The sequence below is a fragment of the Rhinatrema bivittatum genome, chromosome 16, assembly GCF_901001135.1.
Source record: "Rhinatrema bivittatum chromosome 16, aRhiBiv1.1, whole genome shotgun sequence".
Classification (NCBI taxonomy): domain Eukaryota; kingdom Metazoa; phylum Chordata; class Amphibia; order Gymnophiona; family Rhinatrematidae; genus Rhinatrema; species Rhinatrema bivittatum.
Genome location: NC_042630.1, coordinates 17915302 through 18171686, shown reverse-complemented (window position 1 = coordinate 18171686; position 256385 = coordinate 17915302). Strand labels below are relative to the sequence as shown.

The 256385-nt window shown below is 47.4% G+C and overlaps 7 protein-coding genes across 16 annotated transcripts; 6 read left to right on the top strand and 1 right to left on the bottom strand.

The window, feature by feature from the left end:
• Positions 1 to 2072: 2072 nt before the first annotated feature.
• Positions 2073 to 13838, top strand: LOC115078641 (high choriolytic enzyme 1-like). The gene is made up of 9 exons (XM_029581582.1): positions 2073 to 2207; positions 4566 to 4632; positions 7824 to 7904; positions 10357 to 10515; positions 10701 to 10818; positions 11248 to 11426; positions 12272 to 12353; positions 13120 to 13241; positions 13334 to 13838. The coding sequence occupies exons 1-9, from the start codon at positions 2124 to 2126 to the stop codon at positions 13399 to 13401; spliced, it is 960 nt and encodes a 319-aa protein (XP_029437442.1). The 5' UTR covers positions 2073 to 2123; the 3' UTR covers positions 13402 to 13838.
• Positions 13839 to 16003: 2165 nt separating this feature from the next.
• LOC115078651 (snaclec rhodocytin subunit alpha-like) lies at positions 16004 to 38526 on the top strand. The gene is made up of 6 exons (XM_029581599.1): positions 16004 to 16051; positions 16358 to 16411; positions 16828 to 16949; positions 27648 to 27794; positions 35439 to 35559; positions 38398 to 38526. Exons 2-6 carry the CDS (start codon positions 16366 to 16368, stop codon positions 38469 to 38471), a joined length of 510 nt encoding a protein of 169 aa, XP_029437459.1. The 5' UTR covers positions 16004 to 16051; positions 16358 to 16365; the 3' UTR covers positions 38472 to 38526.
• Positions 38527 to 55998: 17472 nt separating this feature from the next.
• Positions 55999 to 85100, top strand: LOC115078688 (alpha-2,8-sialyltransferase 8E-like). Its single transcript, XM_029581659.1, has 7 exons — positions 55999 to 56486; positions 70753 to 70836; positions 71535 to 71621; positions 81807 to 81951; positions 82274 to 82386; positions 82633 to 82719; positions 83976 to 85100. The coding sequence occupies exons 1-7, from the start codon at positions 56236 to 56238 to the stop codon at positions 84433 to 84435; spliced, it is 1227 nt and encodes a 408-aa protein (XP_029437519.1). The 5' UTR covers positions 55999 to 56235; the 3' UTR covers positions 84436 to 85100.
• Positions 85101 to 94813: 9713 nt separating this feature from the next.
• ZNHIT1 (zinc finger HIT-type containing 1) lies at positions 94814 to 100976 on the bottom strand. The gene is made up of 5 exons (XM_029580913.1): positions 100860 to 100976; positions 99398 to 99565; positions 98878 to 98957; positions 98115 to 98284; positions 94814 to 96219 (listed from the first exon to the last, which is right to left on the bottom strand). Exons 1-5 carry the CDS (start codon positions 100963 to 100965, stop codon positions 96198 to 96200), a joined length of 546 nt encoding a protein of 181 aa, XP_029436773.1. The 5' UTR covers positions 100966 to 100976; the 3' UTR covers positions 94814 to 96197.
• A 10909-nt stretch (positions 100977 to 111885) lies between these two features.
• LOC115078351 (multifunctional procollagen lysine hydroxylase and glycosyltransferase LH3-like) lies at positions 111886 to 123776 on the top strand. Its single transcript, XM_029581248.1, is given in 20 exon segments — positions 111886 to 112029; positions 114782 to 114873; positions 115570 to 115706; positions 117950 to 118113; positions 118247 to 118359; positions 118592 to 118655; positions 118753 to 118838; positions 118840 to 118851; positions 118950 to 119051; positions 119846 to 119977; positions 120277 to 120398; positions 120503 to 120607; positions 120819 to 120944; positions 121043 to 121184; positions 121387 to 121500; positions 121767 to 121832; positions 122213 to 122317; positions 122567 to 122713; positions 122904 to 123029; positions 123604 to 123776. Coding segments are annotated over 20 exon segments (2211 nt in total). The 5' UTR covers positions 111886 to 111929; the 3' UTR covers positions 123760 to 123776.
• Positions 123777 to 134240: 10464 nt separating this feature from the next.
• LOC115077996 (rho guanine nucleotide exchange factor 15-like) lies at positions 134241 to 201709 on the top strand. Of its 10 annotated transcripts, none has more exons than XM_029580514.1 (16): positions 134241 to 134459; positions 159363 to 159960; positions 163459 to 164373; positions 172356 to 172422; positions 173333 to 173379; positions 175020 to 175276; positions 175463 to 175623; positions 179961 to 180113; positions 181141 to 181270; positions 181579 to 181653; positions 182126 to 182218; positions 183060 to 183214; positions 186276 to 186440; positions 190555 to 190640; positions 198813 to 198917; positions 199424 to 201709. In XM_029580514.1, exons 2-16 carry the CDS (start codon positions 159420 to 159422, stop codon positions 199606 to 199608), a joined length of 3135 nt encoding a protein of 1044 aa, XP_029436374.1. In that variant the 5' UTR covers positions 134241 to 134459; positions 159363 to 159419; the 3' UTR covers positions 199609 to 201709. The 10 variants fall into 10 exon arrangements, with proteins under 10 accessions (XP_029436374.1, XP_029436371.1, XP_029436373.1 ...); XM_029580511.1 differs by lacking the exon at positions 134241 to 134459 and adding an exon at positions 134486 to 134713; XM_029580513.1 differs by lacking the exon at positions 134241 to 134459 and adding an exon at positions 134486 to 134809.
• A 17125-nt stretch (positions 201710 to 218834) lies between these two features.
• Positions 218835 to 255615, top strand: LOC115077463 (vigilin-like). Its single transcript, XM_029579756.1, is given in 18 exon segments — positions 218835 to 219101; positions 225847 to 225926; positions 232331 to 232443; positions 232534 to 232685; positions 243427 to 243642; positions 249849 to 250055; positions 250156 to 250267; positions 250270 to 250370; positions 251054 to 251260; positions 251415 to 251522; positions 251814 to 251918; positions 252875 to 252953; positions 253238 to 253377; positions 253584 to 253688; positions 254393 to 254506; positions 254672 to 254758; positions 254888 to 255019; positions 255307 to 255615. Coding segments are annotated over 16 exon segments (2250 nt in total). The 5' UTR covers positions 218835 to 219101; positions 225847 to 225926; positions 232331 to 232367.
• Positions 255616 to 256385: the final 770 nt, after the last annotated feature.

The window sequence follows — 256385 nt, the reverse complement described above, 5'->3', positions numbered from 1 at the left end:
GGTTGAAAGAAGCTATTTGTTCAGCGTATATCTGTCAGGATCGCCCTGTTCCAGAGGGGCTGCGGGCGCATTCTACTCATTCTCAGAGGTGGCCTCTTGGGCCGAGTGTCAGCTAGTTTCTTCATAAGAGATCTGTAGAGCAGCTACTTGGGCGTCGTTGCACACATTTGCCAGGTGTTATCGCTTGGATGTCCAGGCTCCAGAGGCCAGGGGGCTTTGAAAGTGTGCTTTGAGTGGGACACTCTCAGTCCAACCCTATTTAGGGAAGCCTTTGTTACATCCCAGGAGTCTGGACTGATCTGGGTACGTACAGGGAAAGGAAAATTGGTTCTTACCTGCTAATTTTTGTTCCTGCAGTACCACAGATCAGTTCAGAGTCCCACTCTCTGGAGGAAAGGGGTAGACTGGAGAGTCCACTCGATTTATCTTTCCTTTTCTGTGATCATTCTGAAGAATGGCAGAGATTTTGTTAGTCCACGGGGTTCTGTGTGGGCGCAGTTTCGCCTTTAAGGTTTTCCTCTTCCCACTGCTCGTTTGGGGGAGACTAGTTTGGTTTTGTTTGCATTTCTGGCTTGGGTACAGATCAATATTGAGGGACGGCAGATGGCACCTCGGGTTAAGTGGCAGTGTCAATAAAACTTTCTCTGTCTCCATTTGCTGGAAGGGAGGCAAAACCCAGGAGTCTGGACTGATCTTTGGTACTACAGGAACAAAAATTAGCAGGTAAGAACCAATTTTCCTTTACACAGTATCACTTTATATTAAGGACAAAACCCCCGCTCTCCTCACTGTCCCCCATACACGAGTTACACCCTATCACTTTATATTAAGGATAAAATCCACGCTCCCCTCACTGTCCCACATACACGAGTTACACCGTATCACTTTATATTAAGGATAAAACCCCCGCTCCCCTCGCTGTCCCACATACACGAGTTACACCGTATCACTTTATATTAAGGATAAAACCCCCGCTCCCCTCGCTGTCCCACATACACGAGTTACACCGTATCACTTTATATTAAGGATAAAACCCCCTCTCCCCTCGCTGTCCCACATACAGGAGTTACACCGTATCATTTTATATTAAGGATAAAACCCCCGCTCCCCTCGCTGTCCCCCATACACGAGTTACACCGTATCACTTTATATTAAGGATAAAACCCCCGCTCCCCTCGCTGTCCCCCATACACGAGTTACACCGTATCACTTTATATTAAGGATAAAACCCCCGCTCCCCTCGCTGTCCCACATACACGAGTTACACCGTATCACTTTATATTAAGGATAAAACCCCCTCTCCCCTTGCTGTCCCACATACAGGAGTTACACCGTATCACTTTATATTAAGGATAAAACCCCCGCTCCCCTCGCTGTCCCCCATACACGAGTTACACCGTATCACTTTATATTAAGGATAAAACCCCCGCTCCCCTCGCTGTCCCACATACACGAGTTACACCGTATCACTTTATATTAAGGATGAAACCCCCGCTCCCCTCGCTGTCCCACATACACGAGTTACACCGTATCACTTTATATTAAGGATGAAACCCCCGCTCCCCTCGCTGTCCCACATACACGAGTTACACCGTATCACTTTATATTAAGGATGAAACCCCCGCTCCCCTCGCTGTCCCACATACACGAGTTACACCGTATCACTTTATATTAAGGATAAAATCCCTCACTTTATATTAAGGATAAAATCCCTGCTCCCCTCACTGTCCCACATACACAAGTTACACCGTATCACTTTATATTAAGGGTAAAATGCCCGAGCCCCTCGCTCCTAAATACGCAGTATCTCTTTACATTAAGGATAAAATGTCTACTCCCGTCACTGTATAGTATATATATTCAGAGCTTTATGGAATAAAATCCTATCTCGCCTTCCCCCCCCACGCCTAAGCTCTCTCTGTCTTTTTCTGGCTTTCCCTCTCTGCCTCTTCCTCTCTCCAGGGCCCACAACGTTTCCAGCCGTTGAAAACCGCACAGGATTTCCAAAGTCTCTCTGCATTCCAAACTTAGAAACTTCTCGATTCTCCTGCCTATATAAAGGAGATGTCAGGGGGGGGGGCTAGGGTGACAACCGTTACACCTCGCTGAGGTCTGAGGGGAAGATGAGTCCTACGCTGCTGGCCTTCCTCATCTCCGCGCTGCTGGCCCTGGCCTGTGGCCTCCCTCTGGGTGACCCGCACCGTCAGGTAAGGGCTCTGCCAGGTGTGTGGCTGGTTGGGCATCTGTAACCATTTGTGCAGGTCCCACATCCTCTCTCGGGCACCGAGGGAGAACTGGTGCTCTCCCTGCCCGCCCTCGTCCCCCCCCCGTCTCTGTCTCTGCTGTCTCCCTGCCTCTGCTGCAGGAGTTTTCCCTGGGCCAAGTAAGGGGGGGGGGGTGGCTCCCGGGTGCTGGGGCTGACTGGGCCCTGCTGTTCCCCCCCCCCCCCCCCCCCGGATCATGCAGAGTTTTATTCTGTTCATCCTTTGGGGGGGGGGGGGGGCGGATTTTCTCCCTCAGCTCTAGGAAACACGCGTGATTCTTCCACCTCTGGATTTTGCAGAGCCCGGGAGGAAATGTGCTTCTGGTTCTCCGCCCCCGGTCTGGTTTCCAGTTCGCGGTCCTGGCTCTGCACGTTTCCGTTGCTAATTTGCCTCCCAACCTTCCGAAAAAGACTTAAGACTTGGCTGTTTAAACAAGCATTTCCAGACTCCTCCTGAATTACACCCATTCAACATCTGTAATGCAGCCATATCACTTCATTGTAAATAACTCTGTATGATGTTAAATACCTACAGTATTTCTCTCTTCTCCCAGTCTGATCATCCTTGTTCAATGTAACTGCGTTCTTTCCTTGCCCAGGTGCCAGTTTTAATTTATTTTGCACCCCCTTGTTCAACTGTAAACCAGCATGATGTGATTGTATCATGAATGCCGAGATATAAAAACCCTAAATAAATAAATAAATAGAATTTGGGGTCCCTGCTTCTGCCTTTGGTGAGGCTCTGGCCGGGTTCTGCGCCTTTGCCCCAGCGGAGGGGGGTCTCGCTCTCCTTTCTCTCTGTGTGTGAGTCTCCGGATGAGGCGGAGTCTCTCCGGGGGTCACATACACCTCAAGGTGTGCGGGGGCGGCTCTGGTTCCGTGGGTCTGTCCGATAGCCACGACTGACTGACACGCTTGTCTGAGAAATGGATATCTCGTAACATTTGAACTCTTTAAGAATGCCAGGGAAATGTGCTGAGGGGTAGCAAGGAGCAGCAGGCCTAGTGTGTGTGTGTGTGTGTGTGTGCATGGGATGCTTTCTGCAGAGGGCAGTTATTTATTTGGTGAAAAGATTTATGGGCCACCCAAGCAACAAATATTTATTTTGGCAGAGCACGGTCAGACTGACATTTTCCACAGATGACAAACATCGCCAAACCAAAAATAATATAACCTTTGACAAGAATAAAAATATTTAAACATCAATCCATTCAATGCTTTACTGCTACCATAAAAGCTCGTGTAATATCATACTAATGTCAGTAAACGCAGAATTATTTCACAGGCTAGGCGAAAATGAACAAATGTGATTTTACTCCCCCCCCCCCCCCCCAACGGCTTTCAGATCACCCTTATCCCAGCAGTCCATTCCCCTTCTGGACTCCCAATAATCCCCTGTGTGCAGGGACAGCTTTAAAATGATGGAAATGTTTGCCCGCTTGCATAAAACAGGAGTCTGCTAATGATCCTGGCGGGCGCAGCCCTGGGCTCACATCTGCTTCAGGTCGCTGTTTCCTTTTGTGCACTCTATTACTGCAGCGTGGCAGTGGCATGCTAAGCGCAGGGTGTGTTTTATTTTCGATCGGTATTTTTGCAGAGCTGATGTCGTGCAACAAAAAGGGTGCCATCAATTGTTTAATACCATCGGCTCATTCTGCAAAGAGATCAACTCATTAAAGAACACCGTATGAGCTTTGAATTTTATTTCCAATGGCGTTGTGGGGTGGCGAAGGAAACTGACTCACTGAGTGCCACTTGATCTCACAGGATTTCCAAATGAATCTGTAAGATCCCTGACAGTGTTATGGATGCACGACTGCTGTTCTCGGGGGGGCCTAGACTGAGGGACCGATTCCTGCAACCTGCACCGATCAGATAAAACATTTTAAGTAGGAGCGAAGCATCCCTGCCCGTTCCTGGCAGATTTGCTCAATTAAAGTTGAGCCTTCCTCAACGTATCCCACCTTTTCCCAGTTATGGCCTCACTCTTACTGGGGTTTGTTTGTTTTTTGGGTGTCTTGTTTGTCTGTCTTGACTCGATTGTGAGCTCCAAGGAGCAGTGAATGTCTCTGTAAAGTGCTGCCTCCACCTGGTTATGCTATAACAAATGACAATAATATATTCTATATGACAGGCTTGCGATTTATCACGCTCTCTCTGCCAGTGCTGTTCCAGTTCTGATCACAAGGGGGTGCACTTGGCTACACAATGCATGATCTCTGAAAAGTGCTGAGGAGGCGGAGGGAGCACTTATCCTCCCTGTAATAATAATAATAATGTTATCATTCATTCTCTTTTGCAGGCACAGGATGGCCCTAACTCGGTCTTACAGCCTGGGAAGCCTCATAAGAAAGTACTCCTGTCTTCTGGTAACTAGCCCGGTGTCTCTTCCAGTGTAGTCATGGACTTCTGATACACAAGAGGGGGGTCTATGGCGAGGGGGTTTGCTCCTTAAAGTGGGGGAGGGCGATAGGAGGAGGAATTTCCACTGCCATCCCATCAGGGCCCTCCATGCACCCCTTTCCCCTGTATCCTTACGTCAAGTCTTGGGGGCACCAGCTCCTCTTTTCGGTGTCAGTAGACCCTTCTGCGCTCTTTCTGTCTCTTCTCTGTCTCTCCCCTTGTTTCTCTTGAGGTCTCCCGTTCTCTGGTTTGTGGCTCCCTGGCCTCCTGCTTACTCTGCCTCCAGGCTTCCTGGTCAGGGGGCTCAGCTGGATCTGGATTTTGGCTAGGCCAGGCTGATCCACTCCTGCTTTTACACTCCCTAAGAAAAGCTGAAACTCAAAGTCCGTGCCTATCCTGGGGGTCTGCCCGTTTCACTAAAAAAGGTCCAGGAACGGAGCCGGTCTGGTGGCTCAGGTGGGTGGCAAGCGCTATGCACATCCTTGTTTATTGTAACTGCTTTCACCACTTAGCCTCTCCCTTGTTTGATGTACACCGGCATGATATCCCTGATGAATGTCATGTCGGTCAAGAAAAGCCTTAAATAAATAAATCCTGAGCGGCAGGTCCCCACGTTGATTCCTGCAGCAGGTCTTCTGCACCCCAAATGGGCAGGGAATGCTGCGGAGGCAGCGTTCTTAACCCTTGGGTAGGGGGAGTAGAGGTCATCTTGAAGGGCAACACCTGGTGGCCGGATTTAGAGCCTCAGGACCATCAATGTAATGACCAGACTAGGAACAGAGGGATGGGGCGGGAGTCTTATAAGACCATAAGAAATTGCCATGCTGGGTCAGACCAAGGGTCCATCAAGCCCAGCATCCTGTTTCCAACAGAGGCCAAAACCAGGCCACAAGAACCTGGCAAGTACCCAAACACCAAGAAGATCCCATGCTACTGATGCAATTAATAGCAATGGCTATTCCCTAAGTAAACTTAATTAATAGCCGTTAATGGACTTCTCCTCCAAGAACTTATCCAAACCTTTTTTGAACCCAGCTAAACTAACTGCACTAACCACATCCTCTGGCAACAAATTCCAGAGCTTTATTGTGCGTTGAGTGAAAAAGAATTTTCTCCGATTAGTCTTAAATGTGCCCCATGCTAACTTCATGGAATGCCCCCCAGTCCTTCTGTTTTTCGAAAGTGTAAATAACCAAGTCACATCTACTCGTTCAAGACCTCTCATGATCTTAACCTCTATCATATCCCCCCTCAGCTGTCTCTTCTCCAAGCTGAACAGCCCTAACCTCTTCAGCCTTTCCTCATAGGGGAGCTGTTCCATCCCCTTTATCATTTTGGTTGCCCTTGTACCTTCTCCATCGCAACTATATCTTTTTTGAGATGCGGCGACCAGAATTGTACACAGTATTCAAGGTGCGGTCTCACCATGGAGCGATACAGAGGCATTATGACATTTTCTGTTTTGTTAACCATTCCTTTCCTAATAATTCCTAACATTCTGTTTGCTTTTTTGACTGCTGCAGCACACTGAGCCGACGATTTTAAAATATTATCCACTATGATGCCTAGATCTTTTTCCTGGGTGGTAGCTCCTAATATGGAACCTAACATCGTGTAACTACAGCAAGGGTTATTTTTCCCTATATGCAACACCTTGCATTTGTCCACATTAAATTTCATCTACCATTTGGATGCCCAATCTTCCAGTCTTGCAAGGTCCTCCTGTAATGTATCACAGTCTGCTTGTGATTTAACTACTCTGAATAATTTTATATCATCTGCAAATTTGATAACCTCACTTGTCGTATTCCTTTCCAGATCATTTATATATATATTGAAAAGCACCGGTCCAAGTACAGATCCCTGAGGCACTCCACTGTTTACCCTTTTCCACTGAGAAAATTGATCATTTAATCCTACTCTCTGTTTCCTGTCTTTTAACCAGTTTGTAATCCACGAAAGGACATCGCCTCCTACCCATGACTTTTTAGTTTTCATAGAAGCCTCTCATGAGGGACTTTGTTAAACGCCTTCTGAAAATCCAAATACACTACATCTACTGGTTCACCTTTATCCACATGTTTATTAACCTTTTCAAAAAAATGAAGCAGATTTGTTAGGCAAGACTTCCCTTGGATAAATCCATGTTGACTGTGTCCATTAAATCATGTCTTTCTATTTGCTCTACGATTTTGATCTTGAGAATAGTTTCCACTATTTTTCCCAGCACTGAAGTCAGGCTCACTGGTCTATAGTTACCCGGATCGCCCCTGGAGCCTTTTTTAAATATTGGGGTTACATTGGCCACCGTCCAGTTTTCAGGTACAATGGATGATTTTAATGATAGGTTACAAATTTTAACTAATAAATCAGAAATTTCATTTTTTAGTTCCTTCAGAACCCTAGAATGTATACCATCCAGTCCAGGTGATTTGCTACCCTTTAGTTTGTCAAAAAAACAGGGGGAAAATCCCCAGGTGGTTGTATATGAGAGCTCATAGCACTAGGATCCCAATCCTGGTTCTGATTAGAAGAACTACTAGACCAAAAAAAGTATAGGTAGTGAGGGGAGAAATACTGTTGCCACCTCACCCAGGTCAAGCCGGAGAGGCTGATCCAGTCCTGGTGTTACCGTGTGGCCTGCGGGATTGCAGTTCTGATGCTGTCCTAAGAAAAGTAGGAATTGCATCTCCTTGGATGCCACAGAGCAACACCAGGACTGGATCAGCTTATCTGATTTAATCTGGTGAGCTGGCAATCTTAGGAAGCAGTCAGATACATTTTAAGGGGTCTGTTGGAATCTTCCACCCCTCAAAATTGATAATTTGAAACTTTAACCACAAAGTAACATGTTCCCTGTGATCTGAAGCAAGCATGGGCAGGTCCATCACTCTTCTGCCCTGTTGCATTGGGAAAGTCCAGTACGCCCTTGATCTGGTGTGGTTGGCATTGCCCACTATTCTCTTCCTCCCACCCCAGTCCAATGGAATGGGAGCTCTGAGCATGTTCTGTCCCATTGGTCTGGTCATCTGACTGGACATGTGATCCTGTGGACACCATTTTAGGGGGGGGGGGCCTTCGTAGCACCTCCACCCCCAGCCTGGCTTTCCACTCAGATTACCTGACAGACACCTTTTATGGTTTTTTTTCTATGTAGTCAGAAGACTGTGGGCAGAAATCAGGGAGGAGGAAGATCCTGACACCCCCGACCAGATTCTTAAGGTCAACGAACACTTGAGTGAGTCCATGCGTATGGTTTGTATTCTGTTTTCTGAGCGTTTCCCCAGTCATGACCCCAGTGTATGGTGGGCAGAGGAAGGGTGTCTCCTGGCTCCTTGGCATAAGAAATAGGCTGAACCAGTCCTGCACTTGCCACCATGGTATGCTGGCATTTGTAGTTCTGATTTTCTTAGGGAAGTCGATGAGACTATCAGAACTACGAGTCTCTGCATGCACTGGGGAGGGTAAAACCAGGAACCTATCAGCAAGGGAGGAACAGTGGAGAAATGGTGGAAGAAGAAGGCAGCAGTGGGGTTGGGCTAAGAGATTGCTGGCAGCAGGGGAAGGAGAGGAGGAGGCAGTCAAGCGAGATGAAGGGGAATGTGCTGGCAGGGCTGGCATTAGACTTGCTGGGACACAGGGCACAAACTAAGGTGTGGTCCCAACCAATGCCAGGCGCCCTACCTTAGTAACATCATTCATCTTTGCCAAATGGGCCCTGGGCAATTGTTCTGTTCCCCCTCCCCCCCCCTGCAAAAGAAGATCCTGAACACTGGAACTTGTGCTAGAGGAAGAGGAGGCAGCAGTGGAAAAGGAGGTGGTCGTAGAGGAGGAGTTATTCTGGTGTTGGAGTTAGAGGTGCAGACGGCGGAATGAGGACGAGTTGAAGTTAAGAAGGCAGATGGATTAAGAGGGGGAAGAAAAGGTTGAGTTGTGCATAAGAGGGGGAAGAGAAGGTTGAGTTGTGCATAAGAGGGGGAAGAGAAGGTTGAGTTGTGCATTAGAGGGGGAGGAGAAGGTTGAGTTGTGCATAAGAGGGGGAGGAGAAGGTTGAGTTGTGCAAAAGAGGGGGAGGAGAAGGTTGACTTGTGCATAAGAGGGGGAGGAGAAGGTTGAGTTGTGCAAAAGAGGGGGAAGAGAAGGTTGAGTTGTGCACAAGAGGGGGAGGAGAAGGTTGAGTTGTGCATAAGAGGGGGAAGAGAAGGTTGAGTTGTGCATAAGAGGGGGAGGAGAAGGTTGAGTTGTGCACAAGAGGGGGAGGAGAAGGTTGAGTTGTGCATAAGAGGGGGAGGAGAAGTCTGAGTTGCGCGTTGGAGAGGCAGCATTCATTATGCTGTTTATGAAAGTAATTCTGGTGATCCTGAAGGTGGCAGAAGTGGACGAACTGAAGATGGAAGATGACACTGTTGGTTGTGGGAGTGATGGAAGTGGTGTCAGATAACAGTGGAAGTGGAGGAGATAAGGCAATGTGGAACAGGCAGTGATTATGGTTGTGGGAGTAATGGACGGGGTTCAGATCATAGTGAGAGTGGAGGGGACGTGGTAGCAATAGAGCAGCTGGTGCTGTGAGAGTGACAGAATAGATAATGGTGGAGTGGAGGGGATGAAGCGGTGGTGGAGCAGGCAGTGATTATGGTTGTGGGAATAATGGACGGGGTTCAGATCATAGTAAAAGTGGAGGAGATGTGGTAGCAATAGAGCAGCTGGTGCTGTGAGAGTGACAGAATAAATAACAGTGAGAGTGGAGGGGATGAGGCAATGTGGAGCAGGCAGTGATTATGGATGGGGTTCAGATCATAGTAAGAGTGGAGGGGACGTGACAGCGGTGGAGCAGACAGTGATTACTGATTATGGTTGTGGGAGTGATGGAAATGGTTTAAATAACAGTGGGAGTGGAGGGGATGAGGCACTGTGGAGCAGGCAGTGATTATGGACGGGGTTCAGATCATAGTAAGAGTGGAGGGGACGTGACAGCGGTGGAGCAGACAGTGATTACTGATTATGGTTGTGGGAGTGATGGAAATGGTTTAAATAACAGTGGGAGTGGAGGGGATGAGGCGATGTGGAGCAGGCAGTGAATATGGTTGGGGTTCAGATCATAGTAAGAGTGGAGGGGATGTGACAGCGGTGGAGCAGACAGTGATTACTGATTATGGTTGTGGGAGTGATGGAAATGGTTTAAATAACAGTGGGAGTGGAGGGGATGAGGCAATGTGGAGCAGGCAGTGATTATGGACGGGGTTCAGATCATAGTAAGAGTGGAGGGGATGTGACAGCGGTGGAGCAGACAGTGATTACTCATTATGGTTGTGGGAGTGATGGAAATGGTTTAAATAACAGTGGGAGTGGAGGGGATGAGGCGATGTGGAGCAGGCAGTGATTATGGATGGGGTTCAGATCATAGTAAGAGTGGAGGGGACGTGACAGCGGAGGAGCAGGCAGTGATTACTGATTATGGTTGTGGGAGTGATGGAAATGGTTTAAATAACAGTGGGAGTGGAGGGGGTGAGGCGATGTGGAGGAGGCAGCGATTATGGTTGTGGGAGTTAATGGACAGGGTCTAGCTCACAGCAGGAGTGGAGGGGGGTGCAGTGGTGAAGCATTGTTCTAATTTTGGTTGTGGGTGTGATGAAAACCTCACAGCCTTCGTCACCGGGGTGACTTTTTTATTTTTCTTGTTCTTTCACCAGTGACCGGCAGACCTCCAGCCGAAGGACCCCCCATCATATTCGGTGACATTGCCGTTGACCCCCTGGGGAACGCTGATCGCTGCGCGTCCGATCGCTGCCGGTGGCCCAGCGCTGACAATGGGCAGGTTGTCGTCCCGTACATCATCTCTGAGTCCTACAGTAAGAAACGCGGGTTGCTACATGGGATGGCGCTGCGGGGAGCGAACGGAAGGCAAAACCGTGGGTGCCTTCCTTTTCGTAGCCGATGCTACAGAAAGGAGAAGGAAACACACTCTTAGCTTCATGTTCTGTGTTCCCTGGGCAGTATCTGATTGGGGTCCCCTCTCCGTCCCTCTCCCCATTAGGTTCTAGTGAGCAGGCAGTGATCGAGAGCGGGCTGCGGTCTTTCAGCACCAGGACCTGCATTATGTTCCGGCCCCGATCCAACGAGCGGGATTATATCTCCATAGAGTCCCAGTCCGGGTGAGTCCACATCTATCCTTCTTCAGGACTTGGGGGGATGGGATGGTCCTCTTCAGTCGGGGGGGCGGGGGGGAGAGGAGAAGGTTTCTGCCCCCTCTCTGTGAAGATTTATCAGAAGCAGATGGGAGGAAGGAAAGACTTCCAAAGTTTAGGAATACAATACAAAGGGACACCCCTTTCAGGCTTATAGTTTGCCAGACTGTGCCTGATACGGCACAGCTAATCAGAGTGTCCCCACCCTGAAGAGCTTAAGGGGGAGGAGGACACTGTGTGCTGTGGTGAACACTGCGACTGTGGCAGGAGGTGTTTGGGGTTTAGCACCACTGCAGAGACGGGGTGGTGGTGGTGGTGGGGGGTTTGACTTACCTGTTCGTGTGGCAGTGACCCCGACTGACCCCTTACCTTCTGCTCCTCTCCCCGTCTCTCCAGGTGCTTCTCCTTCATCGGCAGGGTCCAGGGCCGGCAGGTGGTCTCCTTGCAGAAGCAGGGCTGCGTCTTCCAGGGCATCGTGCAGCACGAGCTCCTCCACGCCCTGGGCTTCCACCACGAGCAGAACCGCAGCGACCGCGACGGATTCGTGGACATCTTCTTTCAAAACATCATGCCAGGTGAGGAGCCACGGCTCGCCCTCCGTGACCACAGAAGGCATGGGGGGGGGGGGGGTGAGAGAGAGCCTGAGCTCTCTGTCCGTGACAGAGGCGGGGATTAGAGCTGAGGACAGAGGGATGACGCGACTCCCCCAGGTCACACACGGAGTCAGTGACAGAGCCGGCAATTAAAGCTGAAGCACGGGGGGGGGGGGGGGGGGGATAAAGTGACTTCCCCGAGGTCTCACAGAGAGTCAGTGTGACAGAGCCGGGAATTAGAACTGAAGCACAAGGAGATAAAGTGACTCAACAAAGTCATACACAGCAAACCCCTAACAGAGCCAGGAATCAGCACTGAGACATAGGGGGATAAAGTGACTCCCTCGAGGTCAAACAGAGAGTCAATAACAGAGCTGGGGATTAGAACTGAAGCACAGGCAGAGGTAGATTTAACCCTTTTGCTGCCCCCCCTCCTCTGAAATCACCTGCTGCTGATGGGGGCTCTCCCTCCCTTCTCAGCTATCACCAAACACTGATGTGACATTTCTGAGAATAGGACGCTGCCCCCTTGGGAAGTTACCTACTTCACCTACTGGGAAATCCTCCCGAGGGCACAGGGAGATAGTGACTCCTCTGAGATCACTCACAGAAGCAGTGACAGAGCCAGGGATTAGAACTGAGGCTTTTGTAAACCGTTGTGATCTTCCTTTGGAATGATGGTATAAAAAATGTCTACATAAATAAATAAATAAACTAAGTCCCCCCGAGTTCACACACAGAGAGTCAGGGACAGAGCCAGGGATAAGTTCACTCCCTCCCTCCCTTAGCCTAGGCCTATATAACCTCCTCATCCTTTCTCCCCTTAGGCATGGAGAGCAACTTTAGAAAAGTGCAAACAAACAACCTGGGGACGCGCTACGACTATTCCTCGGTGATGCATTATGGGAGGTAAGGCTGGGGACGCGCTACGACTGCTCCTCGGTGATGCATCATGGGAGATAAGGCTGGGGACGCGCTACGACTGCCCCTCGGTGATGCATTATGGGAGGTAAGACTGGGGACGCGCTACAACTGCCCCTTGGTGATGCATCATGGGAGATAAGGCTGGGGACGCGCTACGACTGCCTCTCAGTGATGCATCATGGGAGGTAAGGCTGGGAACGCGCTACGACTGCCTCTCGGTGATGCATTATGGGAGGTAAGGTTGGGGACCGCGCTATGACTATTCAGTGATGCATTGTGGGATGTAAGGCTGGGGCTCTGCAGGCACCCTTCCTGGCGCACTGCTCCTGCGTCGCACATGTGAGGCAAGCAAAAGAAGATTTAAGAGAACAGAATGCTAAAATCCCCTTCCTTGTTTGGGTTCTGATTTGCTTCATTGTTGAGGAGAGATTAGACCTGAGGCACAGCGAGATAAGGTGGCACCTTCAAGGTCACACACAGGGAGTCAGTGACAGAGCCGCCGATTAGCCTGAGGCACAGGGGGATAAAGTGACTCACCCCAAGGTCACACAAGGTCAGTGACAGCCGGAGATTAGCCTGAGGCACAGGAGGATAAAGTGACTCCCCCAGAGGCCAGCAGCAGCGCGGGCAGGCATTGTGCACTGGCGCAGCAGAGAATGCACTGAGCACGTTGATACTGTGCACACATCAGGATGGGGGGTGGGGGAGGGTGCTGGTGAAACTGACTGGGCTATGTCTGTGTTCTGTGCAGAACGGCCTTCTCACGTAATGGGCGGCCAACCATTGTCCCCAAGCCAGACCCTAATGTTGCTATCGGAAACCGGCGAGACTTCAGCCCTGAGGACATCACAAAGGTCAACCGCTTGTACTGCTGTAAGTGACCGGGGTGCTGGTGATCGCCACACATCTCTAGGGCAGGGTGAGAGGGCATCTGAGGTTCATCCTTTCTTGCTGTTCCATTTCAGCTCGCATCTGGAACCAGAACCGGCTACTTCGGGATAAAGCGCAGCCGGAGGAGGACCGGCGCCTGTGAGGAAGCACTCGCACACTGGTTGCAGCAAGCTTCACCTCAGTCTCAACCTCTGCCAAAGCGTCCCTACCTCTTCCCCCTCTCTGCTCGAATCCCCCACTCCCTCCTTGACTGGTTGCCTGCCCATTCTTATGGAGGGGGCAAGCTGGTTGCCCATCTGCTGCCCTAAGATAGGGAGAACCAAACTTGAGCTGAAACAGCTAGAGACGCCTAAACTAACCGTTCTCCCACTCTTGAAAAGTTCTTGCCGTAACAAGGGCGGAGTTTCCAAGCCATAGTGGAAGGATGCTCCCGGCCTGTGCTATTACATGTTTGTAACATATAGGCCGTAGCTAACACATGCCTATAACTACAAAATAAAATAAAATGTGCTTTTTCTGCATTTGTATTTTGCTTGTGACTGTAAAAGAAAACTGAATAAAACAAGAATATAATTTGCACTTTATTGACTGATTTTACTACTTTTAGCACAGATTGCCAGGAAATGCTGAAGGGTTGTACGTTTCTGTGTGGTGTTCATTTTTCAGCACTAAACATGGGTCTGGTGATAGCAGTGGGACTGGGGCCTGGGTCTGCAGGTATTGCAGCTCTGTGCTGTCAGCATTAGGCCATACAGTGAGAATGGTGGCAGCAGTGGGATTGGAGCCTGGGTCTGCAGGTATTGCAGCTCTGTGCTGTCAGCATTGGGCCATACAGTGAGAATGGTGGCAGCGGTGGGATTGGAGCCTGGGTCTGCAGGTGTGACAGCTGTAGGCTCTGGGCATTGAGTCACAGTGCGACCGGTGGTAGTGGTAGGACTGGAGCCTGGGTCTAACAGTTATTTTAGCTCTGTGCTACCAGTGCTGGGTTATACACACAATGAAACAGGAGGCAGTTGTGAGCTTGGAACTTGGGCTGAGTGGGAGAAGTAGACCTTTAATTTCAATAAGAAGACACAAACAGGAAAAAAAAACCCCAAAAAAACAAGTGGTAGCGAGTTTTGATGACCTGAGTGCAGGGATGACCTCGCCAGCGAACAGAGCGTGGTCATCTTTCAAACCACAGTGACCCTGTCAGAGCCGCACAGATCCTCAGCTTCCTGCACGGGGCTAATGGTCCTTGCGCTTCAGTCAGAGGGAGCAGGCAGAGTCGTTCTCTCTCCTGACCGAGTTCTGCCATGAGCCCCCGGTCTCTGTTTCCCTCTCACACCAATAATGTTAACATTGTCAGAAATGAAACATGCAAATGAGAGGGGGAAGGGTTTCATGTACCTCCCCCCCCCCTCCCTGGTGAACAGTAGCAGATATTTGGGGGGGGGGAGGGGCAGTCCTGTCGAGTACCGGTTGTCAGGTATTCGGGGGGGGGGCCGGTTAACATCTGCTTGGCGCAGTCCAGGATTCGGGGATGAGCAGGAGTTGCGCCGCTGCCCAAGATGCTTCGTAAACATCCCCTGCTCCGGTCCTGACCCGGCCCATCGGGGATTGGTCACCCATGCACCTCCGATTGTCCCCCCCATCCCCCGAATATGTACACCCCCAGCTCGCAGCGGGGGGGGGGCAGGGATCTTTTAGGGGCTCCCTTTGCTCCCCGCGAAGCTCCTGTTTTCTGCACCCCCGATTCACGTTTCAGGGAGGCAGTGCGCCCTCTCTGCCCGCTTTCCTTTTCTTACCGGCATCTTGGGGCCAGTCCGAGCCGCCTGGAGGGATCCGCCAGATCCCAATAGGAAAATCTGTTTCCCGTCCTTCTCTGCGAGAATTTGCAGGCGGCGAAACCGAAGCCCATCTGGCCTTACTAATTATGCCCGGAGCGGTCCTCCAGAAACCGGGTCCAAGCCTTCATCGAACTCGGTTAGAAACCCCTAACCTTAGCCAACCTTTCTGGCAATAACGACTGAAAAAAACCCCGACTTTCTCCAATTTGATTTAAAACTGCTCCCGGCTGGTTTCTTGGACGGTCCCCCCCCCCCCAAGGCCTAGTGCTATTTGAACGGGTAACAAATCGCCCCCTCTTTGCCCGTTCCATCCTACTCCTGATTCTGTGAACCTCTATCGTGTCCCCTCTCAGTCACCCTGTGCAGATTTCACAGCGCTCTGCACCAGTTTTGCAATTTTAATTAAAGCACATGCATTTTTAAAAGCACTTTGTTGTTACTGCAGCGAGGAATGGAATTAGGAAGCCCTGGATGTTTACTTTTGTTCCAGTCACCCAGCAAAATAATAGTCTTGGAAGCATCTTTTGTACGGTTATATTGCATCCATGTTTTCTCATCTTTCTGATTTACAAGGGACAATAGATGGGACAGGTGTTCCCTTTCGGTTATTACAATAAAACTCTTCCTCTCTCCGCCTCCCGCTGTGTACTTAGCTAATCTGATATAGCTTGGGCTCTTTACCCTGTCCAGCCCATGGAATGGATCTAGCGGCACTGGAGCATCTTCCCCCCCCCCCCCCCCCCCCCCACTGTTTCCTCTATATTGAATTTGACTTTTGGGCAGCTGTGATCCCTCCCCGAGCTCGCTCAGCCATGACAGCAGCTGTATGTAAAACAGCAGCGGCCGCTTATATATATGTACACACACACACACACACACATACAGGGTGCTGGGAGCAAGGGAGCGAGGCTGCAGCCTATCCTCCTTGTCCTGAGGTGCCCGCCGAGGACGCAGCACTTTCTGGTAACAACCTCTGATCTCCAGGGGGTGGCTTTGGAGCGGCCCCAATCAGAGTTGCAGAACTGAGCTTGTAAGCTCTTCGGGCAGGGCACCAAGCCATTAGTTTAGAACTGATCTTGCCCCGGCGCCAGGACTGTAAAGGAGGAATTATAATTGATGCTTGCTGCCATGAAAGTAGCAATAATAAAAGGTGTCCTGCGCCGTTGACCACAAGGCAAGGCCTCCCTGGGCCACAGGATTAAAAACTGGTTTGAGAAGGGATTGTTCTTAATTCTTTCATCACATTTTCTTAATACACATTTGTTACAGGAAGGAGGATGACTGATGGCCTGATGTTCCTGTACGTATGGGCCAGCCTTGGAGGTGAGAGAGGTTAATCCCCTCTGTGGGTTCAAGAAGCAGGGTCAGATTTTCCACTGGGCAGAGAAGGCAGCCGCCTAGGGGGCGCCCTGGGTCTGGAGGGTGCCAATTAGTGAGGGGAAGCAGGAAGTGCCCCATGCACCCCAGTGCTGCAGCTTCAAAAGAGACCTACCTCCCCCCCCCCCCCCCCCCCCCCGCCGCCAACCCTCCTGCACCCAGAGGTGTGCCCGAGGCAAATACAGCCCTGACAATAAGATTTAACAGCTCAGCAATGTAATGCACTTAGGCATTGTTTCAACCCGCTGGCATTCTCAGCCCCTGCGCTCTCTGCGTTTTGCTGGCGTCTCCCTGATCCGCTTACCTGATTGCTGTGTTCATGTTGTCCTTCACCCCCTCTTCTCTCTCTCTCTCTCTCTCAGTTTCAGCCTTCTCTCGCTCTGACTGCCTGTGCTTTGAGGGTTGCTGTGAGGAAGGCTGGTTCCAGTATCAAGACGCTTGCTACCAGCCCAGTTCCACAAAGATGACCTGGGAAGAGGCTGAGGTATGTTTGCATAATATTATCTATAGGGTGAGATTGGTGGGCCGAGAAGGGGGAGAGGGTCCTGGGTCCCCACCCTTTGGATTGGGGGTGTCGATGCTGTTATGGTAAGTCCCATTCTCCACACTTTAATTTTCTGTCAGCCTGGGGGTGCCGCCATGCGCGGTGGCAATCCAGGTTGATGCCTCCCGGTTCCACACCCTCCTAAGGTTAGGCCCTGCGGGCCGGGTAGCATGATGGGAAAGAAACACTTTCGTAGCCTCCTGGCTACCGTTCGGTGGCAATGGATCTTTAAGCTCAGGCTGTCTTCCCACCTTGCTTTCCCCGGCGGTTACAAATCACCTTAGTGCCTGGTGACTTCACAAGCGGGGAGAGCACGCAGCTTCGAGCTATGCCATGCAGCAACAGCCACGAGGGTAAGAAGGCAAATCCAAATGGGAAACGCTGCCATTTCAGGTAGGGTGGATGTTCTTTTAAATCTTAAAAAGAGCCAGGTAGAGAAAAGAGGTGGAACGCAGGCTCTCTCTCAGGACCAGCTTTGAGAGGGGGAGTCGCAGTGCGGGAACAGCCTTGACATTGCCTACCTGGAGGGGAGTCATGCGACGTCATCCAATGTGGTACAGATCGCAAAGGGGTCACAACCAATCAGGAAGTTCGTTCATTTATTTAAGCATCACCCCTCCCCCCACTCTCCAGGGTTTTTGGGTTTGTTGTTTGTTGGTTTGTTTTTTATTTATTTATTTATTTATTTATTTAAGGGTTTTTATATACCGCAGCTCATTAGCAAACATCACCTCGGTTTACAATGAACATTAAATTAGCAACAAGCTTTACAATCCAACATAATTAAAATGATACATCGCTGATAACATTGAAATTATAATATAATTAAAATAAACTGAACTAATAAACTAAAATAATATCTATAATTGCTTGGAAGAACGGACATAACTTGCAATCCTCATCAATGAAACTAAGGCACATAAACATAATCTAGGCACGCAAAGGAAAGGAGAAAATCTCTCTGCATAAAAACATCCACACGTCCCCTTGACGTCAGGGAGTCATAGAGGAGTGGGCTCTGTCACAACACTCGCTCGACTGGCAATGTCGAGGAATGCACGCATCCCAGCAGAAACTTCATGCCTTCAGCCACATCTAGATCTGGGTCCCTGCCCCTACCAAGAAGCCCCTTCCCTCTGGCATGTAACTCCAGATTGTGAGGTGAGCTTCCAGTTCCATCTTGGCATTGATCTTCTGGCATTTTCTGCCTCTAGCTGAGCCCCATACCGATTGTAATGGGACTTGGCTGCTATGGCGAGTTATCCTGCATCCGTCGGAAGTCCTGTGCTAGGAATTCTTCCTTATCGATCACCGTGAGCACCCTATCTACTGAAGCATTCATCGCAGTGTCTGCTGGGTCATTAATATTGCTTCATGTACACCCTGTGCGTGACATTTTGTCCATCAAATCCCCTGGCTGCTTTTGCCTAGCAGAGACCTGGTTGCTAAACACAGATTTAGATTTGCTGAATCAGATTTGTCCCTCTAGGTATTGTCTATTCTCTCAAGCATGTCCTAACTGTGGTGGTGGTGGTGGTGGTGCCTTGATGGGAATGTTTCAAGTCAATACAGATTAACTCTATTCTTCCAACGGAGTTAATGAATGTTTCATCTACAATTGCTAAATTGTTAGGAAACTAGAAAGCTACATAGTACCAAGACGTTTACTCTTGTCTAGTTTCGACACTATTATCCAAGGTTTTCTCATCCTCTGCCCGCCTGGTTGTTTATCTGCTAATTTATCATTCCTGGTTGAAACCCTAGCATCTTTGCATTGGGACCTGTCCCATGCTCCAGGACTTGGTGATGTTATCCCCCCTATGGATCATACTCCGCTTTCATCGTCTATTGAAACTTCTCCTTTGTCGGTGTCCGGCCTGGGATGGGAGCAATGGATAAATATTCCCATGCACAAATACACTCATACCCTCGATTTGTTTTTCATGAGCCCTAGTGATTGTGTTAAAGATTCAGTTCAAATTAGTCACCAGGGAATACCATGGTCTGATCATTATCTCTTAAATATCGTCTGTAAGTTTAAGGAAGGGAAACCCTCTACCATCAAGTCACCAAGAGAGGTTACATTGATATTAATTGCCTTAAGGAAGAACAACCCCCACCCCCTTTTGTCTGAAATACCAAACTTTATTGTTGCAAATACAGTAGACTTTTTTTTTATTAAACCAGCCAAATCTGCGCCATGGTATCCAAGCTCTCTGAGACTATTAAACCAGCAGTTACGGTGATGTGAGTGGTATTGGTGTACAAAATCCCTCTTCTAGCTCCAAACTGCGTATTACCGAAAACCGGCAGCTTACCGGGAAAAAATGAATAGTACTCCAAAGCAGTTTTTCTCCCGCAGAATTCGTTCTGCCAGGACTAACTCCTTGGCGTATTGTCACATAGTAAAAAGTGTAATATCCAAATTTGCCAATCTGAACTTGGGTTTTGAGGGCAGTCGGTCCAGGTGCCACCACTGGAGCCTTTTTCTCAAAAAAGGTGGTGGATATTTATTTATTTATTTATTTATTTATTTATTTAACATTTTTTTATATACCGATAACCGTTTGCACATCGTATCGGTGTACATTTAACTCAAAACATGGTAGGCAGAGCCTTTACATAGAACAGTAACTATAACAATTAAAAGTTGCAAGGCATAACAAGAGCAAAGGTATTGCGAAAGAGAAAGTAAACAATAATTATAATAGTTGTGAACTAATGTACAGTATATTTACAAGAAAGAATATTTACAAGAGAGTCAGGCATCTGGACAAATGGATTTCATACATTATATGGAGGGAGTAGAGGTAGGGTAGGCTTGTTGAAAGAGCAGAGTTTTTAGTTTCTTTTTGAATTTTGGTGTATCTGCTGCAAATTTGGTTCTGATACCACATTGTCGCCTACCATAGTCCCTCTTGTTGATGTAGTTTGGGACACCTTCATTTCTGTTACAAAAAAGGTAAATTGTCCTTCCTTTGGCCACCACAAACTCCTCCGCATGTCCCCTGAATCCCTGTTCCACCTCACTGATCGAGTTAATGAGGGAAGATATAAGGGATTCAATCACTGATCTTGTCAACCTGTCACCCTCCTCTGGAACTCTCCCAGATCTGCTTAAACAGGGCCCTCTTCTTAAAAAAAAAAGGCCAAATCTGGATTCCTCTGATTTGGCCAACTTCAAGCCAGTTTCCTCTTTATCCTGTTTAGAGAAGATAAGAGAGTCTATTGTTCACACCCAGCTATTCACGTTGGTTGAAAATCATGCTGTTATCGATAGATTCCAACTAGAAAGCTACATAGCACTGAGACTTTTACTCTTGTCTAGTTTGACAGTATTATCTGAGGTTTTCCTAGTGGCACTGAATATGTTTTGCTTCTGGTAGACATTTCTGCCTCTTTCAACCCCATCAATCATATTAATCAAGGCAGAAATCTTTGGTTATCCCTGGTGTGGTCCTTAGCTAGTGTGAGTCCTTTTCATCCAACAAGACTCAACAAATCCAACTGGAGAATTTCTATTCACCCTGGGATGCGGTAACAACTGACGTACCCCAAGCATCTGCCTTGCCGGCAACCCTATTGGTAAAATGTTTTTCCTGTCTCAGTGTAAACTACCGAATTAATGCCGATGACATTCAGTTCTTTGTACCTTACAAATCCTCCTGGTCTCATACCTTCAAATACATATGTCTGTGTCTAGATTGTGTTAACCGATGGCTCTTCCATAACATTTGGTTCTCTGATTTCAGTTAGTCTCATGTTGCTCTTTTTAAATTAATTCTTCTGACCTTTGTCCTAGTTTCTTTTGGGCCAATACAGTAAAATTGCGGGAGAGCAGGCAAGTGCCCGCTCTCCTGTGCACGTAATACAGTATTTTAATTTATTAAAATTAGGGCCAGCGGTAAAAAGGAGCGGTGGCTGTCAGCGGGTTTGACAGCCGACGCTCAATTTTGCCGGCATCGGTTCTCGAGCCCGCTGACAACCACGGGTTCTGAAACCGGACGCCGGCAAAATTGAGTGTCCGATTTTCGACCTGCAAGCCTATTTCAAAATTTTTTTTTCTATCTTTTTTTTACTTTTTTTAACTTTTGGGACCTCCAGAGAAATTAGCGCCTACCTTTGGGTAGGCGCTAATTTCTGAAAGTAAAATGTGCGGCTTGGCTGCACATTTTCCTTTCTGTATCGCACGGGAATACCTAATAGGGCCATCAACATGCATTTGCATGTTGCGGGCACTATTAGGTTCGGGGGGGTTGGACGCGCATTTTGGACATGCTATTACCCCTTACTGAATAAGGGGTAAAGCTAGTGCGTCCAAAATGCATGTCCAAGCATGGGTTAACAGTGCGCTCCGCCGGAGCGCACTGTACTGTATCGGCCTGTTTCTCTGGACCACTCCCCATGTGCTTGTTGAGGTCCCAACTATCCGTTATTGCATCAGCAACAAACAGTAAGGTGTGGCCAGGAGGCTAAATCCTGTTCTCTTTAGATATCTGCAGTTAGCCTTTCTGAATAGTGGCTCTCCAGTATCTCAGGACTTGTTTTGTTGCAAACAGTTTTTTGTTACAAGCAGACTAAGAAAAATGGCAAATATATTCTCAGAACATAGACCTTATATTAAATAATTAAACTAATAATATCAGTGATTTTCTCTGCTTCATTCCTGTTTATCGTGGCACAATACTCTTCCGCACACTAACTTCCTCCTTAAAATAATTTCCCACAGAAGCACAAGACATTTGTATGGTCCTTCAGGCTCCTATTCTGGTTGGACTGGATTACTATAACTTCTTGTAGGTGAGATTATCTGCAACTGTGCTGTGTTCAGTTCAACTAGTGCAGAATGCCGCTGCTCGCATTTTGATTCTCTCTTAAATATTGACTGAAAGTTTAAGGAAGGGAAACCCTCTATATGCAATCCTTACCATCAAGTCACCAAGAGAGGTTACATTGATATTGATCGCCTTAAGGAAGAACAACCCCCACCCCCTTTTGTCAGAAATACCAAACTTTATTGTTGCAAATACACAGATACATGAACATATAACTCCCACCCTATGTGAGCTTCCCATACAATGGCCTATTTTATATAAGCTCACTTCCATCATTTTCAAGCTTAAATCATGGCGATTCTGACTGCTGGGTGAATTCAGTTCTCCAAGTTTACAGGTTCCCTTGATCCTTGACATCAGAGGGTAAGAATCTCTTGGAACATAAGAACATAAGAAAATGCCATACTGGGTCAGACCAAGGGTCCATCAAGCCCAGCATCCTGTTTCCAACAGTGGCCAATCCAGGCCATAAGAACCTGGCAAGTACCCAAAAACTAAGTCTATTCCATGTTACCATTGCTAATGGCAGTGGCTATTCTCTAAGTGAACTTAATAGCAGGTAATGGACTTCTCCTCCAAGAACTTATCCAATCCTTTTTTAAACACAGCTATACTAACTGCACTGACCACATCCTCTGGTAACAAATTCCAGAGTTTAATTGTGCGTTGAGTAAAAAAGAACTTTCTCCGATTAGTTTTAAATGTGCCACATGCTAACTTCATGGAGTGCCCCCTAGTCTTTCTACTATCCGAAAGAGTAAATAACTGATTCACATCTACCCATTCTAGACCTCTCATGATTTTAAACACCTCTATCATATCCCCCCTCAGTCGTCTCTTCTCCAAGCTGAAAAGTCCTAACCTCTTTAGTCTTTCCTCGTAGGGAAGTTGTTCCATTCCCCTTATCATTTTGGTAGCCCTTCTCTGTACCTTCTCCATCGCAATTATATCTTTTTTGAGATACACAGTATTCAAGGTGCGGTCTCACCATGGAGCGATACAGAACTTCCTTCAATTAACTTGGCACACCTTAACATTACGAGGGACAGGGCGTTCTCAGCTGCGGGTCCTATCATCTGGAACTCCTTATCTGATTTTATCAGATCCTTGGAATGTAAGAAAGCTTTACAACCAAGTGCAAAAACAAACCTGCCCTCTCTCACACCCATTTTCCCCTTCCCTGCCTGCCATATTTCTTATATACATCAACAAAAGACAGCATTGTATAGGATCTTGGCACACAAACCGCAGCTATCAGAGTGTTCTGATCTAAATGGAAGTGAAAAAGAATCAGAAAAAGGTAACTTTGGGATTTCAAGTGGGTAACAAGTAGGCCCTCCCACCCTTCTCCATGGTATCTAGTATAGCTAGAGCATGGTGTGAGCTTCCTAGCAAGCCCTGATAATGAAAGGCAGCAGGAATCCCACATTGCATGGAAGATTCCCATCGCAAGACGTCCTGCCTCTTTAGCCTACATTAAACGCACTCTGGTTTCATGAGGGACCCCCTCCCCAAAGAAAGGTCTTGGCAGCTTGAATGTGTACGAAAGAAACACAACTCAGACTCCAACCTCTTCAGAACTGCAAGGATCAAGCGCCAGTTGACTAAAAAGCAGAGACTTCATCTCCAATCAGCTGAAGCTCTCAGTGAAAAAGTCTGATACGTCACGCATATCCAGCATAGCTCTCTGCTTCAACGGCAGGGGAGAAAGACAGATACTTCACTTTCAATGCATATCCAGCATAACTCTCTGCTTCAATGGAAGGGGGAATGAAGAAAAGTGGATCTATATACAGACAACAACCAAGGACTGAATTACATAGTATGGGTAAACAAATAAGCATGGGTGTAACTTGCTTATTGCAGCGGTTACTACCCCTAACTAATTAAGCTAGATATTTCACTTAGATGCAGCTCCAACACTACTCTCTACATTAATGGTGGGGGTGGAAGGGAAATAGAACCAAAAGGCTACTAAGAGCCAAGAGTAACAGATAAGTATGAGAGAAAAAAAAAGTGCGAAACTTGCTGGGCAAACTGGATGGGCCAGGTTCTTGTGGCCTGGTTTGGCCTCTGTTGGAAACAGGATGCTGGGCTTGATGGACCCTTGGTCTGACCCAGCATGGCAATTTCTTATGTTCTTATGTTCTTATGGTCTTCTTCTGCCGTCGTTTCTATGTTTCTAGTAGAGAAGCTCTCCAACTTCATGCCCTACTTCTTTTTTTTTTTAATTTATATGTTATTGAATTTATACAAATCCATAAAGGAAAAACAAGAAAATACAAGATAGCATAGATTTATCCATCTTCACAGAAAAAAAAAGAAAACCTCCTCATCAAAATACATCGATAAATTCATAATTCACTCTTACTCAAGTCCACATTGAGCGGGGAGAGAAAGCCACACAAAAGGCAATAGCTAAAATAATGTATTTTATTTATTTATTTATTTAACAGCTTTTCTATACCGACATTAAAGTACACATCATATCAGTTTACATAATAACAAAAGATGGAAAGTACAAATAACAGGGGAGGGGGAGGTGGACAACCAATAGGCAAACAGTATGAGGCTCCATAACAGCAGACCTGACAAACTAAAATAGAAAAGAGAAACGGGAAAGATGGAACATAGTTAAGAAATATAGAAATATTCAAAGTTTACAAGGTTACTCGATTTACAAGTTTCCATGTGGTTCTGAGAAGATTATTTGATTTACAGAATTGTTTTATAATGATTACATAGGGTTTAATAGGAATACAAATTTTATAAGATTAAGTAGGATTAACTGTTCTGCTAGAGGTGGAGGAGGGGGGGGAGCAGCAGGACTGCGGGTTAACGAGATTAGTCCGGGAAGGCCTGGTGAAAAAGCCAGGTCTTTAGCAATTTTCTGAATTTAAATGGGCATGGCTCCAGACGAAGGATAGGGGGGGAGGGAATTCCAGTGCTTAGGGCCAGTGATAGAGAGGGCATGGTCCCTTGTGGCTGAGAGACGGGCTTTCTTAAGTGAGGGGACTTGTATGGTGCATTTGAGGTTCGTTCTGGTGGGGCGGGCGGATTGTGTGTGTTGAAATGGTTCATTGAGCCATGAGGAGTTATGATTGTAGATAGCTTTGTGTATGATGGTGAGGGTTTTGAACAGGATACGTGATGATATGGGGAACCAACGTAGGTCTTCGAGGATGGGGGTTATATGGTCTGATTTACGAGCTTTACTGATTATCATCGTAGTCGCATTTTGAAGTATCTGGAGAGGTCTGATGGTGGAGAAGGGGAGGCAGTAATCCAACTTAGATGTTAATGTAGCTTGGATGAGTATGGAGTAGGGGCTTGAGTTTTTTTTATGACCATGAGCTTATAAAACCTCCTTTTATGATGGAGTTAATGTGGCTCTTAAGGCTCAGATGTAGTTTATAAGCAATAAGGGAAAGGGAGGAAAGGGTAAAATTTAAATCATTCAGTATAATCCACCCTTAATGTATCCCGATATCATCTCAGGACTTGTCCAGGATAAATGTTTCTAAGCAAAGAGGGTCAAAACCCACAAATTTACTATTCTGAAAGGAAACAAAACATTTACATGGAAATTTAAGAAAGACGCATCACCTTCTCTTTTAAGGCAAGAAATTGCTTTCTTCTCTTCAGGCAATATTTAAAAAAAAAAAAAAAAAAAAAATCTCTTTATCTAAGCTGAAGGAAATAATTAGGGGTAGATTTTATAAATCTACGCGTGCACGTACTTTTGTTCGCGCACCAGGCGTGAACAAAAGTACGTGGGATTTTATAAGATACGCGCGTATCTTATACAATCCGGGGTCGGCGCGCGCAAGGGGGTGCACATTTGTGCAACTTGCGCGCGCTGAGCCCTGTGCGCGCTGCCCGTTCCCTCCGAGGCCGCTCCGAAATTGGAGCGGCCTCAGAGGGAACTTTCCTTCTACCTCCCCCGCACCTTCCCCTCCCTTCCCCTACCTAACCCACCCCCCCCGGCCCTATCTAAACCTTCCCCCTACCTTTGTTGTTAAAGTTACGCCTGCCAGCAGGCTGCTGGTGCGCCATCGCCTGACCCGGGGGCAGGTCTGGAGGCCTCGACCACGCCCCCGCCACGCCCCCTGGAACGCCCCGAAATTCGCGCCACCCACCCGACATGCCCCCCTTGCGAAGCCCCCAAGTCCCGGGGCTTGCGCACGCCGCCAAGCCTATGCAAAATAGGCTCGGCGCGCACATGGGGTTTTTTAAAGGGTTACGCGAGTACCTTATGCGCGTAAACCTTTTAAAATCCGGCCCGTAATGTTACCCTAGCTGGTACTAAATCAATAGAGGATTCCAGAAAGGCTGACGCGTCCGGGCTATCCTGCCTGGTTGCCTCTAAAAGCCCATCTGAATTAGCTCGTTGCTTTGGCAAATAATAAATATTAGATAAGCATGGAATTTAATCCTCTGGAAAACTCAAAATATATTTCAAATATTTTTTTAAACATCTCAGTAGGAGACAACAACCTTGTAATAGAAAAATTCAAAAATCTTAGAATTGTACTATGGATCGAATTTTCCATAACTTCTAAACAGTCATGAACAAACAAACTATCTTTTATGGAGGATATTCCCACATTTTGAACTGATTTTAACAGCCCATTAATATTACAAATAGAGCTTTCCAATAGCTCAAGACGTTTAGCGTGCTCTTCAAGCTTCACTCGTTCAGCTGGGAAAGTGGACATCTGAGATATATTTTGGGTTAATGTCTGATCCAATTTAGCTACCATCTTCCAAATGCCTTTCAGTGTAACCATATTAGGTACCTCCATCACTGAGAAATGTACCGGTGGTGCTGATAGAACAATAGGTAAAGAAATAGAAGACGAGACTTCAGACATGGTGGTAACAACTCACTGCTCTGTACTCAGTGCAACTGGCTTGGGATTTGATTATTCCCTGAAGTAAGATGCAAATCAGGATCTGGGGAGAGCCCAGATGGTTGTGTTGGAGGCTGAACAAAGCCAGGACTTAAAGAAAACCTTGGTCACAGAAGTTTCAAAACTACTGTCCAAAATTGACATATTAGCCAAACGATGAATGTGTTCATCCATGGGCCCTCTCAGCAGTCCCGAAATCAGAGAAGAGGCAGTTACCTTGCTCTTTCTTTTCTTCCCCATCATCCTTTGTTGTCCGTACCTCTGACTGTGTATGTAAAACTGCCCCCCAAAACCTACCCCACTCCCCAAACCTCAACCCGAGTTAGAAGTGCCCCCTCTTACAGAGGTATAAATAGTAAACTTGCATATTGGTCTCTCTCTCTCTCTGCCTCCCTCTCCTATTGAGAAGGTGGCAAGTGCTCACTGTAAAGATCCTTCCCTTTGTGAAGCTTATCTGATCCAGTGCTAGCAGCCGCTACGTTTTAATAAGACATAAAGGTATTGGCCCAAACGAACCCCTCGTTTGTGTCTTTATCCTTTTCATGTCTGACAGTAATATTAGTTTCTTCTAATATTACCTAAGGCAATACCTTGACATCTCACATAAGCGAAGAACTCTGACAGAAAGGGGGGGGCAATATTTCAATATGATTTCTGTATCACTCAGTTTTGGTAACCATCTGGCCCTGGGCTTTTGCCTGACGGTAAGCTCATAATAGCCATAGACAATTCTAGTTTAATAGGCACTATCCAGCTGCTCTTTTTGCTGCTCACTGGGTGTGGGAAGGGGATATTATCCAGAAAATATTTCATTTATTTTCAGGAGAGCTTGCTTCACTTTCTCCTTCCCCTTCCTCCGAGCTTTATCATTCTCCTCCTCCATCCTCTAGGATAAGTGCAAAAGTCTGTCGAAGGACTCCCACCTGGCCTCCGTGCACAGTGATGAGGAGAACAACTACATCTACCACCTCATGGGGAAGCTGAAGTACTCCAAGAACAACGAGGCCTACTGGCTCGGAGGGAGGCGCGACAGAAAGGTGAGCTACAGGGCGGCCAGGTGCCCTGCTTCCTACAGGACTGGCCTGCTTTAATAAATTGTCCTATGTCCTGCTTGAACCAGAACAGGACACACAACAGTCCTGTTTTTCAATCTGGCCAGACATGGGAAAAAAATTCAGTCAAAGTTTGCACATGATACATGTGAGCAGAACTAGAATATTTTTAAAAGGGGCTGCATTATCATCCCACCCATTACCTACCCCTCCATGCCATTGTCCCTTCTACCCTTTCCCCCCCCCCCTCCATCTTCCTCTCCTTTCTGCTCCTTCCTCTCTCTCTCCACCCACCATTCCTAGGATCCTCTTCATCTCTTCCCTCCCTTTTCTATTTGTCTCCCACCCCCTCCCAAGGTAATTGTCTATCACCCTTTTTTCTCCCCCGGTAACCTCTCCATCTCCCAGTTCCTTTAAATGTATCTCCATGTTCCCCACAATGTTTCTTTCATGACCTCCTTCCCCTCCAGGGTCCCCTTCATCTTCCATCATCCTTAGATTCCTCTCCAACTCTCTGCATCCCTTAGGATCTTCTCCATTTCTCCATCTCCTCGCTCCTCCTCAGATCCCTCAGACACCCCACTCTCAGCTTCCTCCATGTTCTCTCAGTTTCTTGGGGCACAGAGTGGAGTACTGGAAAGCCAGCAGGGCAGGGAAAAAGTGTAGTTTATTTAAATTTATATAACCATCTTATCTTATGTGGAACGGAGCCACCTCAACTGTGTGTTTAAGAAGGGCATGTATAGTACATCCACCCAACTAAAGGTTCTCTCAGGGGTGGGGAAGGAGAGGCTGGCAGAGAAAATAAAAGAAAGAATAAATAAAATGAACACATAATATTACTATTGCAAGTAATATAAAGTAAAATCAGTGTATGCACATTTATATAACACATTTAGATTCTTATACTCTATAGGAAATAGAAGCGCACTCATCCTCCAATAATCCATGACAATGTCAGGGTGACTGGAAATCAAAAATTCCCAGGCATTGAGCATGAGGGATTTTTACAATCCTTAGTTTTAATTGTTGGTGTTATTTGATGTGTCTGCTGTTTTGAAATATTTTATTGGTGTTTGGGAAATTTTTAAAAATGTGTACACAAGTTTTTAATTGGATATATTATTTTATTCATCAGCTGTTTTAAAATGTTTGGGGTTTTTTATTAGTATTATTTTACTATTAAGATTGATATTTTATATTTCTTGATTGTATTGCTTGGTATATGAGGAATGGTGATATTTCTGTTTTTCCATTGTTGCACTGCATACAGAGTCTGGCTTGTTATGGTTTCCAGTTCAGTTTTTGTCTGCAGGTTTCTATTCAGGGGCATTGCTAGGTACCTAAAAGATCCAGGGTACAGACTCATCATCTCTCCCCTTCCCTTCTCCCCACCCGAGATTTTGATAATTAACTCATCATGATCAACAAGCATCCCCCCTTCCCCAGAACAATCTTGTAAAAACTCATAATTGGACAACACACCTTAAATATTCAAATTTAAATGATTTATATTCTACATGTCCATGCAGCTGTCATCAGAGAATCATCCAATATGACCTGTGTCAGGGAAACTACCCAGTTAATTTGATCCTGCCAGGGGTCCCATGGCTTTCTCCACACCCACCTCTTACCTCTGTCGATATGGAGATAAGGCACCGCTACAAACATTTTGCACCATTCTCTACAAAGTGCTGGGCATGCATGTCAGTGGCATCTCTGGGCAGAAGGACTTTCTATGCAACAAAGAACCCTGGCCAGTTTCAACCATCTCATAAAACTACCACTAAAGTTATTCAGTAAATGTCTTCTCTATGGAAGTGAAGTCTGGGGTCTTATAGGATAGGACAGAATCCCAATATAAACCCTGCACCTCAAGTTTTACAATACCTTGTTTTCACAGAAACTCCTTCAACAAAGGATGCAAAGCAGAATCAGGACATTTCCCCTTACCACTCATCATAGAAAAATAATCATCAGACTCTGGAGTCTCCTCACCGTAGCAGCAACACATTAGCATGCCTCAATAACATTGCACAATAATTCAAAACTTTGCAAAAACTGTTCTTAGAACCTATAGCAAGCCTGCCATACCATGACACAAGTACTAAAGAGAATACCTAAATATATATATATATAATTATATACAGTGGTCCCTTGACTTACGAACTCAATTGGTTCCAGAGGGCTGGTTGTATCCCAAGTTGGTTGTAAGTCAAGACTATTTTTTCCATAGGAAATAATGGGAAAACCAATAATGTATTCTGAACCTCCCAAAAGCAGCCCTTACCTAACCATTTCTATAATAAAAATGGTTGTATGAGGTCATTAATTACCAGAAACACCAATACTTCCCTAGTGTACTCACCAAAAGATTATAAAATGTGCCTAGCCTACCAGAAACAATTTCACCTCCTCCACCAGTTCCTTTACGATATCTGCATATGGACTCTCTACCTGGGTAAAATCAAGCTAGGTTGAAAGAACACTGCACAAATCTCATCTTTGGTTGAGTTTCCTCACTCCGAAGGTCATCAAATCTTCACAAGAGAGCATTGTTCTGTTTGTACGCCACACTCTGAATGTCAAAGTGGCCCCTATTCCCTACACTAATACCTAAACCTCACCTCGAGTTACTAGGTTGGGCCTCCCTTAGACATAAATACCTATTACTGTGAAGGCATTATGGTTAGTCTCTCTCTCTCATTATGGTTGTAACTCGAGATCTGTTCGTAACTCAAAACCAGAATTTTGGTCGTAACTCAAAATTTGTTTGTAACCCAAAACCTTGAATGTTGGTCGTAACCCGAGTCGTTCGTAACCCAAGGGCCCACTGTATATATAAAGCTTACATTTCCAAGGGATCAGTCTGTGCTATCGCATCCAGGAAGAAATCTCTCTCTTTCTCTCTCTTTATATACTAAAAACTGGCAAATGCTTTGGAGAGATGCCCTATTCCTCTGGGTATTTTTATCAGTTCCAAGCACAGCTGTGAGTGTCCTGCTAATCTTCCCTCTCTCAGGTTTTTGGTACCATACAATTGTTTACTTTTCCATCTGGGAACTGCTGGCACTTCAGTTCGCAGATTCTTGCCTGTTTGTTAGCATTTTTTTTAGCATTTCACAGTGCAAAAAGGTAAATATGATTTCACAGAGAGGTTGGCTTGGGGTCTTCAAACTAGTCTCAGTTAATTTCCATTATACACACCCACAGGCACTCTCTCACTCACACACACAGAGGCACTCTCTTTCAATCTCACACACTCGCACATATACAAACACCGAGACTCTCACACACACTCACACAGAGGCACTCTCTCTCACTCTCACTCTCATACACATATACAAACACCAAGACATTCTCTCACACACACTCACACAGAGGCACTCTCACTCTCATACACATATACAAACACTGAGATACTCTCTTACATACACACACAGAGGCACTCTCTTTCAATCTCACACACACACACACACACACACACACAGGCACTCTCCCTCACTCTCATACACATATGCAAACACCGAAACTCTCTTTCACACACGCTCACACAGAGGCACTCTCTCTTACACATGAATACTCACACTGTTATAGGATTATTTCTAACTACTGATGAACCCAGAGCCACACACAGACAGAATGTACATAGGCATATAAAACACTGATTCTGGGCTTAGCCAACTTAATGTACACATGTGCAGACACACAGAACTGTTCCGAACATCTGGTTCCTCACTGCTTGCATAATTACATTTCTGCTTGTATAGTCCCCAACTCTTTGCTAATGTTTACAGCAAAAGGGAGGCTTCTCTCGTGTATTAGGACTGTGCCCAAACACAAAGTTCTGACCTGCTTAATTGTAGCACCAGAACTGATGATAAAACAAGCGATTGGTTTTCTCCACTTAATATGTTTATTGTAAAGCCTTTGGCTGAATTACTTTTTGCTGTAAACCGAGGTGATGTGCTTTACGTGCCACAGTATATAAAAAACTTATAAATAAATAAATAAATAAGATTCCTCCTGCCTCAAGCCGTTTGCTCATTCCCACCGTATGCATCTGCCACTGTTAGATTTCTCACAATCTGTATAAAGGGGGGGGGGGGGGGGGCAAAGCTGAAAGGGATTCAGAATCAACACAGACCTCAGACCACGGCAGGACAGACAGATCTCTTGGGTCCTTGTTTTCAACAGTAAGCTCTGGTTCTTTATAATTCATACATTGTTAGGACTTCTCTGTAATAGTTGTTATCTGCACTCAACCAGTTAGCAATTCCCTTTGTATGTTCCTATAAGCCAATAATAAATCCATTATTATTTATTTTATTTAATTTATTTATTTTAGTTTTTTCTATACCGGCATTCGTGAGAGTATCACATCATGCCGGTTTACAATAAACAAGGGTGTGATGAAAGGTGTAGTAAACGAAGTAGATAACAGGTGCTGAACAGTTACAATTACAATAAAACAGTAAATAACAGGTGCTGAACAGTTACAGTTACAATAAAACAGGGATAAGTACAACTTGGAGCAGAGAAGTGATAGGAACATTAACATAATATATTAACCAACTTTGACGAGGTACATTTACAAAGATTTGGCGAGGTACATTAAAAGAGATTATGTTATTTGCTGGGTATTGTCCATCTGAACTTATTGTAGATTTTTTACGTGGAGGTAGGTAGTGCTAGGAAGTAATGGTTTTCTGCATATGGGTAGTTATTGGAAGATGGTTAGAGGTGAGTTACTTTTACCTGGCGCCGAGGTGTTTTGTATGTGTGAGAGAATATTATTAAGGTAAGCCTCGTCCGTTACTAATGCAAGCCCTGACAGTCACAGGTATCCTAGTCGCTGTCTGACTAGACCCTAAACACACACACATAGGCACGCTCTTACTTACACGGACACACACACGGACACACAGAGGCAATGTCTGGATTTCTGCCTCTTCCTCGGCCGCTGACTGCAGCAAACGCCAGTGGCCCTGCAGGTCCTTTACTTCAGCCGTCTGCTGCAAGGAAACGTCAGTGGCCACCCCCCAGGACCTCTCTTACTCTGCCGGCGGCTGAAGACATGGAGTCTCGGGGCGCAGGACCCACGTGCCTAGTGCTAACGATGCCCCTGTTCTCTCTCTTCTGTATTTAGTGAAGGTCTGTCTGGGTTCTGCATATCTGACTGAGGCGAGGTATCCTGCTGGCGTGTAGTTTCTGTGCAGGGATCTATAGCAGCCTGGCTTGTTCTGTTTTCCCTATTAGGAGGTGTATTGGTGTTTTAGGGCCCGGTATAATATTTATTGTGCTGCTTTTTCATGGGTAAGGTTGCTGCTATTTGAGTGCTGGCAGTTAGTGCTGTTTTGGTATGGGAGGTTTACTATGTTATAATTGTAATTTAATTTATTCATGGCTTTCTGAGGGCTAAGCCCACACCCAACATGCATCACTTCAGGCCTAATACCATATGGGTTCCAAGTGTCATTTGTGCAGGGTTTTCTGGTTGACACCACAACAGGGTGTGTAAATATATGCAGTTGTTGCCGAAGTTGTTTTTACCTCAGGAGAGTGCACGATGAATGTCCTTTTTCATGTAAAATCAGTTCTTATAATGCATCACTTTTAATTGTGTGTGGGGAGGGCCAGGCATGGGGGATGGGACACAAGGCTGTAAGGTTTACCTAGGGTGCCTAACACCCTTGCACTGGTTTTGATTGGGAAAACCAATAAAAATTAAGCATTAAAAAAAAACAAAAACAGAACGAGGAGGGGACAGCAAAGTAATTGCTCGCATAGAGCAGCAGAACAGCTAGTGCCGGCCGTGCAGGTAAGCTGCAGAGACGGCGCTTATAACCCTTGGAGGAAAAATGGTGGGGGAAACAGCTCAGTTGGCTGCAAATGAAGATTTGGGGTGCCGTAGCCCAACAAAGGCCGGTTCTGATTAAGCTGGAAGCCCTAAGGAACAGAAGGAAAAATAAATGCGAGACTCCATTTCCATGCATGCAGTGGGCAGAACCAGGACTGGATCAGCCAGTCTGGGTGGACCCGAGGGAGGAGGTTACTCTATAGGACCCTGGCACAGAACAAGCTTTGAGGTCTCCTTCAACCACAGGCCGGCGCGTACACTGCCCTTCCTCTTATCGCTCTCTCTGCTCTCTCCCCCCCCCCCTTCTCTCCCCTTCTCCTCACCCCTCCACTACTTCTCCTCCCCATGTCCCCAGCACACGTTTGCCTCTAACACTGGATCAGCACCTAAGTTTTAAACCCCACATCAAAGCTCTCCTAAAGGGAGGTTTCTATAAACTCAACATCCTAAAAAAACTCAAACCCCTCCTCCACACCCACGATTTCCGCACAGTCGTTCAGACCACCATGCTCACGAAACTAGACTATTGTAATTCCCTGCTACTAGGACTCCCTGCCTCTACCATCAAACCCCTTCAGATTCTACAAAATTCCATGGCCAGAATCATAACCGGTACGCGAAAAAGGGACCACATCACCCCTACACTAAAGGACCTACATTGGTTGCCCATATCCTTCCGCTCACAATACAAAACCCTCACCATCCTTCACAACTCCCTACATAAACACAACCACATCTGGCTTGATGAAATGCCTCGTTACCGCTCCTCCGACCGCCCCACAAGAACTACCCATACAGGCACCCTCCACACCCCATCCCTCAAAACAGCACATTCAGCCAACACCAGAGGGAGAGCCTTCTCCGTCGCTGACCCCACCCTCTGGAACTCCCTCCCCGCCCTCCTACGCCAAGAGACATCCTTTCACAACTTCAAGAAAGGCGTCAAGACATGGCTTTTCCGACAGGCATACCCTGACGCAAACCAAACGTAATATCCCTTCTCAGCTCCGATCACCGATCTCCACCAGCTCCCCCCTGCTCGACTTTACACCCCCGCTCCCCCCCCCTCTCAGTTCCTCCCGGCTTGACCATCTACACTCCCCCATTTCGCTGGACTTATCCTTTTCTCCTCCTTCCCCGCTACCCCTCGATTCCTCGTCACCCGGCTGCTACCCTATCCCCCGGTTCCCCCCCCCCCCCTCCACCCCTCCACCTCCCCCCCTTGATACCCTTTGAAGAATCTATTTCCCAGTGTTTCTACCGCCTTTGCGACCTTTCGATTCTTCCGCAACTCTACTTATTTAAGTGATAGCTTTCTTAAGTCTTCTGTACATTTTCTCCCCCTATTTCCACTGTATTTTCTCCCTTTTAATTCCTTTTAACTATGCTTCTCTCCCCTCCCTCTCCTCATCCCCCCTTTCCCACACCCCTCCTAAACCCTTACCCACCCTCCCTTCCCTCGCTCTCCCCCTCCTCTCCCTCCCCTTTCTCCCCCCTAAATCTCTGCTCCATTGGTTCTTTTTTGTAATGCTTTTGTACTGTTTTTATTTTGTTCATTTTGTTTTCTTTATTCTTTTTGATTAGTAATATTATATTATATTGTTTATAATGTTATATTGTTATATTGCTATATTGTTTTACTGTATCTCATCTGAGTTCTTTGTAAACCGGCATGATGTGCTTCACAAATGTTGATAAATAAAAGTTAATAAATAAATAGAATAAATAAATAAATAAAACACTGCTTGGGATGTTTCTGCTGCCAACAGAAGAATCCGCACGAGTTCACCTGGACTGATGGGTCAAAGTGGGAGTATGCGAAGCTTGCAAAGAACGAGCCGGACGGCTCGCCCCAGGAAAGTTTTGTGGGCTCGTTTGAGGAGCACATTGGTAAGGGATGCCTAGGGTGTGCTTTCTCTGTATGGGGCATTTACAAGGCTCTCTAATCCCTCTCCCCCTTTCGGGGCATACAGGTATAACGACTCCCTGGCCGAAAGGGATGACAGTGGGAGAACTGAGCAGAGGGGAAATGTCACGAGCGGGGGAGGGGGGGTTGGGCTTGATGGACCCTTGGTCTGACCCAGTATGGCATTTTCTTATGTTCTTAGGTATGGAATGGCCCCCTCTCCCTTGCTTTTTTTCCCTAAAGAAATCCGCACTGCGAGCCCCATAGGAAGCAAGAGCCCGGCCTGTCGCCGCTGACCTCCCACCGAGTGCTGCCCACCCCCTTCTCATTTCCCAGAGCTTCCTCCCGCCGCCCCTCCCCCGCTGCTGGTTAGAAATATTTACCCTTACCGGGCAGCTTCGGCTAAACGAATGGAGAAATGAATATTTGTTCGTGTATCGCACGTGTGTCGGAGTGGGGGTGTACGTCAGGGAAGAGAGGACTCTGTGTTCCCATGTGTGTTTGTGGGGGGGGGAGGGGGGGATATCCGTGCAAGGCCTATGTACGCACGTGTGTCTGGGAAAGCGTGTGAAGGCAGGCGGCGAGAGGGGGCTATGTGGGGGAATAAGAAAGTGGTGCATTGTATGTATCTGGGAGGATGGCGGGGAGCTTGTGACTATCTAGGGGGGGTGAGGGAGGGGGGAAAGGGGGTTCTGTGTGGCTGTGTCGGAGAGGCAGGATAACTTTCAAACGAACGTGCGCGGCGGCGTATAAAAATGCCCACGGCCGCGAGCAGGTGCACGCATGCACTTTACGACGTGCGTAGCTCCGCCCTGCGCGTATGTAGGCGCACGCACGAATACACGCGGCGCGTCGAAACCATGGGTATCAATGCACTGAACGCACCTACTTTTCCTACCCCTTTTTACGTCTGAAAGTAAAGTTGGACTTAACGCGCGTTAAGTCGGCCAATTTTAAAACGTGGGCGGAAATGAAATGAATCGGTTTTACCAATTAGTCCACCAGTTCCCCCAGGCCTCCCACCCGGTGGGCACGTTTAACGTTGCTTACGCCAGATAATCAGCAGGGGTGAAAATACACAAGTAAATTGGCAAATGTAGGCACGTGAGCGCCTTTTAAAGTAGCAGCTTCTGTGCACGTTGGCCTTGCTTTGGAACGCACCTTTTTCGCGCATATTTATGTGCGAGTGAAAGTGAAAATACGCATGTATACCGTAGATGCTACTTATGAACGTATAATGCTAAATTTTACGTGCATAGACATTTTGAAAATTCACCCTTTAGATTGCAAACCCCCTCAGGAAGGCACCTATCAAGTCTGCCAAAATCTCAGATTTGGAAATCCCAATCCAAATTAGTACGAGGAATGTGTGAGGCATGTGTCAGGGGTCTGTTTCTTTGAGATGCGTGAGTGGGAGGGGGATCGGAGTCGTTCGTGTCTGTGGAACCTATGGCGCGCGGTGGGGGGGTTAGCGTGTGAGATGTACGGGATGCAGCCCCGTGCACTGTGGGTGGGAGGCTATTGAAGACCAGGGTTCACAGGGTGAGGAATGGAGGAGAGATTCCCCTCCCCCCCCCCCCCCCCACCACCCATCCATGCCCAACCAGGCTCCCTCCTACTGTGGCTAAACCGCGTCTCTAGCATCTGGCTCTTGCATTAATCTGTCGAGGCTAGCGTCTGCAGCCCCAGATTAATACAAGGTTAAAACGTATCCTAAATCAGGCTCGATGCAAAAGAAGGGGACTCGTTCAAGGGATCCAGAGTTCGTCTCTTCTAAGACTGGATGGCTCAGGGGCTGGGTACTGGGTCGCAGAGCCTGTCACCTCCGGGACTGGGTCACTCATCCCCCGAGCCTGTCACCTCCGGGACTGGGTCACTCATCCCCCGAGCCTGTCACCTCCGGGACTGGGTCACTCATCACCCGAGCCTGTCACCCCCGGGACTGGGTCACTCATCCCCCGAGCCTGTCACCTCCGGGACTGGGTCACTCATCCCCCGAGCCTGTCACCTCCGGGACTGGGTCACTCATCCCCCGAGCCTGTCACCTCCGGGACTGGGTCACTCATCACCCGAGCCTGTCACCTCCGGGACTGGGTCACTCATCACCCGAGCCTGTCACCCCCGGGACTGGGTCACTCATCACCCGAGCCTGTCACCTCCGGGACTGGGTCACTCATCCCCCGAGCCTGTCACCTCCGGGACTGGGTCACTCATCCCCCCGAGCCTGTCACCTCCGGGACTGGGTCACTCATCCCCCGAGCCTGTCACCCCCGGGACTGGGTCACTCATCCCCCCGAGCCTGTCACCTCCGGGACTGGGTCACTCATCCCCCGAGCCTGTCACCTCCGGGACTGGGTCACTCATCCCCCGAGCCTGTCACCTCCGGGACTGGGTCACTCATCCCCCGAGCCTGTCACCCCCGGGACTGGGTCACTCATCCCCCCGAGCCTGTCACCCCCGGGACTGGGTCACTCATCCCCCCGAGCCTGTCACCTCCGGGACTGGGTCACTCATCCCCCGAGCCTGTCACCCCCGGGACTGGGTCACTCATCCCCCCGAGCCTGTCACCTCCGGGACTGGGTCACTCATCCCCTGAGCCTGTCACCTCCGGGACTGGGTCACTCATCCCCCGAGCCTGTCACCTCCGGGACTGGGTCACTCATCCCCTGAGCCTGTCACCTCCGGGACTGGGTCACTCATCCCCCGAGCCTGTCACCTCCGGGACTGGGTGGCAGAGGGGACCATATTCTGCTGTGAAAAACAACCTCGGGACCTAGTGGCCAAGCGTATGCCTAACCATCTCCATTCATTCCTTTCCACAGATGGTTCTATCACCTGGAATGGCTACACTGACAGTTCCACCTTCTCATATATTTGCAAAAAGCCCTTACGTTAAGTGAAGAGCACCCGCACCTGGGATTTAGACCCTCAAGACGTGCAGTGAGACGGGGGGGGGGGGGGTCAGATCTGGGTTTTAATGTGTTTTATTTTATTTTGAGTATTTTTTGTATCATTTTTGTCTTTTTATTTTGTTGTACATCACTTTGGAAGATTTTATTGTAAAACCTGGAAAGCGATTCATAAATTTTATAAATGATAAAATAATAGAAGGACTAGGGGGCACTCCATGAAGTTAGCATGTGGCACATTTAAGACTAATCGGAGAAAGTTCTTTTTCACTCAGCGCACAATTAAACTCTGTAATTTGTTGCCAGAGGATGTGGTTAGTGCAGTTAGTGTAGCTGGGTTCAAAAAAGGTTTGGATAAGTTCTTGGAGGAGAAGTCCATTAACAGCTATTAATCAAGTTGACTTAGGGAATGACCTCTGCTATTACTGGCATCAGTAGCATGGGATCTACTTATTGTTTGGGTACTTGCCAGGTATTTATAGCCTGGATTGGCCACTGTTGGAAACAGGATGCTGGGCTTGATGGATTCTTGGTCTGACCCAGCATGGCAATTTCGCATGTATGTATGTATGTTTAAATAAATAAATAAATAATGCAGCCCTGGGTGATCTTCAAAAAAAATCCACACATCCTCACCCCCACCCCCTCTTTTGAGTATGTATTTTTTATTAAAAATATCGAGGTCCATGTTCAAAAACCATTTAGACTGATAACTCACCTCTTATATGACTAACTCATGGATGAGCAACCAGACCTGTGCGCCATTACAGAAACATGGCTCAAACCTGAAGACACGGTCCTCATCAATCAACTCCCCATACAAACCTACGACATTTTCTCCGTCCCCAGATTGAAAAGAAGAGGAGACGGCCTGCTACTCGCTGCCAATAAAAAACTTGGTTTGTCATTACACTCAACTATCTCCTCACTTTCCTTAGAATTCTCAATTTTCAAATCCTCTCAGTTACAAATAGGCCTTATTTACGCCCCCCCGGACGTCTTGATGCGGACCCTTCACCTTTAATAGAATACATTGTAAAACATATTAACATTGACTCACCGACCATTCTGTTAGGAGACTTCAATCTCCACGTGGACGCCACTCCTCGCTCCTCCAATTGCGAATCCTTCCTCAGCTTCCTCAGCTGCATGGGTTTCAAACAGCTAATCAACGAACCCACCTATAAAGCAGGTCACACGCTAGATCTCATCTTCATCAACCAGAGCTTTACTCTAGCGTCACATATCGATTGTCTGCCAATTCCTTGGTTGGACCACAAGCTTATCTCTACTTCCCTCCGATACCTACATTCAACTCCCTCGGTAACACAGAAATCCACAGTCCAATTCAGAAAGCTATGCAACCAGGAAACCCTCAGCTCTCACCTATCCTCCAAGTTATTCCACATCGACCCTTCGGATGCTGACACTGCGCTGACCTCTTGGATAAAAATCACTAACAAAGTGGCCGATGCAACCTGCCCGCTTACAACCAAAATCATCAGTGACAACAATGACAAAAAAAACCATGGTTCACGCCACAATTAACAACTTTGAAACGTAAACTTAGAAAAAAGGAGCAGAATTGACGAAAAAAACCCTCCTCATCTAACTTATCGGCCTTTAAATCACTCATGCACAAATACAGGATCGACATTCTTCAGACAAAAAGAGACTTCTACTCTCAAAAAATCTATCACTTCATCCACGAGCCAAAAGCCCTCTTTTCCCTGGTCTCATCGCTCACCAAACCACCTTCTTCAACGATCCCAGATGACAAAGCTGCCACTAAAGCTTCCGAACTTGCCACATACTTCAAAAATAAAATAACAAACCTACTCGCCTCCCGTACAAGCAATAAAGTTCCTACCCAACATCATTCATGCTCTCCTAATCTACTACTCAGCCCAATATATCCTCAACTTTCCTCAGCCTCCTCGCCAGAAACGGCCCGCTTAGAGGATTTCGAGCTTACATCTTCTTTAGAGATTGAAAACCTTTTAAAGAAACTCAAGCCATCCTCACACCCTCTTGATGCAATTCCAGCTAACCTTCTCATAACCTGCGCTAAAGACGTCGCTAAGCCTATCACCCAGATCATCAACGCCTCTCTATCACAGGGCCTGGTCCCTGACCCCCTCAAACTTGCCATCTTAAAACCCTTATTAAAAAAAACAAATCTCTCTACAGATAACCCAGCAAATTTCCGCCCGATTGCTAATCTTCCGATCATTGCCAAAATCCTGGAAAGAATAGTCAACAAACAGCTCTCTGAATTTCTTGAAAATAACAACATCCTCTCCCCGGCTCAATTAGGCTTTCGCAAATCCCGCAGTACCGAAACTCTTCTTTTATCTCTGTCAGACAACATTCTCATGAATCTAGAAAACAAACATCCCTGCTTGCTCATCCTCCTTGATCTTTCGGCCGCCTTTGACACGGTCAACCATGATTATCTCATCGAAAGACTATCCGAGATCGGCATCAAAAACAAAGCTCTAAACTGGTTCAAATCTTTCCTCCAGAACAGATACTACAAAGTTAAGATCAATAGCAAAGAGTCACCACCGTTCAGTTCCACATTAGGGGTCCCTCAAGGCTCTTCGCTATCCCCTACGTTATTCAATATCTATCTTCTCCCGCTTTGTCATCTCCTTTCCAATCTAAAGTTAACCCATTACTTATATGCAGATGACGTCCAAATCCTTATTCCTATCACCGAATCACTTCAAAAGACCGTACTTTTTTGGAACTCCTGCCTCCTCTCCATTAACAAACTCCTGTCTAACCTTAACCTGATACTCAACACTGACAAGACAGAATTCCTCCTGATCACTCAAGATGGCACCCTTCCATTGAATAGCTCTCACCTTCCATTGAATAGCTCTCACCTTACGCCGCTCCCAGTTCTTTCCCCACGGGTCAGAAACCTTGGGGTGGTCATGGATAACCATCTGAGCTTTTCTGATTTCATCAACACTATGGTTAAAGAGTGCTACTACAAACTCCAAGTTCTAAAAAGGCTTCAACCCCTCCTTCATTTTCACGATTTCAGGTCAGTGTTACAATCCATCATCTTCTCGAAAATGGACTACTGTAATTCACTGCTTCACGGTCTCCCAGTCTACACCCTAAAGCCTCTTCAACTGTTACAGAACGCTACTGTTACGATCCTGCCCACGAGGAGTGCGGGCAGGCCCTCACCTTCACGCGGCTAGTCAAGCCGCCGACGCTGCTGCCGCTGCCGCGGTCTCTCTGCGGTGTCCGGGCTCCTCCCCAGCTGCCTTCTCCTCCGTAGGCTCAGCGCATGCAGGGATAGGTTTTCGGGGGTCTCTCCTTCCACGCATATCAATTGTTGAACGAGTCGCTCAAGGACCTTTTAGTACTCAGAAAATAGAGCAGTCAATAACTAGATGCCCATATAAGGCTTTTATCTGATTTTGGAATTACAATAACATTTGCCTTATGCCACTTCATGTTGAGTAACCTAGAGCTGTTAACTTTAGTGTAGAATTGAGCCGGTCACATGCAGGCACAAGGCCCAGGGTGTTTCAAGAATTCTGGTAAGATGTTATCAATCATAACCAGCAGCTTTGCAACTTTTTCCAGTTCAGTGACTTCAAAGGGATGAAGGCTGTGGTGCTCTGCATGTTGCTTCTGATGCTGCCTCAGGTCATGATATGTGGTGAGTTTTATATTATTTGCCAGTACTGTCCTACATACAAAAGATGATTGGCAACTTGACATGGAGTGACTGAATAACAATTTGTTGCAGGTGCTCCAAAGTGGAAGATGTCAGACTCCAGTATTTCCATCTGGAATAAGTAGTTTAGTTATTGTTTTGACTTAACCAGCTGAGTGGCAGCGGCTGAATATCTGCCAGGATCAGCGGCTGCCATTTAGCCGGATAATCCTTACCTGGATACGTTTTTATCTGGCTGAGGGGGGTCATTTTCCAAAGCGAGCGATCACTAAATGGGGGCCAGAGTTGGGGGCGGCGTCAAGACCGGAACAGGATGAGTCGGGGTGGCACCAGGGCGGACCATGTGAAGACATTGTGGACAGCTGCCAATTTCACGCCCAATAACAACCACCTTTTATGATGGCGCTATTGGGTGCGAAAGCCAGCAGCGATCACACGGCAGAAGTGCAATCGCTGCCTGCTTTCGCAGGCCCGCCCCCTGTACCGCGCGATTCAAAGAGCCCGGCGGTATTAGTGAATCTAGGCCTAAGTGGCCAGTGGGGTGAGGACATTCCAGGGAGGAGCTGAGGTAGCCAGATAACTCCAATATTCGGAGTTAGCCGGATAACTTATCCAGCTAACTCTGGTCATGCCACAGACCTGTCCTGAAGTTAGCAGGATAAACTTAGCCAAGTTTTCGCGCTTTTCTCATAAAAATGTTTCTTCGGGATATTGATGGTTAGAAATCTAGGTGCTATTTTTGATTCCCATCTAAACTTCTTGCCACAATTTAAATCAGTGTTAAAAGCAGGATTTTTCAAATTACGTATATTACGCCATGGCCGTTATATTCTTGATCATAATGACTTTCGTACTTTGGTATGGTCATTTGTTTTATCTACGATTGGCTATTGTAATGGACTGCACATAGGTCTCCCTGCCTGCCTCTTGTCTCCACGCCCTGTGTATTTTGCAGAATTCAGCGGTCTGGTTGATCATTAGAGGCCTGCCTTGGAATCATGCTAGTTCTCTTTTATGTGCTTTGCATTGATTACCACCCTCTGCAACATATTCAATTTAAAATTTTAATTTTGATTTTTAAATCAATTAAGATGAATGGTCAAAGTTATCTATCAAGATTATTAATGCTGTACATCCTTGTAAGAGCTCTCTGGTCCCAAGAAATGGGCTTCTTAATGGTTCCCTCTATTAAGGAAGCCCACCTGAAAGAAACTAGGAGTCGGGCTTTCTCTATAATAGGTCCTTCCATAAAGAATTCTTTACCCACTGAGTTAGGGGCTATTAATGATATAAAAATTTCTTCCAAACAATTGAAGACCTCATTTTTACACGCCTTTCATGAAACTTGTTAAAATAATTAAGAGTACGTTTGTTGTTGTTTTTATTTAATATAATATATGTTCTTAACTGTTTTATTATATTTGTAGTATGATTACTTTTGACATGTTGTTACCAACTTAGCTCGACAGGTTCACTATAAGCAGGCTACAAATATTCAAAAACAAATAGATAGATAGATAGATAGATAGATAGATAGATAGATAGATAATTGCCAGGTTCTTGTGGCCTGGTTTGGCCTCTGTTGGAAACAGGATGCTGGGCTTGATGGACCCTTGGTCTGACCCAGTATGGCATGTTCTTATGTTCTTATGTTCTTACAGCGGGGCCGACCCACCGCGAGCTCTCCCTCGCAGCCGGGAACCCCGCTGTCCTTCCGGGCTCTCCCCGACGTGCCTCTGCCTTCCCGGGGTCCTCAGCCGGCAGGGAGGGCGTCCCTGCCGGTGCCTGCAGCCTACTCAGCCCCTGCAGCCAGCCTTACCTTCTCTCCTGCTTCTGACTTCGCGGCTGGAAGCCGCTCCAGCAGCCTGCCACTTCTCCAGCTTCAGGACAGGGCTGCCCCCATGCTTGCCTGGCTTCCATGGCTCCTCCACGTGGCTGAGGACGCCACCAGCTTCCAGCACCAGCTCTCCAGCTTCCTTAGGCGCGGGCGCGCGCCTCTCTGCTCCTCTTCAAGGGTCAGCCAGGTGTGGCCCCCCTGCTGACCCCTCCCTGGGCGTTGACCACCTCAGCGCTACTAAAGGGCTCAGCGTTCAGTCTGTCTTTGCCTTCGCAAGGAGTTGGTCACTCCTGAGATCCTCGTTCCAGGAGCTGCCTGTGTTCCAGCCTTCTGCAAGGTCCAGTGTTCCATGTTCTGTGTCGGAGCTCCTTGTCCAGTTGTTCCAGTCCTGATGTTTCCAGTTGTTCCAGTCCTGATGTTTGCTTGTTCCTGTTCCTGCCTTGAGGTCTGATTTCTAATCCGGTATCCATGGTCCAGCCCAGATAATACAAGCCTTGTACCTTGATCCTGAAACTCGCCTGAAAGCTAAGTACCTTGCTCTTGAATCTCTTGAAAGCTAGCACTTTGATCCTGTGTCCTCCAATGTCCTGGTACCTCGCAGTAAGCCACGCCGTGGTCCATGACCAGCCCTCGGGGCGGGCTGATTAGGGCCATCTGTGATGCAAGCCATGTACCTCGTTTCTAACTCTCTGAGTAGTCCTTGTTCCTGACCCTGTTACCTGCTTTGGCTGCCGGTGTGCAGCAATCCTGCTTTGGCTGCTGGTGTGCAGCAACCTGCTTCTTCCCTGTTGCCTTGATGTCGGTGCCTGATCCAGTTCCTAATCCAGTCCCAGATGTTCTGCCCTTTGTCTTCGTCTGGCTCCTGAGCCTTCTGGCCTGTTGGGCCCTGGAGTGGCCAACAGGTGGGATTCGTCCCTGTGCTTTGGAGCTTCCCTTCCTGCCAGCCGACGGGGCTTCGGATGTCAGTATCCCAGCATCGGAGTTCGCTTCGCCTGGATCTCTCCTGCATTCTCCTGTTCTCAGCGTGGTCCGTGACCTGCCCTCCAAGGCAGTGTTGGGGACGCGTGGGACAGGGTGGCCCTTGACTCATTCCCAGGAGTGGTCTGAGCGGGGTGCCCTGAGGGACAGTGCCCATGTCTTCCTTCAGCCCTTGTTCCTGAGTCTACATCTGCACCTTCAGTACCTCGTTTCTGAACCTATCTCTGCATCTTCAGTACCTCGCCTCTGAATCTACCTCTGCACCTTCAGTACCTCGCTTCTGAGTTTACCTCTGCACTCCCAGTACCTTGCTTCTGAGTCTACGTTAGCACGCCCAGTATCTTGTCTCTGAGTCTTCATCTGCACTCCCAGTACCCTGCTTCTGAGTCTACGTCTGCACTCCCAGTACCCTGTTCCTGAGTCTACGTCCGCACTACCAGTACCCTGTTCCTGAGTCTTGTCTGAATCTATGTTCCAGTCTTCGCTGTCCTGGCCTCCGTCCGGCCTGCCGCTTCGTGCCGTACCCTGCGGCAGGTCCGAAAGGGCTGGGAACGGTCGGAGGACTATTCACAAGACCAACATTGCGTTGTTGGGTCTTCCGAAGCGTGCAGGTCCGGAGGAGGGCCTGTCGCCTGGTCATCACTCCAGTCTTGCTTCCGTCCTACCCATGCTCGGGCATGCCACGCCTCCCGCGGCCCTCTTCGGAATCCTCTGGGGTCGAGCCGCGGCCCAAGGACACACCTCTCTCAGAAAGTGGGATCGCTCTCCGAGCGCTCCGCAACAGATTGCGAAGGCCATGTGTTCGGCGTCCATGTCCTTGTGATGGGCCTGTGCCAAGTTCTGGATTTTCTCTGCTAAAGACATTTTTTTTTTTTTTTTTAAAAAGGAAAAAAACTTCAGTCCCAGTTTTTTCGCTGTATTTACCGACCTGCAGGAGGCGCCAGCTTGCTTGAACTCTTGGCTTCCCCCACACCGCTAGAGGCCTAGCTCCTGTTTCACTAACTGCCTACTTGAGACTTTATGCTTAGCCTGGGTACACTTGCTGTACGACCTGCAGGAGGCGCCTGCACCCAGGTTCATCACCATCTTCCACGCAGCAGCATCTGGTTCCTGTGCTGCATAACTATCTTGTCCAGAATTTTTTATTTTTCCCACCGAGAATGCTTGTTCACCTGCCAGTGGTACCTGCTCCGTAGAGCTTACTCTACTGAAATTCCAGCATATCTCGCTCTCTGAGTTCACCATCCTACAAGAGATGCCTATTACTCTGTTACCAATCAAAGAACTTTTGCTTATTTCCCTTGCCAAACTCAATTCCAGCCGTGACTACCGTCCACCTGCCATCCTGAACTATGCATACCAGAATTTCACACCTGTTCGTACTATACCTAGAGACTGGTACACCCTCTGCTCACCAACCAGAGGTCTTCACCCAATGACCCTTGTGAGGTGTGATGCCGTCCATGACCCTCGAACTACCTTGGGATGCCTGTCACCGTGTTGACTCTTTGCATCCACTGTGAGTCACTGAACTTCTAAGTCCTGGAACCATCAACTCAACAGCTAACTCTCACCTAGTAATCCAGCCTGCACTACAGCGTCAACCTTGAGAAGCATTAAGGTTGTCTGTTTAAAGTTAAGCCTTAAAAGGACTCCAGCCTCTACCACTTGATCCAAGAACCAAGATGCCGACCAGCAGTTTTGCATCCTGTATCCTGCCTGATCTTCGTCTTCTGCAGCCCATGTTCTGTGTTTGTCTTGCTTGGACCTTGACCACTTCTGCCTTGTCTCCTGCTTCAGTATTCTTCTCGCTACAGTTTCCTGCCAAGAAGTACCAGCTCGTCCTTAGACCCTCGCTTGACCTCGAGGATTATAGAATATCGCCTTCCTCTCAAGCTTGACCAGTGGCTTGAGGGGGGTCTTGAGGAGGGGGTACAGCTAGTCGAGCCGCCGACGCTGCTGCCGCTGCCTCTCCGCGGTGTCCGGGCTCCTCCCCGGCTGCCTTCTCCTCCATACAGCGGGGCCGACCCACCGCGAGCTCTCCCTCGCGGCCGGGAACCCCGCTGTCCTTCCGGGCTCTCCCCGACGTGCCTCTGCCTTCCCGGGGTCCTCAGCCGGCAGGGAGGGCGTCCCTGCCGGTGCCTGCAGCCTACTCAGCCCCTGCAGCCAGCCTTACCTTCTCTCCTGCTTCTGACTTCGCGGCTGGAAGCCGCTCCAGCAGCCTGCCACTTCTCCAGCTTCAGGACAGGGCTGCCCCCATGCTTGCCTGACTTCCATGGCTCCTCCACGTGGCTGAGGACGCCACCAGCTTCCAGCACCAGCTCTCCAGCTTCCTTAGGTGCGGGCGCGCGCCTCTCTGCTCCTCTTCAAGGGTCAGCCAGGTGTGGCCCCCTGCTGACCCCTCCCTGGGCGTTGACCACCTCAGCGCTACTAAAGGGCTCAGCGTTCAGTCTGTCTTTGCCTTTGCAAGGAGTTGGTCACTCCTGAGATCCTCGTTCCAGGAGCTGCCTGTGTTCCAGCCTTTTGCAAGGTCCAGTGTTCCATGTTCTGTGTCGGAGCTCCTTGTCCAGTTGTTCCAGTCCTGATGTTTCCAGTTGTTCCAGTCCTGATGTTTGCTTGTTCCTGTTCCTGCCTTGAGGTCTGATTTCTAATCCGGTATCCATGGTCCAGCCCAGATAATACAAGCCTTGTACCTTGATCCTGAAACTCGCCTGAAAGCTAAGTACCTTGCTCTTGAATCTCTTGAAAGCTAGCACTTTGATCCTGTGTCCTCCAATGTCCTGGTACCTCGCGGCAAGCCACGCCGTGGTCCGTGACCAGCCCTCGGGGGGGCTGATTAGGGCCCACTGTGATGCAAGCCATGTACCTCGTTTCTAACTCTCTGAGAAGTCCTTGTTCCTGACCCTGTTACCTGCCTTGGCTGCCGGTGTGCAGCAACCTGCTTCTTCCCTGTTGCCTTGATGTCGGTGCCTGATCCAGTTCCTAATCCAGTCCCAGATGTTCTGCCCTTTGTCTTCGTCTGGCTCCTGAGCCTTCTGGCCTGTTCGGCCCTGGAGTGGCCAACAGGTGGGATTCGTCCCTGTGCTTTTTTGGGGAGAGGGGGGACGGAGGAATGACAGATGGAACGTAGTCTTTCCATCTCTGCTGCCCATGTGGATCAGTGGCCATGCTGCCATGGACCATCAACCAGGGCTTGGGAATCCCAGCCCCTGAGGAGGAGGGGGGGAGGGCATCCCGGCCATTGTGCCATGATGACACCTAGTGGCCAGGTTTAGGCTCCATGATTACAGAGCTCCCAGAGAAGTTCTGGTGGTTGCCCGTTCCCCCCCCCCCCACACACACACCAACTCCCATCTCCTCCTCCCCCAATGACTGTCAATGTCGGGGGTGGCTCAAGGCAACCTGCTGCCTGAGGTGAGGAACGACATGGCGCCCTCCAGCCCCCCTCCCCCTGCCCGACTCCCAAAAGACATAACCTCACAAAAAGATGTATTTATTCTTGGATTTATTAACCTGCTTTTCACTTTACTCAACAATTCAAGGCCAATAAATAACATGAAACAAATATTATAAAATTAAAACAAATGGCAAACATACAAAGAAAGAGAATCCAATCGCACACCGGAGCGATTATTGCACTCAGCAGGGATTGTCCTCATGAACAGTTTAGATTACGTTACAGAGAGTAGACGTCAATTGAATGATATTTCATTTTATTGACCCTTATCTCATGATCCCACTCAGGAATTACAGACCGCGATAAAAGAACTGGTAGAAGAAGTGGCTGATCTTAAGTATATCACCACGCGAGAGTCACAATTTTTGATTGTAGAACATCCTATAATTCCGGTGTTTTACACAGTACCTAAGATCCATAAAACCTTAAACAATCCACCGGGGCGCCCCATAGTTTCGGGGATAGGTTCAGTTTTAGAACCCCTCTCGAAGTTTGTAGATGTGTTTCTCAAACCATTTGTCCCACTTAGTAAATCTTATGTGAGGGATTCGTCCCATCTCATAACAATTCTGAACAATAATGACCCTCCGGATGAGCCATGTTTTTTGGTGACACCAGACATAACATCATTATACACTAACAACCGGCAGGAGGAAGCCTTGGTGGTAATAGAACTCACTTTAGATTTACGTACAGTTCACACACGGGTGCTTACAAGTTTTTTAGTTGAACTAGCCAGGCTAGCCCTCACTCGTAACTATTTCATGTTTCAATCAGATTTTTTTCAACAAATTAAGGGCACGGCGATGGGGGCAACGATGGCCCCCAGCCTTGCCTGTTTATATGTAGCTGACTTTGAGGAACGTCACATTTACACCTCAGGATGGCAACCTTTTATACATCACTGGTTGAGATACATCGATGACGTTTTATTAGTATGGCTGGGAACAGGTGTTCAATTTTTCATGTTTGTAATCCAAATTTACAGTTTAATTTTGTGATCCACCCCAGTCAGATTGCATTTCTAGATGTTCTTATTACATACCGCGATAAGCAATTTTACACATCCATATTTCGTAAGGACACAGACCGTAACACGCTATTAGCATATGATAGCTTTCATCCACGACAGCTTAAGAATAACATTCCCACAGGCCAGTTTTTAAGACTGAGACGGTTATATTCTACGAAGTCTGAATACATAACTCAAGCTAAGCAGATGATGCTACGGTTTCAAGAAAGAGGGTACCCTAGAACAGTGTTGAAAAGAGCTTACAAACAAGCCCTATATACCGTATTAATAGGGATTTATTATTTTTACAGCAATCTCGAGACATGAGTCCCTCTGTTAATTGCGTCCTACCATTTTCAGCTTTAAGCAATACTATCTCTCAGATTATTCGTAAACATTGGTCGGCTCTAGCCCTTGAAGAGCAAGTACACAGTGGCCTCGGATTCACTTTCCGCAGAGGCACCAATATACGTGACAAACTGGTACACTCTGCACATTCTCCTTTAAACGCTGTGCCCCATCCAGGAATACATAGACCGTGTGGTCCCTGCTCGGCATGTGAACGCACCTCCACTATCACCGAATCTGAACATCCGATCACTAAAAGAATCTTTAAACTGTATTGCGACACGGATTGTGACTCATCCGGGGTGGTATACGTGATCAGCTGCCCTTGCGAGAAATTGTATGTGGGAAAGACATCCCGTAAGATGAAAACCCGCATCTCTGAACACAAGTCGAGCATCAAAACGGGCAAAGAAAAAGCTCCCTTAGTGTCTCATTGGACTCAACTGTCCCATACATCGTCAGATTTACAGTTTATTGTCGTTGATGTAGTTACTCCCCCGATGAGAGGAGGTGATCTCTCGGTTATTCTGATCAAACGGGAACAAAAAATGGATTCACACCCTTGACGCTGACTCCCCAAAGGGTTTAAATGCTGCACTCGAATGGAGCTATTTTATTTAACATCTCTGACGTCATCAGCTCTTGCTGCATTATGATTGGTTAATGCGCCCCCGGCAGCCATCGGGGCAGACACTCGCGCCAAAACGATAGGGTTTAAAACTCCTTCACTGATGTGGTTGCGATGCGCTCCCGAACAAATGTAAGACTGACTTTGAAACCGGTATGCTTCATGTAAATCTTTGTGTGTATATATCTGCTTCGTTCCCAGTAGTATATTTGGTCTATTTGTATCCTTTCTTGTGTTACAGATGGTTGTGTGTTAAAATTAGCCCGCCTCCCCCCCGAGGCAGCCGGACTGGTGAAACACGGTCTGTGTTGGGGGAATTGCTGCATAAAATTGTGTTGAATTAAGAGGAGTAGCCACTTTGAAAATAAAGGCTTTATGTGAACGTTGACCAGAAAGAATTTGTTTGCACTTCTAATTTATTTACTGAACATACAAAGAAACACATAATAAATAACATAACCAAAAAAACATAAAATATAGTGCCTTGAGTAAATAATTTCAATGACAATGTCATAAACCTCCCATAGCAAAACAGCATTATTGCCAGCACTCAAACTCAAACCCTACCTACGAAAAGGTAACCAAGCTACTATAAATCTCTACACAGAAATTACATGCTAGGAGAACACAGACAGAAAGAACACAGACAGACCCTTATCAAAAGAGAATAAAGAGAATAAAGAGACCATAAAGCATAAATAGAAATGTGCAGACAAAAACTGAACTGGAAACCAAAAGCCAAACCCTGTATGCAGAATATAGAAAAAACAAACATCACCATGGTATTTAACTTAGCAACGGTATAGAAAAGTTTTTAAATAAATAAATAAATAAATAAAACATCAAACAATAAAATAAAGAAATATAAAACATCAAACACAATTAGTAAACCATATAAACCATATAAATCAAAAGAATAAATATTTCAAAACAATTGACAAATAGAACATCAAATAATTAAGAACTCATATAAAATTTAAAAAAATATTAACAAACACTAATAAAATATTTCAAACCAGCAGACACATCAAACAACACTAAATAATTAAAACTAATAAGGCTTTTAAAAATCCCCCACTCTCCATATCAGGTAGCTTTTGATTTCCACTCACTTTGAGATTGTCATAGATTAGCAGATGGAGGGAAGAGCAAACAAAATTTCTTCTCTGTCATATCACACTCACACAAACCCAGCCACCCATGCACTCACTCTCTTTCTCACAGCCACCCATGCGCTCACTCTCTTTCTCGCAGACACACAAACCCAGCCACCCACGCACTCACTCTCTTTCTCGCAGACACACAAACCCATGCACTCACTCTCTTTCTCACAGACACACAAACCCAGCCACCCACGCACCCACTCTCTTTTTCGCAGACACACAAACCCAGCCACCCATGCACCCACTCTCTTTCTCGCAGACACACAAACCCAGCCACCCATGCAGCCACTCTCTTTCTCACAGACACACAAACCCATGCACTCACTCTCTTTCTCGCAGACACACAAACCCAGCCACCCATGCACTCACTCTCTTTCTCGCAGACACACAAACCCAGCCACCCACGCACGCACTCACTCTCTTTCTCGCAGACACACAAACCCAGCCACCCACGCACTCACTCTCTTTCTCACAGACACACAAACCCAGCCACCCATGCACCCACTCTCTTTCTCACAGACACACAAACCCATGCATTCACTCTTTCTCGCAGAGACACAAACCCAGCCACCCACGCACTCACTCTCTTTCTCACAGACACACAAACCCAGCCACCCACGCACTCACTCTCTTTCTCACAGACACACAAACCCAGCCACCCATGCACTCACTCTCTTTCTCGCAGACACACAAACCCAGCCACCCATGCACTCACTCTCTTTCTCACAGACACACAAACCCAGCCACCCACGCACTCACTCTCTTTCTCACAGACACACAAACCCATGCACTCACTCTCTTTCTCGCAGACACACAAACCCAGCCACCCATGCACCCACTCTCTTTCTCACAGACACACAAACCCTTGCACTCACTCTCTTTCTCGCAGACACACAAACCCAGCCACCCATGCACCCACTCTCTTTCTCACAGACACACAAACCCAGCCACGTTTTGTTTTTTTTGTTTGTTTTGCTCTGTTCCGACGGCGCAGAGGATCAACACCAGCCAGAGCATGCGGCAGAAAAAAAAAGAGGCAGCAGCAAAGGGAGCGCACAGTGCAAAAGCGGAATACCCCCGACCCGTCCTGACCCGTTGTGAAGCCCCGGACAGTTGGTAACCCTAGGGGTGTTGCTTAAGGTGCAGAGCCTCTAGTCTTAGCAGCTGAGGAGTGAAAAGCCAAGCACGTACCTTTGTTTTTTTGTTTGCACCGGCCCAGTAACAGCAAAAACAGCGCGATACAGAAAGTAACGCCTGCCCAAAGTTAATTTCGGCCGGCACAGGGAAAGTGTACAGAAAAGCAAAAAAACCTGCTTTTCTGTAACCTGCCGACTTAATATCATAACAATATTAAGTCGGAGGCCCCAAAAGTAAAAAAAAATGTTAAATAATAATAATAAAAAAAAAGTTAAATCTGCCCGCGGCTGCGGGTTGGAAGATGGACGCTCAATTTTGCCGGCGTCCGTTTTCTGAACCTGTGGCTGTCAGCGGGTTCGATAACCGGTAAGCCGGTAAAATTAAGCATTGGCTGCCGAACCCGCTGACAGCCGCCGCTTCTGTCAAAAAGGAGGTGCTAGGGACGCGCTAGCGCCTCCTTTTTTTACCGCGGGCCCTAATTTGCATAACTTTCCTTCCTGAATCGCGCGCCCAGGAGAGTGGCGCTCGACCGCTCTCCCGCCCCGTTTACCGTATCGGCCCGACCGCGAGCAGGGCTTCAGTGCTGCCCGTGCTCAGTGAAGCTGTGCAGCCCGAGGCAGAGGAGGTGAGAGCCTGCGCGCCGCGGTGGCGTGGGACGCTCTGGTAACGTGAGGCATTGAGTCAGGTGCGGCAGACGCTGCAGGGGCATCTTTGGGGGGGGGGGAGCCATATTTTTGCTGCCTCAAAATTCTGCCGCCTGAAACGGCCGCCTCACCCTGCCTCATTATAGAAGCGCCCCTGGTCACTGTAATGGAGAGGGTTGCTGATGGAGGCTGGCAGCTGCGCTTGGGATGCTGACGCTTATTGCTCTAGGGGCTAATGGACGCACGCAGCGCTCCGCAAGGTTCCAGCTGAGCTGGAAGCCCTCAGGAGCAGGGGGAAACGCCCAGGGCTTTGCCTTTTGTCCTTAGGTTGGGCTATAATGTAAGGCGAGGCAGACATTGGATACTCAGATAGGAAGGCAAACATTCCAGCCCCCCCCCCCCAAAAAAAAAAAATCCACAAAGCTCCCAAGCTTAATCCTACAAGGGAAAGGTCAAGTTGGACGACTGCCCCGGATTCTCAGACTGCACGCTTTGTCCTCGCTTGTTTCCCTTTGCCTTCTTCGCGGGTGCCAGCTTCCTTCTCCGCCTCCCCCAGCGGTGGCTGAGAGAAGGCTTTGCTGTGTTGATTGTTGGGTGCGTGGTTTTGGCATCGCCGAGGCGGTGCTGGGGGGGGGGGGTGGAACAACAGCAGCCTCCCAACTGCAGAGCTAGAAGGAGGGCAAAGACAGGGCGAAAGGCGATGGGCGCCGCGGCGCGCGGGGCTCCTAGGCACTTTCTGGCGCTGTTACAGCCCCACCGAGTCTGCTGCAGGGTGGCAGGGGGCTGTTCTCGGCTGAAAATGAGCTTTGCAGTGCTGGAAGGGGGCAAGTCTTAGCCTGCCTGTTGCCCCCTAACTGTTTGCCACCCTAGCCACAAGCCTAAGGGGTGCCTGTTGGCACATCCAGGGCTGCTGAGAGGAGGCGTCCCCGGGGGTGGGGGTGAGGGGGGGGGCCATGCCGATTGCCCGCATTGTTTTCCATGGGAAATAAAAGTACCTGGTAAAAAAAGCAGGTGGACAATGTAGCAGCCGTTAAGTTTCAAAGCGAAAGTGCACGCGTACGTTCGCCTTAGAAATTGGTGCCGAGTTCACAGGTTAAAAAAAGAAAAGGACCCGCAGATTTGTGCCAAAGCAGATGGGTTGAAAATTGCTCCCCCGGGCCCCCCCCTATTAAGTGAATAGAGAGATATATGCACAGTGCACACTGATCCCTTCCTGAGGATGGGGCTGGGCGCTCGGATCGGGATTCCAACCCTTCTCCCACTGACCCTCCTCGGGACCTCTGACTGCACCTGTCACCTTGAGTACGCAGGTTCTCCCCCACCCCTGCACACCCTGATCTCAGCCTGAGGAACATCCTAAATTCTGTCCTTGCATCTCTGCTTCGCCCCTGACACTGAAGACGCTCCCAGCAGTGGTTCTCAACCTTTTTTTCTGTCAGGATACACCTGCGAGGTGATGCCCACATGCCTGACGCACTGAGCACAGGACCATCAAGGGGCTTAATATAAGCATAAGATCTGCATCCACCGCAGTCCCCCGCCTCCTATCAATGGGCGCAGAGCAGAGCTAAGGCTTTTCCCTGTACAACTCACCATGCAGGAAAGAGATTCTGATTCTGGTGTCCTCTCAATAACAGCATCACAAACTCCCTCTGCTACCAGGTGCATAGTAAAACAATACAAACAAACCCCACTCTGTACCTCTCTATCAAACCTGCCAGACCGCAGCAGCACTAACTCCAAGAAATGAAACAGCACTAGCCCTGCCCATGAAAAGGCAGCAGCTCACCCCCAGTGCAATATCATAGGGAGAAAATACAACAAATTAGGCTGATTCAAACCTCATCTCAGTCACATACACACAGAGCTCAGACAGACCTGCCTTCACCAAATACAGAATAAAAGACCACAAGTTACAAATGTGCAAACAGAACCTGGAATGGAAACCCCACAACCACCTTCTGCATGCAGTGCAAAACTGGAGACTAGAAACAAAAATATATCTCCTCCTACACTAAGCAAAATTCAAAGAGAGAAGAAATGCATATTCTCAAAACTGACATAGTATGGCCCTTGTACCCCGTCACTCCCCTCCAAGCCCCCATCATTCCCCTCGCTCAATCCTCCCTTCACCTGCTCCTATCCCTGTCCAACGTTCCCGACATCTCCACATCTTCTTCTCTGTGCTCCCTCTCTCCCCTGCTCACTCTTTCTGTTCTTCCCTTCCCTAATACCTCTGACCACCTCTTTCCTACCCCTTCCTGCTCAGGATCCCCCATTCCCCGCTCCTTCTCCCCCAACCCAGTTGCCCCACACCTCCACCTCTCCACTTCTATCTCTCTTCCCTGCCCAGAAGCCCCCAGCTCCTCCCTCCTCGGCCAGGCACTACCTCCCCATGCCTTCCTGCCCAGTACACTTCCCCTGCCTCCTGGCTCTCTGCCAGCAGAAAAGCCTTCAGTCGGATCCAGTGTCTCCCTCCCTCCTTATCAGCAGCAGACGAAGGGCAAGAAGCACTGAGGGGAGGAAGATAAGGAGGTGGTAGCAGCGGATCTACAGAGCAGGCACCTCTCTCCCTCATGCTCCTGCTTTTGCATCCAGGCAAAAAACATAAAAGAATAAAAGAAGACAAAGTTTGCATTTAAAACCGGAGCTTCCAGTTTGCAAAGGTTGTCAGCCCCCCCATGGGGAGAAGAGAGCATCAGCAGCCTCACTGCCAGGCCAGGCAGGGGAAGATAAAGTTGGTGTCCTGCCGGGCCCATGTGAACAGGAGTTGGTGACATCGCACTCTGAGCTGGGAGTCCCGACACACCTGTTGAGAGCCACTGGCTTACAGCACAGAGAGAAATGCTCCTGAGGCAGTTACTTCCTGGAAGGACCCGCCCAGCCACAGGGCAAATAAAATCTTGCTCACAAGTTAAGGACTGGCAGATGTCCCCTGTGGCTTGCAGATGTCACCTCTCTTCTCAGGAAGGAAAGAGGGTGTCCAGGATGCTGTTCAGATCCAGGATCTGCAAGCTTTTCCCTGTGATTCTCGTGGCTTGTGGGCTCCTGGGATTCTACCAGCACCTCCCAAAGACCGACAACCTTTGCAAACTGTAAGCTCCGATTTTAAATGCAAACTTTGTCTTCTTCTATTTTAGCCTTAGATACTTCTTAAAAAAAATGTTTTTTTAAATTTTAAAAGATTTTTAAAGCTCTGTGGCCAGATCTGTACATTGATGTTTAAATCAATTTTAACATATATTTCCAAGACAGCAGGGCAAATGTAGAGAACACAAATCTCAGACAATTTGCTATTTTTTTGTGTTTCATTCTGGTTTTTTACCTGTTGAGTTATGAACAGAAAGGCAGGAGAGGAATCTAATTAAAGTAAATATAAACCTGCCTTTAAAAATATAAACCTGCCTTTAAAAAAGCTTTCCCGGACACCGATTAATTCTATTCAGCCAGATTCTACCACTTCCACATGTAAAAATGTTATTACTAATGTAAATACCTATACCTAATGTTATTCTCTTTCTTTTCTTCTCTCCTCCCAGTTCTATTACCTTGTTATTTGTAACTGCTTCCTTCTACACAAATAGGTTATTGAATTGTTTACTGTACACCCCTGTTATATGTAAACCGGCATGATGTGTTTGCAACATGAATGCCGGTATATAAAAATTTTAAATAAATAAATAAAAATAAATAAATAGCAAAATTAATTCTCAAGTCATAAGCAGATCAGAAATATGGAGATCCAGGAGTTATTACAGTAATAAAAATAAGATGCATTTTACATTTAGACACACAATAGAAAAAGAATTTCACTTTAGCTGTATGTCAAGCCTTAGAGAATGAGATTGGTTTATTTATTTATTTAAAGGTTTTTCTATACCGAGGTATGCGATGTGCCTTCACCCCGGTTTACATGTACAACAACCAAATACATTTGACAGTAGAAATTAACATTTAACCGTTTAAACATTTAGCAGTTTAACATTAAGCAGATTAACGTTTAACAGATTAACATTTAACAGATTAACAGTTAGCAGTAGCTGGGTCAGGTGAAATAAACTTGTTGCAATAACTGGTGGAATTTCGAACAGGGTTTATCAGATTGGTATGAATTACAGATGCCATCTCCCCATAGTCCTGAAAAGTACTTAGCAAAATAAATACAGCTTGACTTTGCAATCAGCCGGCTGTTATTACTACTTATCACTTCTATGGCGCGACTTGACATACTCAGCACTTTACAAAAACAGATGAGAGACAGACCCTTCTCAGCAGAGCTTACGATCTAATCAAGACAAACATGCAGGGCAAAAGAGACTTTGGGAATTCCGTTTGTTAAGAAACTCATTAGCACAATAATGCTGTAAGCGGGATAAGAGAGCAGTGGGATTAAAAAAAACCCCACTACCCTCCCCGCTTCCCAAATCCACAGCATCCTGCCGCAGATTACCACACTTCCTCCTCCTAACCCACTTACCTTGAGGAAGCATTTCAACCTCAAGGTCTATATCACAGCATCTCTATGTCCTGAACAAAGAAATTCTATTTTTACAACAGAATCTTCAAAGAAAGAGCTTTTCTTGGTTAATTAGCTTAGTGTTGAGAGAGATTTGCTAAATTCTCAAAATTTACCTTCAAACACATGGCCCGATACAGTAAGACGCGCGGGAGAGCCGGCGAGCGCCCTCTCTCCCGACGCGCGCCCAGGCCACTCGATTCAGTAAATAAAGACATACAAATTAGGGCCTGCGGTAAAAGGAGGCGCTAGGGACACTAGCGCGTCCCTAGCGCCTCCTTTTTGACAGAAGCGGTGGCTGTCAGCGAGTTTGACAGCGACGCTCAATTTTACCGGTGTCGGTTCTCGAATGCGTCGACAGCCACGGGTTCGGAAAATGGATGCCGGCAAAATTGAGCGTCCGTCTTCCAACCTGCGGGCCACGGGCAGGTTTTTAATTATTTTTAACTTTTGGGGTCTCCAACTTAATATCGCTATGATATTAAGTCGGAGGGTGTACAGAAAGCAGTTTTTACTGCTTTTCTGTACACTTTCCTGGTGCCGGCCGAAATTAACGCCTGCCTTTGGGCAGGCGTTAATTTCTGAAAGTAAAATGTGCGGCTTGGCTGCACGTTTTACTTACTGGATTGCTTGGGAATAACTAATAGGGACATCAACATGCATTTGCATGTTGTGGGCGCTATTAGTTTTGGGGGGGGGGGGGGAGGTTGGACGCACGTTTTCGACGCGCTATTACCCCTTACTGTATAAGGGGTAAAAATAGCGTGTCGAAAACGCGCGTCCAAACCGGGGCTAAAGGTGCGCTCGGCCGCGCACACCATACTGAATCAGCCCGACAGGCTGTTAACAATTATACCACCTGTCGCTGATCCATTTACTCTTCTTGATTTACTTCCACTGCATCTTAGAGGGATTATTTTTTGGTTCAATTATTTTTGTTCATTTAATGGTTTTATGCTGTGTTTTGTAAAGATCTTAATTTGATTTCTACTTTGTATCCATTATCTTTTAAGTAGAATTTTTGTATTCTTGTACTTTTTGTATTTCTAATCTTTTATATTGATTTAATTGCATTTTTATTTTACTACTTTTAATTTCTGCATGTCATAGGTTCTATGGGATTTGTTAAATGTTAGTTTACAATAATTTTTAAACCTTTGTAAATCACCTTGATTATGATACAAAGAAAGGTGATCAATGAAATACTAAATTAATAATTAGTAATTATTCATCTGCCTCTCATAGGCTAACAGAGAAGTATAATTAATATGTTACCTAATGAAGTGCCTGAAAACCCTTAACGAATCTCGCCCGAAGTTAAGTAATTAGTATATAACTGGTAAGGGTGATTTTGTATAGAAAAATTAAAGGTACAGGGTTGGTGGTGTGAGTGTGTGATGAGAGGGGTGGAATGGGATACTCAAGCTATCTCCACCTTTCCCATTCAGTGCTGCGGACCTAGCACGAAACCCTCCATCCCCAGTGATTTCTCTCTCCCCCACCCAGCCCATTCCCACCAGTCCCTCTCTCTTGCCCCCGCAGCCCATCCCTTCCAGACTCTCTCACTCCCATCTCTTCTCTCCAACCGATCCCCCCACTAGTTTCTCGCTCACCCCTCCTCAGCCCATTCCCACTATTCTCTCTTTCCTCCAGTCAATCCCACCAGTCTCTATTACCACTCTCCTCCTAGCCCAACCCCACCAATCTCACTCTACCCCACTCTCCCCATCCCATCCCTCAGTCTTTCTCCCCATCCAATCTCTTCTGATCAGCCTCTCTCTCCCTCAGTCCTTCTCTTTCTCTCTCCCACCACTCTCTTCCTTCCCCAGCCCATCCTCATCAGTCTTTCTCTTCTATTCCATCCCCACATCTCTCTTTTCCCAGCATTCTCTCCTGCAGGCGGTCTCCCCAGCCATCCTCACCACCCTCTCTCTGCTCTCTAGGCTCTGGCTCACCTTTTTTCCTTTATAACTTTTTAATTTCTCTTAAGCAGAAAGCATTGTAAAGATCTTTGAGCATAAAATATCTTCATATAAGTCCACAATCATTGTCTCTCTCAATGCTTTCCCCAATATATATTAACAATGTTTTGGATTTTTATACTTTTAACATTACCTAGATCAGAATTTGTAGTTTCACAATGTTGGGTTCCATATTAGGAGCTACCAACCAGGAAAAAGATCTAGGTGTCATGGTGGATAACACATTGAAATCGTCGGTTCAGTGTGCTGCAGCAGTCAAAAAAGCAAACAGAATGTTGGGAATTATTAGGAAGGGAAAGGTGAATAAAACGGAAAATGTCATAATGCCTATGTATCGCTCCATGGTGAGACCGCACCTTGAATACTGTGTACAATTCTGGTCGCCGCATTTCAAAAAAGATATAATTGCGATGGAGAAGGTATGGAGAAGGGCAACCAAAATGATAAAGGGGATGGAACAGCTCCCCTATGAGGAAAGGCTGAAGAGGTTAGGGCTGTTCAGCTTGGAGAAGAGAAGGCTGAAGGGGGATATGATAGAGGTCTTTAAGATCATGAGAGATCTTGAATGAGTAGATGTGACTCGGTTATTTACACTTTCGAATAATAGAAGGACTAGGGGGCATTCCATGAAGTTAGCAAGTAGCACATTTAAGACTAATCAGAGAAAATTCTTTTTCACTCAATGCACAATAAAGCTCTGGAATTTGTTGCCAGAGGATGTGGTTAGTGCAGTTAGTGTAGCTGGGTTCAAAAAAGGTTTGGATAAGTTCTTGGAGGAGAAGTCCATTAATAGCTATTAATCAAGTTTACTTAGGGAATAGCCACTGCTATTAATTGCATCAGTAGCATGGGATCTTCTTAGTTTTTGGGTACTTGCCAGGTTCTTGTGGCCTGGTTTGGCCTCTGTTGGAAACAGGATGCTGGGCTTGATAGACCCTTGGTCTGATCCAGTATGGCAATTTCTTATGTTCTTATGTTCTTATACTATATGTCTTTTTGCTGTTCTTTTTATAGTATTGCCAGAGCCTTTCCTATGTCCCTTCATAAGAAATTACATCATTTTTCAGCAAGTACATTCATTTTTTTGATCGCAGCTCTCTAATGTGCTTATACCAGTGATCCAACAATGACGATTATTTCCACACTGTCGCTGTAGTATATCATACTATGTGAATCGACTGATCCACTAATTGCCTCTTAGCTGTACCCAGTAGCTGCTTCTCCCCTCACGCCACCGTCCGAGCAGACACCATTCCAGCATAAGATCAATCACCTCCCCCACTATGATGGACTCCTCCTGCCTGATTCTCTTCCAAATATCTGCCGCCTTCGGACAGGTCCATCAGACGTTTAAACACGATCCTTCACCTCCGCACCCCCTACAGCATAAATTCTCCACCCATGTTCATCTAAGTTAACAAAAAAGAGGGGACATATGTCTGTACAATGTATGAGTTTTATCATGGGTTCAGCTCCGAGGCTGCACAGTGAGAGTTTATGTGCTGTGTTCTGTATCCCCTTCCGGACTTCCTCATCCAACTCCAACTTCAGATTCTATTCCCGGGAGCTGTCAAAGCAAGAGGGAGAGAGGGGGATCCCTTCCAAGACAAGAATGTCGCCTTTGGAGGGGCATCCTTTCTCATGAACCCCCTCCCGATAAGGGAGGGTATTCTAGGCCCTCATCCTCCTGCCCTATACCTTTGTAGTACTTCAATATTCTATACAAAAATTCCATAAAAAACATTTTTCATTATCTTCTTTTTTCTTTAGATACACAACAAACGTATTCAGGAACAACTTATAGCCCACATTTTACTTAAAACAAGCATTCATACATCCATTCCTAAAAAGTTCTTTTCAGCCTTGTAGTGAATCTTCTGCCTTGCTGTATTTTAGCACTCCCTTCTTTTATTACTGTCTTTTTATAACACTCTCTTCTTTTATTACTGTCTTTATAACCCTCCCAACATGTTTCACCTTAACAAGCTTCTTCAGGGGAGTATAAATCCAGTCCACTACTCTTCCTAAATCTTCTGTACAACCTTCCAAGTTACACCCATGTGTATCCTTTCTACAAAAATGTAATACATTCAAATAACAATATTTTCATTTAATATCTTCATTCAAAACCTTCTTCTTAAAGTGTTCTCTATAACTTCATATGCATAAAATATCCCATATATGCATATGTAAAAATCCAAACCTCCACTCCCGACTTCAAAAATTCGAGTAAGTCCACAGAGAAAATATTATCCTTCAAGTCTCACATGACTTTTCATTCCGAAACATTTAAATTGATGCCCACACATTTAATATCTTAACCATTAAATTATATATATATATATATATATATATATATATGAAAAACCTTACCACAAACACAATGACGACGCCCGCATTTCTCCGGTGTCCATTCCGTCCCGCCGCTCAGCTGTTTGAATCAGGCGATTGCACCAGCCCTGCACAGCACACTTTAAAGGGCGCAGGAGCCAATCAACCAACTTCAGTTCAAAATGGGGCAGATTTTTAAAAAAGTACGCCCACCAGGCGCAAACCCGGATTTTAATAGATACGCGTGTAGCCTTTAAAATCCGGGGTCGGCGCACGCAAGGCTGTGCAAAATCGGCAGCCTGTGCGTGCCGAGCCGCGCAGCCTGCCTCCGTTCCCTCCGAGGCCGGTCTGAAATGCATATGTAGTTGTAGAGAACACTTTAAGAAGAAGGTTTTTGAATGAAGATATTAAATGAAAATATTGTTATTTGAATGTATTATATTTTTGTAGAAAGGATACACATGGGTGTAACTTGGAAGGTTGTACAGAAGATTCAGGAAGAGTAGTGGACTGGACTTATACTCCCCTGAAGAAGCTTGTTAAGGCGAAACATGTTGGGAGTGTTATAAAGACAGTAATAAAAGAAGAGAGTGTTATAAAAAGACAGTAATAAAAGAAGGGAGTGCTAAAATACAGCAAGGCAGCAAGGCAGAAGATTCACTACAAGGCTGAAAAGAACTTTTTAGGAATGGATGTATGAATGCTTGTTTTAAGTAAAATGTGGGATATATGTTGTTCCTGAATAAGTTTGTTGTGTATCTAAAGAAAAAAGAAGATAATGAAAAATGTTTTTTATGGAATTTTGTATAGAATAAAGAATGTTGAAATAACTACATATGGCACTATGTTATATTGATTTGTTAGTAGTGAGATATATTTATATAACTGCCAGTTTTATTATTCTAGTTTTATAGTACTTCAAGCAACCTCATGAAATGGCCCATTGAACATTCCCCTGCAGGGAGGAGGAGTAGCCTAGTGGTGAGAGCAGTGGGCTTAGGAACCAGGAGACCAGCGTTTGAGTCCCACTGTCACTCCTTGTGACCTTGGGCAAGTCACTTTACCCTCCATTGCCTGAGGTATAAACTTAGATTGTGAGCCCTCTGGGGAGAGGGAAATACCTACAGTACCTGAATGTAACCTGGTGTGATATCTCAGATCAAATGTCGGTATATAACAAATAAATACCATACTCTGATCTAAGCTGTCCCAAAAAATTCCAGACCCCCACTGTGGCCTCCATGCTGAATGCAGTTACAGATATCTAAGCAGACCTTCACGGGGCTCGATATGAGGTGGCTAATGTGCCCTTCCATCTGGCCTGTGTGAAAGGCTCGAGTGCTGCAATAATGAGGCGAACTCTACTCCCTTGGCTAGATTAACCTCTAGGGAGAGCCGTGCACTGAGGGGGGCGGGGGGGGACTTTGTTTAACCATGCAAAACCACCAATGAGCCTGGTTGCCCAGTAGTGAGCCTGTGGATTTTGGCAGTGCACACCTCTATTGTAACTGAGGAGGCTTTATTGTGCCAAGTAAAGCTGGACATCATCCCACTGGTGCTGATATAAATATCTCTCTGCCAAAATACCAACGGACGTGTTGAAACAAGTATATCAGCCTTGGCAACATTAGTCTTCAATATCCCTGCCCTGCCCACTCAAGGTATATAATGGTCATTCCACACTATAGTAGCATCATAAAAACATATAACTTGTCATACTGGGTCAGATCAAATGGCCATCAAGCCCAGTATCCTGTTTCCAACAGTGCCCCCATTCCAGGTAACAAGTACCTGGCAGGATCCCAAGGGGTCGACAGATCCCAAGCTGCTGATCCTAGTGATAAGTGGTGGATTTCCCCAAGTCCACCTTAATAATGGTTCATGGACTTTTCCTCCAGCAACTTACTTATTTATTTATTTTTATTTTTTATATACCAACATTCCTGTAAAAAATACAAATCATATCGGTTTACAATGAAACTTCAACATTCGCTCAAGGGCGGTACAAGGAACATTGGTGCCAGTTAACAGTGAACAGGTCAAAAACTCGTCTAAACATAAACCTGAAAATCATATAACTCATCTTAACATGACCTAAGATAAAGTCCTCTCTAATCATCTCTGAAACAGAAGAGATGGTAGCTGGAGTAAGCAGAAGAACCGAGGAGTGCACTGAGGTGTCAAGCCGGAGTATTCGCTTGAGAGGGTGAGGATGAAGGGAGTCTAGGTCAAAACCTTTTTTAAAGACAGCTACACTAACAGCTTTCACCACATTCTCTGGCAACGAATTCCGGAGCTTAATTATGCATCGAGTAAAAACATATTTTCTCCTATTTGTCTTAAATGTATCTCCCGGTAACTTCATTGTGTGCGCTACCCAGAAATTTAAGACCAAACTTAAAACATGGCTTTTGAAATGCACATATGCAGAGAATGACTAACAGTATTTTCTTGCTTTTATTTTATTGTTCACCGTTGTGTAAACAATAGATTAACCTTTACTCCTTCCAATATTTTATAGACCCCTATCATATCCCCCCTCAGCCGTCTCTTCAAGCTGAACAGCCCTAACCTCTTCAGCCTTTCTTCACAGGGAAATTGTTCCATCCCCTTTATCATTTCGGTCACCCTTCTCTGCACCTTTTCAAATTCTGCTATATGGGGCAGATTTTAAAAGCCCTACTCGTGCCGAGCCTATTTTGCATAGGCCCAGCGACACACGCAATGTCCCGGGTGGGGGCGGGACTGAGGCCTCCGGCACAGCGGCTGTGCCGGGGGATCGTGCGCCGGCTCTTGGCCGGCACGCACAACCTACACCTGCCCAGAGGCAGGTGCAACTTCAAAAATAAAGGTTGGGGGGGTTTAGGTAGGACTGGGGGGCAGGTTAGGTAGGGGAAGGTGAGGGGGTGGAAGGAAAGTTCCCTCCGAGGCCGCTCCGATTTCGGAGCGGCCTCAGAGGGAACAGGGAAAGCCATCGGGGCTCCCCTAGGGCTTGGCGCGTGCAAGGTGCACAAGTGTGCGCCCCCTTGCACGCGCCGACCCTGGATTTTGTAACAGGTGCGCAGCTGTGCGCACCTGTTACAAAATCGGGCGTAGATACTAAAATCTGGCCCTATATTTTTTTAAGATGCGGTGACCAGAACTGCGCACAATACTCAAGATGAGTGCATACTCTTAGGATTTGTAGGTATGTGGGCCCTGCGCCGAGGTGAGCAATGGTACCGCCCACAGGGAGGAGCCCTGTGAGCCTCACTGTCGGGAGGCGAGGTCTCGGCAGACGTCGGAAGAGAGTCTTTATTAGAGAGAGAGAGAGAGTCACTGCCCGAGGAGCGGGGAGTGCAGCAGGAGACACAGTGTCTCTGTGATGGGGGATACCCAGAGGGAATACCTCGATAGATGAAATCCGGCAATGGTCCGCAGAGCGGGGTACACCGATGAGGTCTCTCTGTAGCGATGACTTGGTAGTGGCCTGCAGCGTGGGGTTCACTGAGGGGTTCCTCACTTAGAGATGGTACGGTAGTGGCCCGCAGCACGGGGTACACCGGTGAGGATTTCCCACTTGGAGTTGGTAGAATAGAAGTCTACTGTATAGGTACAACAAGGAGGTTTCCCACGAGAGATGACACGGTAGTGGCCTGCAGCACGAGGTACACCAAGGAGAGAAGATGCAGTAGTAGTCTGTAGAGTCAAGGTACTCACTGTAAAGAGTGTTCCAGTAGTAGCCCTGGGATTCGTGCATAAATAGTTGTCCAAGGCAGGAGGCCCTCCGAGGAGCGGATAGCCAGAGACAAGGAAGGGCCCCCGAGGAGCGGGTACCTAGAGTGTCTCACGCCAGAGATACAGAAACCAGAACAAGAAGTCCGTAGTGAGCAAGGCGGAATCAGTGATGAGGGAACTCGTTGCCAAGTTGTCAGTGGTTGGGATCGGTCGGCTTAAGTATCGTGAAGTGGAGGCGCCATCAGGAGGGGACACCCCGAGGTTCCCGCCAAGATGTGCTTAAGACTGACCTGTGCGCGCGTGCCTAGGTGGTCCCGAAGGCAAGATGGCGGTCGGCAACGCCCACGCCGTCCCGGGGACGCCAGGCAGGTCGGCGGTAGCTGGCGGAGGCTGTCACGTTCCTCAGTGGAGTCAATGCAGAAAAGAAAGAGGTGAGCAATAGTGGTCGCAGCCGTCTGTGACCGGGCGTAACACACACCGTGGAGCGATACAGGGGCATCATGATATTCTCTGTTTTATTCTCCATTCCTTTCCTACTAATTCCTAGCATTCTATTTGCTTTCTTGGCTGCTGCTGCTGCACACTGAGCAGAGGATTTCAACGTATTATCCACGATGATGCCTCGATCCTTTTCCTGAGTGGTGACTCCTAATGTGGAACCTTGCATTTTGTAGCTAGAATTTGGGTTACTCTTCCCTATGTGCATCACTTTGCACTTGTCCACATTAAATTTCATTTGGTATTTGCAAGGTCCTCTTGCAATTTCTCACAATATTCTTGAGATTTAACAATTTTGAATAATTTGGAGACATCAACAAATGTAATCACCTCACTCACTGTCCCCATTTCTAAGTCATTTATAAATATATTAAAAAGCAGTGGTCCCAGAACAGATCCCCCCCTTTCTCCATTGGGAACATTTATCATTTAGCCTTACTCTCTGTTTTCTATCTTTATTTATTTATTTTTTTTATCAGAAATGTATTTATTTCTTTCTTTAGAGTTTTTATATACCGGCATTCATGATACGATCACATCATGCTGGTTTACAATTAACAGGGGGTGTAACAAGAACTTGAAACTGTTATCAAGTGAAGAGAAACAGTGAAGTTACAATAAAACAAAAGATGGGCAAAACTGGGGAAAGAAGGAAAGGCTAGAGGAGTTTAACATAAAGATGAGCAAATATTTACAATGTTCTGAAGTGTCTGACTATGGTTGTTGTTGAGCTGAGGTTTAGTTAGGGGCTGGAAAGGCTTGTTTGAACAACCACATCTTAAGCCTTTTTCTGAATGTTGGGAGGCAGGGCTCCTGTCGAAGATCAGGTGGGATGGACTTCCAATAGCAGGAATTACCTGCTATTAAGTTCACTTAGAGAATAGCCACTGCCATTAGCAATGGTTACATGGAATAGACTTAGTTTTGGGTACTTGCCGGGTCTTATGGCCTGGATTGGCCACTGTTGGAACAGGATGCTGGGCTTGATGGACCCTTGGTCTGACCCAGTATGGCATGTTCTTATGTTCATATCGAAGGTCCTGCTTTGAGAAGGGCCCGATCTCTAAATGTGAGATGCTGAGTGGTTTTGGTATGTGGTACCTGTAGTGATCCCCTGTAAGCTTCTCTAATGGGTCTGGAAGAGGAATGATGTCTGAATGGTTTGTAGGTTAAGTGGAGCATGGTGATGAGTGGCTTTGTAGATAATGGTGATGGACTTATAAATGATTCTGAAATGAACTGGCAGCCAGTGTAAGCTTTTGAGGATGGGGGAAATGCGATCTCTCTTCTCCTCGTGTGGTTCAATATTCTGGCTGCCGCGTTTTGGACCATCTGAAGCGGTTTGGTGTAAGATGAAGGGAGACCTAGTAAGAAAGAGTTACAGTAGTCTATCTTGGAGAAGATTATTGCTTGAAGGACCGTTCTGAAATCTTGGAAGTGTAGGAGTGGTTTTATTCTTTTTAGTACTTGAAGTTTATGGAAGCAGTCCTTAGTTGTTTGGTTGATAAATGACTTTAAATTCAGAAATCAGTTTTATTGCATACAAAAGTTACAGCACACATGAGTAGAACTCTACTCGCTTCAGAAATTTCCAGAATCAAAGTTACAGGCTTTAACCAGTTCCCAATCCACACTAGGACACTGCCCTTATCCCATTAATTTCTAATTTCCTTAGAAGTCTCTCATGAGGACTCTGTCAGATGCTTTCTGGAAATCCGGATACACTATATCAACTGGTTCACTTTATCCACAGGTTTATTTACACCCTCAAAAAAATGTAGCAGATTTGTGATACAAGATTTCCCTTGGCTAAATCCATGTTGGCTTTGTCCCATTAAACTCTGCCTATCTATATGTTCAGCAATTTTGTTCTTGATTTATTTATTTATTTATTTATTTAGAACTTTTTTATACCGACTTTCCAGTAACAGAATTACTGATCAATTCGGTTTACATTTTGAACAATAACAGTGACAAGAAAATGTCTTACAAAGAACAGGTATAAATAACTTGGAAATAAATATATGGGGTTAATAACAAAGAGATATAATATACATTGCCTAAGTAGGCAGAGTTTTGGACTGCCAAGGAGTTGAAGTTGAATTGCATAATTCTTAAGAGAATTCTTTGTGTTGTTCTTAGGGTATTCATAGAGGGTTAAAAGAATTTTTTAGAGTTGTACTTGTCTGGTTCTTGTGTAGTTCTCTTGTGTAGTTCTCTTGTGTAGTTCTCTTGATGATAGTTTCTACCATTTTGCCTGGCACAGACGTCAGACTCACGGGTCTGTAGTTTCCTGGATCACCCTCTAGGTACCGTATTTATTTATTGAAAAGTATTTCTTAGCTGCTCTTCAAATTATAGTTTGGGGTGAGGAACAGTAAAGCGTACAGAATGTAAAAAAACGACAATACAGGTCAAAGTTTACAAAATCCCAACTAATCACGCAACAAGGTGCCATTTGAAAAGCGGGACATGGCTGGGCAGAAGCAGCCCTGGGATCGTGCTTGCCCCTGTTGAGTTCACAGACTCCAGGAAGGGGGTGAGATATCTCTGGGGGTGGGGGTTAATTTTGCTGTTTTGGCACTAGGGTAGTGTTGTGGGGGGTCCAATTGTTGTTGTTTTTTTAATCTTTTGGATTTGAAATCTCTGGAGGTGAATGAAGTGGTGAAGAGATATTTAGGGGTACGATGCAACCAACATGAGCCATGACTGGTTTTTTTTTTTTTACAGTCTAGGGTACTGATGCTCAGACATTAAGGAAAAAACACAGGGTTGCTTCTACAGCCAAATCCATAAGCAAAGTGTGTCAAGCAAAAGTGACTGATACATGGGGGGTAACCTGCACAGCACAGCAGATACTACCATGGGAAGCTTGCTGGGCAGACTGGATGGACCACTGGTCCTTTCCTGCCGTCATTTTTATGTTTCTATGATGCCATTGACGTCTCAGGAGGTGAATGGCCTGGTTAGGAAGCCAAAACAAAACAAAATGAGCATTCGATATTAGTTATTATTTTAAGTATCTTGCTGGGACAATCAATATACACGTGTTTCTCTTCATTTGGAGATCATCAAAAAACCCTTGCCAAGTTACTTTAAAGACTTTTCGCCTTATGGCGAATTCAAGTGTATTTTAATCATTGATCTCCACCGTGCCCCATGTTTTTCCAGAAAATTGAAAATGCTGTGCTGTGAATAGGCTGTTTGGTAGATCTTGGCAACTCGAGCCTGCAGCACTGACGAAACGCGATATCACGTCAGGCACATCAACTTCCTGCTAAGGAGGGCATTTTCATCTCCCACAAACTCAGCGAAGGGCTCTTTTGCTTTTGTGTGCAATTTATAATCATTAACAAAAAGGACTAAAACAGACCTGAATTTGCCATACAGTGGGAAATCTTTAAGTAACCTGGTAAAGGTTTTTTTTAATGATCTTTATATGAACAGAAACACATATGTATATTGTCACAGCACGATATCTAAAATAATAACTAATATTGAATGCTCATTTTGTTGTGTTTTGATGGAATATCTGCATTTGATTATTAAAGCCCCATTATTTTGGATAATACGGTTAGGAAGCAACAGTCATCCCCTCTGTTTGATCTGTGACTTTGCGGGATTCCAGCTATGCACTTTCTCAACCTTTCAACACTGTTTTATCAGTAATCGTGAAAACCTGGCCATGCCCTTCCGTAACACTATCTGTGGAGAATAGTTCCAGGGCGTAATAACAGCTTAGGCTATATCTTTGTCTTTGGATTACTCTGATGCCTTTCCATGGAAGGCAAGTTTGTCTCTCTTCTTTTCTGAAGTTAATGTTTACTGTGTACACAGTGAGATTAGAAAACGTGGGGTTGCAAACTCCCTACTGCAGTGTCTTCACACCTTAGAAGGTTGGATTTTAGGATGGGAGGAGATTGTTGATCCCAGGAGTTAATGAGCTGGGAGTCAGAAGAGCTCCTGGGACGAACACATTTAAAATGCTGTTCTTGGGCCTCCATTGTGCCTCACTGCTACTGCTGTTGCTGCGCATGCCATGAGGGGGAAAGACCTGGATTGATTCCCTGGCTGCGTTTTCTGCTGCCTTGGGTCAGCTGGGGCAGGGGAATCTGTAAAGGCAGTGCTCACAGTCCATGAGGGCAGCGTGTCTAGGTCATTGTGCAACAGCGACACCCAATGGCGGGATGTTGGGCTCAGGATTGCAGGGTTCCAGAAGCAGCCTTGACGCTACTTGCATGGGAAAGAAACACTGGGGAACTCCAGAGAGACATACGCTCCCTCGCACATTTGCTGGTATCTTTCTTGTGGTTTCAGGTCCTTGGTCGAACAGCCAGCCATCAACAAAGAGGAGTGTCTGAAGCTAAAGAGGGTCATTGACTCAGCAAACATCTCACAGAAGTGAGTATGGACTCAGCACCAGCAAAGTCCCGGGGAATGCCTAATCTGCCCTGGAGGAGAATCTATGTTATTTTACAGCCATGCCCGACCCCATTGTCTGAATGTGCAAATTCAGCACCCTGGCCAGCAGCTACAGTGATGATATTGTCACACCATGGGCAGCCATTTCCAACCACGGTCATAATATTGCCATAGGATGGCCAAAAACCACAATCATCATGTTGTTGTTGATGAAAAGTAGTCAACCATTTCCAGCCATGGCCTGGAGTCAACCCATAACCTCAGTGTGGTGCTTCCAGAGCACTTGCACAGATACTCTACAAGGCAGAATCTGGAAGATGTTTCCAAATGTCAGTTCTCTGACACGATACAGCCATAACGTTTTCCACATGACCTATCTTCTCAGTTATCGGTGCTGTCAGATCTGTTTCTTGTCTGCTTACACCTTCCACCCAGACCAACCACGACTGCAGCCACCTCACCTCACCAACTTCATCTCCCTTCTGTTCGAGCCCTGGCTCTGAACTCAGCTCCTCTCCCTTCCTTCCCTCTCTCCACCTCTTGGTGAGGTGTTTCCTTTCCTCCCTTCCTTCATCTTCACTTCCCACCACCACCACCACTACCACATGTGGCACTCCAGCATCTTCGGCTTGTGCGTATCTAAAACACACCACCTTTTTCTCTTATTTTGGTTTTAGACTTGTCTCCGGGCAGCTGATTAAAAATATCAGGGAGCTACAGAAATGTCCGTGGCTGGAAAATCCTCAGATACATCACCAGTACAGGTAAAAGAGTAAATATATGAACAGGGACTTACTGTGTTAGAAGTCCTAGTGGAAACGCTGCCAGAAACACATCCAGATCTGTTTGTCAGGCTGTGATGATAGAACTGTGATTGATAACATCAGCTGGCAGCTGGCTTTGTCTGGTAGGCTGTAGGTACTGTAATATCCAGGAGGTAGGTATTGAGCCGCTGTACAGTTCGGCTATTAAGCCAGATAAACATATCCAACTAACTTAGCGCATGGCTGTGCCACTGAATATGTCCGGCTAAATTAAAGTTTGCCCTATGGCCGACCAGAGTTAGTTGGATAACTTATCTGGCTACGGCGGATCCTCCTCGGAATGCCTTCGTCTTGCTCACCACTTAGCTGCTAACTATTTAGTCAATAACTAGTTATCTGGCTAAGCGACGGCCATTCAGCAGGGCCAGATATTCACCCGCTACTACTTAGCCAGATAAGTCCAAACTTATGTGGGTAAGCAGCGCTGAATATCCCTCTCTAGAATATCTCTCCCGTTTCCCAGCAGAAACGCAGGCATTCACATAGCCAGGTCTGTCTAGCAGGCTGTACGGGGGGACCTTTGGGCAACAGACACACGAGCACTGGGTAACTATTTACATTTATTTATTAAAAACATTTTTTTATACTGCTTTCCCTGAGAATCGTCCAAAGAGGTGAACAACACGAATAACACCAAGCAAAAAAAATGTGTAAAAAGTGGTGGATGCATGGAACGGCCTCCCTGGGGAGGTGGTGAGGACCAGGACAGGATCTGAATTCAAGAAAGCTTGGGACAAGCACAGGGGATCTCTGAGGGAGTGGTTGAGATTGTAGAGTTGAGGAATTGTGCAAATGGGTAGACTGGACTGGCCACATGGTCTTTTTCTTCCATCATATTTCTCTGTTTCTAAAACAAAATGTCCAGGAAAAAAGACGGACATTAAACAGAGGAGTCCAGAAACACAAACAACATTCAATGACAAAATTAAGACAAGCCAAATGCCTGGAACACTGCACACGAATCTCCCACCAGAAAGCAAAACCTTGTGGTTAGACACGGGAAAAGAGGGATGAAGCAAAGAGGAGATCTTGTATGCCATCTACCCAAGAGGACAGAATACAAAGTGGGAAGATGACAAGAATGGGTCTTAAGAAGCAGAGTGGACAGACCACTTGGTCTTTTTCTGATGTCTTCTACTATAGAGGACCTAAATGTTACGCAAGGTTTCCCACTGGATGAAGCCATGTTTCCTGCTTTCTTCCAAGCCTTTGGCCCTTATCGACTCTGTCCCCGTTGCTTCATTGTGTTAATCGATAATATTAGCTGCTAGGGAGGAATATGCCTAACTTATCTAAAAAGTCCTCCCTGGAATACTGCAATAAGTAGATCTCATGGGAGACAATGCCAGTGACATGCCACCTGGACTTTAAAGACAGAAAGTAATCACTCTGCCTGGGTCCCGTGAAGAAGAGGAGAGTAACTCTCTCCTTGTATCAGTAAAATCTGCCACCCACTGGAAGAGTCCTTTCATTTTGTACGAGCAGCTCCTCCTTGTAGTGCCCGTTCTCCGCCCTGCCCTAGGCGCCTCCACGTTCCAGGCAGAGTTGCCAGTTATGTCACAGGCTCACCGCACCCGATTGGTCTGTGTTGGTCATGAAGTCACAGAAGGAGCTCCTTGAACCCATCGGGTTCCCTTTCGGCAAGAGGCAAAGGAGAACCAAGCCCGCAGGACACAACGTGGTGAGTGAGCCGCGCCCCTAAGCAGGCATCAGGCCAATCAGAGGGCGGCTACTGCTCCCTTTAAACCCCGGCGCATACCGGCGGCGTCGCGCGCCCGAAGGAGCGCGCCCGAAGGAGCGCGACCTAAGGGGCCTGCCCCTTAGCGCGCCCCTTGGAGCGTCCCAGAGCCAGGGCCGTTACTCATCCCTATCCATTTATACAGCGACCACCCGTCCACTCATCCAGTCTCCAGCAGCACTCATCCAGCCTCCAACAGCACTCACCCAGCCTCCAGCAGCACTCATCCAGGCTCAAGAGGCACTCATCCAGTCTCCAGCAGCACTCATCCAGGCTCAAGAGGCACTCATCCAGTCTCCAACAGCACTCACCCAGCCTCCAGCAGCACTCATCCAGTCTCCAGCAGCACTCATCCAGTCTCCAACAGCACTCACCCAGCCTCCAGCAGCACTCATCCAGGCTCAAGAGGCACTCATCCAGTCTCCAGCAGCACTCATCCAGGCTCAAGAGGCACTCATCCAGTCTCCAACAGCACTCACCCAGCCTCCAGCAGCACTCATCCAGTCTCCAGCAGCACTCATCCAGTCTCCAACAGCACTCACCCAGCCTCCAGCAGCACTCATCCAGGCTCAAGAGGCACTCATCCAGTCTCCAGCAGCACTCATCCAGGCTCAAGAGGCACTCATCCAGTCTCCAGCAGCACTCACCCAGCCTCCAGCAGCACTCATCCAGTCTCCAGCAGCACTCATCCAGTCTCCAACAGCACTCACCCAGCCTCCAGCAGCACTCATCCAGGCTCAAGAGGCACTCATCCAGTCTCCAGCAGCACTCATCCAGGCTCAAGAGGCACTCATCCAGTCTCCAACAGCACTCACCCAGCCTCCAGCAGCACTCATCCAGTCTCCAGCAGCACTCATCCAGTCTCCAACAGCACTCACCCAGCCTCCAGCAGCACTCATCCAGGCTCAAGAGGCACTCATCCAGTCTCCAGCAGCACTCATCCAGGCTCAAGAGGCACTCATCCAGTCTCCAACAGCACTCACCCAGCCTCCAGCAGCACTCATCCAGTCTCCAGCAGCACTCATCCAGGCTCAAGAGGCACTCATCCAGTCTCCAGCAGCACTCATCCAGGCTCAAGAGGCACTCATCCAGTCTCCAGCAGCACTCACCCAGCCTCCAGAAGCACTCATCCAGTCTCAAGAGGCACTCTTTCAGTCTCCAGAGACATTCATTCAGTCCTATCTCCAGAGGCACTCATTCAGTCCTATCTCCAGAGGCACTCATTCAGTCTCCAGAGGCATTCATTCAGTCTTCAGCAGCATTCATCCAATCTCCAGCGACACTCATTCAATCTCTAACAGCACTTCCAGTTCAACAGCTCTCATCCAGCACCAATCCATCCTTTAACAATAATGCAATACCGCCCACGCACCTACAAATCACTCATCCCAATCATGATTTCCCCCACTACACAGTTCCTAGGTCTCTCCCTATTCACCTTAATCCTATTCAACGCCCAATCGCTCACCAACAAATCTCTGATACTCAACGACATACTACAGGACACAACCCCAGACTTTTGCGCCATAACAGAAACATGGCTCAAATCCACAGACATCACACTCATTAACCAACTACCAACACAGACTTACGATTTCTTCTCCATCCCAAGACAAAAAAAAAGAGGAGGGGGTATCTTCCTAGCTGCTAAAAAATCCTTAAGGTTCACATACCACCCCATCAGTACTGTTACTAAACTAGAACTAGGATTGTTCAAATCAGAACATCTCCAAATCCTGCTAGTCTATGCCCCTCCAGGCTTACTAGAGTCAGACTCCTCACCTATTATCGAAACTATAACTTTGCATCTCAATCTGGACTCCCCTGCTATAATCCTGGGTGACTTTAACTTACATGTTGACAAAGTCCCCCTTTCAACAAACTGTGAAGCGCTCCTCACCGCACTGTCAGCGATGGGTTTCAGCCAACAAATCAACAAACCCACTCATAAAGCAGGCCACACGCTCGATCTCCTATTTACAAACTCCGGTATTTCTCTTACAAAACAACCAAATTGCAAAAAAGTCCCATGGTCAGACCACTCTCTAATCTCCACCAGCTTTTCTTTACCTCGATCAGACTCTAACCTCAACTCAAGACCCGCTTTCCTATACAGAAAACCTTGCACCTCGGAACAACTCAGCAAACTTCTAACCTCAGAGCTACCACTCATTGATGTCTCTACACCTAACTCTGCCCTCCAATCCTGGTCCAAAATAACAAAATCTATAGCAAACACTTACTGCCCACTGACAACCAAATTAAGGTCTTCTAATACATCTAAACAACAACCCTGGTTTAATGATGAACTACGAAAGCTCAAACAACTACTTCGGCAAAAAGAAAGAAAATGGCGCAAAGCCCCTTCACCGGCCTCTCTCTCTGATTACAAACGATCACTCCATCTATACAAAAGTACCACATTGAAAACCAAAAGAGACTATTATGCCCGGAAGGTTCATCATCTCATCTTTGACTCAAAAGCCCTATTCGCCTTTGTTTCAAGCCTAACCAAACCTATCACTCCAGATATCCCACCCGAACAAGCCCAGACTAAAGCAGATGAACTGGCCCTTCATTTCAACAAAAAAATATCGGATCTTCTCAATCAGCAGATTCCAAACTCTACTTCTCCAGATAATACATTTTTCCCCCAAAACAAAGACATCCAGCTTAATGCTTTCGAACCCATAACAATCACAGAGATACAAACGACGTTAAGGAGAATGAAACCGTCATCTCACCCATTTGATCAAATCCCTTCTAAAATGCTTCTTCTCATCCCGGACACAATAGCAAAAACCCTAGCAGATATCATAAACTGCTCTCTAGCACATGGTATCTACCCAGATGACCTAAAAACTGCCTCAATCAAGCCACTACTAAAAAACCAATCTAAATGCATGTGATCCCAACAACTTCCGCCCTATTCCAACCTCCCTTTCATAGCCAAAATCATGGAAAAATTGGTAAACACCCAACTATCCAACTACTTAGAAGACCACAGTATTCTGTCCCCAAACCAATATGGTTTTCGCAAAGCCGCAAGCACAGAAACGCTACTACTCTCACTCACGGACTTCCTCCTCTCTGGTATTGATAAAGGCCAAGCATATTTACTAATCCTCCTCGACTTCTCGGCGGCCTTCGACACTGTCAACCACTCCCTCCTTCTAAAACAACTGGCAAACATTGGTTTAACAGGTGCCACATTAAACTGGTTCAAAACATTTCTAGGAAACAGAGGATATAGAGTCAAAATTCACAACAAAGAATCCCAATACCACCCATCTAATAGAGGGGTGCCGCAAGGTTCATCACTTTCACCCACACTCTTCAATGTCTACCTGCTACCACTATGTCAATTACTTACAAAATTAAGCCTGAAACACTTCCTTTTTGCAGACGACGTACAGATCGTGATCCCCATAAAAGAATCAATCTCAAAAACAATGGAATACTGGGACACTTGCTTATTAGAAATTAAACTTCTCCTCAACAGTCTAAATCTTGTGCTCAATGCTTCGAAAACAGAATTCCTGCTCATATCACCGGAAAACAACAACATACTTCTAAAACCACCCACACTCCTTCAAACAGCCCATGTAAGAGATCTAGGAGCCATACTAGACAATCGTCTCAACCTCAAACCATTCATTAATCAAACCACAAAGGATTGCTTCTACAAATTGCATATTCTGAAAAGAATTAAACCTCTCTTCCACGCTCAGGACTTTAGAACAATCTTGCAAGCTATAATCTTTTCCAAACTAGATTATTGCAACTCGTTACTACTAGGCCTCCCAGCCTCTTATACTAAACCTCTACAAATGGTTCAGAACTCTGCAGCCAGAGTCCTTACAAATTCCAGGAAAATCGACCACATTTCCCCTATCCTCAAAAACCTCCATTGGCTACCAATCCATTATAGAATCATGTACAAAACCATCAACATCATTTACAAAACTATCAACCAACACACGCAAATCGACCTACAAATACCACTTAAAAATACACTTCCGTCAGACCCATCAGGGAATACTACAAGAGTCTCTCCAAATTCCAAAGGCCAAAACCTTCCAACATAAATCCTTGAGTCTCAGAGCCTTCTCTTCAGCAGGTCCAGCTCTCTGGAACTCTATCCCACCAGACTTAAGACAGGAGCCATGCTCTCTAACATTTAGGAAAAGACTAAAAACTTGGCTTTTCAAAAAAGCATTTCCAAACCCTGAATAAAACCTTCACGCAACAGCACAACTGGATCTAAATTCTGTGTTATATTTATTCATATTCTCTGTCATACTTAGCCTTCTAGATACATAGGTTCCATCTCACTGTGATATACCGCCACATTTATTCGCATAGTCTTATTTACTCATCTTGTTACTCTTCTACATTAATTGGCTGAAATGTAAATATTGCTCTGTTCCTTTATCTCCCCTCTTCCAGTTCCAAGTTAATTTTCCCTGTTTTTTGTAACTTTCTCACATCCTTTTCTGATTCCCTGTATTTAAAGTTCAAGGTTTTATTGAGAATATTGTTATTACGCTACGTTATGCCTTTCACACTTTGTTAATTGTAAACCGGGTTGATGTGATGCCTGTCATGAAACTCGGTATAACAAAAACAATAAATAGATGAATAAATAAATTAAACACATACCCTAGTGCCAGCATTTGTTCCAAACGTTTTGATAAACATATAAATATAATTGTATAATTTTTTTTGTTTCTACGATTTTCTCCTGTTCCTTTGATTATAACTCAGTTGGAACTAACATCCACTAGACCAGGGGTGGCCTACTCCGGTCCTCGAGAGCCATAATAGGCCTGGATTTCAGGATATCTACCATGAATATGCATGAAATAGATGTGTATTTAATTCTTTTATTTATTTATAATTTTTTGTATACCGAATTTTTCATGCGAATATATCAAACCGGTTTACAGTAGGTAACAAATATTTATTTAATAATATTTGCATTTCCAAAAGGAAAAGGAAGTAAATACATGGTTTCATAATATAATTAAGACTAAAATACTAATTAGCATAGTAAACTAATTGTTAATAAAGTTTAAGTTATTAGAGGCAGGATAGTGAGTGCAGAGATAATAAATTTAAAAGTATACATTACCTTGATATATGTCCAGTATTCATAAAACATTAATTTAATAGTTCTTGGAAGGCTTGTTTGAAAAGTCAGGTTTTGATGCCCTTTTTAAATAATTTGATGTCAGGTTCCAATGGAGGCAGTGCATGTAAATCTATCTCATGTATATTCATGGTGGATATCCTGAAACCCTGGCTTGATGGGGCTCTTGAGGACAGGTGTTGGCCACTCTTGCACTAGACTATAATGCTATTGGTCTTTATTAACAACAGTCCTAATAAATAATCACTAATGGTACAGACCTAGTGGCTCAACAGTGGTTTTGTACGCTGGAGATCTGGGTTTGAGTCCCATATCAACTCTTCTGCCCCCTGGGTCAGCCAGGGCTGGGGATGATGCAGGGATGAAGTCCCAGTCATTACTCAAACGCAGCATCTAGTGGCTGAATTTGGGGCTCATGATTACAGGTTTCTGGAAGGAACCCTAGTGCTGTCACCAGCTGAGGACTGTGGCTGCAAATACAGGCTTAAGACTTGAGAGAGGATATAAAATAGGGGAAATATTCTACTTTGGTTTGATACATAAACAAATTCCAATGTGGAATCCAACATCCACTCTCCTTTCCCCCATGTCCCTCACCCAACCTTCCAAAGTACTACCAGTGTCTTATAGTGTTCAAACTGCTGCTCTGTGCAGGTTACTCCAATGCCTTATATCAGTCTATCCACCTTCTCTATCCCCCAATGTTTTAAATCTGATATATTATCACACAATGTCTCAGAAATAATTTTCAGCGGAATGTTTAAATTATCTCTTTTTACTAATGGATTCATATTCCAAAATTCATATTTTCAATTTCCTAGTATTGCCCCCAATCGCTCTTCCTTTCCCCCATCCTTCAACCAGATCTTCTCAATCCAGCTTTCAGCCGGAGCTTCTCAACCCTCTCCTTCCTCGTGGCCACCCGATTCCCCTGGGCTCCACCACGCCCATTCTATTCCGCTTACGCACAGCAATATATATCAGTCGCCTTTCTTTATGTATCGCTTGTTTTCCACTGTTTTTGCTGCCCCATTATTTTTGTCATTCGTTTTTGACGACCTGTTTATTTATAATCAAATTTTAACTATAATGGTTTTATTTATAATTGCTTATCTATAATTATTTTTTTCTATATTCACCTGTTTTAGTTACAATTGCTTAGTTACAATTATTATTATTTTTTTCTATATTCACCTGTTATTTAATGATTTGTCGACTTGTTTCAATGTAACGCCATAGCTGCGACTGTTCTGTTTCAATGGAAACCGATATGATTTGATATTTTTATCAAGAATGTCGGTATATAAAAATTCTAAATAAATAAATAAATAAAATAAGAGGTAACCCACTGACATGGGGTTAAGGAACAGGACCACTGCTTCCCCCCCCCCCCCCCCCCACTCATATGCCTCCATCTCCCCAGAAGGCCTAGCCAAAGTCATGTTAAAAATAACAAACTGAGCCATAAAATGGTTATTCCAGGGCAGCCCTGGAATAACCATTAAGCAAAATAAACACATGCGTACAGCACCGAGGGAAGGGGGCACCAGAGAGTGTTGAACATTCACATTTTTTCTGTTGCCCCCTAGTTATAAGACAATTATTTGCTTACATTGCTTACTATTTAGTGTTAAATAAACAGAATAAAAAAAAACCCAGTTTCTATTTAGTTTAGTTGTGGGGTCTGGCCTGGAGGAAAACTGAATTTTTAATCTCTTGTCTCACCTTCAGCACTTACTGAGTCTTAGTGTCTTGTCCGTAAAGCAATGGGAGGGCCGAGGGGGCGCCATTTCTGGGCTGTGCTTAGGGCATCGGTCGGCCTTAATCTGGCCCTGCTCACACAGCTTTACTTCCTGCTGTTATATCCTTGTGTGATATTCCACAGGCACACAGATTGGATTATTAAGGCACGCCTGTAATACTAGTCAAATACTTTTTAGCGTTAACATCTATAACTTCCAGCCGGAGATGCTCAAGGAGCCTTAGCAATACATTATCAAAGTTCCTTAAGGGCGAGGAATTTTTTCATTTCTTTTTAATCTGAAACAGAAAAACAGGTCCTTCCTTCCCAGCTGAGCTGTCTCGCTGCGTCCAGCTCAGGCCATGACATTCTGTACAGAAATGCTGGAAGACGAGGCAAGTGTGTGGCCAAGCCAGGCCCATGATTGACCGAACAGCATTCCAAGCATTGTCATTGCAAGATACTTAACCAATCAGGCGCCAGATTGTAGTGGTAGATTCTACATGGAGAGGAAGGAAAGGGAAACATCCTCGGGGCTGGTGCAAGGGTATTAGGCGTCCCTTGCGCCCCCCGGCTCCGACCTCATTCACTCAGACAGCCTCCCCCCCCCCTTCTCATACACACTTAGGTTCCTTGTCACATTCACACACGCACCCTTACACAGGCCCCCTCCCTCTCTCACTAACACCATTGCTCTCCAGTACATACACAATCCCACTCACTCACTACCTCTCTCTCACGCACGCACACACACACAGAGGCTCCGCTGGTGGCCTGCCGAGACTCTGCATTTCTCGGCCGTGAGCAGGATGGGCACTGCTGGCAGCCCGCCGGGCCTTTGCCACTCGCGGCCTGCCAAGTCTCTATTCCTCTCGGCCGTGCGTGGGAATGGATTCCACTCACAGCCCCACATCTACTCCTAGTTCGCTTATTAGGGTGCACCGGCCCTGAACATCCTGTAACCCAAGTTCCTGTCTAGGGCCTCTGGAGACTGGATATAGTTTTGGGGGTCAAGTGTGTGTGTGTTGGGGACGAGGGGGTTCCCTACAGATTCAAAATGTGTGATTTAGGGGTGGAGAGTTGGGAGCCTGAGCTTAGTGCTGGTCTCACCGAATCAGCTGCCGAGTGGTCGTAGAATAGGGTCTCCAGCTCATCAGGGACAGGCTGAGCCTCCTGCGTTTAGCCCCATTGCATCTATGGAATCTTCTTCAGCTATAGTTTCTCTTAAGGACAGCGGGAGCTACAAAAGTCCCAGAGATGCACTGGCAGGAGGCAAAACTAGGACTGGCTCAGTCTGTCCTCGGTATCCTGGAGTCCATCTGATCACCCTATTCTAGAATCCTGTTAGAAGCTGGGTTCCATCCCGCTCTGCGGCTGTAGAAAGGATAAGAGACACAGCAGGGGATTTACCCTCACACAGGACTTTGGAAGCTCCACATCACCATGATCCCCGTGAGATTGCTCAGTCGGGCTCTGTGCATTTCCTCCCCACAGGTCAGAACTTCTGCAGTGTTGCAATGTCTCCGGCCAGATGGTGATGAGCCAGGAGAACACTTACCTGGGCCAAGTGATCACGTATGAGGTGGAGAGGAAGCATAAAGTCACTGTGAACGAGGAGCTGCTCGCTATGCTTCCAGAGGTAGGAGGAAAACAGGCCCCTTCAAAAGTTCTTCTGATCCACCCCTAAGCCCGTTCCCATCTCCATTGTGACACGTATCCAGCTTGAGTTGATACTGATTGATTCCATGTCACCTCGGACAGGCTGATCCAGTCCCGGTTGGGCCCCCCAGGGCATGCTGGGAGGTGTTAGCTCAGATTTCTCCTAAGAAAATAAAGAACTGCATCGTGCGGCATAACCATAGAGGTAAAACCAGGACTGGCTCGGCCTGTCCTACTGACCCGGAATCTTCTGGTGACCTCACCTTTAATCTATGATCCCTTTTCTCTTTCTGCTCACACAGAGCTCACCTTTTCCCAGCAAACCCTATGGGACTTGCGCAGTGGTGGGCAACGGAGGGATTCTATTGGACAGTTGCTGTGGCTCCGAGATCGATAAGGCAGACTTTGTCATCAGGTAATAGGGTGCTAGACCTTTGGGGCAATCCAGTCTTAGCATTGGCATCTTCCCAGTTAACAGAAAGTCAGAGTGAGAAGGTTTGAATCCTTTGATGGCCACTGCATATCTTTAAGCAAAGTCACTTGATCTTCTCTCCGCTCCTATATAGACATTAACCTGTACAGGGATCTTGCACGGCGGTGTTTACAAGGTTGCAACTCTGCATAAATAATAAATAAAATTATTATTACTTCATTGTTGCAGGTGCAACTTGGCGCCCCTGAATTATAGCAAAGATGTGGGGCTGAAAACGAACCTTGTAACAGCAAACCCAAGCATCATTATAGACAGGTACAAGATCGTTTCCTGTTACTGAGGATTGTTCAAATAGCACTACAGGACGTATGCAGAATTGTACAGGCACCTATAGGGCTGCACGGTCCCTGATCCATGGAGTTTACATAGAAAATAATAGTCATACAAAGTAGCCAAACGTCCCACTTGTGTGTAATAATTCAAAAAACACCGTGTTACGGATTTTTTATCTCATTATCAATGGGCCTCATATATAGGCCTAAAACTCATTGCATGTAGGCAGAGATTATTCAATGCCAGGTTGTAATCATAGGTCCAATAATGATTTTTTTATGCTTGTGAGTTCACCAATAATCGTTATCCATTTGAACACGGTGTTTTTTGAATTATTACACACAAGTGGGACGTTTGGCTACTTTGTATGACTATTATTTGTTGCATGGCTATTACCCGTCTATAGAAACAGCAGTGAGAGTTGGATATTCTTTGTTTACATAGAAAAGCTACACACCCACACCCAAAACAGATAAAGAGGCCTTGGGTTAAAATCAACAAGGGAATAACTGGAAAGAGCCCAAACAAGGTAGAGCTATTAGGTAGTAAAGGCGCAGGAAATAAGATCTCTATCTTAGCAAAACTGATATAAAAAATAGATAGGGCAGGAAAGGTAAAGAGCAGGAAGGGTGGGATATAAAGTAAGATACATTAGCATTTCAGCACTTAATCGTTTGACAGAAAGGCCAGAACCTCAGAGAAACGTACAGTTTGCCATTAAAGCCGCTTCCCTTCACCCCTCAGCACAGGAGAGGCACCAAAATCACTGGCCAAATAGGGGTGGATTTTCAAAGCTAGTTCCACGCATAAAATCCGGCCTTATGCGTGTACGTGACCGTTTATGTGCGCAGACAGCCCCTCTGCCCCGGGGGGGATATCTGCATTCATAAATCCATTTCGTGTGTACTTTTACAAAGGGGCATTCTGGGGAAGGGGGGGGAGGGGGGGAGGAAGCTGTGGCTGGGAAACCATTTACACACAAACGTTTTCTTTTCAAAATTATACGCACGCGTCTACGCGCACGCATGCCCACTTGTCCCAGATCAGGTGTAAACGAGTGTGTGGTGGCACTCTTTCCCCGCCCACCCAGGGATTTTCAAAAGCGCGTCTGCTTTGAAAATTCAGGCTGAGGTCTCCGGGCCTTTCCTGCATGCCGACTTCAGTCCTGCGCGAGCCACTGAAACTCGTCCTCCTAAGCACAGATTGAGTGGGGCTTTCTTATTCTTGACTGCATGCAGGTTCAACACACTCAACAAGCAGCGGAGGCCCTTTGCTGAGATGATGAAGGTCTACCAGAAGTCTCTGGTCCTGATGCCCCCTTTCTCCTATACCATGAACACGGATGCCTCTTACAAAGTCTTCTACGCCCTGCAGGACTTCAACGCCTGGCAGAGGGTCATCTTCTTCCGTCCTGAATACTTACTGAACCTGAACACGTACTGGAAGAAGAAGGGCATTACAGCAGGCAGGCTGTCCACAGGGATCATGCTGGTCACTGCGGCCCTGGAGCTCTGTGACCAGGTCACTCTGTATGGATTCTGGCCTTTCTCTACTGACCTGCAAGGAAAGCCGGTCCACCAACATTACTATAACAACCAGCAGCCTGGCACCATCCATGCTATGCCGCAGGAGTTTTTCTTCTACACCAAGATGCACAGCCAGGGGGTCCTGCGGCTCCAGGTTGGCAAATGCGCCTAACGGAGGAAGAAAGGAGAATCCCCAGCACTTCCTAAAGACAGGCAGATCAAAAAGGGAGTTCAAAGGGTCCAAATAATTTGTTCCTCTCTTGGTTTACCACCTCCTCCCCTTCCAGATCTTCTCGTTTCTGTTCCTCAGAAGGGACCAGGCATGGGTGCGACACCTCCCCTCGCACAGCTGAATCGCCTCTCCATCTGTTCACAGTGGGCGAGTCTTCAGCCTCGCGTGGCCTCTCCCCCCCCCCACCAGATAAATCTGTCCCTGCATGGTCAGCGGGCAAACACTGCGTTCAGGCTCAGACATTTTCACTGCATTAACCAGTGGAGCTCTCAGCCAGAAAAAAAAACACAACATAAAAAAACTTCACAGCAAAGTAATGGAAAAAGATAAATGTGGAGAATGCTGTTTAGACATGGTCTTGAGCTAACGCCAACTGACCCTGTAATCACAATGTTTCAGTCTTATATTTACCCACTTTAGCCATTGTTGTAGTGCTGTATTCTTGTTTTATGTCCATCAGTGCGACGCCCGCATGAGGATTTGATGAAGGCCTGCTCTTCGTTCGCCTATGCTGTATTCGTGCTTGCTGAGCGAGCATCCTTTTGTAAGGCAGAAAACATTGGGCTATACATGGGAAATTTAGTAAATGTTTCTAATTTATGGTATTTGATGGTGTGCTGGCTGCGTTTTTGTCTCTATAGCAGTAATCAAATAGCTCCAGGTCATAATAGACAGGGTAAGCCAGTCCTGACTGTGCCCCAATGCATGCAGAGACGTACTTTTTATTTCTCCAAGAAAAGCAGGGAACTATATCTCCCTGCCCGCAGTGGGAATACAGCCAGGAAACAGAGGAAAAATCACTACCGTAAGGAAACAAACGTAGATTCAATGACCATAATATAGAAGATACAGTTTGCATGCAATACCGGTGCAAGTTACAATAAAGAGAAACCCGAATTAGACTGTACTCACAAATCCCATAGTACCACAGTAGACCAATGATCCCATCTAGTCTGCTCAGTTCATACTGCCAATCTCTCCTTATCCAGGACATTCATCCTCTTCATTTGCACTCCATCATCTTAGGCAGATAAGCATACAAATGCACCACCCCCTCCCTTCCCATGTCTAACCTTAAAGCTTTGTAGTGACCTACAGAGCTATCAGTACTAGGGTGGACATGGCTCCAGCTGCTAGTTTAATCCCATCATCCTAACCTAGCTTGGCTGTTGACTGAACATCCAGCCTCCTTGGTCCTTTGCATAGCCTGCCAGTCAAATCCAAGTATGTGATTGCCTACGTTTCCATTAGGACTTCTAGTTATTATTTAATCCCAACACCCAACACCTTCCTTCCCATGTCTTACTACCAAGCTTTAACAGCTGCCAAAACAGGTGAGACTGTTACTGAACAACAGGTTTCCGCAGTCCCTGTGGCTTTGCTAAACATACCCGGCTGCCACCTACCTGCTGGCGCCGACCTGATTAGTTGCTGGGGAGTCGTTTCAGTGGCCTGCAGTTACATTAGGTTGTGTGTCCTTTCATCACTTTTTATTTCTTTCTTACCCCTCCTTAACCAGTCTGACTTCCTGCTCGACTCTTGAGATAAACCATCATCTTTTTAGTAGATGCAATTTCTAACTGAACTGCATTGTTCTTCTTCCAGGACAGGGCTAGAATAGCTCTTGCGGCATGGATCAAGTGTCATTCCAGCAACTGTGTAAGAGTTTTCTTAAAACACGTTATTGAAACCTCAAGACACACAATATTCTTCATCAGTAGAAACATAAAATAGTTCAAAGAATATCTTAAGCATTAGTGGATACAGTAAGCATCAAAAGCAGTTTAGAGAGACTATTCAGTACTAGAGGCGTGCCCTTATTAATAACAATGATGCAAAAAATTTCAAAGAATGACAAAGCAAAACTACCTTTAGGAAAAGACAATGTCTTTAAACTATAATACCATTAACTGCATGTCTCCTCTCTGCTCCAAAAGGGTTTCCGTTCACGCCAAGCTCATGCCAATGCCAAACTCTTGGGATATTTTCCCATGTGGGCGAGCTGCCAACTCTAATACCAGCTTTCTGGGTCTTTGAGGGACTCCGATTTCATCCAAGTCCCCGGCCAAGCAAAGAGAAGGCAACAGCATTAATAAAACCCTGGTAATGACAGACATTACTCGCTGCCAAAAAGACACTACGGCAACCCCACCGGCAAAGCGATGTCATGGTGTCTGCGCGTTCTGTGCCACAATCTGAGCACAAGCCCCCATCTCTTACTGCCCATGAACACACCGTGAGTAGATTTCCAAATTCTTCTCCGATCCTCTAGCTTAGCATCTGCAGAGATTATTCAGCTCTTCTTTCCTAGCATTAATAAGATGTGGCGAGATGATAGAAATGTTTTTTTATTAGGAAAAGAGAGATGAAAAAAAATTGTTTCACCCTATTTGAACCTACAGGGATTCACACATTGGCTTGGTATTTAAACCCTTTCCTATTGAGACCTCATAAATCTGCCAAAAAACCCTCAACCTATACAACGCCTACTAGATGAGAATGTGATTATGGCCATTTCCAGGTTGTTACGCCAAAATGCAAAAAGGAGAAATATTCTTATGAACAGTATCAGAGCATCGACATAAACTATGCCATTTTGAGAGATTTGCATTGTAAAGGCATCAGCCCAAGAAACCAAGTGCAAGGATCAGGACGAAGCTATGCCATGCCCAAACATGTAGTACACCTCGCCCTCCACAACCTACGTCTAAAAGATGCCAGCTCTGCATACCCTCTCCAACATAGCAGGCTCACAGATAAGAACATAAGAACATAAGAAAATGCCATACTGGGTCAGACCAAGGGTCCATCAAGCCCAGCATCCTGTTTCCAACAGTGGCCAATCCAGGCCATAAGAACCCGGCAAGTACCCAAAACTAAGTCTATTCCATGTTACCATTGCTAATGGCAGTGGCTATTCTCTAAGTGAACTTAATAGCAGGTAATGGACTTCTCCTCCAAGAACTTATCCAATTCTTTTTTAAACACAGCTATACTAACTGCACTGACCACATCCTCTGGTAACAAATTCCAGAGTTTAATTGTGCGTTGAGTAAAAAGAACTTTCTCCGATTAGTTTTAAATGTGCCCCATGCTAACTTCATGGAGTGCCCCCTAGTCTTTCTACTATCCGAAAGAGTAAATAACCGATTCACATCTACCCGTTCTAGACCTCTCATGATTTTAAACACCTCTATCGTATCCCCCCTCAGTCGTCTCTTCTCCAAGCTGAAAAGTCCTAACCTCTTTAGTCTTTCCTCGTAGGGAAGTTGTTCCAATCCCCTTATCATTTTGGTAGCCCTTCTCTGTACCCTCTCCATCGCAATTATATCTTTTTTGAGATGCGGCGACCAGAATTGTACACAGTATTCAAGGTGCCGTCTCACCATGGAGCGATACAGAGGCATTATGACATTTTCCGTTTTATTCACCATTCCCTTTCTAATAATTCCCAACATTCTGTTTGCTTTTTTGACTGCCGCAGCACACTGAACCGACGATTTCAATGTGTTATCCACTATGATGCCTAGATCTCTTTCTTGGGTTGTAGCACCTAATATGGAACCCAACATTGTGTAATTATAGCATGGGTTATTTTTCCCTATATGCATCACCTTGCACTTATCCACATTAAATTTCATCTGCCATTTTGGATGCCCAATTTTCCAGTCTCACAAGGTCTTCCTGCAATTTATCACAATCTGCTTGTGATTTAACTACTCTGAACAATTTTGTGTCATCTGCAAATTTGATTATCTCACTCGTCGTATTTCTTTCCAGATCATTTATAAATATATTGAAAAGTAAGGGTCCCAATACAGATCCCTGAGGCACTCCACTGTCCACTCCCTTCCACTGAGAAAATTCTCCATTTAATCCTACTCTCTGTTTCCTGTCTTTTAGCCAGTTTGCAATCCATGAAAGGACATCGCCACCTATCCCATGACTTTTTACTTTTCCTAGAAGCCTCTCATGAGGAACTTTGTCAAATGCCTTCTGAAAATCCAAGTATACTATATCTACCGGTTCACCTTTATCCACATGTTTATTAACTCCTTCAAAAAAGTGAAGCAGATTTGTGAGGCAAGACTTGCCCTGGGTAAAGCCATGCTGACTTTGTTCCATTAAACCATGTCTTTCTATATGTTCTATGATTTTGATGTTTAGAACATAAGAACATAAGAAAATGCCATACTGGGTCAGACCAAGGGTCCATCAAGCCCAGCATCCTGCTTCCAACAGTGGCCAATCCAGGCCACAAGAACCTGGCAAGTACCCAAAAACTAAGTCTATTCTATGTTACCATTGCTAATGGCAGTGACTAGTCTCTAGGTGAACTTAATAGCAGGTAATGGACTTCTCCTCCAAGAACTTATCCAATCCTTTTTAAAACACAGCTATACTAACTGCACTAACCACATCCTCTGGCAACAAATTCCAGAGTTTAATTGTGCGTTGAGTAAAAAGGAACTTTCTCCGATTAGTTTTAAATGTGCCCCATGCTAACTTCATGGAGTGCCCCCTAGTCTTTCTACTATCCGAAAGAGTAAATAACCGATTCACATCTACCCATTCTAGACCTCTCATAATTTTAAACACCTCTATCATATCCCCCCTCAGTCGTCTCTTCTCCAAGCTGAAATGTCCTAACCTCTTTAGTCTTTCCTCATAGGGGAGTTGTTCCATTCCCCTTATCATTTTGGTAGCCCTTCTCTATACCTTCTCCATCGCAATTAATTATATCTTTTTTGAGATGCGGCGACCAGAATTGTACACAGTATTCAAGGTGCGGTCTCACCATGGAGTGATACAGAGGCATTATGACATTTTCCGTTTTATTCACCATTCCCTTTCTAATAATTCCCAACATTCTGTTTGCTTTTTTGACTGCCGCAGCACACTGAACCGACAATTTCAATGTGTTATCCATTATAACACCTAGATCTCTTTCTTGGGTTGTAGCACCTAATATGGAACCCAACATTGTGTAATTATAGCAAGGGTTATTTTTCCCTATATGCATCACCTTGCACTTATCCACATTAAATTTCATCTGCCATTTGGATGCCCAATTTTCCAGTCTCACAAGGTCTTCCTGCAATTTATCACAATCTGCTTGTGATTTAACTACTCTGAACAATTTTGTGTCATCTGCAAATTTGATTATCTCACTTGTCGTATTTCTTTCCAGATCATTTATAAATATTTTGAAAAGTAAGGGTCCCAATACAGATCCCTGAGGCACTCCACTGTCCACTCCCTTCCACTGAGAAAATTGTCCATTTAATCCTACTCTCTGTTTCCTGTCTTTTAGCCAGTTTGCAATCCACGAAAGGACATCACCACCTATCCCATGACTTTTTACTTTTCCTAGAAGCCTCTCGTGCGGAACTTTGTCAAACGCTTTCTGAAAATCCAAGTATACTATATCTACCGGTTCACCTTTATCCACATGTTTATTAACTCCTTCAAAAAAGTGAAGCAGATTTGTGAGGCAAGACTTGTCCTGGGTAAAGCCATGCTGACTTTGTTCCATTAAACAATGTCTTTCTATATGTTCTGTGATTTTGATGTTTAGAACACTTTCCACTATTTTTCCTGGCACTGAAGTCAGGCTAACCGGTCTGTAGTTTCCCGGATCACCCCTGGAGCCCTTTTTAAATATTGGGGTTACATTTGCTATCCTCCAGTCTTCAGGTACAATGGATGATTTTAATGATAAGTTACAAATTTTTACTAATAGGGCTGAAATTTCATTTTTTAGTTCCTTCAGAACTCTGGGGTGTATACCATCCGGTCCGGGTGATTTACTACTCTTCAGTTTGTCAATCAGGCCTACCACATCTTCTAGGTTCACCGTGATTTGATTCAGTCCATCTGAATCTTTACCCATGAAAACCTTCTCCATTACGGGTACCTCCCCAACGTCCTCTTCAGTAAACACCGAAGCAAAGAAATCATTTAATCTTTCCGCGATGGCCTTATCTTCTCTAAGTGCCCCTTTAACCCCTCGATCATCTAACGGTCCAACTGACTCCCTCACAGGCTTTCTGCTTCTGATATATTTTTAAAAGTTTTTTACTCTGAGTTTTTCCCTCTACAGCCAACTTCTTTTCAAATTCTCTCTTAGCCTGTCTTATCAATGTTTTACATTTAACTTGCCAATGTTTATGCTTTATCCTATTTTCTTCTGTTGGATCCTTCTTCCAATTTTTGAATGAAGATCTTTTGGCTAAAATAGCTTCTTTCACCTCCCCTTTTAACCATGCCGGGAATCGTTTTGCCTTCTTTCCACCTTTCTTAATGTGTGGAATACATCTGGACTGTGCTTCTAGAATGGTATTTTTTAACAATGACCACGCCTCTTGGACATTTTTTACTTTTGTAGCTGCTCCTTTCAGTTTTTTTCTAACAATTTTTCTCATTTTATCAAAGTTTCCCTTTTGAAAGTTTAGCACGAGAGCTGTGGATTTGCACACTGTTCCTCTTCCAGTCATTAAATCAAATTTGATCATATTATGATCACTATTGCCAAGCGGCCCCACCACCGTTACCTCTCTCACCAAGTCCTGTGCTCCACTGAGAATTAATCTAAAATTGCTCCCTCTCGTCGGTTCCTGAACCAATTGCTCCATAAAGCTATCATTTATTCCATCCAGGAACGTTATCTCTCTAGCGTGACCCGATGATACATTTACCCAGTCAATATTGGGGTAATTGAAGTCTCCCATTATTACTGCACTACCAATTTGGTTAGCTTCCCTAATTTCTCTTAGCATTTCACTGTCCGTCTCACCATCTTGACCAGGTGGATGGTAGTATACCCCTATCACTATAGTCTTCCCTGACACACAAGGGATTTCTACCCCTAAGGATTCAATTTTGTATTTAGTCTCATGCAGGATGTTTATCCTGTTGGACTCTATGCCATCCCGGACATAAAGCGCCACACCTCCTCCCGAGTGCTCCTCTCTGTCATTACTTGTAAAAAGACAGGAAACATAGGTGTATGGTGCAACATTTTAATAAAGAGCTCCACTTGCTTGCAACAGCTTGAGGACGTCTATGCTTTTTTTTTTCCCTCCAAAGTTGCAAGTCCTTCACTATTGCCAAATCAAATGTTGGCTGGGTAATTCTTTCAGGACAGTCTGAGCCAGTCCTGGTGTTATCCCATTGCAATAAAGGGCCTTCAAGCTTTTCCTTTCAGTCTTAGCACGCAATGGGGTAAAAACCAGGACTGGATCGAGCTGTGCTGGAAAAATTGGAGCTAGTTGGCCAAGCTAGGAAAAGCGGAGGAGAGAAAAGAACGACGTGAATTTGACAGTGGTGGAAACACATTACAAAAACTTGGATACTGGCCAAACTTTTTCTAAGCTTCTTGATAGCAATTTGAAGTCAGCAGAGGAGGAGGAAGCCACAGCTGTGGAAAGGAAGCGAGAGAAGAAAAATATCCAAGCGGGGACAAGGGCTGCTTGACCACATCCGTTTTCCCCTCTGGATGGCCCTGTCCATGAATAACTGAATTTGGTCTTTATTTTTCAATAAATAAATGTTATGCAAAGCCTTCTGTAACTGATCTGCAAAACCTTTCCGAAGCTTCCCAACGGAAGCAAAGGCATTCGCAGTATTCGGAGAGAGGACCTCACAGAGACATCCCAACACCTCAACCACACGAGGTGGCTCTACAGATCCACAAACACTGAGAGGAAGGGAACGCCCGTAAAACCACCCGTGTGCGAGCAAACGCTCTTTAACCCGTTGTGGTTTCAATCAAAGATCCCAGGCCACATTTATTGAAACTGTCTAGCAAAATGAGTGGTGCTTCACATGAAGAAATGAAGTGCCAGAACAGAAATAAAAATCCAATACTGCCCGCCGCCGAGCCAAACGGGCCCTCCTTCGGGAGGAGAGGCCACAATATCCACGCTTAGCGCGGCAGGGACCGAGCCTTTGCTCCTCTTGTGCTCATGCAAGCTTTCAGGGCGATGGGCTTGGGAACGCACTCGTCAGGCTTGTTGGCTGGAGCAAGGCTTTGTTTTCATTGAGATCCGAGCACTTCCTGCACGTTTTCGATTACAAAGCCTCAATAAACTGCACTGGGACCGATGATTACAACTGGACTGGTTTACAGAGGGTTTTTGCTCACAGGCTGGTGGATTTCTTTTTTTTAATTTATATTTTATTAAAATTCTTCAATGACAATATCATGAAAAAGAAATAAGAAATATGTACCACAACCATAATGAACATATTGAATAATCAATATAACCACAACAGTCATTTGTTTACATTTCACATAATAGGGGGATAAGGCAAATATATATAAATACTTATTTATATATTATTTACTAATAATTTTCTAATCTTAATAAAGATTGAAAATTATTAGCCCATCATATAATAGGAAGGAGAAGAGACTTACTTTTTATTGACCTCCTGTCTCAAACTAAACTTGTGATTTATCTAACAAAAAAGTCTCTAAGTGGGTCGGATCCACAAAATCGGAATTTCTTCCCTTGGTAGGTTACTTGACATACACAAGGGAATTTAAGAAAAAAGGTTGCACCTATTCCCACTACTTGATTTTTTTAATGAGAGAAAATACTTTCTCCTTGCCTGTGTGGGCTGGGCAACATCGGGAAAAATTTGAATCCTATGCCCACAGAAAGATACATCTTTTCTTTTAAAGAAATTCCTAAAAATGTTACCCTTATCCTGTTCAGCAAAAAATGAAACAAAAAGAGTTGCTCTTTTATCAATTACATCAATAGATTCCTCCAAGAAGGCTGATATACCTAAACTCGGGGGATCTTCTATCTCCATATTTCACTCATTTCTTCTAGGTCTTACAGTGAAATAGAAAATCTTCCTCTCTACATTGTACAATTTCTTTCAGAAATGTTTTAAACATCTCGAGTGGAGATAGCCAGCATGTCTGTGGAAAGTTTACCAATCTCAAGTTCTTTGATCGCAACAAATTTTCCAACCTTTCATTTTCTTTACGCAGAAGTAAACTATCCTGCATAAACACATTGAGAATTTTGTATTAACTGGATCTTAGAATTTAAAACAGTTATTTCTGTTTCACAATTAACAATTTTTGTCTCATGCTGGGCAACTGAATTAGTATTAACTTTAATCACAGCAGATAAGGACTTATTCATTAAGGCAATATTATCATCTATTTTTGATATCATCTGCCATAAATCACCTAGAGACACATTATCCGGGGGTACCGGATTTATGGTTGTACCTAAATCAACTGGTGGAATATCTAGCCCATTTTTTACAAACAAAACATCTTTATTCCCGTTGGTATCTACTTGCCTATGCAAGTTTACCTCCAAGGGTACTATTCCTACCAGATATTGTGCCACTTCAGTTGATGGAGACCTAGATGGCTGAGGTGGAGATATAGGTCCTTCGCCAGGACTAAGGGAGGCCAAAGATACTCCTCCCACTCCGTCCTCCTTTGACGATATATTGTGTCTAACAACATGTTGGTCCATTGGGCCCTTATGTTGTTGCTGCGCAGGGGATGATGTAACCAACTTTGCCTTTCTTTTCTTCCCCATCCAAGATTAGAACACACAAAAGTTCTCCCAGACGCCCAAACTTCCCCGGACCAGGCCGCTTGCCCCTTTGACGCGAGCGGCTTAGACGTCGCGCCGCGCTACAGCAGTTGTTATAGTCTGTAGCCACGCCCCTCACGTCGCAGCTGTTCTCACCCGCAAGCTGTTTCACAGGAGCTCCTGAAGCACAGTAATCCTTGGGGATGGGCTGGCAGCCCTCTCCTTCCTCCTCTCTAACTCCCCCATGCTGGTGGATTTCTGATCCTACTGAAATCTCCTCCGCTTTTAGTTTTGGCATTCCATGGTTGCCCATGCTGAGGACTTTTGTTATTTCTTTTTGCTCTTTAGTTTCCTCCTGCTCCTGGTGGGCTTCCAGCTCAACTGGAATTGGCTATTGTCAGGCCACAGCACCCTGAGCCTTTATTCACTCTCATCCAGGGATTTCTGTCCTATTTTCATATCCTCTGGCACCTTGCCACAGCCATCATAATCATCGTCCCCAGCGGAGGGACCGCAAACCGCAGCTGTGGACCCTTAGTCTGGCCAGTAGGTGTCACCGTTGAGCAATGGATCAGGCTCCTTCACTTCAGGGGGCTGTGAACGCTGCCTGTGCAGTATCCTCAGTGGCAGCTGGGCAGGGAGAAGTGGCTTAGCCTGGGATTCAGACCCAGGACCCTCCACATGGTAATGCTCAGCACTTGCCACTGAACCACTGGGTCGGCCCAGGCGTTTTTGATCTTAAGATGCCATGTGTTACCTCACTCACGGCTCAGATTGCACATGTGGAACAGAACAGGCGTATGGACCTTTGTTGCTCTTCTCTGGCTGCATTACCAATCACACGAATACATAAAGCTACACCGTCATTGTGACAAAACATGGCCTACCATTGACGAGGCCCATCCCCAAGAGAAACAACAAAGGCATTTTAAAATAACTCACTTCACCATCAAGACTTCTAGCATGAACTTGACTTGGATGCGTTTTCCTGCATTCAGTAGGAAAACAAATCCTTAGTCATACATCCAAATTCCTAAAAAAAAATTAAAAAATGGAAAACCCGAGCGATTGCCCAAACCAGGACTGGTTCAGCCTCTCCATACTGGTTACCCTCAATGGAGGAGAACCGAGGGAAAGGCGCATAATCCCATGACTTAACTACTCTGAACTACCAGCACTACTTTGACTGGCACGGTCCTTAACTCTGTGAAAAACCCGCAAGATAACCTTGGTTTCTTAATCCAGCTGTAGGGGTGCATGGTGTACAAGGCTGTGATACAGGGCAGCCTCAATGCAGTTCCCTCACTTCTTATTTTTTAAAAGAGACGCCATCTTATAAACAGAGAGCCAATTTCATCAGATTGCTTTTCATCCCACAGCACAATGGTTTGGTTGATCAGGTCCTGTAGGGACTGAAATGTCACACTCAATGGCTAATAAAACAGCTTTTTAACTGGAATAGTTCCTTATAAGAATTTTTTTTCACCATCTTTGATTATGATTTTAGATCACTAGATGTGGGTGGACTCCCCACTTAGATGGTGCTTTGCTTTGGCGTAACAGACATCTTGCAGAAGCAGATGAGATGAAGGCTTGGCGCCATCATGTGTACATTTCAAATGTCCACAGCAAATGCAAAAAAAAGACAACTACCCAGTGCTAATTACCATTTATTTCTAGTTTCCTCTGAAGCTGCTGCTCTCAAGCCCCTTTAAAAGCAGCTTTTTCTGGATGCAGTCATGTTGGAAGCGCTGGCTCCCTCACCATCACACACACACACCGCGTATCTGATTGGGGCTTCCTGTGTGTCTGTATCTGGCCTCCAGGAAACTGTCTTAAAACTGTTTTTGATTCCATGGTACAAAGTGGAGGAGGATAATGCAAAACTTCCGGGCATCTATTTTATGTCTCTCAGGGTGAAGGTGATCTTTGTTGCTTATCAGTTGCCCTTGTTTTCAGGGTAGGAAGCAGTTGGGGGGGGGGCGGGGAAGTGGAGATGGAGAGAGAGGGGGTTCGTCGCCCCTTCCTGCCTGCCTCCTCACGCTCTGCTCAGGGTGGGAGTCTTCCGGGACACTGGTGATGGATCCTTCTCTCAGCTCGGCAGGGGGAACGCTGCTTCTGGTTGAGAGACTAAACAGTCCACTTCAAGCACCTGCAAGCAAAAGGGAAGGAGATGAGAAGGGTCCTGTGCCATATTTAATAACGCTCTCTTACCAGGCCAACAGACACATGCTTTTCTCCGCAGCACTCACCACAGCTTTTCGTTTTCTTATACCTTAATTAGCTAATTATACCTCATTTTTTAATACCTTAATTAGCTAATTCAGTTGCATAGGTAAGGATAATTAAACATTTCTAGTTATATTCCAGAGTTTCTGTAAAACCCGTCAATGTGGATGCAACCCAGGCACAATCATTAAGAGCTGCCTTTCATTCGCTGAGAACTATCTGACTGACGATAACGTTTTTGAAAGTTCTTTCTGTTTTGATGCTCCTCTCCTTGTGAATCGGAAGGAACTCACCAAAACTGTGCAGGGAAAGGACAAAGAGGTCCAGATTCAGTAAGCCAAGTTCTCCAGCTATAGTTACTTGGATAACCTTAGCCAAATACTCGGCAGGACAAATCTCTCATTGACTATGCTCGGTTAACGTTACCCAATCACCGACTTGCTGAAGAAGGTTTAAAAAAAAAATTAAAATAGTTGCCGAGCAGACTCCCTCCTTGGCCCTCCCACGTGTTTGAAACTAGCAGCTGAGCACGGCAGCCCCCTCCTCGTCCCTTGCCTTAAACAAACAGCGGCTCAGAGGGGCCGATCCCAGCCCCTCCCTTATCATTAAGAGAAGTAACGTCTTTTTACTCTCTTAATATGTAAGTGGGGAGCTCTGACAGCGCCCAGCACGTAGGGGTTAATTTATTCTCTTCACCCGTCTATTGAGCTCTGAATGGGGATTGGCCCGGCAGCTGTCAGTGAAAGAGCCCATCAGTAAACGAGAGCGAGCGCAATAAATAAATGACATCATATTATAAATGCCTGGAAAGGAGGAGTCAGAAGACTTTACGCCTCCCTCTCGAGGTTGGGAATATTTGGGGGGTTCTGGGAGTGGGGAATTGGTAAATTAAATGTTAAGGCAGAGGCTGGGATCAGGCCAGCTCAGCCCCTGATTTTTTTAGGGTATGTGGGGCAGGGATGGTTCCCGTAGTCAGCCACTACTTTTTTTTTTTTTTTTAAAAGACACTGGAAGATGAGATGGGGTCTCTTTTTTTCCCCCAATGTTCTCCAGCTAACTTTAGATCTGGGGTTTTTTTTTCTGACCAGAGTTAGCCAGATGACATTACCTGAATATCAGTGCTAGCTGGGTAAATTTAAGCCCTGCCCCTAGAACACCCCCCCTTGTTTTTTTATCTGGCTAAGTTTTAGTTGAATGATTACTTACTTGTTTAAAAAACTTAGCAATTAAGTGCGAGGGAGGGTTGATATTTAAAAACTAAGGGTTTCTCTGGCTAAATCCCAAACTTAGCTGGACAAACCCTTTTGAATATGGATGTCAAAGAATCAAAATCATGAAAGAAAAAACAAACAAACATCAGATCCCTTCCTCCAATAAATAATGCTTTGAAAACAGAGCTGGAGCAGAAATCTGCAGGGAAGACTGCACTGAGAAATTCCCTTCTCTCCAGATTTTTGGTCTGGCACAGGTTTGCAGAACATTTTATTAGAGGATGTCCAGCCTGAAAGAATATTCTTTTGAAAACAAAATCAAATTATTTATATTATTCATGCAGCATTTTGACAGTGTCCTTTTGCCTTGTTTGGATAACGAATCTGACTACGATAGGGGCTGCTGCTGTGCGGATCTTCACCAGAGCTCCACGCAGATACCCACAAAGTACGAATACGGCACGGACGGATAAGGGAAGAAAAGCTAGGAAGGAGACCAAGAGAGAAGGCGTCAACTGCAAAGCAGGTTGATGCAGGGAAGAAGGTTCTAGCTAGCTCTGCCACAGGGGCCGGTTAGTTTCTCTCTGGCACAGGGCTTCGGCCTCACCTTGTTTCCTGGTGTGTCCCCAGACACTTCACACAGCAGTAGCGGGCCCCGCAGGAGACGCAGGTGTAGTTGGAGGGGAAGCCACAGACGGCGCAGAAATGGCGCTGCGGGAACTTGGAAGGGGGCGCACAAGCGGTAAGGTAGTTGGGCCCTTCGCTGACGCTCAGGTTCTGTGGGGGGGGGGGGGGGGGGGGAAACAGCACCGATGAGCTTAATACACAGGACTTTCCTCTAGCCACTACTGATTCTGCTCCTTGGATGGCCCCTGCACCAGCTGAATGCCCTTCCTCCCCCCCATAACGCCTCATTTTCCAGCATGAAAACACCATGGCCATTCGAGTCTCTTTGGATTTAATAACTTCAGATCCTCTTTTCACGTTTTCTCATTATATTTCTTTGTACTCCCTTGATCTGAATTTCCTTCCGGCTATAAAACAAACAAGCCTATACCTGGTGCTCCAAACAGGAGCTTCTCAGGCGATGTGGAAGCAGAGGATCTCATTTTCCCCTACTCTTGCTGATTCTTGTATACCACAGAACCTTCCAGGTCTCCTCAGCCACCCACTGGCTCTGGGGTATCATCGCAAATCTCTCTCCGTAATCTCCTGTTCTCGTTTACAAATCCTGGATTTTTTTTTTTACTAGTGCATAGCCCTGACATTTCTCCATGCTGAGTAACACCTTTTCATGGGGTGTTCTGTGGTTTTCCCAAACCCCCTTTAATGCTGCAGGCCCACAGCGCCCCTCTGCCACATGCCCTCACCTGTTCCTCCAGCAGGGTCTGAAAATTCTTCCGAAACCTCAGCTTGAAGTGGTCCCCTCTAGTTTTCTTCTTCTTTTTCCCTAAAAATGATAAACAATTTTTTTTTCTTATAAAAGACCATGAGGCTGAATAGTCAAAAAATAAAACAAAAACCCCCCAAAGCTCTAGGAAGATATCGTCATTTGTTGAGAAATGGCGACACCTTCTGGCCACTGAGCTACTTAAAGTCTTTCCATTGGCAAAGAACTTTGCCCTTTTATTTGGAATAAAACCAAAGGTCACCATGTTAGTCTATTTAACTACATAAATGTAAAGAACGAAGGAAAATCTCTCTCAAGTTGGCCATATTAGTTTTTACAGCTCTCCTTTGGAATCATGATTCAGTTTACTTTCAAAACCCTCCTTCCCCTCTGAAAAAAAGCAAAGAATATGATGACAAGTAAATCAAATTGTATCTGTTTTTATTGTATTACATGCGGGGTACACGGCTTCTGAAAGCTCTGCCAGGGGCTCTCCTCACCGGTGTCCGTGTCATCATTGAACTGCGGCAGGCGCTTCAGCTGCGGCAGGTTGGCATGCGGGTCGTCCTGGAAGTTGTCTTTCTCCAACTGCTCCAGCTGCCGGTTTATCCGACGCTGCCGCGTGGCCTTGTCCAAGATCCGCCGCTGACTGGGATCTTGCAAGCGCGCTGAAGGGGGGGGGGGGGGGGAAGGATGGAAATTCAAGTTAAGAACATAAGAAAATGCCATACTGGATCAGACCAAGGGTCCATCAATCCCAACATCCTGTTTCCAACAGTGGCCAATCCAGGCCATAAGAACCTGGCAAGTACCCAAAAACTAAATCTATTCCATGTTACCATTACTAGTAATAGCAGTGGCTATTTTCTAAGTCAACTTAATTAATAGCAGGTAACGGACTTATCTGAGCCTTTTTTAAACACAGCTATACTAACTGCACTAACCACATCCTCTGGCAACAAATTCCAGAGTTTAATTGTGCGTTGAGTGAAGAAAAACTTTCTCTGATTAGTTTTAAATGTGCCACATGCTAACTTCATGGAGTCAGTCCACATTTTCTGATTTCTCTAATGGGTCTCCCCATCCCACCTCCAACACTGTGCAGTAAAGTAAAACTAAGCTCAACAAAGTGGCCAGCGAACATGCAAAACGGCAATCATGTAAGATCCTAAAACTGTCATGGTAGTGTTTGTCAACCCAGTAAAAGCCAGCTGATAAAATTTCTAAATCAAAACAGGGCTGTTGGTAGGTCAAGTCGGTCCCCACCCTAACTTCTTGCAGGGAGAGCAACTTCTGAATGGGAGTGTAGTGAGGTATGACCCAAACATTTGCCAGAAGGCTGTTGGAAGTTTCTGAACGCAACTGATTTCCCTCAATAGGGTTGCAATTAACAGTTTTAGGCTCCTACATGACTGAATTTGTGACTGTTCTCTGGCCACGATATTTATACTTTTAATGGTTTGGGCTTTTTTTATTTCTATTGAGCAATAAGGTAAAACTGACACTGAAAAAGGCAGCAGTCAATAAACCTCAAGGTAGTGCCTGAGATACCTATAGGCCCTGCTTCTTCTTTTAGATCTCAGCACTACAAAGTCCAGAATGCAACATTCAGTTTTACATTCCGCCCACCCCGTACAGTAAGAATGTGTACCATGCACCGGGGAAGGGGGGCAAAAACAAGCCTGGCTCTGTTGCCTTTCCCTTAGGGATGTGCAAAGCTGGCCTAAAGTCAACCCCACGCGTTCTAGGAATTGTAGTCCTACAGGCAGGGAACGGCAAAGTAGGCCTACAAGTCCCAGGATGCTATGCGATATACCGCTTAAATCCTCCCCCTCCCGGAAGTGACTCGGATTAGCTCGCTCCGTTCCCTTTCCCGACGTTTCTTCCCAGACCCCCGAATTGCGCTTATCTCGCGGAAAGAGTGCGAGCCCTGGTTCGGTGTTGCTTTGCTGTTTCCCTCACCCGACGTCTTCTTGTCCGCCACCATCTTACAAGTACGCCACACCCTGAGCGCTCGCGCTCCAGCTCGAGTGCGTACCCGCCGGTATATGGGAGGGAGAATGCGCATGCGCCGGCGAGCGGGACGATTCCATTCGGAGAAGGTGGGGGTGAAAATGTAATCTATTGAATTTCCCCCAGTCCTTGCTATCGCACATGACTATGGGGTTTCCCCTGAACCTGCGGCGAGGAAAGGAGCTAGGGGCCTAGGGAAGAAGAGCCCTCTCCCCTCCCGTGTAGCCTCCAGGGCGTAATGGTATGGTCCAACGGGTATACATTAGCCTGCCTGTCCACCTTCTCAACTCAAGTCGATCCAGGGCCTCCAGGCATCCTGCTCTGCTTCTTGTTCCCTTATCAGACCCTCAAAAGTATAAGTCATACGCTGCCAGAATGGAAAAATGTGCGATGCGAACCTGCAGCAAGATGGGAAAATGGTTTAAAAAAAACCCACTGGGCTCGATCTCGGGTGCAGCAAAGTCAAAGAGCAGGCAGTGGTTAATGGACGCAGGAGGCACCGAGATGAAATTAACGCGGGGGGGGGCCTGCAGGAAAGGCAGAAATCAGCTAAGGGCATGGCGAGCTGGAGCAGGAAGAAAGCAGAAACCAACAGGCGCTTCCTGCCTCATTGCCCCTATTCATGCAGCAGGAGCCCCTCGGGCTCTGTAACCATTATGAAACTCTTTTGTGCCTCTGCTGCACAATGTTAGGGTGAATCAGATGAGGCCAGTTATCACCGAAACAGGATCATTTATGGTTCATCTGGCAGCACTGACCTGTGGTGAGGTGGCAGTCCTAGATGTTCCCAGCAGGCCCCTAAACCTTTCAGAGGCTTTAAAGGACTACACGGCAGTTAATGACGAGTGACATCACCCTGGCTTATTTTAGAAGCTAAAACAAGAGTTGATGGAAATATGGCAACTATCTCTGTTTATGTGCTTTATTTAACATTTCTTATATACCGATATCCTTTTAAATATATTTTTTGTGATTTCTTATATACTGATATCCTTTTAAATATATTTTTTGTGATGAATGAGAGAAAGTAAGACTTTATTTTTATTTTTTTTTATACCGACATTAAATCTGACAATATCACATCGGTTTACATTCAGGTACTGTAGGTATTTCCCTATCCCCAGAGGGCTAAGTTTGTACCTGAGGCAATGGAGATTTATATAGCTTGACATACTAGGTCAGCCCAAGGGTCCATCAAGCCCAGTATCCTGTTTCCAACAGTTGCAAATCCAGGTCAAAAGTCCCTGCCAGGATCCCAAATAGATGAATTCCATTCTGCTTATGCTTAGGGATTATCGGTGGCTTCCCCATAATAACAGTTTATGGACTTTTCCTCCAGGAACATGGCCAAACCTTTTTTTTTTTTTACACCCAGATACACTAATAGCTTTCACCACATCCTCTGGCAATGAATTCCAGAGCTTAATTGTACATTTGAGTAAAAACAATGTTTTCTCAAATTTGTTGTATGTGTAAACTTTTTTTTATTAATAAATCATACATCATTATACCATCAAAAAGTAAACTACAGCAGATGTTGCCTTCTCTAGGTTTCCACATTTTATGATACTCACCCTCCTCCCCTATCTTTTCTGATGCAAACCATGTGCTATTTAGTAGCTTCATGGAGTCTGTTTATTTGAAAGAGTAAACAACTGATTTGCATTTACCCCTACCACTCATGTTTTTAAAGACCTCTATCATCTCCCTTCAGCCATCTCTTCTCCAAGCGGAACCTGCCCTAACTTCTTTAGCTTTTCCTCATTGGGAAGTCATAGCTTTTCTCTAGTAAAATTTAAAATGTAACAGCATCCCTGCCTGAGATTTAAACACCTCAAGCATTTTGTTTTTGTAGTTATAAGCTTGGGAACTATGTGGATGGAAATAATTTACGCCAGTGGCCATTGATTGTAGTTGCAGTGGCAGTTGGCTGAGGAGCATCTTTACGTGAGGATGTTTCAGTAGATTTAAAATTGTTTTACACCAAAATGTGCAGTAAGAACACTGAGGACACGTGAAAACACTTAGAAACTTTGAGAACATTTGGTTGTGATTTAATTAAGTTGATTCACAGCAGTTAAAAGTCTGACGGATGGAAAACAGACAATGAACGTTTTATGGGAAGCAGGATTCAGTGTCTTATTGCGCCTGATGTTATTTTAATTAAGGAAGAATGATCTGACTTTGAGGAGGAAGAGATGTGCTCAGGGCTGGCTCTAAGGTGGAATGTGCTAGGTTGTCAGCTTAGGAAAGAAGAGCACACGGATACAAGAAATAAATTTGAAGCATTTTTATTTGGGTTTAAATTTGAATGCAGAAATGTGGTCTGCTTTTTATGTCTTGCTGAACATGTACGTTATGTTGTAATGCACACTGATGAAATTGCTTGGAGGTTGCAGAATTGTCAAATGCATCCTGCCCCTGTCCTCCAGACTTTCTCTCCCACCTCCCTCTTCTCTTCCTTTTCTCCCTCCAGGCTTTCTCCTTCTATCTATTCTCCTTCTCTCTTCCCATCCTGAGCCTTCTCTCTCTCCCTTATGTCCTCATCTCTCCTTACCCCTCCACTCCATGTACAGTCTCCATACCGCCATCCCACGTAGGTCTCCCTGTCCCTTCCACCACCACAGGCACAGTCTCTCTCACTGCCTCTCTACCCATTGTACTCTCCCTCTCCTTGCCACCCACTACCTCATATGATGTATCTCCCTGCCCCCTCCCAACACTATCCCGTGTAATTTTCTTTGTTTCCCTCCACCACCCCATACAGGTCTCCCTTCCACCCCATGTAGCTCTCTCTTTCCCTGTCCATCACCACCCCATGTACATTCTCCCTGTCCCTAGCTCTTCTTTGGTCCCTCCATCAGCTGACACGACCCAGCACGAGGAGAGGCACTGAAAAGCACGTAGGCTTCCTCTGCTGCACAGGGCCAGTTTCACAGCACGAGTCTCAAGATTATGTGGTCGTGGAGGAAGCTGACATGCTATTAAGTACTACTCCTTCTACCAGCTGGGCACAGGATGGTGTGGGGGCAGATCTGGCCTAGCCCAACAAGCAATACCAGGGCGCCCCTTGTCTCACGACGCCCCTGGTGACTGCCCAGCTCGCCCTACCCTAAGGCCGGCCCTGCTCAGGGCCAGCACAGAACCCTGAATGAACCCGATTGGCTGGAGTGCAGCGACACGTTGCTGACCTCAGCGGGTTGTCTCTACTCACATGCAAAATGCTGTGAGACCAACCAGTCGTCTTCAGTTTTAATCTGAGAAAACTGGGTCACCAATTGTAAAACATGTTGCAACCTTATAAAAAGGTCTAAGCCCTAGGATCTAGGGGGCTTGGGGCTAGACACAACTGTGTCAGAGAGGCAGGTGTGGTCTGTGATGCTGAGGGATGGTCCGGTGCTTCTGAAGAGCTACAGTGAGGCTGAAGCAGCAGCTTTGCCTCCTAGAGAGAGGTCGTAATATGTTCTAGGCACAAGTTTAGACCATGTAAAATTTTCTTACTGTTGGAGAGTATGGTTTGTTAATAAACTAATGCAAATGATGCAAAGTAATCCGTATTGGTACTAATTCTGTGGGAAATGAAGCCGAGGCAGTGAAAGTATCCTGCAGTCTTTTTTTGCAGAAACAGACTTTCCTCAGCAATTGATGTTAGGCCTTTATCATACAGAACTGATGTTATTTGTAGTCAGGGTTTCTGTTCAGCGTGCACTTGCATCTAATTGGGCTTATCTCGTGATAGGGAAAAGGCAGTAGAATATCCGTGCAGTCGGGAGATTTTATTAATAAGGTAAATAGTTAAGACTTTTAATGGTGATATTGTTGGTATTTCCTGAGGACACCGAGGGAGAGACTCGCTCCCTTTCAGGCCGATACAGTACAGTGCGCTCTGGCCCGCGATTGGCCATGCGTTTGACACGCTATTACCCCTATTAGTTATTCCCGCGCGATACAGAAAGTAAAATGTTGCAGCCAAGCCGCACATTTTACTTTCAGAAATTAACGCCTGCCGACACCGGGAAAGTGTACAGAAAAGCAGAAAAAACTGCTTTTCTGTACACCCTCCGACTTAATATCATAGCGATATTGAGTCGAAGGCCCCAAAAGTTAAAAAAAAAAAAAAAAAAAAATTAAATCAGCCTGCAGGTCGGAAGATGGACGCTCAATTTTGCCATTATCCGTTTTCCGAGCCTGTGGCTGTCAGCAGGTTTGAGAACCGACACCAGTAAAATTGAGCGTCTGCTGTCAAACCCGCTGACAGCCGCCGCTCCTTTTACTGCAGGCCCTCATTTGCATAGTCGATTGCACGCCCAGGAGAGTGGCCTGGGCGCTCGCCTTGGAGCGCCGGCTCTCCCACGAATTTTACTGTATCGGCCCATTTGTTAAAGGACAGCTGAGCTCACCAGAGAATTCGACGAGGATAATTCTGGTCGGAATTTCATTAGAATTAATTTGAAATAGGGGAAACTATCGCTGTATATACTTGCCTGGGTTGCTTCGTCTCATAGAGAGTTAACGCTAATGATATCCTGCATGAGACAAAAAAGGTCATCAGCAAATTCTTTGATAAGTTTGGGGAAAGCCATGATCACTGGATGCTGTGTTTTAACCGGTTCTGGAAAAGGAACCCCTGAAGGAAGAGACCTCCTGTAAAGAAAGCTTGTACTTTGATGGGTTTGTACTTAAATTTGATTTTCCCCCTTATTTACAAATTATCTGATTAACTCATTCCGTTTCAGAGTGTCCTTAAAGTTTCTGAAAAATAAAATATTTGACTTGTACCATCCTGTGTGCTTCGAGTCAAATATAGTTACAATAAGGCAAACCCTGCCTCTGATAGAGGTGTTTAAAATCATGAGAGGTCTTGAATGAGTAGATGTGAATCGGTTATTTACTCTTTTGGATAATAGAAAGACTAGGGGGTACTCCATGAAGTTATCGGAGAAAGTTCTTCTTCACTCAACGCACAATTAAACTCTGGAATTTGTTGCCAGAGGATGTGGTTAGTGCAGTTAGTATAGCTGTGTTTAAAAAAAGTTTGGATAAGTTCTTGGAGGAGAAGTCCATTATCTGCTATTAATCAATTTTACTTAGGGAATAGCCACTGCTATTACTAGCAACGGTAACATGGAATAGACTTAGTGTTTGGGTACTTGCCAGGTTCTTGGGGCCTTGTATGGCCTCTGTTGGAAACAGGATGCTGGGCTTGATGGACCCTTGGTCTGAACCAACATGGCAGCATCTTATGTTGGCATATAATATCCTTCCCTCGTGTGCAGGGGGGGTATGGACTGGGTCCTCACAACTCCGAAACTCCTCCGCAGGGTGAGCAGGTCGCCCTGTGCTCCAGGCCATTTGCACGATTAAAGGTAGCCTTGGCCCTAGCTGCTTGAGTCCTGTAGTCCTCGTCTGCTCCAATGCAGCACTTCAGGACTACGCACCCCAGCCTCCTCAGGGTGGGGAACATTAAATACTTCCTGGGCTTGGCCTGGACTGTTATTAGCAGCTGTCTGGTTGCTGGAGCCCTGAGCTCCCTCAGCCCCTTTTCTTATGGCTTCTCATGTGATTTCTAGCTCGTTTCTAGCCTAAACAAAAATATACAAAATCACCGTGATTTTTTTTTTACACCCCGGCGTATGCCAATGTATCTCGAGAATATTCACTGCGGCCAAGCAGGATCCCAGGTCTGTTTGCACCCCTCCAAGATTGGAACCGCAAGCTCCAACTGGGCTTGGCTTTTTAACAGAAGAAAATCTGGATTAGGGATGAGTTTTATAGCAGAGCAACACGAGCTGGAAACAACAAGAAATGCAGGCACTGCAAATCTGGAGGGAGAGAGGATGTGGCTTTGCAATATTCTTGATCACCACTGTAAATTCTCTGGTTATTAGCACATCGCAGCCACCATGTGTCATGTCAAGTTTTAGTTTTCATTTGTTCCTTGCAGACAAATTCAAATCAAAAAGCCTTGCTGAAGAAATGAACCAGCCTCAGAACTGGAATAGCTAAGTGGGGGCCTGATGTTTATTGCAGAGGTGGGTATTTATCTGTAGAGGGCTAGCAGGGTGCCCAGCTCTGAGCAGAGACAAATCACATGGTTATGAGGGGCCTTGCTCCAAGAGTTTACGGTCTTAAGTGGGAACACGGGGAGGGGAAACGACTTGTGGAAAGTTACACAGAAGAGATTGGCAGCAGTGGTGAAATTAGAATCTGGGTCTGCGAGTGACACTGGCTTTCTCATCTTGTATTCTTTCAGCTCAAATAAAACCAGGAGTGGGATCCAGTGCCATGAGCCTTCAGTTGCTGCCAGAGGGGGCATTATTTACCCCTCTTTATTTGTGCGTGAACTTAATATACTGCTTATCTCTAATATTCAGGAAGCCGTTTACAATGCATTTCAAAACCAACCCACCCTCGTACAATCAAATAATACAAAAAGCATATCCCAAAAATTATAAAAATACAAAAAATAGTCCCTCAAAAAAATACAAACCAGATTTCCCAATAACACCTCCGACTGCTGCTGCCCCTCGTGTCTTTTACTTTGAGTGTCACACTAATGCTGCTTGGGGGCAATTTTCAAAACTACAAGGGCAGGGGCATGAAGCAGCTGAAAATAATTGCAGGGACCCCCCCCCCCCCCCCCCAGCAATGGTGATGGTAGTTTCGGAGGGGTGAGGCCCCCCACCACATGACTTTGGAGCAGGACCTCTCTCTCCTGGCTGGGCAACATCAGAGTGGAGGGGGCGGCAGGGAGGGTCAAATTGGCCTCTATGTGGGGGCAGGTGCAAAGCCCACGACCGCTTTTCCCTGCGGATTTTGCCCCCGTTCTCAAATGGAAAATACGCGCTTATTTTCTTTCTGAAAATTGCCCAAGCAAAAAGCACACACCCAGATTTGCACCTGCCTTTTCTGTGGGCACGCCTCCTTTTCCCAGCTAAAGCCACAAATGGAGAAATGACTTGCCTGATAATTTTGTTTTCCTTAGGTTAGACAGATGGACTCGGGACCAATGGGTTTATGCTCCCCTGCCAGCAGCTGGAGTTGGAGTCAGGTTTCAAAGCTGACGTCACCCTAGATTCACCCCTGCAGTGACCTCAGCCCTTCAGTGTTCTCTTCAAAATCCACTGTGGACATACTATTGGAATAACTTGATTAAAAAAACGATTAAAAACGGATAACCGTAACTGTACACAACCAATCATAAACACTGAACCCCAGTAAGAATATAGGTGCCCTGATCTAAGGACCAGATGACTGCTTACCCGTAATCTCTTGGAATCGATATCAGCTCCACGGTCGAATCCTTGGCACCGTTCTTGGGCAGCCGTGGGCGGGATGCCGAGTCCATCTGTCTGCACTAAGGAAAACAAAATTATCAGGGAAGTAATTTCTTCATTTCCTAGCGTGAAGACAGATGGACTCAGGAGCAATGGGATGTACAAAAGCTACTCCCGATCGGGGCAGGAGGCTGCCCGCGGTCCAGTTAACACCGCCCTTGCAAGGCTGTGTCCTCCCGGGTTCATCCAGGCGATAGAACCTGGAGAAGTCATGCAAGGACGACCACCTTGCCACTCTGCAGATATCAACGGGAGACAGCAGTCTAGCTTCTGCCCCCGAGCCCTAGTGGAATGAGCTTTAACCTGAAGGGGTAATTACTTTCCTGCCTCCACATAATCTCCCGTGACTACCTCCTTAATCCAGTGAGCTATGGTAGCCCCGCTTCCACCGTAAAGGACAAAATCTTTCAGACCGGTTCTGAAACTTCCAGATACTGCACCAAAAGCCCATTGAAATTCAAATGGCGGAGGAGGCGGTGTTCTTCCACGTCCTTGTGCTTATCTAGGGATGGCAACAAAATGGACTGATTCAAATGATACTCCTGGACTACCTTGGGCAAGAAGGATGGAAGAGTACGAAGCTGTAACGCTCCTGGAGTCATCCGGAGGAACGGTTCCTGACTCGACAATGCCTGCAGTTCAGAGATGTGACGAGCCAAACATACAGCCACCAGGAACACAGTTTTCAGGGTTAATAAAGAAAAGACTATGCAGCGGCCGAAAGTAGGGCCCTGCCAAAAATTCCAATATTAGATTAAGTTTCCACAAGGGAACCGGTCAACGTAGGGGTGGCCAGAAGTGCTGAACCCCTTTCAGAAAACAGGCCAGATGAGCCTCGCCCCTGAAACAGGAGAGAGCCGCTACCTGGACCTTCAAGGAGTTAAGGGTCAAAACTTTATTCATCCGTCCTGCAAAAATTCCAGGATTAGTGGGATTTTGACCGCCTGAGGAGGGACACCACATTCCTCGTACCAGGCCTCAAACACCTCTCCATGCTTGGAACGAAGACAACTTCCACGTGTGGAGTAAGGTGGCAAATACTGCCGCAGAATATCCTCGCTTCATCAGGTGAGCTCTCTCAAGGGCCAGACCGTAAGACAGTTGGATCCTCGTGAAGGTCCAGTCCCTGCTGTAGCAAGCCCCTGTGCGGTGGAAGGCACAGGGGGTCTCTACCAGGAGTCTCCACATGTCCACATAACACAGACTCCTGGGCCAATCTGGAGCTACTAGTAGGACTGGTGCTCGATTCTGCGAACGACCCTACCCAGCAGGGGCCACGGAGTGAAGGCGGATAGCAGCTCTTCTTCCGGCCAGGTCTGACCGAGAGCGTTGATTCCCAGGGACCACTGATCTCTTCTGTGACTGAAGAATCAGGGAATCTTCGCATTGTGGGATGCGGCCAGCAGGTCGATGGTCGGGAGACCCCAGCTATCTACTAGCAGCTGAAAGCCTTTGGCCGACAACGCCCACTCTCCTGGATCTAGACTCTCCCTGCTTAGAAAGTCTGCTCTCACGTCTCTTCCTGTGATGGGGGAGGCTGAGATCATCGGTCGATGTATTTCCGCCCATTCTATAAGGAGATCTATCTCCTGTGACACTTGCTGGCTCTTGGTTCCACCCTGGCGGTTGATGTAGGCTACCGTCATTGCATTGTCTGACATTACGTGGACCACTTGACCCTGGAGTCTGTGGCTGAATTGTAGACATGCGAATCTGACTGCCCAGGCTTCCAGGCGGTTGATGTTTCAGAGGGCCTCTTCCTTGGCCCAACGTCCCTAGGCCATCAGTTCCTGACAATAAGCTCTCCAGCCCTGGAGGCTTGCATCTGTTATGAGGACCAGCCAGTTCGGGGAGGACAGGGATACACCTCTGCTCAGATGAGCTTCTTACAGCCACCACTGGAGCCGAGAGCATACTCCCATTGGTAAGTGGAAGCGAATCGAATAGCTTTGAGAATATGAGTTCCAACTTGACAATAGAGAGCGTTGAAGTGGTCGTATGGTGCCCTTGCCCATGGCCCTACTTCCATGGTTGCTGCCATCAGGTGTGGATGTATCGTGCTCATCAACTGATGCACTTGGGACATCAACTTCCTTATTTGCATGGTTGGAAGGAAGACCTTGCCCTGCTTGGTGTCAAACCGGACTCCCAGATATTCCAAGGACTGGGAGGGTTTGAGTTTGCTTTTGTCCATGTTTATGACCCAGCCACGTTCCTGAAGCAAGGAGGATCACCCTGTTGGTCACCCGGAGATTCTCTTCCACGGACTTGGCCTGGATCAACTAGTCGTCAAAGTACAAGTGCAGCAGGATTCCCTCTTTTCTCAATGCTGCCACTACACCCACCGTAGGGGGCGGGCTTTGGCTATCACTGCCGCACTTGGCTTCCTGCACCCGGCTGCCTTTCAGCTGCTTAAGCAGCAAAGTCCATGCTGGGAACCGGCTACCGGACCAAGGTTCACCTCTGAGGGATCTTGGAAATCACCTCAGGAATTCTCAGCTGGGGGAGGGACCTTTAGGTATCACTGCAGGAGAGCAGGGCTCAGTCTTTTCTCCAATTTAAATGTAAAATTTCTCCTTTTAAAAAGTACAGCAATCCCCTTAAGGAGAGGTACATCTACCATGTGCTGGAGATGGAGAACTACTCCGGGGGAGAATGTAGGTTGACAACAGCTTTGAAATGACTCTGTCTACATCTACGGGCAGGGGAGCATAACCCATTGGTCCTAAGTTCATCTTGCTACATCCTAGGAAACACTGTTTTTTGCCCCTAGGAAAATGCTGGTAAGAGTAGACACATGGTGAAATAATGCACCTACCTCTTCCCATTTGGGGCATGGGTGATATGCAGGTAGCCCTTTCACGCAGGGCTGCGAGCCAAGACCTTTGCAAACTCAGTTCCCACCCATGGCCTCTGTTAATGTAGCTGAGCATCTTACTGTATAAATGCTCAAAATCTAAAATATATACCCTGCTTCCTATTGAATACATTTCTTGACTGCTTTTTTGTGCGCTAATATTCCCTTCATCAGTGATCCAGCTCACTCTAAAGGGAGTTTCTTGGCTGCAACGCTACTGCTTCTCCTGGGCCTACGCTAATGTTCTTTTGCGGTGAGGAAGGGCCTCGATGGCGCCATGAGCTCCCCTGCACAGCGCCCAGAGACAGGGGGATAGGGAACAGGCTGACCCAGAACTGGTTTTACTGGGTTCCACATGCACCAGATCTAAAGCCAGGACCGGCTCAGCCGCCTGGTAATCCCGCACCTGAGGGATCCGAACGGGAGTCCCTACAGGGGCTCAGGGCACGCCCCCTCAGCGCGATGGGCGTGGTTCCTGGAAGCCCCGCCCCTGCACATGACTTTTCTGACGTGGCACAGAGCCTGCTTTCAAAAAACTTCGCCCCGAGCCCCGTCTCGGGAACGTTCCACGGCCGAGGGCACGCCCCTAGAAGCCTTCCCATTGGTGGAGGCGGGGGCCTCGAGCAGTGCGGCGCTATTGGCTTTATCAGGTGTCCGTCCATCGCTGATGGGCGGGCGTGGAGGTGCAGAAGCGTGTCGCGATTGGTCTTCGGGCAGCGCTAGTCTTCCTTGCGCGGACTGTGATTGGTCAGTGGGCGGCCGCTGTGGGCGTCTGGGAATGAGAGTTAGCGTTTCCCCCGCGTCTGGGTTATTGTCAGCGGGGAGATGGCGGGTCTGGGAAGTCTTTTTCTCTGCTTCCTGCTCCCTGCAATTCAGGTAGCTGCTGGCCGCGGCGGCTCTCCGGAGAAAGAAGCCGTGAATACGGGTAAGAAGATACGCGCGGGGGTCCCTATCCGCGAGAGCTGACGTTCTGCCCACGCCGCTATAGGAAGATAAACGGGAGGGGGTGGGCTCAGACTGAGCTAAGGGTCATCAGGGGCTCAGCCAAGCCTAGAGTTTGCAACCCCCAAGTGCATTCTGGGACTTGTAGTTCCAGGTCAAGAAACAAAAGTCCTGAGCTAAAAGGGACTTCAGGGGTTTTCAGTCTAGTGCAGGGATGGGCAACTCTGGTCCCTGAAGGTCCATAAGAGGTCGGGTTTTAAGGATTGATGAATATAAGAGATTTGCATGTACACAGCGTCAATCGTATGCAAAGTAGGGGCTGTCTCTGTATATTTGTTCAGTGTTGTGCATGTCTAGTAGTACTTTAGAAGTTATAGATTTACTTATTTATCTCGGGCATATTCATTCGGGATATCTTGAAATCCTGACCAGTTAGGGTCCTAAAAGCCCAAAGTTCCCTGCTCCTATACTAGAGTCACAGAGAGAGCGAGGTGGAAGGGGACTCTGGAAGTCTTTAGTTTATTGTTGTTGAAAGGAAGCTATCAGTGGATTTTATTTTACTGGTGGGCCTCCCCTGAAGAAGCAGGTATCATTTAATATTGCCTTAGTATTTTAGGACAAATTGTTCTATTGTTAGAATCCCAGATCTAGTCCATCCCTTGCCTCCTGGGAGGATCCACTGGACCTGATCAGTAGTCCCAGACCGACGTGTGCCTGACCTATGCCTAAAAACGTCCACTGACTCAGATCCTCCACCGCCCCTCAGGAACTCACCCTGCTGAATGACTCCCTTCACAGCTAGAAAGTTTTCTCCATGCAGCAGCAGACCAAAGGCCTCTCCCTCCCCACTGGGGAAGCAGTTTCCCCCTGCCAGTTGCATACTAGTGGACTCAAGGGAGGCAGGATAAAATACTCCAGGGATTCTGATAACGTGACTCGCAGCCAGAAGAAGAGTTCAGCTCATCCTCCTCCTTTCAGTCCTCATCTCCCAGCCAAGGGCTCAGATAGCTGTGGATATATGTTCCACCTTCTGAACCCCCTGACAATAAGGGGGCAATCCAAAGGAAGCAGGAAAGGTAGAGAGAAATAGATATAGGGCAGAGGTGTGGGCTTTACTCAGCTGGAAGAAGAAAAAAAACCGAGGGATGATGAGATACTCTTGCCCTACTTAAATGGGGATTACAGCGAGGACAGGGAATGACTGTTCCCCATCCGTGCTTTAGGAAGCACAAAGAATAAAGAGCTTAGATTACAGCAGGAGAGACTGAGCTGCGACATTAAGGAGTGATTTTACTCTCTCATGAGGGAGGAGGTCATAGCTTCAGTGTTTGCTCCAGATCGGGCCATCAGATGTTTGTGCCAGTCTGTGTCCCTTTGTCTTCTCAGAGTATGGGAGAGAGATCAAAGACAGCCAGAGAGAGAAGAGGGAGAATGGAGGGAGGGGCGCGCGGGCTGGGTGTGCCGCATGAGCTGGCAGGGTACACATTCCAGCATCTCTGCCCCGCAGGTGTGCATTCCCAGCCAGATACTGGGAGCATCAACCACAGCTCGAGCATTGTGCAGGCTTCTATGTCTTCTGCCAGTAACAGTGCTTGTGTGTGTATACATACAATTTTTAATCCTAATAACTTTGCAGGGTGCTTTCCAAGTTTCTAGCTGAGAATCTTACTTGCGACTGGTGCGTGTGGCTTGCACTGCCATTGCCCGTGCTATTCAGGGACGGGTACGTGAGCCGTCTCACATATCCCTAATGAATGGTTCTCGCCAGCGTCTGGTCTCTTTCGGAGTTCCACTCCCATGGGCTTCCTGTGTCTCAGTTTAGTCTCCTCGTCCTTCTTTTTCCAAAACACCACACTCTCTCCTGCATATGTGAATCCCTATTTACTTCTTACGAAGCAGCTGTTCCTGATTATGGTGAAGAAATCCTTAGATTGATTACCTGTCTCTTTACAGCCCCCCCCCCCCCCCCCCCCCCCCCCCCCCCCGATGGCTGTCATTCAGGAGAATTGCAGTTTGCCCTCTGTTGTAAATTATGCCATCTGAAATTTCCGTGACAAACTGAAGTGCTCCTGATCTGTCCCTGTGAATCAGAATGGAGCCCCGCGGGTGCTGTCCGTGCATACGGCTCTGTGCCTCCCTGCAGCTGCACATGTTAATGTCTGCCCTGTAACCCCCAGGTCACATCTGCTTGTTTGCTGGTGAAAATTTCAGGGGTTTTTTTTTACACTCTTGACTGCTGCAGGGAGAGAATTTCATCTGGTGCAAAGGGTGTGGGCTCTGTCAGTAACTGCCTTCGAATGGTGGGACAGGCATCCTTGTGTTGGTGGTGATGGGCTGCCTGGAGCATGTCCGGGATCTGCCCCCATCAGCCAATCCATTTGCATTGTCCAGCGATGTCTGCACCAGAGAGAATCGGCCTGAGCTTCCCCATCCTGTTCCACCCTGCAGGGAGTCCGCCCCCCATTTTGATGTAATGTTTGTATTCCACCTTTTGCCACTTCAGAGTGGATTACGCTCGGGTACCGTTGGTATTTTCCCGTCCCTCGAGGGCTCACAATCTGAGGGCCTGATTTTCTTGGGCTTTTCTCCCATTCTGTGTCTATGGTTAGTTAAATGAGGCCCTGAGTTGGTTACCTGAGGAGGGAGTGGCAGTGGGATTTGAATCCGGACTCCCCCTTCTGCGTGGCAGCCTCCTCTTCCCACCTTCAAGGGCTTTTATTTTCCTTGCCCCACAGATAAGTTATTGGTGATCACAGTTGCCACTGAGGAGACGGAAGGGTATCAGCGATTCCTGCGCTCCGCCAGATACTTCAACTACACTGTCAAGGTATGCGTCTCTCCGCCTCTCCCTGTGCGTGGCCGTCTCTGGCTCTCGCCTGTCTAGCCCCATGAGGGCCCTTTGACAGTCCGGGAGGTGGCACTTTCATTCCTTCTCCGGTGGAAGGAAACGCCCCTCAGTGTGTCCTTTCACTGAGCTGAAACCCAACCCCTGTCCTTGGTCCCTGGGCATGCTTGACGTCCTTGCTAGGAGTAATACTGGGGTGGGTGGGGGGGTTTCATCTGGGCCATTGTTGTTGAGAGTTACCCAGAGGGGGGGGGGCACCTGTATGAGCAAGGCCGTCTGGGGGCAACCATTCCAAGGAGTGACTTGGATGCCAGTGTGGGCAAAATCATCTGGACTGTCCCATCGGGTGCCAGGGTGGGTGAAGGTGTCCGGGGCATTGTTGCTGGGGAGTGTCCTGTTGGGTCCTGGTGTGGGCATGGGGGCATTGTCACTGGCACACTGCCTGGTGCCGGGTGTGGGTGAGGGAATCGTTGCTTGGCGTGCCCAGCCGGCTGGCGGACTTGAGCAAGATTGCCTTGCCCAGCTTTGCTGAGAGTGCCCGGTCGGGAGTTGGGGGTGAGGGATGTTACCTGAGGCATCGTTGCTGGCAGTGACCCGTTTTGGGCGAGAGAGTTTGGTGGCATGGTTACTGGGCGTGATCCACCCCGGTGCTGACTCCCTCTCTCCCCCCCTCGGCAGACCCTGGGCCTGGGAGAGACGTGGAAGGGAGGGGACGTAGCCCGCACTGTGGGTGGAGGGCAGAAGGTTCGCTGGCTGAAACAGGAGCTGAAGAAGCACGCTGACCAGGAAGACCTCATCCTCCTGTTTGTGGACAGGTGAGCTCCTCTCTTCCCCCCTCCTCATGAACCCAGCATGTGCCGTGCTCTTCTCCCTCAGCCAGTGTGGTTATCCTATGTATAAGGCTTGCTAGGATGCTGCCGCCGTCTGTTAACGCTCAAAAAGCATTAATTTCTCTGCCTTTTCTGGGGTATCTGGTGGCTGCTGTCTCGTCCTTGGCCTCACCTCCTGCTATCCCGCCCGACGTTCCTTCAGGGAAAGCAGAATTTATGGAAAAACGTAAGAAGGATCATCGCGGGCCTTGCCGTGAGCCCCTTCGCGCGAGTTCGCTCCTCGCTGAGAACCACGCGCTCGTGGAGGGGGGGCAGCGGCCGGTCCACGCTGCGGGGGAAGCGCACGCAGGGTGGGAAGCGCACGCAGGGTGGGAAGCAGGCCAGGGCGCCTCCACGTGCACGTCGGCACCAGCGGCAAAGCCTGAAAGCTGGGGTGGGGAGGTAGGGACAGCCCCCACAGTTAGCTCGCGTTCTGCCCTTCACGTTGAGGCCTTCCACACTCGGTGGGCGAGGGCCGCCATGGACGGATTGAAATCCCCCCCCTTCTCCGTCGGAGTCACTCGCACACTTGTTCCGAGTCTGTCACGCACGCGCGCGCTGCTCCTGTCGCGCTCCGCCTCCCTCTCATTTCCGCTCTCTGTACGTCTCTTGTGCGAATGGGCTTCTGCCTCCCGTCGTTCTGGTATGGACACTTCCACAAATTCTCAAGGAAACGTTTGTATTTCTGTCCAGCGGCCCAGGAGCAGATCTGCCGATACTGCTTGGGATGCGTGGGCCTGCAGGATGCAGCGCGTCACGCCACCTTCTCCCGGGGGGCTGCAGCTGCTGGGAAGCAGTGCCAAAGATACAAAAGCCGCTGTCTGTGAGCTGTAGGAAGAGAAAATAGCTTTGGGAGGGGAAGGAGCTGCCTTGCAGTTTTCCTCTTGCTTCTTTGGGCTTTCAGCTCAATCGGAACCGGCCCCTGCTTGGGTTTGACCCCACACGCCTTAGTTACCCCGTTTAACCCCTCTTGTGGCCGGCTATCCCAGGCACCGGTAAGGGTCGCAGTTGTACGATGGCTCTGCTAGGGCTGTGAGTGCTACCCCCCCCCCCCCCTCAGGAGCCCCAGCTGATCCAGGAGTCAAACTGTGGACTTCCACACGGCGGCGCCCGGCACTGCCCCTCTGCCGTTGGTCCGGCCTAGGAATAGCTTCTGAAACAATTTTTCTAGATTAGATTTTGAGAAATACCCGCTACAGGCAGCGGGTAAATAGGACCAGTTCTTGGTGGCTAGAGCAAGAACATAAGAAATTGGCAAACTAGGTCAGACCAAGGGTCCATCGAGCCCAGCATCCTGTCTCCAGCAGAGGCCTCTTCAAGTCACAAGTACCTGGCAAATATCTTGCAATGTACATTCAACAAATCCCATGCTGGTAATAAACAGTGGCTGTTCCCCAAGTCAGCTGGAGTAATAGCAGTTTATGGTCGTCTCCTCCAGGAACCTGTCCAGCTACGCTAACTGCCCTAACCACTGGCAATAAATTCCAGAGCTTAATTGTGCGTTGAGGGAAAAAGAACTTTCTCCGTTTAGTCTTAAATGTGCTACCTGCTAACTTCATGGAGTGCCCCCTTGTCCTTCTGTTATCTGAAAGTGTAAATAACCGATTCTCATTTACCCGTTCAAGTCCTCTCAGGATCTTATAGAAGCAGCTGCTCGGCGTCTCTCCCTGTCAGACCTTGGCTATTTTCCTGGCCTGACAGTTTGTCCGTGTGTTTGCCAAAGTAATATATAGGGGGGGGGGGGGTGGGGGGGGATGGAAAACATTGCTAAGCACAGAAGGAAAAGAGCAGAGCGTTCCCGGGTTCTGGGGCGTTTTGTCTCGGATCGCGTTACATTTCTGGCCTGCTCGCAGGATACGACGGATTTTGTTGTAGTATTTCCTGACCCCCCCCCCCCCCCCCCCCAAGATTATCTATCTGGACTCTCTGCTCGTTCTTTTGTGGAAAGATTTTGACTTTCTTTCTCAGCTTTTCTGGCTTTTGCACAGCATCTCCCCTTCGCCCTCGTCTGCCCCCAGATAATGTATTCTCCTTTCCTTCTAAGGTTGGCTGCTGCTGCTCTCTGCCTCTGTCTGTCTGTTTGTTTTATGTCTGCCAAGCCGAGGGGGCTGCGAGCGCTGCTCTCCCAGGGGCCAGCCGCGGCCGGCCTGACTCTCTCTCTCGCTCTCTCTGGCTCCCTCTCCCTCCAGCTACGACGTGCTCTTTGCCGGCAGCCCCATCGAGCTGCTCTGGAAGTTCCAGCAGCTGAAGAGCAAAGTGGTCTTCTCCGCGGAGAGCTTTTGCTGGCCCGAGTGGTCGCTGGCCGAGAAATACCCGCCCGTCGGCTCCGGCAAGCGCTTCCTCAACTCTGGAGGTAGGCTTTCCCTTCTGCTGCTCCTCTCCCCCTAACCTCCCCTTCTCTTCACTATTCACACACTGCCCCCTTCCTGCGTCTGGATCCTGCCTCTCACCGTTCCCTGTGCCCGTTTCTTGCCCCCTGTGCGCAGGCTTCATCGGGTACGCCCCTTACCTGCAGAAGATTGTCCAGCAGTGGAAGTTTAAAGACGACGATGACGACCAGCTCTTCTATTCCCACGTTTACGTGAATCCGGAGCTCAGGGTGAGTCGGCGGGGGGTGGGAGGGGGCTGGGCAGGTGCTGGGATTGCTTGGTTGGGTAGGTGTAGGGCTTCAGGGACGTCCCTGAAGTCTTCAGGGACGTGTTTGGCCTAGGACAGGTGCGCGGCCGGGGGGGTTGTTTGGAAGTGCTGGGCCAGGCGAGCATCTCTCTCTCTCTCTCTCTCTCTCTCTCTCTCTCTCCTGACAGTTTCTTCTCTTTCGCTGTTTTTTTCAGGAGAAGTTTGGGATCAGCCTAGACCACAAATCAAAAATCTTCCAGAATTTAAATGGAGCCCTTGGTGAGTGAAAGGGAAGGGGGGGATCTCTCACTCGCTCTCTTTTTGCGTGTCTGTGTCTCGGTCTCGGCCGTCACCCTTGTCTTCCTCTCCCTTTCAGACGAGGTTGTCTTGAAGTTTGAGAAGACCCGCGTCCGTGCCCGGAACGTGGCTTACGACACGTTCCCCGTGGTCATTCACGGAAACGGCCCCCACTAAGGTAACCGCACAAGGGGGGGGGGGGAAGTGCCTGGGAGGATGGCGGGAGGAAGACGACCGGGTCTCACCTCCACGCGTGCTCTTTCCTGCCTCGTGTAGCTGCAGCTGAACTACTTGGGCAACTACATCCCCAACGCCTGGACCTATGAAGGGGGGTGCGAGGTGTGTGACGAGGACCTGCTGGATATCTTTGCGCTTAAGGTGAGCCTGAGAGGGAGGGGATTGCCCCCCCCCCCCCCCAGCTAAAGCCCTTTGTGTTTCAGGTGTGAGGCACCCACAGCCGCCGTGTTCAGATCGGTGGGTACGATACGGGGGAACCTGCCTGTCTTCCCTCTGGCCTCGTGTGCTATCACTTGCTCTTCTCCCCTTCCCTGTTTTGTTTTCGTTCGTTTATTAAAACTTTATTCCCTGTACGTACCCGGATCCAGGGTTTTGCCTCCCTGCCAGCAGATGGAGACAGAGGGAGTTTCATTGACCCAGATCCCCCCCCTTCCCGCCTCACCTGGGGCCACATCGCTGCTTCTCTCTCCTGTAGCAGCGCCAGAAGACGAAGAAAACTCCGCTCAGGAGGAGGAGGTGGGCAGGGAGCTGCTGAGGGCTCCCCGCTGATTTTTTTTTTTTTTTTCTTCAGGCGCCAGCACAGGAGAGAAGTGGCGCAGCGGCCGCAGGCTCCGGTTTAGCTATGGGCGGCGGCGCCACTCCAGCGCCTCTAAGAATGTGGTGCCGGAGGCAGCTGCCTAGGCCTAACTCCGGGCCTGCAAACTGTACAGAAGGAGATGCAGTGCCAATAGGAGTCCTGCAGACGCGCTCCTGATAACAGATGGCCCTCTCTAAATCTAACTTACTGCTACTACCATTCTGTGAAATATCGTCTCTTTTTTTAATATTAAGCACTTTGTGTATTTTTTTCTATTACTCTGGCAGCAAATTATCGCACAAATCAAGTGACCTGAATCTGTTACTCTCTTTCCCCCCCCCCTGTTCCGGGTTTGCAGGAGGATGCTTACCCCCGCGTGCTGCTGGGGGTCTTCATCGAGCAGCCCACCCCTTTCCTGCCTCAGTTCCTGGAGCGTCTCTTGACGCTGGACTATCCACGCAGCAAGCTTCATCTCTTCATTCACAACAACGTGAGTAGGGTGCAGGGGTGAGAGCCAGTCCGGAGCTCCCTGGGGGTGGGGGAGGGGACGGCTAGCTCTGCCGTTCGCACTGCGACCACCGCACCGGTCCTATATGTTATGCTGTATTTACGTAAACGAGAGGGTTGTATTTCTATTAATATATATGTATTTTTTTTGTACTTGCGTTGGTTAGGTAATTGCATGACTCGTAGGCCAGTGGCTTGGGGTAGTTGTGCGATTGGTTGGTTAATTTCTTACCATCGTTTATCGCTGGAGCTTGAGGCCTCGGACGTTTTTGTCTCCTGCAGGAAGTTTATCATGAGCACCACATCCAGGACTTCTGGGAGCGGCACAAGGAGAAGTTCCCCGCTATAAAACTGATCGGGCCCGAGGAGGCTCTGGGCCAGGGAGAGGCCCGAGACATGGGCATGTGAGTGCGGAGAGAGAGAGAGAGCCGGGGACTCCCGGGGCCCAGTCTCTGTCTGTCTGTCTTTCCGGCCTGTTCCCTGACGTTCACCTCTTGCCTCTCCTCAGGGACCTCTGTCGGCAGGACCCCAGCTGTGACTATTATTTCAGCCTCGACGCGGATACCGCCATCACAAACCCAGAAATCCTGCAGATTCTGATCCAAGAGAACAAGTGAGTGAGTGGACGTGCTCCTCCCCCCGAGGTTGAGCCCCCGCTCAGGGGCGTCGGAGCCGGAGATGTAGATGGATAGAAGGTCGGGAGGGGGGGAGAGGTGGCTTATAAATCGGAAACGAGGAGGTGTCCCTGCTTGCCAGGTTCCTGCTCGGGGCCACCATTTAGATGGCTTCACTCTCACCACCTCCCCTCTCTCTTTTCTCCCCAGGAAGGTGATTGCCCCCATGATGTCGCGGCACGGGAAGCTGTGGTCTAACTTTTGGGGGGCTCTCAGCCCCGAGGGGTACTACGCTCGCTCGGAGGACTATGTGGACATCGTGCAGGGCAAGAGAGTGTACGGCCTGCCCTTTAATGCTTGCTCTCTCTTTGTTGCGTTTCCGTTCCCTGAAGACCCTTAACTCTGTTTTGTTTTTCCCCCCCCTTACCCTCTAGTGGGGTGTGGAATGTCCCCTATTTAACACAGATATATCTGGTCAGAGGCGAGACGCTACGGCAGGAGCTGCAGGGGAAGAACGTGTTCACCATGGAGCATACGGACCCTGACATGGCCTTCTGTAAATCCGTGCGGGAGAAGGTGAGCAGGAGGCGGAGAGTAATGGCAGACTCGCAGCTCGGTCCCTTCTTCTTCCACGAGCACAGGAGGCCGGGGGGGGGAAGGGAGCTGGCAGTATGGCAGACAGACAAACCTAGTGACCCTTTCTCACCCCGCACTTTCACACTCCTCTGTATGAACTACTCCATCTGGTTCTATCGCATTGCTTTCTGTTCTCTTGCAGAGCGTCTTCCTGCACATCAGTAACAGGGATGACTTTGGGAGACTGCTTTCCACAGCTCGCTACAACACCTCTCACCTGCACAGTGACCTCTGGCAGATCTTCGAGAACCCCCTGGTGCGTGCACGCCCCTTCCATGGAGCTCTCCCTGCAGGGCCGGGAGCAGCTTGCAGAGAGTGCGGGACGAGGGGACAGATCACATGCGCGCTGCTGAGCGTGGCTGCCTGACATGAGTTTTATCAGTCATATCTCTGTTCACTGTGTATAGTGCTGCATGTGCGAGTGGTGGCATGAGGGCAAAATCCCAGGGGAATTCTTGAAAGGCTGAGCAGGGAAGGGGGTGGTAAAGTCAAGAGTTGTAAATTTCATCTCTTACGTTTCAGGACTGGAAGGAAAAATACATCCATGAGAATTACTCCAAAATATTTGAGGGGAATTATTATGAACAGGTAAACTTCCTGCCGGGGTCGCCTTTACAACATCCACGCCGATTGCAGGCTGAGGATAGGGCAAATGAATTTGGTTAGCACCGAATATCACAGCCAGGTGGTTAGATTTGAGTTAAAAGCCAATTTTAATGTCCTGAAACACTGGGCTGTAATATTCGGTGCTAACCAAATACATTTGCCCGCCTAAGATATAATTGGGTGGCCAGCAGCCTCCCCTGTGTTCCGTACACACTGCGGGGAGGTTGGACAGAGTCCCTGGCGCACTGCGGCTAGCACTCTAAGTTTTAGGAGGTGGGGGAGATCTGAGGCTGCAGGGGTGCTGAGCTGATCTCTCACTCTCTCTCTCTCTCTCTCTCTCTCTCTCTCTCTCTCCCCCCCAGCCCTGCCCAGATGTGTATTGGTTCCCCATCTTCTCGGACACAATGTGTGATGAGTTCGTGGAGGAGATGGAGAACAACGGCCAGTGGTCCGGGGGCAAGCATGAGGTAAGTGTGGGAGCGGGGACGAGGTGCCTCCGCGGCCCAGGGTTTCATTTTTCTGGGGTGCTATAAAAGCCCCCCCCCCCCCCCCCCCCCGTCCATGGTCTTGGCGGCCATGCTCTATAATTTTGCCAGATAAAGCCCCGCGCTGCCAGGTGGCTCTCTTTGCCGACACGTCGCGCTTATTGGTGGGGGAGGGGAGTTCCTGCTTCTCTGGTTCCTCACTCCCCCTCCCCATTGCTCCGATTCCTGCAGGACAAGCGTCTGGCCGGCGGCTACGAGAACGTTCCCACCGTGGATATCCACATGAACCAGGTGGGCTTCGAGGGGGAGTGGCTGAAGTTCCTGCAGGAATACATCGCTCCGGTCACTGAGAAGCTGTACCCCGGCTACTATACCAAGGTACGGGCCTGGGGAGATGGGATCTGAACCTGGAGGTTGTCGTGACTGGGCTGGGGCCGGGCGCCCCCTTCCTGGGGCTGCTTTTAAATTGGAATTTTCTCCCCCTTGCTTCGGTCATTGCCTTATTGAGTTTAATTTTTTTTTTTTTTATCTTTCCCTTTCTCTGCTCGCCCCGATCTTTGCATCTCAGGCCCAAGCCGTCCTAAATTTTATTGTGCGATACCGGCCTGACGAGCAGCCGTTCCTGAGGCCACACCATGACTCCTCCACGTTCACCATTAACGTTGCCCTGAACCGGAAGGGCATTGATTACGAGGTGAGAGGACCCCCCCGCACCTCCCGGCACGTGAGGAAGCCTTGAAGCGCTCTGTTACAGACTGGACAGAGCAAGCACTGCTGCGGGAGTCTGCTCCCCTCCTTTTATAGGGGAAGGAGACATGGGGGATACGAGCAGGGGTTACAAGAGAGAGAGAGGAGAAGTTAAGGGGATAGGAGAAGGAGCATGGCTGCCTGGGACACGGAATGAGGGTGGTGGGTGTCCACGACGCCCTCCCGGAAGATGTGGCGAGGTCAGGAACGGGAGCAGAACTCAGAAGAGCCTGGGATAAGCGCGGGGAGGATGGCTCGTGGCTGGAGGCAGGGCATGAAGAAGGGAGACGCCGGGTGGTAACTGTGGTGGAACAGTTTTACAACCCTGGGCACCGGGCGGGGCAGACTGGACGGACCTTCTCGGTCTCCGTCTGCTCTCGTTTTCCTATGTAGCTTTGCAAGAGCTCGTGCAAAGGGACCGTGGCATGTGACGGGAAATGAGGTTTAATTGGGGAGGGAGGGTTGGGTGAGAGGAGTTAGAAGGGATGGTCTTCATGGCTGCATTTCTCTTCTTCCTGCAGGGAGGTGGCTGCCGGTTCCTGCGCTATAACTGTAAAGTGGAGTCCCCCAGGAAGGGCTGGTCACTCATGCACCCCGGCCGCTTGACCCACTATCACGAGGGGCTGCCCACCACTGCTGGCACACGCTACATCATGGTCTCCTTTGTGGACCCCTAACGGAGTCTGGGGGAGGGAGGGGGTGGGGCGGGAGGGGGCGGGGCACGCTGCTGTTACTGTGAAAACCTTGCAGGAAGGAAGAAAATCCTGCCCAGGCCAGGATTGGAAGACAACCCCAGGGAGATAAAAGTGGCTCCCCTGAGGTTACACACAGTTGGTGACGGAGCTGGGGGAGTAGAGCTGAGGCACTGGGAAGCGGGACCATCCTTGGAGTGGGTGACATTGGGACATGGGCCCTGGTCCGAGTACTTTGCAGGGTCCCAAGCTGCTCCAGTACCCCACCCCCCTGTTTTGAGTGTCAGTGGAGGTGGAGACCTCGGCAGCTACAGTGACACCTGGTCCCATGAAGGCCTCCCTCCAGCTGTCAGTCTCAGGTGGGAGGGACCGATTCATCCTGGGCCCCCCTAGGATCAGCCCTGACCAGAACTGAGGCACAGGGAGAAAGTGACGGACCCTGAGATCACACGGAATAGCAGAGCCGGGCTTAGAACCCAGCAGGTTTCCGAGCTCCTTGTCTAACGTTGAAATTACTCCTCTTGCACTTTGATGCCCCTTCTTTCCTGACAGAGCGGGCGGGGATCCTCTCCAGCTAAGTTTTGTCTTTCCTGTCCCCTCCCTGTGTGTTGTAAGTGAGAGGGAGGCGGGGGCAAGAGGTCAGACAGGTTTCCCATTAATTAAACCTGGCAAACATCGGAAACCATGTGCTTACGTGGCTGCCCTACCTAGAAAAGGGTAGGCAGGAACCCCCTTGCCTGCTCAGTTTCAGGAGAAGCTTCTTAACCAGGCTCTTCCAGAGCAAGAGAGTTGTGATGGGGATACAGGAAAATTTGGTTCTTACCTGCTAATTTTCATTCCTGTAATGCAGCAGATCATTCCAGACCAGTGGGTTTTGCCTCCCCACCAGCAGAGGGCGTCGGAGAACAAAACCTTTGGACACTGCTACATGAGAGAGAGTGTGCCACCTGCAGACCCTCAGCATCGGCCTGACCCAAGCTCTTGAAACTAAACTTCAACCAAGGGCAAGCCCTCCCAACTAACCAGTGGTCTAGGTCGCACAAAACCAACGAAACCTACACCGGTAAGCCACCGGCCCTGCTGTTCAATAGAAATCCAATCATTCCTTCAGAATACTAAAACGCTCACAGCCAGTCTTTCGGAGTCGGAAAGGGATAATGGGCCTCTGGCATGATCTGCTGTATTACAGGAAGGGAAATTAGCAGGTAAGAACCAATTTTCCTTTCCTGTACATACTCAGATCATTCTAGAGCAGTGGGATGCACCCAAGCCACCCTACACTGGGTGGGCCTCCGAAAGACCCGCACGCAGAACACTCTCACCCAAAGGATGCCCTCAAAATTCTGGTCACCGCATCTCTAAAAAGATATAATTGCGATGGAGAAGGTACAGATAAGGAGAATGGAACAGCTCCCCTATGAGGAAAGACTAAAGAGGGTAGGGTTGTTCAGCTTGGAGAAGAGACGGCTGAGGGGGGATACGATAGAGGTGTTTAAAATCATGAGAGGTCTAGAACGGGTAGATGTGAATCGGTTATTTACTCTTTCGGATAATAGAAAGACTAGGGGGCACTCCATGAAGTTAGCATGGGGCACATTTAAAACTAATCGGAGAAAGTTCTTCTTCACTCAACGCACAATTAAACTCTGGAATTTGTTGCCAGAGGATGTGGTTCGTGCAGTTAGTGTAGCTGTGTTTAAAAAAGGATTGGATAAGTTCTTGGAGGAGAAGTCCATTACCTGCTATTAAGTTCACCTAGAGAATAGCCACTGCCATTAGCAATGGTTACATGGAATAGACTTAGTTTTTGGGTACTTGCCAGGTTCTTATGGCCTGGATTGGCCACTGTTGGAAACAGGATGCTGGGCTTGATGGACCCTTGGTCTGACCCAGTATGGCATGTTCTTAAAATCTGGTGGAAGTGTGCAAAGAAGACCAGACAGCCACACAACAAATCTGAGGAGAGAGAAGCTGATACTCTGCCCAGGAGGCTGCCTGTGCCCTTGTGGAGAGGGATCTCAACCCCACAGGAGCCTGCTTTCCTTTAGAAATGTATGCAGAAGCGATAGATTCTGGAAGTTATCAAGAAATGGTAGCTTTCGATGCTTTGTCTGCCTTCTTGGCTCCGGCAAATAAGACAAAGAGATGGTCTGACTGTCAAAGCATTAGAAACCTCCAGATAGCGGAGAAGGACACGCTGCACGTCCAACAAATGCAGCTCCCTCTCCCGGGAGGAATCACGGGACCAGTCCGGAAAAGCTGGAAGATCCATCGTCTGACATGGAAAGAAGCGACCACTTCGGCCATGAAGAAAGAAACTGTTTTCTCAAGGATACCCTGTCCTGCTAAATTCTCAGGAAAGGATCTCTACAGGATAAGGCTTGCAGCTCTGAAATTCTCCGTGCCGGACAGCCACCAGGAACACCGTCTTCAGAATCAAATCCTTCAATGACGCCCTCTTCAACGGTTCAAATAGTGCTTCGCATGGTGCACCAAATTTAACCTCTTCTCCGGGCATACTTTGCACACTGGTGGACGCAAATGCTTGTGTGGGTACCAACTGGCTCTTCTGCAGATTGATAACCCAACCAAGAGACCGTAGGGTGGTCATCACTCTCTGGAGAGATCTCTCTCGCAGTCCTCCAGGGACTTCGCCTGGATGAGCCACGAAAGGACTGCAGACGACCAGAGTTTTGCCTGGACCCAGGGGGAGGAACAGGCTTACCAGAACGAAAACGCCTCTGGCAGCCTATTGCCCTTAAGTCTCCCCCAATAGTTTCACAAACTGGTCCAAATCCACCCCAGAGTTTTCCCTTGAAGGGGAGATTACAGAGCTGCACCTTAGAGGACCAGTTCCGTAACCATAAAAGCCTGCGAGCCGCCACAGAGGAAACCATGCTACGCGCAGGGGTGCAAACCAAATCATAGAGAGCATCCGCCACGTAAGCCACTCCCGCCTCAAGGCGGGCGGCTTGCAAGGTCAGAGAGTCTCCCACTGCTACCGCCTCCACAACCTTCTGGACCCAACCCAGACAGGCTCGCTGCATCATGCCGGCGTACGCGGCCGCGTGGAGACCTCAAACGCTTCAGCTGAATTTCCAGTTTGCGGCCCTGCTTCCCCAACCACAGAGATTGTCGTCGTCTTTGTGACTGCCGAAACAGCCGCATCCACCCATGGCACTTTCAGAAGGTCTCCAGCGAGAGGGGGTAAATTTTTGCCATCGCTCGGCCCACTTTCAAGCCGGAATCAGGAGAATCCCACTCCCGTGTCACCAACATCCTGATCTTCGTGGGCAGGGGAAAGGCGGTTGCCGGTCATCGCAGACCATCGAGCACCCGATTGACTCCCTCACTATCCGACTCTTCCTGGGGAAACCTTAACCCCCAACTCTTCTAAAACTTGGGGAATCAATGGGCGCAGCTCCTCCAGCTTGAACAGCCGCCCAACTCGAGGGTCACCCCCCCCCCCCCCCCCTCCGGGATTGGGAATCCATCCAAGGCCGGGTCATCTGTGTCGGGATCTCGCAGGGCTGGGGAGGGATCAGATCCCAGGTCCATCCCCTGCGTGTCTGGGGGGCCACCTTACAGCGCCCCATAGCAGGAGGCCGGGTCACCCCGCGCCTGACAGAGCCCCAGGAGCAACAGAGGATCCTGAGAAGAACATTTGGATCCCCCGCTGGACAGGTCCGCCGAACACTCCACTGCCCTTCTAATTCCAGATCTGTGATTGGCCAAAAAGGCCCGCTGAAGAAGCAGCACAAATTCAGGCGAGAAGGCCATAGGCTACTCCCCCCACCGCCTGTAGGGGCTCGGGCTGTACAGCGTCGGCCAGATGCATGCAAACCAGTTCCATAGGGGAAAGGGAGGGGAGGGGAATTCCCCCCACCCTCCTCCTGGCACCATGAGGGCAGGAGCCCTGGCCAAACGGAGGCCTAGCCTAATTGAGCGGCCCCCTCCTCTCCCAACCCGCCGTTAACACAGAAGGAACGAGAATCCAACCTGCCCCCTGCCGCACCCTAAGCGCGGCAGGTGGCCATCTTGGATTTTGGTGCCATGCAGCAAACCACGGGAGAGCTCTGATGAAAATGGCACCCGCCAAACAGGAGCTGCACTCGGCCACCTGCTGGTGGAACAAGGCTCCGGGGCCCATAGCTGCCTGCCCCGAAAGCGTCACACCGCGGGACGTCAGAGAGAGAACCAGCGCGCACCCCGAAAGAGCAGAGGGAGCCCCAGGCACTGACCGGTCTCCTCCCACTCGGGCCCCGACTAAATCCTGAGGCCTAATTGAGGAACGTCTTAGGTTCTGATAAAATCACTTTTTATTTAAAAAAAAAAAAATAAATAAAAACTTTAGCCAACCTCAGCAGGACCAGAGGAAACCGGGAAAAGCTTCGGAGGCCGAGGGAACCAGAAGCCTCTGGTTGTCAGGCCCTCGGGCAGGGTGTGGGCAAAACACAGTCAGGGGTGTGTAACCCTCCGGCGCCCAGTTCCACTGGAGCGATGGCCCGCAATGGTGCCTAACACCTCGGGGAGCAAAATCTCAACTCAGCTAATCTAAACTAACTACACTTTTTTTTTTTAAACTAAACCCTAGACTGCAGGTTTGCATCTCTACCATCTGCTGGAGTCAGAGAGATACTGGGGGTCTGCAGGTGGCACTCTCTCTTACGTAGCAGTGTCCAAAGGTTTTGTTCTCTGACTCCATCTGCTGGTAGGGATACACAACCCACTGGTCTGGAATGATCCCAGTATGGACAGGAACACCTGCTGCCAGTCCTGCACATCTTACAAATTTTCTTTTTTGTGCCCTAGTTTTCTGCAGGGACAGTGTCCCTATGAAATCATTGTGTGCTTGCCTGAATTTGTCTCCTTATCAGTGTGCCCTCCCTCAATCCCCTCCTACCCCCCTAATTAAGGAAAAATGTAATCTTGCGTGTCAATTTATTTTCCTTGAATCCTGCTCGACCACGTCAGATGCATGGTATTATGCCAATCTGCCAGCAGAGGGAGCCAGTGAACCACAATCTCTCTAGTGGTGCAACTTTAGTCACTTGCAAGTATCCATATGTCAAAGCAGTGGAGTGGAATAACTCCCTCTGAAACTACACGTTCCCTTTGGAAGCTGAGGGAATCCTCCAGTAGCAATCCCTGTCCCAAATTCCAACAGGGAATAGGAGGGGAGCAGTAGAAATAGAAACTAGCCAGAATGGAGATAGACTGCTCCCGTTCTTCTGTAAGACCTTCCAACGATAAGTAAATGCAGCCGCTGACTTCTGTGCTGGTCGAGCAGGGTTAAAGGAAAGGAAATTTAACAGGTACGATTAAATTTTTCTATCCTTATGACTGCTCCATGGAGCAGCTGGTTTTAGAACCAACAAGAGAGGCGACTACTCTAGATCTGATCTTCACTGGGATGCGGGATCTGTTGTAAGAAGTTACAGGAGTGGGCAGCTTCCCAGAGTGCTCAGTCATTTATGTTAAATTTGAAGGGAGAGCATTGAAGAAAAATACCACAGTTCCATTTAACTGTATAAAGGGAGATTGATAAAATGAAGAAATTAGAAAAATAAAACTAAAAGGGAACAGGTGCAAAGGTTAAAAGTTAGCATGGGGCATGGATACTGTTTAAAAACAGCATCTTTGAAGCCCAGACTAAATGTATTCCAGACATACAGAGAGAAGAAAAAGCCACTACCAGCATGGTTAAGTGGTGAAGTAGAAGAGGTTATTTAAAACCAAAAGGACATGTTTAGTGGAAGGTAGATCCAAATAAAGAAAATAGGAACGAGCATAATGCTGGCAAGTTAGAAGTAAAGGATTAATAAGGCAGGCCCAGTGAGGCAAAACCTGAAAATTAATTTTTTTTTCAGGTAGATTTGAAACACACAGCCTGTGAGGATGTTGGGTGGACCACGAGATAATGGAGGGGTGATTCAGAGGAACTGAATCAAATCATGTTGAACAGGGATGATGTAAGATAGCAAATCGACACACTTAAAAAAAATCACTGGGACTGGCTGGAATACACCCCTGAGTGTTTTGTTTTTTTTGCAAGAGATTACCAGACTGATTGCTGGTAATCTCTTGCATTCAAATCGGGATTGGAGGGTAGCCAGTATCATGCCTGTTTTTAAAAAGGACTCCAGCGTGAGCGGGGAAACTACAGGCCATTGGGGCCGAGCTAAGTCATAGGAGCTATTCCGACGCACAAAATTACTGGCCAATCTGAATAGACGGATTCGCAGGGCAGAGCCTAGGTTAGAACGTTTTGAAGGGGGGGGTTCCAAAATCCTGTTGAGAAGAGAGAGTTAATTAAAATGTATCTGGATCTGACACAGTCTCTCAGGAGAGATTCATCAGGAAATGAAGTCGTAGGATAGGAAGCAATATCCTTGTGTGGAGTGGTAACTGGCAGGGGCCAGAGGGAAACGGTGGATCTGCACTAGGAGTGGTGCTTTCACGTTCATAAATAATCTGGAGACAGGAAGGACGAGCGCACTGCTCGTATTCCCAGATGGCCGTGATGATGATAGTCGGAGCCGCTCGATTTCCCTAGCCCCTGGTGAGCTGAAGGACAGGCCCCAGTGCAAAAGGAAGGTACGCGAGGTCGGCTTCCACGGTGGCTGTAAGTGTCTGCAGGCACTTCTGAGAGCGGCAGAGGGGTCACAAAGGGGGGTGGCCTCTTTCTTTCCCTCCGCCGGTTGCTCTTTACGAGGGAGGGAAAGCGATGGCAGGGTCCTGTCCACTTCTGGTCCTGCGGCAGGGTTACCAGCTCCTACGACTACTGTTTTTTACGAAGCAGGCGATCTTCAGCGGAGCTCTGCCACCGGGATGCACCTGTCCCCTAGCAATTTCCCAAAGCCCACATCCGTGCGTAGGGCCTGTGAAAAGTCTTCAGATTTTTATTTTTTTTATAGGCAGAGACCTGGGTCATGGAGCCTGAGCCCACGGCGATGGTCACAGCCATCAAATGTATTTTATTTTTTCTGCCACCAGCAAATGGTACTGACTGTTGGTAACCTTTCGGTTTCTGCTTCTCCCACTTCCACTGATTTTCACCCCCTCCCTCCCGTCCCCACAGTGAGGGAAGCGGCCCTGCATCCTAACAGCCTGGTGGGCCCCTGTGGCCATGGAGCACTAGAGATGCTCAGCCTGAGGGGGGAGGGGTTTCATTCTCATTCATTTGCATCGGATTAAGCGATCATTTTCTGTCTCTGAAGTTGATGTCCCGCTGCCTTGCTTGTGTACAAAATGCATTTTTAAGTTATTGGTGAAGGCGGGAGTCTGTTTTTATATGAAGATTTTTTCAGTAAAGTCTGATTTATAACAAACCTGCGTGTGGGTGCAGATCTTTTTTTCCTAGGAGTGCCCCTCAGTGGTATTTGCTCATCGAGCTGCATCGGAGCCCGACCTTTGATCCAGTCACAGCCCTCGAGCCACGAACTGCATTCTCCCTTTGAAACCCTGGGACTTTGAGTTCGGCCACGGGGTGTTGCTGTTGGGTGATGACCAGCCCCTCCCCTCTCCTTCGTGGCTGAGAGAGCCTCCTCCGCAGCATCCCCAGCCCACCCACGAAGGAGGAGACTCCAAGCCAGCTCCCACTCCATGGCAGTGTCCACCACCAGGCCAGTCCTAATGTGTGGGGAATTAAAGGTCAGCAAATGAGTTGGAGGGGAGAGCGTTTAATTCGACCAAATCCATTTGGGGTCGGTTTCTGCAGGCTTTGCTTCCTTGATCTGCTCAGCGCAGAAAGATCTCCCAGGTACCGGGCAATGAACAGATTGCATTAGGAAGAGGGGGTTCGTTCTTTTATGGCTATAGCTTGGAAAGCAGAGGAGTGGAGGGGGGAGAGAGTGGTGGTCAGGGTTCCCTCTAATTGTTGAAAGGCCACGTGCCCAAAACACTTCTTTTGTGCAATGTTTTCTAAGCGGAGTTGAAATTTGTGCGCTGCGAATGCACATCAGCGGGATTTTTATTTTATTTTATTTTTGTGGGCACGCGGTTCACGACCTGCGCACAGCGTTGAGGGGACAGGGGGTGGTGGTGGTTGAGCTTGGTGAAAGCTGGAGATGGAGCGGGCTAGAAATCTGAACCTGATCTCATGCGTTCTTCTGCAGCTCCACAGGTGCAAGGCCTGCCCTAGCCTCGGGCTGGAAGCAGTGTGCGGGTGACAAAGGAGCCCTGATCTTTCAGTGGAGATTACAATGTAATCCAGGCAAGCGAAGGGGGACCATAAAGCAGGGCGGAAAACGCAGTGGTGTTGGTAAAGGGTCTAGGTGATGAGTGGAGGTCGGGAGGAGGGGTGGTGGGAGAGGGAAGGTGAGAGGAGCCTGAGCTGGAGCTGACTTGAGAGGGAGGGGTAGCATGGATGTGGCGAATGTTGGATGGATCTGTGGCAGAGACATCTGGGAGGAGCAGGTTGCAGTAGGTTAAGGAGGAGGGGATGAAAATGGTGGGATTCTGGTGACTTAACAGAAGGAAATGGCACATTTTAGCCGTGTTTTGGATGGGTGTAGTGGATGCGGGGGGAGCGTTGACCCTGAGCGTACGGGCTGCGGGCACTGGAAGGATGATAGTGTTAGCCACAGGGGGACATAGCTTTGAAGGGGAAAGACGAGGAGTTCCAGGGTGAGAAACGTAGAAGCGCTTGGCAGGTGAGGACCTGTCAGCCGCTCGCCTCTGCCTGCTTGCCCCAGTCCCAGATGTTAGGGGCAGGGGTGCCAAACGTTTATAGGGACTGGAGCATCTCTGTTGCTGCCCTGCCTAAATCGGGGCCTGCTGCCGCATGGCTCATCTCCTCCAGTGCTGCCGGTTCTAGGGTGGCAGCTCCTCAAGATTTTAACACAAAATTCACAGGTGGGGCTTCCTGTTGCTATGGAAACCTGGGGGCGGCGGGAAGTGCACGAGGGCTGCAGGAGGCTCCCTGATTAAATTTGTTTTTTTAAATATTGATTTACTGCTGCTGCCCTGGAGCTGGCACCACTAGAGGATGTAGCTCTGGCACACGAAGGGGCAGTGGGGGAGATGCCTTGAAGGATTTGGACAGGAATAGTCGTCCCCCATTACCTATGGGTGCTTGCCCCCTACCTCCAGGCGTGGTGCCGCAAGACTGGAGAAGAGCGGTGGTGGTGGTCCCGCTTCACAAGAGTGGGAGCAGAGAGGAGGCTGGAAACTAGCGGCCGGTCAGCCTCACCTCGGTGCTGGGGATATTAATGGAGACTCTGCTGAAGGAGGGGATAGTGAACTCCCTACAATCCAGTGGGTTGCTCAATCCGAGGCACCATGGATTCACCAGGGCAAGGTCCTGTCAGACAAACCTGATTGATTTTTTTTGATTGGGTGATTAGAGAAGTGGATTGAGGAAGAGCGCTCAATGTGATCTACTTGGATTTTGATACAGTCCGGCACAGGAGGCTCGTGAATAAAATGAGAAGCTTGGGAGTGGGCGCCAAGGTGGTGGCGTGGATTACAAACTGCATGACTGAGAGGAGACAGCGTTGATGGTAAATGGAACCCACTTTGTCCTGTGACCTATTAAAGGAATGGCCTTCCAGTGGCGATGGTAGAGACAAACTCTTATCTGAAATCATGAAAGCCTGGAAAAAACCCAGGGGCTTCTCTGAGAGACTGGGGGGGAATTGTAAAGCTGAATTAGTGGGGCGGATGGGCAGACTAGGTAAGCCCGCCGTCACAGGTCGAGAGTGAGGTATCATCCCCGGCTCATTTTGCACTGACCTGACAAAGGGAACACAGTCCGCTAAAGTCGGTCACAACAAATGTATTAAGTTAGCCCAATGAAAAGGGATCAGAGAAATGACAGCAGAAAAAGACCAGTCTGCCATCCAGTCTGCCCAGCAAGCTCCCACGCTTATTTTCCCATACTTATCTGTTTCATCAACCTTGTTGGTAACTGTTTGACTCAACTTTCCTGTCATCCCCTGTCCTTGATGCAGAGGGCAATGTTGGAGTTGCATCAGTTTGGATCGCAGTGCTATCTGTCAGCCACCACAGATGACCACCCCCCCCTCCCCCCCCTCAGCGTGGTGGCAAAAAATTGCCCCTGGAAGCCAATACTGCTATTGCCCCTTTCACTGCCACCCCGCACCTCCTGTGTAGTGGTGCGGCCCCTGATTCTGTAGCTATGGGGAGGAGGGGGAGCACCAGCATCATCGCTGCTGTGCACCAGTGCCCCCTCCCAACCTGCCTGGGCTTCCTGGAAACCTGCAAGGGAGGAGGATTGGGCTACTGGGTGGACCCTGCCTGCCAACCTACTTCTTTGGTAGAGCTTCCCCAGTTGGGTGGTGGTGGTGGTAGAGAGCACAATGGAAGGGGAAGGGGACCTCCTTTACAGACGCCTACAATCAGCGCGGCCGCCAATAGAGGGCAGCATTTCTCCAACTCAATCCGCGCACGCTGCCTCCTCTGCTCTCGGCCGTGAGGATAAGCGTCCCCTGGGCGGCTCTGCCGCCGTACAGCGCCGCGTACCCAGAACTGTGCGACGTGAAGACTAATCATCGCCCAGAACTAAGCCTCGTCCGGTGCAACTGCATCATGCTGAGTGGGCTTTGGAAATCATCACGATCGTGCGGCTATAGCGCTGTGCTGCCTGCCACACGCGGGGCACGGCGAAGCGCAGGAAAGCCTCTCCCTCCCCCCCCTTACCGGAAAAGCAAGCTTGGAAGAGGGTGAGGATGGGGGCGGCCCGCCTTCCTACCTGCGATTTCCTCTCCTCCCTCCCTATCTCTCGTGTGTGGAGGGGGAGGTGGGAGAGGAGCCGGAGACGTGCCCGGCGCCTCCCCTCCCTCCCTCTATCTCTCTCTCACACACACGCACACCAAGCCCAGGATTCCCATAGGCAGCCCCGGGCTCGGCTTCCAACAAAGGGAAGCGGCCCATCGCTGCCGTCCGGAGCGCGGAGGAGCCGCCCCAGGGGAGCAGGGTAAGAGCGGTGGGCACCCCGGATCCCCCCCACCCCCACCCCTGATCGCTGCAGCCAGCCCTGGGGCAGGGATGCTGAGGCCGCCTCTGCAGCAAGGTGACTCGCCGGTGATAACGGGGCACGGGGGGGTCCACGCCACGCGCCGCCCCGGGCTTCAGTGATGGACGGGGGGTGTTCCTCTCTCTGTCTCTTCCGGACTGGATAACTGTGCACTCCGGCCGGCCGTGGGAGGAGAAGGGACAGGCCTAGCGTGGGGCAGGAGAGGGCTTTGGCACGCATTGAATGAGAACGAGGGGGGGGGGGGGCAGTTGTTGTTGCTGCCCCTCCTTGGCAGTAATTGTAATGGGACTGGGGTACAGGTACCCCCTTCTCTGCTGCCCTCCCTGTGCTTAATTACTCGCAGGGTAGGGATGGTATTTCACAATTATTCCGAAGGATGGTCCTGTGCCTCGTATTGTCTCATGTGAACCGGCAGGAGGGAGGCGGCGGCTGAGCCGGGGGCTTAGAACGGAGGCACTGGATGGCGCGGTAAAGGGACTTGCCACCAGGGCACTCCGTCAGTGACCGAGCTGGGATTGGAACTCAGGCACGGAGCCCATGGCCACCCACGGAGTCCGTGACCGAGCCGGGGGAGATGGTGTGACTCAACCCCCCCCCCCCCCCCCCAAGGTTGATGCACGGAGAGCGTGGGTGGCAGGGCTGGAGATGGGGCCCGAGGGGGCGCTTCTGAGCCTCGCCTCTCTCAGAGCGGCCATTGGGGGGGGTGCATTCTCCCACGCTTGACCTTTTGCGATGTCACGGGGCCGGTGCTTCCATTAGGCAAACAGAGCGGTTCCCTGGAGGGGCCAGAGTTTTGGGGGCAGGAAACCCTTGCCCGGAGGGGGGCGCTGTGCCCGACCTAGCCGAGAGTTCTCGGGGGATTGTAATGGGCGATGCCAGAAGGCCCGCGTGCCCGGCGCTGAGCCTGCTGCAGGCAGGGGGCCTTGTCTGCGGCTCCGGCTGGGATTTCTCCTGAATGCATGTTCGGGTTTTTTTTTCCTTTGCTAATCAGAACCAGTTGGTGCAGGGGGGGGGGGGGGGGAGAGTTTTGCCCGAGACGTTAGGAGTGACTCGAATGAGTGACCCTGGAAGGAATGAGTGTGCAGGGGCGGGAGGAAGTGACTGCCGCCGCCGCCTTGGACTGGGGTGGGGTCTCGTTCTGACCCAGAGCCGAGCGATGGCTGCGCCTAGCTGAACCGGAATGGGGGGGGGGGGCCAGGACTGAAGCCCGGCTCCTCGTTCCCCTCCTTGGTGGCTCTGCCTCCATCCTGCCTGGCATCTTGTCGGTTGCCATGGAAACAACTCGACTGTCACAAGCCAGAAAGATGCGGGTTTTGGTTTTTTTTTTTTGGGGGGGGGGGGGGGGAATCTGCTATTCTCCTGCTGCTCCTCCTTTGGGATTCCAGCTCAGCTCGGACCAGCAAGCTTGGAGACGGTCCTGGCCGGAAGACTGCGGCTCTCTCCGGTCAACGTGGACTCCAAACCCAGTCATTAGGTGTCGCTGGACAATGGCTGACACTCCCGCCTCTTTCCCCCCAGGGTTTGTGAACGCAACTTCCAAGGCATCCCGAGCCCTGACCAGTGCTCTGGGCCAGGAGTCAAGCCCAGATCCCTCCCCATGGCAGTGGCACACCCGGTGTGGGGTTTAATGAAATAATACACAGGGAGAAGAAGTGTGCGTCTGTCTCTTAAGTGTGTGTGATATACATATCTGCATCTGGGTGGATACACAGATACAGAAACACAAATATATATGTGCATGTGGCAGGGGCTGATGGGTAGAAGATCCCTCTGAATTCTCCTTTGCATGTCTGCCCAGGGTGGGAAAAGGCTCTGTGACCTGCCCACAGCTGGTGGAAATATTTGGAATTACAGTGATGGCAACACAGCAAATACAGATTATCTGTAGCAGTGGAGGCTGTGGAGGCAAATCTGTCTCGTGCATATTCATTAGGGATAAACTTGACTGGCTGGGTGGGTCCCAAGGATCAGGTCCAGAACCACTGACCTGTGTGTGTATGGGAGGGGGGGTGGCCACAAACAGGATATCCATAATAGATTTGCATGGAGGCAGTGTGCATGCAAATTTCTTTCATGCACATTAGAGATATCTTGAAAGCTGACCAGTTTGCGGCCCTCGAGGGCTGGAGTTGCCCACCCCTGCTATAGGGAAATAGCTGGGGGCAGAGGTAGGGAACTTCTGGTCCTTGAGTGCTGCAAGCAGGTCTGGTTTTCAGAATATCCACGATGAATATGCATGAGATGCATTTGCATACAATGGAGGCAGTGCATGCTAAAATCTATCTCTCTCTTGCGTATTTTATTGTGGATATCCTGAAAGCCCAGACTGCTTTGTGACACCTAAGGACTGGAGTTGCCTACCCCTCAACTGGGGCTTGGCTCTGGACCTTCTGTCTTCCTCTCTCTTTGAGGTGGGAGGGCTGCTTTATTTGGCTTTGCACAATAACTTCTTTTGTGCCCTGCAGAAGGAAAATTGGAAAAGCTGCAGCGATCCCTTTCCTGTCTGCGTTGGTCGGGCCGGAAGTGAGGGTTTCCTGCCCCTCCCGGGTACCCAAATGAGAGCTCCATCGGCAGGGCTGACGTTGGAAAGTTACAGTGGGGACGGGAAAGAGAGGGCGAGAGAGCCTAGTGGGTTTTCAGGGAACGAAGAGCATCCTAGAAACTCTGCCGCTGACAGGCACCCCGCCCCTCCATCCTGGGATCAGGCGTGACCCAGGCCTGGATATCCCCCCCACCCCGGGGGATCTTCCGCTGTGTAATGAAATAGGCTCAGTTACACGTGAGGCCCTGCCATCTGCCAAGAATATGAAACACAGCTCCACGCTGAAATGCATTTGGGCTGCAATAACTCATTTTTGGAGGGCTTTACCAGAAAAGTGACTCATCCAAGGGCAGGCACACAGAGCCGGGGATTAGAAACGAGGCACATGAAGATAAAAGCGATCTCCCGGGGTTCCTTGCACACGGCGACAGAGACGGGGATTTACGACCGAGACACCAAGGGAGATAAAGCGACCCCCGAAGTCACGCAGTCTGCGACAGGAGGCAGTGGCCTTTTCCACCAGGTCGGAGCGAAGCAATAAAACGCGCGTTAGAATGGGCACGCCTTTTCCTAAGGCGCGCTCAGCCACGTCCTGTGGGCGCCCCGTGCAGCATTAAAACGAAGGGGCTGCGTTAAAAAGGACGCGCTGGGGAAAAATCGGGCAACCCTAAGCGTTTAAAGGCATCGGATGCCCGTAATTGCAACAGGCCCGCGTCCGTATTATCCCACTTCAGGCCGACTTCGCCCCTTGCTATTGTGCGTGTCCGGTGCGCATGTAAAAGCGTCCGTCCAGAAACGTTAAGTCATTACATCATACCTTTATTTTTAAACCCCAAGCAGTAGATTTGAGAATCGCAACAATACTGAAGTAGGAGGAGCCAGAGAAGACGGTATTCTTACATTTCTCCTGAGCCCTTGACTCACGGATTGACTTGACGCCACCTCCGGGGCCGGAATTAAATTTGCCGCGTTAAAAAGCATATGCTGGGCGGCCAGCGATTTTTCTGCACCCGGGAGTAATAGCTAACAGCCTCATCTAACATGGAATTTGCATACGATGGGCACTATTGGCTATGCAGTTGTTTCGGCGCTCGTTTTGGATGCGCTAATCTCCTTATTGCATCAGGTGCTGGTCCAGTGCGTCCAAAACGCACGTCCAACCGCACGTAGACCTGTACATCAGGCTGGGCACACTTTCTTGCATTGGCCCCGGTGAGAGTTGGGTCATACTTGGGGTATTTGCTATATTGTGTTATGCATTAACTTATTATGATGCATTTTGTTACTTATTGTTATGATGATGTTTTGTTACGTTTTGCCCTTCTGATGTTTGCAGGGCACATTGCCATTAAAAAAAAAAAAGGTGTGACCCAACTGAATTGGAAGTCATTAGTTCCCGGAATTCTCCCAACTTCCAGTTCACCTTTCTAGGACCACACCTTCCCAAAGCTGAGTGCGTATTGTTTGGAGAACTTCAGACAGTGTGTCACTTAGCTAAACACACCTCTGGCTGAGGAAGAAGATTCATTACAGGAACTCTGCATCTTCCTCCTCACTATGGGGTTCCTGAGTTCTCTTTACAGCCAGGATGCAGTACAGGCGCCAGCCAAGCCATGAGGGGTGTTACAACAGGCGGCAGCTACCCAGAGACTGGCTGTGAAAGGAAGGTGTATTGGGTCACGTCACAACAGGCGGCAGCTACCCAGAGACTGGCCGTGACAGGAAGGTGTCGTGGGTCGCGTTACAACAGGCGGCAGCTACCCAGAGACTGGCTGTGAAAGGAAGGTGTCGTGGGTCGCGTTACAACAGGCGGCAGCTACCCAGTGACTGGCTGTGACAGGAAGGTGTCGTGGGTCACGTTACAACAGGCGGCAGCTACCCAGAGACTGGCTGTGACAGGAAGGTGTCGTGGGTCACGTTACAACAGGCGGCAGCTACCCAGAGACTGGCTGTGACAGGAAGGTGTCGTGGGTCACGTTACAACAGGCGGCAGCTACCCAGAGACTGGCTGTGACAGGAAGCTGTCGCGGGTCGCGTTACAACAGGCGGCAGCTACCCAGAGACTGGCTGTGACAGGAAGGTGTTGTGGGTCACGTTACAACAGGCGGCAGCTTCCCAGAGACTGGCTGTGACAGGAAGCTTTCGCGGGTCGCGTTACAACAGGCGGCAGCTACCCAGAGACTGGCTGTGACAGGAAGGTGTCGTGGGTCACGTTACAACAGGCGGCAGCTTCCCAGAGACTGGCTGTGACAGGAAGGTGTTGTGGGTCGCGTTACAACAGGCGGCAGCTACCCAGAGACTGGCTGTGACAGGAAGGTGTCGTGGGTCACGTTACAACAGGCGGCAGCTTCCCAGAGACTGGCTGTGACAGGAAGGTGTCGTGGGTCGCGTTACAACAGGCGGCAGCTACCCAGAGACTGGCTGTGACAGGAAGCTGTTGCGGGTTGCTGTTGCAGTCGGGAGATGCTGCGTGATTGGTGAGTCCACAGGCAGCATGAGGTGAGCCTCTTAAGTTGAACGGTACGCGTCGCATGTCCTAGAGCGGGTACCGCTCTAGGACATGCGACGCGGTTTGTGACTTTATTTATTTATTTATTTAAGTTTTTTTATATACCAACATTCAAGACGGTAGTCCCATCATGCTGGTTCACAAGAAACAGGGGTGCAATTATAACAAACTTTACAATTTGAACAATAGTGCAGAAAAGCAGTTACATATAACAAGGAAATCAATAACTTGGAGTGAGAAGGAAAATGAAGATCAGATAATTATATATATGTATAAATAACATTGTAAGAGGTGGTGACATCACTGCTGGAGCGGGCCAATAGGATTTCTGGCAGGCTGGATGTCATTTGCTTTCAAACATGGCGGCTCCCGGGGAAGATGCTTAAAACTTTGTAATGTAACCCCCTGCCTCTCCCGCTTAACATGAAATGTTTTAGCCTTGCAAAAATGGATAATATCGCTTTTATAACTGATTCTTTGTTTGGGAGCCTGTCCACCCTAAATTTAAAAAACTGTAATTCTAGAGGAAAGTTTAACTAGAGGAAGTTGAGTAGGTGGCAACGGGGGAATTATATTGGATATTTATTTGATGGAGGATGGAAGTAGAGGAGGGTGTGAGGAACTGTTTATTTTATTTTATTTTTTTTTGTGGCTTTGGAGCCAAGAGGGGGACTCTCTCACCTTTCCAACAGAGCAGTGCTCCTAGATGGGCAAAGGCTGGCGCAGCTCCCAGACTGAAACAAGTAACTCGCCTCAGCTCTTATGTCTGAACACCCATCTCTGTATTTGTGGCTGTCCTGAGCAGGAGGTGTGGGCTAGCGGGTGAGTGTATTACAGTCCTGGCAGGAGGGTTCTGATCCTGGCTCTGCCACTCTGTCTGTAACACTGGGGGGGGGGCGAGACACTTTATCTCCCTGTGCTTCGGTTCTGTTACCCGGCTCTGGCGCTGACTCTTTTGGGGTGGTGTCGCCAAAAGAATTTTTCTGCATGCCATTACAGGGATGAACGGCCTTAAAAGCCAGGGTATGTTGCGCTCAAATTTCGTGTTTAGTACTCTTTTTTTGTAATACTTTCATTGTGTCAAAGAGAGCTTTCTTCTGGTGCTCATAAGGCAGTGCTATTCACGCCCAGCCCTCGAGGGCCGCCAAACAGGTTGGGTTTTCAGGATATCCACAACAAATATGCATGGTATTGATGTGCATGCACACTGCCTCCATTGTATGCAAATCTATCTCTTGCATATTCATTAGGGATATCCTGAAAACCCTACCTTATTTTAGTGAAATCCCATATCTCAGTACTTTTATTTTTATTTATTTAGACTTGGCAGCCCTTGAGGGGGCTGGGAGTGAGTCCCACTGTCATAGGGTGTAATATATGCAGACAACGTATGAGGGTGTGCTTGGAAGTTCTCTTAAATCAGGCAGGTGGCACCTGAGATAACGGGGGGTGGGGGGAGGGGTATTTCTCTATCTCTCTGTCACGTTTTCCTGGTCTCGGATTGCATCTCTCCTTGGTACTGAATAGCCGCCTGGTACTGGCACTTTATTAGCGGTGCTCTTCTTGTGGCTTTCTCCATCAAGCTTTTGATCACATGATCACGACTTCTTCATTCTCCGCAGGTCTGTCCAGGTCAGGATCCCAGCGTTTCTCTACTACAGTGGATGAGCGCTGCTGTCTTATTCCGCCTTTCTGACATTAGCCCACCATGCCCAGCCTCAAGATGAAAAAGCATTTCCGGTTCTGTGCTACAGGGCTTGCATTTGACTTTTTCTAGTTTTTTTTTTTTTTGGTTTTTTTTTTCCCCCTGTGCTTGCTGTAAACTGTCTCTGTCCATAGTCCCCTGCCTTGTGCTGCAATTCTCTCTCGTCTTTTTGTTTAAGTTCACCTCTCTCTAGCTGTTCCTGGGTCAGGTTTTCATCTACATATGGCTTTGTTGAAGTAATTCTTTGTATGCCCCGCTCTGGGGCCGACGTAATAGGGTAGCTAATGTTAGTGCAGGTTCTTATTCCTCTTTTACTGTGCGTTTTTCTGGGGTAAGTTAACTCTGGGATTTAACAGGGGTTTTAACTCCTAAAAAATGCAAGTTGGGGGGAGGGGGGGGATGTGACATCACCCGGGCAAGATGGCTGCCTAAGTGCACAATTTAAGAATATAACCTGCTATAGTGAGCCTTTTTTGGACCGAGCAATATCATTTCTGAGGGTCCTAGGCAGTGGTCACCCAAAGGAAAACTGTGGGCCTGAGCAAGTTCTCTTTCCTGGCGAATAGTGTTGGAGACAGAGGGGCCACGAAACTTCCTCACGCGTGGTCGCAAGTTGCAGTGAGTGATGTTGGAGGGAGCAAACGTGGAGCGATTGCGACTGGTGGGGGGGCTCGCCCGAAGTTAATTTTTGAACTGGTTCTGCAAGCTGAAAGGTGGTGAACTCAGTAGGCGACCTGAAGAGGGAAATCACGGAGGTGGCTCAGAGAATGAGGGATCTTGAGTAGCGCGTGCGGGAGCCAGGGGGATGATGAGTTGAAAGTTCTAGCCCGGGAAAACAACAAGTTATCTGATAAAATGGAAGATGCGGAGAACCGGGTGCGAGGGTCCAATATCCGGATTAGGGGAGTGCCAGAATCAGAGGACTTTGCTGACAGCTGCGCTGTTGGAGAGCAAATCCACAAGTTTGTTCTCAGCTCCGGGGATGTTGATCCTGGCTCTGAGCATGAACTCAGATCGGATCCTTGGGTACTGAGCAAGCACCCAGTGGAGTCCGTTTAAGCCTTCTGCTGCTATGGTTGACTCACTACCATCTTGAAGGCTCCTTCCTCGGACGTGGTTTAGGCCAGACTCCTCTTGCGGAACAGATATAACCGCATCTTTTAATATTGGAATCGCTTCCTCCATATGCATCCTTGGGGGCCCATAGGAGGAGGTTGAAATTTGTACTTTCGTCCCCGGGGACTTGTAGATGTGTGGCAGTTGCATAACCCCGCAAGCCAGGATTACACATTTTATTCCAAGGCTCTCGTGCAGCATATTCCAGGACTGCTTATTTTTTCCTAAGCAAAACTAGTGTGATAGAACATGCTAGCATGGAAACCTGAGGAATATCCAGGTGCAAAACCAAATACTGAAACGAAAAGAGGAACAGGGCAACATTCTTTATGCTAGTGACCGAATCAGGGGTGGATTTAGGTTTTACTCAGCGCTCTATGCACGTGTGAAATCTGCCTCTGACTTGGAACTGGATGATCAGGTAATTTTGCTTAGTTTGCCCGCTGATATCGTGGATGCGCTGGACCAAGCCAAGCGGTCTTGGAATCTCTGAAGGCGAACAAGTCCCTGGGCCTTGACGGGTATACAGTAAGATTTTATAAATCCTTTAAGGGCCTTTTTAAGGGGCTGTTATTGCGGAAATTGTTCCGTGATCTTCTCCTATCGCCAAGGCTTCCGGAGTCTATGAATTTGGTGGGAATTACAGTCCTTCCCAAGCCGGGTAGAGATGCCACGCTTTGGAGTTCTTATTGGCCAATCTCTCTATTAAATTTAGATTTGAAAATATTGGCAAAAATGTTAACAGCCCGATTGGGTAGGGTTGTCTCTCTTTTTCTAGTTAAAGCTGCCCAAAAGGTCTTTGTTCAGCGGAGACAAGCAGCTGATGATATTCGCAGAATCGTAAATTTGATATGGTGGGCAAAGAGAGAACGGATTCCCGCAGTGTTTGGTTTTTTTTTTTATGATGGACGCTGAGAAAGGGTTTGATAGGGTCCACTGGCCCTTTTCTGTTTGGTGCAAAAAGATTGGCACTGCAGCTTTTCTCATGGATCCAGAGCTTGTATGCCAGTCCTGTAGCAAGTATCAGAGGCATTCAGGGTGAGAAGGGGAACTAGGCAGGGCTGTCGGACCTCTGTCGCCTCTGTTATCTGCTTCAGTTACAGAACTGCTAGCAGAGAAGGTGGGACGGATGCGGGATCGCCGTGGGGAATAACTCCCACCAAATGTCCTTGTTTGCAGATGATAAATTGTTTGCCATAACTAAACCATTCTTTACGATACCCAGGTTGTCAAAAGAATTAGAGGGCTTTTGGTAAAGTCTCCGGTTTTAAGATTAATATGGGGAAATTGGAGATTATGAAGGTTTTAAAATTGCCCTTTCCTTTCAGTAATTACATTTGATGTTTGGGAGGACGCATAGGGGAGAGTCGGGAAACCTTATTTAAAGACGATTATGTTCCCTTGATGAAGAGAGCAATGAATGATTTAGAGCAGTGGGAAATAGCGGCATTAGACAGGACTTTGCTTCCAAGATGGCTGCATCTCTTTCAAAGGTGGGTTTCCCAAACCTGTGCAATGAAGGATATTTGGAAGAGGTGTCCCCTCCTCTCCCCTAGAATAGCATGGGGAATTTTATGTCGAAAAATGGAGGAAGGGGCTTTAGTGCTCCCTCATTTTAAACCATTTCCCCTATGAGGAAAGGCTGAAGAGGTTAGGGCTGTTCAGCCTGGAGAAGAGACGGCTGAGGAGGGATATGATAGAGGTCTTTAAGATCATGAGAGGTCTAGAACGGGTAGATGTGAATCGGTTATTTACACTTTCGGATAATAGAAGGACTAGGGGGCACTCCATGAAGTTAGCAAGTAGCACATTTAAAACTAATCAGAGAAAATTCTTTTTCACTCAACGCACAATAAAGCTCTGGAATTTGTTGCCAGAGGATGTGGTTAGTGCAGTTAGTGTAGCTGGGTTCAAAAAAGGTTTGGATAAATTTTTGGAGGAGAAGTCCATTAACGGCTTATTAATCAAGTTTACTTAGGGAATAGCCACTGCTATTAATTGCATCAGTAGCATGGGATCTTCTTGGTCTTTGGGTACTTGCCAGGTTCTTGTGACCTGGCTTGGCCCCTGTTGGAAACAGGATGCTGGGCTTGATGGACCCTTGGTCTGACCCAGCACGGCAATTTCTTATGTTCTTATACTGCGTGGTTGCTCAGCTGGAAAGGTTGGGGGGTATGGCACACTAAGAGGAAGGAAAGAAATGGGTCTGTATTGGAGCAGGATATATTGGGTCAGGGGCACGCGGGGTACATAATGTGGTGGCCTGGAGCTAGAGGATGGTGGAAGAGAATATCCCACCCCTTTGCGGCCCGTCTTAGTAAACTGTGGGAAAGTTATAAAAGTCATGGCGACGTGTAAGCGGAGAGAGACCAGTAAGTGTGTTTCGATAAGGAGCCAGTTTATCCACTATCGGAGACTCTGGGCCACGTTGGATCTGGAAAGGATGGGTCAGCTTTGTTCCAAGGGTATTACCTATGCCTTTGAGGAATTAAGTGATACATTTGCTTTGAAAGAGACGGATAGGGATGCATATTCGCAACTTAGACATTTCCTATCTAATAAAGTCATCTTAGCGGGATTATCAAGACCCTTAACAACTTTTGAGTTTGTTGCGAACTTGAGGAAGATCAGAGAAGGGATGAGTTTCTAAGATATGTAGACTTTTATCACTGACCCTATCTACTAAAGCTAAACATATCTGTGACTGGGAATTAGACTTAGGGGAGGAATTGGAGGATGTTGTATGGGATCGGTGTTTTAATCAAGTTGCCAGGAGCTTGATATCTGCTTTAATAGCTGAGAATGGGTGTAAAGTATTGTACCGTTGGTATATGAGACTCCAGGTAAATTACATAGCACAGATATGAATGTATCGGGCATGTGTTGGGAGGAATGTTGGAACATTCTGGCATATTTGGTGGGAATGCGGAAAAATTCAGTGTCTCTTGGAAAACGGTACAGAAAATGTCAAATGAGATTGTACTTCTGGAGGTCCCACTTGATCCAAAAATGAATGTATTTATCCATAATGCCTTTGGACTGGCCTAGTAAGAAAACTTTAAATTAATGCTGCGGATTGTTATTGCTGCTACCGTAGATGTGAAACTGCAGCCTACTGGAAAAGACCGTAGATTGCAACTTCTGATTTTTGTGCAAAGGGAAGATAGGTGTCGTCTATTATATGGGTAGATTAACGGCTTTGCGGAGTGATATCATCAACAGATATCAAGAAGTGTGGTCAGATTATGAAAAATGGAAAGGGGACTGAACTAACTGGATTATGTTTGTTTGTATTTGATTCTGTAGTATTATGGGGAAAGCATTCATGGAATATTGTCTTGTGTAATTAACGAGGGATCAGTTGGGTTGGGAGGTTTGCGTTCTATGCTCTAGAGCAGTGGTCCCCAACCCTGTCCTGGGGGCCCACCGGCCAGTCGGGGTTTCAGGATATCCACAATGAATATGCATGAGAGAATTTGCATGCAGGACAGGGTTGGGGACCACTGCTCTAGAGGATGTCTGTTTTACCTTACATGGCCTAATTGTATAGACGAGAATATATTGTGTGTCATCGTGAAGGTTTATATTGTTTGTATTGAAAATTCAATAAAATTTGAATGAAAAGAAATGGAAGTTAAACCAAGAGTAAAAAAAAAACAAACAAACGTTAACATTAGCGCAGGTTCGTGCCGATCCCATGGAAGAGAAGACACTGACAATGCAGGGAGGTGCATTAAAGGGCAGACAGCTTAAACTCCCATTTCTGGTGGCTAAAGTTATTGTATTGTCTTGTCCAGTGGGATGGAAGCAGTTAGGCACTGCCACACCGGGCACGGCAATAGAATAACTCGGCTACCAGAAATGTGAGTTAAGTTTTACTCCCGCTCTGACCCAGGAGTTAAATTTCCAGCATTAAGAAAATGTGCTTTACTCCACCTCGGACCCAGGAGTGTGATTTTCAGTGTAAGCCCCTGAGGCAGGCACCTACAGCTGAACGGTACACCGGCGCTGCGCATCCCAGAGAGCTTACGTTTTGTTCAGCTAGCTGCAAGTGCCCCCTCCGGAGAGCAAATGTTTCCATCCAAGGCCATTTTGGCAAGGAATGGCAAAAAAAATTAAAGCATAAGCTCTCTGGGGTGGGCACCTACAGCTAGCTTAATAAGGCATAAACTGTCTGGAGGCATCTGCAGCTGAATGGGATGCCAAGGTTGGGTGCATAGCGCCAAAGTGCATACTATTTAGCTGAAGGTGTCCATCCCAGAGAGCTTACGCTTTGATTTTTTTTTCCTTGCCATACCTTACCAAAATGGTATTGCATGTGATATTGGTGCTTTGCATCCCAACCTGTGTGTACATTCTCTCATTCAAGCCCATTTTGACAAGGAATGGCAATTTAAAAAAAAAAAAAAAAGCAGCAGCTTTCTGGGAAGGTACAGCTGAGCAGTGCACACTTTGGCGCTGTGCGTGTACTGTCCAGCTGTTCAGGAAAGCAAGGGCAACCTGTGACTGGTGCCTGCCTCGGAGAGCTTATGTTGTAGCTTCTGGGTCTGAGGAGGCGTAAACGAACATTTTTGGTGGCCAGTGTTGTCCATTATTCTGCCCAGTGCGGCACTCCACCTCAGTCCACAGGAAGGACTTACATTTCCAATGTAAGATCTCTTGAGTGCTCACTAATGGGGATAATGCTTCTGATGTCCTGCTAGGTGCCCACCTAAGCTCCAGGGATCATCCGACGGTATAGCTTGACATCGCAGGTATAGGATACAGAGAAGTCTCTTGAAGACGTGACTTTTGAATTTCAAAAATATGGACTTTGTCAAAATGGGATATTGAAGAGAACCGGTCCCAATCCCTGTGGCACTCCACTTAACGCCTTTCTCTCTTTAGAGCAGGTTACATTTACCATCCCACAAGCTGTCTCCTGTCAGTCAATCAGTTTTTAATCCAGGCCACCACCTAGGCACTCACTCCCAAGCTTCTCATTGTATTCCCGAGTCTCCTGTGCGGGACCCTATCAAAAGCTTTGCTGAAATCCAAGCTGATCACATCCACTGCTCTATCTGTCAAAATGGGCTTGAACGGAGACTGTACACAATTCTGAAGAAAGAGCGCTCAATGTGTCATCTACTTGGATTTCAGCAAAGCTTTTGATAGGGTCCCGCACAGGAGGCTCGGGAATACAATGAGAAGCTTGGGAGTGAGTGCCGAAGTGGTGGCCTGGATTACAAACTGACTGACAGGAGACAGCCCCTATATTTGTGCTCTCGCCAGTTGGGGGTTTTTTTTGTGTGTGTGTGCGCTGGTTAAACATCTTAGAGTTTTTTGTCTTTAGTTTTGCAAATCAGTTGCTTTTTTCCCCAGATGTGCTGGTAGGTTCTCACTGATTGCATCTTTTCTTTGGAATATTTGTGCATGTTTAAGGATGGAGAGAGACTGTGGTCATTTGCTTTCATTTGAATATGTTAATGCCGTTGAGTATGCTTGGAAGCATGTTTTAGTAGCTCTATGGAGAAGAGACGGCTGCGGGGGGCGGGGGGGCAGGGGTTATGGTGAAGGTTTACAAAATCATGAGAGGTCTAGAATGGGTAAATGTAAATCCAGTTATTTACTTTTTCAGATAATAGAAGGACTAGGGGGCACTCTGAAGTTAGCAAGTAGCACATTTAAAACTAATCAGAGAAACTTCATTTTCACTCAATGCACAATTAAGCTCTGGAATTTGTTGCTGGGAAAATGTGGTTAAGGCAGTTAGCTTAGCTGGGTTTAGAAAAGGTTTAGATATTCCTGGATGAGAAGCCCATAAACTGCTATTAGTAAAGTTCACTTAGGGCAGGGGTCGGGAACCTTTTTGGCTGAGAGAGCCACGAATGCTACATATTTTAAAATGTAATTCCGTGAGAGCCATACTAACTACAACCCCCCCCCACCCTCCTGATCCCCCCAAGACCTACCAAATTCATTTACTACAACCCCCTACTCTCCTGATGCCCCCAAGACCTGCCAAATTCATTTACTACAACCCCCCCCTCCCCCCCAAGACCTGCCAAAAGTCCCTGGTGATCCAGCGGGGGTCCAGGGCTCGCAGACAAATCTTTAATAAAAAAGTAAAAATCTAACAGAAACCCACACCCTCCAAGACCTCCAAAATTAATTTACTACAACCCCCCACCCTACTGACCCCCACCCTCCTGACCCCCCCCCCAAGACCTGCCAAAAGTCCCTGGTGGTCCAGCGGGGGTCCGGGAGCGATCTCCTGGACTTGGGCTGTCGGCTGCCAGTAGTCAAAATGGCGCCGACGGCCCTTTGCCCTCACTATGTCACTGGGGTCGACCAATGGCAGCGGTAGCCCCTGTGACATAGTAAGGGCAAAGGGCTGTCGATGCCATTTTGATTACTGGCAGCTGACGGCCCAAGTCCAGGAGATCGCTCCCGGACCACTCCTGGACCCCCGCTGGACCACCAGGGACTTTTGGCAGGTCTTGGGGGGGGTCAGGAGGGTGGGGGGTTGTAATAAATCAATTTTGGAGGTCTTGGGGGGCATCAGGAGGGTGGGGGATTTTGTTAGATTTTTACTTTTTCATTAAAGATTTGTCTGCGAGCCAGATGCACCCATCAAAAGAGCCATATCTGGCTCCCGAGCCATAGGTTCCTGTCCCCTGACTTAGGGAATAGCCATTACTGGCATTAGTAGCATGGGATCTATTTAATGTTTGGGTACTTGCCTGTTACTTGTGACTTGGATTGGCCACTGTTGGAAACAGGATGCAGGGCTTAATGGACCCTTGGTCTGACCCAACGTGGCAGCATCTTCTGTTCTTATATAGGTAATATGTTCCTATAAGGCCCAGATATCCTTATGCTCTTGGGTTGTATAGTCTCAGCATACATTGGTTCTTGTAGATTATGTGGTGGGCATGGAGGAGTTTTCTTGTTCTTACGTCCAGCTGGTTGAGGTCTTTCTGGGGCCAGTCTATGATTCCAAAGTTATACGATCAATGACTTGCATCTTATTCTGTGCTATTAAAGCACTTTTTCAATATTAGTTTCAGTTCCCTTGCTGATCTTCTCTCTCATTGTTTTGTGCTGGATTCTTGCACCTTCACCTACTCCTAGATATTTATAAATTCCCTCACTGGGAGAGATGTTTTCAGTTTCGGCTAATTTGTCTCCTTAGCGTATTTGTCAGAGCTAAATGTCAACCTGATGTTATCTGAGAAACCCTTCCTTGCTTGGTGGTGTTTTTTTCCACCACGTGAAGATTTTAGTGCTCAGATGGGCAGCAGGAAGTGCAGGAGCTGTGAAACAAGGGCAAGGTTCAGGAAGCAAAGGCTTAAAATAGTGAGGAAGTGAACCGGGAGGTGAAGAGCGCAGTCACCTAAACAAAACAGCCTGAGGGGAAGAGGAGGAAATGAGGGGGCTGGGGGGGGCTTAGTAGGGCCAGAAGAGGGGCTGGAAGATCCGGTTTTAATTTCTTATTCAGTGGCAGCATGGAGTAGAGAGGGCTCTCACAGGAGCTCCTGTAATTGTCGTGGCAAGGCCCTTTACAAGTGGTTCCTGTCGAAATGATCATCCCCTGTATAATCCTTGGCCTCCCTTTAATTCCCATATCTAAAAAATACTTCAAAATATTAAAGTCGAGTTTAAGGACAGAGTGTAGCAGGGACTGTGAAGGAGGGTGTGCCTGTAACATCTGCTAGGAAACAGCAAGGGACTGTGCCAGAGAACTGAGTGTTAAGAACATAAGAACATGCCATACTGGGTCAGACCAAGGGTTCATCAAGCCCAGCATCCTGTTTCCAACAGAGGCCAACCTGGCATGTGTTCCTGTAATACCTGCCATGATGGAGAAGGGACTGTACAAAAGGGCTGAGTGTTCCTATAACGCGTCTGCTGCGGTACAGCAGGGATTGTGTGGAAGGGCTGAGTGTTCCTATAACGCGTCTGCTGCGGTACAGCAAGGATTGTGTGGAAGGGCTGAGGGTTCCTATACCGCGTCTGCTGCGGTACAGCAGGGATTGTGTGGAAGGGCTGAGCGTTCCTATAACGCGTCTGCTGCGGTACAGCAGGGATTGTGTGGAAGGGCTGAGCGTTCCTATAACGCGTCTGCTGCGGTACAGCAGGGATTGTGTGGAAGGGCTGAGCGTTCCTATAACGCGTCTGCTGCGGTACAGCAGGGATTGTGCGGAAGGGCTGAGTGTTCCTATAACGCGTCTGCTGCGGTACAGCAGGGATTGTGCGGAAGGGCTGAGCGTTCCTATAACGTGTCTGCTGCGGTACAGCAGGGATTGTGCGGAAGGGCTGAGTGTTCCTATAACGCGTCTGCTGCGGTACAGCAAGGATTGTGTGGAAGGGCTGAGGGTTCCTATACCGCGTCTGCTGCGGGACAGCAGGGATTGTGCGGAAGGGCTGAGCGTTCCTATAACGCGTCTGCTGCGGCACAGCAGGGATTGTGTGGAAGGGCTGAGCGTTCCTATAACGCGTCTGCTGCGGCACAGCAGGGATTGTGTGGAAGGGCTGAGGGTTCCTATAACGCGTCTGCTGCGGTACAGCAGGGATTGTGCGGAAGGGCTGAGGGTTCCTATAACGCGTCTGCTGCGGTACAGCAAGGATTGTGCGGAAGGGCTGAGGGTTCCTATAACGCGTCTGCTGCGGTACAGCAGGGATTGTGCGGAAGGGCTGAGGGTTCCTATAACTTGTCTGCTGCGGTACAGCAGGGATTGTGCGGAAGGGCTGAGGGTTCCTATAACGCGTCTGCTGCGGTACAGCAAGGATTGTGTGGAAGGGCTGAGGGTTCCTATAACGCGTCTGCTGCGGTACAGCAAGGATTGTGTGGAAGGGCTGAGCGTTCCTATAACGCGTCTGCTGCGGTACAGCAGGGATTGTGCGGAAGGGCTGAGGGTTCCTATAACTTGTCTGCTGCAGTACAGCAGGGATTGTGCGGAAGGGCTGAGGGTTCCTATAACTTGTCTGCTGCGGCACAGCAGGGATTGTGCGGAAGGGCTGAGTGTTCCCGTAACACAGCCTGCCATTAAACAGTAGGAACTCTGTGCAAAGACTGAGTGTTTATTGTGAGGAACACGAGATCCTTTTGCCTTGCTTTCCTTTGCTGGCCGTCCTGGGGGGGGGGCGGGGGGGAGACCAGCTGTTGGATTCCTGCAGTAATAAAATAAGCGAGTGGAACTGAGATTACCTCGCTCAGAAAGCATGTGGAGGCTGGAAGTCCATGCCCAGCGGGCCGGCTGGAGTTGTGTTTACAGAGGTGGGATGGGCTGCACCAGGCCGGTGGGAGATGTCCTTTTCCACTGGGGTGTGTGCCTGCTCGATTCAACTTTGGCTGCTTTGGGAGCTCGTGTGCAAACGATAAAAAGCTGACCTTTCCTCTCTCTCCACCCCCCCCCCCCCCCCCCTCTACTCCTCCCTTAAATTCTTAAATATAACCCTGGAGCAGACTTTGCGTGAAGCTGCTGTGACTGCTGGTTAGTCCAAGAAGCATTTTATTAAGGGATAAGAAGTGCTGTAATATCCAAGTGGGCAGGGACCCTGTTGGCTCTGAGGCCTGGCCTGGCTTGGCTTGGGGAGGAGGGAGCATCGGCATAAAATGGAGCCCTTTCATTGGCCGGGGGCTTTCTCCTGGCGCTTCCTGCCCTTCGGGAGGTAATCTTAACAGATTAATACCATCGGGTCTTGTGACTTCTCAGAAGGTAGGCATATGCCTGAGGGAGCGAGCACCTTTAGAAAAGCACGAAATAGAGCAAAGGGACAGGGAAGGGAAGAGAAACCCTGAGGCAGGTTACTAACTTTGCATCTGGGCCGGGCACATTCCTTCTAGATTAGGCATGGAGGAAACGAAGAAGCCATTGCTGCTCAGGGAGCTTTTTCGTATGCGGATTTTCCTTTTCATAATGGTCTTGGCAACTCAAACCTTCAGAAGGACTAAGAAGATGTCTCCTCACGTCCATCAAAGCTTGTATTTTTCCTCCTGAGAGAGAGAGAGAGAGAGAGAGAGAGACAGATGCTTGGAAACGTTTCCGAGAGGTTCTCAGCGGGGATGAGCACGGAAGAAACGGTAACCGCCTGGCTCTTATTAAACCTCCTGTGGTGACTGGCTGTGGTCTGCTTTTAGGGTGACTCGGGGGGCCGCGCAGAAGGGCCGGGTACGCCTGTGGCACGTCTGCTGCGCAGAAGGGCCGGGAGTCCTTTGAGCCCACCTTGGATGGTTTCTAGCTTGTCTTTAGGGCCAGCTGGGCTTAGAGCAGGGCTTCCCACGCTTTTAGCCAACGCGACCCCCGTTTTAGCACGCGGAAATTCACATGACCCCCCCCCCCGGAGGATGACCAAAGCAAATCAGCAGACGTGCAGGCCCCCCTCCAACAATCCCTCCACTCTCACCTTACATCCCCCCAGTTCCACCTCATCCTCTCTCTCTCTTCCCCCTCCACCTCTTTTTGCATCCTGCCAGCTGAACCTCTCTCACCTCTAAGCCATTTTTTTTATAACCCCCAATTGATCCTCTGGCATCCTCTCCCTCTCATCTTGCAACCTACCCTCCAACTCTTCTGTCACATCTCCCCCCCTCTCCCCGGTTGATACCCTCTCAGCGCCAGCTCCTTTCTTGCATTCCTTAGGATATTCTGTCATTTCCCCCCTTTCGCCTTCCTCAGCCAATCCCTCTCCCACTGATCCAGCCCTCAAACCCCTCCTGCATCTGACCCCTCCACCAAACATCCCCCTGGCAGGGTCAGCGGCTAACATTCTCCTTTGGGCCCCAGGCCAAACGTGGATGACAACTGGTGGGAAGAGAGGGCAGGCTGATGACAGAGGCCAACATTTTTCTCTTGGGTGGGTTCAGTGGTGAGCGGTGTCCTGGGCACATTCCGCCCACCCTTCCCCTTATGGCTGGTCCAAGGCCCGATGGTGATCGATCTGCACGTGGCAGCAGCGTCAGTAATGAAAGTCAGTAATGAGCTAGCGCAGGCCCCAATCCCTCCTCGCACAGGGGCTTCCTGTTACTGCAGAAACTCATGGGCAGGCAGGACCACTGCAGGGCCTGCGAGTGCCCGCTGGCTCGCAGGCCCCATGGTGACTTCCACTACTGATGCTGCCGGCGGTAGCTTTTCAGGCACTTGTGATCCTAGCTGGAGGTTTGTGACCTTATTTGGGGTCCCGGCCCCCAGATTAAGAATATAAGGAATTGGCCATGTTGGGTCAGACCAAGGGTCCATCAAGCCCAGCGTCCTGTTTCCAAGAGAGGCCAAACCAGGCCACAAGAACCTGGCAATTACCCAAACACCAAGAAGATCCCATGCCACTGATGCAATTAATAGCAGTGGCTATTCCCTAAGTATAATTGATTAATAGCCATTAATGGACTTCTCCTCCAAGAACTTATCCAAACCTTTTTTAAACCCAGCTACACTAACTGCACTAACCACTTACCCTGGCAAAAAATTCCACCGCTTAATTGTACATTAAGTGAAAAATAATTTTCTCCGATTAGTTTTAAATGTGCTACTTGCTAACTTCATGGAGTGCACCCTAGTCCTTCTATTATCCAAAAGTGTAAATAACTGATTCACTTTTACCCATTCTAGACCTCTCATGATCTTAAAGACCTCTATCATATCCCCCCCTCAGCCGTCTCTTCTCCAAGCTGTACAGCCCTAACCTCTTCAGCCTTTCCTCATAGGGGAGCTGTTCCATCCCCTTTATCATTTTGGTATCCTTCTCTGTACCTTCCCCACTGCAACTATATCTTTTTTGAGATGCGGCGACCAGAATTGTACACAGTATTCAAGGTGTGGTCTCACCATGGAGCGATACAGAGGCATTATGACATTTTCCGTTCTATTAACCATTCCCTTCCTAATAATTCCTAACATTCTATTTGCTTTTTTGACTGCTGCAGCACACTGAGCCGACGATTTTAAAGTATTATCCACTATGACGCCTAGATCTTTTTCCTGGGTGGTAGCTCCTAATATGGAACCTAACATCGTGTAACTAAAATCTAAGCATCATAGTGGATAATACTTTAAAATCGTCGGCTCAGTGTGCTGTGGCAGTCAAAAAAGCAAACAGAATGGGTTATTTTTCCCTATAAGCAACACCTTGCACTTGTCCACATTACATTTTATCTGCCATTTGGATGCCCAATCTTCCAGTCTCACAAGGTCCTCCTGCAATTTATCACTCTAAGCCCTGGCTAGGAATGACTTCTCCTGGCTTCTCTGCCAGAGCTGGCTTTAACAGGCACTCTCAGGATGCAGGGGAGCCCCCGTGGCTGGGTATTGTGGTTTTATGGTGTATGTTTTTGCTTTCCACTTTTTCTCAGGAGGATCTGCTAGTAGTCTTCTCCCTCCCTCCTCATTAACTGAGGGTTGCCTTGGTGGAGGCATCTCTTCTGATGGCTCTTTCCTTGCCCGGCTCAGTCACTGCCGCAGAATTCCCCAGGCACATGCAGGGGCCTTGTACAGCCTCTGTTGGTAAGTGACCCATCCACCATCTAGACTGCCAGAGAATAAAAGTGCTGCCCGCCTACCGGTTTGTGCGCTCTCTGAAAGTGTGTCCAGACTGCAGAGGGGGAGCCTTGAGTGCACTGTGTTCTCCGAGGGCCATGCACGCTCTGCACTTTACCTGTTCACGTGCTGATCCGTAGAGATTCCGCATTCAGGCCTGCGTGTGTCCGGCCCCGTACGAGCAGCTGCTCCTCTTGGTTCCAGCGTAGCCGTTAGACTGCTTTATTCCTGGTATTTGAGCTTCGTTCTCCAGTAATGCCTTTCCGCCCCGGGCGGTGTCCTCGCCTACCTGCTGGCCAGGGTTACCGAGGTCTTCGCAGGGGCGATCCAGCCACCGCCGTCGCTTCGTTGTCAAAACACCGTGTTCACAGTAACCAGCTCTGGCTTGGAGCTTCCTCCGGTTCTAGATTTCTGTATAGTGCTGCCAGAACGTGGCCAGATGATGATAAGTTATTTTGAAGCCTTGTGTCGTCGTAATGCGAGCCAGCTGGGTGCGAGAGAGCGACTTTGTCTGAGCGGCACTTAGGGGGAACCTTTTAATTGGGATTGGATGGACTCACTTAAAGTCTACGGCCTTGCTCTGGGTATGCCGCAGCCCCCCCCATCGGGAAGGGGGGGGGGGATTTAAGGGTGCCACAGTCTCTTACCTCCCGAGGTGCTGAATCCCACCCCTCCAGTTACCGTTCCCTACCCCCAGCCCGCCGCAGCTGTTCCAGTTCTGCTTCAGGAGCTTTGAAAAAAAAAACCCTGCTGCTCCCGTGTCCCCCTGCTTTCCGGGCTGTTCTCCCTCTTCATTTCTGGGGCTTTTGCTCCGGGCCTCGGGAGCATCCCAACTCCTGCGGTTTCCAGGGATTGCCGCTCCCAGCTCTGCCTTTTCCCTGCGGATTACTTGCTTTGCCGCTAATGCTCTGCAGTTTTTTGGGTTTTATTTTCCAGGCATGGAAGTTTTGTTGCAGGGAACGTCAGGTAAAGCTTGGGGATCAGAGGAAAGTCCTTTTTTTTTTCTTTTTTTTAGGAGGCAGGTCTGACCGAGCTGGGCTGTCGTTTAAACTTTTCTAATGTGTTTCGGATTCCTTTTCTGTTCTTTGTTCCTGTTACCTTTCAGTACGTTTTCTGAACTGAAGAGTTTTTATTTCCCCATGTTGTATCTGGGGGGGGGGGGGGGAATGCTTATGGCCTGTAATAATTCAAGAAATTGGGCTCATTTGCTGTGTTTTGTGCACTTCCTCCCAGCCCCGTTTGCACCCTTTTTTTTTCTTAATTCTGTCTTTGATTTTGGCTTTTATTTTTTAATGCTTTTCAACCATGGCTCGATGTATGATATCTCTCTCTCAGATTCACCGGCTGGGTCCAAATTTGAGGAGGGGGGGGGGAAGGGTTGGAGGAGCACAGGCTTGGCCTTGGGGTGCTGAAGGGGGGTGGAGGGTTTTGCAAGGCCCTGGGCAAATCAGCTGGTGCTGGGGCCTCCTTGGCACGATCCCAGCAGGGAGAGAGCGGCATTTGCCACCTGGCATCTGCTTCCTCCTCTCCTGGCTTCAGCCTGAACTCCTTTTTACGCTTCTGGTGGGTCCGCCGAGGCCACAGGGTGAAGCTGGCCGAGGAAGAAGCAGATCCAGGTGAAGGAGGGTGGCAGTGGTGTTAGGTGGGAAGATCACGCCCAGGGAGATGGTTGGGTTTTAAGCTGTGACAACCTGCAGCCCCTCTGCCGGAAGACTTGTAAAGTGCCTGATGTGATATATGCTCCTTCACGGGGGCCTTGTTGGCCCGAAGGCAGTTTATGAAAACTAGGAAATAAGTAAATTACTGGCGCACGTTGGCAAAGGTTCCCAGGATTGGTTGGGCCCAGTTCATCCTCTCTTCCTGGCAATGGCTCTGCAGGTACCTCTCCCATTAAAGATAACCTTGATCACCTTGAAAGGCGAGGTCATTGCTTATAAGTGTGCATTTCACCACCTCCTTTTCATTTTCTAAGCAACATTTTTCTGCTTTTTTTTTTTTCAGATTTCTCTGCTCAGTAATTTTCATCTGTCTGTTTTATTTTTTGATTCCTAGCTCTGTGTAGCACTTCCATCCTGCTCCATTTTTCACAAGAGGCCTTGAACCCTCCAATTCATCAGGCTTGCCCTATATTCAAAAACCTTTAAATATTTCTTAAGCTGTTGGGCCTTGGAACTCAGGGAATCCCAGGCCTAATATATTTGCCTTCGGCCTAGTTGCCTCTCTCTCTCCCCCTGGATCTGAAACCACGGCAAGGCCCATCTAGGAGCTCACGCTCTTTCTCTCTCTCTCTCTCTAACACACATATGATTTGATGCTCGCCCTCTATGCTAACACTGGGACTAAAATTTAACAAAAAAAGCCCAAGCAATTCAGCCTGTTGGGGTTTGCTATAATTGGCATCAAAGGCTTGGAAGGACAACAGTACTCTTGCTTGACCTCCTGACTCCTGGAATTAGGCCCAGGTGAAACGTATCTTTTGGAAGAGATTCACAGAGGCACACCCATCTCACCTGCTGCCCATGCCCGGCCTGGCAAACACAAACTTCTACTTCATGTGCCGGCCTGCTCTCTTCTGAGTCAGTCCTCTCAACAGGAAAGGGGCTCCGGGCATGCAAGCCATTGAATAAGCCTCCTGGCGTGTGCTCTGGGGAGAACTCGGCCTGCGTTTGCCAGTCTGTTGTCACTCTACAGGAAGGGATTTGTATATGCGGTTATCTGAGCTGGAACGTACAGTCCTGCAGGGAACGCAGCAGCACGTCTAGTGGGTGCAAACTGCTAATTAAGCCAACATTTCCCTGAAGGAGCAGTTAGTTGCCCAGTTATCAATTAAGCAAGTTAGTCCGCTAATCTCCATGGAGAGAGCTAAACTCCCTTGAAGAGAGAACTAGGAGCTGAGATGAATTGGTTTTTCCCTTCTGGCTCCCCTTGGCTTGTAAATCCTGACCTAAAAGGGAATGGAATCCCAGTTTTTACTGCTTTTCTGAAAGAGCCAGGGTGTAAGGTATTCACCCACTGCTTGGGAATTGCACAGCACTCTGCCGTAAAAGACCAAGGCATGAAATGCTGTTTTGATTTTTGCTTTGGAGAGTCACAATTATTTTCTTTTTTTCTTTTTTTCTGAGTGACTGTCACACACGCTGGCTGAGCTTCCACCCAGGCATTACCCAAAGGTCAGATATTGCATGGTGCATTGTAAATGTGAAGCTTGGGGCGTGTTCTTTCTGTGGCTGTCGTCAGTGACGGTGGCCAACTTATTGAATGATGACATTAGAAAGAACACCCCCCCCCGGGCTTCCAAGCCCATTGTCACTTAGCAGTAGCTGACTGTGTGTGCTGCTAAACAGATTTGAGCTGGGAGGGGCAGATATATATATATATCTATATAGATATATATAGATATATATATACACACACACAAAGATGGCATACTCTCTCGGTTTTTTTTTTCCCCACTTGGAGAACCACTCCAGAGGAGGTGCCGGAGATGTTCCAGAATCGGAAAGGGTTGCTTGGCTTTTGACGTGCCCGACTGGGTGAGAATCACTGATGGGGAGACGTGCTTAGTAAACTAGACCGAGTTTAATGGGCTGGAGAGCTTCCCCAGCTCTGTTCTGCTGTGCCATCACGCTTTGCCAGCACAGGGGCGCAGCGACGCCAGCCCCCCCCCCCCCCCGAGGCAGAGTCGGAGCGGGCAGGTACAGCAGAACCTGGAGGCAGAGCGTGTCCTCGCCTTGTTTCTAAGCGGGGGGAGCACGTTTAAAGCTTTTCTGGCCCATCCGAGGAGGGAGCGGCATGCCTGGAGCTGCGTGCGGAGACTGATAACCGGATGAGGCCTGCACAGATTATGGCTAATATACCACCCTTCTTTAAAAAGATCCAATTTGTAGCTAGGTTTACAGGCTCTTATTGTGCAGCTCTTTACCAGTGTCCTGCCTCTTTAAACCTACGTTTGCCCCAGAAAGGTCCATCAACATAGCATTTGAAAGCTAACCCACGCGAATTAAACTAAAAAGTATACGGAGCTTTCAAATCACTTCATTTGTTGACCGATTTTACTGGTTTTAATTTACATGGACAGCTTTCAAATGCTATTTTGGTGGACCTTTTGGGTCAAAGGTACATTTAAGGAGGCAGGACGCACCATGAAGCCCCAGCTTAGATGCATTGGCCTGGATTCATTGATGTTTTGTTTTATTTTGCAGGATGGTTGCACCTCCCTCCAGAGCGTGAGCTGTAAGCGCCGCTGACCCGAAGCCAGGATGTCATCCGCACAGTCCTTGCCCCCTCCTGCCCCCCTGGCACAGAAGCCCACCCGCTTCGTCAAGGCCAGACCCCCCCTGCGGCAGAGGCCCTACCTCCCCCCCAGGCCTGACCCGGCAAAGCTGGCCCCCTCGGCGCCTGCCGCTGTGGCGGCTGGACCAGCCCAGGCGGTGAAGAAGATTCTGGAGTCGCTGAGCGAGACGGAGGCCCCAGCGGATGACGAGGCTGGCGCCGCAGGGTCGGCCGAGGAGTGGCCTCGCGCCTGGCAAAAAAGGGGCAACGTGAGGAAGATTGTTGGGCACTTTGACCAGGGCATGGGGCACCGAGAGCGGAGCGGGCAGGACAAGACCCCCCTCCCTCCGCCGTCAAAACCCACCAGGACATCTCGTAGGTCTAGTGATGTTGGCGAGGCTCAGGCTTGCACTTCCAGGGGTGAAGAGGAGGAGCTGACCCCCGCCGCGGGCGGCAAGATACGCAGGGAGGAAGGCTCTGACGCGAGGAGGGAAGAGCAGTGTCCTGCAGATGATGTCAGTCAATGTGGTGGGTGATGGTCTGCAGTTTTAACTTTTATTGCATTTTACAGCTCATTGAACCTGTGGCGGGGGGGGGGGGGGGCCAGGGCTTGATCCTCAACAAAGAGATGGGGAATATAATTGCGATGGAGAAGGTACAGAGAAGGGCTACCAAAATGATAAAGAGGATGGAACAGCTCCCCTATGAGGAAAGACTAAAGAGGTTAGGGCTTTTCAGCTTGGAGAAGAGACGGCTGAGGGGGGATATGATAGAGGTCTTTAAGAACATGAGAGGGCTTGAACGGGTAAATGTGAATTGGTTATTTACTCTTTCGGATAATAGACTAGGGGGCAATCCATGAAGTCAGCATGGGGCACATTTAAAACTAATCAGAGAAAGTTCTTTTTTACTCAACGCACAATTAAACTCTGGAATTTGTTGCCAGAGGATGTGGTTAGTGCAGTTGGTATAGCTGTGTTTAAAAAAGGATTGGCTAAGTTCTTGGAGGAGAAGTCCATTACCTGCTATTAAGTTCACTTAGAGAATAGCCACTGCCATTAGCAATGGTTACATGGAATAGACTTAGTGTTTGGGTACTTGCCAGGTTCTTGAGGCCTGGATTGGCCATTGTTGGAAACAGGATGCTAGGCTTGATGGACCCTTGGTCTCACCCAGTATGGCATTTTTTTATGTTCTTATGGAATCAGCTCCTGCTTTAACTTTTCCTCTCCTGAACCATTAATGTGACAGGATGCGGCACGGTCTGTTACCTGAGTATCATAGAAAGACAGGGCTGGAAGGGGCCACAAGAGGCCATTTAAAATCACAGAAAGAGTGGGCCAGAAGGGACCACAGGTGCTCCCCTGGGACACTGTTTCCCAACCTTTTCAAGCCCGAGGCACGCCTATATTAACAAACATTTTTGGAGCAGGCAATGCAGACATGGGGAGGATTCATATGGCCAGAAGAATAGCTAGGGAAGCACTGAAAGACCTGCCAGTCTCTTTTAAATTTTAAAATAAAGCGTGGGGAGGGGGCCAAGACACGGATCACTGAGGACCAGCTCTCTCTACATACAAGTGCCAGAGAAAGGAGACGTCAGTGAGGCACAGGCAGCCGGCTCAGTTAGTTACCTTGGCCGTTTGCATGTGGCTGCCAGAGCTCCTCCCAACACTTAAGTCACACCAGGTGCTCGGTGCATGCTCTGCCTGTCTCAGTAAGCCTAGGCTGGAAGGACTGAAAGCCGCGGGGCTCTGCATGGCGCATATTAATTTCCATACTCCAGGGCTCCTGCTGTACCTGTTCTAAGAACGGAGGCTCTGCATGCTTAAGAACCACTGCTGGTGTTGCTGTGAGGCGCTGAGAGCAGAGCCCAGGTGCTGGTCTGGATCTGAGAATCGGGCAGTGGTGACTTTTTTTTTTCCCCCTCCGTGTTGCACCTGATCGGCTCTGAAGGCACACTTATTGGAGAAACACTGCTCTGGGATCACAGAAAGATCAGGCTGGCCAGGAACCTTAAGAGGTCAGGTAGTCCACCTCCCTGTGTCCTATGTTAACTGTATGACAAGGTGAGCGCTAGCAGTATGAGAAACATAGAAATGTGACGGCAGAAAAAGATCATACGGCCCATCCACACCAACTAATTCAGTTTTACAGTCCCCACCACTCCCTCAGCGATCCCATACTTTTTTTTTTTAAATTCATATACTGCCCTAGTTTCTATCACCTCCATGGGGAGGCGGTTCCATGCATCCCTTAAATCACCCCCTTTGGTGCTGGACAGTCTCTGTTGAAAGAGGCCCAGCCTGCAGTGCAGGGAAACCTTGGAGGCAGGTCTCGCCTTTCCTCTGGGGGTGTCCACGTCCATTGCCCCTTCCGCTGTAACAGCGGCATTCCCGGGCTTAATCCGAGCCCCCCTGATATTTGAATGAGCTCGCTTCCTTCCTTCCTCCCTGCCAGGCTCCTGTTGTGCCTCTTGACCCATTAGGAGCCCAGCACTTGGATTTACAGGCCCTGTGGGCTCTGGGTTTCAGATTTTGTTGCCTGCTCTCTTGGGGCTGCGTCCCCTTTGGCAGATGCTTTCGTACACGGACAGACGGGCACTCATTGTTTTTTCCCAGTCACCCCCTCCCTCGCTATAAGGCAGCCGCCCTCTTGCCCACATCATTCCTCTCCACAGTCTCTCCTCCCAAAATTAGCACCCCCCCAAAAAAAGTAATATTTCTGACTGGAACTTCAAAAATGTCCTCCTCAGCAGGCTGAAGCCATGAACAGAGGAGAAGGGGAAGGGCTCTTCAGATGTGATACTTGGCTCCTCTTCACAGCCTCGCCAAAAATAGCCTTGCAGGCAGGCAGCCCCCTCTCGGCTGCCATGAGTTACTCTGCACTGTTTGTTCCAAACATTCCTGCCTCGGTCGCCAGCCCGACTCGAGCCTGCCGGGCTCCGGCTGCCTCCGCAGGAAGCCAGGGCCTGGAATCTGCAAAACAGGAAGCCGCAGCTCCTGGGGATCCTCGGTTCCTGCGCCCAGCGATTAAGGCAAGGGGGGGGGGGGACTGTGCCGGGGCTCAGCCGAGCTCGGGAAGCCGTGAGCTCCCCCCCACCTCCAACCCTGCCAGGCCCCCGCTGTGCGGAGAGAGAGCGAGGGGAAACCGTAGGTTTTTAAAGGGGGGGGGGTCCTGTGTGATTTAGTGAAAGGGATTCCGCGCTCTCTTTTTTTTTTAATCAGACCGAGCATTTGTTGTTAGCTCGCAGACAGATGTTTTTCATTTTTCGGTCCTCCCCTTTCTCGGGTTTTCACTCGGAACTGGATCTCGGCTAGGGGTGCAGCTGCTATCCGGTGGGGATTTTTTTTTTTTTTTGTTTTTTTTAAACCTCTCCCACCTCCCGTCTAGCCCCAGCCGTCGCCGTGACGGGCTCTTGGCTGCGGGACGGAGACTGTGCTTTCCCTCTGGAAATTGGTAGATGCGCCCTGGCTGCTGAGCTTCTCCGGTGCTATCCCCAGCCTGCCTGAGGAGCCGGAGGCTGGGCGCAGGAATCGGACCCGGGAATAGCGCTCCCCACTGAGCCGCTGGGCCAGTGCAGCCTGTAGTTTTACTGAAAGGGGTTTTGCATGCTTTTTACCCTCACACTGACAGCAAGGGCTTTGCTCTGATTTAAGGGTTTAAAAAGAGTCAAGGGTGCAAGAGTAACCAATACATATTTGTACAGTGTATGCACCTAGATATTTTTTTTTTTGTTTGCTGGGGTTGACTTTCCAGTAACTGTAGCAGATGTCCATGGAGATCGCCTCCATTGTTTTGTATTTTAAGCATTAGATAAAACATCTCACGTTGTATATGAAGAGCATGAGAATCGAGAAGCATTGCCTTCTTACTGTCTTGCCACCTACTGATCTTTGGACTATTTGAAACCAGGCGTGTGAAAGGCTCTCCTGCGCTGGGTTATGGGAACTGCCTGTTTGGCCAATGGCCCAGTTCATTCACCCTCTTTAACAGGGCCTTGATTTCTTTTTCTCGTTCCTGTAGAGCTGGAAGCCGATGAGATGCAAACGAAGCCCATGGGACATCCTGAAGGAGAGCGTGCCGTGATGGAGACCCTGTCCAGCTGCCAGGCAGCCTGTCCCTGTGTCTGTCACACCAGGAAGCCAGGGATGGTCATGGTCTGGGTCCCGGCCCCCGCACGGGACGGGGAGGGAGGCGGAACGCCCTCCGGCTCATCTCTGTCGTCTTCGTCCGACTCGCTGTCTTTCCAGCACACCTTTGCCATCGATGAGGAGGTGGCGGCACGGGGCTGTGGCCAGGACGTAAATGGGAACCTGGCACGGGGTCCCGCACCGGACTCTAAACCTGAGCCTCCAAAAACTGGCAAGCCCTGGGGGAAAGTGTCTAGGAGTTACCCAGTGCAGCAGCACTCCCTGAAAGTTGCAGGTGACGCTGGCGGGTCTAGGAATGGGGGGGTCAGTGGCAGCCCACCCACAGTGGACACCAGCGTGGTTCTCACTTCCTACAAGTCTACGGCCGAGGGCAGCTTGGGCGTGGACGAGGTTTTCGAAGCCGGGGTGGACTGTGACGACAGGGGCACCGATGCGCTAGTTTCTGGAGAGAGGGCGGGCAAAGGGTCTTCTGTCCCCAAGCCCCCTCGACGGAACAAGATCTGCTCTCAGGCTTCAACAGAAGTAGAGAAGGATGAGGAGCAGCCACCAGCCGTGCCCCCTAAGGCGCCCAGAAAGCCGCCGCGCACAGCTCTGGCCCCTCTGCTGTTTTTCCGGAAGGGTTCGCTGAGAAGAGAGGAGGGGAGGAAGGTTTCGGAAGGGGAGGAGCGAGCTGGGAGTACCCGCTGTTCGTCGGCTCACGCCACTTTCACGGATCACGCGACCTACGCGTCGCTGGCGGGGAGAGAGCACAGGGAAGGAGATGCCTCTGCGGAAGAAATCCAGAAAGGTAGGCAATGTGCTTGTTGAACCGCACACGCATTAGTCACACGTGGTTTTAGCAAACGTCCAGAAACACCACCAAGAGCAACACCCCCACCGATTCCAGCCTGGGGACAGGGCAGCTCTCCTTCAGCACCCTGATTTTAATTTGAAGAAAGGACAGGGGGATACACGTTGACTGAAACCTGAAGAAGTGACAGTTTTTCTGTAAATGCCGTAGAGTCCTAGTTTGACCCAGCTGGCAAAACGTCACCCGTAAGGGGCGGCATATCATCTCCAGTACAATGCTAGCTTCAGTTTCAGTTTGTTACTTTTGTTTTATTTTTATGTATGCAAGCCCAGTGGTTCAGTGCAGTGATACAAAACATCCAACAAGGTACAATCACAAATATCATACAACACAACAGGATAGTAACTGACAGCTTAATACAATTTAAAGACAACCCTCCAGAAAGCAATATAACCCAGATAAAATGATTCAGTACTAGCTTCCGATAAATTATAATCAGACACAGCAATAGAGACTAATTACAGTAGAGACCGATTCAGGTGAACGCTGGCATGAAAAGCCAAGCTTTCGGCTGACGAGAAAATGTTAAAATAATCCAGTTCTAACCTAAGCTCACCTGTCAGGGCATTCCATAAGGTTAGAGCTCTCTCCCTGGATCCAATGAGCTTCTGAATTAGACGCTGTGTGCTGAGCGAGGGGCCTGGGAAGGCATAGACCAGTCAATCTGAGATGACAAATAGGAGGGGGCAGAATCCTCTCAAGGCTTGAAATAATGGTGTTAAAATGACAGCTGCATCTAACTGGAAGCCATGCAGGCTCCTGAGGCTATGAGCAATGAGCTCTGTCCTCTGGGAGCCCGTAACTACCCTTGCAGCACAATTCGGGACTAACTTGCAATCTCTTTAGGCAAACCCTGATCATAAAGGGTTACAGTTGTCCAGCTGAGAGCCCACTAAAGCTTGCTTACTCCCTTGGGGAGTATTGAGAGTGGAAGAGGAGTTCAGTGAATATTACTTTGCTGGGTACTTTCGGGGCTTAAAAGTTTGGGGGAGAGGTGAATTTGTGGGTAAATTAAGCTTTAGTTTGTGTGCTTAATTAAAAAGGAAAGGTAGGCCAATTTTTTAGAGTGCGCGCCTGTAAGCCTAGAACAGATTGAGTTAGAAGATGCCAGATTATCCTTACTAAGTACCAGGAACGTTTGTGGAATTCTGTGTTGCACATCTGTACAGAGTTTGTGCAAAATTCCCCTCCTGTGCAGCCCCACAGAATTAGGAATGGGAAACCAGAAAGCAGCAGGGGCGGCAGCAGTGGCAGTGGAGGGGCCTACATGGGGCCAGAAGGGAGGAAGCAATGGCCTCGGTGTCAGCCGGAAATGAGAGAGGGGCAGTGGCGGACTTTGCCTGCGGGAACGGGAAGACCTGGGACAGAGTCCGCGTTAGTCCATGCAGGACAGAAGAGGTAAGCCTGCAGCATCTGTATGGCCCAAACAGAGAAGGGAGCAATGGGGGGAGGGGGTCCAGTGGAGCCTGAACGAGCAAGGAAGACCAGGAGCTTGGGAAAAGGTAGGAGAGAACTGGGGTCTTGCTAAAAAAGGGGCTAGGGGGCTCTTACTAAGATGAGGGGGACCTCCTCCCCCTGAGGAGTCAAGCCTGGGGGGTGACGGAGAGAAACTGGAGGTCTTGCTATGGAGGGATAGACAGAGACGGGGGTCTTGCTGTGATGAGTGGAGAGAACTGGGGGGGGACAGAGAGAGGTGCTCAGTCCTTGTAGGTGGGGGGGTGGGGAGAGAAACAGAATGAAGGGAACTAAGAGAGAAAGCTGGTGGGGGAGGGAGGGATGGGAGAGAATTCAGCCCCGGAGGGAAGAAGAAGGTAGCAAGTGAACCCAAGAGGGAAGAGAGATCAAGCACGGGAAAAGGGGTTCAAGCCATGAGGGGGAAGATGGCCGAGGAGGGTCATTGATCCTGAGGGAGGGTAAAACAATTTGGAAGAGCCAGGCCTTATGATGGGAAAAATCAGAAAAAAAATTAAAAAAACCCTTAATCTGTGAGTAACATTGCACTATAAATTAACAGACGGTGATTTATGTTGTTTTATCTGAACAAAGTCTGCAGAATTTATACGTTTTTTTGTGCAGAATTTGTACGTTTTCTGCGCACAGTTCTCCCAGGAATAGCATATACAGATGTAAAAAAACGCACCTTGAAATGTCTGCATGCTAATGCCAGAAGTCTAAGAAGTAAGATGGGAGAGTTAGAGCGTACAGCAGCGAATGATGAGATGGTCATAATTGGCATCTCGGAGACCTGGTGGAAGGAGGATAACCCAATGGGACAGTGCTATACCAGGGTACAAACGATATCGCAATGGTAGGGAGGATCATCTTGGTGGGGTGTGTGCCCGCGTACATGTACAGTAGAATCTTTAGGGGCGGAAATCCCACGGGTGATGGGGGGAAGAGTATAGCAGCCACCTGGCAAAAATGAATAGACAGGCGATGAAATGGTAACAAATCTGCCAGCGCAGTAATAATGGGAGATTACTGACTGGGCAGACGTTGCATCGGGGCATGCTAGGGAGGGGAAACATTTCTAGATGAAATAAACGATTGCTTCATGGAGCAGCTGGTCTGGGAACCAACGAAAGGGGGAGCCATTTGGAACCTAATTCTTGGTGGAATTCAGGATTTTGTGCGAGAGGTAACAGTAGTGGGGCCGCTCTACAGCAGTGATCTTAATGTGATCAAATTTGCCTTAATGACTAGAGGGAGGAGGGCATTAAGGACATCTACTGCTCTAGCATTTAACTTTCAAAAGGGAGACTTTGATAAAATGAGGAATATAGTTAGACAAATACTAAGAAATGTAGTTATAAAGGACAAGAGTTTACATCATGGGTGAACATTTGTTTAAAAATACCTTTGGAAGCCCAGACCAGACGTATTCCACGCATTGAAAAGGGTGGAAGGAAGGCCAAATGACTGCCAGCATGGTTAAAAGGTAGGGAGAAAAGGTAGTCAAAAGAACTTTCAAAAATTGGAAAAAAAGGTTCCATCTGATGAAAATAGGAAAAAGCAAAGTATTGGCAAGTTGGATGTAAAACATTGATAAGGCAGGCAAAAAGAGAATTTGGAAAGAAGCTGCCCTTAGAGGCAAAAACTCATACTAAAACCTTTTTGCTGTTTATTGTTTTGTGTGGTTGAATTATTTGAAGTATGTATTTTCATTATTGTTCATCTCTTAGGGTGCTTTGGCAATTTAAGCGGTTTATAAATGTGACTAAAAATTAAAATATCTCTGAAGCAGGAGGCCTGCAAGGGAGTTGGTTGGACTGGTAGATGATTGAGGGGTTAAAGGGGCACTTAGAGAAGACAAGGCCATAGTGGAAAGATTAAATGAATTCTTTGCTTCGGTGTTTATTGAAGTGGATGTTGGGGAGATACACATGCTGGAAATGGTATTTATTGGTGATTATTTGGTAGAACTGAAACAAATCACAATGAACCTGGAAGATGTAATAGAGCAGATTGACAGACTAAAAACTGGCAAATTGCCTGTGCCAAATGGTTTGCCTCCAAGAATTCTGAAATAACTAAAAAATGAAATTGCGGATCTATTACAGTAACTTGTAACTTATCATTAAAATCATCTCTTGTCCTGAAGATTGGAGGGTGGCCAATCTAATGCCGATCTTTAAAAAGGGCTGCAGGGATGATCCGGGATCTGCAGACCGGTGAGTCTCTTTAGTGCTGGGAAGAATCATAGAAACTATTCTGAAGAACAAAATTGGCGCTAGAGACATGCTGAGGAGAAGAGATGTGTTCTCACTGAGCTCCCGCAGCTCCCAAACGATCCCTCCTGGAGATGTGGGCAAAGTAGGAAGTGGCAACATAGAGGTAAAAAACCACCTACCCGTGAGCAGCCAGCCTCTGATGAGGCAGACAGAGGGCCAGCCTGACCCGGAACCTTGTGGATGCCATTCCCGATCTGATGGATAAGCTGGCAGGTAGGGCACATTCTTCACCTGATGGAAAGCTTGCCCAGCTGGTTTCGTCCATAAGGAGAAACCTCCGCAAGTCCTGATGGCAGTGTGGGAAAGGGTGGAGGAAGCGTTCTTCACCGAAGCTCCTTGAAGGCTAGACGCCCTGAGAAGAAAGGACGAATGACTATTGGGGAAAAAGCTGATGACCTCGAGAACAGAAGCCGAAGGAGCGACATCGGGGGGTGATCGGGATCCCAGGAAAGACAGAGGGACCGGATCCAGTGAAGTTCTACATGTGGGCCACCTGAGCTTCCTGGCTTTGCTTTCGCTCCCGCGGGCTTCAAGACAGACGAATGCACAGACCACCAGGCACAGACAGGATGACGCAGTTAGGCCACGCGTGATTATCGTCGGAATACATAAACCTTTGGAGACGAGTAAAGCTTTTGGCAGCAGTGAGGCAAGGTGGAGAGCTTGGTTATCAAAATGCAAACCCCCCCCCCCCCCCCCAAAAACCTCTTAAACTTTTCAGAATTTCCCCAAACGTCAGGCCTTCAGCCTGGCGAAAGGAGAGCTGCACTCGCTGGCTGTGACCACCTGCCTTGCTGTATTCCCGCTGAGCTGTGGGTCTCGCGTGAAGGCAGGATCCAGTTCTTTCGAACTGTTGTGTATGAAGCGGAGCAAGAAGACCACAGGGCTGAGACTGCTTTAAGAGGATGGGGCAGTCGGACGTCTCCAGAGGGTCTTTCTCTGTTATTTTTTGGCTTTTCTTGATGGAGCTCTCTTGCGGCTCGCCCCCGAGCTTATTTTTTGTTACGATCAAATCTTGGAGGGGGGGGGGCAACGGCCCCTTGCCCCTGAAATCAGAAGGACTTTGTTGTAATGGCTGCGGGAGGCGGGGAGTCGGACGGGAAGCGTGGCGGTTGCAGCGATTACCTGGGAGGTGGTCTCGCCCTTCATTCTGAGCATAGCCTGGTCAACTTTTTTTTTTATCATTTGTTTCTTTTTAATTTTTTTTTTTTTTTGGCATGGATATCAGGCTCAGCTTCTATTTATTTATTTTTGGCTTTTCTGGCCATTTTTTGCATTCACTCTGTACACGGATGACAAAATGGTGCTGGGCGACGGTGGGGTTTCTGCTGCCCGCCACGGTTTTCTTTTTTTTTGTAAGTCAGCTTGCATGGCGGACGTTTCTGTTTTGTTAAATTTTTTTTTAACATGGACTTTTGCCTCTGCTTGTCTGATTACTTCCACCTATCTGATTTACAGTTTTTTTGCTGAAGCTGCTGACGCTCACGAGGTTAGGGGGAGTCCATGTAACTGTAGATATTAAAACGCCGGTATCCATTCTGCTATTTTTAAGCTAGTTGCTGGATAAAACAGAACTCTCCCTGCAAGTGACTGAAGCTCAGGAGCCATGGAGAGATGCTGTGGTTGAGCAAGGCTGACCCATAGTCCTAAATAAGAATTGGGGTTTTGGGGTATGCAACGATATTGCACACAATAGGTGAAAAAGAGCTTAGAGGGCGAGATGCCCCTTCTGCCTGTGGGACTGCTGGCCAGGGTTAAACCCATGCCTGACACTTCTCCGCGACACCAGGTTTTCACCCCAGTCCCTTTTAAGCTTAACGGCATGTCTGGATTTTCTTATTTAAAAGAATCCCGCACGTGCTGCGGAAACACATATGAGAGCAGTAATTCTTTTCCCCACAGTTTCCTTAAGCTCGTCCCTGCACTTTTGGGGAGGGGGGTCGCGGATGACGTGGTAGACGTGCACGGCTATCTGATGGACTCTTGCTGCTTGCGTGTGATGGGCGATTTGGGAGCATTGAAAGTAGGTGTTACTGTTAACATGTCGGCTTCCGGGGATTTAGAGAAAGTAAAGAGGGGGCAGCTTAACAATTTAAAAAGCCAGAGACTTGGTGAGCTGTTCGTCTGATACAGGGTGGGTATTTGTGCTCTGTTTGAAGGTTTACACAGCAAACGGAGGATTATAGTTTTTCTGGCTGCCAAAAGTTGGTCGAGAAACCAGTGCAGGCTATGGCATTCTAGATAGCCTTGGTTCAAGCCCCCCCTATACATTTCTTTTGCAAAAGTGACAGCTTTGCTCTCTTCACTTCCCCCTCCCCCCCCCCCCCCCCAAAGAATTTATATCCACACAGTTTGGCAGAGCTAGGTCCACCCGTTTCAAAATTATAAGGAATAGGGGACAAACACAAACTGCGTGCATTTCTAAAAAGAGAGAACTCCCAGTTTCACGCCCCCTTCTTTATCCCATAAATCGTGGAAATGTCTGATTCCTCACCAAGGACCTACCTTCACGCAAAGTTTGGTGGAGCTGTTCCAGAGTTATAAGGGGGGATGCTCCTCAAGTGGTTAGAGCCACTAAGGGAAGCCAGGATTCAAATCCCACTGCTGCCCCTAGTGACCTTGAGCAAATCACTTCACCCTCCAGTGCCTCGGGTAAGAACTTAGACTGTTAAGCTCTCTAGGGTCAGGGAAATACCTGCAGTGCTTCAATGGAATCTGCTTTGAAGTGGCTGAGCAGTCACGAAAGGGGGAATAAAAATAATAATAAAAAAAAAAAAAAGCACAACGCAAGACATTTTACTGTCCAAGAATCCTCTATGCATATCGAACCGAGGCTAATAAAAATGACACATTAGGTGAGAGGCTGGTTAAGCCACAAGATTGGGAGAGTGATGCTCAGTGGAGTCCACTCCTGTTCACTGGCTTTATAAATGACATTAGGACATTGTGTTAGACGGTAAAGTGTAACCTGTTGGCGGATGATATGAAAATCCGCAGCAGAGCAGGTATACTTGGGGTGGGGGAGGAATAGATAGGATGAAGTTCCTCAGAGGGGCAAACCACAGAAAGCAGCATCTCCAAGGTCTGACCCAGTTGGAACCCCTGCGGGGGCAGTAAGTGAAGGCGTGAAGAAGTCATTATTAAGCGTCGGGCACTTAATATTCATTTATTCACGCCTTCACTTACTGCCGATTGGTCCATTCACTGTCACGTGTCGGTGAAAAGGACCAATCGGGAGCAGCCCTGCAGGGGGTGGGTGAGGGGAGCTCTGACCAGGCTGTGGTGGGCGCACATCCACGTCTCCTGGGCGCCTGATGCAGAGCGTCAGGGACGCACAAATTACCCATTGGGCGTACCTTTTTAACGAGGCAGCTCATTTGCCTATTGCATCAGGCGCCCAGGAGAGGTGGATGTTAAAAAAAAAAGCATGCATCCAATTTGGAAGCATCTCGGCCTGGAGTGAGAAATCTAACACTGGCAGACGCATAAGGTGGTAATGAGCAAACTGCTTGAGGCAGGAGGGCTCTTCCTCTCTCTGTTTTCTTATCAGTCCTGGTGCCACAGTTGAGCATATCAGACCCTAATTCTACTTTGATGTGTACCTTTGTGCTTGGGCACTGTAGTTGGGATAGTCCTAATCAACAGCATCTGCATATTTGAGATCTACCCCCCCTTCTGTAAACACTAGCAAATAGTTGGGTGCTACGCAAGCAGAAAAGTAATTATGCAAGCAGCAATTATGTGGGGGATTAGATATCAGGGAGAGTTCTGTGTGCCTGCACGCGTGTAAATTAAGTTAACCGGTTCTGAGTTGGCCAGGCCCAGAATCAGTTTTCTATATGCCAGTGTGCATTCTGTTTGTGTGCACCGGTAGTCAAAAATAATCCCATAACAGGTCTAGAGACCCCCATCTACAAAAGGACTTTGGCAAAGCAGAGGCTACTCAAAGAAGGGCTACCAAAATGGTGCATGACCTAGTCTGTAAGCCATACACAGAGAGACTGGGGGGGGGAGATAAATATGGAAAAGAAGGGGGCGGATATCTCTCTTTTTATATCCAGCAAGGTTCCTGAGAATGAGAGGCTCTAGGAAAAGGGGTCATGATATGCAGCTGACAAAGGAGCACATGAAGATCCTGTTTTGCCGAGAGGGATTCACATTCTTCTAATACCTTTCTGTGTCTTGCAGCTACAAATGACGTCAGCCCGGGTAAAGAATTGGTGCTAGACTTGGACGCAGAGCACTCTGGTGAAAGGTCTGTCTTCCCCCTGCTCTGATTCTCAGCCGCCTTTTTGACCACATTCAGAAACACAACAGCCCCGACTGCACACTCCTTCAGAAAAACACTCCGGCCAAGTATACGCAATAGCTATATATATATATATATATATATATATATATAACTCGTGCTTTTTAAAAACACACTAGGATCTGTTCTGTGCAGGGGACGTGTGGCCCCGGTTGGTTAAAGTGAAGGCAACATCCAGCTCATGATGCACTAAAGCAATTTCAGTGGCTGTTTTGGCTGGGTTTTCCCTTCCAGTCTTGCCAACTTATTACAAAATCCATTTGATGACACGCCCTTTCACCATTCTTATGTGGCTGGAGTGGTGCAGTGGGGACTGCTGTGCTCGCCAAGCCGCTTCACCTCATCCACCCTCTTGCTTCTGCTGTTAATACTGCATGGTTTCTGCTTTCACTTGATTTTTTTTTTTTTTTCTCCCTTCGCTAAAGTTTTTGATCTGCATGGAACAGACTCTCCCTAGCCCTGGTTATGCCACTTTTTTTTCAGACAAGTGAGGACATCACCCCGTTGAGCAGAAGAACATGGCTGGGGAAAAAAAAGTCCCAGCTTCCTTTTTGATATGCAGAATTCTTGATTGTGAACAGTTTTTTCCAGTAGCTTGCATAGGTAATGGAGGAGAGAGATTTAGTCTGTAAAGAGAGGGAACAAGGTTCAAAAGAGAATTTAATTACAAGAGGGAGAATAGAGAGCCTTGTTAAAAATATGTGCCAGCCAAGGTTTTGAAAATATCAGATGTAGAGACCAGAGGTTTTAGTAGCGTGGGCCACTTTACCTGAGGACTTGGCTGTGCTTTCATAGCTCCCATCTTGAGTTCAAGAATTAATATATACATTTTCGTTTGTATGTATCCTCCTCCTAGCATCACTTCCCCAAGGCTGATTGACTGGGAGTCACGACTTCAAGATGGTAAGCAACTGACGCGTCAAGTGTTTCTTTTCCATTTTGAGCCTAAATGGTTTGTTCTGACAATTATAGATGTCCCAAAAATAAGACTTTTGCGATAATGGATAAAGAGAAACTTAAGGGAGACAACTGCTTTAGGTCAAAGTACTTGTGATCTGGATTGGTCACTTGATGGACCTTTGGCCTGACCCAGTATGGCAAGTCTTATGTTCTTATTACCATTATAACCAAGGGGTGTGGCAGCACGGCTCAAAGCTGTTATATCTGCAGCCTGAAATACTTTATTGCTCTATTGTAGCCTTGAGAGATTAATTTAATGTAGGATTATTTATCTTTTAGATGTCATGTGAAGTCCTAGTTAATTTTTACAGGCTTTTAATAATTAATCATGGAGTGTGTGATCTCTGGGATTTGGGTGTCTGGCTAACACCCCTCTGTTTTAGTTTTTCTAGCCTTTGGGTTTAGGCTTGCCAGCGTAGAGATTTTAAGACTTTTTCTAATTTACTAAAGACCCTGGTGATTCTTTCCACAGTTTTAAAATAGACAAAAATGAATCTGTTGCGGTACAAGTCTACCGAGTTTACTTGACCTGTACTATTTACATAGGAAAAATATTACATGGGAGAAAACCACACTTCAAACAGGCTCTTAGTGCGCAGTCTCAAAATCCAGTAATTATAATCAGTCTTATATAATGTTTCTAAATACAAGGTCAGCATAATAAAGCAAAACATTAAAATAATTTTATCCTAACTTGACAAATTACAGTGTTATTTCTGAATTTTATTCAAATACCATAGGTTTTAGGTCCTGATTAATCAACAGGTCAGCCTGACCTAAGTTCTATTTGCAATTACCTACAAATACAATACATTTTATTACTGATAGGAAAATGTCATACATCATTATATGTCTTTTCTACCAATTATAATTAGCTTTTATCTTGTCCATGGAGCCAAAAGGTTTACTGTTGTATAACCTTGTACAAATCTATTTACATATCTTTCATTCTTATTATAATCTAAATAGTAGCTTCTATCTTTGTTCATAGAACGCATAGCAAAAATCATTATAAGCTAAACTGAACTATATTGCACTACATTGAGCAGAGAGTTACAATAAAGCTTTTGAATTCCTCAATAGTATGTGGTCCTAGTTTTTAGCATTTTTTAAGAATTATTTTTAGAAATTGGTTTATATTTTTAAATATTTTATGTTCATTGGCTTTATTAGAATATATAATGTTTCTTGCTATTTATTGTTTGTTGATTGTGCTGTTGTAAGGTATTTGTACCCCATTTTGAGCAAACTTTGGAAAGGGGGAACATACAGTAAATTGGGAAAACTATATAGAGTACCTTATCGCTATTATCAATATAGATTTGAAGTGAGCCACTAAGTTGTGGCTCACTTCAAATGTAGATATCTACAGTACCTGCATGTAATACCTACAGTAGATATGTAGATACCTACAGTAGATATGTAGATACCTACAGTACTTCACTGTAGATACCTACAGTACCTGAATGTAAACCGGTGTGATATCTCAATTGAGATGAATGTCGGTATATAAAAATAATAAATAAATAAATAAATAAAATAAATTTTGGTAATGGGAAGTCTCTTCTCCTTTCAACTGTCAGAGCCACTGTACCAGACGTACCGTCTGACTGTCATCCGTAAAGAAATAAAGCGCCAGACTGTGCCGCGAAACAACAGTATCACCAGCTTTGACTGCCCCTCTGGGAGCCCGCCCTCGCTGTCGGATTATGGCGGGAACTCCCCCAGGCAGAGCCGGAGGTCGGTGACCCCGCAAAACACCCTGTGGCAGGAGCTGCCGGCCGTGCGCGAGAGCGGAATCCTGGAGAAAATGAGCACCGAGCAGCGCAAAATGCAGGAGGTATTTCAGTGCTTTCAAAAGATTCTGCTTATTTTGTGCCTCTGAGACTCCCGTGTCTCTCTGTAAAATGCAAACTGAGGGCATTAGGCATCCCTACAGAACTTGGGCATGGGAGTGCTTCTGACTGTGGTCTGAGTATGATGACGGGTTTTTTTTCCTTCTTTTTTTTGCGTTTTTCCCTTGCAGAGTATGTTTGAAGTCCTAACCTCGGAGGCCTCCTACCTGAGGTCCCTCACCCTCCTGACAGAACACTTCATGAACTCCCGTGAACTGGACGAGACCATCATCATCCGAGAAAAGAAAATCCTCTTCTCCAATATCCTCAAGGTTAAAGAAATCAGTGAAAGGTCAGATAGCAGGCAGGCACGAGCGCGCGCTTGTCCCTTAGGGATTGCAAAGCATCATTATTAGCCAATTGCAGTCCTTGTGGGTCTCCCGAGGGCCTTGCAGTGGTGGCAGCACATCAGAGGTGCCTTGGTGTCTATATTTTTTCATACCGGATTGATTACCTAATCAAGCGGATCATAAGAACATAAGAAATTGCCATGCTGGGTCAGACCAAGGGTCCATCAAGCCCAGCATCCTGTTTCCAACAGTGGCCAATCCAGGCCATAAGAACCTGGCAATTGCCCAAACACTAAGAAGAACCCATGCTACTGATGCAAGCAGGTGCGATCCTGTAAGAAGAAATAGAGACAGATGCCTCGATAAGTATCGAATCACTTACCAACGGGTCACCTCAGCGAACAGGGAGTTGGGGTTTTATCAAAAAGAAAAATTGTTATAGAAAAACTACATCATTACAAGATTATGATAATAAAGAGTAATAGACAGGGCGAATAAAAGGACAGCCATAAATTGGTTGCCCTGGAATATAGCCACCGTACAAAAAACACCATTACACAAGCATTCCCTTATATTGGTGTATGTTGAAGACTGATGCAATTAATAGCAGTGGCTATTCCCTAAGTATAATATCATCCTGTCCTCTTGCCCCATTCGCTAAGTGTAACGATCCAATGGCTAGAATACTTTGGATTCATGGTGAACTACCAAAGGTCCAGTCTGAATCCCTCCTTGCAAATGAAGCTCATTTGAGGCCCATTTCGATTCCAAGAAAGCCAAGGTGTTTCTCCCCTTGGGGAGAGTAATCAACATTGTGTCTTCACTACAGTCCATCTCCAAGTGGCAGGTGGTATCAGCGTAGGACTTTTTCGAGAAGCTTGACCATATGGCTTCTATTTTCCAAGTGCTTCTAATAACAAAATTTGAATGAGGTAGTCCCAGTGGGCTCAGAAACTGTGGCACTGTGTCCATTAAACTGGGAGAGCCGCCTGCTTGTCAACCTGCTGGAGCTGCAGGTCATACAGCTGGCCATCAATCTTCTAACATCTGTTGTCCAGTAGAGTTATCCTTGTACAAATGGTCAGCCAGGTGGCCATGTTTTATGTCAACAAACAAGGGAGGACGCCCATGAAACTGAGTGTCTGTTTTCCAAACCCGCTGACAGAGCCACCTCTCCTGGGCCAAGGTGCTAGGGGCATGCAGTTGTCCCTAGCGCCTCCTTTTAGCATGACCCCTTCGTCACCGCGCATTCAAAGAGCAGGTGCTGAAAATGGACACTTTTTATTTTATTTTATTTTAGTGAGTCCATACTGTATCCGCCTGTATGTCTAGAAAACTGTCAGAATATGGCAATAAGTTGAATGCAATAGGTCACTTGGAGAAGGGCTCTATCTCCAGGGCACAGGGAATATGGCAGCCGACAGGCTGAGCAGAGTGCTTGGCCCGCATGAATGGTCATCGAATGTCCAAGTGGTAGGCGGTATCTTTCAGTTCTGTGGCTCTCCAAACATTGTTCTCTTCATGGCTTGATTCAACAGGAAAGTTCAGGAGTTTTGCTGAAGGAAGACCCTTCCAGTTCAGGTTGGGAAAAGATGCATTCCTGATAAAATGGGGAGCAGGCCTATCCCTCGATACTGTTATTATTGAAAACTTTGGCCAAGTTAAGGGAGAATGAAGGAATGCTAATTCTAATGGCCCAGGCAGCTTTGGTTTCCTCTGATCCCTACCCAAGAGCGGATTTGACTGCCTCCTTCACCAACCCCTGATCTCCCAGGAACAGGGAGCCCTTCTTCATCTGTACATTGACACCCTGGCATTAATTGTGTGGCTGTGGAAAGGATAGTAATTTCTTCTTTTAGCTGCTCAGAGGAGGTAGGCCCAGGAACTCCTTCAGTCTTGGAAACTGTCTACCATAACCTGATGCCCAGAAATGGTAATACCTCTGCTCTTTTTATGTCCAGTTCAAAACCTACTTGGTTTTTTTTTTTTTCTTCATTTGTCTAAATTAGGTCCTGGGCAAACACCCAGAGTTTATCTCAAGTGTTGGTGCTGCTTTCCACAGTGTGTAGCAGGGAAAGAAAGACAGCGTCTTCTGTGAACTTTTGGTTACAAACTTCATGAAGGGTCTAGAGAAAGCATTGCAGAAGAGTTATTTGGAACTCTGCTTTCACTGCTCGCTACTGCCTTGGATGTACTGCAGCTCTGGCCAAGTCTTTTCATGAATTAAAAATAAACATTTAAATAAATAAATAAATAAATACATGTAAAGTTTGATGCATCCTTCCCACAATCACCAGGTTGGTGGGTTACTTGGGAGAGCTGGAAAGCAGGGGACTGCAAGATAAACCTGCAGCTTAGGAATCCCCACAAATGTGACTGGCTTTCCGGCTTGCCCATGAGAAAATAAAGTTGCTCACCTGGTGTTCTCCATGGACAGCAGGACAGGTCAGTCACACGTACCTTCCCACCTCCCCTTGGAGTTCTCAGAAATTCGGTCCCTTAGTTTTATGAGCTAAGATATATACGTGGCCACCGGGCATGGGCAGCCTAAAATGTTTTTGCTCAGAGCTGTGGCACTTCTGTCTTTGGCGCTGTTGGATGACATCACCAACAAGCGTGGCTGACTTGTTCAGCTGTTCACGCAGAGCACCCGTTAAGAAGTAAGCAACTTAATTTTCCTGCCAGAGGACCAGAGGCAAGGCATTACAATGGGTTGGAGTCGTATATAAAAACGATGCCTTTTCGAGTTTCGATGAGCTGGAACTTTTTCAAAGAAGGACATATGTTCTTTCACCCAATCTTGTCTATAAAGTATGCACTAATACATATGAGGATAATAAGCTGAGCAAATAATACGGGCTGTTTCCCCCTTAATGCTTTGAATGTAAACTTTACCTGCCAATCGATGACAAAGATAGCTTACCAAGGTGGGCATAATCTGTTCTTTAGGCCTGAGAGTTCATGGGCTACTGAATTTTAAACCAAGTGCAAGTGTTAAAGGATCTTGTTTGGCAGACCCAAATATGTCGCATTCCAGGTGTCCCTATGCCAGTCAACCTCCTAGTCCTCAGTTCTACCGTATGGTTCTCTCTCCAAGATCTTTAATCGTTCCTCCATACTAAATAAAAGCATATCAGACCAAAGTTTTGAGGATAATTTTCAACAGTGTGCATAACTCAGCACATAGATAACAAAGTCAGTGCCTCTTAAGATTGCGCCACCAGGTGGCGGCCAGAACCGTGGAAGGTGCAATGTGTAAAGAGATTCTACTCCGTCTGCAAAGTCCTATTCATCAGGTTCCCACAGGCACAAATGCACACGCACAGGCGGGCACACACACATACACAGGCTTCCAAACGCACATGCAGACACAGGCACATACACACAAGCAGAGGCACACACGCATACACAAGATGTTAGAGACCAGACTACCCAAGCAACGTTAGGTACTTTTTGCTAGTATTTTATAAAATATTTTGTAAAAATACTTTCAGTATCTGAATGTAATCTGCTTTGAAGAGTCACAAAATGTATAATATAAATATTTTAAAAAGTAGAAGTATTAAAAATATGTGCATATATTTGACGTTACATGCAACGTGTGTAATAACCCTCCTTTTATGCCCAGAAGCAGGTATTTTATAAAGTTGGGCGATGTATGAAAATACTTGCTCGTGCCCTTGCTTCCAAGTGCCTTCACCAGTTCACCCACCGTCTCCATCACTCAGAACTCCCCCACCCTAACCAAAAACTGTAGATTAAAAGAGAAGTAGGATTTAATATCTGCGACTTGATTAGCAGGTACAAAAGCATGCATGGATCTTTGTACTCCCATTTACAAAATATGTAAATGAACGTATACTTCCACACTGTGCCCCGGAACGCCCATACTGTTCCATGCGGCAAGTTAGTGCGTACTCCTGCCCTTCTCAAAATTCATTTACCGCACACGCAGGCAACTTGCGCATGTGTACGCCAGTTTTGCAGGCACAATCCCTGCGTCTTTGAAAAGTTGACCCCCTTCAAAGCAACTCTTTGATATAGCCGGCCTGAAGGGGAATCAAGTTGCTAGCGAGAGTTTGAAATTCGCTCTTATGTTGTTAATAGGATAGAAATCTATTGTTACTAATCTATGACTTGCTAATGAGCGCATGCTGCAATAATACGTTGTCCTCCAAATTGGCTGCTGACAATTAAAAGATGTTTTAAAGTTCATCGCTTGGAAACTTTGAAGGTACGGTGCTCGGTAGCTCCTTTGAACAGCGCCTTGTGCGGTTGACGTCTCACTTAAGTTGGTATTTTATTATTTTTTTATTTATTTTTTTGTCTGGCCTCGCAGGTTTCTGAAGGACCTAGAGGAGCGCGTGGATGAGAGTTTGGAGATCAGCGATATCTGTGACATTATTCATCACCATGCGCAGCACAATTTCCAGGTCTATAAGGATTATGTACGGAACCAGGTGTACCAAGAGAAAACCTACAGTGCCCTCATGTAATTGTCTCGCCGTTGCGAGGGATGAGGGCTAAATCAATTTGGGGTGTTTTTACTGTGTGGTGCCTTTTGTGTCTGTTGTCTACGTTGTGCGCATAGCAACCGTGCAAGATATACTGCCCTTGTATTCATTGAACTTACAATCCAAGGGGAGAGATTTACCAAGCCGTGGTATTTTGTCTAGAGGGAAAAATACATCTTTACTAAACAGTAGCCTAGATTAGTGAATCCCATGGTATCTTTCCCTGTGGTAAAAAACCGTGGCAATGTAAGATGGCCAAGCCCTAGACTTTCCCTCTCCCTCCATTCTATGTTAAAAACCCTTTACCCCAATCACCTGCCACGCCCTCGAGTGGCAAAAGTATAAAAATAGACACCGCAGTTCCAATCCTGGCCTGGCCCCAACCCTTTTTTTTCCCCCCAAAAATCAAGTTGTCCTGCCCCTCCCAAATCACTGTATCTACCCGGTGGTCCCAGCGGTGCCTGGAATACCCCCTAGGGATCCAGGTTCAGTGGCACCCTTTTGAAAGTGACACTGGCCGGCTTCAGCAACACTTTTTTTGCCCCATCGTGTGTTGCTTGTGTTGCTTAGTAAATGACCTCCTAACCTTGAACACAGAAGACATCTGGTGACTTGATGAACGTCGCACAGAGATCAGTTTTCAAAGGTAGGTAAATGCCTGGAGATGAAAACGGCAGTCCTGTCAGTAGCTAGAGCCATCCACTGAGTTTCGCAAAGCAGCTGAGTTGAGCCGCAGGAGAAAAGGGTAATGGCCTGGGGAGAGGGGAAGCTGGCAGAGGCATGCACACTGTTAACCCCCCCCCCCCGAAGAACTTTTCCAGACACGCAGTCTCTCTCAACGGCTCTTATCCCCAAACCTTCCCGTTAGATCTCCCTCCCCGTTAGGATCTGTTGGGTACTTCTTCTGAATAACCTGGATTGTCGTAGACAGGACGGTAGGCCCCACGAACCATTTTGCCTGACCCGGTATGACAACGCCTGTGCTCTCCTTTTGGTGCATTTCAGGGAGAGGAACGTGCAGTTTGCCACGGTCATCACCCGGCTCCAGGAACTGCCGCAATGCCAGCGCCTCCCCTTCATGTCCTTCCTGCTCCTGCCCTTCCAGAGGATCACGCGCATCAAGATGCTAATTGAGGTAAATCGCCCTGGGACCCTAAAACTCCCCTCCTGACGCCGGAGATTCTAATTTAACATTCACAAGACGCCAGCTGCACTTCTGTCCAGGTTATGGGCGCCCCGGGTAGATGCTTTCAATTCCTGCGTAGGGAGGTGTCGGTCGTCGATCCAATTTTCTGTCCGTGGAGGAGAAAGGGATCCTCTCTTGTGGTAGCCCTGTCCGTGGAGGGGAAAGGGATCCTCTCTTGTGGTAGCCCCGGGGCTACCACAATATCAATATCCAGGAAGCAAGCTGTGCCTAGTGGAAGCCTATATTTTGTTTTGTAGAACATACTGAAACAGACAAAGGAAGGCTCCAGCGGCGAGCAGAATGCCATGAAGGCGTTGGCGTCGGTATCTAAGGTAAGAAATGGGACCTGTAATGCTGGGGAAGTGGGGACAGCAGGCGTGCACCTATTGTTTAAATGGTACTAATGCATGTAAGGTGAGGAGGAGGCTTTTAAGGGGCTTATTAAGGAGGGACGAGGAGGAAAGGAAAGCAAAAAAAAAAAAGTACAGTCCACGGGTCATTTCAAAAGGAGTTATGAGCATAAATGTAACATTCAAAAGCCCATTTACACACACAACGTACACTTATGTGCATGAAACCTATCGACAATTGAAAAGCAATTTTCAAAAGCCCACTTAAGGTGCGTAAAGTGCATAAATCCTTTTGAAAATTATCTCCTTGAGCAGAGTGGAAAAGTTGGTGGGATTACTTGGGGGAAGATGTGGGAGCGGTAATGGCCGCTCTCCTCCTTGAATCCGGTAAAAAGATTTTCCTTCAGTACTTGGGCAGCTCTCTCACTCAGGAGGTGCCCCGTCCGTCTTGCAGATCATTGAGGACTGTAACAGCGAGGTGGGCCGCATGAAGCAGACGGAGGAGCTCATACACATCAACCAGAAGATTGAGTTTGACAAACTGAAAGTGAGTTGGACAAGCATGGGCACTTGCTTAAGCCTCGGAGGCCCGTGAGAGTAGCGCCTCCCTACGATGCCCTCAGCACGCACTCTGCGGGAAATGATAGGTGGGGGTCCTGCCCGAAAGGCTTCCCAATTAATGCCTGAACATCTTTTTTTTTTTTTTTCCCCCTCCTTTCCTGTCTTTCCTCAGTTGCCAGGGGTGGCATATCTTTCTCCTAATGCTGCGCTCTGGAACGGCCTACAAATGTTTCTGACTCACAAGTTCTCTTTTTTTTATTTTTCTTCACATCCCATCTCAAAATTCACCTTCTCTCTCTCTTTTTTTTTTTTTTTTTCTGCGGCAGAGGGCGGTTTCCTGCTCAGTCGGAGCTGTGACTGGGATCTAGTGCCACGAGCCCTTAATTCCCCTACTTCATATCCCTCCCCCCCCTATCTCCGGTATACCTAGTCTGGTCATTACAGTGCTGGGCCGGGGGAGGGGAGGGAGGGCACAGTCAATCATGGGCCCTGAATCTGGCTACCAGGTGTTACTCTCAAGCAATGACAATGACTCCCCTTGTCAGCCGCTGCCTCCCCAGCTCCAGCCGACCCCAGGGTAGCAGAAGATTGAGTCTGGGATTAAACCAGGAACTTTCCCCATGGCAGAGCAGGGGGCACCCGAGACCCTGGTGCTGACCCAGCATTCACCTATTCTAAAAAAAAACAAACAAACCCCTTTATAAAATATAATTTTATTTTTATAGAATATTCATGGCGTTTTTTTTTTTTTTGACCCGCTTGGTAATTTGGCCTCCTGCAAAAATAACATGACTGGGTCCTCAGCTGTTTCATGTCCTCTCCCGCAGGCTGTTCCCATCATCTCTCAGACCCGTTACCTGGAGAAGCAGGGGGAGCTCTCCGAGGTCATACAGAAAGGAAGTTTGTTTGGGATCAAGCCCCGGTTCACCTCCGTCTATTTCTTCCTTTTCAATGACTTCCTGCTGATCACTCACAGAAAGAGGTGTGCCGGAGAGATATCACGTAATTACAGAGTGCACAAAAGGGCGGGGGAGGGGGGCGGGCAGATTTCATTGCCAAGGGAAGCGGAACGCCTTTTTGGTGGGTGGGGGGGGGGGGGGGGGGAGATGCGCAAATCAACCAGGGTCCGCTTTCTTCCCTGCCCCCATCTCTCTCTTCCCGTGCCCCTCTCCCTCTCTCTTCTCCTGCGATATCCCTTCCTACCTCCCCACACTGATCAGTGGCAGGAGGATGAGCTTGGTGGTACTTCAGGGCCGCGTTCTCCTCCCTCCTCCGCTGCCTGGCCCCGACTGCCGCTTTGAACTGCGGAGCCGTATGGAGTCCGGCGCGGATCAAAGCAGCGGATCAGAGCCAGAGCTGCGGAGGTGGAGGGCGTGGCCGATGCACCATTTGCTCTCTTCCTTCTCCTGCCTGACCGCCCCCCCCCCCCCCCGGCGATTCTGCGGGAGGGGGGAGGGAGCAGATTTTGGCGGGGCTATGGCCCCTGTGCTTACCCACGTTACTGGGTTTGTGAAAATTGCCCACCCTCAGTGTGTTGATCCATAACGAAAGGTGTTTAGCCAAATTGAGAGGAGAGGCGTTCCTGGGGCTTATGTTAGGTCAGGGGAGGAAAAGCATACGCACAGCTTGCATTTCCAAACCTATGCCCAGACTTCTCAAACAAAATTCTGCAAGCAGGAAAAAAAAAAAAAAAGCAGGTACAAGTGACTGCGTGTGCTTCATACTCACGGTAACTTTCTAAGAGTAAAAGTACCAAGCCTACTTCCGCTTTCAGAACCAGTGCAAGGTGTACGGGTAAAATGTAGGCGCTGTCTTTGTCCTAATACTTGCAGATTGAAAATGTCCCCCTCCTTCAGGCCAATACAGAACGGTGCGCTCAGCCAAGCCCCCGTTTGGACGTGCATTTTTGACGCACTATTATTACCCCCTTATACAGTAAGGAGTAATAATAGCACATGGAAAACACACGGCCAATCCCCCCGAAACTAATAGCTCTCATCACGTGCAAATGCATGTTGATGAGCCTATTAGGTATTCACCCGCAATACAGAAAGTAAAATGTGCGGCCAAGCCGCACATTTTACTTTCAGAAATTAACGCCTGCCAAAGGCAGGAGTTAATTTCAGATGGCACCGGGCAAGTGTACAGAAAAGCAGAAAAACTGCTTTTCTGTGCACCCTCCGACTTAATATCATAGCAATATTAAGTTGCAGGCCCCAAAAATAAAAATTTTATTAAAAAAAAAAAAAAATCTGCCCGTGGGTTGGAAGACGGACGCTCAATTTTGCCGGCGTCCGTGTTCCAAACCCACTGACAGCTGCCGCTTCCGCCAATAAGGAGGCGCCAGGGACGCGCTAGTGTCACATTTGGGCAGGAAATGAGCCAGTTTAAACCTTTTTGTTAGACTTGTACACAGTAGAGTAACAGTGCCATCTGTTGGCTGTAATTCGGTTCCATTCTAATATTTGTATCCTGCCTCCCCCGGGATAGGGGGCATCAATACAATGTTTTACATGGCATAGGGAGGGTTTTTTTTGCAATTTTATCCTGATTAAATTTAAATAAATACAAGCAAAGGAAAGGGGAGAGTAATTTTTAAAGGGCATTTTCGTGGTTAAAACTCTGCTTTTGCCCATGGACATGGCCTGTTACAGCACTTGCCTGCCTGATCCGTGGGTAAACTTACACGTGCATGACTCGTATGTAGGTAAAGTTTACCCAGACTGGGCTTTTTAAAATTTCTTGAAAACTTTTCACACACACAACTGATGTAACCGTGGGCAGGATGATTTTCAAAGCAGATATATTTGCGTAAGGGGTGTGCGCATTTACTGTCTAATTTAGGTGGGTGGTAATAAAATTAAATACATAAGCATGAAAGTAAGCAGTTTACATCATACAAGCATGATCCTTATCCCATCCCCTACTTTCACTAAGGGGAAAAGACAAGTTACAATAAAATCAGATTTTAAATTCAGTTTGCAAAACAGATAATGAACAATCCATCCCGTTTTATTTATTTAAGAAATGTGTAACCCACCACCCCTCTGCCATTCTGGGCAGGGTGGCAAATAAAAACAGAGCATCATGATGTACACAACTGATCCACCAGCCCCAACTGTCGCGGCCCCGGTTTCCTGGTTGCTTCCGAAAAGGCGAACTCCTTAAATTTGCCTGTTTTGGGTGCGCCCTGCCCAGGAGCATTGCTTGAGTGCCCCCCGATCTCCCTGAACGTTCTTGTAATTTATTTCTGTTTCTGCACTGCCTTTTCTTCTCCCGAAAAGGAGGCCAAAGTGGTTTACATCATTCATCCTAAAACAGTACAGCGCACCAAAATAATGTAAGACAAATACAACAATTGCATTTATTTTCTAGTGTTTTGAAATTAAATAAGGCTCTGTGCTCACTTTTAGGGAAGGATTTACCGATAACCCGAATTACTATTACTATTAAGATGTAGTTGGGGTGGTGGAACAAAAGAGAGGATTGTTTTTTTTGTTTTTAGAACATAACACAAGAAACTGCCATACTGGGTCAGACCAAAGGTCCATCAGGTCCAGTTTCCTGTTTCCAACAGTGGCCAAGCCACAAGTACCTGGCAGGATCCCAAGGATGTAGGCAGATTCCAAGCCACTTATCCCAAAAAAGCACACAGAAAACATACAACGGTAACAGGAAGCAACAATATAAACCAACAACAATACAGCTTCAGGGGGACTTTATTTCAAACTGCCCGCACTGGGACAAAGCGCGTGGGTATTTATTTATTTATTTTTTGCCTGCGGGCTTTGCAGAAGAGGTTAACTGATGTTTTGAAAAGTTAGTGCCGCTGATTTAACAGATTTGCCATTTAACATTTAGTAGATAATTGTAAGACGATTTCTTGGGACCCTTAACTAATATCATTACTTAAAGCAGTAAAACCTTCAGGTGGCATGACAAAAAAAAAACAAAAACGAAGGGAATATGTGGTGAAGGTGAGTTGCTTTCACGTGGCCCGAGCTAACGTGGAATGTGTGTGTCTTGTTGTTTTCTTTCTGTAGCTCAGAGAAGTACGTGGTGACAGATTACGCTCATCGGTCTTTGGTGCAGGTGGAAGGCCACGGGGAGGGCTGCCACGGGGCAGGCATTGAGAACAGCTTTTTCCTGACTCTGCTGGAAAACCATCAGGGGAAGATGTGCGAGCGCCTCTTTAAAGCTCCCTCACAGTAAGTAGAAATGCAGGGAGCGGAAAGAGTCCTTTTCTTTCATAAATTTAACAAAATGAACCGGAACCCGGAAACCCAAAGGTTTTCCCATTTAAAATGTAGCTGTAGTCTTTTTTTTTTTTTTTTTTTTCTTCCTCCATTTTATGTTGAACAAGCATGGGTGAAATTTCTTTGGTGTCATCAGACGACGTTCGGCATTGAGGGATAAGCAGGTTGTGAAAAGAAAGAGAATTATAAATATACAGACAGAAATAGAAATACAAGAAGAAATGTATTTTAAAATGTCTGATTGCAAATGCCAGAAGCCTGAATAGTATGGCTGGACAGTTAAAACGTATAGCATAAAATATAAGGATGTAGATATCATAAGCATCTCGAGATATGGTGGAAGGAGGATAACCGATGGAACATTGTGACGCCGGGCTATAAATTATATTAACGCAACAGCGCAGATCAAATTGATGGAAGGGTTGCATTAGATGTAAAAGATAAAGTCAAGTAGGATAAAAAAATCCTGCAGGAAACAAAATGCAAGTTTAACACACTGCATTTCCATAAAATCAAAGCAGTAGAGCACCTAAAATTTCGCATGTTGTGGAACTGCGCATATTTTTAGTTGCTTTGAGGACAATATTCGGATGGTCAATTTACGCATGCAAAACTTGTTTTACTTTCAGAAATGACTTTGAAAAATGTCCTTATTACAAAACAAAATTAGCCTGAATTTAAGGTAAATCAGTCTGCCTGGGGAGATTGGAGTCTTAGGGTTATTCAGGATTAAATATGATCATTCCGTAATTTATTAAGATAGCATGCATCAGTAAAAGATGAGCCACTCTTAATCTATTCAACGTTTTTTGGGAGCGACATTGTGTAAGGATTGCCGGAAAAGGTTTGTGCTTTTGTGGATCAATCCCAAAATCTGTAATAGGGCAGACAAGCGAGGAAGATGTAGAAAACATGAGGGATCTAGCAAAGCTGAGGAATAGTCTAGCAGCCAAGATTTAATACTAAATAATGTAAAGTCATGCATTTGAACTGCAAAAACTAGGTGGCATATACGCATGTAGTTGTGCCATAGTATTTCATAACGTGCATATCACATGCACGCATATTATAAAATACTACTACTATTATCATTAACATTGAAACCATGAATTTCAGTGCATTGAATGCATGTACTTTACCCATCTATTTTTTTAAATATACGTGCATATGTTATGCAACTAAGTCACATTTTATTTTCGCATGTAAAAGTTGGGATTTCCATGTGTACATTGGTGCATTTTAAACATATGCACGCGAGTGAAATTACCAGTTTAACTAATTAGTCCACCAGTTTGCCGAATTCTTCTCTAGGTCATCAAGACCCTGCTGGCTCTTCAGCCTGAATTTTCTCCAGTTCACCCAGACCTCCCACCCAGTTAGTATGACATAATAAACATGTTTATTATCACTTATGAAAGATAATTAACAAACATAACAATGTGCAAGTAAGTTGGAAAATGTGCATGCATGAGTGCCTTTTAAAATAGCAATTTTTAAAGGATTTTTGGGGAAAGAGTGCAAGACTTTATACAAGATATTCTTGGTTTCAGTTTGAAGTTTATAACCCCTTTATGTCTGTTGGGTAGGTGGGATGATTTTGATCTCATTAAATCTTTAAAAATACTTAGCACTTATTTACTACATGCTGTTCATGTAAACGGTGGTTTATTATTGGAAATCTACTCCTTTAAATAGATTATTAGAAATCTGTGGTAGCTGATTATTGTTGTTATGGAAAAAGTGTCATTTCCCTCATGGACGACTTTGACAACTATGAAAATATATATGGAACCCATATTGGCAGTGGAGACATTCTTGTGCATTAATGGAATGATGGGTGTCGTTTATCTGTGATGTGCTGACCTCCGACCCACTAGTGTACCAGCTGTTTATATTCTATACGTCATATTCTTTACCCACTGTGGGTTTTTCTGTAATGGTTATGTTGTTAAATATATATATATATAAAATGGCCCCACCCAATAATGTCCCTAGACCACCCCTTTTTTAATATGTGCATGCGAAAGTGAAAATATGCGCATATTTTAGACATTTATAGAATATCAAATATGTGAGTGTAGTGACTGCTTACCCGTGTATAAGCTAATTTGTGCGTGCATAGGGTTTTGAAAATTCACCTTTTAAGGGAGCAGTAGTCCAGGGGGTGAAAATCTTCTAAGCATGCAAGAGGAGCGGGATCTGAGGGTGATTATATCTGATGATGTTAAGGTGGGCCACGTAGGCAGAGGAAAGCGATGGCAAAAGCCAGAAGGGTGCTTGTGCTGCCTGGGGAAGAGGAATGGTCAGCTGAAAAAAAAAAAAAAAAAAGGAAGTGATGTTGCCCCAGTTTTAAGTTCCCTGGTGAGACCTCATCTGGAATACTGCGCATCTTTCTACAGTGTATTTATGAGCATTTGATATTCCACCTTTCCCCAAAGTTGATCTCAAAATGGATTACAATAAATTTAAGTGGAGAGGTGGTTAGAACAACTTACAATCGAATCAAAATCTGCAATTAACATAGCATTGGGACCAGCATAGGGAAACTCAAGACTCATTTGTTATCCCTCATGTGTTTCTAACATGTCGGGAGTTCAGGAAGCACGGGCCAAAGATGGGAATCTTAGGGGGGTGGGGGAGGCCTGGATGAAAAGCCTTGCCTTAGCTTTTTTTTTTTTTTTTCCCCTGAACTTTAGGTAGCATGGATGCAGGCGCACGGTTAGTGCTACTGTTCCAAATATTCGGTGCGTAAGAGCTGAAAGTGCAGAATCTCGCGCAGGTCAGTCTGGCCAAGTGGTCAGCGGAGGGCAGGAAAGAAGAGCCAGTTTGCTGGGCCAGAGGGGGTGTGAAAGGGGAGAGAAGTATTCAGGAGCCTGTTTATTCAAGTATTTGAAGACAAAGCAGCGTGTGTTGTTTTTTTTTACACTTTTATCCTGCTTTTTACTGGGAGCCAGTGAAACTGATGTACTTGCTTTTGCACCTGCCAAAATTCTCGGAAGAAGATGGAGTTTGTCCAGAGGGAGGCTAACTAAGATGGTCAGTGATCTTGATTCTGAAGCCTGTAGGGATTGACTTAAAGACCTAAACACGTATAACCTATGCAGAGGAGGTGCTTCTCTTTCAAAGGAAAGAGGGGGGGTCACGGGACGAGAGTGAAAAGGGGGGGGTAGACTCAGGAGCAATCGGGAGAAATATTTTTTTTACAGAAAGGGTGGTGGATGCATGAAATGAGCGCTTCTCTGTAGACGTCATGGACACAAGGAACGGTATCTGAATTCAAGAAAGAATGGGACAGCAGATCTCTCTGAGGGGAGCGGGAGGGATTGTAAAGCTAAATTAGAGTGTTAAGAATGATCCAGAAGGGAAAGCAGAATAAAACAGAAAATATATTCCCTCTGCACTGAGCCGCAGTACATCTGCACCTTGATTATTATCTACAGTTCTGGGCGCTCCATCTTAAAAAATAAAAAATATATATATATATCATAGCGGGACTAGAAAAAAAAAAAGTTGGCAACAAAAATAATAAAGGGGATGGAATTGCTCTCCTATGATGATAGGCTGCACAGACAAGGGGAAGAGATGAGTGAGTGGGGGACACTCCATGTAACTAAACATCAGTAGATTTAAAACAAATAGTCTTAAAAACCTTTTCATTCAGTGCACAATCCTCAAATTGTGAAATCTGTTGCCAGAGGACATAGTCAAAGTGACTAGCATAGCAGAGTTTCAAGAGAGGCTTGGACAAGAAATCTATAAAACATTACTAGTCGGGTAGACTAGAAAGAGCCATTGCTGTCCCTGGGAGAAATAAGTAATAGATCTACTCTTTGGGATCTGCTGAGTACGTGTGACCCAGACTTGGATGCTGGCCTTGATGGACCTTGGTCTGATTCTTATGCTCTTATGGGTGTCTTGTGATTGATTTGTTTTTTGCATTAAAAGATCTGATGCAGTCATAGGTCTGGCAAATTGCAAGGTTTGATTTGAATCAGTTGTTCTGCAAAGATTCTTAATCTGTCTTGCTGATTGCGTCCTGTTCTTTGCTTCTTTTTTTCTCCGTTAGGTCAGATATGCATCGATGGATAGCAGCATTTCCCAAGCACAAGGAACAGCCTCACTGTAACAGTGACACCATCTATGAAGACTGGGGTGAGTGACTGTGATCTTCTGTCACCAAATTGCTAGATACGTAATTTAGAGAGAAAAAAAAATAAAGCAAACATGTCCCTTCAGTCAGTTCTGGAAGCGGACCCTCGGAAGGTGCTGCCACTTTGAAAGACATCACTGTTACCAAGCAACCCACTCCAGTCGCCTCTCCAAGATAGGAACTCCAAGCTCTCTTCATTTTCCAGACCAGAGACAGGAAGCTTATGCGTCATTTTACATGCTTTGGAGGTAGATTTCAAAATAACTTACATGCGTAAAAGTAGCTTATGCTGTAGAAATTTTCAAAAGCCTGCTTATGCATGTAAAACCCAGTTTGTAAGCATGTAAATCCTTTTGAAAATTGTATTTCCAGGCACAAGGCTGGTGGGTCCTGCAAAAAAAAGGGAGTTGGGCCACAAGATTGGAGAAGAGCGGTTATAGGTCCCGCTTCACAAGGGCAGGAGCAGAAACCCAAAAGGCTGGTTAGCTTCACCTTGGTAGAGGGAAGATTAAATGGAGATTCTGCTGAAAGAGAGGATAGTGAATTATCTAAAATTCAATAGGTTGCTGGACCCGAGGCAGCATGGATTCACTAGGGAGAAGGTCTTGATTTTTTTTTTTTTTTTTTTGACTGGATGACTAGAGAATTGGATAAAGGAAGAGCACATGATATGATTTACTTGGATTTCAGCAAAGCTTTCGATACAGTCCCGCACAGAAGGCTCGTGAATAAAATAAGTTTTGGTGTGGGCGCCAAGGCGGTGGAGTTGATTACAAACTGGATGACTGACAGGAGACAATGCGTGATGGTAAATGGAACCTGCTCTGAAGAGAGACCTACGTTGAGTTCCTCGGGGATCGGTTTTAGGACCAGTTCTGTTCAATATCTTCATGAATGACATTGCAGAGGGGTTAGAAGGAAAAGTTTTTTGCAGATGATATAACTAAGATCTGCAACAGCATGGACAAGCATGAAGGAGTAGAGAGAATGAAAAGTGATTTAAGTAAACTTTGAAGAGTGGTCTGAGATTCAGTGCCAGGAAGTGCAAAAGTCATGCACCTCTGATATGTGATAATCCAAAAGAGCTATATGTGATGAGGGAGCAAAAGATTAATGCGCATGGACCGGGAGAGGGATCTTGATTCGATTGTGTCTGGCAATCTGAAGGAAGTGAAGCAGTGTTGTGACAGGGCGACAGATAAAGCCAGAAGGATGCTGGGCTGCATAGAGAGGAATAACCAGCAGGAAAAAAAGAAGTGATATTGCCCTTGTACAGGTCCTTGGTGAGGCCTCACCTGGAGTACTGTGCTCAGTTCTGGAGACCGTACCTCAAAATGGATAGAGACAGGATGGAAAAGGTCTAGAGGAAGGTGACTTAAATGGTGTGGGGGTCTGTTTCAGAAGACTTATGAGGAGAGGCTGAAGGATTTAAATATGTATACCCTGGAGGAGAGAGAGAGCAGGGGAGATAACAGAATACATGAGAGCTGCCGTGCTGTGCAGGGAATTACTACCCTTAGCAGAGTGCATGGGGGTAAACTGCAAGGTGCCGCAGTTACTACCATAAGCCACTTTCTGGGCAAACAGGATGGACCATTTGCCATCATTGCTATGTTGTATGTTACTATGTAAGACCATATTGCACAGCTTGCTCCTTCTTCGCTGCAAGCGGGACGGCCTCTGCTTGTGGCACGCGGGATCTGCTTCACCTTTGCCGCGAGCGGGACAGGCTCCACTTGCGGCATGCTGGGGCCTGCTCCTTCTTAGTTAACCTATTCCTTACCAACTCTCCTGCAGCTAGCCACCCCCTAACTTTCCAGATGACGAGAGATCCCACCAGTGTGGTTTACTGTGGGACTTCTAGCTATATCTGGGACCTCGTTTTCCTGATATATTAGGCCCTTCTGCTTCCCCCTCTGACAATTTGGCCTTTTACTCCAGCTGCAGCTTATCTCATTGGCTTCAGCTGGTTGTCTTTAATTTACCACATGGCCCAGTACACCTGAAGACCCAGCATTCCAGAAAACTCCTTTCAAATATAACCTCACGATATTTTTCTGTGGACAAGCAGGACAAGAGAACACGATTGGGTGACACCGTTCAGTCTCTCTCAGCTCAGGATTCTAGAGTGTTTTTTTTTCCTGAGATTTTTTTGCAAGGCTCGCGCCAATGCCGCTACTCAAGCCACCTCAGTGTTCTGCCTGCCCGAGCAAACAATTGGGTCACTTGGACTCTCCACGAGATGCTGCCTCTTGGGTTATTCTGTTCTCCTTCATCAGTACGTCTTAAACCCTTGGTCAGGATAATTCAGATCAACATGTCTCAAGCTGATAGTCTCCAGGAAGAGAGAGCGGTCATTCAGACTCTGCAAACGTTATTCCAAAGAAATGGCTGGTCAGGACCAGCATATAATGCCCTGGCCATGATTCTTCGAATTGTGGGCTGTGTGGGAGCATGTTGCCTCATGCATGCTGTCACAGGAATCCTGAAGTAAAATATGAATCCCTTAAATCTAAGTCCAAGAAATCCAAAGCAAGAAAAGGAAGCGACTATTCTCACCTGATAAGTCGCATAAGCGACACAAGACTCCACAGTTCCAGTAACAAGGGCAGTGCTTATTTCAGACAACCATTTATTCTGTCTCCCATGGTAGACCTCATGACCCCCCCCAAGAGTAATACCCCAAAGCATAGCCCCTCTGCTGCAACACCTCTTCACAGAAAATTTCCAGGTGCACTACCCGTATTCATTGCGATAACCTCCACAGTTGTGCACAGCCGGTATTAGGACGCACTCTTGCATCAAGGCCCAGTATCTCGATTCTTGCTATCGAAACGCTCCCCTTCAGGTAGTCCTTCAAGCCACATACACCCGCAAGTCACCCCCCTCCGTGCTCGCTAATCTCACTGTGACAAAACAAATGGAAAGAACACTGGTCCAAGCCACTGAATGAGAAAAAAAAAACCACAGAAGACAAAAAAAAACTGCAAGTAAATAAAAAAAAGAAAAAAACACTTCTTGAAAAAATTATTTTAACATATCAGGAGATAGTAAATCTATTTTAGGGAAATTAAGAAGTCTTAAATTTAAATCTTCTTTAATAATTATCAAGATTTACAAATTGGCAATTTAGACCATTCATTATCCTTCATCGAAACATTTTGACACTGCTGTATTTCTGTCCATTGTTTCACCAAAGAATTAACTTTCTCATCTAAAACCTTGACATTCTGATCACGTAAATCAACTTGCCTCTGCAAGCCCTCATATTTAAATAATACAGAGTCAATTTTCCCAGAAAGGGAGCTTGTTAATCTTATTATAGCAGACCAAAGTGAGTCTATGATTATCACTACAGGCTTTGGTACATTAATCAGAGAATGCAAACTGCACTAAGGGTACTGCAGTAGAAGTAACCACAGTACAAATATCTTTATATTTAATCTGACAAGGAACCAAGATACTCCTGTCGTCGGGTTAGAGCTAGATATCTCTTCGGATGATTTACTACCCTATTCCTGGGGCCTACCTGAAAGCCCTGGAGGTGTCTGAGAGTTGAGGTTCAAGGAAAGGGATTCCTCTCCCAACAGCTGACAATTTTCCTTGGCCATCATAAAAAGTGGAGATAAGAACATAAAGAACGTAAGAAGTTGCCATACTGGGTCAGACCAAGGGTCCATCAAGCCCAGCATCCTGTTTCCAACAGTGGCCAATCCAGGCTACAAGTACCTGGCAAGTTCCCAACTATCCCATGCTACTGATGCCAGTAATAGAAAGGGAAATAGAAGAATCAGATGGGAGATCTTAGTTCTCTTCCTTTTCTTCCCCATATGCCTGCCACCAAGGAAAAAAAATGAGAGAGGGAGTTCTCAGTTCAGAAATGACAAACTTACCGACCAGATTTTCTTCCAAAGAGGTGAGCGCCTTTGGCGTGCAGCTTCGGCAATGCGCGCTTGTGGCTGCATGCCACAGGCAGGGAGACTTTATAGATGTTATTGGCGCCTCTCGCTGATGTCACTTTAGCTGTCTCACGGATCATGCGCTCTCTCCTCTTTCACTGGCCCCTGCCTTTCTAAATGTCTGATTTGACGATTAAAGGCAGTACGTCAACTCCACTAGAAGATAGGATAGCTTTCAAGCTGTTCCTTCTCATCCTTAGGACTCTCCTTCTGAGGAGTCTTTGGATTCTTTCTGTTCTCCAGGGATTGTACCAAACAAATGACCAGACCAGGTGCTCGTATGACATTTTCAATACTGTGTCTTGAGCTACCACCATGAAATGTCGAACAGAAGAGAAGTTTGGCTTATGGCGTCAGGCCTCAGAGATGATGTACATGAAAAACTAGCTGACACATTGTGTACAGGTGAAAACCTGTTTGGAGATAAGGTCTTAAGAGGCTGTTTAACATTTGAAACAGGGAAGCCAGGGTTCAAACCCCACTGCTGCTCCTTGTGACCTTGGGCAAGTCACTTCACTCTCCGTTGCCTCAGGTACAAACTTAGATACTTTCTTATTCTGAGGAAAATTGTGTGTATCTGACCAATATTGAATCTTCAAGATTTGAATTATTTTCTCAAATGAGAGAAATTCAAAATGAACTCTCCCTAAACAGCATTTTTCTCTTCTTCACAAAGGAAACTAGTTAACCTCAATAAACGTTTAGACGCTTACACTCACATCCGAATCACAGGAAGTTTCTCAAATTCACGCTCAAAATTAACACTTCCAGTTCAGAGCTCTACTGTTTGGTCTGTCATCAACACCCAGGTTATTCACAAAATATCTGATGGTAGTAGCAGCACATTTACGAAGGAGGAACATGCTAGTCTTTCCACACCTCGATGACTGGCTAATATTGAGCACATCCTTGAAGGAATCACTGCTCTGACGCAGCTCACGTAGTCCACCTCATGCATCAATGGTGTTTCGTAGTAAACTTTGAAAAGTCCAATTTGCTTCCAATCCAGCAACTGGAGCTCATCGATGAGCTCCCCACCAAGAAAAACGTACCTTCCGCTTCAGAAGGGACTCAATCTAAAGAACCTGGTTTAAATGACTGTGACAAAACCATGGTGACTGCCAGGCCTTTTTTTTGGCTATTGGAGCTCATGGCATCCATGGTATATGTTACTCTTCTAGTGCACTTGTTTATGCATCCAGCTCAGTGCCATTTGTGCACCCACTGGAATCAGTCTCCATCCCCTCTTCATGGCATGGTGATTGAGCAAAGGGAACTTTCATTCTGGCAGGTGCATTTATATGCAAGACACGCATCTCATTCCCTTCAAGGTTGGGGTGCATACCTCACTCATATGACCATTCAAGGTTTCTGAAATGCACAGGAGTCACATAAACCTCTCTGAGCTCCAGCACATTTAAGGCCATGGTGGTTTTCGAATCTTGGATAGTGAATAAAATTCTTCAGGTTTGATTTGGCAATCTAGCCGCATGTTCTACATAAACAAGTAAGAGGAACAGACTCCTACAGACTGTGCGAGGAAACAATGGTGATCTGGCACTGAGATTTCTAATGAAATATCCACTTACCCACAGTTTGTCTTCCGGGCATACGCAGTCCAGTAGCAGACACCTTGAGCAGACAGTTACAAACTGCTGAGTGGCCTCTTCATCTAGGCATGGTGGGACACGCCAGATCTCGATCTCTTTGCTTCCACATTTCTGCTCAAAGATGCCTTCACCTCAAGCAGCTGCTGCCAACACATTTGCAATTCTATGGTCCAAAGGTCTTCTGTATGCGTTTCCTCCACTGCCCCTCATCTCCAGAATGATCCTGAAGCTGTGACATGGCCACAATGATCCTCATAGCCCCGTTTTGGCTACAGCAAATGTGATTCCTGTGGCTCCTTTGCTTATCCATGTGACTGCCCCTTTAGCTTCCCCAGCTTTCCAATCCTTCTCACACAAAATCAAGATACTCTGATTCCCCCCAACTTCACCTCTCTAGCCCTTACTGCATGGATGCTGAAAACCGGATGATTAGAAGTCTCTCTCTTTCACCAACGTTACATACAGTCTTGTTGGCAGCTAGGAAATCCTCCACTAGGAAATCCTATGATAATAAATGGACATGATTCTCTTCCTGGTCTACAGTTCAAAATGAGGATTTTTATCACTGCTCCATTCCTCATATCTTGATACCTTCTCTACTTATCCAAGATGGGATTGAACAAAACCTCATTCAGAGTCCATCTCTGCTTATCAGCACATGGCTGGCAAACAAGTATCCCCCCCACTTTCTAATCTCCAGATTCATGGAAGTTCTCTTGAACCTCAACCCACCGATTAATACACCTGTGGCCCAGTGGGATCTAAACTTCATCAAGCTAGTTAACAGCCCCTTTTGAACCTCTGGATACAAATGATAACTCAATTTCTTACTTGGAAAGTGCTCTTCCTCATTGCAGTGACACCCGCATGACAAGCGAGTGAGCTGCAGGCAGGCACTGGTCTTATCAGTCATACATGCAGATATGACAATAAGATCCTCTTTAAAAACACATCCAAAGTTTCTTCCTAAAATTTTCTTCTGTTAAATCAGGCCATTGTATTGCCTTCTTTTTACATTGTGCCTCATAATACTCTGGAAGAAAAGAATGTTGTTTGTGTATCTACAGATGATGAAATAGTACAGGAAGTCCGTGCAGTCTTTTGTTTCTGTATTAGGTTAGGGACAGTGGATATGAAAAAATTTAGGTGTACAGGTAGGGACAAGCTAGCAGGAACTAATGTTTATAGCTTAGGAGTGCTTGAAACAAAGAAACTTGAACTGTGCACGTCTGTGTACTACACAGTATAATTCCTCGTCTCCAGTCCCAACTATTTGGTACAGATAGAATCAAGCTAAGAGAGCAGATCTGTGCCCCAGTACTTTTAAATCTTCATAATCCAGGGGAGAAATCATTTAATCTTTTGCCAATTCCCAGTGGAGATAGACTTGAGGTTACACTACTATGATAAAGGAAGTGAGATTATTTAGCAAACTAATTACCGAGTCTAATTACTGACCAAATAATCATTGTCTTTTCTTATTTTGTATATCTATAAGTGCCTATATAACTCCATTATATCTCTATCTATATATTCAGTAGATATAGAAAACTTTTTGTGCTTCACTCTGTGTTTTGTCCTGATCATTTTTGGCACTGCAATCAGTCTATTACAGTTTCTTACAACTACCTGTGCAGAAGTAAACCCCACCTAGATGGCTTTCACAGTGCATTACTTATTATCAGCCCAGCCTTTGTATATGAAAACCCATCAGATACAGTCAATGGCTGTATCAGCAGCTTTTCATAACTGTGTCCATCATAACTTTGCAAGGCTGCAAAGTGGTCTTCTGTGCACATGCTCACAAGGTGTAATTGTTTAGACAAGGAGTCCCAATCTGACTTTGTTTGGACATGTAGTTCTACAGACTGTTGTATATAACAAAAAAAACAAACAAAAAAAAAAAGGAAGAGAACAGATGGCACTGCTGTTGAACATATTAATTTTCCGCACAAAAAAATCCACAAAACAAAACGAAGATGAGCCACGATAAGCTTAACGGGCAACTAGAACAGGTTGTATTTTAAGTTCAATTGTTGACAGTTCCTGTTTTCTCCCCCTACAATTTGAGTTTGGGCATCCCAGTCATGTTGCTGTCTTGTCCTGCTTGGCCATGGAAAAAGCAAAGTTGCTCACCTGTAACAGGTGTTTTTCTGTGGTCAGCAGAACAAAACAGCCACACGAACTCTCTCTCTTCCCTGAAAAGTTACATAACTTCTGCTTCAACTAAGTATAAGGCTGAGGTGGCTTGTGCGGTGGTGTTGGCGTGAACCTAGTGCGCATGCTCAGGAAAACTCTAGAATCTTCAGCTGTAAGAGACCAGCGCCCGACTCTGCGCTTTCACGGTGACGCCACCTAATTGTGTGGCCGTTTTTGTCCTGCTGTCCACGGAAAATACTTGTTTCAGGTAAGCAATTTTGCTACCCCAGGAAGCTTTTTTTTTTTTTTTTTTTTTACTGTGACCTTGCTTCCTGCCGGGGCTTCAGTAAGCTCCCTATGCTGTCAGATAGATAATTGCAGTAATGGGCTGACCAGTCTGTTACAGTCACTGCGGCATAATGATTTGCTCTGCTGTAGCCAAATTATCTACTTGTTCTCTCTACAGATTGTCTACAAGTGCAATGTGTGGAGCCTTACATGGCGGCACAGGCAGACGAGCTGAGTCTAGAACCCACTGATATTATCAATGTTCTCAGAAAGACTACTGAAGGTAAGAATCCAGCAGTCTGCAGGGGAAAGTTTAATCAGGAGAGAGGGATGAGGGATTGTAGTTCATTGAATTCCAACCATCTCCTTTCCCTTCCATTCCAAAATTACCGATCTGCCTCACACTTGGCTGCATAAATGAGTCTCATGCGTTGGGTCCTGGTTTAGACCAAATGACATTGGCATGAAAGATTTCTTGACCATGAAAACAAATCTTTGTACTTGTGAGTGGCTGCCTACAGAACACGGACATCTAAGCCTGAATGGGCAAAACTACCTAAAACTGGTTTTGATACTTTGATTTTTATAGCTAGTTTAATAAAATGATTTTAACCCAATAATAATTTTGATAAGATGGACTTTATCCTTTTAAGTTTCATGTCCTTTTTTCTAGCCAAGCACAAGGCACAAAGGTTTTCTCCCGTTTGAGTCTGTGGGGAAAAATACTTAGTAAATAGGTCCCAAAGTTTTCCCACTAGCGTCTGCTAAGCTTGATTTCCTGTTTCACAGGGTGGTATGAGGGCGTCCGCCTGTCAGATGGCTTGAAGGGATGGTTCCCCTCCAAATATGTCCAGGAGATCACCAACGAGCATGTGCGGCGGAGGAACCTGAGAGAGCGCTACCGTGTCTTGCAGGTGGCACGACAAATACAAGTTACCCGTACCACCAGCATCAAGAAGTACAGCTCAGCATGAAGGCTGTGGGGGAGAGGACTTTGCCCAGACCTTCATTTAAAGAATGAAATAAGAGACATAGATGGAATGGTTGGATTTACAGTCGGGATTCTGAATCTCATTCCCATCTGTGGTGATCTCCAGGCATCTCCACTGGGATTCCAGAAGTTCTCACATTGAGAGGTAGAATCATGAAGTTCTATCAGAACAAAAAAAAAAAAAAAGGGGGATTCTTGCTCTATTGTAACTTTCTGGAGTCTACACCGTGAGGGTTCAACCTTTTGTCGGCCAGTAACTGAAGATGAGAAACTCCAAAAGTGTGATGTCTTCAGCCTTTATCAGAATCTACTGCCAATATATGTATATGCAGAAGTGCACTACAGCTGCCAGAAATCTCCAGATGTTTACAGGCTGCTCCTCGAGATTGCACAAAATCCAAACAGAATACTGTTGTGGCACAAAGATTTTAAACCATGCGGTGCTACTTGTAAAACTCTCCAGTGGCTACAAAAGGCCAGGGTGCACACACGGGAATATGTTATGCATACGCGTTATGCATGTTCACCATTTGCTGGAGACACAGAATACTGGCAGGCTGATGTAAGTGCAAGGGTATATAAAGGTGATAATCAGCGAGTCTGTCTGTCTCTGTCTTCTGGTTGGCGCGCATAACCCAGTTGTGTCGATTGACCTGCCTGAAGAGGAAATGGTATCTTCAGAAGAAATGCTACTAAGGGTCAAGTCGTTAGCATGAGAGGAGGATGGCAAAAGCATAGGCTTCTGTCTAATGCTTCATTAGGGGGACTGTAGCTGAAAATCTCTAGTACAGGTGCAATTTTAAGTAGACCCTTATGTGCACTCTTGGTTTTTGGGGTTTTTTTTCCCTAGTTCTTTGATCCAACACCCATAAGAGCTCAGAACGCTGGGATGTTGTTTGTTGACCCTTGTATCATGCTCTCTGCGTGTCTTTCTTGTACTGCTCTCTTCCCATCAGTCACTCGCAGTGTCATTTGGAACCACCCCCTCGATCTACTCCAAATCTCTTCTCTGCCAAACTAAAGATGGCTGGAAGATTGGTTTTGTTCTACTGCTTCCGGCTTAGCTAGCACAGCACTACCTCACCTAAAATGCCTTGAAATCCTGGAATACAATGCCTAGAGAGAGCACAGAAAGGCAGGAAATAAGGTGTTAAAGCAAAATTCCTCCTGAAATCTCACAACATAAATGTTGCACATGCTTTTGGCTTGCAGGAAAACCAATTTTGGTATGTCAGCTGTGTAACAGTGGCATCCATTGCTCGGGGTCTGGGTTTGGTGCAACAGTTTTTGAGATGAAAACCTGATTTCACAACTGTATGATGAAGGATTAATAAAAGGAAATGTGTGAGATTTCCACTTTAGGCATAATTTTTGTGTGTGCCAGCTGTGGGTTACCCATGAAGGATCAGGGCATGCAGGCAAAACAGAAAGTAAACAATTTATAAAGAATGCAAAATCTTTTCCTCAGTTATAGAAGCAGCTTGAGCCTCTCTGAGGCATTCCCAGTTGCACTGTGAAGGACCAGAAACAGGCACCTTTAGAAGGAAGGTGGCAAAAAATGAATTGTAACTAGAGATCTGAGACAAATCTAAGCTGGAAGACACAGAGCAGCCATATACACAGGTGTTATCTGAAGGACTTATTCTTACACAGGGACTTTTACTATCACAGGGATGCTTTAAATGTATCCAGAACATTCCTCTTCTGATCTTCATTCCCTACAGAAATGTATTCATACAGTACGTAGAATGTAAGCTTTTAAAGTGTGCTGCTTGCGTGCATTTCCGTAGGGGATATTTCATACGAACATCATTTTTCTTCCTCTCCTTGTAGTTCAGCAGCCTGCCTCCTTTCTCCCCAGATTTTGTATGTATTTATATTTTAAATCCTGCAATTGCATCACAACCTGCTGTGTTTAATTGAGGCACAAACTGTGTGAACTGCATCTGCCGACTCTCTTCAATCTTTCTGACTTTGAATATTTAAACTCTGAAGGACCAGGCTGAGTTTAACTTAATTTATTTTGTAAAATATTCAGTTATTTTATTTTGCATATGATTTTTATCTTAAAAAAAAAAAAAAAAGGATTGTGGTTTTGTCAATCTTCCTTGTTCTAGAAAATGTCTTGTTCAATCAGTGCCTCATTGTATTGTGATATTGCTGACAATGTATTGTGACATTGTTATGAGTGAGTATCCTCTGCTTGCCAATGAGGTGCCAGTAATTGCCTGAAGATTAAAACTTCACTGCGGAAAATGGGCCAATGGGATTGATCTTTTGATCTCTCTCATTTCTTCCATAGCTATCCCAAGGAATAAAAGGATTTACAATTCATAAAACATTGGCTGCTCCTGAATCCCTTTACACTACTTTTACTAATGTCTGTACCTCTACAGCAAAATGTTTTGGCTGACAAAATACTGATTGATTTGATGGGAACATGAGAATTGCACGGTACTTAAAGTGATAAGTACAAATGACATTCTGAGACGCCATGAGATCAAATTTAGTAGACTGCACTCATGAAGATGTAATTGCAGCCTTGTATCAATTCTCTGACATTGCTGCAGCTAATCTTTGGATCTTTTTCTGAGTAGAGGGTTGTAGGTGAATCAGCAATGTCCCTTTAAACTGCAGCACTCAACTTTCAAACTGTCTTGTAAACTAATTTAGTGATTTGTTTGATCGCTTTTCTAACTATAAATCAAAGCAATCCTCCTACATAAATCTTAACACAATACGTGTCTCACAAGAGCCAGTCTCTCTAAACCAGTGGTTCTCAACCCTGTCCTGGGGACTGCCCCCAGCCAGTGGGGTTTTCAGGATATCCACAATGAATATGCATGAGAGAAAATTTGCATACACTGCCTCCATAACATGCAAATTTTCTCTCATGCATATTCATTGTGGATATCCTGAAAACCCGACTGGCTGGGGGGGTCCCCAGGACAGGGTTGAGAACCACTGTTCTAAACAGTTCAGTGTGTCAGAGACAGGAGCCGCTAACTATAACGTGCTAATTCATCTCATTTGTGCATGTGCTACCGTACGTCCAATATATGCACGTATTTTTCTGGGACAACTTGCAAGAGTGCTACTAGGTGACTCAAGAATTCTTGTACTGTATTCCAGTTTAAATAGTAGTTCAAGTCAAAGATAAACTGGACATGCTACATGTTTTGCCTGTATGCACAAATTGGGAGAAACCTTGCCCTATAGTATTTTCATATTTTTAATTTTTAAACTGATGATGCAAACAATTCTAAGCATATTCAGCCACTGGAGTCTCCCAGGGGATCTTCAGGTCCACCCTCCCCATAGATTCATACCCTACATTCCCCGCTGGAGAAAGGCTAAAATGACAGAAACAGCCTGCCACAGACAAAGTGAACACTCCTTGCAAACGCCTCAAAAATTGACTAGACTCAGAAATGACACACAAGTAGATTCTTAAGGGCTTTCAACAGAGTGGACATTATGGAGGAGGAATAGCCTTTTCGTTGCAAATGCGACCTCTCAAGGGTGAAAAAGAAGGATCATCCATGATAACTGGACCTTGAGCCAAGAGGCCTCTGCTCTCTGAAAACTTCAGCAGTAGGCCAAATTTGGAATAGATCCAGAGGAGTGAGAAATTTGCCTTCTCATACTGAAACAAGAACCTACTGGAGAATCTCCATATTGAAACGGGAGACATGAAAGCTGCTGTTTACCATCTTCAAATTGAGAATCTGTCTGTAAGAGCCGTCTTTCTTTGGAACTAAAAAGTTGATGGAATAGTATCCTAGACCTCAAGCTTCTAGAGAATCAGGAACCACTGCCCTTAACAACTGTAACCTCTGGAGCATAGTCTGCACTACCACCCTTTTAACAGCTGAGGAGCAAGGAGAAACCATAAAGGTGATGGGGATCAGAGCAGCTAACACTAGAGCACATCCATGTTGAATAACCTCCAAGTCCCATTGGTCTGAAGTTATGTGGGTCTATTCCAGGTAGAACTGCTGTAGGCGGCCTACCTACAGGCAACACCAGAGAGTGAACCTTTCTGATTTAATTGGTAAGTTTTACCGGTCATGGAGGAGGCTGTAGAGTCCAGTCTCAACTTCATTGAGCCAGAAAAGGACTGGTTCCTGCCCCTGAATTGAAAGGACTGCTTGCCTAATCTATACCTCTTGGTATCATGTGCCTTGCCTATGTTGGGCCAATAAAAGACACGTGTCTTTTCTTCTGGGAACCAATTAGGCTTGTGATCTCCCAAATCCTTCACTAGAGTAATTTTCCCATGAAAGGAAGTTTACGTAGATGGGTCTTCGACCAAGGATCTGCTGCCCAATGCCTTAGCAACAAGAGTCTCCTAGCAGAACCGATGGAGCAACTGAATGAGATGAAATTCTGATAAGGTCACAGAAGGCATCTGCAAAGCTGGAGCTGACTCTAGGTGGGCAGCCTCATCCCCTTTTGGAAATTATTGGACCCAGCACAGAAGAGCTCAAGACACCATCCCACCACAAATTGCTAACTGCACCGACAACACAGAAAGAAGTAAACATTTTTAAAAGGAATCTCAATCTTCCTATCCTGAGGCTCCTTAAGAAAAGTGCCACCTTCTACAGGAATAGTTGTAACTGCTGAAACCAGTGCATCCACAGTGGACATCAAGAACAAGCGCTGTGATGGCTCCTGCAGTAGCAGATACAGCTTACCAAAAGGTTTAACTCCGTTGAGCCTATAATCTGGAGATTCTCATTCTGCTATCGCCATTTCCTCCAGCTTGAAGTGAAGGGGGAAAAGTCTTAGTGGACTTACGCAGACCTTAATAGTAGGATCCCATTCAGGAGCTTCTTCTGGGTCGTCTTTTGAAATATTTAGGGCAATGACCATCTGATTAATAAGGGACACAATCTCAATCCCTAAAGAAAAGCCTGGCAGTCTTTCTCCATCAGGAGTGTAGGTGGTCAATTTAGAGTGGTATTGAAGGAACTCGCCACCAAAACTTAGTGAAACTTACCTCCACTGCTGGCAACATGCTTGAAGAAAGAGCCTTCAGCTGTTCTATAATTTATTTCCTATTTCCTTGTTTTAAAAATAAATCTTTAAAGGCGAAGAAGCCAGAAGAAGTAGAGAAGAGGGAGGAAGCAGACTCAAAAGATCTTTTTTTTTTTTTTTTTTTTAAATATCTGCCAACTCAGATCCCTTGGGCTCAACCAAACTCCCTCTGGGGCTGGAAACCATCTGAGCAGGCATGCTACCTTGGTATTTGAAAACCAGGAGCTTGACCTTAGGATACTGGAGAACCCCCTGCCTTACTCCAACCCCAAGTGTTAGGAAGGCATTGTCAGAAATAATCCTGCACCACCAGTACGTCCAACCATCTGCTGGAGGTAGAGAATACGGAAGAATTTTCTAGACTATATCATGTTAGCACCTGTGATAATGTCACAGAGAAAGCTGTGCTCTCTGTCTCCATCTGCTGGTAGGGAAGAACAACCCATTAGTCTGCAATAGTGTAGCAGGATGAGGAGGAAGGTACATTTGTACCTGCATAACATTAGCAAATTTTCAAAGAGAAACTTTCAAAATTTGAATAATATTAGAATGATTAAGAGTACCTGCCCATTCTTCAGCTATTTGTGTGGATGGACTTGGGGAAAAAATATGCATGCATATTTTAAAATTCAATGTATGCGTCTAGTTTTCTAAATGTATCCCTGGTAACACTTGTTTTTTTTTATGTGGCAAATAGTATGCATGTAGTAAAATACATGTGTTCTTTATAGCCGCTACAATTTTCAGTTATCAGGCTTTACATATATTTCTCTGACGTTACATGGTTATAACCCAACTAAGCCTTTTGAAAATATACTCCTTTATGACTTAAGAGAAATTTTCTATATTGGCAAAGAAATAAAAAGAAAGATGAAGATTAATGCCCAAGAGACAGCTGCAAAAGACTTGCATGAAAATGTTTGGTCTTGGCACAAGGGGAGGAAGGAACAGGGATCCCCAGAACTCCATTAGAGCAGTGTAGTTCTACTTTTCTCTATGAACTAAAGGAAAGGACTGACAGTGTGTGTGTATTGGTGGTGTGTGTGTTGGGAGGGGGGTATGTGGAAGGAAGGCGAACACCGATAGTCTTAACGAGTTCCCTCAGGGAAAGGCAAGCCCCTGTGCACAAGCTGAGAGCTCTCAACTGCTGTGTTTACGGCAAAGGCGATGATGATGAAATGCACCAGAGGCAGCTGCAGTGCCTCAGGTGTACCCAAAATTACCATGCTACAGAGAGCGGCACCTGTAAATGCAAAGTTTCCAAGGATTCCAAACAGACCCCTAATAATAGAAACATGACAGCAGATGTCTTCGAGAGACAGTTTTCGGAGATGAGCAATAGAAGCAGCCATAACTCTCACGTGATGGGCTTTTACGGAATCAGAAACTTGCAGTTCTGCTAAAGGTGTAGCTGTATAGAATGTACTCAGCTATCCAGTTTGACACAGTGTGCCTGGCAACTGGTTACACCTAATCTGTTAGGGTCATCTGATACAAAGAGCTGAGAAGACTGGCAATGTGGCTGAGTTCATTTCTTGAGGTAAACTAATGCTCTTTTCAGTCCAAGACATGAAGGGCTTTTTCTTCTTCATGCACAATGATGCCTTGGGAAAAAAACAAAAACGTAGGCAATATTGACTGATATGAAAAGCGGAGACCTTCAGTAGAAACTTCAAGCGAGTACGGAAGACCACTCTGTTATGGAAAAACTGCATTTCCCTGTACGTACCTGGATCAGTCCAGACAGTGGGTTATGTCCCCAATCCAGCAGATGGAGTCAGCACAAGCTTTGAGGGGGCGTATCCATATATACTACTACCCCCTCTGCAGGAGTTCAGTATCTTCTGACTCCAGCAGATGCGAGTAGGGGAATCAGGCTTCCCCTGCTTTTCCTTTTTCTTCACTTTCTTGCTTGATTATGGCTTGTTGTTGTCTTTTTCTGTGGATCAAGTTTGTATCAAGTTTGTATTAAGTTAAAAAAAAAAAAAAAAAGGCAGAGTTCTTTCAACTTCTGGGGAGTGGCTTATCTTCCTTGTCTCTTCTCTGCGGCCTTGCTGTTTATTTCTCGTTGCAGCCAGGGGTAAGTTTGTTTTTCCTTTGTAGTTTTTTCCTTCACAGCTCAGCCCCCGGTGCCTGTGAAAGCCGGTGGAGCCGGCCTCTTCGCTCTTTACTCCCTCATCCGCGGCCATTTTACAGCTCCTCATGGGCTGCTGAGCCATTTAGGGAAAGATGTCTGGGGCGGGTCGTGTGGCCGGGAAGGCCCCCCCGCGGCACCCTCCTTTATTTTCGGACAGTGGGCAGTGCGGGCCGACCGGGCCCCCCCGCAGCGGCGCTTTTGTGTGCGTGGCCCCCCCGTGGCTTTTTCTTTTCTCCTACAGCGATCCCGATGCCGCGGCCATCCCGCTGTGCGGCCTGCGGAGACCCGGGGTCCCGGATTTCCCGGGAGGGCATCTGTGCACGATGCCTTCCCGGGGGGGAAGGTACCTCACAGTCCCTGACTGATTTCTCTTTTTTGCCCGGGCGGCGCGGGCCGGCCATTCCGCCATTTTTGGCGGGAACGGCGGCCATTTTACATTCTGAGCGCCCTGAGGCGCAGGCCACGAGGGGGAACGGATCCCTGGAGGCCACGAGGGAGAACGGATCCCTGGAGGACTCTACCAGCGGGGGTGTTCCCCCGATTTTGGTGCAGGAACCAAGCACCCAGAGCCAGGGAGCAGGAACCACGCCGCCCCCGAAGCGCACCCGAGCAGGCCGGGGTTCTCTCCGGAGTTTATCCTGCTCATGCATACCGCTTATCTGCAGGGGCTGGAAGCACCTGTGGGACCCCCCCCTCCTAAGATCCCTCGGATGTCGCCCTCGATGCCGGCCCCCCCCGACCCTCCGGGAGTGGGGGCCTCCCGCCTCCCTACCCGGGTCCGATCCACGCCCGCGGCAGTGGGGGCGGTGCCAGACCCAGCGGGACATGGACTTGACCTCCCGGACGGGGGACAAGGGGACGGCACGCAGGAGGGGGATGATCCGCGTACCCTACGCCTCTTCCAGAGGGAAGAGCTGGACGACCTCATCCCGCAGATCATCCAAGAATTAGATTTGGACCCGCCACCAGACCCGCCTGCCCCAGTAGCTCCCGCTGTCGTCACTTCTTCAAGGAAGGGAGATCCTGTCCTGGCGGCACTCCGGCCGAGGGCTCGGGCTTTTCCCATTCATGACTCGTTTTTACAACTTCTCACCAGGGAATGGGACACCCCGGAGGCCTCCCTGAAGAGCAGCCGGGCTATGGAAAAGCTGTACCCGCTCCCCGAAGATTTCTGGACCTCATCAAGGTCCCAAAGGTGGACTCCGCAGTGTCGGCGGTCACGAAGAGGACGACTATCCCAGTGACGGGAGGTGCGGCGTTGCGGGACACACAGGATCGTAAGTTGGAAGTTTTCCTTAAGCGGGTTTTCGAGGTCTCACCCCTCACGTCTCAGAACCTGCCGTCCGATGAGGCTGCCCAGGCAGATCGGCTAGAAGCCGCAGTGGCGTATGGGGCGGACGCCTCGTACGACCTTTTTCGGGTCCTCGCAAGATCCATGGTTTCGGTAGTGGCAGCACGACGACTACTGTGGCTACGCAATTGGGCAGTTGATACGTCCTCTAAGTCGAGTCTGGGCTCTCTTCCCTTCAGGGGCAAGTTCCTCTTCGGGGAGGATTTGGACCAGATCATCAAGTCCCTGGGGGAGAACGCTGTTCATCGGCTGCCGGAGGATAGGTTTCGACCATCCAGAGCATTTTCTTCTTCTCGGACCAGAGCCAGAGCGCAACGGCGCTACAGGGGATACAGACAGGCGGGCTCCCGGTCATCCGCCCCCAGGTCTCAGCCCTGGTCGCGCTCCTTTCGCGGGCGTCGGCCCGCACGCACTACTCCCGGAACCGGGAACCCCTATACCAAGTCTTCACAATGATGCCAGTCTCGCCCACTCCCCTGTCCCCAGGATTGGGGACCGACTAACATATTTCTACGCGGAGTGGGCACGGATCACCTCGGACCAGTGGGTCCTGGATACCATAAAACACGGCTACGCATTGGAATTTGTCCGCCCCCCGCAGGGAAGGTTCATCTTTTCCCCCTGTGGCTCGGACCTCAAGAGAGGAGCGGTGCTGCTGACTCTGGACAGACTCCGGGAGATAGGCGCTATTGCGCCCGTGCCCTTCGGAAAGGTGGGCTCGGGCCACTATTCCATCTATTTCGTCGTACCAAAGAAGGACGGTTCCTTCCGGCCTATCCTAGACCTCAAGGAAGTCAACAAATCCCTTCGAGTCGTCCGGTTCCGCATGGAAACGCTCCGGTCAGTGATTGCGGCGGTGCATCGGGGGGAGTTCCTCTCCTCCCTGGACTTAACGGAGGCCTACCTGCACATTCCCATCCGCCCGGACCACCACCGTTTCCTTCGTTTCAAAATTCTGGACCAGCATTTTCAGTTCACGGCTCTCCCGTTCGGATTGGCGACGGCGCCGCGCACCTTCACCAAGATCATGGTAGTCGTGGCGGCAGCTCTCCGGAAGGAGGGCATCCTGGTTCATCCTTATCTGGACGATTGGCTCCTCTGGGCGAAGTCATTCGATCATGGACGCTCAGCGGTGACTCGAGTAGTACGGTTTCTACATTCCCTGGGATGGGTAGTGAACTTCTCCAAGAGCTCCCTCATGCCCTCGCAACGCTTGGGTTTTTTTTGGGGGCGACCTTCGAAACCCTACTGGGCAAAGTTTTTCTGCGCCAGGACAAAGCTCAATCCTTGCGGGATCACACACGACGGTTCTCTGCGTTACCAGAGCCCACCTCCTGGGACTACCTGCAACTCCTGGGAGTGATGGGGTCCACCATCGACCTTGTACCTTGGGCTTTCGCGCACATCAGGACCTTACAGTGGGCACTCCTCTCCCGTTGGAAACCAGTATCGCAGAACTACCAGATGATTCTCCCGCTCCCGCAGAATGCCAGGGACAGTCTGGGCTGGTGGTTGGATCCGCCGAACCTGGCCCGTGGCGTGTCCATCGATCTGCCAAATTGGGTGGTGGTGACCACCGATGCCAGTCTAGCAGGCTGGGGTGCAGTCTGCGATCGAAGCGCCACGCAGGGGACGGGGTCCACAGTGGAGGCGAAGTGGTCAATCAACCGTCTGGAAACCAGAGCGGTCCGGCTAGCTCTGCGACATTTCCTCCCGCTTCTTCGGAACCGGGAAGTCAGAATCCTATCGGACAACGCTACCACCGTGGCCTACATCAACCGACAAGGAGGCACGCGCAGCCCGCAGGTCGCGCTCGAGGCGGCGCTGCTGATGCAATGGGCGGAGCGTCATCTCGTCCGGCTAGCGGCCTCGCACATCGCCGGTGTGGACAACGTCCAGGCGGACTTCCTCAGTCGTCAACTGCTGGACCCCGGAGAGTGGTCTCTCTCCGACAAAGCGATGCAACTTCTCGTCCATCGGTGGGGGGCCCCCCACTTGGATCTGATGGCGTCCGCTCTCAACGCCAAGGCTCCACGCTTCTTCAGTCGCCGGAGAGAGCGCGGCGCGGAGGGAGTGGATGCCCTGGTCCTCCCTTGGCCGCCACATCTTCTGCTCTACGCTTTTCCACCATGGCCCCTGGTGGGCAGGATGCTCCGCAGAATAGAAAGCCATCAGGGGACCGTGGTTTTCGTCGCCCCGGAATGGCCCAGGCGACCCTGGTTTGCGGACCTGCTACAGCTGGTGATCGACGGGCCAATCAGGCTGGGGCACCTCCCCCAGCTCCTACATCAGGGCCCGGTATTTTTCGAGCAGGCAGAACTCTTCTGTCTTGCGGCCTGGCTTTTGTGAGGCGCCGCCTCCGGCGTCGGGGCTACCCGGAGGCGGTAGTATCCATGCTATTGCGGGCACGAAAGACATCGACGTCGGCGGCCTATGTTCGAGCTGTGGTGTACCAGCCAGGCCACGAGACCCGCTAAGGCTTCTGTACCTCAGATCCTTCAGTTTCTACAGGCGGGGGTGGAAAAAGGGCTCGCCTATAATTCACTACGGGTTCAGGTGGCCGCCCTTGGCTCGCTGTTGAGCGATGGGGGCTCTCTTCTACAGTATCCTGACATTGCTCGTTTTCTCAAGGGTGTCAAGCATATGCATCCTCCGTTACGGGACCCTTGTCCCTCCTGGAGTCTTAACCTGTGCTTCGCTCCCTGTTGGGACCACCGTTCGAGCCGCTGCGCAGCGCAACGATAAAGGATCTCACTCTCAAGACTGTATTTCTTGTGGCCATCTGTTCCGCTCGACGCATCTCGGAGCTGCAGGCTCTGTCGTGTAGAGAGCCCTATCTCCGTTTCTCCGACTCTGGAGTTTCGCTTCGCACCGTTCCCTCCTTCCTTCCGAAGGTGGTTTCTGCATTCCATGTGAACCAGACGGTGGAGTTGCCGTCCTTCTCTTCCTCAGAGCCGAAGTCTCTCCGTCTCTTGAATGTCAAGCACACTCTGCGCCTCTATCTGGAGGCTACAAATGAGTTCCGGACCTCTGACCATCTCTTCGTACTCTGGGCCGGTCCTAAGAAGGGGTCTCAGGCCTCGAAGACTACCATTGCCAGATGGCTGAAGGCCGGCATTGCTGCTTCCTACATTGGGTCGGGTCGGACTCCCCCACCCGGAATCATAGCGCATTCTACACGTTCTCAGGCGGCTTCCTGGGCGGAGGTTCGCTCGGTATCCTCGCAGGAAATTTGTAGGGCAGCCACCTGGAAATCGTTACACACGTTCTCGAGGCACTATCGTCTGCACCTCGCCTCTTCAGTCTCTGGACACTTTGGCGAGCAGGTTCTCCGAGCAGGCCTCGCAGGACCCCACCCGATTTAGGGAAGCTTGGGTACATCCCACTGTCTGGACTGATCCAGGTACGTACAGGGAAAAGAAAATTATTACTTACCTGCTAATTTTCGTTCCTGTAGTACCATGGATCAGTCCAGACGCCCACCGCGTTTGGGTTCTTGATCCTGCTCAGCTCTGCGCTACTTCTTGCTCGCAGTGTTCTGTGTCTTCACAGTCGTTTCTTTTCGCTGTTTTTCACAGCTCCCTACAAGTTGGTAGGATGTTTGCAGTTACTTGTTGCGGTTACAATTGTTTTCATTATCTGTTTCCACAAACTTGATCCTTTGGGGGTTTCTACTCTGGCTTTGATATACTCGATACTGAACTCCTGCAGAGGGGGTAGTAGTATATATGGATACGCCCCCTCAAAGATTGTGCTGACTCCATCTGCTGGATTGGGGACATAACCCACTGTCTGGACTGATCCATGGTACTACAGGAACGAAAATTAGCAGGTAAGTAATAATTTTCTTATATGTTTGGTAGTGAATGAGAGCTTGGAGTTTGCTGACTCTTCCAGCTGAAATAACTATTACAAGGAACACTGCTTTCCATGTTAAGAATTTTAGCAGAGCTGGCTCCAGCTGCTTGAAAGGAGGCTTCATCAGTTGATAAAGGACAACATTTAAGTCCCATGGAACCATGTTTTTTGCACCAGAAGCTTGACATGCAATAGACCTTTCATGAATCTATATAGTAACATGTTTGCTGTCAATCGGAATATGATGTGCCTCTATGGCACTGAGATGGACTTGCACCAAAGATGTGACGAGACCCGGGCTAGGGTTAGGGTGGTGGAAGCCTCCATCATTAGTGTTACTTTATAGTGGCGTGTGTGCAGAGTGGCGTCTTCATGGAGGATTGGTGGATGTAACCACCACTGCAATTCTCTTTTTATTTCTCTTGTGTTCTAAACCACAGAGGACAGTTCTTGGGTTAATTGATCCCACTAAGAGCACAGACCCCATTGAAAATAACTGATATGAAGGCGGGTTAGTGGAACATAAGACCATATGAAATTGCCATACTGGATCACACCAAGGGGTCCATCAAGCCCAGCATCCTGTTTCCAACAGTGGCCAATCCAGACTACAAGTATCTGGCAATTACCCAAACACTAAGTAGATCCCATGCTACTGATGCCAGTAATAGCAGTGGCTATTCCCTAAGTAAGCTTGATTAATAGCAGTTAATTGACTTCTCCTCCAAGAACTTATCCAAACGTTTTTTAAACCCAGCTACACTAACTGCACTAACCACATTCTCTGGCAACAAATGCCAGAGTGAGAGAGAATTTTTTTTCCGATTAGTTTTAAAGGTGCTATTTGCTAACTTAATAGAGTGCCCCTTAGTCCTTCTATTATCCAAAAGAGTAAATAACCGATTTCACATTTACCGGTTCTAGACCTCTCATGATTTTAAAGACCTCTATCATATCCTCCCTCAGCCATCTCTTTTCCAAGCTGAACAGTCCTAACCTGTTTAGTATTTCCTCATAGGGGAGCTGTTCCATCCCCTTTATCATTTTGGTCGCCCTTCTATGTACCTTCTCCATCGCAACTATATCTTTTTTGAGATGGGGAGATCAGAATTGTACACCGTATTCAAGGTGTGGTCTCCCATGGAGCGATAGAGAGGCATTATGACATTTTCCGTTTTATTCACCATTCCCTTCCTAGTAATTCCTAACATTCTGTTGCTTTTTTGACAGCCATAGCACACTGAACCGACGATTTCAATGTGTTATCTTTCCTGGGTGGTAGCTTCTAATATGGAACCTAACATTGTGTAACTCTAGCATGGGTTATTTTTCACTATATGCATCACCTTGCACTTATCCACATTAAATTTCATCTGCTAATTGGATGCCCAATTTTCCAGTCTCACAAGAGCTTCCAGCAATTTATCACAATCTGCTTGTGATTTAACTTCTCTGAATAATTTTGTGTCATTGGCAAATTTGATTACTTCACTTGTTGTATTTCTTTCCAGATCATTTATAAATATTGAAAAGCACAGGTCCTACTACAGATCCTTGAGGCACTCCACTGTATATCCTTTTCCACTGAGAAAATTGTCCATTTAATCCTACTGTTTCCTGTCTTTTAACCAGTTTGTAATCCACGAAAGGATATCGCTATTATCCCATGACTTTACTTTTCATAGAAGCCTCTCATGAGGAACTTTGTCAAATGCCTTCTGAAAATCCAAATACACTACATCCGCTTCACCTATATCTATTATTATTAACCCCTTCAAAAAAGTGAAGCAGATTTGTGAGGCAAGACTTGCCTTGAGTAAAGCCATGCTGACTTTGTTCCATTAAACCATGTCTTTCTATATGTTCTGTGACTTTGATCTTTAGATCACTTTCCACTATTTTTCCCACCACTGAAATCAGGCTAACTGGTCTGCAGTTTCCAGGATCACCCCTGAAGACCTTTTTAAATATTGGGGTTACATTAGCCACCATCCAGTCTTCAGGTACAATGTGATTTTAATGATAGGTTACAAATTTTTACTAATAGATCTGAAATTTCATTTTTGAGTTCCTTCAAAACCCTGGGGTGTATACCATCCGGTCCAGGTGATTTACTACTTTTCAGTTTGTCAATCAGACCTACCACAACTTCTAAGTTTATCGTGATTTGGTTCAGTCCATCTGAATCATTACCCATGAAAACCTTCTCCGGAATGGGTATCTCCCCAACATCCTCTTCAGTAAACACCAAAGCAAAGAAATTGTTTAATCTTTCCACGATGGCCTTATCTTCTCTTAAGTGCCCCTTTAACCCCTCGATCATCTAACGGTCCAACTGACTCCCTCGCAGGCATTCTGCTTCGGATATATTTTAAAAAGTTTATACTGTGAGTGTTTGCCTCTACGGCCAACTTCTTTTCAAATTCTCTCTTAGCCTATCTTATGCTTTATCCTATTTTCTTTGGATGGATCCTTCTTCCAATTTTATGATCTTTTAGCTAGAATAGCCTCTTTTACCTCACCTTTTAACCATTCCAGTAATCGTTTTACCTTCCTTCCACCTTTCTTCATGTGTAGAATACATCTGGACTGTGCTTCTAGGATGGTATTTTTAAAAATGTCCACGCCTCATGCACTCTTTTTACCTTTGTAGCTGCTCCTTTCAGTTTTTTTCTATTTTTATCAAAGTTTCCCTTTTGAAAGTTTAGCACCAGAGCTATGGATTTGCTTACTGCCCCCCTTCCAGTCATTAATTCAAATTTGATCATATTATGATCACTATTGCCAAGCAGCCCCACCACCGTTACCTCTCTCACCAAATCCTGTGCTCCACTGAGATTTAGATCTAAAATTGCTCCCTCTCTTGTCTGTTCCTGAACCAATTGCTCCATAAAACTGTCATTTATTCCATCCAGGAACTTTATCTCTCTAGCATGTCCTGATGTTACATTTACCCAGTCATTATTGGGGTAATTGAAATCTCCCATTATTACCGCACTACCAGTTTGGTTAGCTTCCCTTATTTCTCTTAGCATTTCACTGTCTGTCTCATCATCTTGGCCAGGTGGAGGGTAGTATACTCCTCTCACTATATTCTTCCCTAACACACAAGGAATTTCTACCCATAAAGATTTGATTGTGCATTTAGTCTTATGCAGGATCTTTATCCTGTTGGATTCTATGCTATCTCGGACATAAAGTACCACCCCGCTTCCCAGATGCTCCTCTCTGTCATTGATATAATTTTTACCTCGGTATAGCACTGTCCCATTGCTTATCCTCCTTCCACCATGACTCTGAGATGCCAATTAAGTCTGTCATCATTCACTGCTATACATTCTAATTCTCCCATCTTCTTAGACTTCTGGTATTAGCATACAAACATTTCAAAGTGTGTTTTTTGTTTGGTTTTGTTTTTTATTCTGCTTTTTAATTATTCTGGTTTTTAATTATCCCTAATAAATTGGAATCTTTTAGCTCAGGTCTGTTTTTAATTACAGGTACTTGGCCTACTTTTCTTATTTTTGGCACCTCATGGGTGGGATGCCCTAATTCTAATGTATCATTTGGATCCTTTGAAGATACCTCGGAACCACTGCTGTCTACTGAGCCTTTACCACATCCACCCATAGGCAAGCTGTAGTCTTTCAATCTGAAACTAATGAAGGAAAGGTAAATACTTTTACCGACAGCAACATAGCAGGGAGGATAGCGAGCCAGGTGGAAGATAAGGAGGTAGCTAGACCTCCCATCCCCAACCCCATGCTCAGCTACTGAACTAGAGTAGCCCCTCTTTCAGGGTGTAGGCAAATCTTTTTTTTTTTTTTTTTTATTAAGGTCCAGACTGCAGGTTTTGCATCTCTTCCATCTGCAGGGGACAGCAGGTGCCATGCTAACGAAGCAGTTGTCAGTAAAGCTTTTCTTCTCTGTCGTCTTCTGCTGATAGGGAAGCAAAATCCATGCATCTGGTCTAATTGATGGTATGAAAAGGAATGGCAATTTTCTGAGTACAAAAGTTACTGGATGCAGCAAGGAGTAGTGCATGTAAAAGTGTACATAAAACCTCTAGTAAAGGCTAGCATCCCCATGTAAATCAAGGCCTTATTTATTACGGCCAAGGCTGAGCTGTACTAACTCAACTTGTAGTTTCTCAGCAGTGGAAACTTATCTCCTAGACAGACTCCTAGCCTTCCCAGAACCCTGGGATACACATTAGACGTTATCTACTCCTCTGATTACCTGGACAGCATGGATACCAACTCTAACATGTGGACTAACTCTAATCCGAACTATCTCTAGTCTGGAATTTGTTATTTCTCCTTTTAACTTAACTTTATCTTTTTTCTTCCAGCTACCTAAGCTTCCAAGTTCACGGTCCTCGTTTAATGTAACTTTGTTTCTTCCTTTACCTAGTTATTTTTACCCCTGTTTGATGTAAACCGTCCTGATATGGTATTTAACCATGAAGGTCGGTATAGAAAAATGTTAAATAAATAAAATAATTACGGCCAAGGCTGAGTTGTACTAACTCAACTTGTAGTTTCTCAGCAATGGAAACTTATCTCCTAGACAGACTTGGAATAAAATTTACAGTGGTAATGTGCTGGAGGCATGCAGCCTGCAGAACTAAACTGCAGCAGTAAGCTAGATTGCTACACCCTACTTCTCCCGTCTTTTTTCCAACCTTATGTAGCTGCTCCCACCATGATAACCAGCTGCCTCTCACACACTATCCTGTTTACTCTTTGCTAGTGTATTGTTGGGTCTTCTTTCTCCTGCCTCTTAATTTAAGCATACAACATAAGCAGAAACCGTATGCTGGGCATATAAAAGATTTTTATGCGCACAAAACACCATTGTGATTCGTACACAAAAATCCTGACGCTAAGGGACTCCACTCCCTCCCCACGAGTTAAAATGTGCGTTCAACCTATGCAAAAGGCTGCAAGCGCATTTTAACTTCATTTTTGCGACATCCATTTTTTACTTTCAATATATTAGCATACCATTTGCTTAGTGCAAAGGAGTAGATTTTTGTTTTCGTTTGAAAAAAACTTGAATTTCAGCAGTCTCGATGGATTACTCTAAAGGCCCTTATTGACTTGCTTAGCACGAGGCTAAGGTTTCAACAGGTCCTTACATCATTTATTTTTTCCTCAGCATTTTCCTCATGGACATAAAATGGAGAAAATCCTTCAGGTAGTATATCAGACCTAATAATTTTTAGCACTCTGTTTAAATAATTAAAAACTTTTTTTTTTTTTACAAAATATACATGTAAAAAGTTGAATATCAATTTTTTTACCCTCCCCTTTTTTGCTTCTTCGTCCATGCTTGGCCGTAGAGCCAGCTACATTTTCCCAACCCTGGTAGTGAGAAGATGAAATAAAAACTGAAATTGCATTAAATTAAATGCAAAATAAAAATTGCCACACCACAAGGGAGAGGCACGCGCTAATGAATAACCAATCCCCCTTTCCACAAGCGCGCAGTTCCCCACCTTGCTTTCCTCTGCCCGCGCGCCAGGTTTCAAAGCGTGGGGCGGGGATTCGCGCGCCTCAACGCAGGCGCAATAGCACGCCAACCGCCTCTGCACTTTTTATTTTTTTGAAGCTACATTTCTTTCAAGCACTTAATATAGAGCGTGTCTGGTTAGAGCCGGTGGGGCAAAGGAGGTAGAAAGTTGGTCCCGCCCAGTTGGGGGTGCGCGCTGACGTCCGCAGGAGCGGCGGCCGAGGCTGTCGTCGGCGCGCATGCGCGGAGGGGACGGCGGTTGGTGGACGCTGGGCGGCCGGGAAGGGAGGGGGATGTGAGGAGGCAGCGGTGTAGGAGAGGAGCGGGGAGAGTGTGAGAGAGAGAGAGGCCGGTCGTGGCGTCTCTTGCCCGGGGCGCTGGATGCTGCTCTTCTTTTCGAGCGGAGCGGGTGAGAACCGGGGGGCCGGGCCGCGGGTGAGCCTGGAAACGGGGGTCGAGGTACCGCGCTGTCATTGGAAAATGGAGAGGGGGTGGTGCGTTATCTCAGCCGGGGCCTGACGGGGGGGCCGAGGTGAAGCAGAAATAGGGAGGGGGAGGAGGTCAAGGTGAAAGGGGAAGGAGCGAGGAGGGATTGGGATTAGGCAGCATGGGTCAAAGGGGAGTTTCTGGCTGGAGGGGTGGGGGGTGACAGGGACGTGGTCGAGCATCAGTCAGAGAGACCGTCGTATAGCCCTTCTGTTTATCAGATCAGGCTCCCATATGGGGTCACGTTCGCACCGTATTTGGTGTTTCTGTGCCTTTTATTTGTATGGCGTATATTACATGGTCTAACAGTACTTTTTGTTTCCTGTCATTGGGTAGATAATCGATTTATTTTAAAAAAAAAACGTTTTTTTTCACATGTGACTTGTTTTGTTTCTCTCTATTTTTCATTTAGCTGTTTGCTCATTTTATTTGAGAAGGGAAGGTAGTGCAATTCTGCATACCTTTCAAATAACCTTTAAGTGTATTTTTAGGCTGCAGGGTTTATTAGCAATGTTGAGAGAAAATCAGAAGGAGAGCGTGTGGCTCATCAAATTAGCACTTTCTTTGGTAGTAAGTAGGGTTTGGATAGCCCTAATGCCAACTGTGAGAGAGAGTACAGTTTCAATTGTGTATTGGAAAGATTTTTTAATCACCTGATGCATATCATTTTATAGTTCTAGCAAAATCTATTTTATTATCATTGGCATGCAGCAATGTGACACTGTGTGACACTAATATTACCAGTCCAAGACACAGGGGAGTAATGTTTTAATAAGTGCTGCAAGTAACATCTGCTATAGTCTGTGTAGGGTATGTGGCCACCAGATTTGTATTTAGTCCACTGAAAATTGAAGGCTAGTCAGCCAACATGGTATGGGGGTATTCTGGATGAGGGCATCTCTATAGTTGTGAAGTGGACTTGTGAGATTTGAGACCTAGTTCAGGTTCTGAGGAGATAACATAGGGAAATTATTGGCATAGGGCTGCAGGGATCCCCAAGGGAAAGTGCATGCAAGCAAGCTCCTCCTTTTCCTCCGACAGCCAATAAGCTACAAGTGAGGAGTATGTCTGCCAGCTGTCAGTGGAGGTGGGAACCAGCAAAATGCTTTTTGCCTTGGAAGCACTAAAACTCTCACCTTTATGTTGTACAAGAGTCACCACTTAATTCGGTGTGCAAGTAAACTTTAGCATCTCACTGACTAGGAAAAAAGTAAATTCAACTCAGGGCCAGATTTAGGCATAGGGAAGTGCCTAAGGTGCCCAAAAATTGAAATGACTCCTGCTGCTCTCATATTTCTGGGGGCAAAATATCCCATTCGTGGGCCTCTGCTTGTGGGCAGTATAATCTTAAATCTGGCCCAGATTCATCTGACATGATAAAAATGATGTATGTTATGTTTCTATATGTTTCTATGATATGATAAAAATAAAAATGATGTATGTTGTTTCTACTTATATATAGGACTGTAGAGTGCCTTGTAGAGGAGGGCAACAAAAATTGATAAAGGGGATGGACCTGCTCTTTTATCATGAGTCTACACAGATTAGGGCTTTTCAGCTTGCAAAAGAAATGGCTAAGAGGGAACATGTTAGAAGAATGAGTGGGGATTGCACAGGTAAATAAAGCCAAACAGAAAAAAAGAGAGAACCTGAAACAAATATAGAAAGCACCGTTCTAAACTGATAATGAAGGGTATTGGCAAGCCAGGAACAATATTACACCTCTTAAGACCTGAATATGTCTAAAATAGTCCTCTAAATCCAGATGCAGCAAACTACCTATATATATATATATATATATATTGTACTTTTGAATGCAAATAAAAAAAGAGTTCAAGGCCAAAATCTAAACTTGTAACTGTCTTAATAAAAATAATCATATCCTAGGCAAGCATTCAAGAATATTAAATGCACATAATAATCCCATAGTCCAGACAAACCCTGTCATTAGGGGGGAACACACAAAGTTGTAAGCAATTATCTTGATGGCGTGTACAGGAAGGGCCCTATTTACATTTTCAAATAATACTAAATTAAGGGGACACACCATGAAACTAACAATAAACAGATTTAAAACAAGTTGCAGAAAGTATTTTTTCACTTAGTGCACAATCAAGCTGAGTGAAAAAGTACTTTCTAGCATAGAGGAATATAAGAGAGGTTTGGACAAGTTCCTGAAAGAAAAGTTAATAAAACATTATTGGCCAGATAGACTAGGGAAAGCTATTACTATCCCTGGGCATAAGTAAAGAACTAGATAATCTTTTTGGGATCTGCTGGGTACTTGTGACCCAAACAGGCCACTAATATAGTAAATAATGACAGAAATATATCCAAGTAGTCCATTTAGTCTGCCTAGCAGATTGCATAGGGTGGTAATGGCTGCTGCATGCAGGCTACTACACTTAACAGAAGACATGGGGGGTAAGTGCTGCTCCATGCAGGTTACCCCAGTTAATGCAGGCTTTTTGGGTTTTTTTTCATTTCCATCTTTTAACCATAACATAGTATTGGTGGCAGATAAAGACCAAGTAGTCCATCCAGTCTGCCCAGCAATTTGCTCATAGTAGTTCTGTGCAGGTTACCCCCATGTTTTCTGTTATGGGTTGTAACTACTGCTCCATGCAGGTTACCCCATGCCTTCGGTTAAGGGTAGTAACTGACACTCCATGCAGGTTACCCTTATGCACCCCTTTCTTCATTTCCATCATCTAGCCTCTAGGTATCCGCACTGTTTATCACATGCCCTTTTGAATTCAGTTACTGTTTTTGTCATTACCCACCGCTTCCGGGAGGGTATTCCAGGTGTCCACCCCCCTCTCCATGAAGAAATTTTTCCTGATGTTGGTACTGAGTTGTCTCCTCTTGAGTTTCATTAGGGATCCTCTATATTTCATTAGGGATTCTGTGTTTATTCCACACCCCCTTGAGTTCCATTACCATGCTTGTCTTCACTCCCTCTTGTGTGAGGGCATTCCAGGCACCCTTTCTGTAAAGAAACTTTCCTGATGTTTATGTCTACTTCCTTGGAGCTTCATATTATATCCCTTTGTTCTGCCTGGGTGTATGGTATGTTGATTTTTTTTGGGGGGGGGGGGAGTTGTCTTTTTTTGTTTATTTTTGTTTTACCCATTTAGCATCTCCTTTTCCTGTCCTTCCTTTCCTCTGCATTATCTACTTTCATCCTCTTCCTCTATTTTTATTTTTTTTTTTACTCTTTCTCTGTCTCTCTCCACTGTAGCTCCTTCCCATCTCTTCCTCTAGTGACCTAGAGGCACTGTTGGGCCCTGTGGCTTACCAGTTCAGGCCACATGATTTGTTCTACAGGATCCTGTACTGAGCTGCAATAGCACAGTGCTGAATGTGGCCTGGTAGTCTTCTGGAATGAAAATTTGTTTGACCAGGCACTTGCATTAGCAGCATTCTCAGCCCTTGTGGGTAAGGAGTTGCAGTCATTGTGCAGTGGCAATAGCTATTGCCTGGATTTAGGGTCCATGATTGCAGGGTTCTAGTGCATGCCCCCCCCCCAGCTGAGGGCTGTCATTCACTTAGGTTAGGAGGGGATATGAAACATTAAAGTTCATGGAGCCAGATGCCAGTTCTGATTGAGCTGGAATCCAAGAGAGTAGGCAAAAACTGCTGCCACCCCCCCCCCCCATGCCTGCCTTTAATAAAGAGAAGAAGAATTTATTTATTTGTTGAGTTTTGTAGAGCCATCATAACGGTTTACAAAATATACATTTTCTTAACAGTTGTGCAAAAAGGTATAACAAGGTGGATATTAAACAGAAGTTAAACATTTCAAGCCCAGAAAGTATTATTAAGTGGGACGAGGAGGGTATGTAGGTTCTGGTTGGAGAGAAGTTATTCTGAGGTTTTTGGGTGAAAGTTCAATTGTGAGTTGGGATGATCAGACGTATGAAGGTCAGTGTAGCATTTGCGAAACAATGTTTTTAGGTCTTTTTGGAACGTTTTTAGGTTGTGCTGGGTTCTCAGATCTTTAGGTAGGGAGTTCCAAAGTTTAGGGGAGGCAATGGAAAAGGCTCTCTCTCTTGTTGCCAGATGTGCATCTCTGATGGGGGGGATGTTTAACATAGTGGCTGCTGGCATTAAAAGCAAACTCTGGAACTGTCCTGCTCGAAGCTTTCTGTATATGGAACGAGGGGGATTGAACATGTTTAATCTGGCCTAGAGAAGGTAATCGGTGGAGCTCATTTCATGTTTCTATTTCTACTAGTGTGTGTATTTTCTTTTTTTTTTTTTTTCAAATGAAAGTTGTTAGTTTTGGCCTCTGTGTGTGCAGCTTTCTTTTCCTCATCCCCTGAATTATGATGAAGGTGCAGATTGATAGTCTTGGGACCTAGGCGAAAGATGGTAGGATATAGTCAGCTCTGCAGCCTGCCCCCAGAGTCCTCCAAGGTGGAGATTGGGGAGACGAAAACAAGCCCCCTCTTGCCTTATTCTGTAGAAGGCTCCCCCAGCTGTTTCTCAGGAGGCCAAATCTCATTACTGTCTTTTAAAAATAGACTGTAAGGCAGTTGTTTTCCTTAATACAGTGAAAGTTGTCTAATGTAAATCCTGGGTATTACCACTACGTTTTGCTGTTCCTAGTAACTTGGTAATTCTTTGACATGTTTCTTCTAAGCCAAGCACTAAGGACTAAAATTGTGAAAGGCAGGAGATTTTCTATGTAAAGATGCCTTATTCAGGGGTTATTAGTAGATGTGAGCATGCTTGTTTTCATCTGGGACCTCTTTACTATGCCTTCCTGTCTACTGCTGCCAGGCTGCATTGCCAACCACTGTGCCAGGCCTTTGTCTTTTTCCAGTTTTGTGACTGTTGAGGTCCTCAGGTTTTCTTGCTGGAGGGGGAGGAAGGCCAAGGAATGCAGTGCATGGCCAGTTAGGGCTCTTCCCCTAAGAAAGGAAGCACAGGGCTGCAATGCTACCAGCACTATTTGTGTGTACACAGCAAAACATACTGCGCACCAGAAATCCCGATATTTGTATACTGGCTTGTAGCGCACATATTTGAACACAGTTTATAAAAAGTTGCACAAAAATTTTTGCGCACATAGGGGCCGATGTAATAAAGTGCGTTGAAGCTGCCGCAAGTTTGTTTTTCCCACGTAAAGCCCTATATGGGAATGTAATAAGGGTTTTGTGCGGTGGGAAAAAAAGCGCATACGAATATGCTTACTGAAACGTGTTTTTTTTCTGCGCAAGTGCATGCTAATGGCATGCAAAGGAGGCGATTAATCATGAGCAATGCAGGGAACCATGCTAATGTTAGTGCGGGTTTTTAATGTGGGTATTTTATCGCCTCGGTCAGGGCACAAGTTAAGTGACAGTACCGTCTCGGGGGGCAATCTTATTCCATTACTTGCATTGGCGTGGTTGTGTGTCTGAACAGCTCTGTTGTGATTTCGATGATGGAGATTTCTGATTGTGTCCAGCTATTCCTGATGCTGTGGTATATCCTGCAGCTTTGCCAAAGGATGACAGCAGCAGAAAGTTTGGCAGGTGATGGAGGTCGTGGCAGGAGAGAGAGGATCCGGAGGGCGCAAGCGGAGAGGAGGGATCATGAGGAGCAGGCTGTTCCAGCTAGATTAGTGCTTAGCTAGGTGCCTTTATGGGTGCCCAAGCGTCCAGATTCATGCCCAACTGAGTACGTATCTCGGCGACTGAGCAGCCAGATTCGTGCTTAGCTAGGCGCCTTTCTGGGTGCTTGAGTGTCCAGATTTGCGCCCAGCTGAGCACCAATCTTGGTGCCCAAGCACCCATGAAAATATTTGCCATGTTTTCTGCAGCGCACAGTTATTCGAATTATTAGAAATACATTTCAGGGTCGTACACTGAATTGGGAAACCTGTTCGCTCGCTTGCTTTTATATGTTTATTATCAATGCGGCTTTTCTACGAGGATGTGGCCACTTATTACATAGGGCCTAACTGTGCTTAGGTATGTGCATTTCTTTGTGTGTGTGGATTTCTGCATGCAAATAAAAATATATACCTGTATATTTTTTTACATCCTATGGAGGCACCAGCTTTAGCCATGTGCAGTGATCAAAATTTACACTCAACCAGAGCCTGTTTTACCGTGGCTCTTATTACATCAGCCCCATAGCCTTTCAGAAATTAGAAGGAACATTGGATACCGATATAGCACTAATCTGTCAACAGGAGCTGTCAATATGCATGTGTGTGAAGAGGGATGGGGTCATGGGGAAGCATCCATGGAAACTATAGAGACATCTGACTGCTGCTTTATCCAGCTTAAGAGAGGTTTTTGCTATCTGGAACAACTCTGTGGATGGATATTTGATAAAACTGTCTCTTACTTTTTTTTTAAGTTATTTCAAAAATGTTCATGTGGTTGTCCATCTGTCTCATAGGAGCTGTCCAGTTCATGGTGCTGATCAGCAGTGAAATGTGATTTAATAAACTCTGAGGTTTATTGGTGGTTAATGTTGTACATCTAGTGAAATCAAAACATAATTCTACTTCAGAGTAATTTCCCGGTCAGCTTTTTTTGTTTTTTGTTACTTCTCTGCTCATAGTTTAATTTTTCATATATAGACAGACACTGAATAGGATTTCATCAGTACACATAGCAAATAGTTGTACAATGTAGGATCAGTTTAAAGGTGGTGCTTTTCTTTATTACTTCAAATATTGTTTTAAGATACTTTGCATCTCCGGGAACAGTCATGTTTGGCATGGTGCTTCACATGTCATTGGGTTTGGTTGGTCCATATGAAGTCTGATGTTAGAAAAAGCATAAAGGATTATGTGGCATTGTTATGAACATGGCTTAACATTCTTGAAGCAGCCACGTGTGTTCCCGTAGCATCCCAGGAAGCTTTTGCTACTGTAATACTGTGTGGGTGAAAGGAAGTGTACAGTTCTGAGTTTGTGACATAGGCAGGTTGGTTGTGCGTCTGCAGCATGGTGTGGAATGTGTGCAGTAAGGTTTGCCCCTTTCGGTTTGTTCTGTATTGCCCCTGCGGTATACAAGCACCAGGCTGCAATGCTTTCTGGATGGTGGATCAGCCTTGAGTGCAGGAAGGTTATAGGAGAACTCTTGCCTTTTGCTCTTGCCCTCAGTGATCAGGACAATGTTTCCATTCCTAGGAGGTTTTTTTTAAAAATTCTCCTTTTCTCTCGCTGGTTCACCTGAGGCGAGTGTGCTGCTTTCACTTGCACAGCACTGTCCGAGCTGACAGGGAGCTCTGCAGAGGAGTTGTGGTGCCCATGGTAATCTTTTAATCCTCAGCAATCTGTTCCAGTGCCATTAAATGCTGCCTCTAAAGGTGTGCAACGACTGGCAAAGATTGTAAAGCTTCATTTAGAAACATGGATATGCTATACTTCATTGCAAGTCCTCTTTCCTTTCTTCCTTCCTTTCCATTGCCACTTATTAGGGATCCTCTCCTTACTCCCATGAGGAAGCTTGTCTTCCTCCCCCCAAACCAAGCTTTTGGAAGATAGATCTGAGTACTTTTCCCACTATCGGATGGAATCCAAGATTCATTTTCTCCAAGACTGTTACTGTCAGAGGCAATGACATTGCAACCCCCTCTTTGAAGGAGCCTAAGCTGTATCCCAGCCTTATGTGAGAATTCATGAGAGCTTGGGGCAATAATTTTTATTGGGTTTAGAGTTTCCCAACAACAAGCACAGAACAGTTTTTGGGGCATCTCTGTTAGGAAAACATTTAATCCCTGACCATTGTCACTTCTCTTGTAGTTTAGTAGCTGATACTAAAATGTGATTGTATATATATATATTTTATTTTTTTTTTCATTTTTCTTCTGCTGCGACTCTCCAGGACCAAAGACACTGCCACACTGAAGCGCCATAGGTAGCCTCGTTCAGGACGGACTTTTCTGGCATTTGACCATTTTGCAGGTAAAGTTACTTTTAAGTATGTATTTTTTGTTTGTTCACTTATTTCTATTGGTTATTTTCCTTGGGCTGGAATTGGCATGTAATAATTTTGGGTTATTGAAGACAGGCAGAGCCAGTTCTGTTTATGGATGATAGTAAAAATCTTTGTAAGAAAAGCTGGAATAAGTCCTTAGTTATTTGATTTATATGCCACCTTTCAGACATTTCAAAGCAATTACATTCAGGTATAGTAGGAAATTCCCTGTCCCCAGAGGGCTCACAATCTTAAGTTTGTACCTTAGATACAGTGGGGGAAAAATGATGTAAAACTATCTGGAAACACTAAATAAAATTTATCTTTGGAGATGATTTATTTTACTGAAAAACACCTTGATTTTTGGATGAGGAGGGTAGAACGGTGAGCTCACAGATTTTTTTCATCCACAATATAGACTAATCAAGATTCCTCTTCATCCAGGCAGGCCAGTTCACACAAGTGGGTTATGCACGCCAGCCAGTAGATGGAGATCAACTGACTTTCTGATGTCACACTCATGTAGCCCTGCACTGACATCAGCCTGCCAGAATTCTCAGTCTCCAGCAGATGGTGGACATGCATATTTGTATGCGAACTTAGGCCTGTCAGGATAGGATGGGCAGGCAGGAGCAGATTCCAGAGGTGATAGCGGTGCTCCTTTCCTCAAGTTGAGTGCCCAACATGATTTTGGATGTCTTGGAGGGGGTCTGGAGGGGGAAGACAGTTATAGCCCTCTCCTTCAGGCTGCAGAGTTACTGCTTCCAATGTGGGCAAGGAAGCTGATGGATTCAGGATGGTGTTTTCCTTCTGATAATCTCTCTCCCTTCTTGACTAGGGGTTTTTTCTGCATCTCCCTCTGATGGTTGGACTTCAGGGCAGGCTAGAGGCTTTAGGGTAGGTTCAGGGCTGTGCTCATTTAAGGAGTGAGCTGGGTCCGAGACAGAAAAAAAAAAAGTAAACAGCTTTTCCCTGTATGTACCTGGATCAGTCCAGACCCTGGGTTATGTCACCAATCCAGCAGAGGGAGGCAGAGAAAACATTCTAATGACTGACGTATACCCTGGAGCACCACCTGCAGTTAATCAGTATTTCTCTGTCTCCCAGCAGAGGTGGACGTCCCTAACCCCTGCAGTCTGTGGTAGTTTGTTATTTAGTCAGGTAGTTTAGGAGTTAATTTTTTGCAGGCTTTCTTTTTCTTTTGAAGAGAGCCTGTTCTTTTCATTTAAGTTATTAAAAAAAAAAAAAAAAAAAAAAAGGTTTTATTTTTTCTTCACAGCTGTTTCACTGCCTCCCGGGAGGTTGCCAAGTCCTGGGAGGACTATCCCTCCTGGTTTTTGAGGCTGCCGGAGTTGGGGAGGTTTTGTACCCAGCAACCACTCCTGGCAGGGGTGATACCGGGGGGCCCGGCTCACGCACCCTACTTGGAGCAGCTCCTGGGGGCCGCGGTGTTTCGGTCAGGTAAAAAAAAAAATAATAATTCTTGACAGCTGAATTGTTGTTTACTTACCTTTTGGTGTTCGGTGGGCCTGTGCCTTTATTTTTCGCCGGGGTTTCTTTTAGTTTATTTCATACTTTTTATTTCGCGCCGTTTTTTCTTTATAATGCCACGAGGCGCGGCCTTCCGCGCTTGTGGAGATGCGCGCGCGTCTCTCCAGGGAGAGTCTCTGTTCATCCTGTCTCCCCGGGGGGAAGGCTCATCAATTTTGCCGATTTAAAAAAAAAAAAAAAAAAAGGGACTCGGCCACTTCGCGCGCCCCCAAAACCTCGGCCCAGCTGCTCTCCTGCCCCGGACTCTTTTAGCTGCAGTGCGGGAACTGAGGCACTCCTGTCTACCCTGAGGGTGGCGACACAACAAGCTATTCAGGGTGCTTCTGACTCGCATCCGCTGTCGCCTCAGCCGGCGGTCCCTGGGGGGGATAAGCCGCGCGAAACAGGGCCATATTTATCGGCTGAAAGCCCTGAGGAGATTTCAGATTCTTCTTCCTCTTCTTCTGCCTTTTCAGGGGGTTTTCTTCGTTTTCTCGCAAAGCTTACAAATCTAAGAAATTTCATAAGAGACATAAGAGTCTCTTATCTGAACAGAGGTTAAGGCCACGTTCCTCAAAAAGGGCTATTCCACGGATTGGGAGTGGGGTCAGCTCCGAAGCGTCCCCTTCGTCAGGGTCCAGATCAGACAATTTTTTCTTTTTCAGATGATTCTGAACATGGCCTTTACCTATCCCAGACAAGTCCTTGCCAGAGGGGGATTTAATGAAGACCCCTGCTTTGAGTATTAGTTCAGACCCTCATGTTGCGGATGGGAATGACCCCAAAGTAGTCCGCCTGTTTAGAAGAGAGGAACTTAGTCCCTTAATTAATTTATTTATCTATTTATTTATTTTTGGTTTTTATATACCGGAAGTTCCTGTATACAATACATATCACTCCGGTTCACATTTAACAGAGAAAACTATCGCCGGGGAGGCGGTTTACATGGGACATATCGAATATAATGAACAGATAATTCCAGATATTTTACTGGCATTGGGTCTCGAGGTTCCAGTAAAGGATTCTCAGATGGGTGACGTTGAACCCAGTGTTGCTTGGCCTTAGATGGTCCCAGACATCATTTCCTTTTCATCTTTCTCTCACTGACCTTATGTACTGGGAGTGGGATACTCCTGAGTTGGGGCTTAAGGTAGCACGAGCCATGGAAAAATTGTATCCATTACCTGAGGAAGCTTTGGAAATTTTAAAATTTCCTAAGGTGGATGTCGCTGTTTCAGCCGTCACTAAGAAAACAACTATTCCAGTAACTGGGGCTACGGCTCTTAAAGATCTCCAAGATCGTAAGTTGGAGGTTCAGCTTAAGCAAAGTTTTGAGGTTTCTGCTCTTGGTGTGCAGGCGGCCATGTATAGTAGCTTGGCTTTGCGAGCTGGACTAAGATGGGTCCAGCTTTACAAAACAATTCTTCCCTCTCAGAAGAAGAAGTTGCTCAGGCTGGTAGACTGGAAGCTACAGTTGCTTATAGTGCAGATGCTTTATATGATCTCATTAGGACCTCTGCTCGCTCTGTCGTTGCTTCTGTATCTGCTCGCAGACTTCTCTGGTTGAGGAATTGGTCTGCAGATGCATCCTCCAAAGCTCAATTAGGGGCTTTACCCTTTAAGGGAAAATTATTATTTGGTAAGGAATTGGAAGATTTAATTTTGTCCCTAGGGGAAAATAAGATTCACAAATTGCCAGAGGACCGTCCTAGGCCTAGAAGCTCTTTTTCATCTCACTCTCGTTTTCGGTCTAACAGAAGATTTCGTTCTTCTCGTCCGTCGGCTCCTCCAGCTAAACAGTCTTCAAGTAGACAACAGAATTGGTCTCAGTCCTTTCGTGGCCGCCGCTTTGGTAGACCTGGAACTTCCCAAGTCTCAGGAGGCACAAAGTCTGTCCAATGAGATAAGGCCGGTCCTTTCTCCGGTTCCCGTCATAGAGGGCAGGCTGTCTCTGTTTTATGGAGAATGGGCCAGATGTACGTCGGATCAATGGGTTCTATCAGTGATAAATCAAGGTTATGCTTTAGATTTTGTTCGGCGACTTCACCACCTGTTCCTAATTTCACCGTGTTCTTCCCTACAGAAGCGTCTCATAATCCAAGACTCGCTACAGCGTTCAAGCGACCTAGGAGCTATAGTTCCAGTTCCAACATCGGAAAGGTCGTTATTCAATTTTCTTCGTCGTTCCCAAAAAGGAAGGAACCTTTCATCCCATTCTCGATCTCAAGAGGGTCAACTGTTGTCTAAGGATTCCAAAGTTCCGGATGGAGACTCTTCGGTCTGTCATAGCTTCGGTTCACAGAGGAGAATTTCTAGCATCTGTCGACCTCACCGAAACTTATCTTCATATCGGCATTCGATCTGATCATCAGAAGTTTCTTAGGTTTTGCATTCTAGGGCAACATTATCAATTCAGGGCTCTCCCGTTCGGATTAGCCACAGCTCCCAGAACATTTACCAAAATAATGGTTGTGGTGGCCGCTCAACTCAGGAAGGAGGGCCTGTTGGTACATCCGTACCTGGACGACTGGTTGATTCGAGCGAAGTCGGAATCTTTGTTATTATACAATCAACAGGGTAATCAGCCTTTTGCAGTCTCTAGGCTGGGTGATCAACGACGACAAGAGTCACCTATTACCTTCCCAATCTCTGGAGTTTTTGGGTGTACGGTTCGACACTCGTCAAGGGATAGTGTTCCTTCCGGAGCATCGCCTTCTCAAGATTCAATCACAAATTCGAGACTTGCAGTCTATTCCTATTCCTTGTGTGCGGGATTACTTGATAGTTTTAGGTTCAATGACCTCTACTCTGGAGTTGGTTCCCTGGGCCTTTGCACACATGAGACCACTTCAGTCTGCATTGCTTTCACGCTGGAATCCGGTTTTGGAACTATACCACCTTCCTCTTCCATCTGTTCAGGGTCAGTGGTCCGAAGAGGAAGCACAGTGGTCGATCAATCTTTGAGACCAGAGCGGTTCGTTTAGCCTTAATCGCTCTTCAACCTCTCTTTTGCGGGAAGTCGGTTCGGGTTCTTTCCGACAATGAGACCATGGTAGCGTACATCAACCGTCAGGGAGGAACCCGAAGCTTCTTGGTAGCTCAGGAAGCACAACAGCTGATCACCTGGGCGGAGCAACATCTGCTCAGCATCGCAGCCTCACACATTGCTGGGGTGGACAACATTCAAGCCGACTTTCTCAGTCGGCATCATCTCGACCCAGGCGAGCGGGAACTGTGCGAGGAAGCCTATCAAATGATATGCAACAGATGGTCCACTCTGGCAATGGATCTCATGGCCACATTTCAGAATGCCAAAGCCCCTCGCGTCCCTAGCGCCTCTTTTAGACAGGAGCGGCGGGTGTCAGCGGGTTTGACTGCCGACGCTCAATTTTCCCGGTGTCTGTTCTCGAGCCCGCTGATAGCCAGGGCTCGGAAACCGGACGCCAGCAAAATTGAGCGTCCGGTTTTCAACCCGCGGGCCGATTTCAAAAATTTTTTTTTTTTAAACTTTTTGTAACTTTTGGGACCTCCGACTTAATATCGCCATGATATTAAGTCGGAGGGTGCACAGAAAAGCAGTTTTTACTGCTTTTCTGTGCACTTTCCCGGTGCCCGTAGAAATTAACGCCTACCTTTTGGGTAGGCGTTAATTTCTGAAAGTAAAATGTGCGGCTTGGCTGCACATTTTCCTTTCTGAATCGCGCGGGAATATCTAATAGGGCCATCAATATGCATTTGCATGTTGCGGGCGCTATTAGGTTCGGGGGGGGGGGGGTTGGATGCGCGTTTTGGACGCGCTATTACCTCTTACTGAATAAGGGGTAAAGCTAACGTGTCAAACGCGCGTCCAAATGCCGGCTAACAGTGCGCTCCGGAACGCACTGTACTGTATCAGCCTGATAGTGTCTTGGATGCAGTTGCAGTGGCTGTCTCCCTAGGGAGATATGCAGAGCGGCAACATGGTCTTCCTTGTATACCTTTTCATTTGGATGTTAGGGTTAGAGAAGACACATCATTTATGAGGGCTGTTTTGACGGGAGCGTAGGCAGCCTCCCATCCTAAGAGGAAGTAGCTTTGGTATATCTCACTTATGTGGACTGGCTTGCCTGGATTAAGATGAAGGTGGCGTTAATACTTAGCTGTTAATTTCCTTTCCTCTAGGACAGGTAGGCCAGTCCACATTGCTGTCTTGGGCTGCCAGTGTCCTGTATCATTTATCTTTTTCTATAATATCCTTAAGAGATGTTATGTTATCAGAGAAAGTAGCGGCTGCTGGAAATATCTGGGTTGCTGAGGGACCTGGTAAGTATTTTAGGTCTCGTCGTGTGCTGCCTTTTCTCCTTAGTTTATTCCATTTCCTTGTGTTCTGAGTTCAGTGCTTCCTGATCCACTAAAAGTTGGAAAAAAAAAAAAAAGGGGACTGGAAGTTTGGGCAAAAAGCTTTTCACAGTTTGAAGTTAAAGTTCTAGTGTTAATCAGTTGTCCAAGTTGACTTTTACAGGAATACTGGCAGGCTGATATCAGTACAGGGTTATATGAGTGTGACATCAGCAAGTCAGTTGATCTGCTGGTTAATGTGCATAACCCACTTGTATGGACTGGCCTGCCTGTTCTAGAACAAAGGAAATTATCAGGTAAGTAGTTTCAGTTTTTTGTTTTTTTTTTGTGAGTGTTGAAGAGCCAAATTATAAGAACTTGTGCAGCCTTAATAGTGTCAAATTGAATATTGCTGGGTACCTGTCTGTTGCATACCTTCTACAGAAGCTCTCACGTTCCCTTATAATATTCAGCTCTGGGCCCATCTCTCTTCCCTGTGATTTGCTTCACTGTATTACTTTGTTCTATTTCTTTTTTCCTTTAGTGGAATACTGGAAACTCGCAAATCTGGGTTTGGAACCATGAGCTCGGTGGCTTTATTAACGCCCGAGAGCTTTGCTGAACATCGCAGCGGCTTGAGGGACGAGGAAACAAGAGGTAAGTGGATAGGTTTCACTTTGGCAGTCATGCTGGGCATGGCTGGTGTCCTAGCATAATGCAGGTCATTATCATTCTTTCCTTACTCAGGAGGTGGTGTTCCAGAGGATGAGGCCTATATCCCCACATACCTGGAGGCTTTCCCGCCGCTCCCAGAAAAAGGAGCACCAGGGGAAAAATCCAGTGAGCCCGCAGGAATGTGGAACAAGATCCGGCCAATAAAATCTTCTGTCATCACCCAGGTGAGCATGGGTAGGGAATAGGAGGAAGTTGGGAGTTGTTTGGCATTTCTGAAAATTTCATATTCCTCTTCATCCAGGCAAGCCAGTCCACACCAGTGGGTTGTGCACTCCAACCAGCAGAAGGAGACTGAGAACAACGATTCGCTGGCATCCTCTCATACAGCTCACGACAGAGATCAGCTAGCCAGTATTTCTCCATTTCCAGCGGTGGGACATACATCCTTGCTTGTGGACTTCGGCCTGCCAGGATTGAACAGGCAGTCCTGACTCTTGTGGTGATAGCATTTGCTCCCTCCCTCAGTTGATTGTCTGATATTTCAGGACAGGAGGGAGGTGAAGGCTGGTGTCCTAGCCCCCCTCTTGACAGAGGGAGTGTTCCTGTAGGGAGAATGAGGTAGGGTAAGGGAGCCTTGGGCTCAGCCCTCTTGATTGTATCTCTGCCTCTCCTGTCTTTTGTCCTCCTTTCTCTGCCTGATCCCTGCCCCGGTGTTTCTTTGCTGTTCTGCACGGCAAATAGTTTGAAAAATAAGAAAGAAAGAAAAACCCTGCACCAGCAGAATTTGCTGCAGCACTCTTGCACAGGGCAGGGGGTAGAGGACCTTAAAATAAGGGTCGGGTTTTTAAAGGGGTCGTACTGTGTGGTGGGCACAAAAGACAGGCCGTGCTGAAGAAAATGTTGCTCAGAGTGAGACAACAGTGGAAGTGGAAGTAGGATGGGTTATTGCCAAAGGTCGAATGTCCGAGTTTGTGAGCACGTAGTTCGGATGATGATCTGGTGGTTTCTGATGAGGACAGGATGGATATTGGGACTGGTGGGGTAGAGGAGGCGGCTGTTGTGGGTCTAAAAAAGAAGAGAAGAAAGATGAGGTTGAAGTGGAAGGTCTAGGGTCCAAGGCTGGTTGTATCCTTGTACTGGGTAAAGCAGGAGCACCCACTTCCCTGTACGTACCTGGATCAGTCCAGACTGTGGGTTGAGCCTCCTTTCCAGCAGGTGGAGACAGACTAAAACTGAAGGATATCCTATATGAGGATAACCCTTCAGTATTTGTCTGTCTCCAGCAGGTGGATCAGCTCACCCTTCGGTCTCCTGATTTCGGCTAGATAGCTGTTCTTTCTTCTTTTTCTTCTTTCTTGGATCACGCAAGTACTTCTCTCCTCATTTTTGATTGACTCTTTTTTTTTTTTTTTTTTTTCAAAAAAAAACCACAGTAGTTAAGTCCTTTTTTTCTGTTTAGGAGACGGTACTGTCTCCTGGCTCTTGCCGGACTCAGGGGGGCTTCGACCCTTGTGCAGAGCATAGCCTGAGTCCGTGGTGCTTCCTGGTGTGGGGACCGAGTCTGGTGGTCCAGTTCTTGTCGCCTCCCCCCCCTCTGGCTGCCTTGAGGGGCCTCGGACCCCGCTGCTGTACTCAATTCCTGGGGGAAAAAAAAAAAAAAAAAAATATATATATATATATATATATATATATATAAAATAAAAGAAATAATATTAAAGGTTTAAAGTTCACACTTTACCCTTTTTTTTTTTTTTGCAGCAGCAGTAGAACCCTTTTTTTCTTTCTTGGGTTCCTCGGGGGATCAAACCGGCAGCCAGAGAGGCAGGAGTCAACAGGTTCTCCCCTGCTTCAATCCTGGCCTGCAGGCTGTCACTCAAAGCTTTTTTTTTTTTTTTTCTCTTTTTTTCTTCAGAGCGGCTCTCTCCATGTTTTCGTGTGGGCTCCCCTCCTCGCGTTTTTCGCGGGAGGGGCTTTGCTCTGCCTACCTGCCGGGTGGGGAAAGCCCCTCCTCGGCAGGACAGGCAAAGTTAACCCGGGGATCGCGTCCCCAGAGCATGGCAAGGCCGGTCCCGGGTCAGCAAAGCCTGGGAACGGCGGCCATCTGGATTTTTCAGCGGCTCCGTTTTCGGAGCTGTCGGGGCTGGAGACCGAATTTTTTTTTTTTTCTGAGGCCCCCCTCCCCCCCGATTTGAGCCCCACGGCCCCCAGGATGAGATCCCTGCCCACCCCCCCCCCCGGGAAAATCCAGGGCCGTTTTTCAGCTGATTTTGTTCTCCTCCTGCATAAATCTTACTTTAGCCAGCCTGCAGGAGGAGGAGGAAGTTCCCCCCCCCCCCCCCCCACCCCCCCCCCCCCCCCCCCCCCCCCGGCGGACTCGGTACTCCCGGATCCTGACGCCACTCTGGATGTAGAGGGTACCCTTCCCCCCCTGGAGGGAGACGATCCCAGAGTTCTCCGTATGTTCCGTAGGGAGGAGTTAGAGCCCCTCATCCCCTTTGTCCCTCCAGGAATTGGGGTTGGAGGGGCCCCCTGCGGATACCCTTACCGCCTCTTTGCCTAAAGATATGGACCCGGTCCTGGTGGGACTCAGGGCTCCGACAAGCGCTTTCCCTTTTCATCCCATGCACAAGCAGCTTGCTCCTGTGGGAATGGGAGGCTCCTGAGGCGGCACTCCGGGTGGGGTGTGCCATGGACAAGCCCTATCTCCTCCCGGAGGAAGGTTTGGAAATATTGAAAAATCCCTCAGTGGACTCCTCCATCTCTGCGGTCACCAAGCATACCACGATCCCAGTGGAGGGATCGACGACACTGAAGGACGGACAGGACCGCAAGCTCGAGGCACACATGAAATGCATCTTTGAAGTCCTGGCTCTAGGGGTCTGGGCGACTATCTGCAGCAGTCTCATGCTGCGGGCAGGTCTCAGGTGGGTTCAACAGTTACTCTGCACCCAAGACCTCCCGTCGGCAGAGGCGGAGCAGGCTGAGCGTCTGGAAGCCGTCGTCGTTTATGGGGCGGATGCGCCTACGACCTCCTCAGCGTCAAGGCGATGGCCTCGGCGGTGTCCGAGCAAAGCCCCTGCGGTAGGCAGAGCAAAGCCCCTCCCGCAATTGGTTGGCCTACCTGTCCTCCGAAACCCCGTTAGGCACATTGCCTTTCAAAGGTAAGCTGCTATTTGGTGAGGACCTTGAGAAGCTTATGGATTCTTTAGGGGAAAATAAGGTCCATAAGCTTCCGGAGGACCGTCCTAAACCATCCCGCTCCTTCACACCCTCTCGTCCTCGTTTCCGGGGTCAGAGACGGTATACCCCACGCAGACAGGGTGGCACCTCGAGGGGTTATTCCTCCCGGTCTCAGTTTTGGTCACAGCCCTTTCGTGGGCGGTGGCCCTTTCGCGAGGGCCAGCCCGTGCGCTCCAGCCCCCAAGCCTACCACACAATGAAGTTCAGTTGACTCATTCCTCGGTCCCCTTTCTAGGCGGCCGCCTCTCCCTTTTTTTCCGAGGAATGGGTCAGAATCATGTCGGACCAGTGTCCTCGACATTATCAGAGACAGGTACGCCTTCGAACTTGTCCGCGATATGCCGGATCTTTTTCTATTCTCCCATGCGGGCATTCCAAGAGGGAGGCGGTGGTGCAATCTCTCGCCAGGCTGCTGAGTCTGGGAGCAGTGGTCCCGGTCCCAGAGAAGGAGCTCGGCGCAGGCCAGTATTCTATCTACTTTGTGGTTCCCAAGAAGGACTGATCCTTTCGCCCGATCTTAGACCTCAGAAGGGTCAACCGGGCCCTCGAGCCCACATTTCCGCATGGAAACCTTGCGAGCGGTCGTCGCAGTGGTTCGCCCCGGAGAGTTCCTCGCTTCGCTCGATCTGACAGAGGCGTACTTCCATATCCCGATTCACCGCGACTACCAGAAGTATCTTTGCTTCCATATCCCCAACCTGGACTTCCAGTTTCGGGCGCTTCCCTTTGGCCTCGTGACCGCGCCTCGTACCTTTTCCAAGGTCTTGGTGGTGGTGGCAGCAGCCCTTCGCTGGGAAGGCATTCTTGTTCTCCCCTACCTGGACGACTGGCTCGTCAGAGCCAAGTTGGCGGCTCTTTGCCGACAAGCGGTGGCTCGCGTGTTAGCCCTCCTCTCGTCTCTCGGTTGGATAGTGAATTTCTCCAAGAGCAACCTTCTGCCCTCCCAGGAGTTAGAGTTCCTGGGAGCCCACTTCGACACCCGAGTGGGCAAGGTCTTCTTGCCTCGTGCGCGGGCTCTCAAGCTGATCGACCAGATTCAGAATCTGATTTCGCTGCCTCTCCCAACGGCCTGGGACTACCTGCAGGTCTTGGGATCCATGGCTTCCACCATCGACCTAGTTCCCTGGGCTTTCACTCATATGCGACCATTACAGAAAGCTTTGCTATCCTGCTGGCAGCCGGTGTCGGAACAGTTTCACAACTACAGTCGCCGACTTGCAGTGGTGGCTTTCGTTTCCTCATCTGCTCCAGGGAATGCCTCTCCAAGCTCCACAGTGGACGATAGTAACCACGGACACCAGTCTTTCGGGCTGGGGTGCAGTCTGTCTCTGCCAATCCACCCAGGGGATCTGGTTGCCAATTCAGTCTCGCTGGCACATCAATCGGTTGGAGACTCGGGCGGTACACTTGGCTCTTCAGGAATTTCTCTCTGGATCCGAGGCAAAGCGGTCAGGGTACTATCCGACAACTCCACCACCGTGGCTTACATCAGTCGCCAAGGGGGAACCCACAGTCCCCTGGTGGCCCTAGAAGCCAGCCGTCTCTTCACATGGGCGGAACGACATCTGCAGTGCCTGGCGGCCTCCCATATCGCGGGCAAGGAAAATGTTTAGGCCGATTTCCTCTGCTCGATCCGGGGGAGTGGGAGCTCTTGGATGCGGCCATGGATCTGATTGTCGGCAGGTGGGGTCCGCCCTCCCACCTGGTCCTCATGGCAACCTTGCGCAATGCCAAGGGAAATCGGTTCTTCAGCCGCTGGAGGGAGCATGGCTCTGAGGGCGTGGACGCTCTGGCTTTCCCTTGGCCGGCGGACATCCTTCTGTACGTGTTCCCCCTGTGGCCCCTGATGGGAAAATTTCTCAGAAGAATAGAGCTCCACCGGGGACCCGTGGTTCTGGTAGCACCCGAGTGGCCGCAGGCTGTGGTTCACGGATCTCGTCAACCTAGCGATGGACGGACCTCTGCGGCTAGGCCACCTTCCTCGGCTTCTTCGGCAGGGGCCCGTATTTTTTGACCAGGCCGATCGTTTCTGTCTAGTGGCCTGGCTTTTGAACGGCGACGCCTGAGGCGTAAGGGCTATAAGGAGGAGGTTATCTCCACCTTGCTGCAGGCCCGGAAACAGTCTACTTCTCTGGCTTACGTGCGTATCTGGAAGGTTTTTGAATCTGTTTGTGCGGAGTCGGGTGTCCCAGCGTGCTCCGCCCCGGTCTCGTTGGTCCTTTCTTTCCTTCAGAAGGGTCTTTCCAAGAGCCTTTCCTTCAGTTCTCTGCGCGTGCAAGTCTCCGCTCTTGGCTCCCTCCTGGGTAGGGTAGAAGGCCATCCCTTAGCGGGTCACCTGGACGTGATTTGATTCTTGAAGGGCATCAAACTCCTATTGCCGCCTTCTTGCACCACTTGCCCGTCGTGGAGTCTTAACCTGGTTCTTCGGGCCCTCTGTGCTGCTCCATTCAAACCTCTCCGTCGCGCTACGTTAAAAGATCTTACGCTAAAGACTGTCTTTCTGGTCTCTATCTTCTCCACTTGACAGATCTCCGAGATCCAAGCGTGGTCCTGTTGGGACCCTTTTTGCCTTTTCCGATTCAGGGGTATCCCTCAAGACAGTCCCTTCCTTCTTGCCAAAGGTTGTTTCCAACTTCCATGTCAACCAGTCGGGAGAACTCCCTGCGTTTTCCCCAGAGGAGATTGCGGGTATGACTGGGGGCGATCTCTGTAAGCTGGATGCCAAACGAGTCCTACTTCGCTATCTCCAGGTCACCAATGATTTTCGGATCTCGGACCATCTCTTTGTCCTCTGGAGTGGGCCCAATTGGGGTAAGCCGGCTTCTAAGACCACTATTGCACGGTGGTTGAAAGAAGCGATCTCCTAGTCTTATCTTTGCCAAGGTCGGGCGGTTCCCAAGGGCCTAAAGGCTCATTCGCTACGTTCGCAGGCTACTTCCTGGGCGGAGAGGCAATCGGACTCTCTGCAGAAGATTTGCAGGGCCGCCACTTGGTCGTCCTTGCATACTTTTGCTCTACACTATCGTCTGGATGTGCAAGCTCTGGTTATTGGTTCCTTTGGGCGGCAAGTGCTTCGAGCAGGACTGTCTCGGTCCCACCCGGTTTAGGGAAGCTTTGTACATCCCACAGTCTGGACTGATTCGGGTATGTACAGGGAAAGGCAAATTAGTTCTTACCTGTTAATTTTCGTTCCTGTAGTACCACGGATCAGTCCAGACGCCCTTCCCTGTATGTCTTTCTTTCTGTCCTCTCAAAGCTTGTTTCTTGCAGATTCGCAGATTCTAATACTTTATTTTTGTGCAAGAATATTGAGCAATTACACCGGAAGCCTTGGTCGTTTAAATACCAAGTATATGCAAGAGCTGTTAGTCATACCATGTTTCTTACATTGTTCTACAGTTGCTCCATTGAGCTTTATGGTTACTTGCTTGATCTATTCTGGTTTTGTTATTTTCTGCTTTGACAATGGTTATACTGAAGGGTTACAGGATAGGCTCTGTCCTCATATAGGATATCCTTTCAGTTTTAGTCTGTCTCCACCTGCTGGAAAGGAGGCTCAACCCACAGTCTGGACTGATCCGTGGTATTACAGGAACGAAAATTAACAGGTAAGAACTAATTTTCTTTTCATCCCCTGTGGATTCATCCGAAGAACATTCTGCGAACATGAATTTCCTTTTTGGAAACCGAGAAGTGGTTGACATCCATGGGTATACAAAACCACGAGAATAATCGGAGGCGTCTCTTTGGAATTTCTTGAATTTGGTGGTCTTCAGGTCAGACCTAAATTTTTCAAGACTCTTGTTTGAAGTCTTTTAACTGTGTTGAAAAAGAGTCAATTGGCAAGGATGATTTTAACTGATCGATATTCACATTAACTTCTTCTTGCAAGGAACAGGCTACCTGCTTTGTTGTTTCAACAATTAAAATCATAAGGTCAAATGAACACTTATTCAAAATTTGATTCCATTTAACAACGAATTCCACATTATCAGAATGTAAACGAGGTTCCTTATTAACTATAAGTCCTCGAGGAATCTGGCGGACTTGGCAATATTCAGTGAGAGTAGCAGCGTGTAGTTCTGCTCTCGTGGACCGTTTCTGTATGGCAGTGGTTTCACTCCAAGTGAAAGAGGGCAGTGGAGCAGGATAGTCAGAGAAAAAAGGAGGTGCAGCAAACAGTGCCTGGTAATCCTCTTGTGTCCCATGCCATCTCTATTAGACTATCTCTGGCACTTTTCAGACTCTGGTCTCCAGACTTCATCGGTGAGGATACACTTGAGTGCCATCTCAACGTACCACAAAGGAGTTGGGGATGCCTCAGTAACAGCGCAACCCCTTGTAAGTAGGTTTATGAGGGGCCTACTATAACTTAAGCCCCCTCTACGGCCACCAGTCACTGAATGGGACCTAAACGTAGTACTTTCAATTCTCATGCGCTCCCCGTTTGAGCCTTTGCACTCCTGCGATGTTAAATTTCTTACATGGAAAGTTCTCTTCCTAGTAGCCATTACATCCACTCGAAGGGTTAGTGAGTTACAAGCACTTGTCACATACACTATACCATGTTCCTACATGACTGAGTGGTCCTCTGTACTCGCCCTAAATTCCTTCCCAAGGTGGTTACTGACTTCCACTTGAATCAGTCTATAGTCTTGACACATTTTTCCCAAGGCGAAAGGGTTTTAAACACCTTGGACTGTAAATGTGCACTTGCATTTTACCTAGTCCACACTGCATTCCATAGGAAATCCACCCAACTCTTTGTTTCTTTTGAAAAAAAACAAGCCAGGAGTTGCAGTGGGCAAACAAACTCTCTCCAACTGGCTAGCAGACTATCGAATTCTGCTATGAAAAAGCAGGCCTTCCTCTCCAGGGACGAGTGAAGGCGCACTCAGTAAGAGCCATGGCAACCTCAGTAGCACCCTATCGTTCAGTACTGATTGCTGAGATCTGCAAAGCTGCAACATGGAGCTCTCTTCACACATTTGCAGCACATTACTGCCTGGACAAGGAAGGACATCAAGACTCTGCCTTTGGCCAATCCGTCTTGAAGAACTTATTTCCAGTATAATCCCAACTCCTTCCACATCCAATCTGCTGTAATATTCAGGCTGCCTCATTTTTCCCAACAGTACACCAGTTGTTGTGCCTATTGCACAAGTTGTATGTTGTTGGTCCAAACAAATATGAGTCAGCCTGTAGCTTGCTAATCACCCACATGTGAGGACTACCATCCTGCTTGTCCTGGGAGAAAGCAGAGTTGCTTACCTGTAGCAGGTGTTCTCCCAGGACAGCAGGATGTAGTCTTCACGAAACTCACCCGCCACCCCCGCAAAGTTGGGTCCGAATCTTTTATTATTTTATTTTTTTCACTCGCACCTTTTGCTACAAACTAGACTGAAGGGAGACCCCTGTGGCTACACTTTACCTATGAAATTGCACTAACCATGTTAACCAAATGATAAAAATTGTAAACCGTTGTGATGGCAATACCGAACGATGGTACATAAAACTCTATAAATAAATAAATAAATAAAGTTATGGCATGCTGGGCATGCTCAGTATGCCAGTCAAAAGTTCTAGAAGCTTTGACAGGTTTTCCGTGATAGGGCTCAGTCCAGTGACCTCACCCATGTGTGAGGACTACATCCTGCTGTCCTGGGAGAACATCTGTTACAGGTAAGCAACTCTGCTTTTTGCAGGAACGTCTTAGTAAAGATTTGGCCTTAAACACACTCAAGGTGCAAGTGGCTGCCATAGCGTTTTATCGGGGACACATTCAGGGAAGGCCTATTTCTTCACATCCAGTCCTGTCTAGATTTCTGAGGGCTGTGAAGGACCCCCCCCCCCCCCCCCAGTTTGCGTTTCCCAGTTCTTTTGTGGGATCTGAATCTGGTTCTCTTTTTGCAGGTCTGACTTTTCGTCTCTGCAGGGTATTTCCTTGTGGGTGTTGACCCTGAAGACGGAGTTTCTGGTCGCTATTTGTTCAGCAAGGCGGATTTCGGAATTGCAAGCCTTGTCATGTAGAGAATCCTTTTTGGGTATCACGCCAGATAGGGTGATACCTGCCTTTCTTCCGAAGGTGGTTTCAGATTTCCATTTGAATCGGTTGGTTTTTCTACTATCCTTGAATAGGGATTTCGATTGGCAGAAATTCAGGAAATTGCGGCCTTTGGATGTGCGGTGGCGTTTATTGTGTTATCTGGAGGTTACCAATGTCTTTCATAAGATGTATCAGCTCTTTCTCCTTCACCGTGGAGTGAAGGAGGTGACCTCTCATGCTACGGTGGCTTGGTGGATTAATGAGGTGGTGACAGCAGCATATGTGAATGCCGAAAACTTCTTCCGAAGCATATAAGAGCATGTTCGACCTGGGCACGTGGTTTCCTGGGTGGAATTGCATTTGCTTTTTCCAGCGAAAATTTGTGGAGCGGTGACGTGGTCTTCCTTGCATACGTTTGCGAGATGCTATCAGTTAGATCTGGCTGCATGGGAGGATTCGTCCTTTTGCAGTGCTGCTTGGGCCTCAGGCAGCCTCCCACTCTTCTGGGGAGTAGCTTTGGTTCATCCCACTGGTGTGGACTGGCTTGCTTGGATGAAGAGGAAAGTGAAATTACTTCTTACCTGATAATTTCTTTCCTCAAAGTAGGGCAAGCCAGTCCACCATCCGCCCTGGGCTTCCTTGAGGCAGTCGACAATCTTCTATTGTGTAAGATCTTTAAGAAACATATTGTATGGCAAGGATCTCACATGCGCATTGAATGGCACTGTACTTGGTAAGTTTTGTTTTGCGATATTCGTTGTACAGTTTTCCTATGTGACTGTTGACGGAGCTGAGTGCAATGTTCCATTATGTTTAAAAAAAAAATAAAATTATATAATGGAAGAATGTTCTATTTTGAATGATTATTGGAGGATGTAATAATGTTTAGGTGGTTTAGTATCCACATTTGGCTTTTAAAGAAAAATACTGCCGGGCTAATGTCTATGATGAGCTATATGAGAGGGACATCAGCGAGTCATTATCTCAGTCTCCACCTGCTGGTTGGTGCACAACCCAGTGGTGTGGACTGGCTTGCTCTACTTTGAAGAAAGGAAAATATCAGGTAAGAAGTAATTTCACCATCTTCACTGTAATGTGAGCTGTCTCCTTGGGAGTATTCTAGATGTGAGGAGGAGTAAGGAACAAGGCCTTGGAAAGGAAGAGCAGTAAAACCTATTAAAAAAGCTTCTTTCCTTGAAGGCAAGTAGTCTTTTCTTAGGAAACACAGGAAGTTCCAGAGCAAAGCATCATGGAATGAGGATGGAAGGGGGTGACTTGGGAATAACAGTTTAAATGTTTCTTTACTAAGCATTATGGGAACATTTGGATAGCTTCTCAGGGGAAGCGATGGAAGGAAATCTATATCTAAATTCAAAAAGGTCTGGGACAGTCCCAGAAGATCCTCAGTGGTGGGGACTAGAGAGGAACGAGTGGTGAAGCCTGGGGTGGGCATAGTGTGGAATCCTCTGCAGAGAGGACTGAAGATGAAAAAAAGTAGAATCTGCAATATTCTAGCAGGAAGGCAGTCTTTAGCTCTCAAGTGAGATGTTTACCTTTTGCTAGTACCTTCACGACTCCCCAAGCCTCTCCAATCTCTACCTTAGATGAATGGTGGGTTGCTAGGCCAAGGTTGTCTCATGTAGGGTTAATCACTATTTTTTTTCTTGTACCTGGGCCAGGTGTTTCACGTCCCTCTGGAAGAGCGTCGGTACAAGGACAACAGCCAGTTTGGAGAGGGAGAGGAGGCAAAGGTTTGTCTGGACATCATGCAGAGGACAGGGGCTCACATCGAGCTCTCCCTGGCCAAGGACCAGGGGCTCTCAATCATGGTGACTGGTAAACTGGACTCCGTCATGAAAGCTCGGAAGGAAATTGTCGCTCGGCTTCAGACCCAGGTGGGTCCCTTACATCATTGGCATGTAGTAAATGATGAATGGGTTGATCTGTTGCTTGGGTGCATTTTTTTTCTGGAACTCCCAGCTCAGCAGACCTCCTTCAGTTTACCAGGTATTGCTATTTTTTGACACACATACTGCAGAGTAGCAGTAACATATTTGGTAGGATATGTGTGCTTTTCGTTAAGCAAATATTAAAGAAGGCAGTGTTCCTGTTCATACCCCGGATCGGTCCAGACAAGTGTGTTTATGCATCCCTACCAGCAGATGGAGGCAGAGAACAAAACTGAGGCACTGCTGCATAACCGAGTGGCCACCTGCAGTCCCTCAGTATTTCTCTGTCTCCAGCAGATGTAGGGGGGGGGGGGGGGGGGTTTGGTAATCTCTGTCCGGACTCGGCCCTTCTTGACAGTGGGGGGTAGATAGCCAGGGGTCCTGATTCCCTCTCCCCCTCTGGGCCCTTCTCTCCCTTGGTGGGCCTGTCTCCTCAGCCTCCTATCTCCAGAAGCAGGGGAGTAGTTCTTTCCCCTCTTTTTTTGTTGTTTTTGTTGTGGCCTGTCTTTTTTGTTTTTTTTTTTTATTATTATAAAAAAACAAATTAAAAAAAGACTTGAAGCAGGGAGGTCAGCAGCAGCAGAGGCTCTGTGCAAGGCTGAGGAGCGGGTAAGTATTTCTTTTCCTGCCGAGAGGCAGACCAGAGGGAGAGGGCCGAATTGCCTGCCTTTATCGGGGGTCGGGTGAGTTCTGAATTTCAGCACCAGGACAGCGGCGAGTGCGATTCAGTTTATTTTTAGGCCTGACCATGTGTGCAGGCCCGCCCGCCCCGACATGCCAGCTCCCATGCAGCTACGATTTGAGGCAAAGTCGCCTCTATGTGTGCCTCAGAGGGGGGCCTCGGCCTCTGCAGGAACCTCGGGGAACAGCACGAAGGTGCAGATGACTGGGATGGCTCTGGGGTGGTCAGAGGAGCCGGCGGCCATTTTGGCAGCACATGTTGACGTGCAGGCTGCCGTTTCTGAGCCCTGGGATTCTCCCCACAGGGCTCAGGGGACAGGGAGGGGCTCGTGAATAAGCTAATCAGGAATCTTCCTCCTCAGACCCGGAGGCTTTTTCCACAGGGTTTGTGCTTTCTCCTTCATAAGGCTTATTTAGCCAGGAAGGAGCTTAGGGGCAAAGAGACCCTTGCCTAGGAAGTCCTGGACGGCCAAAAAGGCTAGAGAGCCCACGGACTCAGGAGGGTTCCTTCGTATGCTGGGACTCTGGCGTGCCCCGGAGGAGGATGATTCGTTGGATAGCCTGGATGATCCTGAGCAGCTTCAAGGGGGTCTGGTGGGACCAGACAAGGACCCTGTTGATGCCCTGGGAGATCCGGGGCAGGACCCGGATCCATTGGATGCTTTGGGAGACCCCTGCAGGATCCGGACACTTAGGAACCAGATGCTGTTCCGGTCTTGGAAGATGACGACCAGCGAGTGGTTCGGCTGTTCAGAGGGAGGAACTGGGTCCATTGATTCCCCTAGGTCTGGAGGAGCTCGAGATCAGGAAGGGGTGAACCCACTCCTGGAGGGATTGCGGGGACCTCCTACCACTTTCCAATTGCCAAAGCAGGTGAAGAAGTTGGTGGATTGGGAAAGGGATTCTTCCCGAGGTGGACCTGAAGGTCGCTAGGGCTATAGGGAAGCTATATCCCTTGCCGGAACAGACCTTGGAGTCGTGGAGAATTCCCAAGGTGGATGCAGCCATGTCACCGGTTACTAAAAAGATGACCATCCCGGTAATGGGAGCAGCAGCTCTCAAGGATGTCCAGGATAGGAAGCTGAAGATCCTACTAAAGTGGCTCTTTGAAGTCTCAGCTTTGACTCTTCAGGCAGTGGTGTGCAGAAGTCTGATCTAGAGAGCCTGTTTGTCCTGGGTGCAGAAGGCACATGACAAACGTTCAGGAACAGCAACTGAAGCAGCACAGGCGGCCTGTTTAGAGGCTTGGGTAGCCTATGTGGCTGATGCTCTGTATGACATGTTTCGGACTTCTGCCAGGAGTATGGTCTCGGCGGTGGTGGCGTGAAGGCTCCTGTGGCTGTGAATTTGGTCAGCGGACGTGTGGTCTAAAGCCCAGCCGTCAAACCTCCCCTTCAGTGGGAAGCTCCTCTTTGGGGAGGACTTGGAGCAGCTTGTGAAGTAGTTAGTCGAAAAGCAATAAATTACCTGAGGACAGGAAGGGTCCTAAGAAGTCCTTTCTGCTGCAAGCCCATTTTCGAGAGGCTAGGAGATTTCTGGCGGTCTGAGCCCCTGCGCCAGCATCGCAGAAACAGAGTTCGGGAGACAGCGCAGATTCCCGAGGGACGGTGGGTCCTAAGGGAGAGCGGAAGTAAGGTTGGACAATGAAGGTGTGTTGGTCCTCTCCTCTCTGGAAGCTATCTGAGGGAGGCTCTCTCTTTTATGAGGAGTGGACGAGAATCACGTTGAACTGGTGGGTCCTGGAGGTGATAAGACGGTTACAGCTTAGAATTTTCTTGGCCGCTTAGGGATGCCTTTGTAGTCTCTGCTGTGTCTCTTGGTGCAAGCGAAAGGTGGTGCAAGACATGCTACAGCGCTTACAACTTCTGTGCACCACTGTTCCAGTGCCGCCTCAGGAGAGAGGGCAGGGCAGGTATTCTATGTACTTCCTGGTGACAAAGAAAGAGGGGACCTTTCGGCCCATTCTTGATCTGCAGAAGGTAAATGCGGCCCTCCGGGTGCCATGTTTTCGAATGGAGATGCTGCACATAGTGATAGCGGAGGTGCGAAAAGGGTAATTTCTAGCGTCCTTGTACTTGTCAGAGGCCTATCTTCATATCCCCATTCGGCCTGAACATCAGAGGTTCATGGATCTGGGAGAACCTTTCCAGTTTTGAACTGTTCCCTTTGGGTTTGCGACAGCGCCGCACACATTCACAAAGGTGATGGTGGTAGAGGCAGCGGCACTCAGGAAGGAGGGTGACCTGGTCCGCCCGTACCTGATGATAAACTGATACGAGCAAAGTCTGTGGAGTGCGGTCACTCGGTCCAGTGTGTACTTCAGCTTCTGGGGGCATTTGGCTTGCGAGGAGTCATCTGAAGCTGACCCAATCTTGGAGTATGTGGGTGCATGCTTTGATACACAGCTGGGGAAGGTGTTCCTGACTTCGGAGAGAGTCCTCAAGCTTCAGAGTCAGGTTCTTCGGTTGCTGAGCCTGTCAGTGCCCAAGGTCTGGGATTACCTGCAGGTCCTGGAGTCCATGACTTCTACGCTGGATTTAGTGCCATGGACTTTTGCTCACGTGTGTCCTCTGCAGGGGGCTCTGTTATCCCATTGAAAGCCCCTGTCTGAGGAATTTCAGCTTCCTTTACCATTGCCAGAGAGTACCAGGTCCAGTGTTTCATGGTGGCTGTCGCGGCACAGTCTGGAAAAGGGAATGGATCTGGGTACTGGTAACCACGGATGCCAGCCTCTCTGGATGGGGGAACGATTTGCCAAGGAAAATCGGCCCAGGGTCAGTGGTTGTTGGTGGAGGTGGCTTGGTCAATCAATCGATTGGAAATCAGGGCGGTGCACAAGGCCTTGTTGGCATTTCTTCCGCTCGTTCAGGACAAGTCGGTGCAAGTACTCTCTATTACCCCCCAAAGATCTCTCAGGTCATCTATGAATCCTTGGCAGTCTAAAAATCAAATACCCAGCCTTATACCTATCACCTATTTCTTTAGCCAACATTTGGCTCCGTAGCATTTAAGTTATGTTATTAACCCCATATATCTGCATCCAAGTTCCTGCTACCTGTTCATTGTAAGACATTAACTTGTCAATGTTTCTGTTTAGAATGTAAACCGAATTGATCAGTAACTCTGTTATTGGAAAGTCGGTATATAAAAGTGCTAAATAAATAAGTATTTTCGGACAATGGGACAACGGTAGCGAACATCAGTTGTCAAGGTGGAATGACGTCTAGTGGCGCTGGAGGCACAGGAGATGTTCATGTGAGCAGAGAAACATCTGGTGAGACTAGCGGCTTCTCATGTGGCCAGAGTGGACAATGTGCAGGCAGACTTACTCAGCAGGCAGTGCCTGGAACCAGGGGAGTGGGAGTTGTCGGCAGAAGCCTTCACCTTGCTGCAAGCAAGGAGGGGCAAACCAGTGATAGACATTATGGTGACTCCAGCAAATGCGAAAACAGATCGCTTTTTCAGTCACAGATGGGAGGTCGGATCGGAGAGCATAGATGCTTTCGTTCAACTGTGGCTGACACATACCTTACTGTACGTGTTTCCTTTTTGGCCACTCATAGGATGAGTGCTACAGTACATCAAAAATCATCCAGGCAGAGTGATTCTGGTGGCGCCCGAGTGGCTGCGTCGGCCGTGTTTTGTGGACCTTATGTGTCTAGCGGTGGACTGGCCCGTTCGCTTGGTTCATCTCTCAGGGTTATTTCGACAGGGACCCGTATTTTCCGAGTGAGAAGATCACTTCTGTCTAGCGACTTAGCTTTTGAGAGGGGGGCTCTGTTTGAAGGGATTTTTGGAGCCGGTGATTGCAGCTTTGCTTCAGGCAAGGAGATCTTCCACGTCAATAGCTTATGTTCAGGTGTGGAGAGTTTTTGAATCCTGGTGTTTGCTGAACAGAGTGCAGCCCTTAAAGGTGGATATCCTGCAGATCTTGGCCTTCTTGCAGAGCAGGTTGACTAAGGGGTTGGCAAATAATTCCTTTCGGGTCCAGGTAGCAGCTTCGGATTCCTTGCGTAGTAGGATTCAGGGAAGACCGCTGGCGTCTCATCCGGATGTGACTCGTTTCCTAAAAGGGGCAAAGCATCTGCGTCCTCCGGTACGGAAGATCTGTCCGTCATGGAATCTGAATTTGGTTCTTATGGTTCTGTGTGGCCCTCATTTTGAGCCAATTCGGATGGTGATGTTGAAAGATTTAACCCTGAAGACTGTTTTCTTGGTGGCCATTGTTCGGCTAGGCGAATATCTGAGCTGCAGGCGTTGTCGTGTAGGGACCCTTTCCTGTGTTTTTTGGAAGATGGTGTTTCTTGGAAGATGGTGTTTCTTTATGCATGGTTCCTTCTTTTTTGCCGAAGGTAGTGACCTCTTTCTTCCTTAATAAGGTGGTTGAGCTTCTGGCCTTTCTGAACTTGACAGCTGATTCTTCAATGGCTAGGGAACTTCACTGATCGGATGTGCGTCGTATCCTTTTGCGATATCTCAAGGTGACTAATGCCTTTCGGAAACTAGACCATCTATTTGGCCTGTTCAGGAGCAAGGAAGGGAAATAAGGCTTCCAAGGGCAGTATTTGCTCGCTGGTTAAAAGAGATGATAGCTTTGGCTTACATCTGCTAGGGCTGGCTGGTGCCAGAGGGGTTGCGAGCGCATTCCAATAGGGCACAGGCGACCTCGTGGGTGGAGTGTTGGTTGCTTTCTCTGCAGGAGATCCGTCATGCGGCGATATGGTCTTCTCTTCACATGTTTACCAAACATTACCACTTAGATGTGTAGGCTCCAGAGGAAGCGACATTTGGGGGGATAGTATTGCACGCGGGTCTTTCGGGTTCCCGCCCAGAATAGAGTGGCTTGGATACATCCCACTTGTCTGGACTGCTCTGGGATATGAACAGGAAAGGAAAATTTGGTTCTTACCTGCTAATTTTCCTTCCTGAAGTACCACAGATGTCCAGATACCGTTCCCATCTGTCAAAAGACTTCCTTGCTTCTGGATATGGATAAGCTGATTGAGCTGGCATTTGATATAATCAGAGTAATAAAAACTATACATGGTTTGGTATATGTTGGTGTTAAATCAAGGGGGCCTAGATTGCAGAGGACTCCAACTTTGTCTCTTTTCGTCCAAGGTTTATTGGGGTTTTGTTAAGGTAGACATCTTGGCTTGGGTACAGGTCAATACTGAGGGACTGCAGGTGGCACTCTGTTATGCAGCAGTGCCTCAAAGTTTTGTTCTCTGCCTCCATCTGCTGGTAGGGATGCATAAACTCACTCATCTGGACAGATCCATGGTACTTCAGGAACAAAAATTAGCAGGTAAGAACCAATTTTCCTATCCTTTTCCGATGTATGCTCAAGGAAGAACTATGTTCATTCCTGTAGGTGGGGAGGGGGTGAAATTGGCATTGCACATTAGTGAAGTAAAAGTGGTCAATGATTGGGTTGTGTCTGCCCCTTTTCCTTCAACCTTCCCCCAAAGGCTTCAGCTACTGTCACCATCCCCAAGGAGCACCATCGCTTTGTGATTGGCAAAAACGGAGAGAAATTACAAGAGCTGGAATTGAAAACTGCCACCAAGATCAATATCCCCCGCCCTGAGGACCCGAGCAATCAGATCAAGATTACTGGCACTAAGGAAGGCATCGAAAAGGCCCGGCACGAGATCCTACTTATCTCTGCAGAGCAGGTAACTAGAGCATCTTTGGGGGAGATGATTCTCTCTCAGGAGTGTTCTGACAGTAGAGGTTTAATGCAAGCTCTCTGTCCTACCCAATCAATTCCCACAGGATAAGCGTGCTGTGGAGCGGGTCAGCTTGGAGAAAGCCTTCCACCCTTTCATCGCTGGAGCCTTCAACAAGGTGGTGCAGGAGATTATGCAGGAGAGTGGGGCTCGCATTAACATCCCCCGCCCAGTGTCAGCAAGGATGAGATCATCATTACGGGAGAGAAGGAGCCTGTTGCGCAAGCCCTGCTGCGCATCCGCAAAATTTACGAAGATAAGGTCAGGCCAGGGGCCACAGGGTAAAAAAAAAAAAAGAAAAATTAGAGGGAGTGGGATGTTGTAAAGCTTGGGAGCCAGGCTCAGGTCACTGGGAATTGACATGTTTTGGGGGGAATGGGCAGACTGTGGGTTATGCCTCCCTTCCAGCAGAGGGAGACAGAGAAAAACTTGAAGGGCACCCTCTCTTAACCTGTTGTGCCACCTGCATCCCTTCAGTATTCCTCTGTCTCCAGCAGATGGAGGTGGTGAAAACCCTGCAGTCTTGCCTGCAAGAAGCCCACCCGGGAAGAATAAACTGTGCAACCTTTATGATTGAGTTTATTTTCTTTAATAAATATAAGTTAAAAAAAATTCACAAAAGTTTTAAGCTGGTTTTTATTGATAGCGTTTCTTGTAAAGCAAAATGAAGTTTCCTGTTGAAATTAGATATTATATACAAGATATTGTTTTTAAGTAACTATTGATAGTTTTTTTTAGCTTTGACAGTAGTAAATCGGCTATTTCGGTTCTAAACATGACATACATATATATGATGTCAAAAAAACCAAAATAAACCTGCTCCAACTGCTGGATAAGGGGACTAAACCCATTTGTACTTGATTGGTGTAGAAGGAAAGGAAATTATCAGGTAAGTCTTAATGTCACTTCATAGAGAATGGTTTCTCTTTCTCTTGTCCCCCCAGAAACGCAAGACCACGACCATCTCGGTGGAGGTGAAGAAGTCCCAGCACAAATATATTATTGGGCCAAAGGGAAATACGCTACAGGAGATCTTAGACACCACGGGGGTTTCTGTGGAGATGCCTCCCCTGGACAGTGGCTCTGAGACCATCATTCTGCGGGGGGAACCTGACAGACTGGGCCCAGCTCTGACTCAGGTCTATGCAAAGGTGAGGGGGTCAATAAGGTGTGCGTTGCCCAGTTTGCCTGTTTTCATGAGGGAGAAGGGAGGGGTAGAATGAGGATGCTGAAACATGACTAGGTTATGAAAAGGGAAAGGGGCTCTTAAGTTATGAATCTTCCTGCAATCATTCCTCCCTTCAGGCGAAGAGTGTGATGGTAGCTGAAGTAACGGCTCCAGCCTGGCTACATCGTTTCATCATCGGGAAGAAAGGGCAGAACATCGGACGGATTACCCAGCAGCTGCCCAAGGTAAGAAACGAAGTGCTGAGGAGCTCGCCCTGCTGGCACTGTCAGGTCAGTGGCAGGAACCAAATGGTATGCTGGAAGAGTAAGAAGCAGCTGCAGTGCAAACTTGTGGATAGATATTGGCAGGTTGCTCGGGAGGAGATAAAATCTCTTGGGCTTTTGATGCTTGGCTTCAGTTCATTGCAATTCAAGGGCAGATGTTACTTTACATGCTGTACAGTTGTCAAAAAGTCTTCAGGATAGATTCCTCTTCTCCATGGCTTCTGATCTGCTGCATCTTGCCTGACTCCACAGGTTCACATCGAGTTCACAGATGGAGATGAGCGCATCACTCTGGAAGGTCCAACGGAAGAGGTGGAGGTGGCACAGACGCAGATCCAGGAGATCATCAGGGACCTGGTGAGTGCTATGGCTCTGCTGTAATCGCTGCTGGTTTGTTAGGGCAGGGCCCTCTTGCCTGTAAACCAATGAACTGGCTGAAGCTAGCACTGCCTAGCTAAAATTATAAAGCTGTCTTTTAGAGTTTAAAAAAAATTCCAATGCTACTTTCCCTATTTAGAAGGTAGAGGAGAAGCATTTCAATCTTTATAGTGCATATTTATGAAATGGCCAGTGTCTGAGAGCCTTCTGCTAAAGAGACGATGAAGTCTGGAAAGTGTAAAGCACTGGAAAGGTTTGTGTGAGGCCTGCCCTCAGCAGCTGACCTCACGCCTTGACATGGGGCTTTGGGTGACATCACAGGCGTGCATTATCAGAGGGTTTCCCCCACCTCCCATACTGCCTCAGACACTGATAAAGGGAGGTAATTCTGAAATGCACTGAAGCTGCTACCCAGGACACCTCCAGTTTCCGTTGGCCCCTCCCTAGTTCGGCCTAGCTACATGTATGTCATCCAGAGACGCTCCCAGCCAATCAAGGTAAGATGTTTATAAAGTTTCCACTTCTGCCCCTGTTGGTCCCTCCCAAGCTAGAAGGTTCATTCACATCTCAGCTCTTTGACTGGACTGTTAATGCATTAGCTATCCTTTAAAAAAAAAAAAAAAAAAATTAAAATTCTATTCTGTCACTGATGTCAAATGTATTGTGACATCGACTCATCTGAGCATGGAAGGGTCTCTCCTCCATGGGTAGAGGGAGCAGCGTGTATATAAAGGAGCCATTTGTCCCATGGCAATGTGGTATTCTATATGTGATCAGGACCACATGATGCTAGAACGGCCTTGCAGGGAGCACATACATGTTTGCAATTCTGTATGTGCTCAGAGCCTAAGGATAGTAGAAACTCCTCTCTGTATGCACTTGATAGTCCTTCCCCATTATTTGACAGCCAATTTGTTCTCATGCCTTCTTCACAGCTTGGCCGCATGGACTACACCGAAGTGATGATTGATCAGAGATTCCACCGACACCTGATTGGCAAGAATGGTGCAAACAGTAAGTTTCCTGACATACTGCTTTGGTGTGCTTGCTCCATGACCTGAGTGTAAAACAGGGATCCTGCAGTTCACAGTGGAAGTGGAAGAATATTAGCACATTCACTGTGGGGCTCTGCAAATTCCATGTGGCAGCCCGTTGATGTTGGCCCTGGAATAGGACTGACTTGGCTGCTTGTCACTGGATGATAGAGTGCACAGGATGCGAGGCCTGAGCAGGAGCTACAAATAGGCAGCAGCTAGGTATCATCCCTGGGCCTTCACCATTGTGCTCTTGTCCTACAGTTAATCGTATTAAGGAGCAGTATAAAGTGTCGGTGCGGATCCCTCCAGACAATGAGAAAAGCAATCTTATCCGCATTGAGGGGGACCCCCAGGGGGTGCAGCTGGCCCGCAAGGAACTGCTGGAGATGGCAGCCAGGATGGTGAATCTCTTCTTTCCTCAGTCTCCATTTTCCCCCTGTTTGATGATAATTCCATATTTGTGTACATGAACATTTTTATTTTGACATAGAAAACTTGATATAAAACTTAAAATGTGTACCCCACCTACTACCAACTTCTGTTCACCTATCTTTCTCCTCTCCTTTTCATCATCCCTACTCACCTTTTAAGGATATTTCTTCCCTAGGAAAATGAACGTACCAAGGATTTGATAATTGAGCAACGCTTCCACCGAACCATTATTGGGCAGAAAGGAGAGAGAATCAAAGAGATTCGTGACAAATTTCCTGAGGTGAGGCAGGAGGGCTGGGGCTGTCTGCCTTAGGCTGTGCCAGGGCATTAGTGAGAAATTAGATTGTAAGCCCTCTGGGGACATAAAATACCTGTGGACCTGAATGTACCTCACTATGAGCTACCAATGAAAAGGGTGAGCGCAATCCAAATAAAAATAAAGTACTGAGACATGAATACATACTCTCAGTATTCTCGTGCCTGTAGAGGCAAGATCAGCTTTGTGTGATGGGCCTTGGCAGCTCTTGAGATTTTCTTCCCATGTACTCTCACTTTGCTGCTTGAACAGGACTTTGTAACACAGTCTGCTTTACTGCCCAAAGAAAATGGCTACAGAAGCCTAGGCTGTGTCTGCTCAGCGACATCCTCTTGAGAAGTCTTGTCAGTAGCTGCCTGATTGTTGCAAATGGGGAGGATACTGATGAAACTTCAGCCTCCACTTTCCCTGTGCAGTAATGTGGGTGAAAATGGTCTGAGGCCAAGTAATGATGGACTGTAAGTTTTTCAGCAGTCTTACAAACCCCGAGAGGAAAAGCATAACTTGTTATACTACAAGGATACCCTGGAAACTGAGGCTTCGGTGTATTGCGCGCATAATATTTCAGTATGACCAATGGACCCTCGCATCCCATAGTCTGGATTTAAATGGTGGGAGAGGATGTTGGGCCAGATCCAGCTGCCTCACGTGCTGATCACTTCCAATAGGTCCTCATCAATTTCCCAGACCCTTCGCAGAAAAGCGACATCGTGCAGTTACGGGGCCCAAAGAATGAGGTGGAGAAATGTGCCAAGTTCCTGCAGAAAGTCATCATGGAGCTGGTAAGCAATGCATGGCAGAGAGAGCATGTGTCCTTTGTGGGAGGGATGATGGCCACCCCTGTGGTGAATGTGTGATTATTCAAGTCTTCATGCATATTAGAAATAGAATTTTTTCAATGCAAGTTAATAAAATGTTGGGGGGTGGGGGTTGGTTTATCATTCCAGATTGAGAACAGCTTCTCCATTCCTGTGCCGATCTTCAAGCAGTTCCATAAAAACATCATCGGGAAAGGCGGCGCAAACATTAAGAAAGTGAGTCTGGGTTATTTCTTACCTTACCCATCCCGGTCTGAGGATCTTAAGCACTCCCACTTTCCTCAGAGGTGACTCGTCTCTCTTACGGGCGGTACCACCTGCCCCTCGCTGCCTTTGTCTCACCAGATTCGTGAGGAAACCAACACCAAGATCGACCTCCCCACTGAAAACAGCAACTCTGAGGTGATTGTCATCACTGGCAAGAAGAGCAATTGTGAGGCAGCCCGTGATCGCATTCTCGCCATTCAGCGCGAACTGGTACGTGCTGGAAAAATGATACTGCCTTCCACCTTAAGGTCTTGACACAGGGATGCAGTGCATGTCCTAGGACCAGAGGGCTTAGGGGATGAGCACAGAAACACTGAGCCTGTCACCTCTGGGACTGGATGGAAGTCTCTGACTGGAAAAGCTTGCAAATACATTTTCTTAGCCTTTGCTGTGCAGACATTTTCCTAATTAAATTAATACAGTCATTAAGCGGCTGTGACTATGAGATGCAAGATACAGAAGCAAAAAATTACTTTTTTTTTTTTTTTTAAATTCAGGCAAACATCAGAGAAGCAGAAGTTTGTATCCCAGCCAAGCTACACAATTCGTTGATTGGAGCCAAAGGACGCTTGGTGCGCTCCGTCATGGAGGAGTGTGGTGGGGTGCACATCCACTTCCCCTCTGAGGGCTCAGGCAGCGACAAGGTCACCATCAGGGGCCCTGCAGAAGAGGTAGAGAAGGCCAGGAGGCAACTGCTGCAGCTGGCAGAAGAGAAGGTATGGCTGGGTTGGCCTGATACTAACAGTACTTGTATGGCAGGGCAGACAATAGTCTGCCACGAAAGAAATGCGGATGAAGGCAGTTGAGTGACTTATGACATTGGTGGTACACCATTGTGATGTCAGTGGGTCTTTATTAAAATGTATTAACCACATGCTCCATTGTTCACAGTGGGTTACTTACAAATATGGAGAAATTAGGTTCCTTTTCATTGTTAGTCCAGTTACTACTTATGGAGACAGATTAACCAACTTGCTTCATATACTTCTGTACTGATATCAGCCTGCCAGTATTCTCTGTCTCCAGCAGATGGTGGATATACATATAATTCTGTGGACGTAGGCCTGTCAGGATCAGGCCTGGGAACTCCTGAGGTGATAGCTGAGACTCCCTCAGTTGAGCTAGACTCAGTGCCTATACTTCAGGTGTTGTGGGGGGAGGAGGGAATCCCAGCAATGAAGGCAGGGACCTGGGAAAATTTTCAGAATGGTAAGGCAGTTTCCCTGTACGTACCCAGGTCAGTCCAGACTTATGGGTTTTGCCTCCCCACCAGCAGATGGAGACAGAAGATTTGACTGACTTTGACCTATACTCTGAGGAGCCACCCACAGACTGTCAGTATTCTCTGTCTCCAGCATATGGTGGAGGTGCAAAATCCTGCAGTCTGGAGTTAGGCCAAATTAAAAATAAATAATTAATTAATTAATTAAAAAAAATTAACATAGAGAGGTAGATAGGCTTTAGGGAGCTATTTTTACCTGGTCTAGTTAAAAAAAAAAAAAAAAAAAAAAAAAAAGGGGGTTTAAAGTTAGTTTTTAGTGTGAAGCCTCCCAAGGGGTTGGCAGGTATTGAGGTT

What these genes read in the sequence shown, in the direction of transcription:
- LOC115078641 (XM_029581582.1), top strand. Translation starts at nt 2,124, where the DNA reads ATGAGTCCTACGCTGCTGGCCTTCCTCATCTCCGCGCTGCTGGCCCTG. An exon ending in CATCATCTCTGAGTCCTACA is followed by an intron (nt 10,516 to 10,700) that starts GTAAGAAACGCG and finishes TCTCCCCATTAG; the next exon opens with GTTCTAGTGAGCAGGCAGTG. An exon ending in TCGGTGATGCATTATGGGAG is followed by an intron (nt 12,354 to 13,119) that starts GTAAGGCTGGGG and finishes TGTTCTGTGCAG; the next exon opens with AACGGCCTTCTCACGTAATG.
- LOC115078651 (XM_029581599.1), top strand. Translation starts at nt 16,366, where the DNA reads ATGACTGATGGCCTGATGTTCCTGTACGTATGGGCCAGCCTTGGAG. An exon ending in GAGGGAGGCGCGACAGAAAG is followed by an intron (nt 27,795 to 35,438) that starts GTGAGCTACAGG and finishes TGCTGCCAACAG; the next exon opens with AAGAATCCGCACGAGTTCAC. An exon ending in CTCGTTTGAGGAGCACATTG is followed by an intron (nt 35,560 to 38,397) that starts GTAAGGGATGCC and finishes TCCTTTCCACAG; the next exon opens with ATGGTTCTATCACCTGGAAT.
- LOC115078688 (XM_029581659.1), top strand. Translation starts at nt 56,236, where the DNA reads ATGCTCCTGAGGCAGTTACTTCCTGGAAGGACCCGCCCAGCCACAGGG. An exon ending in ACCGACAACCTTTGCAAACT is followed by an intron (nt 56,487 to 70,752) that starts GTAAGCTCCGAT and finishes TTGTGGTTTCAG; the next exon opens with GTCCTTGGTCGAACAGCCAG. An exon ending in CCAAGCATCATTATAGACAG is followed by an intron (nt 82,720 to 83,975) that starts GTACAAGATCGT and finishes GACTGCATGCAG; the next exon opens with GTTCAACACACTCAACAAGC.
- ZNHIT1 (XM_029580913.1), bottom strand. Translation starts at nt 100,965, where the DNA reads ATGCGCATTCTCCCTCCCATATACCGGCGGGTACGCACTCGAGCTGGA. An exon ending in GGCGGACAAGAAGACGTCGG is followed by an intron (nt 99,566 to 100,859) that starts GTGAGGGAAACA and finishes CCCCCCCTTCAG; the next exon opens with CGCGCTTGCAAGATCCCAGT. An exon ending in CAATGATGACACGGACACCG is followed by an intron (nt 98,958 to 99,397) that starts GTGAGGAGAGCC and finishes TATCATTTTTAG; the next exon opens with GGAAAAAGAAGAAGAAAACT.
- LOC115077996 (XM_029580514.1), top strand. Translation starts at nt 159,420, where the DNA reads ATGTCATCCGCACAGTCCTTGCCCCCTCCTGCCCCCCTGGCACAGAAG. An exon ending in GCATCAAGATGCTAATTGAG is followed by an intron (nt 181,271 to 181,578) that starts GTAAATCGCCCT and finishes TTTGTTTTGTAG; the next exon opens with AACATACTGAAACAGACAAA. An exon ending in CTCTTTAAAGCTCCCTCACA is followed by an intron (nt 186,441 to 190,554) that starts GTAAGTAGAAAT and finishes TTTCTCCGTTAG; the next exon opens with GTCAGATATGCATCGATGGA.